Source organism: Schistocerca piceifrons, chromosome 8, assembly GCF_021461385.2.
Source record: "Schistocerca piceifrons isolate TAMUIC-IGC-003096 chromosome 8, iqSchPice1.1, whole genome shotgun sequence".
In the NCBI taxonomy this organism is placed as follows: Eukaryota; Metazoa; Arthropoda; class Insecta; order Orthoptera; family Acrididae; genus Schistocerca; species Schistocerca piceifrons.
Window position 1 is genome coordinate 38,149,631 of NC_060145.1, and position 288,358 is coordinate 38,437,988.

At 43.0% G+C, this 288,358-nt stretch overlaps 2 protein-coding genes across 3 annotated transcripts; both read left to right on the forward strand.

The window, feature by feature from the left end:
• The first annotated feature begins 37,696 nt into the window (after nucleotides 1-37,696).
• LOC124712496 (translation initiation factor IF-2-like) lies at nucleotides 37,697-169,662 on the forward strand. Of its 2 annotated transcripts, XM_047242792.1 has the most exons (5): nucleotides 37,748-37,920; nucleotides 78,587-78,705; nucleotides 139,597-139,763; nucleotides 154,173-154,431; nucleotides 169,181-169,662. In XM_047242792.1, exons 1-5 carry the CDS (start codon nucleotides 37,909-37,911, stop codon nucleotides 169,335-169,337), a joined length of 714 nt encoding a protein of 237 aa, XP_047098748.1. In that variant the 5' UTR covers nucleotides 37,748-37,908; the 3' UTR covers nucleotides 169,338-169,662. The 2 variants fall into 2 exon arrangements, with proteins under 2 accessions (XP_047098747.1, XP_047098748.1); XM_047242791.1 differs by lacking the exons at nucleotides 139,597-139,763; nucleotides 154,173-154,431; nucleotides 169,181-169,662 and adding an exon at nucleotides 88,970-92,367 and having other exon boundaries at nucleotides 37,697-37,920.
• LOC124712497 lies at nucleotides 82,523-84,136 on the forward strand. Its single transcript, XM_047242793.1, has one exon. The coding sequence runs from the start codon at nucleotides 82,660-82,662 to the stop codon at nucleotides 83,881-83,883; it is 1,224 nt and encodes a 407-aa protein (XP_047098749.1). The 5' UTR covers nucleotides 82,523-82,659; the 3' UTR covers nucleotides 83,884-84,136.
• Nucleotides 169,663-288,358: the final 118,696 nt, after the last annotated feature.

The following is a 288,358-nucleotide window of genomic DNA, read 5'->3' on the forward strand; positions in this document are numbered from 1 at the left end:
TCCCCACAAACCATCGATTGATGGTCCTGATATTTGATTTTTTCCAGGATAATGGCCAAATTGCTATAGTTTTCGTCCATATGCACAGAATGTCCCATCGGAAGCGATGCAATATTATTTCCATTGTGCAACAACACTACTTTAAGATTAGTTTTGGATGAATCAATGAATAGGTGTCATTCGGATGAGACATACTGCATATCAAAGCAATGCATGAGTCCTTCCACATCATTGCAAAAAACTAAATTTCATTCTTTTGAGAAAAACTGGGTAAATTCTTTTTCTAGGTGTCTGTACCATGAAAATGAGGTGCCAGATGACAAAAGGTTCTTATTTTTTAATCTGGATCCTAACAGTTCGGCTAATCTATTGAAAGACCTAAATCTCTTACTAGATCATTGAGCTCAATTTGAGAAAATAGTTGAGGCCTTTCATCGTCGTCTGAAGAAAAATCTGAGCTCGATTCACCGTGAGCAGGTAATGTAACTTCGTCCTCCAACTCATTCGGGTATTAATCCAAACTGGAAGGTGGCTGTGGGATAGGTATTTCAGAGCTATGGGGCACTGGACGTACACCTGAGCCAAGGTTAGGATAACTTATGCTTCTTTTGTTTTTTGAACTGAATCCCTTTACGTCAAGTGAACAGAAGTAGCAATCACCTGTGTGATTTTTCTGCTCACGCCATGTCGTAGGAATTCCAGATCGAAATGTATTTTTCTTAACCTTAAACCACAAACGAAGGTCTTCACATCTTATACACACCTTAAGAGGGGACCATGGTTTATCTTGATCACCAGGTTTTAATTTGAAGTAAGCAAAATAAACTTTCCTCATAAAATCACTTATGTTTCTCTGTTGACTTTTAATAATGTATTCACCACAGATATAACAAAAACTGTTTGGAGAAATAACACAACATCTTGTAACCAAGACTAGACAGAAACAACAGCACTGTTCACTTTAATAGCAATATGTCTACTGAGTGTTTCTCTTCATTTCATGCGAGATAGAAATCGTCATTTGACTTGTCGCAACACGATAAAACTGAACAATAAGATTGTTTGCATTTGCTTCTGGCGCCCTGGAGTTCAAGGTAAAACCTGCAAGTGGTAACAAAGAATAGTTAAAATTGTAAATCTTTTAAATTTAAGTTTATTTTATCAATTATAATTGATATATTTAATAATTGTTAAATTTAAAAAACCACATAGGTTTATTACTAATGAAAATAATGCTGCAATATACATAAAAACCTACGTGATTGAATTTTTTCAATATTTTTCTTGTTTTTGGGAGGTCAAAAGCTATCACAAAATGCTTAAAAATCCTATGCAGTTTTTTAGTCTCAGATCTGTGTAATCTTATACCAAGGATTACTGCGCGTGGATATGGTGTTTCCTCTTGTATGCGGAACAAACATTCATCTACATCTACATCGATACTCCGTAAGCCAATTGACGTGTGGCGGAGGGTACCTTGAGTACCTCTATCGGTTCTCCCTTCTATTCCAGTCTCGTATTGTTCGTGGAAAGAAGGATTGTTGGTATGCCACAGTGTGGGTTTTAATCTCTCTGGCTTTATCCTCATGGTCTCTTCGCGAGATATACGTAGCAGGGAGCAATACACTGCATGACTCCTCGGTGAAGGTATGTTCTCGAAACTTCAACAATAGCCCGTACCGAGCTATTGAGCGTCTCTCCTGCAGAGTCTTCCACTGGAGTTTATCTATCATCTCCGTAACGGTTTCTTGATTACTAAATTATCCTGTAACGAAGCGCGCTGCTCTCCGTTAGATTTTCTCTATCTCTTCTACCAACCCTATCTGGTACGGATCCCACACTGCTGAGCAGTATTCAAGCAGTGGGCGAACAAGCGTACTGTAACCTACTTCCATTGTTTTCGGATTGCATTTCCTTAGGATTTTTCCGATGAATCTGTCTGTCATCTGCTTTACTGACAATCAACTTCATATGATCATTCCATTTTAAATCACTCCTAATGCGTTCTCCCAAATAATTTCTGTAATTAACTGCTTCCAGTTGCTGACCTGCTATATTGTAGCTAAATGATATGGGATCTTTCTTTCTATGTATTCGCAGCACATTACACTTACCTACATTGAGATTCAATTGCCATTCCCTGCACCATGCGTCAATTCGCTGCAGATCCTCCTGCATTTCAGTACAATTTTCCATTGTTACAACCTCTCGATATACCACAGCATCATCCGCAAAAAGCGTCAGTGAACTTCCGATGTCATCCACAAGGTCATTTATGTATATTGTGAATAGCAACAGTCCTACGACACTCCCCTGCGGCACACCTGAAATCGCTCTTACTTCATACTAGTTTGACTTTTACCATTGCGACCCAGTCAGCCTGAATGGAGAACTACTGATTATTATAATAACTGTCCTCTGCTTAATACATGATTATCTATCACATTTATATTATTGAAATTAAAACATTCTCGAAAATCTTGGAAACCCTGGAACCGATATCTCGCCTTTATCAATGTCGATAACTGTCAGAAATGGCCTAGATTCTCGAGTCGCGGAACGCATGAACTGTCTGTAAGCACATAATTAAGTTTGCATGGAACCCTGAGTGCGCGATTCCTACTCGTACCTCCGGCCAATTTTTATCCTGGGACGACGAGATGTCACCAGACTGGAACGGTCTAGTACACTGCTGTGCTCATCTGCATACTGCCCACCTCAGTAAACTGACAGAGTTATTTTCAACAAGAAAATCTTAACAATGCCTTTTCTAAGCAGAGAAATATATTTTAGTAGCGAATCACGAAATTGCCCCACACCCGTTCACCCTGAGCAGATGACTAGATCACAGGTAAAACTCATTGCATATCCACGCTGCAGCATGCCTACACCCTGCCACCTCTCAAGGGAATAAACGATATTAAGAGGCATCCAGGTTCGCCGGGAAGCGCCAGTGAACTTTTTTTTCCTCTAGCAAAAGTCGTTCCCCTTGACGTGATCTATCACTCATACACATTTCACGGAAACACATAGAAACATTCTGTAAATTTTTACGATCGTCCAGCCATGATAATTTTCTGTAAACTGTGGACAACACCAAAATCTGTGTACGTCTGATGCGGCTGCAGGCCTTATCTGATAAGTCGTTAATTCATACTCAGAAATCAGCGGTCCTTTTGGGGCATACGCTATCTCATTTTCTATGTTGAACACTCGCCGTCCGTTACGACGTACTGGGTTGTATTATTTGCAAATTCATCTACACAATCCCATATTTGTGAAAATACTACATACGATCGTATATTCGTTAGTAGTTGACAATATACTGCACAGTCGCACGGCTTTAGGCAATCTAAAAAGGTTCAAACTACCTCTTTACCAGCTTCTGAGATTTGGAAGATATCGTGTATGAATAAAACAAGCCCTGATTTCCTCGATCGATTTTTCTTGAACACATACAAATTCTTTGACAGAACCTTCTTTTTACTCCAAGAAAATATTAACGTTTTAACTTATAAAGCATTCTAGTGTTCTGCAGCAGACAGACGTTAATGGTATTCGTGTCTAATGTTCTTCCTTTACTTTAGCCTGTCTGTAATTAGGAGTAACTTGTATCTTTTCACTCACGCGGGACTGTTCACCGCGTGAGAAATTCTCCGTATAAATGACCTAGGAAAGAAGATAATTGGGAAACTGTTCATTGTAAAAAGAAATTAGAGTTCCACCAGTTCTTGATGTCTTTTAACTTTGAGTAGTCTTGATCTCTCCTTTGTGAGAGTATACGGCGGTCGAACATTGGCAGTTAATGAATGTTCCGTTTTGACTGCACATTTCTTTCAAAATTCTAATCACCGAATATCTACACATGACACATTTCGGTGACGGTCATCAGATCTGTGACATAAAAGAAAGGTAGGTAGGTAGGTAGTTAGTGTTTAACGTCCCGTCGACAACGAGGTCATTAGAGACGGAGCGCAAGCTCGGGTTAGGGAAGGATTGGGAAGGAAATCGGCCGTGCCTTTCAAAGGAACCATCCCGGCATTTGCCTGAAACGATTTAGGGAAATCACGGAAAACCTAAATCAGGAAGGTTGGAGACGGGATTGAACCGTCGTCCTCCCGAATGCGAGTCCAGTGTGCTAACCACTGCGCCACCTCGCTCGGTATAAAAGAAAGAAAAGTTCATTCGGCTGAGGTTGTTTGATTTGACCCACTGAAGGTCAAAACCATAAAGGTGAAAAAAGTAGCATAAATTATGCAAAAATTCTCAAGAAATAGATACCCACAGTCTCGTCATTATGTACTTCCTTGTGCAAACGTAATGCAAAACTGACTACAGTTAGAAGATCCTACTGCTGGTGACAAATGGCGCCGTAACTAACTGAGAGCTGGTTTCTCAGGATGGGGCAGGATAAGGTTACGATTGTGGATGGGGCCGTAATCAGTTACTCTCTGTTGTACAACAAATACGTAAACTTTATTCAAAGAAATTAAAATTTTAAAACAATCTCTTAAAAAACACAACTGACTGTATGACTTCTGAAGGCCTTATCACAGAAAAAAACTTCCACAATTTAGGGCCGAAGGCCACCAACAATAACCTCAAACAACAAACGGCTGAAGGCCTGAATTAGAAGTCAGGAAAACAGTTCCAAATAGCACTTTTAAAGTAAATTAGCTTAAAAAACGTACTGTTACATGGCTGAAGGCCTTATCACTAAAGAAGTGAAATTATTGCTCGGCTGAAGGCCACACCAACAATAATTAGAAAATTACAAATATCCTTAAAACAAACATCACAATCTAAGGATTCAGAACAAGCGGTTCTCAGCAAGCAGCCTGGGAAGGTAACTCAAATATATGGTAAGGTGAGACAGGCAGCCAAGAGTTGTACTCACGTAACAGGATGGCAAACCAAACTAGGGGCAGCTTAAGCGCCGACCGACCGACTAACCAATCCGCCTAACGTCCGATCACTGGTACAACAAAGGAATATTTTTAGGCAAGTGCAAAGAGACAGAGAACACTACGTCTTCAGAAAACACTCAAGGCCGAAAGTAACACTATAACCAAGATAGACCTCCCCCCCCCCCAAAAAAAAATACACAGTACAATACTAGAGGCTGTCGTACTATACACCGTGTCGGACAGCATCAACACGACGAGCAAAGGTACACTGCCGGAAAAGTACGCTAATCTCCAGGGCAGGTAACTGGGGCGTTAGCGGCCACAAGGCAGAAAATAACCGCTGATTGCACTTCACTAATAAGAATAATACTAAATTCAGTGATAAATGACCTATAGAGAAAGACGGCTGTAATATTTCACCAACTCAAAACACTTCACTCGTTGCCGCCAGGCTCAGCGGCTCTGGGAGCAAGAACCCGCCAACAAAAGGCGAGATCTCAGAATAGTCGAGGTTGCATCAGCAATTAACTCTTCACTAAACTTAAACGTCCAGGGTTCGTTGTGCAACGAAGTCGTCGCTCTCGCAGTTGTCCCTCCTCGATCCGGCAGTGGCAGCACGCTGCCAGCGGCCCCAGCTTGCCCCTCGCGCTGCACGGACCTGCTCAGTGCTGCGCCCCCAACCGACCTGATGACCGTTTGCAACTACCCACTACACACAACGCGACCCGGAAATACTAGCGGTCGCACAAAAGATAGTACCACAGTACTCGTATCGATAAGCGCTGCTGCTGCCACTAATGGGCAGGCAAGCCAGCAACTTAGCGATGCCAGTAAATCGAATAAGAAACGAGATGCCATAACCTCAATGACAAGATTCCAAGCTATAAACGGCATGAATACGAGCCGCGCACGGCTCACTAACAATAACTCAATTGAAAAATTACTTTTAACAAAAACATTGTTCAAATGGCTCTGAGCACTATGGTACTTAACTTCTGAGGTCATCAGTCCCCTAGAACTTAGAACTACTTAAACCTAACTAACCTAAGGACATCACACACATCCATGCCCGAGGCAGGATTCAAACCTGCGACCATAGTGGTTGCGCGGTTCCAGACTGTAGCGCCTATAACCGTTCGGCCACCCCGGCCGGCTACTTTTAACAGATAGGAACATATTATCCTTTTATAAATTGATACTGTGAAGTGTTTTCTTAATAAATGTACATTCTTTGAAATATAAAACTGTAATTAGAAGACGACGCGTGCCACAGTAGCAAATAAAGGAACCGGATACCTACATGTTATAAAACATTTAGAAGAAATTGGTATACAGCTGGAAGATGAAGAAACCCGAGATCTCTTCAAACCAGCTGTAGTGGCTTTTGGGACTTTCGCAGATGAGAAACAAACAACCGGTGCCAATACACAGATGAACGCTGTGCTACACACAGTGCAACGGTGAAAAAGCTGTCTTACAAGATAAATGAAAAGTTGCTACCAACTGCCATTGTAAGGTTATCGTGTGGTCCTTAACTGATCGATGTAATAAACGTACATTCATAAAAATAGAGAAATGTAAAAAGAAAACCATATGAACCTCAATAACTCATATGGCAAAAAAGAAACATGAGCAGTAAAAAATCTTACAGCTCCAAAATGATTACTAGTACAAACGTTAGCTGTGACAAAAGTGCAACAATAATAGGTATAAAATATTATCTGATGCCTACACATGTTGCAGTGTCTGATCTCAATATAAAAGAATGGTAATTGAAATGTAACATGGATAAAATATTTGAACTTCAAAATATTAATTTATACCAACCTCATTAGTACGGATAATGCTTTATTTATGATTTTGAAACTGACGTTCTGTTAGTTGTGATGCGATCTGGTGCCAGTAGTGCCTCCTTCAAACTGTAACTGCTCAAAGTAGTCAGAGTGACTGTTACGTTTTTACAAGGAAGCGTTGTTTTGCAAGTAGGTTATATTTATTTGTGGGACAATTTATTTCGTTTTTCATATTATTTTATTCATTTGTCTCTTAGTTTGTAATAGTCACCAAATCAAGACAAAAAATGACAAGCTTGATTCCATTTCATTTTCTCTTTTTTATATATCTAGTGCAAATACATTCAGAAAAGCATCCTGTGCAATCGAAATACGAGATTTGTCCAGAAAGTAAGTTCCGATCGGTCGCGAAATGGGCACCACAGTGAAAACCCAATGGAGCTTTGCACAGATGTGTTGGGTAGTGTCTCTAGTATGACTGTCGATCGCATCAAGACGCTCTTTTCAGTTGTGAGCGCACTGTGAGCGAGTAAAGGTGCCCAGAACAACGATGTCTCCAGCCAAGTAGGAGGGCCCACTGAGAGGCTTCGCCTTAATGAATGCAGCCCACCTGACACAACGGCCACGCACTTCCTTCTTCACTGCAATTCTCAGCTGCACTCTGCAGGGGCAGTGAAGACGCTCCTGCGGCCTTTTCGACGGGAATTGTTCGATCACCTACAACACAGCCCTAATTGGCTCGCTCTGAGTATCATCTCTGTTCACATGGAACACTGGGTACGAAGACAACACTTGGGTGCAGGCTACGCGCTATAGACTAGCGTAGAGAATTATCGTAAAGCACAGGCGGCTGCCTTCTATGACGATGGTGTTGGAAATTTGGTATAACGCTCCGACAAATGTCTAAGTCGGAGCGGCGGCTATGTAGAGAAGAACCTGGAAAGAGTAGCAGCTAACTCTTGCAAATAAAATGTTTCTGATTTTCACTGTGGTTTCCATTTAGCGAACGATCGGAACTTACTTTCTGGGCCGGTCGGCGTGGCCGAGCGGTTCTAGGCGCTTCAGTCTGGAAACGCGTGACCACTATGGTCGCAAGTTCGAATCCTGCCTCGGGCATGGATGTGTGTGATGTCCTTAGGTTAGTTAGGTTAAGTAGTTCTAAGTTCTAGGGGACTGATGAGCTCTTATGTTAAGTCCCATAGTGCTCAGAGCCATTTGAACCATTTTTTTACTTTCTGGACAACCCTCGTATCTTCATAACTTTTAGCCGTTTAATACAGTAATCGACCAGTGGCGAAAAATGGTTGCACACGGTCCCGGAAAATTTGTGTTTACTATCGTCTGTTGTTCGTTAATTTGAATTAAGCCATTGATGGGGATACACACCTCTGACACAAGCTTTACGAAGGTAAATAAAAGTGACTGATTACAGTCATTTCTGTTTTTCAATTGTCTGTACAACTTACTTAAAAATAAATTCGATATATTATTAAGGAAACAAAATCTCACAATCACATTTCTGTGCTGCTAATATTCCAAGGTCACGTTTCTTTAGCATTATTGTGACCGCAGCCAGGGTTTCATGAACTTTTACAGGTTAAAGTTTTTGTAGAACGTTAACATCGAGTAAAGCAATGACCACGTTGTTTTCCTTGATTTAACATGTTAATTGCGTATTTGACTGCATAAAAGTCATCACCATAGTCAATGGGATTGTTGTGAAAAAGTAGCAGAAATAGGGAAAATCAGAAACATTCGCGCGGCACTTGCATTCTGGCTGCTGTTACGTCGTGTGTTTAGTGAGTACAAAGCGCGACAACTTGGCTTTGTTCCAGGAGAGGCATACAGTATTTCAGTTAAGCAACGCATTACGTAATCTCTCGTTATGCATCGGACTTGTACATCTGCCCCTCGCACCATGTATCACCAGACGGTGACTAGGGACTTTCTTCTCTGAAGCAATATGGGACTGTCCGTACGAGCATGAGCGGCATGCTTAATATATTCTCCGTTAATGCTGTATCTAAAGTGGAAGCGTGTGTAATGTCCAAATAAAGTCTAGTTCCGACTGTTCTTGACAATGAACCGATACTGTCCAGCAAATGCGATTGCTTCCTATACGAAAGATAGTCATGAAGTTTTAATTATCAACTCGAAAACAACACGCTGCGACCATGTGACTTGATTTTACTTGCTCTGTTTACTGTGACGGTTCGCATATGGCGACCGCCAGTACGTAATTTTTATTCTCATGTACACGATACAGACTGGAGATTTGATCGATCGATGTTGGTGAGCGAACAAGCGAAATTACTAGTGGGGAATTTAATTTATGAAACTTCCTGGCAGATTAAAACTGGGTGCCGGACCAAACTCGAACTCGGGACCTTCCCTTTCGCGGGCAAGTGCTCTACCAGAAGTAAAGCTGTGGGGAGGGGGCGTGAGTCGTGCTTGGGTAGCTCATATAGTAGCGCACTTGCCCGCTCAAGGCAAAGGTCCAGAGTTCGAGTCTCGGTCCGGCACACAGTTTTAATCTGCCAGGAAGTTTCATATCAGCGCACACTCCACTGCCGAGTGGAAATCTCATTCTGGAATTTAATTTATGTTAATTTTTGCAAAAATATATTGCAGAAACTGTTCATTGTAACAATGCCACGGAATGCCTAGAGGTGCTGGGCAAGATGAAATTACCCGGCACTCGGCTGCGTTAGCGATGACAGCAGGGCGATAATGTAGCGGCAGTCGAAAAACGTCGGGATGCTACTTCTGCAGAACGTGGAACCGATGTTAATAATCCCATATCGAATTTTCACTCTACAACGGAGACGGGGCTGACCTGAAACTTCCTGGCAGGTTACAACTGTGTGCCGCATCGGGAGTCGAACCAGTGATCTGGGCCTTTCGTGGAGCAAATAATTATTGACTGAGCTACCCAAGTACGTTTCACGACCCGCCGCCGGCCGAAGTGGCCGCGCGGTTCTGGCGCTGCAGTCTGGAACCGCGAGACCGCTACGGTCGCAGGTTCGAATCCTGCCTCGGGCATGGATGTGTGTGATGTCCTTAGGTTAGTTAGGTTTAACTAGTTCTAAGTTCTAGGGGACTAATGACCTCAGCAGTTGAGTCCCATAGTGCTCAGAGCCATTTTTGAACGACCTGCCCTCTCAGCTTTACTTCCTCCATTACCTCGTATCTTTCCTTCCAGATTCGATAGTTCTCTTCATTTGCCCGCAGAAGGCAAAGGTCCCCGATTCGAGTTCCTGTCCAACATACAGTTTTAATCTGCCAGGGAGTTTCACAACAAAGCACACTCAGCTGAGTGAAAAATTAATTCTGGAAAAAGCAAGGCTATTGCTAAGCCACATCTCCACAACATTCTTTCTTTCAAGAGTCCTGCTAGTGCAAGGTGTGCAGGAGAACGTGTTTGACGTTAGGAAGGTGGGAGACCAGATACTGGCGGAAGTAAATCTGTGAGAATGGGTGCTGAGTTGTGCCTGGGTATCTTTGTCAGTAGCGCCCTTGCGCCCCGCGAAAAGAAAGGACCGGAAGTTCGAATAACAGTCGGGCATCCGACCATCATGATGCTGTAAACAGAACCTGGACTCATCCGAAAAAATGACGTTTTCCCATTCGTACACCCAGGTTCGTTGTTGAGTACACCATCGCAGGCGCTCCTGTCTGTGATGCAGCGTCAAGGGTAACCGCAGCCATGGTCTCCGAACTGATAGTCCATGGTGGTGCAAACGTCGTGGAACTGTTCGTGAAGATGGTTGTTGTCTTGCAAATGTCCCCATCTGTTGACTCAGGGATCGATACGTGGCTGCACGATCCGTTACAGCCATGCGGATAAGATGCCTGTCATCTCGACTGCTAGTGATACGATGCCGTTAGGATCCAGCACGGCGTTCCGTATTACCCTCCTGAACCCACCGATTCCATATTCTGCTGACAGTCATTGGATCTCGACCAACGCGAGCAGCAACGTCGCGATACGATAAACAGCAATCGCGATAGGCTACAATCCTACCTTTATCAAAGTCGGAAACGTGATGGTACGTATTTCTCCTCCTTACACGAGGCATCACAACAACGTTTCACCAGGCAACGCCGGTCAACTGCTGTTTGTGTATGAGAAATCGGTTGGAAACTTTCCTCATGTTAGCTCGTTGTAGGTGTCACCACCGGCGCCAACCTTGTGTGAATGCTCTGAAAAGCTGATGATTTGCATATCACAGCATCTTCTTCCTGTCGGTTAAATTTCGCGTCTGTAGCACGTCATCTGCGTGGTGTAGCAATTTTAATGGCCAGTAGTGTACTACGATTTATAAACTCTAGCATACTGTTGAAGCAGCGTAGAATGACGGAAACATATCTGTCACTGAAGTTCTCTTCGACTCGACTCGCAACTGCGTTAGAACCGTTGTTGCTGTCGGACGTGGCAGTCCTGTGTACTAAATTTTCTCTCCCAGTTTACCACAAAATGACCCACAAGTTATTTCTTATACTGTCGTTCCAGGAGCTGTTATTTTAATGGTCAACAGCGTGTAAAGCAAGTTTTACGAAATATCTTAAAACGTTCTCGCTGTCTTTCCCAATCTTGTCTTGTACAGTGTGCCCACTGAAAGACAGGCCTTCTTCGTTACTTTCAAACTGATCCAGTATTTGGAGTCCTCACCAAACAGGCCTGCTAAGGGCTAGGACGAATGTTAAGACGCCATCTTAAAATCGTTGCTGTCGCAATTGCCTTACGAAAATGTAACAAATATAGTCATGGAATTTAAACGGAATCTTTGAAGGAAAGGTGGCGAAAGTATGTTGGGCAGGACACTTCTTGTTTTCTTCTAAATAGCGTATTTGTTGCGGGAATAATATGTGAGGATGGTTCAAATGGCTCTGAGCACTATGGGACTTAACTTGTGAGGTCATCAGTCCCCTAGAACTTAGAACTACTTAAACCTAACTAACCTAAGAAGATCACACACATCCATGCCCGAGGCAGGATTCGAACCTGCGACCGTAGCGGTCGCGCGGCGCCAGACTGTAGCGCCTAGAACCGCTCGGCCACTCCGGCTGACTAATATGTGAGGAGTTATTGTTTTATGCCACACAAGTATTAGAGCTCCGATCTGTACTACAAGTCTGCAATTGTAGTTAGCCCACACTTCTTGCATTGTGCAAGCCGTGAAAGATGTACAATCTGAACAAGCCCTCTTCCATTGTGTAGAAACTGAGTAACATTTTGTGGTAGCGAAATGAATAAAAAACCTAGCGACTACAAAGTGACAGATGAAACTTCTGGTATAGCACTGAAGATCCCTATTTCTAACAGATGAACCTGTTATCTCATTCTTCTGCGTAATGTGTCATTCATGAGGTTGGAGCAAGCTCGTTAAGTTGGTTGTGGTCGTTACCTCTGAACGTAGTTGTAATTTTGGTCACATTACCGGTTTAACAGCGAACTGCGTGTATACTATTAAACTTCGTGTGGTGAAATGCAGTTTTCTCAGGTAACTTACTGCGCGTCTTGCATCGGGCAGAGAGAATGGTTAACTAGGCCACCATTTACGCTTCCAAGTGTAGTACGTCAGTTGGAATGCACACCCAGTGTGACTCACAGACGCCACCGTTGACTGTTAATCCGAGTAACGGCGTGCAGTAGGGCCTGGCTCAAATGCGCTCTGAAACAGGGTACCGACTGCTCAGTCGCCTGCTGTAACAGGGTGCAAGAACCCGCCCTACTATAGTAACACTTTTTGAAGGAAACATAACTAAGGAATATACTAATACATATATAGCGTGAAGGAGATGTTCAGAAAGTAGTGTCTTTCAGACAAAACTATAGGACTCTGACCGACAAAGGACGGCATTTTTATGCACTGATTTGTCCTTTCTTATAAGACAGCCTCCTTGACATAAGCGATACATTTTGCACAAACGTCTTTCACAACTCTCTTGCTACTGTATCTGTTTTCATGCGGTTACGCCATTCCAACTGGGGCATGAAGTAACATTACCTCAACCATAAAACTGATCAATCCTGCGTGAAACCACAATAACACAGTCATAAGTGTATCAGTTGGTGTGCGGGAGGCCGTACATTTTGAGTATTCCTCGCAAAACATACTATACTTAATACTGCAAATGTAAATTAATATCATCTCCACAGAAAACAAAAATGTATTTTAAACAGACAACCTCACAAGTAGAAGTCAGAATGAAAATACAGTTACCCGTTTGCAAGCTGTGAAAGAAATTATGGAAACAACGAATGACTAAGAACTAATATTTTGCCTTGAATTCATACGCTTAAGAAATATTTCGATTAAATTTCAACAAAGTCGGTGTCAACTTTCTTCAAGAATCAGGATGTTAAGTCGTCCTGCAACGCCAGGACGTTAAGATATGTGCCACCCTTAAACATTTTACCAGAGGAGGGTTCTATCTTTCATTATCAACGACACAGACAACATTACGCAAAGCACACACTCATCACAGTAACTCACTCTAAATATGTGCACTGAAAAGCAAATTTAAGCAGATAAGGAGAGGAGAAAGTGGAACAGAACTTTGCGCTTCGACAGGTTATCTGCTTTTGTATAAAATGTTTACAAAATGGGAGTTAAATGAAGAAGAAAATTGGCAATATTAATGCAATTCTGATGCCTTTGTTCTTAGAATGTTCCTCCTACTTGGTCCTGGATGTAAGCAATGGGGTTATCGTGAAAGGTGTCTTCCAACTATTGTAACCTTAATTATTACTATTATATTGTATTAAATGCACAGTGTTACATGTATGTAGCAAAATTTTTGATATGAATGAAGTCAAAAAACAGTGACAAAATAAACAGCACGAACTCTTGGGACGCCAAAATCGTAAGTGAGCAATTGACATATAAGAAGATGTATCACACGATTTTTGGAACATAATAACTGATGGAAACTGTGCCAGCCACAAACAGGCTGTGCTGTCAATCACGATACACAACGAGACACTGCTCCACACCAGCAGAAGACATGGCTGGACATCAATTTCTGGCCAATCACCCCTCCCTTCCAAATACCCTAACATCCATTCCAACAGTGAACAGTAAATAAAAGGGTTTACGTTAATTTAGATTACCCAATAAATCACCTATGCTTCATGCAGGCAGCTCATAGAGACACGTCCCACATGAAGATAAACATTGTCGTGTTGAAAAACTGCAAAACTCTGTGTGTATGTAAAAATTTTTACCGTTGCCCAAGAAGTTTATTAAGACTGGACACTCCTTTAAGACCCAAGATGTAATTAGTGTGCACAACAGAATTGATAAGGTGACTAATTGACAGCCCTAGCTATCGTTCCTAAAGTTGAGGAACACAAACAAATAAATCCGATATGAATGGAAGTGTTGACAGAAACAAGCTTTGGATTGACACAACAGTTTATTCTATTAACGACGTACGAAACGTATCAGACCATTAAATAATATCAACTGATTTTACAGTCTGCATATGTAAATTCTAATCGGTGGGTTTATCGGTTTGCAGCATTACTTGAACCAACAAGAAACATGACCTTGAATGCTCTGAAAATTATTATCGAACTTTTAACCAAACGAATACTGTGCCTGTTGTCCCGATAATAATACCACGAAACTAATATCCACTAAATCATGCTTGACTTGAGACCGATGACAGTACTGTCTTGAGAAAGCGCTGACCAAGAGTTCCCTATGACGCCAGAGCAGCCAATTATGCTTGCCATGTAATCCACCAACAGATGTGCGGAAAACGGCCACCATGTATGTGGGTCCGTAGCAGAGGACGGGAGTGTTAGTACCATTACCGAGCGGGGTGGCGCAGTGGTTAGACACTGGACTCGCATTCGGGAGGACGACGGTTCAATCCCGCGTCCGGCAATCCTGATTTAGGTTTTCCGTGATTTCCCTAAATCACTCCAGGCAAATACCGGGATGGTTCCTCTGAAAGGGCACGGCCGACTTCCTTCCCGATCCTTCCCTAATCCGATGAGACCGGTGACCACGCTGTCTGGTCTCCTTCCCCAAACCAACCAACCAACCAATCTTAGTACCATTGACACCAACTCTGGACCCCGTTCTCTCCAAAGATTAAGCGCCGAGATGTGCACCACTCTCCATCTCCAAACGAACTCCACTGATGTGCACACCTACGTGTCTCCAGCATCACTTGCAGTGTGCAGCACATGCTCTCACTCCCCTGTCTCCGAAGGGTCACCTGCGTTCCTAGCTAAATCTTAAACCCAATGATTCCTTCTGGTGAACAGGATGTGACCGCCAATAGCAGAATGTGAACACTCAGCCAGCCAATAGTAAGCTTCCTTCAAACACAAGAATCCTACCAGGACAATGCATCACGATAAAATCCCATTGACATTTCGATTCACACTGCAAGTTTAAATAAATTGCAGTTTCTGATCCATCAAAAACATTTCTACCAATCACGCGTTTTTGCACACACCAACTATCCTCGTTTCAGATGTCCTCCCAAAATAAAAGGCTGCACCCCAGGCTAGACCATTACTTTTCTGCAAGCAGTGTTTCTTTCGAAAAGTGTAGTTTTGTTATCTCCCGAAAGCACTCTTCATAACATGAGAAAGCACCCATCACCCGCTGACGCAGTCCCTTCCCTTGCCTCTACTTTGCTGCAAAGCAAGGCTCACTTGTCTAAAGCATAATCGCTGGCACCCCATATGGCTACACCAGCGTGCCGAGGTCTGTGGAGACATCACCAGAGACTGCCCGCCTGAGCCACTGTTTTCGTTTACGTATCGGCACTGCCCGTCCAAATATGCCTTGAATCATGTTTCCGCACACTCACAGAAGGCAGAGAGGAAAGAAGTAGGACCTGCACCATGTTAAATGTAATGATATGACACTATTAAGGGCTCAGCTCATATAGTCTCTGTAATTATTTTTAATAAAAGCTGCTAACGTGTTCCACACCATTATTACCCTCGTATCATGGAGTCATCATCAGATTAAATGAAAAGGGTGTGCAAAATAACTTACTGCTTTTCAAGCTGGCTCCAGGATACTGTCTCACGTGAAGAAAGAGAGAGCTCAAGCTACCTGTGAAGTATTTCTGTACTGTCACAGTTGTCTATATCTTTACCAGAGGTGATCTGAGATGATATCAAATGGTTCTCCACTCAGGTCAAATGGTTCAAATGGCTCTGAGCAGTATGGGACTTACCGTCTGAGGTCATCAGTCCCTTAGAACTTACAACTACTTAAACCTAACTAACCTAAGGACATGACACACATCCATGCCCGAGGCAGGATTCGAACCTGCGACCATAGCGGTCTTGCCGTTCCAGACTCAAGTGCCTAGAACCGCTCGGCCACACGGCCGGCTCTCCACTCAGTGACACTAGGGATATCAGCAGTATATCTCTCCATAACATTGCCAGTACGTGTCCTCTCCCTTTGATACGACTATGGTGCACATTTCTGCCTTGCTTTTGCCATACTTGACAGCCATCATCTTGTCAACATATGTGATGGCCTTCATTTCCCATTTGGTCCAATGCACATTAGACAGCACAAAAAGCGGGCCACTCCTGATTTCCAATGTGTAGGCCGCACCTGATGGTGAAAATGAATGTAATTTTCTCTGACCTTATGTCAGACTGATGCTCTTAGCAGACAGATGGATTACGGCTTAAAAAAAAAAATAATAAAAGAGGAAAAGGATGGGTATGGTATCATGGCTTTGCGTTCGCACTGCATGACATTGACTACTAGACCACAAATAGGTTATTCACAACAACAGGTCAAGTGGAAGTCAGTACCTCTTATACCATGTGCTCCGCACCCAGTTACGACCGAAACATGAAGCTAGCACGTACGAAATTCGGTAGCTGGTTGGTCTGAGCCTAGCTCTTAATGACTAAGGTGTGAGTTCGATTCCTACTGGGGGTACCAGTTCTTAATAGCCACACACATACCCTCTTCAGATACCCTCTTCACCTCCAGTAACGCCAAGTAAAAATTGCAGGACTGTAACGTAGTTCTAAATAAAAGTTAAACATGTTCATTCGCTACTTACTAGAACAGAACTGGATTAGGTTTGACGGCCAGAGGCGGAAATCACTGCTTGCAGAAACACCGTCTCTAGTAAGTTTCCTCATACTAGTAATGTTCTTTTATAGTTCACGAACCAGCCATCATGTAAGGTCATAGGACCTTCATTTCTTATTTTAAATGGCACTGAGATTTTGAAAACATTGGCAGTAGCCTGGGATTTGAGCTCCGTTTCCAATTTTTCTCTCGATTTGACCCGTTCGAGATGATACTGTCCAATCATCTTGTTGTTTCCTCGTCATGCCAAACCCCTCTACGTCTCTACGAAAGGCGCGATCCTAGCTAACCGTGAAAGGGAAGTTATTAGTTGACGTCTATTTGTGTGGGGTCAGCAACGACGATATGCGCGGGGTTGGAGTCCCAGGCAGCACAGAACTATTCGTTGTGTTAGCTCTAACCGAACACGTACACACCTCGCTAAGGGTGGAGAAACAATAAATATTTTGTATCTATTCGTAGCTATAAGACCACAGCAAACGTGACAGGTTCGAGTTCCTGCCAGACAAAAATCATTTGTTTCGTCGTTTCAGATTCTAGTATAACTCTATTGGTAAACATGTTTCATATCTGACATCTGATTGTGCTTAGTTAACAATTCATGAAGGTAACGGGTTCTACTCCTAATCCGTCACCACAATTTTGCTTCACGGCCTTTCAAATTTAAGCATTGCACTTTATTAGATACCTTTCATGGTTACTTCTCAGAGGCAATATAAGCTTCATGGGGTTCCCGCTGCAGTGCTAAAGTATCGTCATTTATTTCCCGGTTCGGACTTTCGGGTTGGGTTGGATTGTGCGGGGGAGCAGACCAAACAGCGAGGTCATCGATAGCATCGGATTAGAGAAGGACGGGGAAGGAAGTCGGCCGTGTCCTTTCAAAGGGACCATCCCCGCATTCGCCTAAAGCGATTTAGGGAAATCACGGAAAGCCTAAACCAGGATGGCCGGACGCGGGACTGAACCGTCGTCCTCCCGAACGCGAGTCCAGTGTGCTAGCCACTGCGCCACCTCGCTCAGTGGACATTCGTCGTTGTGAACTGGTGAAAACTTCGATATTTTACGTCTCTTTCTGCTTAGTCGAGTATCGGTCAGATACCCAAGTCTTGTTTGGTTAACAGTTGGCTTAAATTCGGATCACGAAGAAGAACTGGTCGTATCATTTAATTGGCGTGATAAGACCTCTGAAGTGTCACGTATTGTAATGAAGTTTAATTTACAATCATTAAGGGCAGTCTCAACTCTAATGACGTGTTTTCTAATATTTGTTGCATGACGGTATTTCTTTACATCAGGACTGACTGCCATAACGATCAGTGTTCTCTAGTAGTCTCTTGTGGTAGCTATTGTGTACAACCAAACGACTGTACCCCACATGGTATCAGCGCTTAGAGGACCTGCGACACAACTACATTACGCTGGTTGCGTTCAGCAGCGGCCCACTTCCTTTAGCTGTCAACCGTACATCTGCTAATGTCAAGAGCAATCTAAGGAAAGTAATTAAGAGCTCCGTTCAGCAGGATAGTCGGCGATCTGTGGTATGTAGATCTAGCGACAGAGTACAATGTTGCTGCAGACACAAATGTTTTTGAGCCCGCCGATTGCTAACGTCGTTGCGCACAGGGTACCTTAACAAACGACACTACAAGTTCCCGTGTTGCCTCAAAGGCGTCATCAGTTATAACTGTGTTGGGTATGGAATCATGGAGAGTGGACGGATGACCAATGGAAAAGCGTCGCCTTATTGGATAAACCACACTCCTTGTTGGACCAGGTCGATGATCATGTCCGGGTACGATGTCGTCCAAGCGAACTTCTGCTCAGAACATGAACTGCGGAATGGACACTGACCTGTGCTATAGGGGTCATTCACCTGGGTTTCTATGGGATCTGCGGTAGTAATCGAAGGCACCGTGACAGAGGCAAACCACGTGACCTCCTTATAGCGCACTACCTACATCCCGTTAAGTTCGATATACACTCCTGGAAATGGAAAAAAGAACACATTGACACCGGTGTGTCAGACCCACCATACTTGCTCCGGACACTGCGAGAGGGCTGTACAAGCAATGATCACACGCACGGCACAGCCGACACACCAGGAACCGCGGTGTTGGCCGTCGAATGGCGCTAGCTGCGCAGCATTTGTGCACCGCCGCCGTCAGTGTCAGCCAGTTTGCCGTGGCATACGGAGCTCCATCGCAGTCTTTAACACTGGTAGCATGCCGCGACAGCGTGGACGTGAACCGTATGTGCAGTTGACGGACTTTGAGCGAGGGCGTATAGTGGGCATGCGGGAGGCCGGGTGGACGTACCGCCGAATTGCTCAACACGTGGGGCGTGAGGTCTCCACAGTACATCGATGTTGTCGCCAGTGGTCGGCGGAAGGTGCACGTGCCCGTCGACCTGGGACCGGACCGCAGCGACGCACGGATGCACGCCAAGACCGTAGGATCCTACGCAGTGCCGTAGGGGACCGCACCGCCACTTCCCAGCAAATTAGGGACACTGTTGCTCCTGGGGTATCGGCGAACACCATTCGCAACCGTCTCCATGAAGCTGGGCTACGGTCCCGCACACCGTTAGGCCGTCTTCCGCTCACGCCCCAACATCGTGCAGCCCGCCTCCAGTGGTGTCGCGACAGGCGTGAATGGAGGGACGAATGGAGACGTGTCGTCTTCAGCGATGAGAGTCGCTTCTGCCTTGGTGCCAATGATGGTCGTATGCGTGTTTGGCGCCGTGCAGGTGAGCGCCACAGTCAGGACTGCATACGACCGAGGCACATAGGGCCAACACCCGGCATGATGGTGTGGGGAGCGATCTCCTACACTGGCCGTACACCACTGGTGATCGTCGAGGGGACACTGAATAGTGCACGGTACATCCAAACCGTCATCGAACCCATCGTTCTACCATTCCTAGAGCGGCAAGGGAACTTGCTGTTCCAATGCTGTTCCAACAGGACAATGCACGTCCGCATGTATCCTGTGCCACCCAACGTGCTCTAGAAGGTGTAAGTCAACTACCCTGGCCAGCAAACTCTCCGGATCTGTCCCCCATTGAGCATGTTTGGGACTGGATGAAGCGTCGCCTCACGCGGTCTGCACGTCCAGCACGAACGCTGGTCCAACTGAGGCGCCAGGTGGAAATGGCATGGCAAGCCGTTCCACAGGACTACATCCAGCATCTCTACGATCGTCTCCATGGGAGAATAGCAGCCTGCATTGCTGCGAAAGGTGGATATACACTGTACTAGTGCCGACATTGTGCATGCTCTGTTGCCTGTGTCTATGTGCCTGTGGTTCTGTCAGTGTGATCATGTGATGTATCTGACCCCACGAATGTGTCAATAAAGTTTCCCCTTCCTGGGACAATGAATTCGCCGTGTTCTTATTTCAATTTCCAGGAGTGTATTCACCGACCACAGTGGCTGCTTCTGGCGGTATAATTGTCCGTGTTACAAGACCAGAATCGTGTGTCAGTAGTCTGAGAAGCTCGTTATGTCTTGGCCACCTAAGTCGCCTGGTCTGAACACGATGGAACTCAACTCGGACGCTGTCGGACTTGTTGAGTCCATGCCACGCATAATTATTGCAGTGTTGCATACCAAATGTGGACCAACACACTCTTATGCAGGCGCTCATAATGTCTGGGCTCATCGGCGTAGAAAGGACAGTACCAGATCGTGACACACGCGATTAAATGAAATTAAGAGTAAAGCACGTATGTAATAGAATGTGAGTACATTTTACCAAATTACGAACTAACAACTCTAGCAAAATGAGGCTCTCATCTAACTATGTAACCTATGTGGGTACAGTCAAGAATACGCAGCCTAGGTCAGTAATTTAGTTCCCATTTAGACTTTATGAAAGCAATGCGAAGTTAAACTGAAAATGGTACCGGAAAATACTATTTTCCTGTATTGTTCTGCAATTTTATTGTTTTATCACTGCCATATAAAGTTGGTGTATGGTTGTCAGGAATGAATAACCCAGGTTTGTGTGAGACACTGATTTTACTCATCTTTAATGACACGCAAGTCCTATCTAGGCGCATAATTCGAATTAGTAGTGTGTGAACATAACACCAATAAAGATCCCGCCTCGGTAGCTGCGGGAAGAGCGCTGTAGATCAGTAACGGAAGGATCCTAAGTTGCATTCCCGGTCGGGTCGGAAAATTTTCTCTCCTCGGGGACTCGGTACTGTGTTGTCCTTACTTTCGTACCGACATAATCGACACAAAAACCGCTGTCTCAGCCTATGTAACTACGTTCCACGGCACGGCTCGGCCGTCCTGATTATTTTAAATTATCGCAACACACTGTCGAATAGTGTTTCCAGTCAATGTGAATGTCGTGTGACTAGGGCCTCCCGTCGGGTAGACCGTTCGTCGGGTGTTAGTCTTTCGATTTGACGCCACTTCGGTGACTTGCGCGTCGATGGGGTTGAAATGATGGTAATGAGGACAACACAACACCCAGTCCCTGAGCGGAGGAAATCTCGGGAATCGAACCCGGGCCCTTAGGATTGACAATCTATCGCGGTGACCACTCAGCTACCGGGGGCGGACCGTGTTTCCAGTGTTGAGCTGGCTATATAGGCTCATCCAGAAGGGCCGTAAATATAGATGCAAGGAGAAAAGAAAAAGTTACATTTCGTTCTTAATACCTGTGTTCATTGTTATATTTACATTTGTTGTTATTATCGTGTTTACCTTATTTTCTCCACACACTACAACGTTAGTTGTAAAGTGAATCTCTGAAGTACCGGATTATGCATGAGAGAGGGCCTGAAGGCCATGACCTACAAAGATAAAACAAGAAACGCATCTGTAAATTAGTGTATTTTATCGTTTCATCCCCTTAATACCAAATAATAAATTCTTTAAATCAAAATGATGAAAATAATTCAATATGATCATATGCATGAAATACAAAATAAGTATTGTACAAAATGAAATTACATGATCGTACGGTACTGATGGCCAGGAGTTCAATCTGGGGAAGTTCGACCGCCGAGTTGCAAGTCTTTTTCAGTTTGTAACACCTCCGATATTTTATGTACCCCGCTCGATCGGGATCTGATAGCAGTCCAAACAATAATTAATTAATGTGACCGTGTACCTAATGGCTGGCAATCGGAATAGACTGCTACGGAGTTGTTACATTCCATTTTGTCCTTCTCAAATGCTGTAATAATGAAATGTCTGGTAACAAGGAGAACAACAACACAGCTTCACTAATCAAGAACCTATATTCGTCTCTAAAACACAAGTAAAAGGAGACAGCCACTGCCTTCGTCATACATATTTAATTACGGCTAATCTCAGCACAGGCTTCCTCGCTATTCATTATTGTCACACGTTAAATACAATCACTGCAATCCAACACTGCAATCCAACACTGCAATCCAAATGATGCCGGCGCGGTAGACGCGAAACCACAAATATCGGCACAGAAATATCACTGATCACTCTCGTAATTGTACTTCTTCACTTTCCCGTATAATTCTAACACAAAGGGGTTAAACCGCGGCGATGGCCACTCCCTTTGTCGGTCAGCCTTGTATACATCAATCGGCCTCCACACCGCTCGGCCCGCAACCTGGGAAACTGACTCCAACTCTACACTCGCTCTCGCAACACGACACACTATCGATTGTTTGCCCTGTCGACCTGTGCCGAGTGCAAACTTATAGTAAGGGCCTACGGACCCCTTACATCCCCGCCCTCGAAAACTTCTTTGGAGCCACTGGCGTAAAAGAATCGGCAAGGGAATTAGACATTGCTACATCTGAACAAAACACATAGTGTAAATAATTAATGAAATTACAATTCACCAAATAATCCCTCGACTCCGGTAGTGGGCTGCCTCCACAATAATTTCTACAAAAGGTTATTACATCTCATAAACATGACATTGTCCAAATTACAATTTTTATATCAAACAGCAATAGTCCTCTATCGTCCAATATTGAATGAAACACACAACATACAATCAAAAATTATTACTTGAACACATGACATATGAATTATTATACTACAAATTAGTTGTTACAGGTTTTATACCCATTCTCAGGTAATCGTCGATATGAAATATGCAATTCTAATTATAATACATCAGAAAACACAATGTAAATAAACATTTTCCTTTTTCACATGTCCGTTTAACAAGTAAATGTTCTAAACATGTCCTACCCAACTACATCAAGGAGCTTGAACACTCTCATTTCAGACATTTGCCCTAATCGAGTTCCCCTTCCTCATCTGGGTTATCCCTGTTCTCGTGTGAGTAGTACCTTTTCATGTTTTCCACATGTTCCTTACCATGCACTCTCTTTGTCCGTGCATATTCCAACTCCACAGTGTTAGGATGACCAATTTTTATAATCCTGTATGGTCCCTTATAAACGTGGTTGAATTTATGTATTTCAGAGTTTATTTTCTTTGATTTTGCATGAACCTTTACTAGTACCAAGTCTCCCACTCGGTAAGTTATCGGTTTCACTAGCTTGTCGTGTCTTTCCTGTCTTTTCCTAGCCTTCTCCTTCATACTTAATTCCACTAGCTCCAATTTCCTTTCCCAAGTCAATGAACTTCCTGGTGGGTAGACTAGCAACTCACGAAAAATACCGTCGGGTTCTTGATTGAGCAATACTCCACATGGTGCAAACCCTGTAGAATCATGTGGGAGGTGATTCCTGACCCGCTCAAATTCTTCCAGATATTCTTTCGATGAACCATGCTTCCTATGACAGTATGTTCGGCATAAACGGTTCAATTCCTTCATTGTTCGTTCTGCCGGGTTAGAAGCTGGCCTATACCTAGAAATGGCAATTTGTTCTATCCTGTGCTCATTTAGCATCTCTGTCCACTCCTTTGACCTAAATTGTGACCCATTATCACTCAAAATTCGCTTAGGAATACACACCTTTTGAAAATAGTCTTTCTCAAAACGGTTAATGATGGCTCTACTAGTAGCTTTCTTCAACGGGTAAAATTTTACGTACTTGGAAACCAGCTCTTCCACTACTAAGTTTTGTGTGTAATTCCCTCATGAGGCAGGAAGTGGCCCAAAGAGATCCACTGCAACTATGTCCTTAATTGCTGTTGGTACAATTGGATGCATACATCCTTTGTGCTGTACTGTAGTCGTTTTAGATTTTTGACAGGTGTCACATGTACTCAGTATCTTATGTATACGCCTTCCCATGTTGTTGAATGCACAATCTGACTTCAACTTTTCCAGACACTTCTTCGGTCCATAATGCGCATTACTATAGTGCGTATACCAAATTAATTTTTCTGCCACATGCTCAGGCACACAGAGTTTCCAGTTCTCCTCACTCTCCTTGTTTCTTTTATAAAGTATCCCATTATGAATATAATAAAATGTGCGAATTCTTTCCTCTCCTGCACACCTGTATTTGGTTTTAATTGTCTTTAATTTCTCGTCCTCGTTCTGTTCCCTGCGCACATTCTTTAGGAACTTCCTTATGAATTCTTCATACTGTACTCCCTTCATCAGGTTAATTCTAACTCCTTCTCCTTCTGGCCTGTCCATCAACATTCTCTCGAGTCAGCTCCTGGTTCATAAATTATCTCGAAGTCATAGTCTTGTAATGCCAGGGCCCATTGCGCTAGTGTCTGCTATGCCTCAACTTGCTTGTAGTCAGAAATGTAAGGGCCTTATGGTCAGTCACTACCTTCACATGCCTCCCAGCCAAATAATACCGGAAACGCTTAAACCCCCACACAATTGCCAATGCCTCCCTTTCAGTAATCGAATATTTCCTCTCCCAAGCATTTAAACTTCTGCTACCGAACGCTATTGTTCTTACACTCTCACCATTTCCGCTCCTCTCCATTTGGTACAAATGTATTCCTAGTCCATAGTCAGAGCTGTCTGCTCCTAAATAAAAATCGTTGGAAAAATCCGGGTGGTACAATATGTCTGCACTATATAGTGCTTCCTTGATATTCTCAAACTCGGTTTGGCACTCTGCACTCCAATGCCACGGCATCTTAGCCTTGGTCAATTCCCTCATACTCGGGGCACTAAGTACAGATCCTTTAACAAATTTTCTATAAAACTCACAAACCCCAAAGAATGCTCGCAACTGTTTCTTACTATGGGGGGTCGGAAAATTTCTAATAGCCTCCATTTTACTAGGATCAGGATAGATACCCTCCTCGGATATTATATGGCCCAGGAATTTTATCTTTGATTTGCCAAATTCTGACTTGTCCAGGTTTACAGTTACCCCTGCGGTTTCAAAAGCTGCCAAGATTGCATCCAATCTATTCAAATGTTCTTCCCATGATTTGCTTGCTATCAAGAGGTCATCCACGTAGACGATGACCTTTTTAAGTAACTCCTCGCCTAGTATCTTATCCATCGCTCTTATGAATTCAGACACTGACACATTAAGCCCAAATGGCAACACTCTAAATTGATAGCACCTCCCTCCATAAGTAAATGCTGTATACTGGCGGGACTCTGTGGCCAATGGTATTTGCCAGTAACCAGCAGTTAAGTCGATACTACTAAGCACCTTTGCTCCTCGGAATTTTTTAATCAGTTCTTCTATAGTCTCAGGTTTGTCCCGCTCCAGCTCGATGATTTTATTCACTGTTCGTGCATCCAAAACTATCCTCACCTCTCCATCCATCTTATCAACAACAAATAGGGGGTTGTTATATTGACTGTGGGCCCTTTCTATAACACCAAGGTCCATCATCCTCTGTATCTCTTCATCTACTGCTCCTCGTTTTGCCTGGGGAATGGAGTACTGTTTTATATTGAACGGTTTATGGTTCTTTATCTTTAGCTTACACTCCACCCCTTTCATGATACCTGGCCGTTGAGAAAATACCTCACAATGCCTGTATTATACTGTAGCTAATTTCCTCTTAGTCCCCTCATCTAGGTGTGTCATCTCTTCCAACTTTTTATTGATCTTATCCTCTTTATGTCTATTCTCTCGTGCTAATCCCTCAAGGTATATCAACACTTCTTCTTCTAGTTCCTCTTCCCCGTATCCCGTGGTGGGTTCCTCTTCATGACACAAATTTATCCGTTTGAATTCCTCCTCTTCTTCGATTGCACTCCCCTCAGCAAACTTTAATCTCTTCTCTTCTCCCTTTCTTCCTTTGACCTTGATAGTACCTTCATCAAAACTCACTACTGCATCAACTTCATTCAACCAATCTATCCCTAAAATAATTGATGTGTTCAATCTCACCACCACCAAAAATGTTGCTTCGTATTCTACTCCCTCTATCTTGAAGGTAATCAACACTTGTTCTTTAATAGGTTTACTCCTTGCACCCAATGCATTCACAATTCTCACTCCACTCACCGGGAAACTAGGCAAGCTAATGTTTGCTTTTAGTACCTGTTCATATAACCTCTTGGATACTGCACATGCTTCACTTCCTGTATCGACTAATGCCTCGATATTCAGTCCACATAGCTTGATCCTTATCATGGGTAGTATGGGTTCTTTGGGAATCCTACTTCTTTCCTCCAGTAGATCTTCTCTCAGATCTCCACCATTGTCGTGTCTTAGTAGGTTTACTCTGGTCCTTGTAGTTCTCACTCCTGACCGGACCTCATCTGGAGTGTCATTCAGTTTTCCGGTCTCTCCGCCTCTTCTATATGCACTGTGTCATTCATTCGCCTATCTCATCCTCTCTCATGATCTCTTGGTTCTTCACTCCTTCTCCAATCATTTCTCCATTGCCGTTCACCACCATGGTTCCTGTACCTATGGCCACCACCTCTTCCTCTATAATTAGACGAATTACCAAAATGATTCCTTGGGTCATTACTTCCCCCTCGGTTTTGATCATTAGCTTGATTGTGTTCCTGTGATCGAACAGATTCCAACTGTTCCAGTATTTCCATCAAGGCCTCCCTATCTTTAATTAGGCTCCCGGATACAGTTTCTTGCATTCTCCGGCTCATTCTTCTCTTTATCACTGATATCATTACGTCATCACTCAGAGGTTGTTCTAAGGTCTCGTTCAATTCCCACAAATGTTCGGCAAACTCTCTCAACGTTCCTCCCCATGTACTAAGTGACTTGCGGTGTAGTAGGTCCTCAATTGCTGCACACTGATGACTTTTGGACCAGTATTTCTTCAAGAATTCCTCTTCAAACTGATCATAACTAGTAGTCCCTTCCTTCTTCCTGACTCCCCAAGTGAAGGCCTCACCTTCCATTCTATCTATTGAAAATTGAATCTTGTCTGAGTCTTTAAGATGTGCTGGGAAAACTCCTTTTAACCACTTCATTAATATCATTGGGTGCAACCCTCCTTTCGGTCTAAATTTCTGCCCTGTATTATTTTGGACGTACCGATTATCACTGCTCATCAAGGTAACGACTCTACCTTCCCCAACGGTTAAAGTGGCACTGCTAATTCGTTTATCAATTTCTTCTGTCTTGCTCTCCAATTGCTGCACTCCCTGTTGTAATTGCCGGACCTCCATCGCAACCCTCTTGTTATCCTCTTCTCGTTGTACAGCTATAGCATTTCTCAGATTGACAGCCAGTTGGTTTTGCCTATCTCCTATCCCCTTAACCGCATCATTACATTGTTTCTGCATCTGCGTCACCTCGGCGATACGATGATTGCAATTTGTTTCCACTTCGTTGATTCTTTCTCCCAATTCAGCTTTCGTTTCTTCAATATCGTCTTCCATCTTTTTTGTTAACTTTCCTTCCATCTTCTCCACGTCTCCCTGGACTTGGTCTATATTCTTCTGTAGCTTACTCTCTCTCTCGCTGATGTCCCTCTTCAGTCGTTCTTCTAATTCCTGTATTTCCTTCTTCAGATTATATTCTATCTTCCTGTCTGATGTTTTGAACTCTTGTGTTAGAGTTTCCTTAAATGACTTTTCTAAGCTTTCTCTAGTTTCTTGTAAACCCTTCTCTAATGATTTGCGGAATATTTCTTCCCTTTCTCTAGCTTCTCTTGTTGCCTTGGCCTCCTTTAACAAGTCTGCCAACATCGACCGCATATCTGCATCCTCTGAAATTGGCTTATCTCTCGTCATTTGTCCCGGTGTCTCAGGATAACTAGTTGAATGTGCTACTGGGCTATCCAATGACAATCCATAATCACTGATTCCTGAATCATCTCTGTCTTCCTGTCCTATCCCTTTCCTTTCAACTACTGCCTCACAAACCTGCTTATCTTCAGTAGACATGTTTGGTTTATTTTTAATGCACAGGCAAGTAATACAGAATAACCTCTATCAACCCAAAACACTCCTAATTACCGCGAAACTAATCAAACAGTACCTGCAGTATCTTCAGTTAATCCCAAATTGATACAATACGTATGAATACCGAACATGACAACCCTCAAAACCTAATAACTTCTAATATCAATTCTCGCATACACAGCTTATATAAAATGTTCTAAATAAGATAAATCACACCACTCATAAAATCTATAAATATCAAATCCCCAAAAACAATAAGGATATCTGTATAATCACCATTTAGACTGCGCAGTATGCATAAATAAGTATGCTATATTTCAGAGTATGTTTCGCAAACTTTTCGGAAATTACTGTAATTGGGCACTTTTCCTAATATGAACTTCCGTTTACAATTGTTTATTTACCGTGAAGACTGCGCACTACAATTTAATGTTAGGCCAACCAGTCGTCTTCACTCACCAACTGACGTTACCATGAGTCGCGATGTTTTGACGTTTGAAGTGGGCGTGGTGCTGTACTGCTGCGGAGCCGCATGAAGTCGCACTGAAGATCTGTGGCGAGTCGTCGTAGTTCTCCGTCGGTCGCTCCGTGGCGCTGCAGGCGGACGTAGTTGTAGTTCGGCCGCTAGATGCCGGGTCGGCGCTCGGTGTCTCGAAGTCGCGCTGAAGACCGTCGGTGTAGTGCGTCTGTACTTGATCTACTCCTTGCACAGGTAGTTGGGATGACATGTGAAATCACCTCGCGGATCGAAGCTCTTTGGCGCAGCTGCTACATGGGTCTGCGTGACGTCACTCAACAATTGCGTCGCCACAATAAATTGTTGTCTGCATAACAGTTTATGGGTCCACATGAAGCTGTCCGATTTTCACTATTCAAAAAGCAATTTCAGTCAAAATACTAGCACTAAACACTTCTTAAAGACTTTCGTGACGAATTCTTAGTTCATTTTGCTATAGTAATGTTCACACATGTCTTTCTTTAGTGTCCCCTTACAAGTTGACGCCACATTGGTAGAACTGCGTGTCGGCGATGGTGAAATGATAATGAGGAAACACAACACTCAGTATCCGAGAGGAGAAAATTCCCGACCTGGCTGGGAATCGAACCCAGGTTTGCTGCATGGCACTCAGATTAGCTGAACACTCCGCTAAGAATGCGGACAATACTTCACTCCCAACACAGCTTTAATTTTTTTTTTTTTCCTACGTGTGAGCTTTAACGAAGCGGTACTCTATTCTATGATATTGTAAGCGTAATAAAGTATCTACATAATTGACTCTGGTTTTAACTGGTCCATTTCTCAGGCTCTAAGCTGTTTTAGCATGCGATGACGGAAACGTCCACTCTTTGAGTACACGAGTGTCTCGACTATACACATCGATCAGCCAGAACACTACGGCCACCTACCCAATAGCCAATATGTCTACCTTGGTATGGATAACAGTGGTGAAGTGTCGTGGCATGGAAAGAATCGGGCCTTGATAGCTCGATAGAGGGAGTTGGCACCACATATGCACACACAAGACACCTAATTCCCGTAAATTCCGGGGAGGGGGGCGATGAGCTCTGACGCCAAGTTCAGTCACATCCCAGATGTGTTCGATCGGCATCAGATCTGGGGAGTTAGGGGGCCAGCACATCAATTGGAACTCGACACTGTGTTTCTCGAACCACTTCATCACGCTCCTGGCCTTCTGACATGGCACATTATATTGTTGAATAATGGCACTGCAGTCGGGAAACATGATCGTCATGAAGGTATGTACGTGGTCTGCAACCAGTGTACGATACTCCTTGGCTGTCATGGCGCCTTGCACGAGCTCCACTGGATCCTTGGATACGCATGAGAGTGTTCCCCGGACCATAATGGAGCCACTGCCAGCTTGTCTCTGTCCCGCACTACAGGTGTCAAGTAGCTGTTCCCCTGGAAGACGACGGATCCGCGCCCTTCCATCGGCATGATGAAGATATCGGGACTTACCAGACCAGCCGTGCGGTTCTAGGCGCTTCAGTCCGCAACCGCGTGACTGCTACGGTCGCAGGTTCGAATTCTGCCTCGGGCATGGATGTGTGTGATGTCCTTAGGTTAGTTAGGTTTAAGTAGTTGTAAGTTCTAGGGGACTGATGACCTAAGATGTTAAGTCCCATAGTGCTCAGAGCCATTTGAACCATTTATCAGACCATTCAATGCTCTGCCTTTGCTTCAACGTCCGGAGATCGGGATTTACCAGACCATTCAATGCTCTGCCTTTGCTTCAACGTCCGGAGCTGATGGTCAACTGGCCATTCCAGTAGTAGTTGCGGATTTCGTCTTGTTAACATCGGCACATGCATGGGTAGCCGGACACGGAGACCCATCGATAGTAATGTTCAGTGCCGTGTGTCTTCAGCCACACTTGTACTCTGCCCAGCATTAAATTCTGATGTTAGATGCGCCACAGTTAGCCGTCTGTCCCATTTTACAAGTCTTCCCAGCATACGACGTCCGACATATGTACTGATGGGTGCTCTCCCAACCCCAAAATGTCTGGACCCGGTTTCACCTTGGTTTCACGTGTTGAAGACACTCACCACACCACTCCTTGAACACCCGACAAGCCGTGCTGTTTCTGAAATGCTCGTGCTGAGCCGCCGGACCATCACAATCTGACCTTGATCACACTCAGATAAATCGTGACCCTTCTCCATTCTGCACAGGGACAGCATGCTCACTGATGCTACATAGACCGCACGTGTGTCTCGTTAGCAGTCATTACTCATCAGTTGACACTACTGTCACCTGGATGGGTTGTATCCATAGACGGTCGGTGGTCAAAAACCTTCTGTCTATCCGGTGCATATTAGGGCCGATTTCCCATAGAGACCTCATACACGGAAAACTTGCTGATCGTAACACTGAACAGCTTCATGGAATAGAAAATAGGAAGACTAAAATGTATCTATCAGTACTTGACATGATACGTACAAGGCATCCTCGTCATATAACACTATACGCAAAGTCCAATTTACTTTAGACCCATAGTTGAGGAGTTTGAAGGTAACTGCAATTGGTAGAGATTTATTCAGAAGACACTTAAGTTAACACTGTGGCGTCATCCAAACAAAGTCCACACCACTCCACTTGACACAGTTGAAGAACTGGAGCAGCAAACTGTAGTCTAGTGAAGATCTACGAGATTATCTGGGGGTGTTTGACAGAGTTCGCAACTTACTCCTGGGACGAATGCAGCATTACATCGAAATAAATTTAAAAAAGTACAGTTATGAGAGTACAGTAAACTGTAACATGTAACGTCATAAGGTGCCATTGTATTTCTTGTTGAAGTTGTCAAAAAATGAAATCAGAGCACAGTTAGAAGGTCGCTTGTTGGAAACATTACATTTCAAGTGCATTTATTCTACACTGAGGCGCCAAAAAAACTGGTTTAGGCATGTGTATTCAAATACAGAGATATGTAAACAGGCAGAATACTGCGCTGTGGTCGGCAACGCCTGTATAAGACAATGAGTGTCTGGCGCAGTAGTTAAATCGGTTACTGCTGCTACAGTGGCAGGCTATCAAGATTTAAGTAAGTTTGAACGTGGTTTTATAGTCAGCGCATGAGCGATGGGACGCAAAATCTCCGAGGTAGCGGTGAAGTGGGGATTTTCCCGTACGACGATTACACGAGTGTACCGTGAATATCAGGAATCCCGTAAAACATCAAATCTCAAACATCGCTGCCACCGGTAAAGGATCCTCTAAGAACGGGACCAACGACAACTGAAGAGAATCGCCGAAAGTGACAGAAGTGCAACCCTTCCGCAAATTGCTGCAGTTTTCAATGCTGACCCGGCAACAAATGTCAGTGTACCCTTGATGACTGCACGACACAAACTTTACCTCTCGCCTGGGCCCCTCCAACACCGACGTTGGACTTTTGATGACCGGAAACATGTTGCCTGGTCGGATAAGTCTCGTTTCAAATTGTATCGAGCGGATGGACGTGAACGGGTATTGAGACAACCTCATGAATCCATGGACCCTGCTGAGCAGGGCACTGTTCAAGCTGGTGGAGGCTCTGCAATGGCGTGGGGCGTGCACAGCTGGAGTGATATGGAACCCCTGATACGTCTAGGCACGATTCTGACGGGTGACACATACGTAAGCATCCTGTCTGATCACCTGCATCCATTCATGTCCATTGTCCATCCTGGATGACTTGGGCAATTCCAGCAGGAAAATGCGACACCCCACATGGCCCGAACTGCTGCAGAGTGGCTCCAGGAACACTCGTCTGAGTTTAATCACCTTCTCTATTCCTCAGACATGAACATTATATACTGTATCTGGGATGCCTTGCAACTTGCTGTTCAGAAGAGATCTCAAACCCCTGGTACTCTTACGGATTTATGGACAGCTCTGTGGGATTCATGGTGTGAATTCCCTCCGGCACTAATTCAGACATCAGTCGAGTCTATGCCATGCTGTATTGCTGCACTTCTACGTGCTCGGGGGGTGGGTAAGACATGATTGTAGAATTTTGGAGCACGTATTGTAAGGCCCCACCCGTCACTTACCTGGTTTTCGCGAGTGTTCACCCAAGCTAATTGACTAACAGATCAACAGAGAGTGCAAAACTGCCGCAATATCGATTACACAAAGAAACTAATAAGGCCCTGTGACTCCTGATTGAACTGTGGTGGCAGTGTTGACATTGATTCAGAATTGATCACTTTTAATTAAAAAGGGGTGCACATTGATGTTATATGCAGCTATTGAACACCAGATGCAAATGTTGAACATAAAATTAATTAAGAACGTGACTTGGGATTTCCACTACTTGATTGAAAACAGATGCAGTCGATTATCACAAATTTATTTTAACTCACGACCTTCAATCATCACATTACATGACTCTCCTACCAGGCAGTGGTAATAAGTTGCGTTTGCGTAAAGTAAATCTCAATAACTCAAAAGTAATTCCTATCGACTGACCCAGGCATAATGCAAAGTGCGAGAAGAATTCTACAGTACACAGCCCATGAAACCCTCATGGAAACTTTGCCGACGTGATCCAACAAATTAGTCAGTGGCCGGAGCGGGCGCAATGTCACTGAATTCAGTGTGGTGGAGCGGCGTCGTTGTGTGGATGTCGGCCGACCTCGTGGTGCTGCAAGGCTGCGCTCTTCTATTCACTCCTAGCTATCTTGCTCAGTACATAGCTGAACCAAAACTTTCTATCTCCAAGCTCAATCGTTCCCTTTGCTAAGTCCTAAACTGCAGAGATGCTCATTCTTTCTCAGGCAAGCTGAGTCAAGAACGCCATGTTTGCAATCTAGGCAAGCTGGGAACGGAAGACCTCTACTTAGACTTCTGCCAGTCTGCTCCTCACCTTGGCTTCCCCTCCAACAAAATCACTTACGCCAATTGCAGCACAAGTCGCGTTAATTATGCGTCCCTTCCCAGTGCCGACCAGTGCCTGCTCTGGGAAGTGAACAAATTCCCACAAAATTTCCCTTCCTCTCAACTTCTATTTAGCTCCCCCCCCAGGCCACCAATCAAGGTTAGCGTCTGCACAAACACCCAGTTTTCCAGAATTCTGACTCCCAGGAGAGTACTTCAAATTCCTTGGTCCTACGTTCCCATCGGAGGCCAGCGTATTTCATGCTGTCGCTCTTCACCTGGTTTACTTCAGGCTCTGCGTACCATGAATTCACCATGGAGTTGCTATAGTCATGAACATGCATATTTTGTCCTCTGTTGACTGCTCCACTGTAGCTTTGCGCGGCTTCCTTGCATGTTTCACAGAAAATGGGACGACGGACATTTATCAACAGGCGTAAAGTTCTCTGTCTGTTTCCCTGTACAGCAGCATGGAGTCAGGGTCAACCACCCACTCAATGTCACTCATCTTATGGCAGCTGGAGGCCGCACATCGTTACCACTTTCTCAAAGCTTGAGCCGCCCTAAGCTGCCTATTAGCTGCTCCCCTGGCTGGCCATTCAACTCTAAATGCTTCCCTGGGGTACACTAGCGTCCAGTAAATCAACTCGTTTCCACATGGTTTTCATGTCGTGTGAATTACTTTAAAACCATCACCCGACATTAATTATTCCACTACGTCCATGCTATACCATCTACAAGATGCATTGTGCCATGTCAGTCATTTTGTTCAGCCCTACTGCTCGCTCAACGTGAGTTAGGTGATCTTTAATGACTTCATGTAAGGGGCATAGTTCTTATCGTCTTACAGTATTATGTTTGAGTACAGTGACTTTTCTGGAAACTAGAAATCTACTCTGTAGGAATCAGCGTGGGATTCAAAAAAGATGATCGTGTGAAACCTAGCTCGCGCTATTCGTCCACGAGACTCAGAGAGCCATAGACACGGGTTCACAGGTAGATGCCGTGTTTCTTGACTTCTGCAAGGCCTTCGATACAGTTTCCCACAGTCGTTTAATGAACACAGTGAGAGCATATGGACTATCAGACCAATTGTGTGATTGCATTGAAGAGTTCCTAGATAACAGAACGCACCATGTCATTCTCAATGGAGAGAAGTCTTCTGAAGTAAGAGTGATTTCAGGTGTGCCGCAGGGGAGTGTCATAGGACCGTTGCTATTCACAACATACATAAATGACCTTGTGGATGACATCGGAAGTTCACTGAGGCTTTTTGCGGATGATGCTGTGGTGTATCGAGAGGTTGTAACAATGGGAAATTGTACTGAAATGCAGGAGGACCTGCAGCGATTTGACGCATGGTGCAGGGAATGGCAATTGAATCTCAATGTAGACAAGTGTAATGTGCTGCGAATACGTAGAAAGATAGATCCCTTATCATTTAGCTACAAAATAGCAGGTAAGCAACTGGGAGCAGTTAATTGCATAAATTATCTGGGAGTACGTGTTAGGATTGATTTAAAATGGAATGACCATATAAAATTAATCGTGGGTAAAGCAGATGCTAGACTGAGATTCATGGGAAGAATCCTAAGGAAATGCAATCCGAAAACAAAGGAATTAGGTTACAGTACGCTTGTTCGCCCACTGCTTGAATACTGCTCAGCAGTGTGGGATCCGTAGCAGATGGGGTTGATAGAAGAGATAGAGAAGATCTAACGAAGAGCAGCGCGCTTCGATACAGGATCATTTAGTAATCGCGAAAGTGTTACGGAGATGATAGAGAAACTCCAGTGGAAGACTCTGCAGGAGAGGCGTTCAATAGCTCGGTACGGGCTTTTGTTGACGTTTTGAGAACATACCTTCACCGAGGCGTCAAGCAGTATATTGCTCCCTCCCACGTATATCTCGCGAAGAGACCATGAGGATAAAATCAGAGAGATTAGAGCCCACACAGAGGCATACCGACAATCCTTCTTTGCACGAACAATACCAAACTGGAATAGAAGGGAGAACCGATAGAGGTACTCAAGGTACCCTCCGCCTCACACCGTCAGGTGGCTTGCGGAGTATGGATGTAGATGTAGATGTAGCAGCAGCTTGGATCCGCCGGACTGAAGCGCCTAGAACCGCTCGGCCACAACGGCCGGCTAGTGAAATTAATGCTCCATTAGATGGCCAGTTGTGGGAAACCTTACATATCGAGTACATTTACTATAAATAGGAAAATATTTGACAGTCAAGCCAGTGGTAGTTCATAACTAAACATTCGCTAGTGATTAATAGCTCTTTTGCAGATTCATGTATACTGGATCGTTTTCGTTTAAGTTATCGTATACTTTCAACCATGCCTGTTTTCAATATTAATTATCATACAGCTTCTACTTGTTGATATAAATTTTAGAGAAATAAGGATCGAATTTGAAGTTAACTTTGAGGGGAGAGGGAGGGGGGTAAGGCACAGTTTCTGTTGCCCTGGAGAGCTTAGTGCTTAATCTACCCCTGTGGGAGTCTGCTGAGCAGGAATCGTTAGCGCTAGGATTTCACCCGCACTTGTAGTGAATGTTAAATTAATATCTTGCTAGGTCTTAAATTTTGCCACATAGTTAAAAGACACGTTACAAAAAACGTGCACAATTGGCCTTAGCTGTGCCAGGTACTTCCACAGCAAACACAAGAGAAAACAATTTAGCACTGAATTCTTTAAATACGAGAACTCAGTATTCAGATGAATAGCCTATGAAGAAACATACTTCTATGTGAGAAAAAGCACCCAAAGCTACAACAGGAACCACAGTATACTTGACACTTAAGTTTCAGAACTCAGACAGTATATGTGAAACAAGCACCAATGTTCGCTACACTTCCAGATGGCATCAAAATTACTTTGTTCTTGCTAGATCGATCCAAGCTGTTATTCACTGAATAGTTTTGCTGAAAAGTTTTAGGGGTGGAAGAAGAACTAGCACAGCATGAAGGACTTTTTACAGCCGTGAAACACTGCAGCATTTATTTCCTCCATAACTGCTCTGTGACAAACATACACGTCATCATTATTATAATTTTTTAAAAATGGTTTGAATGACATTTACGAAATTAATAAATATTTTGGTTAAAAACAGATAGGACAAAGAATTGACAGATTATTTTCCTGAGACGTTTGCAACAGCATATAGGCCACTAATCACACAGAAACAGCCACAATTCTTTATAACCTGGTTTATAATGCGGAGGTATGGCATTGGAGGAATCTACAAGTTAAAATTCACCCACTACCCATGCAAACACTAACGAAATACGGCATATAAGCAAATATCTTACTGCTTTCATACGGCATTTCTACTTTATGGCACTCTTATACTCTTTAATTTTCGTGAGGTGCTATGAGGGCCTACATAAACAAAACGATTTTCACTTATTTCTATATAACGCTGATTTTAGACAACAGAGTTAGTCGACTGCATCCGTGGCTTTACTACCGACATGACGGATTCAAGACCACTGTTTTCGTACTGTATGCTTGCTCTACTGTTTCCCTCAAATAAACGTGTTATAATAAGTGAATTAGTTAATGAAAATTTGTCCTCATTGCCCTTACATAACATCACGTTATTTTGTGTTTTCTATTGCTGGCGATGCTTTCAATTCTCTGTAGATACTTTTATTTCTTTAATAATGCACATTCATATTATATTACTATCCAAATAAACTTAAATATCTTATCATTACTGAATCTGATCACAGTGTAACATGGACTGTGACGATAACAACTTTGATGTAGCTTCCAGTTTGTGGAACTGGCGACTGTTTAGGGGAGGGCCTTACACTATGGACAGGCGTGGAGGGGGGTGAATGGTCGGCACTTATTCCGGGTGAAATCCTAGCGCTAAGGGCACGTCTCCTGAGCCCCTTTGCACACGTGAGTTGCGGAAGGCCGCCGGTAGCAGCTGTGAGCTCCTTAGCGGCTGGCGGCGAACGCCTGTGTCAGCGCCGGGTTGAATAACCGCCGCTTGCTGCCGGCAACAGCGGGTGTCAAGGCAACGCTCCCCCCTCCCCCTCCGCTCTGGTGTGAGGCCCGCTGCAGCTCCGACTCCGGTGTGGGGAGCGAGCGGTGGGCGCGCCCACCGGCACCTGCTGGCAGAGGAGGAGGAGGACGGCAGTGAAGAGCAAGACGAGGCGAGGTGCGCCGAACCGGGAGGGAAGGAGACGGAGAGGCGGCGGCGAGCCTTCCCTTCCCCTCCCACCCTCCGCGGCACCCACTGCCCTGCGGCGCCTTGTTACTCTTGTTTTACGAAACGGCGAACCGAGGAACGGGTTTTAAAAGCTTTAGGCCAGCCGTCGCGCTAGACACAATATTGGCGCGCGGTCTGCGAGCAGGATCTCCCGACCAGCAAGGACTTCGCACACCACTGCAGCGCACGAGCTCTGCTGTCCGCGGGACCAAGGACGTCAAGGAGCACATTCCCGTAGGGGGTACACGTTGCCATGGGGATACAGGTAAGGGCTCCCTTCCTTAATCGTCAGTATATCTCACTGAGTTTCTTCCATATAAGTGTCTACAGAGAACTCCAAAGCTCCGTAGTGTGGCACGCAGATAGAGAAATATTTAAAATTTGTTACGAATTTCTGACAAAATTTATTATATAACATAATCGCTCTAAGAGCGATGAATTCCATTCTTTGCTTTTCAGCCGATGCGTAATAATTTTACTGATTACCTATCAGTCTTGTGAAACCTTTTCTTTTAATTTATAATTTGTGGGTAAGCCTGTCGCTAAATAAATTAACCGCAGTTGCACCTTTGACAACACAGTTGTTTACAATGTATTGTTTTCTTTGTGCAGCTGTATTCATTTGTCCATACGTCACACAAAACCAGCTGATCACGGCTTCTGTGTACATATTCGGCTGATTAAATGGTCATAAAGAAATATGAGTTGGCTCACTGAAACGCGTATATTTTGTATACCAGTTATAGCTAAATAAAGGAAACTGACGTCCCTTGTTACTTTTATACAGGTTCAAAATCCCACTTAGAATAAATTGTCATAAAATTTCTCAACTACAGAAATGACAATATTCTGACATTCCAAAGACGTATTTAGACTTCCATATACAATCTCTTATCTACATACAGCACATTAATGTTGTTACGTGGCAAACTGGCTTTTACAACACAAGGACACCTACTTGCATCTCATTGGATACGTAGCATTTTTCCATCGTCGGAAAACCTGGTCACCACGTGAATATACAGTATTACACCCTTCCCTTTCGCGGTCTTTAAAAAGTACTAATATTACATATTTTGCACTCCTTAGAATTGAAATCTTGCACTAGAAATTATAATGATTAGAGAGCTTTAAACCTATTTAAAAATATAATTTTAAAACAATAGCACATGACATCAATTCACATTTTTAATAAATTTAATGTTTTTCGCAGGAAAGATATCTGTCCAGCTTCTCTTCAAGCGTAGTAAGCTAGCTTCCATTTCTTTTGTGGGTAATCTGAGGGACTTTTTTAAATGTAATGCTCACTACGATAAGAAATTTACCGCAAATGTGAAAATATTCTAGGTAGTTCGTACTATGGTTCAGTATACTTACCCCTGTCGACTTCCAGTTAAGTGGTTTGTCTGTCATTAATGACAGCTCTCGACAAAACAATAAGCTTGCCTTCCTGATCACAAATATCTTCACGTCTTTGTAGCTGCAGGGTAACGGACAGTAACTACACTCATAGACAATAAATAAATAAAAATGAAAAATAAGCACCACGAAGGAATTATACGAATGGGAAGGAAATCGGTAGATATGATGTACATGTACAGACAAACAAATGATTACAATTGAGAAAATTGGGTGACTCACTCGTGAGAAAGAGCTTCCAAACTTGAGGATGTCAGTAAGCGTTGGTCCACCTCTGGATCTCATGCAAGCTGTTACTCGGCGTGGCACTGATTGACAGAGTTGTTGGATGTCCTCCAGAGTCATTTCGTGCCAAATTCTGTCCAATTGGCACATTAAATCGTCAAAATCTCGAGCTGGTTGGTAGGCCTTGCCCATAATGCTCCAAACGTTCGCAATTACGGAGAGATCCGGCGGCCTTGCTGGCCAGGGTAAGGTTTGGCAAACACACTAGAGACCCTCGCCGTGTGGAGGCGGGCATTATCTTGCTGAAATGTAGCCCAAGGTGGCCTGCCACGAAGGGCAACAAACCGGGGCGTAGAATATCGTCGATGTACCGCTCTGCTGTAAGGCTGCCGCGGATGACAACCAAATGGGTGCTGCTATGAAATGAAAGTATACTGCAGACTACCATTTCTGGTTGGCCCGTATGGTGAACGACAGTTAGGCTGCTACCCCACTGCTATCTGGGGCGCCTCCAGACATGTATTCCGTGGTCATCGGAACTCAGTTCGAACTGGCACTCGTCAATGAAGACAAGTCTACTCCAATCCATAAGATTCCAGGCCGAATGTGCTCGACACCTCTGTAAACGCGCTTGTCGATGTGTTGAGGTCAGTGGTAGTAGGCGCAAGGGAAGCCGTGTGTTCAGCCCTTTTTCTCTGAGCCGCCTGTTAATGGCCCTTGTGGTCACTAAAGCACCAGCTGCACGTAGGATCGACAACAATGATGAATCTGGGGCTCTGATTACCTCTCTGACGAATGCTAGGTCTTCACTCTCTGTTGTCTCTGTGGGTAGGCCGCTTCCTTTTGATGCTGTGTTCGGCCATGGTTCAGCCTTCCCAGACAGCACTATCGAATAGTGGCATCTCTCCTCTTCAAATGTCGAGCGTTTCGCCGATCACTCCAGCCGGCTTCTTTAATCCCAACTACACGACGTTGCTCCCTCTTCCGTTCATCTTTGCTACATGCACAAATTATTGACACTGTGGCTTCACGAGTTTTGTTGAATTAGGGAAAAGCTCATTGAAACTATATTCTCACTATGTGAATCCGGACACTATCTTTTCACCGGCCGTTATGTCACCGAATGAGCAAACAAGGAACATCTAGAATCTCGCTTTTAAGCGTCAACGTCTTCCTCGGACTCCGAGTTCATTAAGACAAACTGGAGGAACTCTTTGGAGTTTGGAACCTAGGAAGAAGTTATTGGCAAAGCAAAACATTGATGTGTTACTCGACAGGTCAGTCGGTAAGATTGAGACCACCTAAAAGAAAGTGTTTGTGTTTGGCTCCCGACCGCTCGCCTTCTTTTAATCAGGGACTTTCGTGAAAAGAAATACTGTTCAGGAATGTGGCTCTTTCAATGACATTAAAGCTTCCACTGTGTGGGCTTGACTATTGTGTCCCCAGAGAATTAGTATCTTTGCAGGGAAGCTACATTTGAGACTATCTTGTGTCCCCAGAGAATTAGTATCCTTGCAGGGAAGCTACATTTGAGATTGTTACCCAAAAGCCTCGCTTCATAAGTACGGTGATATCATCTTCATAATTGTCAGCAATTGCGACTTCCGTGTAGCGGCATCTTCTAAAATAAAGTTTGCAGCAGTAAGTACGGATTGACAACGAAGTCATATACCCAGATTACTGGTTTCTGTAATTAGTATATGGTCCCGGCGGAGGTTCGAGTCCTCCCTCGGGCATGGGTGTGTGTGTTTGTCGTTAGGATAATTTAGGTTAAGTAGTGTGTAAGCTTAGGGACTGATGACCTTAGCAGTTAAGTCCCATAAGATTTCACTCACATTTGAACATTTAATTAGCATAACTGAATACAACGATTCTGTGCATGAGAAAAGAATTATAGGATGAAAGTGACCTACTGTACTTTTTATACCTAAATATGGTTTCCGAAACAAAGAATAGCTTGCAACCTGTGTGTATTTCAAGTTTTGACTTATGACAGTGCAACGTCAGATGCCAATTCGAAGTCATCTCAAAAACTGAGGCTTCGTCGAGGAGTAAGTGAAAGACTCATGCTGATAATTAGTAGGCGAATCTGGAAAACAAGTTTATGCATAAGGGAGCGAGCTTCACTGAGAGACATGACTGTGACCGTATTGAGAAGGAAACTGAGATGGTCGGGATATGTACGTTAGACGCATCAATGAAGTTCTGTACTAGATTGACATAAGTATAAAGAAATAACGAGACGACAACCTGATGGCAGGTGAGTAGAAGACTTTAGAAGAAAAAACGCTGGTGCAACGTGAATGCGTGCAGCACAAGACTATAATATATAGTAAATTCTAAAGCAGGCATTTCTACATCTACAGTATCTGATCAACCTTATGAAATACGAAATTTATGATCAGATGTTAGGAGAGTCGTATACGACAGTATAAAAGGAGTGGGAGAGAATTTTGTTGTCAGCAGAGAAGAAGTAACTGCAGGGTGGGACGGACAGGAGAAAAACAAAAGAATTGTTCAAATGGCTCTGAGCACTATGAGACTTAACTGCTGAGGTCATCAGTCCCCTAGAACTTAGAACTACTTAAACCTAACTAACCTAAGGACATCACACACATCCATGCTCGAGGCAGGATTTTAACCTGCGACCGCAGCAGCAGCGCGGTTCCAGACTGTAGCGCCTAGAACCGCTCGGTCACTGCGGCCGGCTCGGACAGGAAAACTCACTTCCTTCGAATGTGGACTAGTCAGTGGATGTCACCTGGTAATAAATACACCATGAATATTTCAACGCTTCTAGATCCGCACTAGTCGACTGTTGGTGATGTGACGGGGACGTGGAAACGCGAAGGTACAACCGTAGCTAAACCAAGACCCGATCTCATATACTGACGAACGTGGACCGTCTCATGTGGCAGAAGGTTGTTTGTAAAAATCGCATGAAACCAGCGGTAGGAATCACTCGTGAGTCCCAAAGTCCTAGCAACAGACCTGCTAGCAATATGACTACCCTTGGAGGTACAATGGTCGCACAGTTCCTCACAAGCCACACATTTCTGTAGTTAGTACTAAGTGACGCTCGAGGTCGTGTAAAGACTGACGCCACTGGACAGTAGATGACTGGAAACGAGTGGTCTGGTACCATGGATCACGCTATAGCCTGTGAAAATCCGATGGATCTGTTTGCATTTGAAGTGTGCCTGAAGAACGTTAGCTGCGATCAAGCACAGTGCCAAGAATGAAGCATAGAACTGGTTCTGTTAACGTACTGATGTGTTTTAAGCGGTCAGATGTGAACCACATACTGAGCTTAAGGCAAAAGAACCGAGCACTAAATGTGGAATGATATGAACACATTTTATTGCATTAAGTAGAGGAACAATTCGAAGGCGACAACTGTCTCAGGATGACAATTCAAGCTGTCATAAACGAACATCTGTGACTCAAGGTTTGTGGACAACAATATTCTTAAAATGGACTGGCCTTCCCAGATACCCTAGAACCCAATCGAATGCCTTTGGCGTGAGTTACAACGTCGACTTTCCTCCATACTCTAAGGTACAACGTCAGAACCTACTATGGTTTAGACTTGATGAAGGCTGTGTTGCCATTCCTCCAGATACTTACAGACACCTCCCAGCAGAGTTCAGGCCGTAATAAGGTCGATGGGAGGGCTCACCATATTAATGTCCACTAATAGGTCTCTCAATACTTTTGATCAGTTGGCGTAAATCTGTACTCTGCAAGCCACCTTACAGTGCACGGTGCGTGATACACAGCGGTGCATGTCGAATTTCTGCTTCTGTTAGTGATGATGACAATGGTGATGCTTCTAAAAAACCTCCGACGCTATGCTGTATAGCTAAAATTCAAACCCAGGGAAGTATCATTTTCCATGGATATCCGCGAAGAGACTCAAGCAGCATTCATTGTAACACTTCATTAGAGTTACATAATGCAAAAAAAACTGATGACGCTGAAGTTCTCAAGACGTAGAAAGCTCTGTCGAATAGGAGAAATGCATCATCATTGGTGGATTTGGTCTGATAAGAGAGGTGCGCGTGGAGCTCTTTACACACAGAGTGTGTTTACCAGTATGTCCAGTCCACTAATCCGGGTGAACTGTGGAATACTAGAGTGTTAAGTCCCGTCGACGATAGGGTCATTAGGAACAGAGTACAAACTTGGCTAGGGGAATGAAGTCGGCTTTCTCTTTCAGATTGGAGCACGACGGTATTCGCCTTGAGTGATTGTGGGAAATGCCGAAAAGCGCAAGCGTTTTGGACGAAAGAGGATCTGAATGGCAGCCGTGCTGATTGCGGATCTGAGTTGAGGAAATAAGGTGCGTCGATATACATCCACCCTTGAGGACAGGACATTGTGGTCCATATGGTTTCTTTCGTGCCGGCCGGTGTGGCCGAGCGGTTCTAGGCGCTTCAGACTGGAACCGCGCGACCGCTACGGTTGCAGGTTCGAATCCTGCCTCGGGCATGGATGTGTGTGATGTCCTTAGGTTAGTTAGGTTTAAGAAGTTCTAAGTTCTAGGGGACTGATGACCTCAGATGTTAAGTCCCATAGTGCTCAGAGCCATTTTTTGTTTCTTTCGTGTGCTGTGTGCGCTGTTTCATCGATAGTAACGTTTCTTTACCTTTTCGTGTCCAGAAATCAATCATAGTCTTTCGGCCCAGCATTGGGCTACGACCAGGGCTTCTTCCTCGTCCAGCGATATATTGTCGAGGTTGCATATGTAGGGACAGTTTTGACAGGCTAGGAGGTGTTACATATCTTCCACAGCACCACAGTCGCACTTGTCGTCTTTCACGTTACCCTGACTCCACCCGATCATGTTTGTTTCTACTGGGGCCACCCCTGTTCTCATGCCTTTCAGGGTCCTCTATGTCTTCCAGTTTGTTGCGCTGTCGCCAGGCACTACCTATGTGTTGGATTGTCATGTGTTGGTTCTTCAATGGCCGTACTTAAGTATCTTTTACGAGATCTGAGTCGTCCAATCTCGCACGTAGTGTCAAAGACAGGATGTGATCATCATTTTATACTGCATGGTAGACTGTATCGATCTGAAACTTATCCCTCAACAAGGTGGTTTCAGACCTTGCAAGTGATGTACCAGTCAAATCCTGTAACTGAAAGAACATAATAACACCAAAATGGTATTATGCTAATCATGTGCACATTGAACGCAGACTCACTGTACACCTTTGCATTTGACGTGTTAAGCGAAGCTCCTTGCCGAACGAGCTATTTGGAGCCTCAAGCGATAATCACTTAATGTGATAACACAATACGTTTATTTTATTCGTCCGTCAGACTAGTGTTTTCTATTAACCCTTGGAACTACGCCCGCATCTCGTGGTCGTGCGGTAGCGTTCTCGCTTCCCACGCCCGGGTACCCGGGTTCGATTCCCGGCGGGGTCAGGGATTTTCTCTACCTCGTGATGGCTGGGTGTTGTGTGCTGTCCTTAGGTTAGTTAGGTTTACGTAGTTCTAAGTTCTAGGGGACTTATGACCACAGCAGTTGAGTCCCGTAGTGCTCAAAGCCTTGGAACTACTCTTTTCGATCATTACTGTCAGCATCAGACGTGGTTCACTCCATCACAGTTATTTCAAGCTCAATTCAAAGACGTTACATCACATGTAAAATAAGTCAGCCAATGAGCGGCTACTCAAGAATGTAACTGCGTCACGTGAAGTAAGCATCAATAAGTCAGTTACAATTAATGAAATGTTACGGGCTATTACGCCGAGGTCGAATGGATTTCAGATTAAAACCTGACTTTTCGTATCAACTGCGGAAGACATTTTCGAGGGGGATCGTAGCTTTATTGAATGTCCCATTCACACCCTGGCTTGCTACTGACTACAGTAAAATTCCGCTTCCGCGAACTTCCGCACAGTGGCGTGACGTCAAATGTTTTGAATACACGAGGTTGGTCGTTGTCGATTGCCGTCGTCCGCTATTGCTATTATCCCATAGTGGAAAACTGGTACACATCTTCTTCAACACCGGAAGCCAAATGTCATTCAATTTCACGCTCTCCTCCCTCCTACTGAAATTGCCGGCCGCTGTGGCCGAGCGGTTCTAGACGCTTCAGTCCGGAACCGCGCTGCTGCTGCGGTCGCAGGTTCGAATCCTGCCTCGGGTATGGATATGTGTGATGTTCTTAGGTTAGTTAGTTTTAAATAGTTCTAAGTCTAGGGGACTGCTGACCTCAGATGTTAAGTCCCATAGTGCTTAGAGCCATCTGAACCTACTGAAATTCCTGGGGTGTTTTGCGATCTTCTTGGCATCTCTGTATAGCCTCTCAGGGTAAGAGATTGCAAAAAACCCCAGCACTTTCCGTAGGATGGACGAGGGCGTGAAATAGAATGACAATGGCATTCTGGTGCTGAAGATGTGTACCAGTTTTCTACCATGGGACGATAGCAACAGTGGACGACAACAATCGACAACGTCCGATTGCGCTCGCGTACTCAAAATATGTATCGTCGCGCCACTGCACATAAGCTCGAAGTGGAATTTTGCTGTAGTCAGTAGCGAGACAAGGTGTGAATCGGACAATCAACAAAGCTACGATCCCCCTTGAAAATTTCCTCCGCAGCTGGAAACGAAAGGTCGGGTTTTAAAGCGAAATCTATTCGACCACAGCATAACAGCCCAAAACATTTTATTTCAAATGGTTAAAATGGCTCTGAGCACTACGGGAGTTAACATTTGAGGTCATCAGTCCCCTAGAACTTAGAACTACTTAAACCTGACTAAGCTAAGGACATCACACACATCCATTCCCGAGGCAGGATTCGAACCTGCGACCGTAGCAGTCGCGCGGTTGCGAACTGAAGCGCCTAGAGCCGCTAGGCCACACTGGCCGGCAAAAACATTTTATTAATTGTGACATTTCCGGCCATGAAAATTTACATTTTACAGTGAGTCAGTTGCATCTTAAATGTAGCTACGCTGTGATTAATTTACTGAACATACGTTTTAACCATTCGACAAGAGCCCACTGACCCCCGCAGATAAAATAAGTTTGGTGGGTAGTCAACTACTTGAGATGTCAATCATTGAATCTACAGACCAGTTGTCCCTGTGGTAAACTGCGGTTTCGTATTGTCGACAAATCCTTTACAATTCTTTTCCCAGCCAACTTGATTTGGGTTTCCCGGTCAGTAGCACAGGCGAATTCCGAATGAGTCATTCCGCAATTCGGTAAGCATAGCTTCCCACAAATTTATCATATTGAGCTACTGTACTTCTCCCATTACACCTATGTCCAAGCAAAGCTATACACGGGAAATAGCTTGATGGAAGCTTTCTCCACTGTTGAAAGATCTAACATTCTTTTATTTAACAATATCCTACATCCTTATTAAAAAAAAAAACACTCCGTCTACAGACCACAAGTGGCTCATCGGGACCATCCGACCGTTGAGTCATCCTCAGTCGAGGATGCGAATAGGAGTGGCGTGGGGTCAGCACATCGCTCTCCCGGTCGTTATGATGGTATTCTTGACCGAAGCCGCTACTATTCGGTTGAGTAGCTCCTCAATTGGCATCACGAGGCTGAGTGCACCCCGAAAAATGGGAACGCGCATGGCGGCCTGGATGGTCACCCATCCAAGTGCCGACCACGCCCGACACCGCTTAACTTCGGTGATCTCACAGGAACCGGTGTAGCCACTGCGGCAAGGTCGTTGCCGACATCTTTATGAAACATCCTTTAATTTTTTCTGCAAAGGACGGATTTCCAGCGCTATTAGGGAGAGTCTTTAATGCAAGTTATCGCCACTTCATCCTGTTATCCTACACGATCTAAACCAACAAATAACAACAATTTCAGCTGTTATCACAACATACTGCCACCATCCAGTGCAATTATCATTATAGAATCAATGGAAATTGACACTCTTGGCGCAGAATCATACTACGACTTCACTGGCGGCTAGTTGCTGCCTGTCGACGGTATTGTTATTCGTGCCCCTCCACTCATTAATCACTGACAATCACTGGAGTATCAGAAGCAGCCATAGGACCTTCTCTAATTGCCATTAATTGTACAGTAGTTAATTTAGTTCTTTTGCAAAGCCATGTAGAGCTGTTTTGGACACGGTATCTGCTGTGATTTGAAGTATGGTCCATTTATCTTTAACTCTGTTTCAACTTCGTTTCTACTTGCCTGTGATCCTACAGGTGACAAATGGATATATACATGGCACTCAAATTTACGTGATCGGGAGTTCCTTTTGGAAAACCATACAAGCAAGCTAGTCAGAGAAACAGAGCATAGAGCTTGTCCAGTTTCTGGACAGGTTGCTTAATATCAAAAAATGGGACGGCACAACAGTGGAAAAGGTGAAATATTTCTCCTACCCAGGAAGTAAGGCGAAGCGGGGAGGCCGAAAAGACAACGTACCTATCAGATGTAGATTAGCCCGGCCGAAGGACATTTTCTTCAATAAAATGGCTCTATTGATATCAGATATCAGAATGGATATCATTAACAATTTCCTGAAATTGTGCATCTGGAGCAAAGCGTGAAGGTGAAAGCTCGTTCTTCGTAAAGCTGAAGGAAAAACGGAAGCATTTGAAATGTAGCATTGTTTCGAATTGTTACAAATTAATCGGACAGATAAATTACGAAACGAGGAAGAACTGTAAGGGACAACTGAGGAAAGAAGTGTTTGGAAGATCCTTACCACAAGAAGGGACAACTCAGTGTGGCATCCTATACATCATCCAGAAATAACTAACTTGGTCTTGCAATGATAAGTAGAGGGGAAAAATATTAAAGACAGACCAAGAACAAACTAAACAAAACAAATTGTAGATGACTATACACAAGACAGCACAAGTTGGAGATAAGAACTAAAACAGTCGAAAGAACAATGACTGTATCAAACATGATTCAAGAGCCATTTCGCCAGACGCTGCTGAACACGAATAAGCGAGCGACGAGATCCATTACTGTTCCACTACGCTATTGGCGATAAATCACTAGGAATAGTAAGAACCATCAAATATCTGGGAATAACCGTCCGAAGAGCCGTTAAGTGCAATGAACACATAAAAACAGGTGTAAGAAAGAACATGTTTCGTTGAGATTCTAACAGTACCACCATTTGCAAAGTAGGTTAGAAATTAGATTAATAATGTTGCTCACGTAGCTTATGTTCGCTTTATCGTGCAACAACAAAGTTATTGACTGTGAATGGTGTCGTCTGAATGGAAATAATGATGTCACTGTAAAAAAGTCATTAATTTTGGCACTTATCTTGAATGGATTCTCACGTAGAATTCGTCGAAGATATTGTGGCTCATCTTGTTGATTCTAGGGTGATTCCACTTTCACTGCTAGGAGGTCCAGATCTGTATTTTAGCAATATTTGAAGACCTAACAAATGTGTTTTTCAGGAAATTCTTAATAATCAAAGAATCCCAGATCAGAACAATGGTATGGTATAAATAATTTTTAACTTGCTGTTCACGATCCACATTTTTATTAAACTCTTGTAAATTAACATATACTTGTTCTTAATTGTCACATCATCAAGAAAACAGTTTTGTATCAATCTTCATACATCTAATTTCCACTTTAACCAAACACAAGACTTAAGTGTTCTTTTACAAAGCGAAATAACAACTTCTGCAAAGTGAAACAAAGACTGCTCTGTGCGCATTCGCGCCAAAACGGTTACAAGTAAGTCAAAGATTATGAAAGTCTCACAGAAATGAATACACACAAGAACCATATCACTGTAATATATCGATACATCGGAGTATTTATATTTTTGTTACTTCGCAGTAAAGTATTAGGATCATACTGGTATTGAGAACTGGGGTTGGAGTACCGTAATGGTCACGTAAATAAGGAACCATTACAAGATTCACTGGAAGAATCTTAAGAAAATGTATTTCATCCTCAAAAGAAGAGGCTTAGAAAATATATGGACAACAGATTGCTGAGTATTGCTATTAGGCAGAGATACATGCTGGGTAGCATTAATGGAAGAGATAGAGAAGATTCGAAGAAGAGCGATACATTTCGTCACGGCATTCTTAAGTAAGTGCGAGGGCGTTACAGAGAGGTTCTATTGACAGACGCTACAAGGGAGGTGTTCTGCGTCACGGAGAGGTTCGCTGTCGCAAGAAGAGTCAGTTGGGCAACATATTACTTTCTCCCGCACTGATCTTGCGAAATGAAAACGACAAAAAAATCACAGAAATTAGAGTTCCTAGGGAGATTTATCGACACCATACGCCAGTGGAACACGGAATGAGGGAAAAAGCAGTGGTGCCACAAGTAACCTCCGCCACACACTATAAGGTCACTAGCAGGGTGTAAACGTACATGAGGACGTGAACTGCAAGTGGTAAGTAGTTTGTTGTTGTTGTGGTCTTCAGTCCTGAGACTGGTTTGATGCAGCTCTCCATGCTACTCTATCCTGAGCAAGCTTCTTCATCTCCCAGTACGTACTGCAGCCTACATCCTTCTGAATCTGCTTAGTGTATTCATCTCTTGATCTCCCTCTACGATTTTTACAATCCATGCTGCCCTACAATGCTAATTTTGTGATCCCTTGATGTCTCAGAACATGTCCTACCAACCGGTCCCTACTTCTTGTCAAGATGTGCCACAAACCCCTCTTCTCTCCAATTCTATTCAATACCTCCTCATTAGTTATGTGATCTACCCATATAATCTTCATCATTCTTCTGTAGCACCACATTTCGAAAGCTTTTATTCTCTTCTTGTCCAAACTATTTATCGTCCACGTTTCCCTTTCTTTCAAGACACTGTCCATTCCGTTCAACTGCTCTTCCAAGTCCTTTGCAGTCTCTGACAGAATTACAATGTCATCGGCGAACCTCAAAGTTTTTATTTCTTCTCCATGGGTTTTAATACCTACTCCGAACTTTTCTTTTGTTTCCTTCACTGCTTGCTCAATATACAGATTAAATAACATCGGGGAGAGGGTAAGTAGTACCAACCGCAAATGATGAGACTCCGTACAGATGTGTTGGTCAGTGTCTAGTATGCCCATAAATGGCGTCACGTCGCTGTCCTTAGTTCTGAGACCACAGTGAGCGCATAAAGATGCTTAGGAAGTAACGTACCCCACCAAGTATGTATGGTGGTAAGAGATTTCGCCTGATTTCATGCAATCCCGCATAACATATGTGTCATGCGTTCCTTCCTCGTGATAACGCTCGGCCGCACACTGCAGAGGCAATAAAGAACCTCCTACAGCGTTTTAGATGCCAAGTGTTCGATGACCCACCATAAAGCTCCCACTTGGCTCCTTCAGAGTTCATCTCTTTTGAAATCAACCGCTGTCTATGAAGATAATATTTTGGGACAGACAACGAGATACAGTCCAGCGTAGATAATTGTCGGAAATCACAGGAGGCTGCCTTCTATGACGAGGGTACTGAAAAGTTGGTACAGCGCTACGATAAATGTCTAAGTCGGAGCGGCGACTATACAGAGAAGTATCAGGGAGGTGTAGCTAACTGTTGCAAATAAAACAGTTTAGATTTTCATTGGTGTTTCCTTTTCCCGACCGATCGTTTCTTACTTTCCGACCAGCCCTCCTAAGTTTTGTCGTCACAGGACGCCGCATATGGCATTTGCCGCTATGGGGGCGGATGAGCCGCAGCGGAGTGTGGCAACTGTCCTCCGTGGGCGTGCTGCTATGTTTTGGCTGCGCCGCTGCCGGGTTGGGCAACCGCGCCGTGCGTCTCGAGTTGGCCCCCGTTCGTCAGTCTGCAGACGGTCCGCACGCACGACTGCACGCGTTTACGCAACTCGGATTGCTGGGCCACCCTTCACCCGGCTTCCTTGAGTGTGATGTCGGACGTTACGTGTTGGCTGAGGGCCCTAGGAGGTTCTTACCCTGGCTGCCTCTCCTGCTGCAAACGTATCGCCCACAGAATTTTTCACGAGACACCGACTATACAGCGCGTTGGAAAAGCAGTCATCTAGATCTACATGATTACTCTGCAATTCACATTTAAGTGTTTGGCAGAGGGTTCATCGAACCACAATCATACTATCTTCCTACCATTCCACTCCCGAACAGCGCGTGGGAAAAACGAACACCTAAACCTTTCTGTTCGAGCTCTGATTTCTCTTATTTTATTTTGATGATCATTCCTACCTATGTAGGTTGGGCTCAACAAAATATTTTCGCATTCGGAAGAGAAAGTTGGTGACTGAAATTTCGTAAATAGATTTCGCCGCGACGAAAAACGTCTTTGCTTTTATGACTTCCATCCCAACTCGCGTATAATATCTGCCACACTCTCTCCCCTATTACGTGATAATACAAAACGAGCTGCCCTTTTTTTGCACCCTTTCGATGTCCTCCGTCAATCCCACCAGGTAAGGATCCCACACCGCGCAGCAATATTCTAACAGAGGACGAACGAGTGTAGTGTAAGCTGTCTCTTTAGTGGACTTGTTGCATCTTCTAAGTGTCCTGCCAATGAAACGCAACCTTTGGCTCGCCTTCCCCACAATATTGTCTATGTGGTCTTTCCAACTGAAGTTGTTCATAATTTTTACGCCCAGGTACTTAGTTGAATTGACAGCCTTGAGAATTGTACTATTTATTGAGTAATCGAATTCCAACGGATTTCTTTTGGAACTCATGTGGATCACCTCACACTTTTCGTTATTTAGCGTCAACTGCCACCTGCCACACCATACAACAATCTTTACTAAATCGCTTTACAACTGATACTGGTTTTCGGATGACCTTACTAGACGGTAAATTACAGTATCATCTGCGAACAACCTAAGAGAGCTGCTCAGATTGTCACCCAGGTCATTTATATAGAGCAGGAACAGCAGAGGTCCCAGGACGCTTCGCTGGGGAACACCTGATATCACTTCAGTTTTACTCGATGACTTGCCGTCTATTACAACGAAATGCGACCTTCCTGACAGGAAATCACGAATCCAGTCGCACAACTGATATGATACCCCATAGGCCCGCATCTTGATTAGAAGTCGCTTGTGAGGGACGGTGTCAAAAGCTTTCCGGAAATCTAGAAATACGGAATCAACTTGAGATTCCCTGTCGATAGTGGCCATTACTTCGTGCGAATAAAGAGCTAGCTGCGTTGCATAAGAACGATGTTTTCTGAAACCATCAGTATCTTCCACATGGATGAAGTTTTAAAGTTGGGCTGAATTTTAGCTTCTGCAGCGAAACTAAACCCTTACTTAGGCGCCGGCCGCGGTGGCCGTGCGGTTCTGGCGCTGCAGTCCGGAACCGTGGGACTGCTACGGTTGCAGGTTCGAATCCTGCCTCGGGCGTGGGTGTGTGTGATGTCCTTAGGTTAGTTAGGTTTAAGTAGTTCTAAGTTCTAGGGGACTTATGACCTAAGATGTTGAGTCCCATAGTGCTCAGAGCCATTTGAACCATTTGCACCTTACGTAGGCGTAACATGTAAGTAGCCGGTTCACATTGTTGCCAGTAGGCGTCTTCATATTGCTGCTGGCTCACTTTCAGTACCCAGGATGCATCCAGTCAGTACGGTGACATCAGTGCGACAAAAACAGTTTCCCAACCAGTGTCTTGAAACTCCTGGTGCCATTGTCTAACGCCTTGAACCATATCACGTACTGTGTCTATACACTGGACTCCGCGTAATCGTAACTGAATGCCACCTGCAGAAATAGAGAACGCAAAATGTCACTGCTAGTTGTCTTACGGTTATCTCGACTCGACACATGGGTAATGAAGTAGGGGGCAAGCGAAATAGCAGGAAACGGAGCCTCTAGCGGCAGCACATGAACCGGGAACATATATCTAACACGAAGGTGAAACTATGTCGTCGATTCATAAGCTAAAAGTTATCGCAAGTCTGTATCTTCATTCATACAGAAGATAAACTCATATGAAACAGAGCGAATCTTTTTTTGGAAATTTGTGGCAAGGTACTATGGGACCCTAGGCTTACAAACTACTTAACCTTAGTTAAACTAACTTACGTTAAGGACAACACACACACACACACACCCATGCCCGAGGCAGGACTCGAACCTCCGACGGGGGCAGCCTCACGAACCGTGACTAGGTGCCAAGACCGCACGGCTACCCCGCGCGGCCGAAGCATTTTGAAATATCCTTTGGCTATTCCCTATATATATACCATTATCTCCTAGAATTGGCGACTGCTACGTATCTTTTACTCGTTATCATGTACCTAATGAAGAATTCCGTCTCTTAAATTGTGGGTAACTCGCATAACGGTTCCTATGGACTCTACACGTAATACAGTGAAGAGCCAAAGGTACTGGTACATGTACGTAACATCGTGTAGGCCCCCCGCGAGCACGCAGAAGTACCGCAACACGACGCGGCATGGACTAGACTAATGTCTGAAGTAGTGCTGGAGGGAACTGACACCATGAACCCTGCAGGGCTGACCATAAATCCGTAATACTATGGAGGGGGGGAGGGGGTGGAGCCCTCTTCTGAACAGCACTTTGAAAACATGGGGAGTTTGGTGGCCAGCGGATGTACTTAAACTCAGAAGTGTGTTCCTGGTGCCATTCTGGACTTGTGGGGTGTCGCATTGTCCTGCTGGAATTGCCCAAGTCTATCGGAATGCGCAATGGACATGAATGGAGGCGGCTGGTTAGACAGCATGATTATGTACCTGTCACGTGTCAAGTCGTATCCACCCGTATCAGGAGTCCCATATCACTCCAACTGCACACGCCCCACACCATTACAGAGCCTCCACCAGCTTCAACAGTCCCCTGCTGACATGCAGTGTCCATGGACTCATGAGGTTGTCTCCATATTCGTATACGTCCATCCGCACGATACAATTTGAAGCGAGACTCCTCCGACCAGGCAACACGTTTTCAGTGATCAACAATCCAATATCGATGTTGACGGGCCCAGGCGAAGCGTAAAGCTTTGTGCCGTGAGTGATCAAGGATACACGAGTCACCCTTCGGCTCCGAAAGTCTATATCGATGATGTTTCGTTGAATGGGTCGATCCCTGACTTTCTTGATGGCTTAACATTGAAATCTGCGGCAATATGCGGAACGGTTGCCCTTCTGTCACTTTGAACTATTCTCTTCAGCGTCGTTGGTCCCGTTCTTGCAGGATTTTTTTCCGGCCGCACCGATGTCGTAGATTTGATGTTTTACCGGATTCCTGTTACTCACGGTACACTCGTGAAATGGTCGCACGGAAAAATCCCCACTTCATCGCTACCGTGGAGATGCTGTGTCCCATCGCTTGTGCGGCGACTGTAACACCACGTTCAAACTTACTTAAGTCTTGACAACCTGCCACTGTAGCAGCCTTAAGCGATCTAACAACTACGCAGCGCCATATTCTGCCCGTATATACATCTCTGTGTTTGAATACGCATGGCTATACCATTTTCTTTGGCGCTTCTGTGTAAAATAGATTTTTTGTGATCGTCAAATATAGTACTAACGTACACTGTCCCATCAAAAATACCATACACGTCAGTTTAACGGGAATTGACCAGTAGATGTCATTTGAGGTGAACAAGCCAGTATAAAACGAAGCACGTCAGTCTAGAAGCAGTAGGAGCAGAGTGGGTCGGTCATTAGAGCTCAGTATGTTCAAAAGTGGACAAGTAATTGGATGTCACTCGAGTATCAAATCCATCAGGGACATTTCAGCCAATCTAAAGCTGCCCATGTCGATTTCTGGAGATGTGACTATGGAGTAGAAACGAGAAGGATCAACCACAGCTTAACCCAGAACAGACAAACGTCTTGTACTGATGGCCAGAGACTGTGCAGCATAGCGGAGGGTGAATGAAAGAAACAGCGTGAACCCGCGAAAGCATTCATTCACGAGTTTCCGAAATGCTACGATCAGTCCAGCTAGCGCAATGACTGTGTCTAGGGAGTTATAAAGAATGGATTACAACGATATAGCCATTCGTGATAACTCACATATTTCTGTAGCCAAAGCTGAGTGACAGTGAGATATTGCAGAGAGTGACACCACTTGACAGAGAAAGATTGGAAACGAGTGTTTTGGAGTGATGGATCACACTATATCCAGTGGCAATCCGATGGGAGGGTTTTGGTTTGGCAAATGCCTGGACAGTGTTGCCTGAGGCCATGTGCGGTGCCAACAGTGAAGTACGGAGGTATTCTTACGGTATGGAGCCCTTTTTTTCATGTTTATGTAACTGTCCCTCATGGCGCGTAAGGAAACGTCAATGCGGAAAGGTAGTAACACGTTTACAGCACTCTGAACTGCGCAGAGTAGAGTAAAAGTTCGAAGACTATCATTCTTTGTATCAGCATGACAATGCACCGTGTCATAAAGCAGCATCTGTGAGGCAGTCGTTTGTGGATAAAAACATTCCGGAAATCGACTATCCTGCCCAGAATCTTGGCCAGAACCTAATGGAATATCTCTGCGATGAGATCGAGTGTCGACTTCGGTCCAGACGCCAGAGTGCGACATCACTCACTTCTCTGGTTTCTGCTGTTGAGGAAGAATAGGCCGCCATTCCCCCACAGACATTCAGACACCTCACTGAAAGTGTCCCCAGCCGAGCTGAAGCCGTTATAAAGGCGAAGTGTGGGCACAGTCCACATTAGTGTCCACTAATAGGCGTCCGGATACTTTAGAGCAGATAGTGTATACTTGCATTGCCACTACAGTATAGTGGCGCGGTGCATCTCGAGCCACACAATGCGCCTTGTGTGCAGTTTTCTGGCTGTCAAAATGCCTCGATGGATTTTACACAGCTTGAACTACGCGCGAATTTTCACTTTACGGCAATAAGCGCCGACAATGCACAGTTGCGCGTCGCAATGGGGTACATTGCAGTCGAGTCACTCGAACACTCAGACGTTATCAAATGGTTCAAATGGCTCTGAGCACTATGGGACTTGACTTCTGAGGTCATCAGTCCCCTAGAACTTAGAACTACTTAAACCTAACTCACTTAAGGACATCACACACATCCATTCCCGAGGCAGGATTCGAACCTGCGACCGTAGCGATCTCGCGGTTCCAGACTATAGCGCCTAGAAACGCTCAGCCACTCCGGCCGGCTCAGACGTTATCGCCAGACACGAAACAATGAGTATTGTCGTAACGCTCGCGCATACTCTAAAATACCAACTGGTGACAAATAGGTAAAAATAATGGCTCGCAGATATAGGCAACAGAGCTGCGTACTATCTTTTTGGAGACAGTTACGAGGGCTACGCCAACCTAGAAAGTACGCAGTCGCCTTCGAACGATCAATTTGGCCTCTATGAGTTCATTTCGACCAACGGTACAAGTCACCTTCAACAGTGGTTCAAAATGGCTCTGAGCACTATGGGACTTAACTTCTGAGGTCATCAGTCCCCTAGAACTTAGAACTACTTAAACCTAACTAACCTAAGGACATCACACACATCCATGCCCGAGGCAGGATTCGAACCTGCGACCGTGGCGGTCGCGCGGTTCCAGACTGTAGCGCCTAGAACCGCTCGGCCACTCCGGCCGGCCCTTCAACAGTGGTGCGCGAATAACGTTGGTAAGGAAAGACCTAGACTAGAACTTGTATTATTGGCATCCGCTTATCTTCACTGAAAGTGCTGGATTTATTTGATGCCTGATTACTGTTGTAGGAGGAGGATCCAAGCACATGATAATGAACGGTATCTCGTTAGGTTTTTATTTTACTGAAACATGTTTCTAGTATCGCATCGTCTCGAATATTTTACAGAAGAATGTAAAGGCTGATTCGAACGGCTTCGAGGAAGGTCAGTTAGGGTTCCGAAAAAATGCAAGAACACGCGAGTTCATATTGAACCTACGATATTTCTCAGAAGTGTGATTGATGCAATGAAAACCTACGGTTATTGCATTTGTAGAAGACAAAAAGATTTTGGCACTGTTGACTCCAATACTGTCTTTGAAATAGTCCAGGTAGCGCGGGTAAAATACAGGGAGGGATACATTATCTACAAAATGTACAGAAACCAGACTGCAGTTTCAAGAGTTAGATGGTATAAAATCAAAGGTGTAAGAGATGGATGTAGCCTTTCCCTGATGCTATTCAATATGTAGGTTGAGCATTCGGTATAGAACGTCGAGAAGAAATTTAAAATTCAAGGAGAAGACGTAAAACCATTGCACTTTGCTGGTGAAATTGTAATTCTGCCAAAGACGGCAAAAGACTTGGAAGAGCATTTTAAGGGGATGGACAGTGTCTTGAAAAGAGGTTATAAGATGAAAAGCAACGAAAATAAAACAAAAGAAATCTAATGTAACCGAACTGAATCAGCTGATGCTGATAGAATTATGCCAGGAAATGAGACACTGAAAGCTGCCCATGAGTCCGCACTATTTGGGCAGTAAAATAAATTATGGCGAGAAAAGTATGGAGGATATTCGAGGGTAATCCCAAAAGTCAGGTCTCATATTTCTCTTATAAGTACATAGACATGTTTATTTCTACAGCGGTTTACATCAGCTTACAACTTGAACATTTAGCAATTTTTTCGACATAATCACCATTTCCGTCGATGCGTTTTTGTAGACACTGTGGCAGTTTTTGTATGCCCATGTCATACCAGCTCACAGCCATGCTGTTCAGAACGTTATGAACCTCTTCTTTCACCTCGTCGTCGGAGCTGAATCGCTGGGGCCACAATTATCGCTGACAGGTACTGTGAGACTCTGAAAAAACTCAAATGGGGAATTCAGAACCGTAGAAGAGGAATGTTGAGCAAGGGCGTACACATTCTCCATGACAACGCTCGCCCACACATCGCTCGGCAAACCGTTTCTCACCTGCAACAGTTTCAGTGGAACATAATCACTCTATATTCGTCGCTTGGCTCCCAGTAACTATCACCTGTTCCATAGGTTAAAAAAGCATTTGGCCGGAAAGCGATTCATCTCCGACGACGAGGTGCAAGAAGTGGTTCATAACTTTTTCTGAACAGTATGGCGGCGAGCTGGTATGACATGGGCATACAAAAACTGCCACAGCGTGTACAAAAATGCTTCGACAGTAATGGTGATTATGTCGAAAAATAACTAAATCTTCAAGCCGTAAACTGATGTAAACCATTGTAGGAATAAACAGGTCTACGTACTTATAAAAAAACAGGAGACCTTGGGGGATTACCCTCGTAAATTTCAGACTGAGAACAATAAGAAAATCGTTTATAATGAAGAAAAATTTGTTAACATAGAATACAAACTTAAATGTTAGGAAGTTTTCATGAAAATATTTGGAGTGTAGTCTTGCACGGAACTGAAACTAGGGCGATACTCGGTTCTGACGAGAAGAGGACGGAAGGCTCAGAAATGCGGTCTACCGAAGAATGTTGAAAATTACGTCGGTAGACCGAGTAAGTAATGAGGAAGTACTGAATCAAATTGGAGGGTTAAGGAATGTGTGGGACATCTTGATTAACATAAGATATATGTTGATAGGACATATTGTGAGCCATCAAGGGTTCAGTAATTTGGTACTGGAGGCAAGTGTGGAATACCAAGGCTGGAAAATGCAATGTAGGTTGCATTATTCATGCGGAGATTAAGAACCTTGCACAGTACAGACTATCGTCGAGTGCTGATGAAACCAGTGTTCGAATTGAAGAACGCACCGAAAACAAGATTTATTCTTGCAGCCCCTAGTCCACACAAGATAGCAGATAAGGAAGAGCCGCAAAACTTTCATGAGCTGTTTGGAAAGCCGCAGATTCACAAAAGCAAGACGAGGCGTGGTTTATTATTACCATGAAAGTCACGAACAGTTGCTGAAAAAGAGAGAGCTGCGCCTTGTATGACAGCACAGCGTTTGTGAGTCCCGCTCAACAGAAAGGGACGGCCACCTTTCTGTTTGGAGGCAGGAAAAGTTCACTTTCGCTCTCGTTTCTGGCGGAGATGCAGCATCAGCCGCGCGTCCCGGCTCTCTACCGCAGTCGATGCGCTGCTATCCAGGCGCGCTGAATATCATTTCACAAAACCATTACCGATATCTTTCTTGATTTTTAAAGAGTAATTTTGGCAGCTAATATTCTGTGGACGAATTTTTAATCACAGGCTATCCGCTAGTTCTAATTGAACGACGATAGACAACAGTTTGTGTTACACACATATCTTCCAGCTGTATAGTCTGTAACTGCATGAAAAGTTCGTATAGAAGCACCTTCGCTCCCTTTTCTCAAAATGCCACTACCGTCTACGGATGAACGAAGAACATAACTGAGCTTTGCTTTCAGCCGAAACTAAACGCTCCTGACGACACTTTCAAATCCAAGCAAGAAATTATGCGTGAAAGGAACTGCCTATATTATTACTAGCAATGAGTGACACACAAGTAGCATTCTTGGTCTACTTTGTTTTCTTTATGTAGCAGTGATGACTTAAAGGTTCTTTTAAATTACCGATACCAGTCACAAACTTTGACAACTACACTCCTGGAAATGGAAAAAAGAACACATTGACACCGGTGTGTCAGACCCACCATACTTGCTCCGGACACTGCGAGAGGGCTGTACAAGCAATGATCTCACGCACGGCACAGCGGACACACCAGGAACCGCGGTGTTGGCCGTCGAATGGCGCTAGCTGCGCAGCATTTGTGCACCGCCGCCGTCAGTGTCAGCCAGTTTGCCGTGGCATACGGAGCTCCATCGCAGTCTGTAACACTGGTAGCATGCCGCGACAGCGTGGACGTGAATCGTATGTGCAGTTGACGGACTTTGAGCGAGGGCGTATAGTGGGCATGCGGGAGGCCGGGTGGACGTACCGCCGAATTGCTCAACACGTGGGGCGTGAGGTCTCCACAGTACATCGATGTTGTCGCCAGTGGTCGGCGGAAGGTGCACGTACCCGTCGACCTGGGACCGGACCGCAGCGACGCACGGATGCACGCCAAGACCGTAGGATCCTACGCAGTGCCGTAGGGGACCGCACCGCCACTTCCCAGCAAATTAGGGACACTGTTGCTCCTGGGGTATCGGCGACGACCATTCGCAACCGTCTCCATGAAGCTGGGCTATGGTCCCGCACACCGTTAGGCCGTCTTCCGCTCACGCCCCAACATCGTGCAGCCCGCCTCCAGTGGTGTCGCGACAGGCGTGAATGGAGGGACGAATGGAGACGTGTCGTCTTCAGCGATGAGAGTCGCTTCTGCCTTGGTGCCAATGATGGTCGTATGCGTGTTTGGCGCCGTGCAGGTGAGCGCCACAATCAGGACTGCATACGACCGAGGCACACAGGGCCAACACCCGGCATCATGGTGTGGGGAGCGATCTCCTACACTGGCCGTACACCACTGGTGATCGTCGAGGGGACACTGAATAGTGCACGGTACATCCAAACCGTCATCGAACCCATCGTTCTACCATTCCTAGACCGGCAAGGGGACCTGCTGTTCCAACAGGACAATGCACGTCCGCATGTATCCCGTGCCACCCAACGTGCTCTAGAAGGTGTAAGTCAACTACCCTGGCCAGCAAGATCTCCGGATCTGTCCCCCATTGAGCATGTTTGGGACTGGATGAAGCGTCGTCTCACGCGGTCTGCACGTCCAGCACGAACACTGGTCCAACTGAGGCGCTAGTTGGAAATGGCATGGCAAGCCGTTCCACAGGACTACATCCAGCATCTCTACGATCGTCTCCATGGGAGAATAGCAGCCTGCATTGCTGCGAAAGGTGGATATACACTGTACTAGTGCCGACATTGTGCATGCTCTGTTGCCTGTGTCTATGTGCCTGTGGTTCTGTCAGTGTGATCATGTGATGTATCTGACCCCAGGAATGTGTCAATAAAGTTTCCCCTTCCTGGGACAATGAATTCACGGTGTTCTTATTTCAATTTGCAGGAGTGTATTCTGTTACTTATTTATTTAGCGACATGTTTCGAGGGCATACCTCATCTTCAGGCATTACAAAAACAACTTTACAATAGGGTCATACTGATGTTACATAGTCTTTTTATAAGTGCTGTGGACATGCTTTGGAAGAAGAGGAAACTTAGTAAGAGGTGATATCACTTTGGAAGCTGGACTGACGTTTGCACTAAATGTTTTGTAATGGTCACTCACTTTGTTCCTCTGGCGTGGCAGTCTCGTTGTAAGGCGCTGACGTGTTTCTATTTCCGTGGCTGTCTTGGCTTTCTTGGTCACTGTTCGCAAATTTTCACTAACATAACAGTAACGTGGAAACACAATCACAAAACTGTAGTGCAGTGGACAAGATGGCGGTCGAATACAGTTGGTTTCGATTTGACTATCGATTCGTGGATCTATGTGGTGTCAGATGTAAATTTATCTTCTGCACGTCTTGTTATCGTATTACAGACGTGCAGAAGATATATAAACTCGCGTCAGCGCATTGTGGTTCAAATGGCTCTAAGCATTATGGGACTTAACTTCTGAGGTCATCAGTCCCCTAGAACTTAGAACTACTTAAACCTAACTAACCTAAGGACGTCACACATATCTATGCCCGAGGCAGGATTCGAACCTGCCACCGTAGCGGTCGCGCGGTTCTTGACTCTAGCGCCTAGAACCACTCGGTCACTCAGGGCGGCAGCGCATTGTCAATGGATGTGCGAACATTACGGAAGGCGAACTGCTCGCTGTTGAGAGGAATGTCGTTACACGTATTGCCAAATGCATTGAGGTTGACGGACATAATTTTGAGCATTTATTGCATTAATGTGGTTTTTACAAGTAATCACGCTGTAACAGCATGCGTTCTCAGAAATGATAATTTCACAAAGGTACATGTATCACATTGGAACAACCGAAACAAAATGTTCAAACGTGCCTACGTTGTGTATTTTAATTTAAAAAAACCTACCTGTTACCAACCGTTAATCTAAAATTGTGAGCCATATGTTTGGGACTAATACAGCGCCATCTATCAAAAAGCGGAAAAAAGTAGTCCAACTAAAACATTCATATTTCTTTACGTACTACACGAATATGTAATAAAAATTGGGGGTTCCTATTTAGAAAAACGCAGTTGATATCCGTTTGACCTACGGCAGCGCCATCTAGCAGGCCAACGTAGCGCCATCTGGTTTCCCCCTTGAAGCTAGTCAAGTTTCGTTCTTTGCAGTTTTTTCGTTTGACGCTTATGTCGTGAGATATTTGGCCCAGTCACAATCAATGTAGCACCCTTTATTTCAGTAGACCACCCAGATTCAGTTTCCCATTTTTCTCTGAAATCGCTTAAAGCGAATGTCACATGATCCTCTTATCAAAAGAATTATTTCCTTCCCCTTTTTTCCCAATGCGATGTCCTACACAGTCCTTCTCCTTTTCCTTGAACACATCCGCACACTATATATTGTCTGCAGCCTTGGTCCCCCTCACCCCCTGGTGTCTCCCTTCCTCTCCACCCCCAACCAGTTGCCGCGCCTTTACCGTTGTGTCCCACCCTCTCTCCATCTCCACACCCTCCGCCTCCTTTCCCAACGCAACTTCCACTGTCTACCCCTCCAGGATGATGAGCTTCGCCCTGACATCTAACCTTCCTACCAACTCTAACCCCCTCTTCCTGCCTCCTCCTCAGGGCTCCCTCTCTTCCCCCTCCCTCCTTCTGAGCGGCTTTCCCCTCCTACTACCCCTCCATCTCTTGTGCCTCCTTTCAGTGTCTCTGCGCTCCCTCCTGCCCTGTCTTCCCTCTTCCTCTCCCGCCCCACGTGTCTCCTGCCTCTTGGTGCACCCACTGACGCCCCTCCTCTCTTCATCTCCACAGCTGCCCCTTGGTCTCCCTTCCTTTTCCATCCTCTCTGACCTTTTCCCTCAGCACGTCTCACCTGGCAGTTTTATTCTTCGTCGTGTGTGCTCCAGGTGGGTTTTAAGTGTGTTGTTCCGGAGTGTTTTTACTACTGTGGCCGACTTTTACCCTATGCCTGTGCATTCCGTGTCTTCTCTGTGTTTTAAGAATCGCCAACTGTCTTTTTCTTTTTTTTTAACTTTTGGTGACTTTTTTAACTGTCCCCCATGAACGTCTCCACGTCAGTCTATTTTTAGCTCCATTTTCTGCCATTGCTCTGTTTTATGTTCCCCTTTTTTATCGCCTTCTGTATGTAACATTTTATTCTTATATTAGTTGCCATGTCACTCGACTGAAGAGCGACGGATTGTGCCGCTGACAGCCCTCCACTGCCCATATGGGGCAGGGGAATGAAGTCACAATAAAGACAAAAAAATCCTATGCAGTCTGAAATTAATGGTTCAAATGGCTCTAAGCACTATGGGACTTAACTTCTGAGGTCATCAGTCCCCTAGAACTTAGAACTACTTAAACCTAACTAACCTAAGGACATCACACACATCCATGCCAAAGGCAGGATTCGAACCTGCAACAGTAGCGGTCGCGCGGTTCCAGACTGTAGCGCATAGAACCGCTCGGCCACTCCTGCCGGTTCTGAACTTACTTAGTCGTAGATGGGACGTTAAACTGTAATCTTTCTCCCTTTTGAAAGTAGGGAAAAGGGATAGGTGTCAGAATAGTGAGTAGGTATGTTGTGACGCGGTGGGCTGCGCTGCACCAGCTCGGAGTATCGGGATGCAGCACGGCGCGCTTCCGCCGCCACCGGCAGAGTTCCGCGAACCGGCCGCGGCGCCCTCGCGTGCGGCGGTTGCCGGGATACCACCAGACGACCAGCATCGCCTGCCAATGCGGCCGCCGCCTGCCTGCAGGAAGCGGGACCTCGCGCGTGACGCAGCGATCCACTGTCCAGGGCAGGCGCGCCCCCTACCGTACGTCTACGTACGAACTCCGCCAGCCACCACACGGTGCATACCGGACGCTCCCATGTGCCACCGTGATATGTACCACCTTCCTTACGTAATAATGCAATAATGCATAGTAGTCTCCTCGGATAGAATGGGTAGCTCTGAGGGATGAAGTAGTGAAGGCAGCAAGGGATCAAGTAGGTAAAAAGACGAGGACTAGTAGAAACCCTTGGGTAACAGAAGAAATATTGAATTTAACTGATGAAAGGAGAAAATATAAAAATGCAGTGAATGAAGCATGCAAAAAGGAATACAAACGTCTCAAACATGAGATCGACAGGAAGTGCAAAATGGCTAAGCAGGGATGGCTAGAGGACAAATGTAAGGCCGTAGAGGCTTGTCTCACTAGGGGTAAGATAGATACTGCCTACAGAAAAATTAAAGAGACCTTTGGACAAAACAGAACCACTTCTATGAATATCAAGAGCTCAGATGGAAGCCCAGTTCTAAGCAAAGAAGCGAAAGCAGAAAGGTGGAAGGAGTATATAGAGGGTCCGTACAAGGGCGATGTACTTGAGGACAATATTACGGAAATGGAAGATGATGTATATGAAGACGAAATGGGAGATAAGATACTGCGTGAAGAGTTTGACAGAGCACTGAAAGACCTGAGTCGAAACAAGGCTCCGGGAGTAGACAACATTCCATTAGAACTACTGATGGCCTTGGGAGAGCCAGTCATGACAAAACTCTACCATCTGGTGAGCAAGATGTATGAGACAGGCGAAACATCCTCAGACTTCAAGAAGAATATAATAATTCCAATCCCAAAGAAAGCAGGTGTTGACAGATGTGAAAATTACCGAACTATCAGTTTAAGAAGTCACAGCTGCAAAATACTAACACGAATTCTTTACAGACGAATGGAAAAACTGGTAGAAGCCGACCTCGGGGAAGATCGGTTTGTATTCCTTAGAAATATTGGAACACGTGAGGCAATACTGACCTTACGACTTATCTTACAAGAATTATTAAGGAAAGGCAAACCGACCTTTCTAGCGTTTGTAGACTTGGAGAAAGCTTTTGACAATGTTGACTGGAATACTCTCTTTCAAATTCTAAAAGTGGCAGGGGTAAAATACAGGGAGTGAAAGGCTATTTACAATTTGTACAGAAACTAGATGGCAGTTATAAGAGTCGAGGGGCATGAAAGGGAAGCAGTGGTTCGGAAGGGAGTGAGCCAGAAGCTATTTGAACAAGTGATTTATGTATTGCAGTAATACATTGTAGAGCATACTACTGAGTTCGTCTTCAGGTAGTGTCCGCGATTGTTATCTGTGTAGAACTGTCGAAATTCAGTCTATAGATCGCTCTCCCTTATTTACACAAGACAGGTTCGGCGGTCAGATGCCCATCGATCTTCAGATAATTTTTTAAGTTGGATAGTAACCCGCCGGATACGGAACTGAAACTTCACTGTCGTAACTACACTACTGGCCATTAGAATTGCAACACCAAGAAGAAATGCAGATGATAAACACGTAATCATTGGACAAATATATTATACTAGAATTGACATATGATTACATTTTCACGCAATTTGGGTGCATAGATCCTGAGAAATCAATATCCAGAACAACCATCTCTGGCCGTAATAATGGCCTTGATACGCCTGGGCATTGAGTCAAACAGAGCTATACTAGAACTGACATGTGGTTACATTTTCACGCAATTTGGGTGCATAGATCCTGAGAAATCGGTACTCAGAACAACCACCTCTGGCCGTAATAACGGCCTTGATACGCCTGGGCATTGAGTCAAACAGAGCTTGGATGGCGTGTACAGGTACAGCTGCCCATGTAGCTTTAACACGATAACACAGTTCACCAAGAGTAGTGACTGGCGTATTGTAACGAGCCAGTTGCTCGGCCACCATTGACCAGACGTTCTCAACTGGTGAGAGATCTGGAGCACGTGGTGGCCAGGGCAGCAGTCGAACATTTTCTGTATTCAGAAAGGCCCATACAGGACCTGCAGCATGCGGTCGTGCATTATCCTGCAGAAATTTAGGGTTTCGCGGGGATCGAATGAAGGGTCGTAACACATCTGAAATGTAACGTCCACTGTCCAAAGAGCCGTCAATGTGAACAAGAGTTGACCGAGACGTGTAACCAATGGCATCCCATAGCATCATGCCGAGTGATAATCTAGTATGGCGATGACGATTACACGCTTCCAATGTGCGTTCACCGCGATGTCGCCAAACACGAATGTGACCGTCACAATGCTGTAAACAGAATCTGGATTCATTCGAAAAATAGACGTTTTGTCTTTGGTGCACCCAAGTTCGTCGTTCATAACAGCATCGCAGGTGCTCCTGTCTGTGATGCAGCGTCAAGGGTAACTGCAGCCATGGTCTCCGAGCTGATGGTTCATGCTGCTGCAAACGCCGTCGAACTTTTCGTGCAGATGGTTGTTCTCTTGCAAACGCGGATAAGATGCCTGTCATCTCGACTGCTAGTGATACGAGGCCGTTGGGACCCAGCACGGCGTTCCGTATTACCCTCCTGAACCCGCCGATTCCATATTCTGCTAACAGTCATTAGATCTCGACCAACGCGAGCAGAATGTCGCGATACGATAAACCGCAATCGCGATAGGCTACAATCTGACTTTTATCAAAGTCGGAATCGTGATGGTACGCATTTCTCCTCCTTACACGAAGCATCACAACAACGTTTCACCACCAACGCCGATCAACTGCTGTTTGTGTATGAGAAATCGGTTGGAAACTTTCCTCACGTCAGCACGTTGTAGGTGTCTCCACAGGCGCCAACCTTGTTTAAATGCTCTAAAAAGCTAATCATTTGCATATCACAGCATCTTCTTCCTGTCGGTTAAATTTCGCGTCTGTAGCACATCTTCGTGGTGTAGCAATTTCTATGGCCAGTAGTGTAGGTTCGACGTGTGTTGTGGAAACAAAAGAGAGCGACCTGGAGACAGTTTGGACAGTTTCATTTGAACAAAGGAGTGTCGATTTATCGAGTGTACCAAAACACACAGGACTGTTTCAAGTTTTATAAGGTTTTTCCAAAGGACGTAACAACAGGTTCGATTTATCGTGAAAATCGAATTAGCGAAGTTCGTATGAGCAAGAGTCACTCCAGGACTTTGTATTGTTTCTACTATACTTACAGCCCAATGTGAGCCTGCCTTATCCGCGATGTACCGGAACAGCGGTAGAGGGCGCGTCCTCTGGTTCTCCGTTCTGCCGCTGACTAAAAACGCGTCCTTGGGCACCGGGCACAGCCGTTAGCAGCAGAAGCGCGGATGCGAAGCGGTGAGCCGTGGCGTTCACCTGCGGGGAATGCGGCCGTTGCGCCGGCCTTGGCGAGGGTCGAACTCCTGGGTCGGTGACCGAGCCTCGTGCTAATGGCGCGAGGCGAAGCGAGAGCAGTTGATGGTCGACTCTGAGGCTGCTGCCTGCCCCAGCAGCGCATGGTTATCTCAAGAAGCGAACTGCAATATATACGCAGTAAAGCTCTGCCAAGAAACAGGGAACCTCCCCAGACAACATGCTGGTCACCGCATTAAGGGGGGAGGAGGGGGGGGGGGCAGGACGTCAAACGGGCCGTCTTGGACCAGGAGAGACGCCACAGGACATTTTAATCTCCACTGTCTATACTGTTACGAATAAATTCATAAAACTTTGTCAGCATGACTGGGAAGGATTCAGGATTCACAATCATAGCAGTGTAAGTTCAAAAAAATTACAAAATAAATTTTTTTACATGTGAAAGTTCATCATTTTTTCACTTCTGTTGGCTCCGTTTGTTGCTATAGGTACACGTTTCTTCATAAGTAAGAGAGTTTCTTCGATGAATTTTGCACAGCATACAAACCATACTTACAGGTGTATGAAACTCTAGAAATTATTTAATTTATGAAAAAATGAATGTGCTGTTACATTTTAAACTTCATGCTTAGAAAAACCTCAAATTTTATAGTTAATTATCTCAATTTTTGCCACAGTTTTTAATAGATTTGGAAAATTCTAGAGTTTCATACACCTGTAAGTATGGTTTGCATGCTGTACAAAATTCATCGAAGAATCTCCCTTACTTATGAAGGAATGTGTGCCTAGAGCAACAAATGCAGCCAATGGTAAGTGAACAAAAGGTGAAATACAAATGCAAAAAAAAAATTATTTTCTTATATTTTTGAACTTCCACCACTATAAGGGTAAATCCTGAATCCTCTCTGATCATTCTGACAAAGTTTTATCAATTTATTTTTAAAAGTATAGACAGTGGAATTCGAAAATTCCTGTGGTGTCTCTCCCGCCCCAAGTCATCCCGTTTGACGTCCTACCCCCCTTAAAGACTCCATTATTCGCTTGCTAACGCTGCAAATAGTACAGCACTCGTGCCATGCTGTGTGAGCCGCTATACTGCTGAGGGAAGTCATAGCACTCTAGTGCTGTGGCTGTGTCAGTCGGCTGGATGGATTCAGCGCAGCAACGTGAGTCGGTATGACGCTGAGACAAAGAGCAAAAATGAACCAACAATATTATAAAAAGGATAGTTGCTACTCACCATATGGCGGACATGCTGAGTCGCAGAAAGGCACAACAAAGAAACGGCCAAAAAATGAGCTTTCGGCCAACAAAACCTTTGTCGAAAAAGACAATACACAGACACACACACACACACACACACACACACACACACACACACACGTACACACATGAGCGCGCGCGTACGCAAACGCAACGCTTCAGCTGACAAAGACTGTGGTCGTGCCTATGAGTTGCGTTTGCGTGCGTGTGTGTATGTGTACGTGTGTGTGCTTGTGTGTGTGTGTGTGTGTGCGTGTGTGTGTGTGTATGTCGTCTTTTTTCGACAAAGGTTTTGTTGTGCCTATCTGCTATGAGTTGCGTTTGGGTGCGTGTGTGTATGTGTATATGTGAGTGTGTGTATGAGTGTGTGTGTGTATGTCGTCTTTTTTCGACAAAGGTTTTGTTGTGCCTATCTGCGACTCACCATTTCCGCTATATGGTGAGTTGCAACTGCCCTTTTCTTAATACTGTTACATTCGATCCCGCATTTTCCATCGTTTGATTAATAATTCTTAATATTATAAAAAGTGGCGAAATCGATTTTTATGTAATTTGTTGAAATATAAAACATTTTTCAAGAATCTTTTAAAGTCTAGATTTAGATTGAATAGTTCCTAGATAACAGAACGTAGCATTTCATCCTCAATGGAGGGAAGTCTTCCGAAGTATGAGTGATTTCAAGTGTTCCGCAGGGGAGTGTCGTAGGACCGTTGCTGTTCACAATAAATGTAAATGAGCTTGTGGATGACATCGGATGTTCACTAAGGCTTTTTGCGGATGATGCTGTGGTATATCGAGAGGTTGTAACAATGCAAAATTGTACTGAGATGCAGGAGGATCTGCAACGAATTGACGCATGGTGCAGGGAATGGCAATTGAATCTCAGTCTAGACATGTGTAATGTGCTGCGAATACATAGAAAGAATGATCCTTTATCATTTAGCTACAATATAGCAGGTCAGCAACTGGAAGCAGTTAATTCCATAAATTATCTGGGAATGGGCATTAGGAGTGATTTAAAATGGAATGATGATATAAAAGTAATCGTCGGTAAAGCAGATGCCAGACTGAGATTCATTGGAACAATCCTAAGGAAATTCAGTCGGAAAACAAAGGAAATAGGTTACAGTACGCTTGTTCGCCCACTGCTTGAATACTGCTCAGCAGTGTGGGTTTCGTACCAGATAGCGTTGATAGAAGAGATAGAGAAGATCCAACGGAGAGCAGCGCGCTTCGTTACAGGGTCATTTAGTAATCGCCAAAGCGTTACGGAGATGATAGATAAATTGCAGTGGAAGACTGTGCAAGAGAGTCGCTCAGTTGCTCGGTACCGGCTTTTGTTGAAGTTTCGAGAACATACCTTCACCGAGGAGTCAAGCAGTATATTGCTCCCACCTACGTATATCTCGCGAAGAGACCATGAGGATAGAATCAGAGACATTAGAGCCCACACAGAGGCATACCGACAATCTTTCTTTCCACGAACAATACGAGACTGGAATAGAAAGGAGAACCGATAGAGGTACTCAAGGTACCCTCCGCCACACGCCGTCAGGTGGCTTGCGGAGTATGGATGTAGATGTAGATGTAGATGTGTTTACGCAAGAACTTTAAAAGACGATGCCTAGCTAATTTTGGTTGTAAGGAACAACTATTTTCAGATCTGTAAACAAGCGAAATACAGGAAGTCGCCTTACAACCTCTTTAAAAAGTAATATTCAAGATAGCAATGTTCGCAGAAATTCCAAAATACAAAAGTGAAACCTACTACTCTGGTAAAAATGGCAGTACATAAGAACGTAGGTGAAAAGCATATATATGCAGGTTGAGCTAAAATTACGTGGACACTATTTCAGAGAAAGCATTTACTCAGAGTTTTCGTTACACAGAGTGTCAACCTGACCACCACCACGATTAACGCACTCAAACTAGCGTTCAACTGTACAATTTAGTGCCATAAAACACACAGTTTTGTGTAAATGTTGGATGTCACGCCTTTTATTCTGTCCTTGACTTCTTTGAGGTCTCTCACTTTTGTACTACACACGCGATCCTTCGCCATACTCCATAACAGAAAGTCACAGGTTGTGAGACTCAGAGATTGGGGAGACCATAACAGTCATCCTTCGTGACCAATCCAACACTTTAGGAACGTTTGATCATGATAAGCACGAACGGAACGAGTAAAATGCGGCGGTGTACCATCATGTTGGAAATACCCTTGGAGGAGGACCTTATGGGGGAGCAACACCGAGGTTATCATCACGGAAATACCCTTCTCATTTACGATGCTGGAGCATGTTATCGATGGCAAACTCTTTCAGCATTTGCAAGTAGTCACGTGCATTCTCCTATGGGGTTGCAAAGCAAAATCGGCCAAGTACAACAGTAGCGGTCACGGCACAGTACACATTTACCTTCGGCGATATACGTTCATTATCTCGAAAGATGAAAAGGTACGTGGATTTTAAATGGCCCAGAAAATTGTGTTATGACGATTAGTATTACCACTGGTATGAAAGGTAGCTTGGTGAGTCTAACAATGCCCTGCTGCTTCCCATTGTCCGCTGTGGAATCCCTGTTCCCAGACAGCAACGTCCCGTCGATTCTGATAGACTCCGTAGCATGGCCTCCTGCACTTAACAAATGTATGCTTCGCTTCTGCCAGCCCTTTGTCGCCCCCCCCCCCCCCTTTTCTGCAATAATTGGCTGCTACTGACCCAGTTGCTACAAACTTCTGGTAAATGCGATAAATTGTTAAATGAGTTGGTGACCGTCAATCTGGAAATCGTTCCACAACCGTTAATCGCACTTCTGTCGCCGACTGCACAACTTCCATAAGTTTGCAGTCACTCTTCTCTGCTCCATTGTAAGTCTGTCAGCCTCGGATTTTAACAATTTGGAATAAAAAAATTAAGATAATTAAAAATTTTGGTATAGCTTTGACTCGCCCCATTATACAGTCGGCTATACAATGTTACAACAACAACAAATTTTGAGCTTTCGGTATAACGTACCATGCTCATACTACATGAAAGAATGAACGCAAGCTGGATGTCCCAATGTGTCAGTAACAATCCCCCTGCGATGACGTGCATTTCTGTGGAACGCAGCGACACTGTTGAACCTGGCTGTACACTGTAGGAATACACGAGAACAAACAAATATTCTAACAATTTTCTTTTTTCATACAAGTAAAATTAAAAATTTTTAAATGAATGGAGGGAGCAAAGCTAGAAACCTATCTCTCATCGTGAAAATATCAACGTGTCACCTACGGAGCTAATATACTATGTAACTGTCATCTGTAAATGAATACAAAAGATTCCACTGTTGCTTTGAAAATTTAACAGCGTATCATTCTCGTGTAAGACGCAGATCGGAGAAACTGGTTCTACAACAAAAACTCACATCAAGCACTAATTTTCAATTTTATGGAAGGCAAGTTCAGTGAAAAAACTTTTATGCCCTACTGCAAATACGGAAAATGTTTCTATGTAGACCTTTCTGTCGTGAAGAGGTTTTAAGGCGACTTTCCGTATTTTGTTTGTCTACAGATATGAAGATGGCTCTTATTTACAGCTAATTTTAATGCTCTTATGTAAATTCGATCCAGTCATTAAAAAGAGCTTTTTTTTCCAACAGGAGTTAACATGTCTGGACGTGTTCATGGCCATACCGTGAATGAATTTGCCCGAGTTGGTATTGAATGAACCCAGACTGTCCATAGCTTCTATTCGGAATGGGGTACCGCTCTCAGAAATGTAACGAGTTAGAAGATTAATAGTCGTAAAAAGTACCTAACAGACAGGGACCGGAGGAATTGTTACTAAAACCCGCTCTGGAACCAGACAGGAACTGGTGCTGTCAGTGAACACAGCACATGTCCATGTGAACCGTCTTCCGAGCAAACATTGCAAATGGAACTCCATGCAATAGACATTCGGCGGTCCCTGTGGCCGAGCGGCTCTAGGCACTTCAGTTCGGAACGCCCTGCTGGTACGGTCGCAGGTTCGAATCCTGCCTCGGGCATGGATGTGTGTGATGTCCTTAGGTTAGTTAGGTTCAAGTAGTTCTAAGTCTAGGGGACTGATGACCTCAGATGTTAAGTCCCATAGTGCTCAGAGCCATTTGAACCATTTTGAGCAATGGACATTCGCAATCGGATATCTCGCGAAAGGCCATTGCTCAAAGTGATACATAGAACTGCACGGTTTCAATGGGCTCAGCAAGTCAACAACAGGACAGTTGCTGATAGGATGCGTTTATTGGGACCCAGCAATTCAAGATTTTCCATCTGTTCTAACGTTGCAACGAGTGCAGTCCACCGACGGACCAATAACTCGTTTACCACACATGTGTGAAGTTTTCTTTTCATGTGCGCCTGCAAACTAATAAAGAAACATCACACAAATGATAATGAAAGATTTTTTGATGGTTCACTAAGCCATAATTGGAGGTCTACATAAGTGGGCGTCAACTCTCACTTTTCGTGAGACCGTGCTTGTCCTTACTTTGTATATTCTCTCTCTCCCCCCCCCCCCCCCCCCCTTCTTCATTAAAAACATTTTTTCAGCAATACATTTATTTTATTTGAAATAGTAAACTGTATGTGCCATTGCACACAGGAATAGCGTTATTAATGTTAATATTCTTGAAATATATGATTTCTATTACAGGTTTTTGCCGGTGCTCTAAAACTTCATAAATACAAGAAAATGGTAATCATACAATAATTGCTGGCAAGTAAGAATTTGCTACTCCCAGTAAATTATTCTTTACGGTGTGTTTTATGATAAGCTTTGAAACAATTATTTTTCACAATTCATGAATACATTCCACATCTGACCGACATGTCCCCTACCTTGAAACTGCGGCCACGTTTCCTTTATTTTGAGGTATTTATTGTCTCAACAAATTTTAGAAGTTGGCCAACCTAACTTCTGTAAGTGGGTGCAACACAGCTCTTCTTGGCCTTTTGTTCACATTCTCTTCATCTTCTACATCGTCACTGTCAGAGGAATTCATTGTAGAGGGACGTCCTCTCCTCCTTACTAATGGTGTGACGTCTTAACGCTGTTAATGTATACAAGGCAGTTTCATCAAGCTCAGCAGGACAATCTTCAGTCAGAAACAAGAATTCGTCATCTTCCTAATCAGATAACTCCGCATTGCTCTCATTGAAAAGAGCTTCTAACTGCTCACCAGTTAATATTTTATGCATTTTTGTTGAGTGTAACAGAAACATTTATTTCAGTATTCCATCACCGAAGACCAAAGTCAAATTAGTAAAAATGCATTGTGACCTGCGGTCCACGTATGATTACCTTCAGAAAATGGGTTATTTCATGGCGACGAACAAAATGTGTAGAACATTTGAACTAATTCTCAATATCTAGAAAAGTCAGAGTACGTTAGGAAAAAACAGTCTAATATTTAGGCTCAATAATCACTTACATACTTTTTCGATTTGTGCAAGTAACCATCGTCAGCGCACGACAAGCTGTAAACTAACCTTCCAAGGTTCTCCGCTTTGGTTTCAAAACTAAAAACTGGAAGTCCATACTCTCGGACCATCGGTCTATAAGCGGAAATATATGCCTATTCATAGAGGCAAGAAAAGAAAAATAAATAAAAGTCCATGGATGTGAACCGAGGGAACGAAGAAGTTAGGCCGTAGGTGGTTCTATGAGTTTCGAAACATTATTTAGACTCATTAATTCAGGTTACCGCACAAATGAATTACATTGTTTATATTTGCATTATCTTTGTCAAAGTGTTGCTCTTTTCTTCTACATCATGGTGATGCTGCAGGCATTCCTGTCCTCTAAGACGAGACGAGACGAGCCGTCTTCAGTGAGCTGCAGGCATGAGTTCCTTGTTTTACAAACAGGCATCCAATCGCCTGTCGACTGGTTCACTAGCTCACCCGATCGGAATCCCATTCGAGCAGCTGGTGAAAAGTAGCAATCAACAAACCCAAGATTTTGTTGCTGTACGGGATCTAATCATCAATGTGTCGCTTTAGCGGAATATGGTAAATCGAGAGAAATTTGTCAACTCCGCTTCGCCGAATTTAGACCGTTATCATAGCTAGCCAGTGTGTTACTCAGTACTTGAGTAATGTCTCCGGGAGGTGGTTAATTTTTCGTTTGGTGTGTTCATCAACGGATCTCACAAATGTTATGGTTCTTTCTTTCTTTCCTTCTTTCGCTGGCGCCTTGTCCCCTGGGACGGAATCAGTGTACCCCAACTGCCCGCGTCGACTGTAATCCGTGGAATAGGGCTATCGTGTTCAGATGTCTGCGAGTCGTGGAACTGAGGCGGAACGTGGGGACCAGCCCGGTATTCACCTAGCGGGATGTGGAAAACCGCCTAAAAACAACATCCAGGCTGGCCGACGCACCGGCCGACGTCGGTAATCCGCCGGGCGGATTCGATTCGGGGCCGGCGCGTCTACCCGAGTCCAGGAAGCAGCGCATTAGCGCTCTCGGCTAACCTGGCGGGTATCTTAGAAACGTTATGGTCCCCAATGATAAACTGCCGATTTCTTCGACGTAGCATAGTATGCGAGCACGTATGTCAAACAGACAAAGCGACAGCGCCGTAGTGGAGTCCGTTAGGTGCTGAAACACCACTCTATGGCTGCCAGTGCCGTTATATTAACGGCAGCTTACAACTTAATGGCGGAAGTGGATAATCTGTCTGTTCATTCTTTACTAACAAAGAGAGGGAAATCATAGTGCGACACCGGAAGCTTCTCATTCAGTTGGAAGTTGCTTTACATTATGAGTACCTAGCCAACTAAACCTATTTGCTGTCTGTCCCTGTCCACGTCCTTTTTGGTGTCGCAGGGACGATCTACGATGTTTATTCCTGTAGCGTCTGTTGCCCATATGAAATACAGCCAGATAGCAACATATTATCGAAGCAGGCTGATGGTACACAACTTGTTACTTTAATGTCCAAGTAACAGGTACGCAGCATTTAATGCGGCTGGAGTCGATACTCATTTATATTTTTCGATTTCCTTCAGTGTGGGTGGACTGCTGAGGAGAATGACCGTTTTTCAGTCAAAATTTTTTTGACTATTACAATGATGTTAAAATATGGATTAAAATGACTGCTTTAAATCTATACATGGAAGAAACGTTTAACATTTTCAATATGTTAATGTGTTAAAAAAAAGACTAAGAAGACTGGTACTTTGCACACTAGTTAAAATTTTGTAGTGAAAATGATATTAATCCTGCTCTGAAATTATGTTTTTGATCATGTATGGAAAAATATCAAGGTTACGATACAGGTGAAAAGATGATTCTGTAATGAGGCAATAAAAAAACCGTAAGGGGCATCTCAGAGTGATTTGAAGGGACGTTGTAGATTATAACTGCTAAGAAAAGTATAAGTTCGGACATATTAAGTGGTTTTGAAATGGGAGTTATCTGATGTTTCGGCTGAAGAGAATGGGCAAGCATCCAGGACCATTAAAGATGCGATATAGGTGTAATGGCGCAGCTGGGTACCTAGGTTAGAGACGCAGGATATATGAGGCGTGTTTTTTAAGTAAGCACCGTTTTGAAATTAAAAAAAGATGTGCTAAGATATCTAAATAATTTTCTTTTTACATGAAAGCCTGCCGGCCGCGGTGTCTCGCGGTTCTAGGCGCGCAGTCCGGAACCGCGCGACTGCTACGGTCGCAGGTTCGAATCCTGCCTCGGGCATGGATGTGTGTGATGTCCTTAGGTTAGTTAGGTTTAAGTAGTTCTAAGTTCTAGGGGACTGATGACCACAGCTGTTAAGTCCCATAGTGCTCAGAGCCATTTGAACCATGAAAGCCTGTACCTTAATCTACGCACTGACGCCATTACAGTCTGATTCTTCCTTGTTTACGTTGTGTACTGAATGTTTAAGATGCCTCCGATAATCGTGAGTCCCGCCGACTGTGAAGTACGGGCTGTTATAAGATTTCTTAGTGCTAAAGGGCTAAAAGCGATCATACTCATCGTGAGATCTGTGCAGTTACGGAGAAAACATTATGATTGATGGAATGGTAAGAAAGTGCGTGAGAGCATTTAAAGATTGCCGCACAAATGTGCATGATGAACAACGGAGTGGGCGTCCTTCGGTCGTTAATGAAAGTTTGGTGCAGGAGGTGGAAAATAAGGTAAGAGAAAACAGACGCTTTACGATTTCCTCCTTGCGGGATGACTTTCATAATGTTTCTCGTAGTGTTTTGAATGGCTTTGTGACCGAGCACTTGAATTAGCGCAAGTTGTGCGCACATTGGGTTGATGAATCTGCATGATTTCTTAAGCCAAATTTTTACGGGCGATGAAACATGAGTGGCCTACGTCACACCAGAATCAAAGCAAGAGTCCATAGAAGTTGAGCAAGGGCATCGTTTTGCTGCAAGACAATGCCCGTCCGCATGTGGCGAATCAGACCAAAGATCTCATCACATCTTTTCGGTGGGAAACCCTAGATCATCCTCCGTACAGCCCAGATCTTGCGCCCAGTGATTACCATCTATTCCTGCACTTGAAGAAACACCTGGGCGGTCAGCGTCTCCAAGACGATGACGAAGTCAAAACAGTGACGATGCAGTGGTTAACAAGTTAGGCGGCAGACTTCTATGAGGAGGGTATTCAAAAACTGCTACAACGCTATGACAAGTGCGTCAATGTTGACGGAAATTATGTACGGCTCAAATGGCTCTGAGCAGTATGGGACTTAACTTCTGACGTCATCAGTCCCCTAGAACTTAGAACTACTTAAACCTAACTAACCTAAGGACATCACACACATTCGTGCCCGAGGCAGGATTCGAACCTGTGACCGTAGCGGTCGCGCAGCTCCAGACTGTAGCGCCTAGAACCGCTCGGCCACCCTGGCCGGCGAAATTATGTAGAAAAGTAGATTAAGTTACAGGCTTTCGTGTAAAAATAAAATTATTGGGATATCTTAGCACGTCTTTTTTAAATTTCAAAACGGTACGTACTTAAAAAACACGCCTCGTATAATGCTGGAATTGGGTTCTATAGTTCACATGCGGGGTTCGGAAGCATTCTGGACGGAGGAAGTGTCCCGCAGGGTGCTTTGGTACAGGGTGCGAATCGAGGAAGACAATCGTGTCCAGAATGCAAAGCCGACTGCGTGTCTCTCGAGAATTTCAAGGATTTGTAAAATTTTGTAGGGGCAAAGGTCTAGGCAACACTGACGTAGGATATGATGGGACAAATGAGAAATTAAAGAGTTGAGGATGACAGAAAGATGTAGGTACAGGTGTCAGTAATTTTAGTACGTTTTGTGCTTTATGGTGCATGGTGAGGAAGTATGAATTAACAAAAAAATGGTTCAAATGGCTCTGAGCACGATGGACTTAACTTCTGAGGTCATCAGTCCCCTAGAACTTATAACTACTTAAACCTAACTAACCTAAGGACATCACTCACATCCATACCCGAGGCAGGATTCGAACCTGCGACCGTAGCGGTCGCGCGGTTCCGGAGTGGAGCGTCTAGAACCGCTCGGTCACCCCGGCCGGCCTATGAATTAACAGTTTAGTTCTAGCTACTTTACTGTGCAAGTTAAGGGAGTGGTATGGCTGGAGATGGAAAGATGGAATTCGGGACAATGGAATCGTCGAGTGTTGTGGCCAAAGATGGTGGCTTTTCTTTTCTTCTCTACAGCTGTTACACAACTCAAACCGGAGATTCAGGTGACCTTGGAAAGATGCATCGCCAAATGTGAGGATGTGCAGAGTTCGAAAGTGTTAATGCGTAGATATTTTTATGTGTGTACATATAGCTTTTCGATGAAAGCACTGCAGATATATAGTTATAGCATTCTTTTAAGAAGTGACGTATCTTGTTCGATGCAGACGAGTGGTGACAATGTGACGTGTTTGTTGCAGCGATGGTTACTGTTGGCGCTGGTGGCTGTGGCGGCGGTGGGGGCCCGACCTGCCGAGGACGCTGCTGAAGAGCCGGAGCCTCCCACGAGGACCGCCAGAGCGCAATACGGCAGCCTCAAGTAAGCTCTCCCTCAAGCGGACGATGGACGAACTAACCGTACTAACCCACGGCCGGTGGCGGTTCGTCTGGGCGGTAGGCTGACGCTGCTAGTTGGTATTATGCGCTGTTAGTCGACTCCTCCAGTGCAGTATGATCTGAGATAGTAGGATATAATTGCTTGAACTGATGCTTCCAGTAGTACAGGAGGTTACAGTGTAACCCATGTGTCTTAACTAACTGGATCGATGATTGCAGAACCACACGTACCATGAATCTTGATGTGATTACGTAGGCTTTCCCGGCGTAATAAGTCTTGAAAGTTTCTTCGGGTTTGCTGTCGGATCCTAAAATCAACTTGACTCGATATTTCGGCGATCCAACTGGTCGCCATCTTCAGGAAAATGCTGTCTTACATTGGCTTACAGTGGCCGTTCTATTCACACAGTGCATGACAGGTGTGTGGAACATCGCCGTCATACGAGGCTACAACAGCCGGAAAAATCGGCGGTAGCAGAACACTGCCTAAATGAGGGACGCAATATGAAATTTGAGCAAACTGTTGTGGTTGCCAACATTTCCGGTTTTTGGAACACTGTCTATAAAGAGGCGATTGAAATTAGGTTGGCTGATAATTTAATCAACAGAGACAATGGGTTTCCTCTTCACAAGACGTGGAATCCTGTATTATCTCGCACCAAAGCTGAACGTTCTTCGGTGCGGCCTTGATTGCGATACATCGTTGCCAGCAGTGTTTCACTACGGGCGGCGTCACCTCCCTGTTTTGAAGGCCGAAACCGTGATGGGCGGCGCATGCGCCGTGTACTGAACGGCGGCCTATATAGGACGTCGATTTGCAACCTGGCGTCAGTTCTCAGCGGGACTCATCAGCAGAGGCAGCATTTCCCTGAAGATGGCGACCAGTTGGATAGCCGAAATGTCGAGTCAAGTAGATTTTAGGATCCGGCAGCAAACTCGAAGAGTCTTTCAAGACCATAAATCTTTCGTGACACATTTTATAGCATTAATGGATTTGACTGACTTTATGACACATGATGTGTGTACCAATCACACCAATTCAGCAGCTTGGCTCGAAGACAAAGGCCCATAAAAAACTCTGATGACTGCATGAAATGTCATTACTTTTTTCCGAATTTTTATTATTAGAAACTGCAATTCAAACTAAATTCATAAGCTTATCGTGTCAAAGCCGTTTTGTCTATAGGACGTGTGTATATAAAAATATGAAATAATCTCTCACATTGAAAAAAGACATTCAGTTTCCTCGTTCTCCTGTAAAATGTACAAACACGGACTTACTTCATTTCTGCAATCAGCGTTTCAGTTATTTGGTTATTGGGATGTATCTACTGAATAATCCGTCCTAAAACTTACTAAGTGAATATAATTACCATTAACAATGTCCTTGCTGAAAAAAACTGAAGCATTGCCCTTTCCATACACTCATACAATGTTTATAGAATCGCGTATTGTTTCTACAATTTGTTCACAGGATTATTTCAACGAATCATTGATTAAAATACCAGATAGCAATAAAAAATAGACAATCGATGTAACACTTTTTAATTGAATACAGGAACGAACAGGCGACCGGATAAGGCTCTTGTTTATCGAGTAAACTGCGTGCGTGCTACTGACACACATTTTCACCGGATTTCTCGAATGAGTACCGGAGGAAAGTGAATGGCACAAGAGATTTTTTTCTGTCGGAGTTCACTGGGGCTGCTCTTCGAGATGGCGTTAAACAACGACAAATTTTGTTTCTGTCGCTGACTATACACATCCAGTAACACACCAGGGTATCGGTCGACACGGAAGATCTTTAACACTAAAGGTGAGTTGTGGTTGACGTTTGCATTAAATTTAACATCTAACTTTCATGCAGAACTAACAATAATTCGGAGAACTGTCTCTTACTTCTTATTTCTCTATATTTCGGGGTTTTCCTTATGAAATACATCGATTTGCATCACAGATCATGCATCAGGGAGTAGCTGATAATTACTGTGATCAACGAAATAAACTTCCAAATACTTACCGAGTAAGAATCTTTCATATTACGAAGGTAGATCTTTGTTGATGATCCTGCACGAAAATGATTACACGGATTTCTCCATACTGCCTCAGGTGATCGACCCAATTCGTGTACAACTTCAGTATTCACTAGATATAGAGTATAACACAAATAAAGTTAGAGCTAAAATTAAGTGGTACTCTTACCCGCTTAGCCAACGAACCACGAGCGTACTTTTCTTGCATTTGTACTGCAACATCATACAAGCTAGAATTTGCAACAAAGCCCGTCTCTAAATTGACATCTTATACGGGATATTGCACTTCATTGCCATAGCGATACCATTTCAAGCGAATATACATAAACTGGAAAGTCACCCAGTGTATAGATCACATGTTTTCAGTCAGACGAGCGTTCGCCAAGATCTCATTGTAAACGTATGACAGAACCGTAAAATTTATTGCAGTCGAGTTAGTGTAGGTGATGAATTGATCGCACGTACAGTAGATGATTTTATTCACCGAAGCAACTTACTGCACCGATTAGTGCCTGTCACCGTTCAAGATATGCGTAATTCAGACAACAAACACGTTAATGGTAAAAATCTGTTCTAATTAAAGACCTCTTCTACTTCGTAAGTTATGAAAGAAATGCACTTGATGAGTCTTCATTTACCGAGAAACTTCGACTAGTTACAAAGGATTGTTCATTGCGTGTTTTGATGTAAGGAACCCTTGCTGTCGTTACCATAAAAATGCACATATCTCAATTAATTTTTGTTTTTGTTGGTTCAAAGTGTTTCAAATTTTCCAAAAATTATTTCATTTAGATTCGAATCCATATGATGCCGTTGTGCACAGCAACAGTTGAAATAGTGATCTGTTGCAATAAAACGATGGATTTTGCGATAGATTGCTGTTCTTTCCTCAGTTATTTCTCCAGTAACACATGTTCGGGCAGTGAAAAATTCAAAGCATCGGATTAAAAGATTGGGAAGTCAACCATAACGAAATAAAAATCACTAATTTGTTTCATCTGCCGACGTGAATGTGATATTTTCTAGTTGCTCAAACCTACTGAGCAAACAGATCTCTTCCGCGATACCTTACGCGTTAGACGCAGTAATTCTTTAAAACGCGAAACAGAGATTACGCGTTTGACAGACGGATGATGTATCGGCCTACAGCAGTCCTCCACTCTTCAGATTTTGGTCTGTTTTATGTTGTTCAATAAGGTCGTGAATCTTTTTTTATTCTTCTAACTCTACTTGTATCAGTGTCAAGTTCTGTATCTCAAAACATTCCCATTTGCCCTCTAGAAAAAAACTTTGTTACTTTCACGACTTTGAACTCTCACGTCAGAAGCAAACCTCACAATTTTATATTTGAGCTCCAGCCATTCAGAAGTACTGTGGAAGAGGAAGAGCCCTCCTTTGGCACCAGACCTAACACGCACTGTTTGAATTTGTGCACGTTGTTTTCTTTTCTGTCAATCCTTAGGGTTTACCTGAAAGAAAACTTCGTTAAGTCGTAATCATAAGATTTTGTACTGTTTGAATTTGTGTGTTTTGTTTCATTTTCTGCCAACCCTTACGGTTTCCACGAAACAAAAACTCGTTAAGTCGTAATCAAAAGGTTTTGCTAAATATAATCGATAAATTTACTTTCTTGAGTATGAAAGATTCTTACTGAATGTATAGGACACATCATGACTCGATTCACAGGAAAATTAATTCTGTATCTTATAATCAATTCTGTGTTGAATTATTTATAATCACTTTTAAGCTGACATTTGTAGTTAAAGTCTGTTGGTTTTGATTTCCATCTACCTTATCGCTTCTTCTCCACTGTTCTCGTTCACATATAGCGACCAGTGAAGTGGACTGAAACTTCTATACTAAAGCAATGTTTCTCCGTTGCTTGCAGCGGAGTCGATGCGGTGATGGACCAGAACGTTCAGGAGATGGCTTCCCAGCACGCCGAATCAGCGGAGAATGGTGAGCGGTATGCTGGAGGTTATCAAGAGGCCACAACCCTCCATCCTTTGGAGGGCGACGGCGAAAACCTGGTGGCGGATCACCGATCCGGAAGACAGCTACCGCCAGACAGAACTGGACAGAACCCGATCCTCAGTTACCTGCTGCAGAGGGCGAACACCAACACTACTGGTTATTCAAGTGCCTCTAGAGGGGGTGTGCGGCGAAGGATAACGCACCAGGAGACTATAGTTGACCCAAGGCAGCCATTCCCCGCGGCAGTGAGCGGTGTTCCACAGGGGCAAGTAGCCGGCCCACAAATTTCTGGAGTTCCAAGCACAGGGCAGAATAATTTCGGTACCAACATGCAGGCGGTTCCTCCACAGAACTACCCTGCCACTGGTTCTCCTGTTCAGAGCCCGGGTAGCCAGAATTTCATCGCACAAAGCGGACAAACGTATCCTGTCACCAGTCAACCGTCTGGCAGCGTACGCAACGATGGGAAAGTGCCTGACGTTAACCTATTTACCACCATGAATTTCTACCCGTCGATCGTTGCAGGGCAGCCGTATCCGTACGCATCAGCCGTAGACAGCAACAGACTCGAAAGTGGCGTGCAGGGACGCATCAGTTGGCCGTTTTCCGATTACTTCCCCATTGTTATTAAAGATCCGATCAACCATTTTTACAACGCCTTCACCACCATGGTCGAGTACGGACCAGAGTCGGACGTCTGCGGAGGAGACTTTGGGGACGAACGGGACGAGAGCAAGAAGAACGGCAAGGGCAGACACCGAGGGAGGACCGGTCGCGCAGATGCCACCAGTTTCACTGGCGAGGAAGAAGGGTCTGGCTCGCAGGGTAGCAGCGCGGAGGTCGCGAAGCCAGTGGAGCTGTCCACTGTACAGTACGGACCCGTGGTGGCCAGGCTTTTAGTGCAGAAGGGAGGTGTGGCCATTGCCGGGCCAGGAGGCTCTGCAGACAGCGGGATTGGAGGGACATCCGTGGTAGGACCCGGAGGGATCGTCTATGCCAGGCCCAACGGACTCGCAATCTTGGGTCCTGGAGCCAAAGTGATCAGCCTGCCCGTGGGGTCCTCGGAACCCAGAAGTGCCAGGGATCCCCTGCCTGCCGGAGCAAGAATACTCGCCGTCGGCCCAACTGTGTATTTCCATTCAGCCACTCTCTAGTAATCTACACTGGCATATCAATCCCTGTACATAAACATTCACAACTGTGCCTGCAACAAGAGAATGTTATTTATTAAGAGCAACTATTTTAATAAATGCCAGTCACTATGCTATAATTGCACTTGACTTAACATTTGTTGTTGTTGTTGTTGTCTTCAGTCCTGAGACTGGTTTGATGCAGCTCTCCATGCTATTCTATCCTGTGCAAGCTTCTTCATCTCCCAGTACTTACTGCAACATACATCCTTCTGAACCTGCTTAGTGTATTCATCTCTTGGTCTCCCTTTACGATTTTTACCCTCCGCGGTGCCCTCCAATGTTAAATTTGTGATCCCTTGATGCCTCAGAACATGTCCTACCAACCGGTCCCTTCTTCTTGTCAAGTTGTGCCATAATCTCGTCTTCTCCACAATTCTGTTCAATACCTCCTCATTAGTTATGTGATCTACCCATCTAATCTTCAGTATTCTTCTGTAGCACCACATTTCCAAAGCTTCTATTCTCTTCTTGTCCAAACTATTTGTCGTCCATGTTTCACTTCCATACATGGCTACACTCCATACAAATACTTTCAGAAACGACTTCCTGACACTTAAATCTATACTCGAAGTTAACAAATTTCTCTTCTTCAGAAACGCTTTCCTTTCCATTGCCAGTCTACATTTTATATCCTCTCTACTTCGACCACCATCAGTTACTTTGCTCCCCAAATAGCAAAACTCCTTTAGTCCTTTAAGTGTCTCATTTCCTAATCTAATTCCCTCAGCATCACTCGACTTAATTCGACTACATTCCATTGTCCTCGTTTTGCTTTTTTTGATGTTCATCTTATATTTGTTACACACTCATAAAAACACGGAATTTCGTCTTAAGTATACTCAGCAGAACATTACATATCAGCCAAAGCTAAAAGTTTAAATAGTCTCAAAAAGTGTGCTTAAGAGAGCGAGGTTGTTACACTTTCATCTGGAAGCTCCTTTGTAACAACTCATTTTGTACCTGCTTCCCAGTTACTTCACTCCTAGGGGTGTTAGGTGTGTCTTACTCCATACCTATATTTTTCGTTATAGTAAAAGCAAGAGCAAAGAAATATGTCTTCGATTATTTTGAATGTCATCACTTGACTTTTCATTCCTAGCGATGCTAGGGGTGCCTTTCGTATATAGTGCACGGGTTTCGTTCGAATATGTATTATAATTAAAATTAAATTTGAAACTTCATACCTGAAAGTTTAAATTTTGTCCGTTAATACCAAATCTAAACTTTCAAGTCATTAAGCTGTTCTTTGGCATTGTCTGTTAACTAGTGCCAACTCAGTAAACCACTAGTAAACTCTGCACCTGCCTGGAGTCACACCCTGCTTCTTCGGTAAGGCCACACTTCTTTGCCATCTAAATCTTCCCACTGTAACTCGAAACTATCCAGTGAGCCCACAGTCTTTGATGTAATCCAAACTCGGACACTGTCATAGCTCGATCATAAATCTACATGAAGCTACGAACCCTCCTCATCTTATAGAAAAAATGGCTCACGAGGTTGAGTGGTTACTTTGCAGTAGAAACATATGGATTGGTGACTCACAATTTTTATGTATTGTCAGTGTTGCTAGACGTCTGAGATGATGAGAACTTATGTGTACCATCACTAGGCGTACATGAGAGAGCCCCAGAGACTATTCGTGTCACTTCGTTGAAGTGTATGTTGGTGTTCTTAGCATCTGTGTTGCGTATCCAGACGGCAGCCCAGTATTCCCTAATATTTTAGCCTAAGTGATGTTCTCAGGGTCTTAACATTACTGCGTCGAATCGTCCCTGTCACTGTTTAATATTTTCTTTCTCATTTTCGACTTCCGCCTTCCACATGGTGTCTCTACTAGGGTGTGCACTTTAATTTAACCCTCAGATAATATGACTGAAATATGAGCGATTGGTTCGCTCTTGACGGTTCTGTCCATTTCCCCGTTACTCATGTGCGTCACTGAGTACAGAGTAAAATTCACTGTTAGGTTCGATTCTTTTTAATGGTTCTATGGAGTTAATAAGACGCATTTCAGTGTCGTCAGATGTGGTTGCCTGTGCCGCTATGGCCAGATAATCAGCTTACGTATATGCCCGAAACTGAGTTCTGGCGTACCGTGCTTGAAATACACATGTTTGAAGAACTCGTGGGACAATAGTGATCCCTGCTGCAGGTCCTTCATCAACGTGTTTTCTGCTCTACCTGTCGTGCCAACGTACAACAAATTTCCATTTCCTTTAACATCTTTGCCATGTGCATGAGGTTTTCTTCCCAATACCAACCAACTCATCGCTGCTGCGGGTATCAACAGACATAGCTATTGGTACTTATAACTGTGGATTCAGTACAGACTGCCTCCTGGCGCTTGTTCACTGCCCTGAGAACTTTATTGGCCCCCAATTCTTTTTTACTTTTACGCCAAAATAGTTTCTTTAGTTTTCACAACTGAAGAACATTGACGAATATTCCGAAGTCTCTTTATCGTATCATCTTTAAGATAGTTACTGATGCGTTTAATTGTATCTCCAAAATTCATGTTTTGTGTTTCAAACACACACCTAATGCCTCAGATGCTTTTGTTGGTCAGGTAGACGACGACTTTCCGTTATGTTTCTACCTGTGGAACTGAGTGAAAGAATTGCTTGCTTGAAGTTATCGTAAATGAGTGAACAACATTTCAGGAAACCGAGGATTTCGCTCTCTGCATTCCCCTCATTTGAATTTTAAGGCCCAATAAATGTTTCTTCAAAATTTTGTCGTTGTTCAGAAAAAAATATATCATAGAAATTCTCTCTTAACATCGGAAAACGAAGAAAGTTACTTTGGTGATGGATGTAGCGTATTCCTAGCGACATTGGTACTTGTCCACCAATCTTTCTCATTCCTGCATCACCTATAAACATCATCTTGGGACTAATTCTTCTGTAACATACTATGTAGGCACTGCCGCAGGGAGAGTTGATTTGGAAGAAGGGTTGGATTTAGTAATAACTTCTTCACCCATCGCTATCACTCCCTCGTCAGTTGCACATAATCCTTATATCCCAAAAATAAAGCCAAAACTGGTACTCACATAAAGTGCACCGTAAATCAATCAGAAGTGTCTCTTAGTTGATTAAATTCACAGTTAAAGTATATGGAAGAAACATCATCGTCAAAGGTCTCTTCTTCCTTTCATTGTTTGCTCAGCTGTTGAGCAGGTTGCACTAGGAATGATTCTCTTTCACGTTCTACATCTATATCTACATGTATATTCCGCAATCCACCATACGGTGCGTGGCGGAGGGTACCTCGTACCATAACTAGCATCTTCTCTCCGTGTTCCACTCCCAAACAGAACGAGGGAAAAATTACTGTCTATATGCCTCTGTACGAGCCCTAATCTCTCTTATCTTATCTTTGTAGTCTTTCCGCGAAATGTAAGCTGGCCGCAGTAAAATTGTACTGCAGTCAGCCTCAAATGCTGGTTCCCTAAATTTCCTCAGTAGCGATTCACGAATAGAACGCCTCCTTTCCTCTAGAGACTCCCACCCGAGTTCCTGAAGCATTTCCGTAACACTCGCGTGATGATCAAACCTACCAGTAACAAATCTAGCAGCCCGCCTCTGAGCTGCTTCTATGTCCTCCCTCAATCCGACCTGATCCCAAACGCTCGAGCAGTACTCAAGAATAGGTCGTATTCGTGTTTTATAAGCGGTCTCTTTTACAGATGAACCACATCTTCCCCGAATTCTAGCAATGAACTGAAGACGACTATCCGCCTTCCCCACAACTGCCATTACATGCTTGTACCACCTCATATCGCTCTGCAATGTTACGCCCAAATATTTAATCGACGTGACTGTGTCAAGCGCTACACTACTAATGGAATATTCAAACATTACAGGATTCTTTTTCCTATTCATCTGCATTAATTTACATTTATCTATATTTAGAGATAGCTGCCATTCTTTACACCAATCACAAATCCTGTCCAAGTCGTCTTGTATCCTCTTACAGTTACTCAACGACGACACCTTCCCGTACACCACAGCATCATCAGCAAACAGCCGCACATTGCTATCCACCCTATCCAAAAGGTCATTTATGTAGATAGAACACAACCTACCACACTTCCCTGGGGCACTCCAGATGATACCCTCACCACCGATGAACACTCACCATCGAGAACAACGTATTGGGTTCTATTACTTAAGAGGTCTTCGAGCCACTCACATACTTGAGAACCAATCCCATATGCTCGTACCTTAGTTAGGAGTCTGCAGTGGGGCGCCGAGTCAAACGCTTTCCGGACGTCAAGGAATATGGCATCCGTCTGATACCCTTCATCCATGGTTCGCAAGATGTCATGTGAAAAAAGGGCGAGTTGCGTTAATATCAACGTGAAAAACCAGTGCAAGTGCTGGGCAAAACTAGAGTGCAAAACGCAGTTTAGTACAGCAGATAGCCTATCTCTACTGTTTTTCGAATTTTTTTAGTGATAGCAAGAATATAAAGGCCAGGATGAATCTTTCATATTGCAGTGGGGTATAGACTGGGGGTAGTACTCAGCGTCTTTCCTTAAGCGGGCAGTGCTCTCTGTGACAGGCCCAATTCTGTCACTACTCCCTCCCCAACATATCTCAGGATATTTCAAACGTAATAAATCTGAGAAGCACTTCATAATGCTAGACTCAGATTGTAAAATACTATCCAAGTGCGAAAAATGAAGTGTATCTATCTTCTAAAGTACTGTAAAATACTCTTTTTGTACGACTATTGATTTTAATTTTGTAAATATAACTTAATTGTATTTATTTAATAGCATAGCTTTATTATATAAAATTTGCTTCAGGAATAAAGAATTGTCTATTCCTTGTACATTGTGGCCTTTTTTTTTGTGACTTGCATTCCTCGTCCTCACATCTGCTACAATAACCAGCATGAGTTCGTAAAAGGAAAGACTAGCGCATGTCAAGCATGTTGCATCCGTAGTGGTAGTCTAACTCCATGTGGCAAGGGTAGAGTTGCTCAGTCCCTCTGGCGCGCTGACGCAGTGAAGGGAACACCTGTGCCTGTTGTTCCCCAGGTCGCAGCCACCGCCGTGGGGCTTCCTCTACGCACCACAGCAGTTCAGAGCTCAACAGCCGGTGGCGATCCCAACTGTCATCCACCGAATACCGTCCGTCTACCAGCCGCAGCTCGCGCTGCAGCCAACGAGAGCTGCACAGAGTTTCCAATGGAATCCCCCCAGAGACGAAGGATACACCAACCTGTACACCATCGTCAACGGGGAGTTAGTCACTCCCGTCAGACACCCAGTGTATCACGTACCTCTCACTACCTCCAGGTTACCGATTAACAGGTCTCCATTTTCCCATTTTCCATCTACGATCTATAGCCAGCATGAGAACGATGGTCCCTTGAAGCAGTTAAGTGAATCCTCCGCAATTCAGAAAAGTTCAGCATACTGGGGCTCCGTTCAGAGTGAAGTGCCACTCGCATCTGGAGGGATATTTACTCCATTTAATGAAGCAAGGTACGATTACACAAAAGCCCAAAGCCCACCGCACCGTGTGGGCAATTTTGGTGTTCTGGGGAAACATGGGTTTGGCAACATATTCCAAAAGTCCAAACCGTTAGAGGCTATAGCAAGGAATTCAGATGTACCGACAAATTCAGATTACGTGGCGTCAGGAGGACCCAGCCCTTCCAAAGGAAGTGATGCAGAACGAAACTTGAACGAAAAAAGTTTCACTAATCAAAGCTCTGAGATTGAACTGAAGTTGGAGAAAACGTCCAATAAATCTGATACGTCAACAGACGTTAGTCATCCAATGGATCAGGGACTAGTACCACAAACAGAGAAATTGCCGGATGACAGCAAAGAAGTCACAAACCAGAAACAGCCAGCTCTTTTGGGACCCGCCCTGTCAAAGCTACGTGAGATCCTCGACCGACGGCCAGAGTGGAATGACTCGCAAGACCTCATGGACTGGCGCAAGAACTACACCGATCCGAACAGACCGCCTGGCACGACGACGCTGATTCTGAAGCCGGAAGCGGAGGCTGTGGCTGGCTGCAATGGTACCGCCATAGCGAACCCCATCTCACACGCCGTGGTGCCCATCGGACAACCGGTGGACGTCCACTTCGAACCCAGGGCCGTGGCGGTGGCTGGTCCCGGCGGAAAAGCCAAGGCGCATTCAGACCTGGTCCTGTCCTTTGTAGCAGCAGCTGTGAGTGAGGAATCCGACGAAGACGTCACCACGTCCTCACCGAACTGATGTTTCGACGACGACGAAATGTGCGTGATTCCTTCCGTCCTTAGCAGGAGCTATGTACAAATGACCTGATCATTAGAGCCTATATCCGAAAGGTCCAAAAATACTTCCAGCTCTCTCCAGCTTCGAGTTTACGGCATGACACAGGATGTATAGCAAGAGTTCTCGTGAACACATGCCAGTGTTTAGTGAAGGACAGTGAAGATCTACAGACATCCAACTCATAATTACTCATGATCAAAGGAGAAACATTTCTTTATAACAATATGGTCGGCATTCCTCAGAGTTCGTGGTTCTTCTGCTCTGTGTAGCATTTTTATCACCGGTGTACTCAGATGCTGCTAAGCATGATTGTAGACATGCCTGCTCCTTGGACTCCAATCAGGTTGTGAGGTTTGCTGGCAACAAGCCTCTGTTTACGTCCTAGATCCATTTCCATTTTCGACCAAACTCTCTCTTGCTCTGTTGACTTAGATCAAAAGAAAAGTGTCTCGAAACTTAATTGTCTGGATACCTAATCAGTCGGGATTCAAATAAGAATGCTAGAAAACCCAGTAATCAATTCATTAAGACAGCGTGTCATTAACTGGCGTTTTCCAGTTACTTATTCATTCTAGTATTACATTAAAAAGCAAAAGGAAAGGAATATGTCTTCGATTTTGAATGTCACCACTTGACTTTCCATTCCTAGCGATTCTAGGGGTGCCTTTCTTATATAGTGCCCAAGTCTGTTGTAAAACTGATTGCAGTTTCTCTAAGCTTTCGAGAGTTATACTTACACATTTTTTTTCCTTCCAGCGCAAGGAGTGTGCTAAGCCCACAGTATTTTTTTGCATCAATAAGTCGTATGTGTAGCAAAGTTGATAAAAATAACTCCAAGCGTTTCGATTTCATGAGCTACGTATGACTCTGTACAACACCAACATCCTTACTGATTAAATGTCATCGGCACTGTCACCAATCTGCTTATAAACGCCAAAAACTATGCACCTGACACTAATACCGTTCGTTTTCTACTATTTTTTGTTGTCACTGCTTCACCTCTTAATCCTACCATAAACGACCCGTACCTGAACAAAATATTTTTCATTCAGTAAGTCATATCAGTAACTAATTTGATTTAAACTGCTCCCAGCATTTCAGAGTTATCCACACTGTCACCAGCGTCCCATCCCCAAAAATAAGACAACTGTGCTCTGGAGCTCATAAGTGTACCAAGACGGCTGGATATGATAGAAGCACTCTAGAGCTATATTCGAAAGTAGAATGGATTTAAGGTGTAAATAATGGCGTTGTTGTGGTCTTGAGAAAAGAGTGTCTCACATCCTGATTGGCGTATAGGAAGCAAGCGTGTTTAAGACCATTTACTGACGGCAGTTAGGACAGCCGCCAAAAAGATGTGAAATAAAATCGGAAAAAATCCTGTGTCCTCTCAGATGGCTATCTGGAAATTTTTCTCCTGCCTGCTGGAAAAGACAGAAAGCTCAGGTCTCTTTCATTTCTGTTTTCTCAGATGTATGGCATTCCTTCATTTCTGTTCTCTCAGATATATGCCATGTATCTGTGTTATTACACATGTGTGGGAATTGGTCAAGATCTGGATAAGCAAATGTCATTGCGTAATGAAAACTGAGGACTGCAAGAAGTAGCAACAATAAATAGAACAAACAGTTTTAGCTGTTATTTTATCCGTGTCAGATGAAAGCGAGATCATTTGGTTCGTTTTATCGAGCGGCTTAATATGCTAGCAAAGACTACACGTTGACTAACGTTGTGATAATTATCTCAGACTCTGTAATATAATGAGAGACAATTCTACTCAAATGTCGATGACCTAATAGTGCTAGAGGGAAGACAATTGCTCAATATTGTATCGATGAACGCTATATATCTAAAAGTATTTTATAAAAGAGTTCCTATCTACTGTGAATAGTGTGCAATATCTCTAATTAGCTACGCAATTTATGTAGGTCAATCTAATTTTAGTTTTCCGTTTTAAAGTATCGACAGCAGTCCACCTTACGTGGACAGAAAGAAGTCTACATTAGCATTTGCAAAAACGTTCTTGCCCCCAAGGATGCGATTTATTTTTCTTTTGGCAGATCAAAATTATATACTATTATTTACTTTTATTATACTTTTTACCATCTACAATATAATGTAAAAAAATGACATTTTTTTATATTTCATTCACATGGTTTCTTTTTTATACTCTCAGTGTCTTCTGATTTACAAAGTTTTATAACCATTGACTTTATACGAATAAACAGTGTTATCACGGCATTCTAAATTTTACTTTAGATTGTAAGCTACCAAGTCATTTACCTTAATGAGTATTAGATGCTTACTAAACAAGAGCTACCAAACAGCTGGTATGAGAATGGTACGTGCAGTTAACACCTACTCCAGGAGATACTGAAAAAGAAAAGGGCTATGCGTATGAAAAAGACAACATTGTAGCGTGTCAAAATAAAGTCTTCAATAATATGTTGACAATGGAAAAAAATTACATACCAAATTTACTCTTAACTGTACCCCTTCAGACAGATGCGGTGTAAGTTGTTCCAGAAAGAGGTGAACTATTAAACTGAAACAGGTCAGACTGCCTAAGCCTTGAAGATTATACGAGTAAAACTTTGAAGTAATCCTTCATTCAACCATCACAAAAAGAAATATTTTTTATAGCAAGATCTCTTAGAAAACTATGTATAGGGTTCTTAAAAAATCGCCCCGGTTTTGATATATCAAATTATGAACTTTATTTTTCTTAAAACGTTCACAAAATACATAGACATGTTCAACACACCTTCTCACCTGTCACATCATGTCTGGCATATGAGCAGCTCCTCTATGCAGATAGGCAAGAACCGTCCCCGAATGTCTCTATGATGGCCGAATATAAATCATTGTACAACACTGTCTAGCCTACCATTATTCAGAAATCTTATGACAACGTGACCGACACAGTGAGACGACTCTGTTCCAGTCAAGCTGATATACGTGCAACATAACAGTTAACAAATAACACTGTTTCTATTGACGCTGTATACAAGTATTTTGCAACTTGTAGCAATAGGGATTGTCTGCTATGTAAGTAGTTTTATCAACCGCTGCCTCCGTGACTCCCCTCTTTTCGTAGAAACGCAATTGCAGCATTTTTTATATGACGCCTACCATGTGAGAGTAACACATTTGGGTGGGAGGGTAGCTTAGATCCTTTCCCAGCTCCCTCAAGCGAAATGCGAAATTTCATCTAAATAGGACTTCACCCGTGCTCGAGCTGTAGACAGGTCTCCAAAATAGCTCAAATAAGAGCAGTAGCAAATTTCGTTTATGTATTTGTAAGAGGGCGTGCTGAACTTTTTATTCTGTTCTAAATATTGGTTGAGGTATTACATATCATAGCAACGGCCTTTCCGCAGCGGATACAACGGTTCCCGTCAGATCACCGAAGTTAAGCACTGTCGGAGGTGGCCGGCACTTGCATCGGTGACCATCCGCGCCCCCATGCGCTGTTGCCGTTTTCTGGGTGCATTCAGCCTCGAAACGCCAACTGAGGAGATACTCGACCGAATAGTAGCAGTTCCGGTCAAAGAAAACCATCATAACCACCGGGAGAGCGATGTGCTGGCTACCCGCATGCACAAGTGAGGATGACACGGCTGTCGGTTGGTCCCGAGCGGCCACTTGTGGGCTAAAGACAGAGTGCTTTTTTATTACGTGTCATAGATTTACCGACTCTGTCGCTACGCTGGCACCAGTTGCAATCCTCTACCGCTAGAGGGCTCCGAAGTGTAGCGTTCAACATGGCGGCGAGTAACGTAACTTTGACGGTACGCGAGAAAGTGAAAGCTTGAATTCAAAGAATCCCTCCACACATCATCCCGGCTTGGCGCCATCCGATTTTCATCTGTTTGCAGAACTTAAAGAACACCTTCGAGGACTTCACTTAGTTAGTGATGATCTGGTGGAAGGAGACGTGAGGGTAATGCCCTGTCAACAAAGCCAAGCATTCTATAACGATGGTATCAACAGAATGGTATCTCGTTTAAAGAAATTAGTTGGTTGCCAGCGTGACTATTTTGAGAAATAAATATGTAGACATGACGAAATAAAGATGTCGAATCTTGATAAAGTGTGTCTTATTAAAAAAGCTTTACGATTTATCACATAAAAAATTCGGAGACATTACTTTTCAGCACGCCCTCGTAGCAATAGTACAGGAACCTTACTTTTCACTTTCAGTCGTAATGCCTTATTGGCTGGGAGACTTCGACGGATACGTTTAGCAGATAATGATTAACTGCTGCGTCAGTACATTTTACTGTTGGTTCTATAATGCGTTTTATTATTATGGCAGTTACTGTTTTTCTTTTATTTAACGCCACAGTCAGAACGTTCAACTGCAGATTGTTGCAAGTAATTTTATGATATCTTGAGTTCATCGTATAATGAGAAACGTTGGTTTAAAAAATTATCAGCAGCTCTCGACGGTTCTGAAATACGATATCTTCATTATAGAGATGCCTGGAATGAAATCCAGGACATAGGCGCGAAGACTGGTGATATGTATCTCCACGCAACCACTTCTCCTTCTCTTTCCGGCAAAATACCGGCGGCGAAAATTTCTTCCACCACTAGGATTCTCTGATAACGAAGGCGATTTAAGTCGTAGAGTTCCTGCGCCTGAAAGACTGTTTATGGGGCTGTAGGTAAAACTTAAAAATGTATTGTACTTTACAATCTCATTTCACCGGTATGAAAAGAAAAGGCTCACTGTCAACCAAACCCTTAGAGCTCTCGGTTTCTAAGCAAAATGAGTCTACTAAGTAAGTGTACGGAAATTTAATCAGCCGACATTCAATACTACATTAGGGTTAATAGAGAAATCACTGTTGCTAATTCTGCAGATTGGTTTCTACCCATGCCCCACTGCGATTGGGACTCAAAAGAAATGACAAACTCTATGATACGCGTCATATTATGGGTCATTTACTATTATTTATACTGTTGTAGTGTGTCCCTGGAACAATTTGACATGAGGCCAGGGCTTTTTACTTGTCCTCAACAACAATTACAGTATCCCGAAATAGGTAGTTTTGCACAGTGGCAGAGAAAAAGAAGGTACTGATGCGCCGCACATTGTTCTAAACAGTGCACAGAGTTTCCTGAAACACATCAAACAAGGATATAAAGTTGTCATTTTATGCTACTACCAACAGTTCTAACGAAGGAGGACGCAGATTTTCGGCTTGTGGTTCTCTCTACTGAGATTCTACTTGCAATGAGGTAAGTGAATTAAATAACATGATAAACATATACAAGAGTTCCTTAGGCAAGTTTCTTTTCAGTAAAACGACACGGAATTGCTTATCCGATTCTATACGGTTCAGATAGGAATATACGAAATAAATCCATGTGAACGGAACTATGATTCCAATGCTGAATCAATCTTCCACTGTGTAGCGGGATACGCACCGTGCATAAATTTAGAGCTGATTTAAACTATGTGCCTGACCAAGACTCGAAAGCAGAACGTCGCGTTAAGTGGACTGTTCGGTTACTGATCGACTTACTAGGCACGCCTCACGAACCGCTCACACAGCTTCGATTCTCTCAGTATCCCTCTATTATTTGCAAACAACAAAGAAGCGCTTAAAATCCTTATGAGAACTATAACTTTCTTCATATTATTTTGATATTCAAAATAAATCTTATCTTTTCAGGTCAAGCTAAAGATAGGAAAAAGTGAAAAACCTTAAACAACAATGGTAGTAATACTTTCTAGTGCTCCGTTCCCTTAGACTGAGATGAGGACCGCCTCCCGATACCGTTCAGTGGGAAGTGGATATATAATATGGTGATTCGGCGCTTCTTTAATCGAATTTGTGTTGCCAAGGCAACACAGACTGATGACTCAGTGCACATATTAAGTAGGCCTAACTTCTTCTTCCGACACGGCGCGCTGTTCAGATGGTTGTGTTTCGTTTCCTTTATGTATCTAGTTAGTTTTGAAACTTTTTTATATTCACGGCTGAGACTCATTGCGATCCCTCTGTTGATTACCTAAGTAAATTTAAGATCCTACACCGTCAAACTGAAATTCTTAAAACAATAGTATAGAAAATACCCAGGTTTCTAAACATAACTATTATACACTACTGGCCATAAAAATTGCTACACCACGAAGATGACGTGCTACAGACGAGAAATTTAACCGACAGGAATGAGATGCTGTGATATGCAAATGATTAACTTTTCAGAGCATTCACACAAGGTTGGCGCCGGTGGCGACACCTACAACGTACTGACATGAGGAAAGTTTCCAACCGATTTCCTATACACAAACAGCAGTTGACCAGCTTTGCCTGGTGAAACGTTGTTGTGATGTCTCGTGTATGGACGAGAAATGCGTACCATCCCGTTTCCGGCTTTGATAAAGGGCGGATTGTAGCTATCGCGATTGCGGTTTATCGTATCGCGACATTGCTGCTCTCGTTGGTCGAGATCCAATGACTGTTATCAGAATATGGAATCGGTGGGTTCAGGAGGGTAATACGGAATGCCGTGCTGGATCCCAACTGCCTCGTATCACTAGCAGTCGAGATGACAGGAATCTTATCCGCATGGCTGTAACGGATCGTGCAGCCACGTCTCGATCCCTGAGTCAACAGATGGGGACGTTTGCAAGACAACAACCATCTACACGAACAGTTCGACGCCGTTTGTAGCAGCATGGACTATCAGCTCAGAGACCATGGCTGCGGTTACCCTTGAAGCTGCATCATAGCTAGGAGTGCCTGCGATGGTGTACTCAACGACGAACCTGGATGCACAAATGGCAAAATGTCATTTATTCGGATGAATCCAGGTTCTGTTTACAGCATCATGATGGTCGTATCTGTGTTTGGTGACATCGCAGTGAACGCACATTGGAAGCGTGTATTAGTCATCGCCATATTGGCGTATCACCCCGCGTGATGGTATGGGGTGCCATTGGTTACACGTCTCGGTCACCTCTTGTTCGCATTGACGGCACTTTGAGCAGAGGACGTTACATTTGAGATGTGTTACGACCCGTGGCTCTATCCTTCATTCGATCCCTGCGAAACCCTACATTTCTGCAGGATAATGGACGAGCGCATGGTGCAGGTCCTGTACAGGCCTTTCTGGATACAGAAAATGTTCGACTGCTGCCCTGGCCAGCACATTCTCCTGATCTCTCACCAAATCAAAACGTCTGGTCAATGGTAGCCGAGCAACTGGCTTGTCACAATACGCCAGTCACTACTCTTGATGAACTGTGGTATCGTGTTGAAGCTGCATGGGCAGCTGTACCTGTACACGCCATCCAAGTTGTGTTTGACTCAATGCTCAGGCGTATCAAGGCCGTTATTACGGCCAGAGGTTGTTGTTCTGGGTACTGATTTCTCAGGATCTATGCACCCAAATTGCGTGAAAATGTAATCACATGCCAGTTCTAGTGTAATATATTTGTCCAATGAATACTCGTTTATCATCTGCATTTCTTCTTGGTGTTGCAATTTTAATGGCCAGTAGTGTATTTAGGCAGTGGAAGGATCCACCAGTTTCGCTGGAGAAAGTTTGCGACACTAGTGGCGTTGATACTACCCTGTGAAAGTGGCCCACAACAGTCAATCTTGGAGGTTGGCATAGAAAGCTTCGGATTTCATCTAAATTTGACACGGCAAGCAAACAGAGACCTTTTTATGCAAGGTAGGCCACTTTATAATGTAAATCTGGAGCTGATACGGATTGACGAAGCGGTAGGCAAATAGATCAACGAGCTGGGTACGGTCACAGATCGTTATAGGTGCAGAATGAATTTTTCATCGTTTTTCTATCGTTGCTGTCGTGCTTGTGGCCATGTGGTACGAATCATGTCTAACACACATTAATTCTCGTCATTAACGACACCTAAGAATTTTGAATTTTCCACCCTATTTATAACTTCGTCACCATATGTTACGCTTACCAGCGGTAAAATACCCCTAAATGTGCAGCACTCTATATGTTGTGTCTTTTTTAAAACTGACGGTGAGACCATTCGGAGAAAACCACTCAATGATATTTTCAAGAACGTTGCTTATCATTTTCTCTGTTTTTGTATGTATGCTTGGATTAATTACAATACTGTCCGCCACTGCTAGCTGAGTTTCATTGTAGCCATTTTTGTTACTGTTTTTGTGGAAAAAAAGTTAAAAAAAGAGTGGTCAGCGCGACGGAATGTCATACCTACCGGCCCGGGTTCGATTTCCGGCTGGGTCGGATATTTTCTCTGCTCAGGGACTGGGTGTTGTGTTGTCCTCATCATCTTTATTTCATCCCCATCGACAAGCAAGTTGCCGAGGTGGCGTCAACTTGAAAGACTTGGACCAGGCGAACGGTCTACCCGACGGGAGGCCCTAGCCACACGGCATTTCCATTTCAATTACAAATACAATTCTAGTGTCATCTACAAAAGGACTGATTTCTTAAAACTGCGTAGTAAACTCTTAAGTTTTTGAACTGACAGCTTCGTCTCTCTAAGTTTTGTATCAATTGATATTCTTTGCAACAACGCTACTGTTGTGCGGAAACATGCATTTGCGTTCTGCACACGGAATACGTTTACAAGTGTTTGATGATAAATCTACAGCTACCGTCTTCTGTTATGCTCCTTCCGCAACAGGTGTCTAGTTAATACATGTCATGTCTGGCCGTTCTGACTACCACACACTTGGCATCGGGCTGGCATAAATTTCCGCTAAGGCGCAGATGTGAGTCGAACCGCCTACACTTAACGCGTGATTCACGGCGCGTGGGGCGAATGCAGGACACGACGTCTCCACTGACATGACTTCACTCTCGATCAGACTAAGAGTAACATTTCGTACAGTATGAAACGGCACAACGAAAGTTTGAACAATGTCACTTGGTTTCATAGGTCTTTCGTCAGTTTTCTTGTTGATCAGTCCTTTCTTTGTTGGCTAACCGTGAGACGAAAGACGCAGATAATTTATAAAAGTTCGTATGTCGTGTGAGCGCGTTTTGGTAGGAAACTCAACTCTAAGATTCTATTATGGTGGTCATCTCATGATCAGTGATCAGGCAGTCACACTACCCTGTCTACATTACCAGTCTGTGTATCACATTTTAATAGATAGTGTATGCATAATAACATTTATTTAATTTACGTAAGGTGGATGTTGAGTTTAAGTTTGGAGGGTTTCTTTTTGTTAACAGGGGCTTATCGTAGCCGAAACATTCATCTCCATGTACATTCATCCCTGTACAGTCACTTAGTGGCTAAAATCAGCACTGTTGAGTTGCACGTATCCTCTTAGTTCAACAGCAAGTCTCGTTCCCGGCGGTAGCTTCGCGTTTAGTGGGCTCATTTTTTTTTCTGGGACGAATACGAGACGTAGACGATAATTTTCCAATATAAGTGCCTTTGAGAATGTGTAAATGGATGAAAAATTCTGTTGCAAAAAAAGAAACCCTCGCTCTTACTCTAGACCTAAACTGCACATCCACCTCACTTACAAAACACTCGCGGGCTTCTTAGCGTACGACCGCCAGACTGGCACACATTCGATGTACCGGGTGATCAAAAAGTCAGTATAAATCTGAAAACACTAAACTACGGAATAATGTAGATAGAGAGATTAAAATTGTGATACCTGCTTGGAATGACATCGGGTTTTACTAGAACAAAAAAAAAAAAACAATGTTCTCAAAATGTCCGACAAATGCGCGTCGTTTGGTGATGATCATGTGCTCAGCCGCCACTTTCGTCATGCTTGGCCTCCCAGGTCCCCAGACCTCAGTCCGTGCGATTATTGCCTTTGGGGTTGCCTGAAGTGTATCGTGATCGACCGACATCCCCAGGGATGCTGAAAGACAACATCCGACGCCAATGCCTCGCCATAACTCCGGACATGCTTTTCAGTGCTGTTCGCAACATTATTCCTCAACTACAGCTATTCTTGAGGAATGATGGTGGTCATATTGAGCATTTCCTGTAAAGAACATCATCTTAGCTTTGTCTTACTTTGTTATGCTAATTATTGCTATTCTAATCAGATGAAGCGCCATCTGTCGGACATTTTTTGAACTTTTGTATTTTTTTGGTTTTAATAAAACCCCATGTCATTCCAAGCATGTGTGTCAATTTGTACCTCTCTATCTACATTATTCCGTGATTTATTCAGTTTTCAAATTTATATTGACTTTTTGATCATCCGATAGGTTTTGCTTGCGGGACCTATCGAGGTGTCTTTCGTAATGCCAGCGGAGTGTCTCTTTGCACTCCAAATAAACCAGTTCTATAGAGGATGCGACTACATGTGCAGAAAATACACTCTAACAATAAAAAGCTATGCACCACGACGGAGTTATGCAAATTAGTCACAAATAGATATTCGTGTAGGTTTCGAGAGAAAATGTAAGACTGTAAACTATGGTGGCCGATGGAAGAACGTGTGACCCTGCAGCTCAATTTCGCCATTCAGATGGCAAGAATAGTAAAAAGGGGCATATCGACACCATGGCATGAAGTCTTTGCGAATTTCATTCCGTGTACTCAGTTGGACAGCAACTGACTGACGCGTGGACAGTATCCCTAGATGGCTTTTGAGCGAGGACGTGTAGTTGGGTTCAAAGAAGCCGGTTGGAGTAACCGGTGAATCGCTCAACATTTGAGATTGGCAGAAATGGATGAACCGTGGCCGAACATAGTGTCAGGAAGGAAGCAGTCAACGTAGAGAGACGACAGAACAAGAGCACTGAGCAATCGTCAGAGATGCACTCAGAGTCCCAGATTCATCAAATGGTTCAAATGGCTCTGAGCACTGTGGGACTTAAGATCTGAGGTTATCAGTCCCCTAGACTTCTTGTTGTTGGTGTTGTTGTTGTGGTCTGCAGTCCTGAGACTGGTTTGATGCAGCTCTCCATGCTACTCTATCCTGTGCAAGCTTCTTCATCTCCCAGTACCTGCTGCAGCCTACATCCTTGGTCTCCCTCTACGATTTTTACCCTCCACTCTGCCCTCCAGTACTAAATTGGTGATCCCTTGATGCCTCAGAACATGTCCTACCAACTGATCCCTTCTTCTAGTCAAGTTCTGCCACAAAATCCTCTTTTCCCCAATTCTATTTCCCCTAGAATTAGAACTACTTAAACCTAAGGACATCGCACACATCCATGCCCGAGGCAGGATTCGAACCTGCGACCGTAGCAGCAGCGCGGTTCCGGACTGAAGCGCCTAGAACCGCTCGGCCACAACGGCCGGCCCGGATTCATCATTATCATCGATCCGACATCGCTTGCAGCGCCTGTCCTGGGCTCGTGACCATGTTGTTTGGACCCCAGATTACAGTAGAACTGTTGCGTGATCAAATGAGTCTCGATTTAAGATGGTAAGAGCTTATGGTAGGGTTCGACAGTGACCAAAACGATCATTAATAGGCGGCTCATTCAAATAGGGCTGAGTTCACGGCCCACCTTGCGTCTACTGTATTGCCCTCTGAATGCCAACAAGCCCGTTGGCAGTGGTGTCGGACACATTCGGCCTGTAATCTCACTCACCTACCCCAGTAAATGACATTACAGGTGGAATGTGTCTTCGGTGACAACCCGGACATGGGTGGGATACCAACCTGACTGTCGCCGGGCATACGGCCCGAAACCTGGAATGATGGTATGGGGTGCCGTTTTACTTCATAGCACGGCCCCTTTGCTTGTTAACCGCAAAACCACTACAGTACAGACGTACGTCGACGATACTCTGCTCCCGGTGTTGTCGCCCTTCATCGTAAGCCATTCTAAGCTAAAAATTTCAGGAAGGTTATGCCGGTACACCCGCCCATGGTCAGAATTTCTACTGCTTGTCCTCGTGCGTTGTACACCCTAGCTTGGCCAGCAACGTCTCCGGATCTCCTCGCAAACTCAGAACGATTGGAGCATTACGGCAGGTCCCTCCAACCAGCTTTGGATTTTGAGTACCTAACGTTCCAATTGGGCAGAATTTGCCACGACATCCCTCAAGAGGACATCAAACAGCTCTATTAATCAATACCAAACACAGAAGGTCGAAGATATAAAGTTAGTTCGTAGTAAAAATACTTCTGTTACTGATAAATCAGAAATATGTACAGTATTTAACAATCATTTTCTGAGCATTGCTGGTGAATAAAATAAAAATTTAGTCTCTACAGGGGATCATATAACCCTCTTGGCAAATGCCTTTCCGGGATTGAGGTCTGAAATACTTCTCAGTGATACAGACAAGGGGGAGATTGAGTCAATAATTAAATCACTAAAAACTAAGGACTCTCATGGATAGGATTTAGTGCTTAGCAGAATACTAAAGTATTGCACTGCACATCTTAGCCCTGTACTTAGCTATACTTGTAACTTTTCCTTTAAGGACAGTCAGTTTCCTGAACGATTAAAGTACTCAGTAGTAAAGAAGCTTTATAAAAAGGGAGAAAGGGATAATGTAGAAAATTTTAGATTTATTTCTATGCCACCAGTGTTTGCTAAAGTTATTTACAAGTTTGTTCAAATGGTTCAAATGGCTCTGAGCACTATGGGACTTAACTACTGTGGTCATCAGTCCCCTAGAACTTAGAACTACTTAAACCTAACTAACCTAAGGACATCACACATATCCATGCCCGAGGCAGGATTCGAACCCGCGACCATAGCAGTCACGCGGTTCCGGACTGCGCGCCTAGAAACGCTAGACTACCGCGGCCAGCAACAAGTTTGTGTACATAAGGTTAATTGACCATTTTATATCACAAGATTCGCTACCAAATGTACAGTTCGGCTTTAGAAGCCGTTTAACAACTGAAAATGCAATATTCTCTTTTCTCTGTGAGGTACTGGATAGGTTAAACAAAAGGTTTACAACGCTAGGTATTTTTTTTATTTATTAAGAGGTTTGATTGTGTTCGTGTTGACCACAAAATATCGCTCCAGACACTGGACCCTTACGGAATACGGGAGTAGCTCACAATTAGTTCACCTCTTACTTCAGTAACAGCCAGCAAAAGATCGTTATTGACAGTGTTCAGAATGGCTGTGATGTGGGGTCTGAGTGGGGTACAGTCAAGTAGGGGTGCCACAAGGATCAGTGTTTGGGCCACTCCTGTTCCTTATTGATATAAATGAAATGGTTGAAATGGCTCTGAGCACTATGGGACTTAACTTCTGTGGTCATCAGTCCCCTAGAACTTAGAACTACTTAAACCTAACTAACCTAAAGACATCACACACATCCATGCCCGAGGCAGGATTCGAACCTGCGACCGTAGCAGTCCCGCGGTTCCGGACTGCGCGCCTAGAACCACTAGACCACCGCGCCCGGCTATTGATATAAATGATATGCCCTCTAGTATTACAGGTAACTCTAAAATATTTCTGTTTGCTGATGACACTTGCTTGGTAGCAAAGGATGTTGTGTGCAACACTGGCTCAGTTTCAAATAGAGCAGTTCATGCCATAAGTTTATGGCTTGTAGAAAATAAACTAATGATAAATCTCTGTAAGACTCAGTTTTTACAGTTTCTAACACACAATTCAACAAAACCTGAAGTTTTAATTTCGCGGAATGGGCATATGATTAGTTAAACTGAATAGTTCAAATTGCTACATGTTCTGATAGATAGTAAACTGTCATGGAAAACCCACGTTCAAGATCTTGTTCAGAGACTTAATGCTGCCTTTTTACTATTCGAATGGTCTCTGAAGTGAATGATCGTTCGGCACGAAAATTAGTCTACTTTGCTTATTTTGATTCACTTATGTCATATGGTATTATAGTTTGGGGTAATTCTGCCCATTCTAAAAAGATATTTTTGTCTCAGAAACGGGCGGCTCGGGCAATAAGTGGTGTAAGATCACGAACCTCTTGTCGAGCACTGTTCACGAGTCTGGGTATTTTGACGTTGGCCTCTCAATATATATATTCCTTACTGTCATTTCTTATTAACAATATTAGCTTATTCCGAAGAATAAGCAGCTTTCAGTCAGTTAATACTCGACAGAAATCAAACCTGCATTTGGATCAGACTTCCTTAACTCTAATGCAGAAAGGCGCGCAGCATACTACAAGCTACCACAAGAATTCAAATATCTTTACAGTAATCTACGCGCTTTCAAATTGAAACTGAAGAGTTTGCTCATGGTTCACTCCTTCTATTCTGTCGAGGAGTTCCTTGAAAAATTAAGCTGGTTCTTGTTGACTGCGTTTACTTAAACTTACGGCTTAATATTTTTCGGTTTCATAAACATTTTATTTTTGTCTGTTATTAGTTTTATGTTGTAATTTCATGTACTGACAAGCTCCATGACCTTGGACATCCGCTCATCAATTTGGTCCTACGGAACTCGACGTGTAAATAAATAAATAAAACAAATAAGGATCAGAGATGTACCAACACGTTACTGAGTTTCTCAATTTCTGAAGCTCTTTCTCTTGAATAAATCTTCCAGTTTTTCTGAAATTGTACTCATCTACCGATTTCCTACGAATTCTGATAATTCCTTAGTGGCGCGTCGTTCCTCTTTCTTTTTTTTTTTCAGAGACAAACATAATGAGCAGTTCATAATTGGAGCTTACAAGCGCCTTTGAGGAGATACAGAGGACTGAAGTTTTTAGTGTGACAAACCTTTCTTGCAGAAAAAGAAGCCCTCACTCTTACTCGCTTACTCGAGACGTTAACTCCACGTCCATCTCACTTACAAACCGCTCTCAGGCTGCTTAGAGCACTAGGCCAAGGGCTGTCAGTCTGGTACAGCTCTGATGTAGGTTTCGCTATGTTAGCGGAGTACCTCTTTGCTATCCAGATAAACAAGATCTGTAGTGGATGTGACTACAGGCAAAGAAAATAATTATACAGGATGAACCCACAACTCTACGGCTGGCTCGATACAGAGTATTAACGCGATTTTGATTTTCTGGTTTATTATCCCCACTTACCTTCATTTTCTGTGGGAATAACTTAACAACAATAAAAGAGTACGAGTTTGTTTTTTTAGGTCCTGAGGTGTTGGTTATGCCTGAAAAACTCCAGAGGAGACGAGTAAAAATAAGAAGTTAATGAATTATGATACGGATTATTTTTAAAACACCAGTCAATTACCTCCCGAAAGAATTCAATGATTATCTCAAAAGTCAACGTCCTTCATGCATATCTCGTAATGGCAGCGGCGTTAAAATAAGAGAAATTGGATCTGCTAAAGTAATTTGCTTTCAGTCGTTCTTCCCGTGAGCTATTCTCAGTGTGGAAGTGGAAGGTTCGAGAGAGATATGGAGACATGATGGCTACACTGTCTGACCTTCACCACACACCGGACTGTCACTTTCAACACAAATTTGGATTTGAAACTGTTGCCCATTATTGATTTCTCGAAATCAAACGGACCAACTCGGACATAAATGAAGAAACGTCCACTTAAACCTTCAGACAGTATGTAATCTCCCCACGGAAAATTACCCTCTACCACGCAATAATTAATAATGGTCAACCAAATCATCCACATGTATTTACGTTTGAAAAGTATCTGATCAGATTTTCTAGTAATATATGCGCCGACAGCTCGTCGACGCCAAGGTATTTTTCTAGTACGTTTATTCTTTGGAACAAGAGAGGTACAGAAATGTATGCTCCATGGTTATTATAGAGAGAGAGAGGAACAGCTTCGGAAGTATCGGTTGGAAGATTGTCGGATTGCTAAAGGAGATTTATTTACTCTTCTTCGCTAAAGCGAGCTAGGAAAGTTTGTGCCGCTAGCGTGATAGATAAAGAGAAAGAAAAACCTGTAAAAGAAAATTACATGAGACTTGAAACCAACAGAAAACGGAACATGTACGGAAATGGATTCAATATACAATTTTCCTCGGAAATAAGGTTTGTGACCATTTTATTCTAGAGTGAATGACGAATGAGTTCTCTGTCTGAACCATTGATGATTGTCTGGGCCCTGTAATTAATTGGGAAGTTTCAGCTGTGACGAAGAGAGCCTGCAATCTCTGAGTTTTTTGAAATCGTCCAAAAAGGCTTCGTCCACATCTGAAATGTTAGATCTGTCGTAAACTGAACGAATTGTTCAAACGATCGATTTTCCCAACTGAATGCAGCGCTTAATAATAATAACAAATGTAAAGATCTTTTCTAGCAAGCCAGCCGCTGAATATTAAGACGAAGGGCTCCACCAGAGATTCTACTAGGCTGATTTCACGTAAATAATATATTTAAACTGTACACAGATAAAGGAGAGAGAGAGAGAGAGAGAGAGAGAGTGAGAGAATCCTCCATTAGCATAATTGTTTCTCTGTCTTTTCACGGATCAGCCTAACTAGAAAACACGAAGCCCTGACTTTAGTGTACCGATTTATGTGTGAGAGAGAAAGAGCGATAAAGGCGACAGATACACTTCGGTACAGACAAAACATTACACCAAGTTAGCGGCAAGCTGCATTCACATAGACTTTCATCATTTACAAAAGCAGAGTAGAATTCATTATAAGTACCACGAGACATCAATCATCTTTTAAATTTTTGCTGGACTTGGCTATCCAGAAAACGATAGAGGAAACGGTAGTACAGGGATGTATGTACTTCAAATGATAGAGTTTCATTCATCACTGGCTACGAAATGTTCACAAGTAGATGATCCCATGATAACATGAAGCTCCGTGACGGAACACGAGTCGTGCTCAGATAGCGTAACTCTTGTCCCGTTGCCACCGTAAAGTAGGGATCCGGGTTGAGATCCTGGTACGACACACATTTTAATCTGTTGCATATAATCACAAAAATATGAGCCTCGTTGTGCCATTCAAGACAGAAATGTTCAATGCTATGATACAAATGAAGTGTGCAGTGGTTAGAAGAAAAGAAATGTGATGATAAACTGAAGATTTTTTACTTTGTCTTCGTTGTTATGCCTCGCAGTTATGTAACTAACATAGGTATATAACGTCTTTTGCGACTGGACTAAATAAGACTTTTATTACACTGACGTAAGTAAGGCTTTCATTACAGCCGCAAAAGAAGGCATATATCCTATATTACTTGTGAGGTTTTCAGTTCGTATGATACAAGCCGTGTTCCGAAGTTTTAGATAATCGCCTTGAACCTGCCATAAAGACTCAACATCATTGTAGACTTTCATAATGGTCCCCAGACGTCGAGCGGATGCATGTGTGCAGTTAAAACGAAACCCATCCCACTTTTCGGGTGAGCTACATTATGTCTAAATGTGTGTATACTACAGCTGAGTTCTGTGAGCTTAATACGACAAGCTTGTAAAAGCCGGCCGAAGTGGCCGTGCGGTTAAAGGCGCTGCGGTCTGGAACCGCAGGACCGCTATGGTCGCAGGTTCGAATCCTGCCTCGGGCATGGATGTTTGTGATGTCCTTAGGTTAGTTAGGTTTAACTAGTTCTACGTTCTAGGGGACTAATGACCTCAGCAGTTGAGTCCCATAGTGCTCAGAGCCATTTTGAAGCTTGCAAAAAGCAGCGGAAGGAAAGAGACCGTTATACTAAATGAAAATGTTTACATGAAAATCTTGGGTATCAGCTACAACTTCCTTAAGAATCAACAGCCGAAATTGCACTGTATTAAATATAAAAAGTGTTTCAACTATGTTCAGAGAATTATGTAAATTTGTTATACGGATCTATTTAATCCACAACCGTAACTGCATTGTATTAGATACAAAAAGTATTTTAACTATTGTCGGCGGATTGTGTAAATTTGTTATACGGATGTATTTGCTGCTACTCTATTAGGACACAATCGATTAAGCAAGCATGCTCTTCTGTATTCACGCCCTGTTGAACTTTTTTCCTGTTGCTATATGAAATGTCGTTTAAGTGCAACGCCCTGAAACACTGTGGGAAGTTCAGAATTTAACCCAAGACACTGGGGCACTGCTTGTTGATGACAGATTCTTAAACACCACCTTTCTTCATTCGTTCACAAAGACCTATTAATTAAATAGTCATCCTCCAACAGAAGTCGAACCAGCTGCTAGCGAGCACACACAAGAGCCCTTTACCTACTTGGGCTAAAGGCTACTTTGAAGCCTTTGGTACTACTTTTGGAAGTAGATACATAAACTGCATGAACCTAAATATTGTGAACTTCAATTAGATACATGCAAGATAACATCACAAACATAAAATTTATCAGCGCCGTGGTCAAATATCACACAATACGGTATATATATTATAGCAGAATCCTCTTGTTGTGCATATAGTTCCGCGTAGTCAGCATGTACACAACTTTCCCACTAGAGCGCGCCGCGCTAGGCACAACAGCGCAGGCGCAGCGCTCGTCTGTCTCCACTCTATGAGATGGCGCTGCCTTAGGGACGGACCAAATTCTGCTTCCGCCGATCCGCGTATTAATATGTAATGCAGCCAATGAGATTGCTGCTAACGTAGAACCTTTTCTCCTCGCGGATCACACTCGCGCAGTGATACCTGAACGCGCGAGGTATTATAACGAGTGTACAGACCTCCGATTCGTCAGTCTGCATTTGTCTGCACCAGTCTGTAGTCAAGTTTCAGTCTGCACCTAAGAAGATTATCATATTCCTGTACATAGCCATGAAGATAAATGTATAGACACTTTGTCAAATATCAGAGATACGTGAGAATAAGATTAACGTACCAAGACCCAAGAAACTTCAGATTGTCAATTGTAAACGGCATCCAGAATCAAGTTACGTGACGTCTATGCTTTTTTATTATTTTAACAAATGTGTGTGAAAATTATTCAAGTTCTGTTTAAAGTTGGTCACCGTCAATCTGCTACTCTAAGCGTGCAAGTGGCATTTCTATCATCTGACCTAACGGCAGAAGATAAACACGCCACGATAAGACCACGAGACATATTGCTGACACTCGCCTACTTCGTTAGAGCGAAAAGTCAAATAATCGGATGGTGTGTGTACCGAAGGTCTTACAGTATGCACACCACACCTCTACTCCGAGCACCACGCCAGCCGGGATAGCCGAGCGGCTCTAGGCGCTACAGTCTGGAACCACGCGACCGCTACGGTCGCAGGTTCGAATCCTGCTTCGGGCATAGATGTGTGTTATGTCCTTAGGTTAGTTAGGTTTAAGTAGTTCTAAGTTCTAGGGGACTGATGACCTCAGAATTTAAGGCCCATAGTGCTCAGAGCCATGTGAACCATTTGAACCGAGCACCACAAAAATGTTCACTATCAATTTACTGTTAAAAGATTGAGCGCACTTCACCGAATCAGGCAGATGACTATTGGAGCCTGTGGCCTCACCCCTCATAAGGAACAAAGCCCATCTTGTCTCTCACAGCACGCTAGATCGTTTAAAACAGTACGGAATAAGAAAGAAGAGCCACAACTATTGAGATTCCACCCACCCGTCTATTGATGGAGGAGGAAGTGCGTCACCAGGTGGCGATCTTCCAGATCTTCCTGCCGTTGTGACGCAGCGCCGTAACCACCTCCAGCCGCCTACAGCAGAGATGACCTCTGCCACTGGCAGAGGTCTCGGCTGTGGAGGATGTCTTCGGCGATCATGGATCTAGCGGGTGCTGTGGAGCGTTTGTCATGTCCAGAAGCGAGACACCCTATGGCTGTTGCTGGTAGTCGGATCTTTCGGCGGTTGCACGTCCCCCTGCAACACATGCCATAACTCCATTTCACCAAGACAAAATTTTTCGTAGAGATCAGTCTTTCGATTGGTTTGCTTTGTCCATCTTTTCCATTTCGACTACACTTATTATTTCTAGAATTTGTCTCCCTTAGACGTTTTCCTGCGGCAGGTTAAGTGCATTGAGAAAAAAAGGAGCACCCACGAAGAGAGGCTTAGGAAACGAAACTCCATGGTCATGAGCGCATGTGACGTTATTTCAGTGATTACACTTGTCCGTATGAGTCACTTATCACAGTGATGTAAACCCCCTCTGGCCTGGAAGCATGCATTTGTTCAGTTGGGAAAGGTGCAATAAAGACGTTCTATTCTCTCTTGAAGTATGGTGACCCACAGCAGTTGTAACAAGTCCTTGATAGGCCTATCTTGGATACTGGCACTTCGACTGAGTTGATGTCCAAGCTGGTCCCACACACGTTCTAATGGGGACAGATCTACATCTGCATGTCTACATCTAGAACTACATGGTTACTCTGCAATTCACACTTAAGTGCCTGGCAGAGGGTTCATCGAACCATTTTCATACTACTTCTCTATCATTCCACTCTCGAATGACGCGTGGGAAAAAGGAACACCTAAATCTTTCCGTTCGAGCTTTGATTACTCTTATTTTATTATGATGATCATTTCTCCATACGTAGGTGGGTGTCAACAAAATATTTTCGCATTCGGAAGAGAAAGTTGGTGATTGAAATTTCGTAAATAGATCTTGCCGCAAAGAAAGCCGCCTTTGTTTCAGAGGCTGCCACCCCAACTCGCGTATCGTATCAGTGACACTCTCACCCCTACTGCACGATAACGCGAAACGACCTGCCCTTCTTTGCACTTTTTCGATGTCCTCTGTCAATCCTACCTGGTAAGGATCCCACACCGCGCGGCAATATTCCAGCAGAGGACGGACAAGTGTAATGTAGGCTGTCTCTTTATTGGGTTTTTCGCATCTTGCTAAGTGTTTTTCCGACATCTGAGGATCTTGCTGGTCACGGGAGTATCTCCACATCACGGAGACAGTTCATAGAGACACATGCGTGTGTGAACGAGCGCTCTGCTACCGAAAAACGCCATCACGACACTGTCGCTTGAGAGGTAACACATGAGGACGTAGATGTCCGTGACGTACCACCAGCGATCCGTCAGTCAATACCAGCTGTGACCTGAAGTCATACCCTATGGCTCGCTGGCTCGCAACACCATACTCGCCGATGGTGGTCATCTGGGGTCGCGCAGAATCGCGATTCGTCACTGAGCACGACACGGTGCCATTCGTCAGCACTTCCCGGTCACGGTACCATGCCAGACGTAGCCGTTTGTGTTAGCGGCAGCCTCAGCATGTCACGGTAACTCCGACTAATGATGCGGGATGGTACACAATGTTGGAAGAAGTCCACTCTTGTTCTCGGAAGGCGGGAGAAGATGCGAAAGGGCTACGATATCGTTGGTGCACAATATGATGATACTGTCTTGTTGTGGTCAGATGTGGTAGAGTGAAACCCTGACGACGATTATGCCTGCTATGACGTGCATATACAGGGTGGTCCATTCATCGTGACCAAGCCTAATATCTCACAAAATAAGCATCAAACTAAAAAACTACAAAGAACGAAACTCGTCTAGCTTGAAGGGGCAAACGAGATGGCGCTATGGTTGGCCCGCTATATGGCGCTGACATAGGTAAAACGGATATCAACTGCGGTTTTTTTTTTTTAATAGGGACCCCCATTTTTATTACATATTCGTGTAGCACGTAAAGAAACATGAATGTTTTAGTTGGACCACTTTTTCGCTTTGAGATAGATGGCGCTGTAATAGTCACAAACATGTAAGTACGTGGTATCACGTAACATTCCGCCAGTGCGGACGGTATTTGCTTCGTGATACATTACCCGTGTTGAAATGGACTGTTCACCAGTGGCGTAAAAGGTCGATACGTGTTGATGTATGGCTATTGTGATCAAAATGCCCAACGGGCGTGTGCTATGTATGCTGCTCGGTATCCTGGACGACATCATCCAAGTGTCCGGACCGTTCGCCGGATAGTTACGTCATTTAAGGAAACAGGAAGTGTTCAGCCACATGTGAAACGTCAACCACGACCTGCAACAAATGATGATGCCCAAGTATGTGTTTTAGCTGCTGTCGCGGCTAATCTGCACATCAGTAGCAGACAAATTGCGCGAGAATCGGGAATCTCAAAAACGTCGGTGTTGAGAATGATACATCAACATCCATTGCACCCGTACCATATTTCTATGCACCAGGAATTTCAAGGCGACGACTTTGAACGTCGTGTACAGTTCTGCCACTGGGCACAAGAGAAATTACGGGACGATGACAGATTTTTTGCACGCGTTCTATTTAGCGACGAAGCGACATTCACCAACAGCGGTAACGTAAACCGGCATAATATGCACTATTGGGCAACGGAAAATCCACGATGGCTGTGACAAGTGGAACATCAGAGACCTTGTCAGGTTAATGTATGGTGCGGCATTATTGGAGGAAGGATAGTTGGCCCCCATTTTATCGATGGCAATCTAAATGGTGCAATGTAAGCTGATTTCTCACGTAATGCTCTACCGGTGTTACTACAAGATGTTTCATTGCATGACAGAATGGCGATGTACTTCCAACATTATGGATGTCTGGCTCATAGGTCGCGTGCGGTTCAAGCGGTATTGAATAGCATATTTCATGACAGGTCGATTGGTCGTCGAAGCACCATACCATGGCCCGCACGTTCACCGGATCTGACGTCCCCGGATTTCTTTTCTGTGGGGAAAGTTGAAGGATATTTGCTATCGTGATCCACCGACAACGCCTGAGAACATGCGTCAGCGCATTGTCAATGCATGTGGGAACATTACGGAAGGAGAACTACTCGCTGTTGAGAGGAACGTCGTTACACGTATTGACAAATGCATTGAGGTTGACGGACATCATCTTGAGCATTTGTTGCATTAATGTGGTACTTACAGGCAATAACACTGTAACAGCATGCCTTCTCAGAAATGATAAGTTCACAAAGGTACATGTATCATATTGGAACAACCGAAATAAAATGTTCAAATGTACCTACGTTCTGTATTTTAATTTAGAAAACGTACCTGTTACCAACTGTTCGTCTAAAATTGTGAGAGCCGGCCGAAGTGGCCGTGCGGTTAAAGGCGCTGCAGTCTGGAACCGCAAGACCGCTACGGTCGCAGGTTCGAATCCTGCCTCGGGCATGGATGTTTGTGATGTCCTTAGGTTAGTTAGGTTTAACTAGTTCTAAGTTCTAGGGGACTAATGGCCTCAGAAGTTGAGTCCCATAGTGCTCAGAGCCATTTGAACCATTTTAAAATTGTGAGCCATATGTTTGTGACTATTACAACGCCATCTATCACAAAGCGAAAGAAAATGGTCCAACTAAAACATTCATATTTCTTTACGTACTACACGAATATGTAATAAAAATGGGGGTTCGTATTTAAAAAAAAAAACGCAGTTGATATCCATTTGACCTATGGCAGCGCCATCTAGCGGGCCAACCATAGCGCCATCTGGTTTCCCTCTTCAATCTAGACGAGGTTCGTTGTTTGTAGGTTTTCGTTTGACGCTTATTTCGTGAGTTATTTGGCCCGGTCACGATCAATGGACCACCCTGTATAGTCATACATCGGGCCACTGTCAGACTAGAACGCGCATCAAATCAGTAAATTGCAAAACTGGACCAGCCAGCTAAATGGACATCCACAAAGAGATCCCTTTCAAATTCAATAACGTGCTGGCAACGCTGTCTCATACGAGTACGGAGCAACTCCATTTCCTTCACGACTATCGATCAACACCTGACGCTGCTCAAGCGCCTTACGCATCTCTCATCCCTGGGTACAACGATAAACACGAACAACTCTGATGACCATTCCACCCGTCAAAGAGAGTTGCAACTCCGGTAATTTGCATATCTGTCAGTAGTGTGAATGTGTACGAAGCTACATTGTCATCCGACCATACCTTCCGGGTCTACATTATTTTTTCTAATAGTATATTTATGGATGAGGTAACACTAAAGCACAGCGTATAACCCACTCCTGTTCCATAATTAGTCACACACAAACGCACACACGCATACACACACACACACACGCACACACACACACGCACACACACACACACACACAACACACACACACACACGCACACACACACACACACACATACATGCATACATGCGCGCGCGCGCAAACAAACAAACACATCTTATCGTCACAGATGTATGAAGTGTACGAGGCGAAGTCTTCACGAGTCAGATATTCTGATGGCACTTCACTTATAGAGATTGCTTTGCTGGCAACACTGCTTCGAAAAACTGCATTAAGTTTGCACGTACGCAATATTAGAATAGTGCTGTACTTTGCAAAACAAAATATCCGTTTCTTGAGGACATTTCCTTAATACTACAAGTCACTGTGACGTTTGAAGGACGGTATGTTAGAGAGAGGCAAACCTTTTTTTCTACTACGGGAATTATTTAAAGCAAGTGAGGTCACCACAATTGAGGATCACTAAGCTGCCATTGTAGTTCAGCCTCATGACACGGAGTTTACTTCCATTACCGCTACACAGATAAAACGGCCAGAAAATTAACAATTACGAAATTTAGAAGTGAAAAGCGACACTTGATATAGTGCTCATACTGGGAAAGTCTAGAAAGCCCAAGATGATACTTACGAGATAAATTAGCTGCAAAGTTTAATTGCGACGAAAAAATGTGATAGACCCACCCAAGGCGGACAGTCCGTGGCAGAGGGGCGTGGAGAAGTGTATCTGACAGGTTATGGAAGGGAGGGACGGAACTTCTGATGACCATCTAGTTGAATGGTATGTGCTCAGGCCAATACGTGGCAGCCCCACAAAGCACTCGGGGATTGTGGACTAACTGAAGTGTTGGCAGAAGACCCAACACCGTGTTGCTAGAGGAGGCCGAAATGCACGCTTTTAAGCTCACGCAGATTGGCGTGACGTCTGGAACAGGTCAGAGAAATAAGACTAGCAAAACAGGAGGTAACTGGTAGAATACTTAGCTTTAATCCAGAAGTGGTGTACATCGGTCTGACGGTACAGGCATCACAAGTTATATATCTATTGATAATGGCGCCTTGCTAGGTCGTAGCAAATGACGTAGCTGAAGGCTTCGCTAACTATCGTCTCGGCAAATGAGAGCGTATTTGTCAGTGTAGCATCGCTAGCAAAGTCGGCTGTACAACTGGGGCGAGTGCCAGGACGTCTCTCTAGACCTGCCGTGTGGTGGCGCTCGGTCTGCAATCACTGACAGTGGCGGTGACACCACACTAACAATCCGCATCCCTGAAGTTTCATTGTTAAGGAAACTTCAATGATCATTTTATTGTTTTATTAACAATTTAATTTTCTTATTATCAATTTCTTGCATATAACAGCATCACCGCTACAGGACACAAACACAGCACTTCTCAGTCTTGTACATCACTGTGTTGGAAACTAGTAAGCAACAAACTTACGATTTTGTTGCATGAAAATTATCACATTTGCAACTGAAAGTGAGCTACTGTTTAACAGTAAAAAGTATGCAATAGAGTTTGTTGTTTACAGATAACGGATAGCTTCTACATGAAATACTTTTTTTCCCTTACAGTATTTTTTAAAAATAAACTTTCTTTCATTTATTAAGCTATTGCGTAAGTTCCAAGCGTTTGTGTTTTGCGCATTGGTATCCCGGTCGCTGTGGTTTTTTTGTAGATTGTTATTTTTTATTTGTAATTCACTGTTGCTATACTAGTTTACATATTGTCATTTTGTCATTTGGAGATAGTGAGTGGAGCTGTGGGCGCTAGAAAATGGAGCACCAAAGTAGAGAAATCGGAACATTTACGACGTATTCCTGTATTTGAGTTCAGTAGAACGATGGCAGCAGCGGAGGCTGTCAGAAATTGGTGCCGTGTATGGGATAATGCCATTGTACGGAGCACGTTAGAAAAATGTTTTTTTTCGTTTTAAGTAGTATCTTTTGACGTAAGTGGCTCTTCACGTCCAGGAAAACCTTCAGTGTTTGATGAAAACCGTTTAAACGCATTAATCCACAATGATTCACGTCAGTTACTCAAAAACTGGCAAACGTGATGAACTGTGATCATTCCACCATCGTGCGAGATTTGCCTACAGCGGAGGAGGTTCAAAAACCGGGTGTATGTGTACCGCATGCTCTAAGCCGAAATCACAAAAATCATCAGGTGGCCATGTGTGCATCTCCTCTTGCTCATCATCAACTGGCTCGTGAATGACACCGGCCGTTCCTACCGTGTATCGTTACTGATTGCCATAAATTGTGTGTTTATGCTAACATTAGGAAAAGAACGGAAAGACTAAGCCCAAACAAAGCAGCAGCACCCCGTGCAAAGGCTTGCGCGAATCCACAAAAGATAAAGTTATGCATCTGGTGGAACAGCGGTGGTGTGCTGTACAACGAAATGCTTCCGCGGGGTGTAATCGTGACTGCTTACATTTATTGTCAAAAACTGAGACGTCTTGCAGACGCAGTCTAAGAACAACGACCGGGAAGATTGTGTGAAGAAAACCTTTGGAACGGTACGCCCTCCCGAATTTGGTTAAACTGACAAAAAAACACTGTACAGCATTTAGGTTGCCGAGTCATTCCGCACCTACATATTCGCCTTATCTTGGGCACTCAGATTCTGCCCTTTCCCGCTCTCTATCGAACAGCCTTCAATGAACTTCTTTTCCGGATGAGGATGCGATCCGAACATGGCTCGACGAGTTTTCAGTATTCTATAGTGGCGGAATCAGAAAGTTATCCTAGCGTTGTCAGATGTTTTGTAAATAGTGAAGGAGAATATATTACTGATGACTAAAGTCTCTGTTACGTGTATCTGTTGTGTTTGTTAAACTTATGGAAAAACGCTACGAACTTACACAGGAACCTAGCAGTGTGGAAGGCATAATACACTACTGGCCATTAAAATTGCCACACCACGAAGATGACGTGCTACAGACGCGAAATTTAACGGACAGCAAAAAGATGCTGTGATATGCAAATGAATAGCTTTTCAGAGCATTCACACAAGGTTGGCGCCGGAGGCGACAACTATAAGGTGCTGACATGGGGAAAGTTTCCAACACACGTTATTCTGATTCCTCGTGTAAGGCGGAGAAATGCGTACCATCACGTTTCCAACTTTGATAAAGGTCGGATTGTAGCCTCTCACGATCGCGGTTTATCGTAGCGCGACATTGATGCTCGCGTTGGTCGAGATCCAATGACTGTTAGCAGAATATGGAATCGGTGCGTTCAGGAGGGTAATACGGAACGCCGTGCTGGATCCCAACGGCGTCGTATCACTAGCAGTCGAGATGACAGGCATCTTATCCGCATGGCTGTAACGGATCGTGCAGCGACGTCTCGATCCCTGAGTCAACAGATGGGGACGTTTGCCAGACAACAACCATCTGCACGAACAGTTCGACGGCGTTTGCAGCAGCATGGACTATCAGCTCGGAGACCACGGCTGGGGTTACGCTTGGCGCTGCATCACAGACAGGAGCGCCTGTGATGGTGTAGTCAACGACGAACCTGGGTGCAAAACGTCATTTTTTCCGATGAATCCAGGTTCTGTTTACAGCATTATGATGGTCGCATCCGTCTTCGGCGACAAAGCGGCGAACGCACATTGGAAGCGTGTATTCGTCATCGCCATAGTGGCGTATTACCCGGCGTGATGGTATGGGATGCCATTGGTTACACGTCTCGGTCACCTCTTGTTCGCATTGACGGCACTTTGAACAGCGGATGCTACATTTCAGATGTGTTACAACCCGTGGCTCTACCCTTCATTCGATCCCTGCGAAATTCAACATTTCAGCAGGATAATGCACGACCGCATGTTGTAGGTCCTGTACGGGCCTTTCTGGATACAGAAAGGCCTGCCCTGGCCTGCACATTCTCGAGATCTCTCACCAATTGAAAACGTCTGGTCAATGGTGGGCGAGCAACTGGCTCCTCAGCCGGCCGAAGTGACCGTGCGGTTAAAGGCGCTGCAGTCTGGAACCGCAAGACCGCTGCGGTCGCAGGATCGAATCCTGCCTCGGGCATGGATGTTTGTGATGTCCTTAGGTTAGTTAGGTTTAACTAGTTCTAAGTTCTAGGGGACTAATCACCTCAGCAGTTGTGTCCCATAGTGCTCAAAGCCATTTGAACCATTTTGAACTGGCTCGTCACAATACGTCAGTCACTACTCTTGATGAACTGTGGCATCGTCTTGAAGCTGCATGGGCAACTGTACCTGTACACGCCATCCAAGCTCTGTTTGATTCAATGCCCAGGCGTATTAAGACCGTTATTATGGCCAGAGGTGGTTGTTCTGGGTACTGATTTCTCAGGATCTATGCACCCAAATTGCGTGAAAATGTAATCAAGTGTCAGTTCTAGTGTAATATATTTGTCGAATGAATACCCGTTTATCATCTGCATTTCTTCTTGGTGTGGCAATTTTAATGGTCAGTAGTGTACTCACTAGAGAATAGTGACCAGCTATTTAGACTTAATAACCATGCACAACTGATTTTTCGCATCACTGGACTCCCACGGTATGATGCAGACATTCAGTGAAGGTCACCCTCAGGTACGTGGGTGGCTTTGCTTGTGCCTACCTAGGAAGACTACCGTCCTCCAATGAGTTGGCTCTGCATGCAGGACCGCCGTTCCCGACGCACAGCGCCAGTGGAATATGAGAGTTTTTCCGTGTTTCGGTAAGCACCCACAGTTCATTGCGTCACTCTACCGCGATATCGCGTCACCCGAAGCGGCCTCTCGCCGAATGACTCCTAAGTAGACAGCGTGTGTTCTCTGCGTTAGAGTTGATCGTCACCTCTGTGTCAACACTGTAAGTCACCAGTATCCTTTGGGTTGTGGAGCCCACAGATCCAAACGTCATTCGGCTGTCTTCCCGTACCAGTCACGGAAGCTGCAAAGTAAAAGTGTCTACGACTCCTAAGTACCGTATTACAGTACTAGGGGTGTTAAGTGATACGAGCAGAAAAACACTGATGCACTTGAAATTTTCTAAGACACTTTTGATGGGGTTCTTGTTGCAATTCTTGGGCTTTCTACATCTATCTACGAGCTTACTCTGCTATTCACGATAAAGTGCCTGGCAGAGCACCTTCAAGCTGTCTCCCTACCGTTTCACTCTCGAAATGCACGAGGGAAAAACGAGCACTTAAATTTTTCTGTGCGAGCCCTGATTCTCTTATTTAATCGTGGTGATCATTTCTTCATATGTAGGAGGGTGCCAACAGAATGTTTTCGCAATCGGAGGAGAAAAAGTGGTGATTGAAATTTCATGAGAAGATCCAGTAGCAACGAAAAACGCGTTTGTTTTGATGATTGCCACTCCATTTCACATATCATGTCCTTGACACTATCTCCCATATTTCGCGATAATACAAAACGAGCTGGCCTTCTTTGTACTTTTTCGATATCATCCGTCAGTCCCACCCGATGCTGATCCCCCATCGCGCAGGAATACTCCAGAATAGGGCGGACAAGCGTGGTGTAAGCAGTCTCCTTAGTAGACCTGTTACACCTTCTAAGTGTTCTGCCAATGAATCGCAGTCTTTGGTTTGTTCTACCCACAATATTATCTATGTGATTGTTCCGATTTAGGTTATTTGTAATTGTAATCCCTAAGTATTTAGTTGAATTTACAGCCTTCAGATTTGTGTGACTTATCGCGTAATCGAAATTTAGCTGATTTGTTTTAGTACTCATGTGAACAACTTCACACTTTTCCTTATTCAGGGTCAGTTGTCACTTTTCGCACCATGCAGGTATCTTATCTAAATCATTTTGCAAGTCGTTTTGATCATCTGATGACTTTACAAGACGGTAAATGACAGCGTAATCTGCAAACAATCTAAGAGGGCTACTCAGATTGTCTGCTATGTCGTTAATATAGATCAGGAACAATAGAGGGCCTGTAACACTTCCTTGGGAAACGCGGATATTACTTCTGTTTTACTCGATGACTTTCCGTCTATTACTAAGAACTGTGACCTTTCTGACAGGAAATCACGTATCCAGTCGCTCAACTGAGGCAATATTCCGTAGGCACGTAGTTTGGTTAGGAGACGCTTATGAGGAATGGTGTCGAAAGCCTTCTGGAAATCTAAAAATATGGAATCAATTTGACATCCCCTATCGATAGCACTTATTACTTCATGAGTATAAAGAGCTAGTTGTGTTTCACAAGAACGATACTTTCTGAAACCATGCTGACTATGTGACAATAAATCGTTTTCTTCGAGGTACTTCTTAATGTTTGAATACAGTGTATGTTCCAAAACCCCTACTGCAAATCAACGTTAGTGATATAAGCTTGTAATTCAGCGGATTACTCCTACTTCCCTTTTTGGGTATTGGTGTGACTTGAGCAATTTTCCAGTCTTTCGGTACGGATCTTTCTGGGAGCGAGTGGTTGTATATAACTGCTAAATATGGAGCTATTTGATCAGCATACACTGAGAGGAACCTGACTGGTATAGAATGTGGACCAGAAGCCTTGCCTTTATTAAGTGATTTAAGCTGCTTCGTTATTCCGAGGATATCTACTTCTATGTTTCTCATCTTGGCAGTTGTTCTTGATTGGAATCACCCCGTTGGTATTTATTAGCTATCTCGATGGCACCCTCGCGTTACCAAACAGAATCAACCACTTTTTTCTGTTTTGCGTCTATCTTATAGAATCTGAAGATTTCCATCGAGTGGTTGAAACCGTTCAGGCAGTGTAATGTTCTTCTAATTTTCTTCTCGAAATGCGCAGAAATGTTCGAAATAAATTATCAACTTCAACTGCTGAAGATTCCACACAGGCGAATATTTCCCAAAGCCAGAAAAGGGAATTCTTTCGTAGGTACGCTCTAATATACCAAAATTCTCTCACTGAACCTAGCCCTACATACTTTTAATCTGTTATTGTCAAAATCACAAGAATTTTTGACACTGGCACTACCTCCACAGTAGTCGCCTTCAGACATGGAAGAATTAAAAAGAAATCTGCCGAACTTCCTACTTTGCAGGGCGAGAAAAGTGAAATAGCGTCACATGTAAGAGGAAACGCTGCATATGACAACAGGTGCTCGTAAATCCTTATCACTCTGAATTACTATAGCAAAGCAGAAACACTTTAACTCAGGGTGTTCCAAACTTTTAGGATAAAACTTTTGTAAATTCTACGGGATCCTAAATTGAGAACTTTGACACAAGATATTCTTCTTCTTCTCTTCGTTAGCGTTTAAGCCGTCTAGGAGGGGCTCCGCTGTAGTGCAGTTTCGGCAATTTTATCTCATTTCGTTCTTCTGCCTGACCCTCTTCCTGTCGTCGCAGTGCTTAGTTACCTGGGGGGGGGGGGGGGGGGGGGGGGGGCGAAGTCGCGTGCATCACTTGTTCGTGACTTGTGTAAACTTTGTTGTGTGTCTGTCTGTATTTTGATTGTGTACGTAAACCACGAGACCAAACGTATCCGGGATAAAAGGAGGTGGAGAGTATTGCGTTGTCAACAGAGAAGTACCGACAGCAGAATGGGGTTCACGTGAGCTCAGTGATTTCGATCTTTGACTGGCCACCGGATGTCACCCTGAATAACAAATACATTTCAACCTTTCCAAAACGGCGCAAGACAACTGTTGAGGAAGTGATCGTGAAGTGGAAGCTCTGATGAACAAACCACAGGTAAAGCGAGACCAGGCAGACCTTAAGTAGCGCTGACGGTCGGGCACTGTCGAGCAATGCGGAGGGTGGTTGGAAAAACTCGCATGAAATCAGCGGAAGGAATCCTTCCTGAGTTCCAAGGCGCTAACAGCAGTCCAGTTACCACCATTATTGTGCGTAGGGAGTTAAACAGAGTGGGGTTCAATGGTAGAACACCTCCTCATAAGGGACGCATTTCTCCAGTCAGTGTAAGCTAAGCTTCAGGTGCTGCAAAGAGCGTCGCCACTGGACAGTGGATGGTTGGAAACGAGTGATTTGGGGTGACGTATCATGCCGTGCCCTGTGGCAGTCTGACAACGAGTTTGGGCTTGACGAATGCGTAAAGGTCGCTACCTGTCATCATAAACTACTGGCCATTAAAATTGCTGCACCACGAAGATGACGCGCTACAGACGCGAAATTTAACAGACAGGAAGAAGATGCTGTGATATGCAAATGATTAGCTTTTCAGGGCAATCACACAAGGTTGGCGTTGTTGGCGACACCTACAACGTGCTGAAACGAGGAAAGTTTCCAACCGATTTCTCAAAAACAAACAGCAGTTGACCGGCGTTGCCTGGTGAAACGTTGTTGTGATGCCTCGTGTAAGGAGGAGAAATGCGTACCATCACGTTTCCGACTTTGATAAAGGTCGGATTGTAGCCTATCGCGATTGCGGTTTATCGTATTGCGACGTTGCTGCTCGCGTTGGTCGAGATCCAATGACTGTTAGCAGAATATGGAATCGGTGCGTTCAGGACGTAATACGGAACGCCGTGCTGGATCCCAACGGCCTCGTATCGCTAGCAGTCGAGATGACAGGCATCTTATCCGCATGGCTGTAACGGATCGTGCAGCCACGTCTCGATCACTAAGTCAACAGATGGCAACGTTTGCAAGACAACAACCATCTGCACGAACAGTTCGACGGCGTTTGCAGCAGCATGGACTATCAGCTCGGAGACCATGGCTGCGGTTACCCTTGACGCTGCATCACAGGCAGGAGCGGCTGCGATGGTGTACTCAACGACGAACTTGGGTGCACGAATGGCAAAACGTCATTTTTTTCGGAGGTTCTGTTTACAGCATCACGATGGTCGCATCCGTGTTCGGCGACATCGCGGTTAACGCACATTGGAAGTGTGTATTCGTCATCGCCATAGTGGCGTATCACCCGGCGTGATGCTATGGGGTGCCATTGGTTACACGTCTCGGTCACCTCTTGTTCGCATTGACGGCGCTTTGGAACAGTAGACATTACATTTCAGATGTGTTCCAACCCGTGGATCTATCCCTCATTCGATCCCTGCGAAACCCTACATTTCAGCAGGATAATGCACGACGGCATGTTGCAGGTTCTTTACGGGCCTTTCTGGATAAAGAAAATGTTCGACTGCTGCCCTGGCCGGCACATTCTCCAGATCCCTCACCAACTGAAAACGTCTCGTCAATGGTGGCCGAGCAACAGGCTCGTCACAATACGTCAGTCACTACTCTTGATGAACTGTGGTATCGTGTTGAAGCTGCATGGGCAGCTGTACCTGTACACGCCATCCAAGCTCTGTTTGACTCAATGCCCAGGCGTATCAAGGCCGTTATTACGGCCAGAGGTTGTTGTTCTGGGTACTGATTTCTCATTACCTAAGCACCCAAATTGCGTGAAAGTGTAATCACGTGTCAGTTCTAGTATTATATATTTGTCCAATGAATACTCGTTTATCATCTGCATGTCTTCTTGGTGTGGCAATTTTAATGGCCAATAGTGTATATAGTGATAACGGTGTGGTACGGAGAAGATGGTCTTGCTGTACTTTTCCGTCTTACGGTGTCGTTCCCTTTTAGTGCTGAAGAAAATGCTAAATTCGGATTAATATCACCACGTTTTAGCGCACTGTGTACTGCGCACAGAGGAGGAATGGTTCAGTGACGTTATGTCATAAAGCAGCACATGTGAGGCAATGGTTTGTAGACAATAACAGTCCTGAAATGGACTGGCCTACACATATTCACCATTGAACCCAACGCAACGCCTTTGGGATGTGTTAGAACGCCCACTTCACTCTTGACTCCAACTTGTAACATCAGTAAGTTCTCCGGTTCCGGCTCTTGTGGAAGAATGAGCTGCCATTCCTCTACAAACATTCAGAAATCTCATTGAAAGTCTTCCCGCAAATTCTAACCTCTCATAAACGCGAAGGGTAGACATCAGCCCGCATCTCGTGGTCGTGCGGTAGCGTTCTCGCTTCCCACGTCCGGGTTCCCGGGTTCTATTCCCGGCAGGGTCAGGGATTTTCTCTGCCTCGTGATGGCTGGGTGTTGTGTGCTGTCCTTAGGTTAGTTAGGTTTAATTAGTTCTAAGTTCTAGGCGACTGATGACCTCAGCAGTTGAGTCGCATAGTGCTCAGAGCCATTTGAACCATTTTTTAGACACATCAGATGTTCGTACCCCGTGAAAGATGATCGGATACTCTTGATCGTACAACAAGCCAGCGTACAGTGCATGTAGGTAGGTACACTGTACCAATGTTAACGTATTTCTGTCCTGTTCTGTTCAGGTATCGAGGGAGAAAAACGATTGTCGCTTTCATCTCCTCACATCCTCTTATGGCCTCTATGAATGTTCCAGTGTGGTATCGGCTGAATAGTCATTCAGTTTTCCTAAAACATCCTGTATTCTAAATAGACCGTACAGGAATGTGCTAGAATAACACCGCCTTTGCCGGCCGTTGTGGCCGAGCGGTTCTAGGCGCTTCAGTCCGGAACCGCGGTGCTACTACGGTCGCAGGTTAGGATCCTGCCTCGGGCGTGGATGTGTGTGATGTCCTTAGGTTAGTTAGGTGTAAGTGGTTCTAAGTCTAGGGGACTGATGACCTCAGATGTTAAGTCCCATAGTGCTTAGAGCCATCATCAACACCGCCTTTCTAGCAAAAACTGCTCACTACATTTTCCCCTAACATCTGTTTTACATTTTCGAATAGGCTGTACCCAACTGCTACGATCCCAGCTTCGCTTATTTGTATCCTTCTGATTCCTACTATCTTTCCTATTTGTTAGCGCCTCTAAACGCTGGAAGAATATGGTAGAATTGCTCTTACTAGTGAGTTGAAATATCCCTTATAGATTCATTCACTTTCTTCCAAGATTATGAATAAAACTAAGTATTACATCTGCCCTCTCTACTCTTTACTCAACCAATTTGTCTCATCTGAAGTCGCATCTTAGTATTGCCACTAAAGATTGAAACGATATTCACCGTTTTTTTTTGTAATAGGATAACATCGGATTCTTTCCCGAAGTTATCTTTATATTCTTGTACTTATCCCCAGCTCAAGTAAGCTGCACCGAAGTGGAAATTCTCGACTAAGGTTTTGATGCTCGTCTTGCAGCCATCCACCGACGATATTTGCAACATGTTTTATGCTTGCGTGTGATAACATTCCTGGAAATCGAAAATCTCCTCTGTCGGAATCGACATGGGTTCCGAAAACAACGTTCGCACATAATCCAGGTCGCTCTGTTTCTTCAACGGCACGCAGAAAGCAGTAGACAGCGGCGAAACAGTTGTGACGGAAGTCATGCGATAACGATATGCACTTATACACATGGTGATAGTGACGCGTACACAATTTATAAAAGGGCATAGTTCACTGGCGCACCTGTCGTTTTGTTCAAAAAATGGTTCAAATGGCTCTGAGCAGTATGGGATTTAACTTCCGAGGTCATCAGTCCCGTATGACTTAGAACTACTTAAACCTAACTAACCTAAGGATATCACACACACCCATGCCCGAGGCAGGATTCGAACCTACGACCGTAGCGGTCGCGCGGTTCCAGACTGTAGCGCCTAGAACCGCTCGGCCACCCCGGCCAGGGGAAATAACAGGCTGAACGCGAAATGGTAGTTAGACCTAGACGCATGGGACATTCCGTTTCGAAAATCTTGACGGAATTCAGTATTTACAGATTCACAGTGTCAAGGGTGTACCGAGAATATCAAATTTCAAAAATTACCTCTCACCACGAACAACACAGTGGCCGACGGCTTTACTTAACGACCTGCAGCAGCGGTATTACGGTTGACAACGCGTTGTGTCACTGGGCCACAATTGTTCATGACTGAAAAAACATTGTGGACAGTTCGAGCAAATGATTTCGCCACCCACATCGCCCGACATGAATCCCATCGAACATGCACCGGACATAAAAGAGAGGTAACTTCCTGTACAAAATCCTGCGCCGGCAACACCTACGCAACTATGGACGGCTACACAGGCAGTAGGGCTCAATACCTGTTAGGGGTACTTCCAACGACTTGTTAAGTCCAAGCCACTCCGAGATCTACATCTACATCTACATCCATACTCTGCAAGCCAACTGACAGTGTGTGGCGGAGGGTACCTTGAGTACCTCTATCGGTTCTCCCTTCTAATCCAGACTCGTATTGTTCGTGGAAAGAAAGATTGTCGGTATGCCTCTGTGTTGGCTCTAATCTCTCTGATTTTATCCTCATGGTCTCTTCGCGAGTTATACGTAGGAGGGAGCAATATACTGCTTGACTCCACGGTGACAGTATGTTCTCGAAACTTCAACAAAAGCCCGTACCGAGCTACTGAGCTTCTCTCCTGCAGAGTCTCCCACTGGAGTTTATCTATCATCTCCGTAACGCTTTCGCGATTACTAAATGATCCTGTAACGAAGCGCGCTGCTCTCCGTTGGATCTTATCTATCTGTTCTATCAACCTTATCTGGTACGGATCCCACACCGGTGAGCAGTATTCAAGCAGTGGGCGAACAAGTGTACTGTAACCCACTTCCTTTGTTTTCGGACTGCATTTCCTTGGGATTCTTCCAATGAATCTCAGTCTGGCACCTGCTTTACCGCCGATTAATATTATATGGTAATTCCATTTTAAATCACTCCTAATGCCTATTCGCAGATAATTTATGGAATTAACTGCTTCCAGTTGCTGACCTGGTATATTGTAGCTAACTGATAAAGGATCTTTCTTTGTATGTATTCGCTACATTGAGATTTAATTGCCATTCCCTGCACCATGCGTCAATTCGTTGCAGATCCTCCTGCATTTCAGTAAAATTTCCCATTGTTACAACCTCTCGATATACCACAGAATTCAAACGCAAAAAGCCTCAGTGAACTACAGGGTCATTTATGTATATCGTTAATAGCAACGGTCCTACGATACTTCCCTGCGGCATACCTGAAATCACTCTTACTTCGGAAGACTTCTCTCCATTGAGAATGACATGCTGTGCTCTGTTATCTAGGAAGTCTGCAATCCAATCACACAATTGGTCTGATAGTCCATATGCTCTTACTTTGTTCATTAAACTACTGTGGGGAACTGTATCGAACGCCTTGCGAAAATCAAGAAACACGGCATCTACCTGGGAACCCGTGTCTATGGCCCTCTGAGTCTCGTGGACGAATATCGCGAGCTGTGTTTCACACGATCGTCTTTTTCTAAGCCCATGCTGGTTCCTACAAAATAGATTCCTACTCGCCAGAAAAGTCATTATACTCGAACATAATACGTGTTCCAAAATTCTAAAAGATATAGGTTTATAGTTCGGCACATCTGTTCGACGTCCCTTCTTGGAAACGGGGATGACCTGTGCTCTTTTCCAATCCTTTGGAACGCTACGATCTTCCAGAGACCTACGGTACACCGCTGCAAGAAGGGGAGCAAGTTCCTTCGCGTACTCTGTGTAAAATCGAACTGGTATCCAATCAGGTGAAGCGGCCTTTCCACTTTTGAGCGATTTTAATTGTTTTTCTATCCCTCTGTCATCTATTTTTATACCTACCATTTTGTCATCTGTGCGACGATCTAGAGAAGGAACTACAGTGCAGTCTTCCTCTGTGAAACAGCTTTCAAAAAAGACATTTAGTATTTCGGCCTTCAGTCTGTCATCCTCTGTTTCAGTACCATTTTGGTCACAGAGTGACATTTTGTTTTGATCCACCTACCGCTTTGACATAAGACCAAAATTTCTTAGGATTTTCTGCCAAGTCAGTACACAGAACTTTACGTGCTGCCCTATGCCGGGAAAAAGACCCGATATTAGGAGACATCCCATGATTTTGGCCAAATACCGAGAAGAGTAGAATTAATAGTCGCGAGTTGTCATTTCACGGGATGCATGTAGGAGGAAATAACATATCGGCCAACTCTTCGCTCACGGTATTTCATCGCTGAATATCACCAAAGTTCGATGGAAACGAAATTTGTATCCCTCTACCACAGGTAAGTGCCTTCCTTTCTCACTAAACACCCTTCGACGCCCACTCCACGCTCCACGGTAGCCAACTAGCGCCGTGCACGCAACTGATATATTTGCGGTTAGCCGTGTATTCTTAGATGTTTACTGTAGCGTCTCCAGTGCACCATCCGCAGCCTAATATCCGCCCTCGTAGCTGTTTGAAAGCAGTCCAAGTGTCCACGTTGCACCCAGAGGGTAGTCAGCCACCTGGCCGTGTGGGCGCGGAGTGTTCCCTGGCCTAGGCTTATATAGAGCCCGTCCGTGACCTTGGCGGTCAGAGTCAAGTGCGGACCACGCCCTGCCGTTAGGAGACCGCAGGAGCGCCGCCGGGGCGTTGACACCGCGGATCAGCGACCTGCCAACGGCCACCCGGGTGGGCCGCTCGTAAACCAACTCTGCTCTCCCGGATCTGGCGCCAGCAATCACCTAGCGCGGTGCTTCACACGGGGACGTAATGGCAGCGGTCGCGCATGTATACGACAAGCACTCTGAAGCATCAGCAGCGCACCTGCGGTAATCACACCTCAACAATTCTGGACTTGGAGGTCACCGAACTAAACAACTGTTATTTCGGCTGTTATTACACACACATCTGTCTCCAGACGATCTACTTCGAAACCCCCCTAAAGCAACACACGGACCGGCGTTCTGGTACCACTATTATTTCATCCCTTTCCCGCTCCACTCACGAGTGGTGCTTGGGTTGAACGCCTATTAGTCAACATCCGCAAAATCTATAATTTTTACCGTAGTGGTCATGTGGGAGGAAGTACGAGGCGTGTTTTTTAAGTAAGTACCGTTTTGGAATTTAAAAAAGACGTGCTAAGATATCTCAATAATTTTATTTTTACATGAAAGCCTGTACCTTAGTCTACTTTTCTACATAATTTCCGTCAATATTGAGACACTTGTCATAACGTTGTACCAGTTTTTGAATACCCTCCTCATAGAAGTCTGCCGCCTGACTTGTTAACCACTGCATCACCACTGTTTAGACTTCGTCATCGCCTTGAAGACGCTGACCGCCCAGGTGTTTCTTCAAGTGCCGGAACAGATGGTAGTCACTGGGTGCAAGACCGGGGGTGTACGGAGGTCATCAGCAACATACCACAAAAACTGGGAAGGATAAGTAGAGAAATCATCGACCTTCCCGGAACCACCGTCCTGGCACATAAATTGAGAGTTTTAGCGAAGCCACATTAAACGTTAATGTGGAGCGCCGCACAAGGATTTGAACCGCTATACTCCCGGACTCGAGTTCGAGGCCAGGGCCTTAACCACTTTGTAATCTTGCTCGGTAAGCCGTGCGTAGTTTCTTTGAGAAGGGGGCGTTCAATACAAGCACAGAAAAAGCCACATCTAAATGAAGAAGAAGTGAAGCCAGTCTGCAGGGACATTAGCGATGATGTACAGCAGCACACAGCCGGCAATTACGGAGCCACTGCTGTGTACGCCGTCGTTATAACCGCATCGGCAACCACAGACTCGCTTAATTTATTTGCTATTCCTTTGCTTCGTAACGCTCGGAAATTCAGCATTCGACACCATTACGTTTCTAAGGTTCGTTTATATTAAATAATAACGTATGCAGTACTGAATTATTTGCGTCTATTTCATCCGTTAGCTCAATGATATCAGAGGGTTTAAAGAAGAGGAGATGGAAGTCTAAACATCGAATTGTAGAGAATATACTCATCCCACAAGGGGACTCAGCTGAAACAACTGTAGCTCTTAAGACATTCAGCCAATAATTGTATTTGTACTAAGTAAATTATTAGAAAAATGCAAAAGAATTGTACTAAAATCATAAGGAGATCCTGCAAGGGTGTAGATGAGATAAAAACTCGAATATTTTGACGATATGGATCAGGATGATACAGGACCACCCACCATAACAGGCGAAGTAAGGACTGCTATAGCTGGAGAAAATAAAACGGTAGGGTCAAATATGAATTCAAGGGAAATACTAAACAGATGTTTTGGAATACGTGATCGTTCCACCATTAACTCTAATATTTATTTTTCAGTACAATTTTGAAACTATAGAGCTTAGACCTTTGTTAGTACTTTTTCAACATAACCGGAATTATTAAATTTTTTGTAACATTTAACATTGGAAACACTAAACACGATGCTCGAACCAATACGTTACTTCTCACAAAATATTGCCTTGGAATGTCAAAAATATCCGGTCATTAGACAAACGTCAAGATACTACAGGCTTTTGTCACTAAAACCTGGGAGGCATCTGTAGTAAAATGTCAAGATACATCAATATAATACGTGAACACTATGCGTCGATTGTCGATGAATGCATCTGGACGTCTTTGCTTACAAAAATGCGACATTCAAATAAAAATCCTGTCAAGCAGATATGTCTATGTGTTATCGTAACCACGTCAGAACGTAAATTATTTTAGTCAGTCTGCAAGTCTTATACACACATCAATAAAAGTTTTACATCACCTCAGTTCCGAGAGATCCGGAACTTGTACAGAAAATCGGAATATAGATCAACATAAACATCATTTCCGCCCTTTTTTTTGCTCATGAAAACCGCACATTGCATGTTGTACCACCATACAGCGAGAGCTTCAGAGGTGGTGGTCCAGATTTCTGTACACACCGGTACCTCTAATACCCAGTAGCACGTCCTCTTGCACTGATGCCACTGATGCATACGTTTATTCGTCATGGTATACTATCGACAACTTAATCAAGGCACTGTTGGTCACATTGTCCCACTTCTCAACGGCGATTCGGCGCAGATCCCTCAGAGTGGTTGGCTCTGAGCACTATGCGACTTAACTTCTGTGGTCATCAGTCGCCTAGAACTTAGAACTAATTAAACCTAACTAACCTAAGGACATCCATGCCCGAGGCAGGATTCGAATCTGCGACCGTAGCGGTCACGCGGTTCCAGACTGAAGCGCCTTTAACCGCACGGCCACACCGGCCGGCCTCCTCAGAGTGTTTGGTGGGTCATGTCGTCCATAAACAGCCCTTTTCAATCCATACCAGGCATGTTCGATAGGGCTCATATCTGCAGAACATGCTGGCCACTCTAGTCGAGCGATGTTGTTGCCCTTAAGGAAGTCATTCACAAGATGTGCACGATAGGGGCGCGAATTGTCGTCCATGAAGACGAATGCCTCGCCAGTATGCTGCCGATATGGTTGCATTATCGGTCAGAGGATGGCATTCAAGTATCGCACAGCCGTTACGACGCCTTCCATGACCACCATCCACCCCAAAACAGCAGGGAACCTCCACTTGCTGCACTCGCAGGACAGTGTGTCTAAGGAGTTCAGCCTGACCGGGTTGCCTCCAAACACGTCTCCGACGATTGTCTGGTTGAAGGCACATGCGACACTCATCGGTGAGGAGAACGTGATGCCAATCCTGAGTGGTCCATTCAACATATTGTTGGTCCCATCTGTACCGCGCTGGATGGTGTCGTGCTTGCTAAGATGGACCTCGCCATGGACGTTGGGAGTGATGTTGCTCACAGTTTGAGTCGTAACAGGACGTCCTGTGGCTGTACGAAAAGCATTATTCATCATGATGGTGTTGCTGTCAGGGTTCCTGCGAGCCGTAATCCGTAGGGAGTGGTCACCCACTACAGTAGTAGCCCTTGGGCGGCCTGAGCGAAGCATGACATCGACAATTCATGTCTCTCTGTATCTCCTCCATGTCCGAACAACATCGATTTGGTTCACTTCGAGACGCCTGGACACTTTCCTTGTTGAGAGCCCTTCCTAGCACAAAGTAACAATGCGGACGAGATCGAACCTCTGCATTGACCGTCTAGGGCATGGTTGAACTACAGACAACACGAGCCGTGTTCTTCCTTCCTGGTGGAATGACTGGAACTGATCCGCTGTCGGACCCCATCCGTCTAGTGGGCGCTGCTCATGCATTGTTGTTTACATCTTTGAGCGTGTTTAGGACACCTCTGAAGACTCAAAGCGACTGTGAGTGTGACACAATATCCAGAGTCAACGTCTACCTTCAAGAGTTCTGGGAACCGGGGTGACGCAAAACTTTTTTTGATGTGTGTATATGCTCACTCGTTTACGGAGAACGATCACAGATCCCTCGTCCAGTTAAAAAATCTATGTGGTCTAGGAATGGGCAGACTTAGACCTATAGCTGAACCTGAAGTTCCTTTTGAAGCAACATTTTACCATGCCGGCGTCTTTATTTTACCAACACGCGAAGATGAGAACCATACATTCCTTGAAAGAAAGAAGTAGAATTAAAAGCGAAATTTGTGGCTATAAAGTAAGCCTATAATTCGTTAGACAGCTGAAGGACTTAATAGCGCATATTATTAAAACCACTTTGAATGCACTACTGTCCAAAACAACATCTTTAACTACCGTCTGACTGCAAGCATCTTCCCAACAGTCTGGAAGCAGGGACTCATGTCATTAGCCCAGAAGGAAAACGTCCCATCGAACCCTCCAACTACCGGCCCATGTCCCTTCAAATCGTTAATTATAAGGATTGAACTGAAGCAAATGATCCGCATAATCTTCAGAAAAGGAAGAACTATAAGGTATTAACAATACATCTAATGCCTTCATATGACGTTTGGTCTCCCAGTGGTATGTCTATAGTGCTACACGTAACTTACGTATTATCAAACACCTCTAGCCGTCCTTACGATGTGATTTATTATGTGGATACCAGCCTCCGGTACTTTAGTACACTATCTTCTGGCCGTAGCTCACAGTGAAGGGATTAATTCCATTCATATACAGATTCCATCAGTGGACAACGTGTATGAACCTTTCTCGCAGGCAACTTGGTAGATGATGGTAGGAGACACAACATCGTCGTTGGCCTCTGATGCAACCATACAGACGATTGATGTTAACCCCCTCAGCGTCAGTTAAGACCTGGAGATGGTGTACTGAAGCACCGAAACTCTTGACCATATAATCAATAACGTCGTAAGGACGGCTGCAGGTGTTCCATTTCATTACATAAGCGAACGGCCGAAGTCCCTAAACCCTCCAATCACAAGGATGAAGATACACAAGCTTTACATATTACTTGTCACATTTCTTACTTTGTCATCTTCGTCACTTATCTATTCAAAATAATAAATTTATATTGTATTATTGATTTAAGCCCACTAAGGAGCGCTTATGACTAGTTCTTCTTCGATGCTCTCTTCTGTTCCGAATATATCTTGAGCCTTGCTGATAATTTCAATTTCTCCTTCCTCTCTTGTGAAAGGGGCTTCCGACGTTTATGGACTCTAGGTGTTGGGGCCCAAGACTCTACCGTAGCACAAAAATTCGATCTTCTACCTCAAGAAGCGGTTCTAGGCGCTTCAGTCTAGAACCGCGCGACCGCTACGGTCGCAGGTTCGAATCCTGTTTCGGGCATGGATGTGTGTGATGTCAGGCTAGTTAAGTTTAAGTAGTTCTAAGTTCTAGGGGACTGATGACCTCAGATGTTTAGTCCCGTAGTGCTCAGAGCCATTTGAACCATTCTAACCATTCTACCTCAAGATCAGGGATCCTAGCCGAATCCAAGTCCTTTAGTACTTCATTAAGCCACAGGCTTTCAGTCTTGTAGATCAATTAGAAGATCTTCTTGGTAAGCCTATTGTTGTTGGTTGGTTGGTTGTTTCGGGGAAGGAGACCAGACAGCGAGGTCATCGGTCTCATCGGATTAGGGAAGGACGGGGAAGGAAGTCGGCCGTGCCCTTTGAAAGGAACCATCCCGGCATTTGCCTGGAGCGATTTAGGGAAATCACGGAAAACCTAAATCAGGATGGCCGGACGCGGGATTGACCTATTGCTGTTCATTCGTTGTAGCTGCCCATAGAACTTGAACCTCCTACATCGCATACTGGTGTTGGCTGTTTCTAACTGGTGATACAGATCAGAATTAGACTTCCGTCGGTAGGTTCCATCTGGGAACAATCTCGGGCCATGAATTTTTCTGAGGATACGTCTTTCGGCTCACTCCAGGTCATCCATCGTACCTTTTCTGTTCATCGAGAGGGTCTCTGAGGCATACAAAAATGGTTCAAATGGTTCTGAGCACTATGGGACTTAACATCTGAGGTCATCAGTCCCCTAGAACTTAGAACTACTTAAACCTAACTAACCTAAGGACATCACGCACATCCATGCCCGAGGCAGGATTCTAACCTGCGACCGTAACGGTCGCGCGGTTCCAGACTGAAGCGCCTAGAAGCGATCGGCCCCCACGGCCGCCTTGAGGCATACAGAAACTGTGGTCTGACAGCAGTTCTGTAATGACAGACCATAGCATTCTTCTTGTTACGCCTTTCTAAGATCGAGATGCCGTCTCTACCAATGGGGTGGACCCATTCACCAAGATAACGAAAGCGATTGGCCCTCCCAATCGTTCCATGTATAGTCGTCAAAGGGGTGGTACTGGAGTGCCTGTTCTCAAAGTATTTGGTCTTGTCATACGGTATTTGTAACCCTGACTTCACTGCTATCTCATGCAGGGCTTGGACAGTAGTGACAACATCCTTAGAGTTGTTGGTTAAGATTGCAATGTCATCTGCGAAAGCAAGGCATTTATATTATAAGTTTGATGTAAATAATTTTTCCATCTATAACACATTCAGCTGTTTAGCTGTCGGTGTCACCATACCATCCTGTATGATTAAAAAAAAAGCGAAGCACCCTGAAAGAGAGGAAGAAACGAAATGGATCTTCACGGTTGACAGGTTATGCGATGTTATTTCAGTGATTACAAAACAGAGTCAAATATGCAAAGAATTTGGCAGGATGAACCCACTTACCACTACGACGCTACACCCCATCTGTAACGGATGCAGGAACTATTTCGATTGCGGAGGGAGTTGTAAAGCCGTTGTATTCTCTCCTGAGGCATGATGGCCCACAACTGATGCAGCTGGTCATGGACATGCTGTATGCAGGGGCTGGACTGGTGTTGACGTTCGAGGTGGTCTGGCAGATTTTTCATTGTCCAAATCTAAAGCATGGTTGCGATTCAACGACTGTACGGATTTGAAGAGATTGAAAAAAAATCAGCCAAACATTTTGAACGATCAATTGCAGTTCGCGAGTAATCACTTCTTTAATGGCTTGAAACCGATGCTAACGGTCACATAACACGTGCTTACCGACCTCCGCTAAGATCGACGAATGTGCCGTTTTCCTCAAAATACTTCCTCTCAACAGCTGAGCTATTTGCGTTTCATATCACTGGCTTTCATTTTCCGTGGCCTTTTCAGCACATGTTACTAAAGTTGGTATTGAAAGAAAATTTTATTTCGTACTATGATTTACATTTCATAGCCTCAGTACAGTTAAGCAAAAGGTTCTCATTTTTTATGTTCGATGTAACTTTACCCATTTTACTCTTTCTTCCACATTTTTGTGACAGAACTAATTGTTTGGTTTACAGATATTACCTTATGCACGCTAAATTTCATGGCAATGTCACTCTGGTTCATAAAATTTTTACAGATAATTTCATATTCAATGTATACTTCTTAAATTTATTGCATTTATTACTGGCCTTCTATAAGAAATTTTTATTTGCTTTAATTTAAAATTATGTCACTTACCACGTTCAAGAAGCAATGCTCACCCGCATGTGTATAGTGCCCACTGCATTCCAACTTTTCATTGTCGCTTTATAACACTATCACTACCTCTCGTTTATGTTCTGAAACTATTTTGTTAACCAATTATGGTATATAGAAGCAGTACAATGTTACCCTCTCTAAGGATTTTTGTAGTTTTGACCGTGAAGTGCCTAAAGGAGGTTGCCTGTCGGACATGAAATTTAGAATTACGTAAATACATAACTAGAAACAGATACTGTTTAGAAACTATTTTCATTAATCAAATTCCTCTAATGATAAAGAATACGGTCGCCAGCCTAATTAGGCATAGAAATGTGAGACATTCCTTTTTAAAGAAAAAGTAAGCAGTTTTAGTGGAAAGACATAGCCGATACTTTTCAGGTACGAAAGTGCAATGAACCCAGCCACAAGCATATCAAGCATATAGAAATGGTAAAGTAGGTACTGACAGTCATAACAGAACAAACCTATTTTCATAAACACAATAAATACTAACACACTTTAGTATTCAAGGCCTAGTCAAACTAAATAGATACAGTCACATTATACATGCAAGTCACTGTTGAACTGGAAATTGGCCATGGCCTAGTCTTCCTTCAACAGATATTTTCTGTACAGTACAAATTTAAATACTATTCACATGCAGTAAGATTCTCACCAATCTTTAGAGTCAAAGAAGTAACTTTTCTCATGGATAATGACATTCCTAGTCACTTTACCTTCAGTGAGGATAATACAGTAAGTGAGTACTCATAATTGATATTACACTTTTTTAGAACACAATGATCACAGACAGAACTCAACATAAATATCGAGAGTAGTTATAACTTTTCATAATCAAGTAATTTAGTATATTTCAGCTACTTTCAATGGGGGTGAGGGGGGGCCTTTAATCTAGACCACTGTAGTAATGCAAATGAAACACACTTTCATAATGCTTCAGTCCATAACCGCGGACTGCTACGATCGCAGGTTCGAATCCTGCCTCGGGCATGGATGTATATAATGTCATTAGGTTAGTTAGGTTTAAGTAGTTCTAAGTTTTAGAGGACTGATGACCTCAGATGTTAAGTCCCATACTGCTCAGACCCATTTGAACACTTTCATAAACAATCTAAAGAAAGCCAACTTAAGAAAACTGCTTACTTTTTCTTTAAAAAGGAATGCCACACATTTCTATTCCTAATTAGGCGGCAATCGTATTCTTTATCATTAGAGCAATTTGATTAATGAAAACAGTTTCTAAACAGTATCTGTTTCTAGTTGTGTATTTACGTAATTCTAAATTTCATGTCCGATAGGCGACCTCCTTTAAGCATTTCACGGTTAAAACTAGGAAAATCCTAACAGAAGGTAACATTGTACTGCTGCTATATACTATTATCGGTTAACAAAATAGTTTCAGAACATGAACGAGGGGCAGTGATAGTGTTATAGCTTAAGCTTCCGTACTGTTAAGCAGAAGTTTCCTTTCTAGTGACGTTGTTTTAGCTCCTATTTGTTCTTCTTTCCCCATGCAATTCTAACAGTGGTCTTTTGTAAATGGAACTCTACCTTCTGCTTTCTGAATTTACGTACAGTATTACTCTATCAGCAAATGTATTAAGAGATTTTATACATAATGTATAACTGTAAATTGATTGCATTATGAGTAGCCTTGCAGATGAATTTTTCATTCTTACTTTAATGAAAAATGCTGTTACTTAGCACAAGCAAGGCGTAGTTCTTACGTGCATGTATTTAGCACCCTCTGCATCCCGACTTTTCCTTGTCGCTTGAGCCTGTACCTGTGAGCATTTCGCCTTTGTCTCTCGCATGATTAATATTTACGTTATGCATATATTTTATGCTTTGGACTCCTGTTATAATTTTATGTAGACAAGAGCCTTTACCTGTAGGCGAATACATTTGTGCATTTATTCTGACGTAAGGTGAGTGTAATCTGTCTGCTGTCGTATGTGATGTTTCTGGCTTTTGTTTCGGTTTTATGTATGACAAGAGCCGCTCGGCCTCAGCTAATACAATTTAACATCATGTTATGTAACAATTGAATGCGCTTACCTCATAAGTATTTCTCTATTATTAATATTTTGTTGTGTATGTAAAAGAGTTTTGAACCGTTTATATACATTTTTAGGGTCCATTCCTTCTGAAAAATATAACTTTATAACTATCGAAACCTCGGTCAACAGCTAAATAAACCTTTAGTTTGCAACTGGTTGGCTGGTTTTTTCAAGCTCTTCTTTTTCTATTGTAGACAGATCCAGGGATCATGCTCACCGTGGAAGTACCTCAGCATCGCGGAGGTAGTTTGTAGAGACACGACCATTTGTGGACAAGCACTGAGCAGTTGAAAAATGGCGCCATAATCCTGTCACATGAGGGATAACACAAGACGACGCAGCGTGTCCGTGACGTACTCTTATGCCGTCAGAGTTCACTCAGTCGCTATTAGGCGTGGCCTGAAGTCAAACGCCATGGCCCCCAACACATTGCCGTCAGGAGTAAAACTGTTGTGTTTCTTCAAAAGATTGGAAGGATGGGACCTCTCCTCAAGTCGCTCCCATATTCGCCGACGACCGCCATCCAGGATATTACAGAACCGCGAGTCATCACTGAACACAATGCGACGACATTCACCAGCATTACATGCTCGCTGGTCATAGCACGATTCCAAATGCTTCCGTTTGTGTTGTGGTGTTAATGGCAGCCAACATACGGAACGATAATTCCCTGCTGTTACAAGACGACATACAGGTTTACAGGGAGTCCATTGCAGATACGGAGGGATCACGACGTGCTCGATTCAGAATACGACGGTGGTCAGACATGGTAGGATGAAACCCTGACGAGAATGTCTGCCTTCACGTTCCCGCACAGTCGAACATCAACCCAGTGCCACGTATGAAAACACTTCGGATCTGAATAGTGCACAATTCGGCCAGCCGGCCAAATGGAGATCCACCTTTCACAGCCCAAAGGTGCTGACGTCGCTGTCTCACATCAGCATGTTGCGTATTCGTGTCCTTCACAGGGATAACTCAATATCTGATATTGGTCACGTCTCTTATACACCTTTACAGGGCTGGTAACCACAGTAATGCCGTTATACTTGTCACAAAGAACTGAGACTCTAATCATATTCATACACTACTGGCCATTAAATTTGCTACAGCACGAAGATGACGTGCTACAGACGCAAAATTTAACCGACAGGAAGAAGATGCTGTGATATGCAAATCATTAGCTTTTCAGAGCATTCACACAAGGTTGGCGCCGGTAGCGACACCTACAACGTGCTGACACGGGGAAAGATGCCAACCGATTTCTCATACACAAATAGCAGTTGACCGACATTACCTGGTGAAACGTTGTTGTGATGCCTCGTGTAAGGAGGAGAAATGCGTACCATCACTTTGATAAAGGTCGGATTGTAGCCTATCGCGATTGCGGTTTATCGTGTCGCGACATCGGTGCTCGCGTTGGTCGAGATCCAATGACTGTTAGCAGAATATGGAATCGGTGGGTTCAGGAGGGTAATAGGGAACGCCGTGCTGTATCCCAACGGCCTCGTATCACTATCAGTCGAGATGACAGGGATCTGTGTGTGTGTGAAAAGGGAGACAGAGAGAGAGAGAGAGAGAGATAGAGAGAGAGACGGAGGGAGAGAGAGAGAGAGAGCTCTGTTTGACGCAATGCCCAGGCGTATCAAGACCGCTATTACGGCCAGAGGTGGTTGTTCTGGGTACTGATTTCTCAGGATCTATCCACGCAAACTGCGTGAAAATGTAATCACATGTCAGTTCTAGTATAATATATTTGTCCAATGAATACCCGTTTATCATCTGCATTTCTTCTTGGTGTAGCAAATTTTAATGGCCAGTAGTGTATTTACTAATGTTGTGTCGACTGACAAGTTGCACTGACATACGAGCGTGTCTTCTGGGTCATTTACTTGTTTTGGCGGGCAGTGTATTTGAAATTCTGGAGAGGTGCGTTGCAGCACGGGTGGTAATCGCGATGTCTTGGCTGGCTGTGCAGGAAGGAACACCGCAGTGTAGCGGACGAGCAGCAAGAGGAGGAGGACGAACAGGGACCGCTGCGCTACTACGGCGGCGCCTCGGGCATCTGGGACCCTACCACTGGGCGGCGCATAGAGGAGCACAGGGCGCCGTCCGACACGGTCGCCATCCAGCCGCCTCCAGAAGGTAGGGCGGCGAAGCGTCTGGAAGTGTCCCAGCAAGGGGGCAGCAGGCCCTGGGGCAGTGAAGTCGCGCCACAAGTCTCTACCACCAGACAGCAACTGATATAATTGTTTTTTTTTTTTTTTTTTTTGCAAGTTTCAAATTGTCTATTTAATTTTATTGTTTCCTTACTACTGGGTTGCTATAATTAATGTACAGCTACTCACGGAGGTCCAGTGTGTGCTATAACTATAGTATGGCAGTGAAACTTAGCATACATGCTAACGCATTAATGCAGAACCAAATTATGCTGGAAAAAAATTACTTCCAATTTTCGCCACCAGGCGCAAATCTGGCGCTATGGATGCAAGAAAGAGGTATGGCAATGTTTCCATATGTAATGGATTAGGGATGTTATTAGGGCAGGGTGAGTACACACACAAACACACACACACACACACACACAAAATAAAACCGAGCGAGGTGGCGCAGTGGTTAGACACTGGACTCGCATTCGGGAGGACGACGATTCAATCCCGCGTCCGGCCATCCTGATTTAGGTTTTCCGTGATTTCCCTAAATCGCTCCAGGCAAATGCCGGGATGGTTCCATTCAAAGGGCACGGCCGACTTCCTTCCCCGTCCTTCCCTAATCCAATGAGACCGATGACCTCGCTGTCTGGTCTCCTTCCCCAAAAACAACCAACCACAAAATAAAAATAAAATAAATCCCTAAACCTACTGTCACCCTCTCTCTCTCTCTCTCTCTCTCTCTCTCTCTCCCTCCCTCTCTCTCTCTCCCTCTCTCTCTCTCTCTCTGTCTCCCTCTTCACATCACACACACACACACACACATAAAGAAAAAAGAATCACTAACACCTCTGAAAGATTCAGAACAACCGCCAGGAACACATCCAATAGTTCCACTGTCAGTCATCTTGTTTTTACACCTTCGAAAGTTCCATGTGGCTTTTCGCGGATGATGCTGTACTATACAGAGAAGTGGCAGCATTAGAAAATTGCAGCGATATGCAGGAAGATCTGCAGCGCATAGGCATTTGGTGCAGGGAGTGGAAACTGAGCTTTAATATAGACAAATGTAATATATTGCGGATACACAGAAAGGAGGATCCTTTATTATACGATTATATGATAGCGGAACAAACACTGGTAGCAGTTACTTCTGTAAAATATCTGGGAGTATGCGTACGAAACGATTTGAAGTGGAATGATCATATAAAATTAATTGTTGGTAAGGCGAGTGCATGGTTGAAATTCATTGGGAGAGTCCTTAGAAAATGTAGTCCATCAAAAACACTCGTTCGACCTATACTTCAGTATTGATCATCAGTGTGGGATCCGCACCAGGTCGGGTTGACAGAGGAGATAGAGAATATCCAAAAAAGAGCGGCTCGTTTCGTCACAGGGTTATTTGGTAAGCGTGATGGCGTTACGGAGATGTTTAGCAAACTCAAGTGGCAGACTCTGCAAGAGAGGCGCTGTGAATCGCGATGTAGCTTGCTGTCCAGGATTCGACAGGGTGCGTTTCTGGATGAGGTATCGAATATATTGCTTCTCCCTACTTATACCTCCATAGGATATCACGAATGTAAAATTAGAGAGATTAGAGCGCACACGGAGGCTTTCCGGCAGTCGTTCTTCCCGCGAACCACACGCGAGTGGAACAGGAATGGGAGGTAATGACAGTGGCACGTAAAGTGCCCTCCGCCACACACTGTTGAGTGGATTGCGGAGTGTAATTGTAGATGTAGATGTAGAATTGTTCCACTGCCCACCATGTTTCCTTTACAGTGACAGTGGTAGTGACAACTCAACATATAGTGTTCGACAGTGATGAAGATGATTAAAAGGAAAACGTAAGTGAAACATTATGTAAATAGACACACACATAGAATTAAATAATTTCAGACATAGAAATAACAAGTTTTCAAATCGTAATTTTGGCTTAAACAATTTGTCTACTTTAAGCTATAAGTGGCTGCAGATGACAGACTGTGCAAATAACGGTCACTGTAGAAACACAACACATCAGAAAAACCACACCATGTGTTAAAAAGTTATGAATTCGTAATTTATGTGTTTTTTTCAAATACCTGTAATTACAATTTAAAAACTAATAGCTACATGTATACAAACAGCAATGAACACTCGTTATCTTTAACAGATGGACCATAAAAGCCCACTGAAGAAGCTGCAACTGCAGTGAAACATGTTTGGGCTAAAAACAAAAAAAGTGTTTTGCTAAAGACGGACCCTATCCAAAAACATACATATTGTTAAAGCAAACACGGAAGAAAAGAGCTTCAACCCCAAGATGATTACCGCTTTCTCAATTTGTTCAGTATAAGCACCTGAGACATGCAAAAAATGGTTCAAGTGGCTCTAAGCACTCTGGGACTTAGCATCGGAGGTCATCAGTCCCCTGGAACTTAGAACTACTTAAACCTAACTAACCTAAGGACATCACACACATCCATGCCCGAGGCAGGATTCGAACCTGCGACCGTAGCAGCAGCGCGGTTCCGGACTGAAGCGCCTAGAACCGTTCGGCCACAACGGCCGGCTTTCAACATGCACTACTAGAGACATTGATGAGATGCTGCATCCGAAGTGATCAACAGCTGCTCGCAGCAGTTCCGGCGGAATGTGATTAACGCGTTCCTGTATAATGGCCTGCAGATCTGCTAAAGAGTGAATGCGACCCTGGTAAAGGCAATCTTTCAGATATTCACAAGTACAAATGTCACATTGATTCACATAAGGTGATCTTGCAGGCCATGTATCTGGAACACCTCTGGAGATAACACTTTTGTGGAAGACTGCATTAAGCAGATCTTTTGCTGGGCGAGCGACATGAAACGTTGATCCATCTTGCATGATAACAGTGGTTTCCACATAGTTGCGCTCTTCCAAAGCAGGAATCACATACTCTACAAGGAGGTCTAGATAACGTGCAGACGGCACGGTATACCTGTCAGGCTTTCTGGGTGTATTCTCTTCAAAGAAGAACGGAACGACTACAAAGGTGCGCCGGTCGGAGTGGCCGAGCGGTTCTAGGCTCTACAGTCTGGAACCGCGCGACCGCTACGGTCGCAGGTTCGAATCCTTCTTGGGCATGGATGTGTGTGATGTCCTTAGGTTAGTTAGGTTTAAGTAGTTCTAAGTCTAGGGGACTGATGACCTCAGATGTCAGGTCCCATTGTGCTCAGAGCCATTTTTTACAAAGGTGCTTCTCAATCCACGCAGCCGTGTGTGGGGAGTGCAATGGCTCTTAGTGCACAACAGGTGGTTTAACAGTATTCACTGCACCCTGTAATGCAAAATGCGCCTTGCAACTCTATACACTATTGCCCGGCCAAATACCATCCGTGCCAGAGACCGAAGAGTAAATTCAGGACGTTCTACATCTACATCTACATTTACACTCCGCAAGCCACCCAAAGGTGTGTGGTGGAGGGCACTTTACGTGCCACTGTCATTACCTCCCTTTCCTGTTCCAGTCGCGTATAGTTCGCGTGAAGAACGACTGCCAGAAAGCCTCCGTGCGCGCTCGAATCTCTCTAATTTTACATTCGTGATCTCCTCGGGAGATATAAGAAGGGGGAAGCAATATATTCGATACCTCATCCAGAAACGCACCCTCTAGAAACCTGGACAGCAAGCTACACCGCGATGTAGAGCGCCTCTCTTGCAGAGTCTGTCACTTGAGTTTGCTAAACATCTCCGTAACGCTATCACGTTTACTAAATAACCCTGTGACGAAACGCACCGCTCCTCTTTGGATCTTCTCTATCTCCTCCGTCAACCCGACCTGGTACGGACCCCACACTGATGAGCAATACTCAAGTATAGGCCGAACGAGTGTTTTGTAAGCCACCTCCACGTTGCCGCAGATCATGAGACTTTAGTTGCTGCTCTGTCTGGCTCTTATGTGGGTACCTGCGCAAAACAGACCTCAAAACCTTCCGGACATTTCTCGTGACATGGTACGAGAACTAGCGCAACCCGGGGAACGTGGTTTTCAAATTTCATTGTCATGTTCTGTAAACCATTTAATAACACCGACCCTCTTCTCAGACCTTTCAGTTAGCGATACTCTCTCGACGCTGCTTGTAATTGCTGTCGTTTAAATAAATTAGCTTAACTAACAATGCACGGTCTCTATTCTCCATAAACACACCGTTCACTCACTTTACGGCTTGTTAAATGACAACACAGATTTCATACCGTCATACAAACAGCGTACAGCGCCAGATGTGGACCTGGTGGCCACAACTGGGACTGAATTTTTGCAGTGTAAATCGGTTCCGCATTAATGCAGTACCGTATCTACCAATGTTTCATTGCTATACGATAATTATAGTCCACAATGGACCTCCGTGAGTGCCTGTTCCTAAATTATAACCACATGGTATTTTGGTGTTAAAGTGATTTCTCTTATTCGAACTTCTGGACTGAGAGGTCGTGGTCCGAATATAAAACTATACCATAGTGTTTCGTCCTCATCTGTCGATTTCTCTCTTAAGATGTCTCCCGTAGATGGTAACGAAATTTCAGTCAATAGTTTGGCCACAACTGGGACTGAATTTTTGCAGTGTAAATCGGTTCCGCATTAATGCAGTACCGTATCTACCAAAGTTTCATTGCTATACGATAATTATAGTCCACAATGGACCTCCGTGAGTGCCTGTTCCTAAATTATAACCACATGGTATTTTGGTGTTAAAGTGATTTCTCTTATTCGAACTTCTGGACTGAGAGGTCGTGGTCCGAATATAAAACTATACCATAGTGTTTCGTCCTCATCTGTCGATTTCTCTCTTAAGATGTCTCCCGTAGATGGTAACGAAATTTCAGTCAATAGTTTGGTATATCGACCACTGCCTTAATCATTTGTCATTTAATTTTGAATTTTGCGTTCAATTCTGGAATCTGACTTCAATCACAAACAAATATTTGTTCACATCTAAAATGCCGGCGCTACTCAGATGAAGTGATTGACCCAAGAGAGGAAGCCGTGGAGTGCCACAACAAACCAGAAAGAAGACTGGTAAGAAAATGAAATAGTGAACAGTACGGTCTAGGTTTTACACCATCTTATAAATACATTCGCAACTTATAAATGAATGGTAGCTTGAATCCAAAGGAATCTCATCTACTGTGGAGCGATGTCTGCTAAAAGCGTTTTCATATTCAAACCCATGTGTTGAACAACTGCTACACCACCTTTTTACTAATTTATTTAATACAGTAATTATTAATCTGCCAGAAAATAAAAACCACAATTGGATAGCCATGCTCGCTATAAATTTAAGTCCTTCGCCGCATTTTTGTCTATGTATGAAGGCTAATCTCAGGAACTATTGGAGGGATTTTGATACGGTTTTCACTAATAATTCACAATAAAGGTTTGTGTGTATAGTTACGTATTAGAAACAAGTTATCCGGCTGTTGATACTTAGTGCTATCCGTGTGAAGCCGGGTGGGGCCCCTATTTATGTCATATATTAGTACGTATGAATATAGGAGAAAATCCTCTTGTTTCATGATCGTGTGAAATAACTTTCATCTTCATGAAATTTTGCGTGACTATGAAATTTTGTCAGTTTGTATCTTTCCATGGATGACAGTCTAACATTTCATGCTGGCAACATTCTGTGTTTCTTTCACACTGAAAAGATTTTTTTTTATTAATCTTATGGGACTTAACTGCTAAGGTCATCAGTCCCTAAACTTACACACTTCTTAACCTAAATTAGCCTAAGGACAAACACACACACCCATGCCCAAGGGAGGACTCGAACCTCCGCCAGGACCAGCTGCACAGTCTATGACTGCAGCGCCTAGACCGCTCGGCTAATCCCGCGTGCCTGAAAATATTCTATTTTCAGATTAGCTCTGGCGCACTCAGTAGATCTCCGTCCTTCGATTACCAGGATTGCACAGCAACTATTCATCATAGGGACTTGGATAATGACAGCGGTACACGCAAAGAAAAGAAGTATTTAAACGTATGTAAACATCCGATGTATCAAGGATAGTCCCCTGATTGGACATATGACATAGTTCCTAACTAACTCTACCTTCCGTTATGAAGCCAGAACCTGGACTGGTCATACAAACTGCAACTGATACATGTATTGCTGCCTGCGTAAATCCTTTTATCAGTTCGATTACTTTTTAATAAAATTAACTTTTTGCTGACTTTCAGCGTATCATTTGGATATTTGTTCACTTTTTGACTGCGAGGTTATCACTTGAATATTGCCATGCTCATACAGCAGTGGACAGTGAAAGATTTGCGTCAAGGAGTAATGTAGAGATTTCTAACCGCCTCTTATGTCTAGCCCCAATTCATGCAGGAGATTCCACTCACTGTCCTATAGCTTCCTGAAATCAGAAGTACGCAATATCGTGTTATTTGTAATCATCTGCGTTTGTAGCACTAGTAATAAACGTCTAGAAAGCGTCCCCTAGCAAATAGAATGAAATAAAACTACATAAAGCAAGTATAGCCGTAACAAGACTTGTCACATTTAGAAAATGAAACAGTCTGAATTACGGGTCCTGAAACACACCAAAGGCCGGCCGTAGTGGCCGTGCGGTTCTAGGCGCTACAGTCTGGAACCGGGCGACCGCTACGGTCGCAGGTTCGAATCCTGCCTCGGGCATGGATGTGAGTCATGTCCTTAGGTTAGGTAGATTTAATTAGTTCTAAGTTATAGGCGACTGATGACCTCAGAAGTTAAGTCGCATAGTGCTCAGAGCCATTTGAACCATTTTGAACACACCAAACGATTGTCGCGTTCCAGTATCAGTACATCTCAAATCCTGCAACATTGACTGCGCGTCAAAACAAGATCCGTTGCTGTAATTACAAAAACAGCCTTTCTCTCCCAGGAGTCTCGTAGAGTTCAGCTGGCCACAGCTATGAATTTGGCTGCCTTTCACGCAGTGAAGGGGACCTTCGCTATGGAGATGTCCGGCGTCGAGAAAGGTTCCGTGTTGTTATTACCTTCCTAAGGCTCCTCTCACCGCATTTTTGACAATTACTGGTGAAGTGTGTCTCTACCGGAAGAGCTCTGTATTCCATCAACCAAACAGGCGAAATACAAATCAGCTCAGACGCTTTTCTCGGTCATGACCTGGAAGGACGTCAACATGACCGCAATATCGCGGCCGTGAGCACTTACGCTATCGGTCGCAACTTACTCTCCTACCATTCCCACAGATATATTGTCAACATATTAACAATATTGGTATACTTGTCACTAATTCAGGCTATGTAATATAACATACTCCTCACGTATGATCATCCGCAGAATCGTAACTAAGTGAACATGTTTCAGAAGATGTAACAGGAAAAATTAGTCTGTATTATATTTCATGGTCTACAGATCCTAACATTAGAACATTCTTCTCTGCATTCAGAACCTTATTTCAAATACTACGGTGTACACCATTATTTATTTCATGATGTGTTTCTATTGGTATTTCTCTTGCATTACATATGGGTTATTACCAGTACAATCATAGGGTTTCCGTCTTCTCGATACTTTACTTTACTTGGTTATCTCTAGCATGATAATAATTCCAATCCCAAAGAAAGCAGGTGTTGACAGATGTGAAAATTACCAAACTATCAGTTTAATAAGTCACAGCTGCAAAATACTAACGCGAATTCTTTAGAGACGAATGGAAAAACTGGTAGAAGCCGACCTCGGGGAAGATCAGTTTGAATTCCGCAGAAATGTTGGTACTGACCTTACGACTTATCTTGGAAGGAAGATTAAGGAAAGGCAAATCTACGTTTCTAGCATTTGTAGACTTAGAGAAAGCTTTTGAAAATGTTGACTGGAATACTCTCTTTCAAATTCTGAAGGTGGCAGGGGTTAAATACAGGGAGCGAAAGGCTATTTACAATTTGTATAGAAAGCAGATGGCAGTTATAAGAGTCGAGGGGCATGAAAGGGAAGCAGTGGTTGGGAAGGGAGTGAGACAGGGTTGTAGCCTCTCCCCGATGCTATTCAATCTGTATATTGAGCAAGCAGTAAAGGAATCAAAACGGAAGTTCGGAGTAGGTATTAAAATCCATGGAGAAGAAATAAAAACTTTTAGGTTTGCTGATGACATTGTAATTCTGTCAGAGACAGCAAAGGACTTGGAAGAGCAGTTGAACGGAATGGACAGTGTCTTGAAAGGAGGGCATAAGATGAACATCAACAAAAGCAAAACGAGGGTAATGGAATGTAGTCGAATTAAATCGGGTGATGATGAGGGAATTAGATTAGGAAATGAGACACTTAAGGTAGTGAAGGAGTTTTGCTATTTGGGGATCAAAATAACTGATGATGGTCGAAGTAGAGAGGATATAAAATGTAGACTGGCAATGGCAAGGAAAACGTTTCTGAAGAAGAGAAATTTGTTAACATCGAGTATCGATTTAAGTGTCAGGAGGCGTTTCTGAAAGTATTTGTATAGCGTGTAGCCATGTATGGAAGTGAAACATGGACAATGAATAGTTTGGACAAGAAGAGAATAGAAGCTTTTGAAATTTCGTGCTACAGAAGAATGCTGAAGATTAGATGGGTAGATCACTTAACTAATGAGGAGGTATTAAATAGGACTGGGGAGAAGAGAAGTTTATGTCACAACTTGACTAGATGAAGGGATCGGTTGGTAGGACATGTTCTGGAGCATCAAGGGCTCACCAATTTAGTACTGGAGGGCAGCGTGGAGGGTGAAAATCGTAGAGGGAGACCAAAAGATGAATACACTAAGCAGATTCAGAAGGATGTAGGCTGCAGTAGGTACTGGGAGATGAAGACGCTTCCACAGGATAGAGTAGCATGGAGAGCTGCATCAAACCAATCTCAGGACTGAAGACCACAACAACAACAACGTAGCACAATAAACAGAACACTGCACTAGCCACAGTCACCTTCATGGTACTGATGCACACTTTCAAATTCATAGCCAGTACTTAAGTATGTTCCCCAAATACTCATGTGTATAGCTCACAAATTTGAGATTCGAGATAATGACGGTACATTAGGTCTTCATGGGTGGACAGTGAGGAACAAAGACGAAAGATGATCTCGTGTGTTCTTCAGGATAGTGTTCTATTCCGCTGGCGTAACGAATAACGTTAATACGAATCTAACACTTTGGAGAGATGATTAAATGCTATTATGAAATGCAATACAAAAATATCCAGTGAGATCTCCGCAAAATATCTCCATTGAACACACATCGACAACTGCCTGTTAATGAATAACAACTAAAGCCTGAAAAATACAACAGTGTGCGAGAACACAAGGTGTTAACGTTGCAGTAGATCTGTCATTGGTATGAAAAATACAAGGTTTATGTGCAGAGGAAGGATATTCTGGTATCGCTGAAGATTTGTTAGATATCGCCTACAGAACATTTATACTACCCATACTTGAATATTGCTGAAGTATGTAGATTGTTATCGATTTAAAGTAACATGGGATAGGGAACGTAAGCACAGAAAACGTCGGCGGGTATGTTCAAAGATTATTTGAGTTGCAGGAACTTGTATAAAAACACCTAAACATTTTCTAAAGTGTTCTTAGGTACAAGTGAGTACGGTTTCCATGATTAAATCTACGAGTGGTTTTGAGCTTGGAAGATAAGCGCGCCGGACAAAAAATTAATGACCCTAACGACGTGAGGGTAACACAGTGACAACACTTACGCTGAAGTGCAAAAGTCATGGGACAGCGGTAGGCAAATACACAGGGGATGGTAGTATCGTGTCCACCTGGTATGACGATGCATTGGCGGAGCTTTCATTTGCACAACTCAGGTAATTCTTTTGGAAAGTTTTTCGACATGACTATGACCGCACGACGAGAATTAACAGACTTTGAACGCGGAATGGTAGTTGCGAAACGACGCATAGGACATTTCATTCAGAAGAAAGGTAAGGAGTTCAATATCCCGAAATCCACACTGCCAAGAGTTTGCCGATAGTATCACATTTCAGGCAATGCCTCTCACCACGGCAACGTAGTGGCCAATGGCCTTCACTTAACGACCAAGAACAGCAATGTTTATCTAGAGTTTTGAGCTCTAACAGACAAGCAACACTGCGTGAAATAAGCACAGAAATCAATGTCGGATGTACGACGAACATATCCACCAAGGACAATGCGGGAAAATCTCGCGTTGATGGGGTATGACAACAGATGATCGACGCTAGTGCCTTTCCTAAAAGCACCACTTTTCCTGCAGTGCCTTTCCTGAGCTCGTGACCATGTCGGATGAACCCTAGACGACTGGAAAACCGGGGCCTTATCAGTTTCCAATAGCTAAGAGCTGATGATAGGGTACAAGTTTAGTGCAGACTTTACAAAGCCATGGACCCAAGTCGTCGGCAAGGCACTGTGCAAGCTGTTGGTGGCCTTATGGTGGTACGGTTGTGTTTACATGGAGTGGAGTGGGTCCTCTGGTCCAAATGAATGACTGGTAATTATTATGTTCGGCTACTTGGAAACCATTTGTAGCCATTTATGGGATGTCACAAAGCCACAGTTTTTGGCGACTGGTTTGGAGAACATAATGGACAGTTAGAGCGAATGGTTTGGTCACCCAGATCACCCGACATAAATCTCACCTAACAATTATGCGCTGTAGTCCAGAGGTCGGTTTGTGCACAAAATCGTGCAGCGGCAACACTTACGCAATTATGCACGGCTATGGAAGCAGCACGGCAAATATCTCTGGAACAGCAACAGATACTGAAAACGTTTTTCACAGGTATGAGTGTAAGGCATAGGGTCATGAAAGAAAATAATATGAGACATTGTAATACGTAAGCAAATATTATTGTTAACACAAATTTAAGGTTCTTTTTAAATGGACACTCCATATTATTTTTTACGCAATCAATGAAATGAAAAATCACAAATAGAATGGCGTTGATGGTATCGAAATTCTTCAATTACATTGCGAGAAATTGCAAAGCGAAGTTGACGCTTGAAGTAAACAAAATGCGCCACTATTGCACATCCCGACACGGAAGCTTGAACCCCACGTTGCTCGTAATGGTGATGTAACTGACGTACTACGATGCAACAAATTCTGTCCTTACTGCTATTTTCACCGTTAATAAGTGAACCGGATACAATACAAATGTCCAATCATACACAATGCAAATAAGGAAAGATTTTGCGTGCTTTACTGATCTTACTACAGTAGTAGAATGGACTTAACGGTAACGAAGAACCCAATATCATCAGCCAGGGTACACATAATTAATGCCTGACCAAGATCTAACAGAGAGGTAAATGGTAGTTGTACGTAATTCTGTGACAGGATGTATGCATCGTTGCGATTCCACTTACTAACAGTGTAAGCAACAGTAAGTGCAGCTTTTGTTGCATTCTAGTAACTCAATTGCCTCGCGATCACGAGCAACGTGGGATTCACACTTTACATCTAGGGATGTGCAGTAACCGCACTTTCCGTTTCTTTCGAGCGTCAGCTTCACTCTGCAGTTTCTCAGTATGTAACTGACGTATTGCGACGCAACTAACGCCATTCTTTTTCTGATTTTTCGTGCTATTGATTGTGTAAGAAATAATTCAGGGTGTCCATTAAAGAAACATATGTTTACGTTGAAAATAATATTTTCTTATGTTTTAGAATATCTCATATTCCAGGATCAAATTTTCACTCTGCAGTGGAGGTTGCGATGATATGAAACTTCCTGGCAGATTAAAACTGTGTGCGGAACCGAGACTCAAACTCAAGACCTTTGCCTTTCACGGGCAAGTGCTCTACCATCTGATCCACCCATGCACAACTGACAACCTCTCTTCACATCTTCACCTCAGCTTTGGAAGGTAGGAGACGAGGTACCTCAGTCGGTAGAGCACTTGTCAGCGAAAGGCAAAGGTCCGGCTCAAAGTTTTAGTTTTAATCAACCAGGAAGTTTTAAAGTCTCATATTATTATATTATTTACCATCATGAACTCCTACCTTACATTCACACGCGTGAAAGCTGTTCTTCAATATCTATCGTATATATATATATATATAAATGGTTCAAATGGCTCTGAGCACTATGGGACTCAACTGCTGAGGTCATTAGTCCCCTAGAACTTAGAACTAGTTAAACCTAACTAACCTAAGGACATCACACACATCCATGCCCGAGGCAGGATTCGAACCTGCGACCGTAGCGGTCTTGCGGTTCCAGACTGCAGCGCCTTTAACCGCACGGCCACTTCGGCCGGCTATATATATATATATATATATATATATATATATATATATATATATATAGATAGGTACAGTGGTCCCAGGTTATGCTGACGGACGAGTCCAGGTATAGTGTGAACAGTGATTCGCGCCGAGTTTTCGTCTGGTGAACTCCTTAACGTCCTTGAAGGGGACCTGTATGCAGGTTGTGGTTTGATGGTGTGGGGTGGGATTATGATTGGTGCATGTACACCCCAGCATGTCTTTGTCAGAAGAACTGTAACAGTTCAGGTGTATCGGGACGTCATTTTGCACCAGTATGTCTACCTTTTCAGGGTAGCAGTTGGTCCCACCTTCCTCAGGATGGATGATAACGCACGGCCCCACTGAACTGCCATCGTGGAGGAGTATATATATATATATATATATATATATATATATATATATATATATATATATATACTCTCATGTTCACAAATTAAGGATACTGCTGATACATGGTGAAACAACGCTCTGGTGGGCGGTTTGCGGGTTTAAATCACCTCGGGGTATGACCATGCAGTGCATTTGACCTGTGGTCGTCGCACGGTGGCGCTGGCAGCAGTCCACATACGCAGAGGTGTGTTGGTGCATGTCAGAGTACGGTGCAGCGAGTAAGTGAGCAGACGTTCTCAGACGTGCTAATGATGACTGTGTGGTGAAAATGGCTCAAAGAACATATACTGATGATATTATGAGGGGTAGAATAGTAGGGCGACTGGAGGCTGGTCAAACACAGTACGTCGTAGCACAGGCCCTCCATGGGCCACAAAGTGTTATCTCAAGATTATGGCAACGATTCCAGCAGACAGGAAACGTGTCCAGGCGCTACAGTACGGGACGTCCACAGTTTACCACACCACAAGAAGACCGATATCTTGCCATCAGTGCCCGCAGACAGCCACGGATTACTGCAGGTAGCCTTGGTTCAAATGGCTCTGAGCACTATGGGACTTAACTGCTATGGTCATCAGTCCCCTAGAACTTAGAACTACGTAAACCTAACTAACCTAAGGACATCACACACATCCATGCCCGAGGCAGGATTCGAACCTGCTACCGTAGCGGTCACGCAGATCCAGACTGTAGAGCCTAGAACCGCTCGGTCACTCCGGCCGGCCGCAGGTAGCCTTGCTGGGGGCCTTACCGCAACCACTGGAACAGTTATCTCCAGACACACAGTCTACAGACGACCGAACAGACATGGTTTATTCGCCCAGAGACCTGCAAAGTGCATTCCAATGACCCCTGGTCAGAGGAGAGCCCATAAAGTCTGGTGTCAAGAACACAGTACATGGTCATTGGAACAGTGGTCCCAGGTTATGTTCACGGACGAGTCCAGGTATAGTGTGACCAGTGATTCGCGCCGAGTTTTCGTCTTGTGAACTCCTTAACGTCCTTGAAGGGGACCTGTGTGCAGGTTGTGGTTTGATGGTGTGGGGTGGGATTATGTTTGGTGCATGTACACCCCAGCATGTCTTTGACAGGAGAACTGTAACAGTTCAGGTGTATCGGGACGTCATTTTGCACCAGTATGTCTACCTTTTCAGGGTAGCAGTTGGTCCCACCTTCCTCAGGATGGATGATAACGCACTGCCCCACTGAACTGCCATCGTGGAGGAGTACCTTGAAACAGAAGATATCAGGCGAATGGAGTGGCCTACCTGTTCTCCAGACCTAAGACCGATCGAGCACATTTGGGATGCTCTCGGTCGACGTATCGCTGCACGTCTTCAAACCCCGACGACACTTCAGGAGCTCCGACAGGCACTGGTGCAAGAATGGGAGGCTATACCCCAGCAGCTGCTCGACCACCTGATCCAGAGTATGCCAACCCGTTGTGTGGCCTGTGTACGCGTACACGGTGATCATATCCCACATTGATGTCGGGGTACATGCGGAGGAAACAGTGGCGTTTTGTAGCAAATGTGTTTCGGGACGTTTTTCTCAACTTATCACCAATACCGTGGACTTACAGATCTGTGTCGTGTGTGTTCCCTATGTGCCTATGCTATTAGCGCCAATTTTGAGTAGTGCCACGTTGTGTGGCACCACATTCTGCAGTTATCCTTAATTTATGAGCATGACTGTGTATATATGTGTGTGTGCGTGTCACCCTTGAGAGTGCCGCCCGTGGTTGCAGGTTCTTCGGTGGCGGAGGCTCGCCCCGTGGGGCTGAGCATCGCTGGGATCGGCGGCGTGGCGGCGAGCCGCCCCCAGGGCATGGCGCTGGTGGGCCCCGGGGGGCTGGCCATCTCGCGGCCCGTCGCCACCGCCATCGCCGGCGTCCCCGTGGGTGAGGCCATCGTGGGCCCCGGAGCGGGCGTGGGCGGCGGCGGAGGCGGCGCCGGAGGCGGCAGCGGCGGGGACGTCGGCGACGGCAGCGCTGGCAGCGGCTCCAGGTACTAACTGCCGCAAGTACTGGCTATGGCGTCGCCTCCCGTGCTTCACACCCGAGACTGCGCCGACTTGCTGCCCCTTTCGAACGGTTGAAACCAAATGAAAATTATATCTAAATATGGAGATTTGTGTATTCTGCAGCCCATCAAAGTTATTTAGCTATAAAACTCTGCTTGTGTGTAAAATCCGAAGGCTTTCAAATCTATGGACTACAGCAGCGCATGTCTGTAATGAAACGATACCGTGTAACGATCCTACCCAGCTGGTTTATAAGAGACATAAATTATATATTATTTGAAAAAATATTGAACATTTGGTCAAAGAACTATATATTAACGCATACGCAAGTTTCAGAACGCGTTTCTGAAAATTGAAGTTACTGCGTTTGTGTACTTTCTCCCCTTATCCGCCATCGGAGTACAGGGTATCCCAAAAGTCCTTTAACATTTGAAAATTCAATATTTCACGGAATAATGTAGTTAGAGAAGTAAAAATTCACATCAGTGCTAGGAATGACATAAAATTTTAACGAAACCAAAGTGCACAAAATGATCTACTTCTTCATATCATACAAAGTAATAAGCAGAATAATAATTTATTTTTATGAAAGGCCATTTTCTTTGCGACAAATTCTCAGCGTTTTGGCCGCCATTCATCGAAAACACCTGCAGTCCAGAGATATGTGGTGAACAACACTGAACAATATGTCAAAGATATTGCGGCAAACTGCCGTCGGAAAATGTCTTTTAGCGTCACTATTGAGGTTGGACTATCGCGATAGACTTGCGACTTCAGGTAGCCCCACTACCGATAGTCATACCGTTTGAGGTCTGGAGTTGTGGGAGGGCAAGCATGAGGGAAGTGGCGGCTCCCCACGCGGTCCCCAGCAAACGATGTGTGCAATAGATCTTTCACACGTGTACCAGTGTCGGGTGGAGCGCCATCCTGCAAAAACGTCGGAGCTTCCAGCAGGTGTTTATCAGCCAGGCTAGGAATAATCTGTCTATCTCACTACAGTTCATTTTATATACTGCTCTCATGTGGCATCACTGACGTCGGGCTGTCCATCGCCATTTGCTGGCCGATTTATACACTCGTTTTTGCTGTTAATAATACCCCAAGTCATTTCAGACATGAGAGTCACTGTTTACCTCTGTGACTACATCATTACGTCAATTAGTGCCTTTTCAAACATCAAAGGACTTTACGGTGACCCTGTACAAATGTGGAATTTCAGTGAAATGATTAAAACATCACGGAATGGACACTACGCACACTTGGTCGAGCCACATCATTTTCGATATGTACACGCTGTAGTAATCCACTATTTAATACCATAGTGATCACATTATCCATATCATTTCCACGAACTCTTCCATTTCGTTCTGTTTTAATCACTTTACTGAAGCTGTGGCACTGGCATGGGACAAAAACGCACGACTACACAGTAACTGTTCCGTGAAACACGGTTCTTTTAGTTCTGCGTGTGTTAACATGCACTGATTCAAGCACGTTTTCAACTTTTCCCCTGTTAGTAGACCATTTCGACCCTTCTGAATCTGATGGTCATAACTGTCTTTCTTGGACACTAACTTGTGCTTCAGTAATCTTCAGACAAGTTTCACATGAATGCAAGGCTTTAAAGATAAGCAAAATTAATATGTGGTAGAGCAGACAGATCTCGATGTATTCGATTTTCAATCTTTAGAGCTAAGGCATTTCCCTTTTAAGTATAGCACACGTTTGAGGGGATAACTGCCTCTTTCCTAGCACTACAGCGCTTAGCGTTCGTGTAGTTGACTACTATATTGGTTTCCTATGTAATCGCGACTTGCACTAAGTAGCTTCCCCGACATGCTGAGAAACTATTACAATACTGCGGGACGAATAACAAAGATAAAAGACAACAATATAAAAAGTATCTTTTGTATACTACACAAGAGCACCGCCATTGTTTTTACCTTGTCCTAAATATTTACTTGACGATGGCCTCTGATACTTCACCTGCTTAACAACATTGTCCAACTAAAAGGTCTCGGTATTCATGTAATATCGGAAGTTCTCGTCGCAGCAAAATGTAAAATGACCACGAAGCCACCCACTATTAAATTATTTCAGCCATCTCCTCTCCACTACCCCACCACAGTCTTCAGCTATTCGATAGCAGTACTATCTATCACACACATTCCCGTGTACTTAAATACCTGAGACTCAAGAACAGACGACATGCAATTTCCAAGCTTCTTTTATGGTGACGGCACGGAATTTAGAGCAGCTGCTTGTCAGAAATAAATCTTGCCTTATTCACGCACGATATCATGTAAATAGTAGATACCAGCGACGAGGTACAGCATAGCTTCCTAAATTTCTAGAAATAGTGTTAGTTTTTAACGAATATACAATCATGCAGAGAATCGTCACGGATATGCTTTTGGTTCTGTGAACTGTTGACTTAACATAATCGATTACTTTTAATGGACAGCGCTTGTTCATCGGCAGGAAAATTAACATCGGACGTTTCCCGGGGAATCGTAATAGGGCAACTAATGTTCAAAGTAAACACAAAAGCAGTACTATTAGATCCATTGCAGACATGAAAATGCTGCCGTTGAAAGATCATAAAGAGATGCAGCAAGGCTTAAGCAAAGTTTTCACTTAGTTATAGTCATTATCTTGCAGTTATCCAAATTCAATGAGAGCAAGAAAAGATGCAATAGTAGAAAGTTACACAATTACGATCTGCAGAATGTGCCAGAAATGTTGCGACAAATTTCGAGGGGTTGTAGAGGCTGTTTTGAGGGACAAATGGACGAGAGGAACCCCTATCTGCAAACGTCATCCACGATGGTACAGAGCGTCGAAGTTATAGGCTGTGGCCCCTGCCACTACTAGGCTACCCCTTCGGCAGAAAACGTGACTCTGTACGTTGAGGGACTGTAGGCGGAACGTCTCCCGATGTTGTTTGTTATCGCCAGTGGAGAAAATGGAGCTAGTTGATGCGTAGACAGGCCTCGCCTCCTATGAATGCTGCGATCTGTTGTCTTGGTGGATGATGGTTCTGGAGATGGGTAGCCATCTGCGGTTTATTTTTCTCCTGTTTGCCGAAAAACATTGGAAATTTTTAAAGGATTCCAGGAGAAAAATAAACTGCAGATGAAAACTCATGTCTGAAACCACCATCCACCAGGGCAACGCAGCATCGCATTCATACATGACAATGCCTTTGTGCATAGCAGCTAGCTCCGTCTTCTCCACTGGCGATCGTGGCAGTCAGTCGCGATCACTGAATAACAAGCAACGTTGCGAGACTTTCCACCTACGGTCCGTCATCTTACAACGTCACGTTTGCTGCTGAAGCGGTAGCCTAGTGTTAAGCGCCACAGCCTATAACTTCGACGCCCTGTAGCGTCGTCGGATGACGTTTCTGGACACGGATTCCTTTCCTCGATTTGCTTCTTAAGACACAGTTCACAACACCTCGAAGTTTATAGCGATATATCTGGGACACACTGTGTATCTGGAGCATGTCACGCCATTTGGAATATTTAGGAGCCCCACAAATATGTCATATGAAATGAGACGAACATATAGAATCTATAGTGCGTTTGTTGGAGGGGGTATGGGAAAATACAATTCATTCCATCGCGAAATTGAGTACTTTTGGCACGAAGAGTGACACAAAAGGCTGTTGTTCAAGATCCATATGCTATGCATATTAATTTCTAGATCAGATGGTTCATTTCCAATGGTACTAAACCATCGAACTGCCGTATCCCACGTCACTTGACAATTTTCTTCGCTCAGTGCATCGATGACTTTGTAGAACAGTTGAACGTGGCTCTAGGTGAATAATACATTTTACAGCCGCTTTGTTCCTGCAATCTCCTGCGACCTTGAATTAAAATTAATCGCATCGTGTGTAAGTGTGGGTTGCTAAGACTATCGCACGATTTACGTCGCAGCGAGAGCACTTTATAGAGATTTATATTCTCGTTGGCATAAGAACGACTCTAAAGCAGCCTCGTCCGCGTTTTCTGAACCATGTATCAGGAATTAGGCTAACAAATGTAGTTCTCGTCTTGAAATACAACAAATACAGCAAATACAGTAATACCTTCCGTGTCCATGTTTTCAGCTGCTATTCTGCTGCTTCCGGAATGAATGCTCACTATTTTTCGATCACCCCATCTCACTGCATCAGCAAAATGTTTGCGACTATTTCCACTAATTGCGTTAATTTGAAGCACTCAGTCCCAGTTGCCGTCAGTATACTTAGGTCCAAAGTAACTAATCTGAGAACAAGTATCGACAATGTTAATATTGATCTATGTGCGGTCCCAAACTGGATTAAAATGTAATCTTAAGTCTCATTTTAACAAAAAACCCAAGTGGTCCTTGTTGGGTTTGTTGATCATTTACGACTCATTAGTCAGAAATTTTTGGAATCCCTCCCATTCTTATTCCTAAAAAATTCCATGCCAATAGCAAATAGCCATGTAGAAAACCTTAACTGAACTGAATACTCAGCTGCATCTAAGAAAACATTCTCATCTCTCTACGTCCTACATAGATATTAAGATCTCTTCCTTTTGGACTCGAAAAAGAATCTTGTACAACACTAGTACTTTTAATTGTCATTTTCAGTGGTGTTGTCTTGCAAGGGCTCTCTCACGTTACCAATGGGAAGCGTAACACATGGCGAGAAAATGCTATATAGGGTGGGAACTACAAAAATTTTAGGTTGCCGTAATAATGACGATTTAAGCAGGAAAAAACACTTTTTAGAATTCCTAAAACAACTTAGTTAAGCCACATTAGCACTTAGAATCATTGTAACCCTTGAGAAGAGCAAATCAGTAAGTTGACATATTTTGCATGTTTTCATTCAGTAATGTCATAACGAACAATGTTCTGGGGTTACCCATGTTAAGGAAAGTAAGTATTCATTGCTCAGAAATATACTGTAACAATAATATATAGTGCTCACCCACAATCGTCTTGTAGACATCTGTCTGCCCCCGGTAGCTGAGTGGTCAGCTCGACAGGCTGTCAATCCTAAGGACCCGGGTTCGATTCCCGGCTGGGTCGGAGATTTTCTCCGCTCAGGGACTGGGTGTTGTGTTGTCCTAATCATCATCATTTCACCCCCACCGACGCGCAAGTCGCCGAAGTGGCGTCAAATCGAAAGACTTGCACGAGGCGAGCGGTCTACCCGACGGGAGTCCCTCGTCACACGACATTATTATTATTATTGTAGACATCTGCTCTGCAGACGAGCATGCTGACTACCACTTCAAAATGTTCAAATGTGTGTGAAATCTTATGGGACTTAACTGCCAAGGTTATCAGTCCCTAAGCTTACAAACTACTTAACCTAAATTATCCTAAGGCCAAACACACACACCCATGCCCGAGGGAGGATTCGAACCTCCGCCGGGACCAGCTTCACAGTCCGTGACTGCAGTGCCCTGGTCTGCTCGGCTAATCCCGCGCGGCCTACCACCTCACATTATATTTCTTCCCTCATGAAGTTTCTTGTAAATAATCCACTGCAATTCAAAAGGAACAATAATGCACATAATTACATACGAGAAGGAACAGTGACGTTCATTACTCCACATTAAGATTTCAGTTAACACAAAAACGTTTCCACAGCACTGAAACTCTAACTATTTATAAACACTCAGTAACGTAAAATGTCTGACAGAGATCAAAGTGAAATATGAAAACAAACTGAAAACGATTCGCCTTGACATCTCCTCCTGTTCTGTAGAAGAATTTCTAGTAGTGTAATGTGTATAAGGTGGCGAGTAGGAATTACCAAACTACATCTGTGTATGGAAAACAACTAATAAGTTTTCAGCATGTAACCGTATTTACAAATTAATTTGGGATGTGAATGTAAAATGACTCGTTGCGCATCAGTTCAACTTATCGTAAAAATGATCCATGTAACATGAACTAAGTAACGCAGGAAAGTTCACAGTGCTTGCAGCTGGTGAAGGCTTGAGTACTTCATACGTGTGATGTATGTCATTTCGATCATTCATCATCTACCTCGGTTACCCCACTTAAGTACAGACACATGCAAAGACTTCCACACACTCTAATTTAACGTCTAACTAACATGTACAGACCCTTAAATCTGCCTTCGATGTTAACCTTCATATCGAAAAAGACTAACAAAAGTAAAATTCTTTCTGTCACGCAATCACAGACCGCCTTCTCTGACTCTTTCTCGGCAGCTGGAGCCGGACTTTGGGATATACTCCCATACTAAACAGGATTGATTAATCACATCCCACACTTTAAAAGACTCACTCTCTCTACTAGAACAACACTAACGCCCATGCTGCGTTTGTGTGTGATCTGACGAAATATCAGTAGTAGTAGCGGTAGCTTTATTCATCTGTAGATCTCTTTTTACAAGGATATATGACATATCCGAGTATTTACAAGTTTATATCAATTTAAAATAAGCTAATTCTTATACACATATATTTACAGACTTCTAGTTAGAGACAATCATTAGCTTTACTCCTGTTATATAATACTTTTTTACAAATAACCTCTTAAATAATGTAATGCCACACTGTTCACTCGTATCTCACTATCAGTCACTGCACACACTATACACACGTTGTTTCATAACACTTCACTCACTACACACACACACACACACACACACACACACACAGACAGACAGACACTGGTGATCTCTGGGCCATTTTCTGTACTGCGACTTCCCATTTGCTATCCTGAAAAACTGAGTCAGCATCCCTCCATAATGAGTGGGATGTTGAGCTCAGAAAGAGGAAGAGGTGTTAGTATTGTGCTACGAATAGCTTGGGAGTAAGTATTTCTAGAACGGAAAAAAGAAGGAAAAAAACATTAAGTGAATGTGTTATGTGGAATGTTCGATGTTTTATAATCATTATTATTATTGCTATTTATTTGTATAGCATTTTTTTATCAAACCCCTACTCTGTTTTATCCAAGTAATCATTCAATGCATAAAATGTATTGGATAATAGGTACTTTTTAGGTGCCTTTTTAAATGTGTATTTTTGCAGTTTCTTTAATCTCTTTTCGTAATTTATTTTACAGTTTTATTCCTTGGTAGAAAATTCTATTTTGAGTTTTATGTTTATTTTTTCGTGGTAAATGTAAGTTGAGTCTATCTCTTGTTGCATGGTCATGGACAGAGCTGTTTGTGCAGTAATTACCAATGTTATTTTTGATGTGTCAACTGACTGGTAAATGTATTCACATGGAGGAGTTTAAATCCCCAGTGTTTTGAACATATCTTTACAATGAGCTCGACTAGTACTTTAGGTTATTATTCTTATGGCTCTTTTCTGGAGTTTGAAAACTGTGTTCATATTTTGTGCGTTTGTTCCCCAAAAAAGAATACCATAGCTAAGAATCGAGTGTACATGTGAATAACGTGGAACTAAAAGACACTGCATGTTACACACTGATGATAGGATTCTAAGGGAATAACCTGCTGATGACATTCTGTTTGCTAGTACCTTTGTGTGTTCACACCACTTCAACTGAGAATCAATATTCATTCCTAAAAATTTTGTATTTGTTACACAGTCTACAGAACTGCCATCTACATTTAATTTAACATTGTCATTTTTCCTCTTCAAACTCAAATTCATGGCATTAGTTTTGTTTATGTTCAATGTCACTTCGTTGTTTATTGACCAATCATAAACTTCCTTGAGAGTTTCATGTGCTTTCTCGGCAAGACGTTCTCTTGTTTTCTGAGTGACTGCAATATTGCTGTCATCAGTGAAGAGAATTTTTTCACAATGAGTAACACTACTGGTAAAGTCATTGATGTATATCAGGAATAGTATTGGTCCTAATATACTACCTCACAGAACCCCTATATTAATGTATTTTGATTCCGATAAGTGTTTTACTAAATGTTTAGGTCTATTTGAAGTATGTGTTATATCTACGCTTTTTACCCTATCTGTTAGGTATGAGCTACCCCTTTTATTCCTAATGCTTCTAATTTATTTAATAGGGTCTTGTGGTCAACTATATCAAAAGTCTTAGAAAAATCCAAAAATATGCCTGCGACACACTCATGTTAATCAAGAGCATCAAGTACAACTTTTGTGAATCCTACTATGGCTGACTCCGTATTTTTGCCACTTTGAAACCAGACTGTGATTTGCTTAAGAGTGTATTTATTCAGGAAATTCATTAATCGGTCTTTCATAATTGCTTCTGTTATTTTTTAGAGTGGTGACAGCAGGGAAATTGGAAGGTAATTTTCTGTGTCTTCTGCATTACATTTCTTAAGCAAAGGTACAATTCTTGGCTCTTTTAACTACTCTGGGAATGTCCCTGATGTGAAGCATTCATTTCTTATATTTCTCAAGGGGCCTTGTATAATCCCTATGCATTGTTTCAGTACACACATTGGTATTTCATCTAAGCCTGCTGACTTTTTATTTTTTAGGTTTTGAACAGTTTTATTGACCTCATTCTCTGTGGTTGGAAGTAACATTGTATTTAGTGCAACATTATTTACAGGTGCTATATTTGTTTTGGGGAATTTTTGCTGTAACTTCTATGCAATACTTGAAATTTGCTCGTTTACATAATTTGCTAAGTGTTGTGTATCATTTATTACTTTATCCCCCTTCCTTAGCAGTATGTTATTCTGCGTTTTATTGCTTCTCCCCGTTTCCTTTCTATAACATCCCAGACTGCTTTGCTTTTATTCTCTGCAATATATATTATGTTGTCATTAAATGACATTTTTGCAGCAGTCAGCACCTTCCTACAGATCTTTTTGTGTCTATGACAGAAATTTAAGAATTCTGGTTCATTGCGAAACTTTTCCATGGAACAGGTGCTGAAGTGTTTGGGAGGACTTCTTAATACCTGTTGTTATCCATCTGTTTTTGTGAGATATTGATACAGACTTGCATACTATTGGAAATGCTTTTCCAAAGTGCAATTTAAACAATGTGGAGAGTTTAGAAAATTTCATATTCACATTGGTTTCCTTATACACTTCATCCGAGCTTTGTTTCTCTAGTTCTTTTGAAAAACCTTTTATTCTGATTTCTGGTAGATGTCGTTTGTAGGCTTGTAGTAGATGGAATGATTTGATGCCTGATTTTACTGTTGTTATTTGGCAGAGATGGTCTGATAGTCTGAGACCTTTTACAGCTACATCACATTTTTCCCAGTCCATATATGTGGCCACATGGTCAATTACTGATGCAGTCGTTGTAGTAACCCTTGTTGCACTATTGACCAATAGTGACATGCCAGAACTTTGAAGGATGTTTATGAAGGTGCTGTTGGATTCATTTATGATATTAGTGTTGATGTTAATGTCCCACACAGAATTATGTTGACCTTTGTACTTGACACTTTATCCAGAGCATCTGTTAACTGATTGAAAAAAGTGACCACACTACCACTGGGAGATCTATATACGCACAAAATGATTAATTTCTTGGTGATATCAAGCCCTGTTAATTCAATAGCTGATATTTCAAAGTGTTTGTCTTCACTTACTGCACTCAGGTCATGTCTTGATTTGAACTGTGTTCCTTTCCTGTATAAATGCATGATCCTCCACCCCTTGAAGTAGTTCTGCAGTAAGAGTTTGCCTTTTCATACAATGATATTACTACATCTTGGACTTCTGTGTCTCTACACCAGTGCTCAGTAATACAAACTACTGTGCAGTTCAAGGAATGGAGCTCAACTTCTAATAGTTGTATTTTATTTTTTATTGACTGCATGTTTTGATGGAGGATTGTTAAGTATGTGAAATGCCTCATGTTACTCTCTCCAATGGTTTGTTTTTCATTGTGACATCTGGTATATGTGATATTTGAAGTGTTAAAATCTGTTTTGTGAGTGATTGTTTCAGTATTTTTTAAAGTGCTGGAGATACTCTTTAGACAGGGGAACTGGTTGTCTGGATTTATCCCAAAAAAATACCTTCTTTTCCTACCTATGACAACAGGTATTTGACCATGTATGGCCCGAGACCCACCCCCTGTACTTTCATCAATCAGCTGTACCAATCTTCCCTTCCCAGTCCTGTTTAGGTTTAGGCCATGCCTAGTGAAACCCCATCTGTTGATAGTCTCGATGGGCACCAGAGAAAAATGAGCAAAGTTGGCTGTCCTTAGAGCCATCCCTAATCTCACATTGATTCACCTCACAGTTCCATCAAGGTGTGGTCGATCATGATGCTGGAACAGCTCAACAAAGTGTACGTTGGTGCCATGAGTCAGGAAAGCTATCTTGTCTATGTCATACGCCCCATCCCTGTCCTAACTGTTTCCCACCCCAACCACTATCACTACATGCTCCTCTTTTGTAAAGTCCTTACATATAGACCCTAGGTCCTCTATCACATGACTTAGCCCTGCATTTGGCTTGAAGATACTGATGGCCTGGTGCACTGCCCCTAAAATTTCCTGTAACTGAGGGCCTACACCTCGCCCATGGCTACTACCTAGCAGCAGCACTTTCTTGTTCCTAAGACTTTGTACATTCCTAAGCTTCTTGGCCACGGTTGAAGTGTGCTGCACATTTCCTGCTACTCGTTCTGCCTGAGGCTCTTCTCCACTTAACTCTGGCAGTGGCAGATACCTGTTTTTGGTGTTGATGATAAAATTATCAGATCGCGTTCTCTTTCTTCCTATCCTCCTACCACCTGCCAATTCCCAGCCACCGTCCTCCCCCCCCCCCCCTATCTCCCATGATCCTTAAGTGTTCTTTCCTTGCTTCCTCCTTTCCTGTTCCCCAACCAAAATGTTCCTTCTGCATACTCTGCAGTTCCAGGAGAGAACCTCTTCTGTTCTCCCAACAGTCTCCCCACTGCATATACCCCAGTGAAAATATTTCCTACAAGATCGGCAACAAATCCCTCTACTCACTACCTTATAACAGCTCCCACATTTCTCACTCATGGTCAGTTTCGAAAGAATAATTCAGTTTAAAGAATGATTTAAATTTGTCAAGGACGCGAGATTGGCAATATGTAAACAAAAAATGACACAAAAGTCTTATGTGTGTTGGTTGTTGTTTTTGTACTGATTTAGAAATACAATGACAGAAGAATGAATTTCTGGTCAGCTGAGTATGGAGTTATCAACACAAGTCCTTTAGGTTAAGCGCAGGAGTAGGAATTATGGAGACACTGGCAGGTATGACAGTCATTTAGAAATTACATATTGAAATATAAAACACATGAAGAAGTATAAGTGGCTGACCTGATTTATTAGTTTTACAATGCTGATTAAAGGTATGGGAATTGCTGAAAATTTGAACAATGAAGGTGAGACCTAGGAAATTGAAACAGCCAGAGGCTACTCACAGGTTTAAGAGGAACCTTAGCCATGGACTGAGTGAAATGTCTGAAAGAAGTACACCGAAAGATGAATTGGGAGCTTCTTGAGATCAAAAAGGCGAAGCCCATAGAACTCTTCGAATAGTAGGCGAAATATTACATTCATGATAGGAGAAAATACAAAAATGTAGTAAATGAAGTATCCAAAGGAGAATGCAGATGTCTAAAAAGTGAGATTGACTGATAATTGAAAAATTCACTTGAGTAGTAACTATAGGGAAAATTGTGAGCTGTTGGAACGTGCATGTATATGTGAGTGATATATCATGTATAAGAAACTAAAGGAACATTTGGGAAAATAGAAACAATAGTGTATCAAGAGCTCGATTGGCAAGAAAATGCCAAGCAAAAAGGGAAAGTTTTAAGAAGGTCTACATAAAGGGAAGAAACTTGAAAATAATATTATGGAAATGGAAAAGAAAGTGGGTGAAGATGAATTTGAGGTATAAGATAGAGCAGGTGCAATTTAACAGAGCACTGCAAGACTTAAATCGAAACAAGGACCCGAATCAGACGATTTACCTCAGAGTTATAAGATCCTTGGGAGAACCAAACATGTGAAAACTATTCTACATAGTATATGCGATATATGAATACACTCAGAATTCAACAAGAATATAATTACCCCAATACCAAAGAACACAGGTGCTGCTAGGTGACAGTTTCGCTTCTGTAGAAATGTAGAAACACATAAGAAATACTGGCTTCACAACTTATGGTAGCAGATAAGTCGACTAAATGGAAACTCACATTTGTTGCAGACATTGATTTAGAAAACAATTTTACAACTGTAAGAAAATGAGACACCTACATCCGTCCTTTCAGTACTGAACGGCCGTGGTCCCCCAGACCTCCAGTAAAAAGGATGGACATACAAAAACAATTTCAGAATGTTGTCTGAAATACATTCTTTATTATATTGAAGTTATGAAGAATGACAACAGGGAGTGACAGGTTGTATCCAATTAGTACAGATACCAGATGCAGTTATAAAAGTTGAAGGAGAAGAAAAAGCATCAGCGTTTGAGAAGAAAGTGAGATAGGGTTGTAGTATACCTGCATGTTACTCAGTCTCTATATGGAAGAATCGGTAACGAAAACCTAGGAGAAATTTGCAAAAAGATCTAGAAACAGGAAATACAATTTTTAAACATTGCAGACGAAACTGTAATTCTGCGAGTAACGCCAAAGGTCTTATAACATCAGTTGTTGCAATGGACATTGCCTTCAAATGAGATTTTCAGACAAATATCAACAAAAGTTAAGCAACGCTAGTTGAATACAATGGAATTAAATTACGTGTTGATCAGGAAACAAATTATGGACAGTCATTAAAAGTATCTGACACCTTTTGCCATTTGACCATGAAAATAACTAATGATGGGAGGAGTAAACAGGCCATACATGCATACTGGCACCAACCACAAAATCTTTTCTGAGAAAACGAAATATGTTAACATGTAATACAAATTTCAATGTCAGGAAGGATTTTTTTTAAAGTGTTTGTGTGGTGTATAGCCTTATATGAAAGGGAGAAATAAATGATAAACAGTACAACCAAGAAGAGCACAGAAACTTTTCAACTATGGTGCTACAGAAGAATGCTGTGGATTAGGTAGATAAATCGATTAACCAACAAGGAGACATGAATCGCATTGGGAGAAAAGAAATTGATGGCACAGCTGAAAAAACGACTGGATAGGCTGACGGGACACATCCTGAATCAACAAGGAGTAGTTTATTAATTAAGGAAATTTTGAGGGATAAAAATTGTAGACAGAGAACAGGGACTAATTACAGGAAACAGGTTGCAATGGGCATTGGTTAAGAGTAGTTACGAAGAGATGAAAAGACTTTAGCCCGAGAGATAAGCACGGAGAGATGCGTCAGACTATTCTTTCTACTTAAATCCGCAAAAATATTATAAGTATTATCACTCTTAAGAAAACTGTTGTGAAGACGTTCTGGATGCGTAAGAACCAGATCCAGTGTAACAGAGGACCTGAACTTCTTCATGTAATCAGTTTAAATGAGTAAATGAATGTGCTAAAAATAGTTTCCTGATCTTGAACGCATTTTACATTTGAAGCCCTTTGACCTTTATTTTAATGTTAACATGAATTTAGAGAACTAAAGCTTATTACTCTCCAAATAGCGATACAATGCAATGAAATCTGCATTTGACATGAAACCGATAGCTCTAACAGCAATTAATTGTCTCAAGAGGACTAATGTTAAAGTTAAAAACGAATTTTGTTATGAAAACTAGTCTTTTTCTCGTTTTGCTATGTAAAATTTCCTACCTAATTTCGACTGCTGTATGGTTCGTAAGGAAGAGAATCAGAGAAGTTGCATAAGTAGCACAATTAATCGTACTTAAATCGATGACTCTGAGATTCAAACTTCCAAATGAATGATTAGGAAACGTCTTGAAATGTATATAGTTACCAGATTCAAAGTTATAATTTACGAATGAGGTCATCTGTAACCTCCAAAATAATTATGTGTTTGATAAAATAAACAAATTGCTTTGAAAAATTGTTAGTCCATACTTTGTGCGAAAACTTTATAGATTATTCTTCGTTGTAATCTGTTGTTTTATAATATTTTTTTAAGGAATTACTATACTACTTAGTGTTTTCCTGTACCTATTGCTTCCCAAATCTCCATACCCTCCGTTTTTCTTTTGAGGCACACTTGAAGGGGACATCTGTGCCCAGGTACCAAGTACAGATGTTCTTATTTTAGCTAATGGTTCCATATTAATTTCTTTTCTAATATAAATTTTTCTCTTTGCTTCTAATAATGTATACTCAAACGCACTCGTTAAAAATTTCGTATCATCTGATATTTTCGTGAATAGTCTCTTGCAGTATGTATTCCATTTTTGGTTCTACCATCAAAATTACCATTTTTTATCTTCAATAATAATGTTTGATTTTATTAATTACTTTCCATGAAGTGTTATTTTCTTTGTTAAGTTTTTTATTTTCCATTTTATATTCATGTTTACAGTCAAAACGGTATTATGTACGATGTTTCGATCACCAGCATAGTGTCTACAATTCAGCTATGTATTTTCCCCCTTAAAATTTTCGGAATCCCATTCAGTTTTCCATGTTTCAGACATGTAGCGTATGTTTTTATTAAATAGTGGTGTAACACTGCGCACTCGAGTCCTTTCTTTGTGGGAACCTGATTTGTAGATTTTCCAGTACTATATAAATAAACTTGTTCATTTTACGTTTACTAAAAACAGACGAGGGAGTTGGCATTCCTCAGTGACTAACTGCACCTTCTATCTCGAGTATAATAACGCCCATTTTCACTGTTGCTCTGTGCAGGTACAAGGTCCGCACCCGCGTCAGTTCGAGCAGCCCGCAGGAGCTGGCCGTGGGGCCGGGGGTGGCGGGTGCCGCCGGGAAGTACAGCGTCATCCCCAGTTCCGTCTCTAAAGCGGCACAGCCGCTGCTCCTGCTTCCACTCAACTACTACTACTAGCCCCTGCCGTGCAGGCAACACTTCGCACGTCGCTGTGCAACGTGCGGCATACTCAACGCCGTCCTTCAGAATTCTTCCACATGAGAAGCAGACAAAGCGCAAATGAATGTTCTGACATAATTAAATGTCCACTAAGCTGCGCATTCATCCAACAGTAGTTCCCTTGATGGAAAATTAGGACATTGGCATAACAATTCATGTCATGTTTTTCGACGTATCGATCTAATTCAAACACAGAATATGTTGTGCAGTTCGTAGTGTTACCACAGAATGTACATTTACAAAATTTTCTTTCCGAAATAAATTTTTTTTAAGAAACACTAAATGTCTGATACCATACTACTTGTCGTGAACACGTTAAATGCCGGCCGGTGTGGGCGAGCGGTTCTAGGCGCTTCAGTCTGGAACCGCGCGAACGCTACGGTCGCAGGTTCAAATCCTGCCTCGGGCATGGATGTGTATGATATTCTTAGGTTAGTTAGCTTTAAGTAGTTCTAAGATCTAGGGGACTGATGACCTCAGATGTTCAGTCCCAAAGTGCTAGCCATTTGAACCAACACTGTCTCTGATACATTTCCAGATGGCACATAAAAACTGTGTGTTGGACAGAGATTAGAACTCGGGACCTTTGCCTTTCAGAGGCAAGTGCTCTACAGACTGAGGTACCCAAACACGACTCACGACCTGTCCTCACAGCTTTCACAACTTTATTTACACCAGTGACCTACCGAATATTTCTTTTTTTTCAATTGATCTACATCTTCACTTTATTCGTGGTACTTCCTACATGGGGTTTAATGGATATAACTGCAGATATTTTTATGTAGTATCTTAATTTGTTGGTTGTTTTTTCTCTGCGTTTAATAGACTTCCCACAGACACAACGCACAATTAACTATTTGATGTTTTCTGCTCGGTCCCAACTTCACCACTAAGTGGACTACCCCTGTCACTGAAGAGTAACAGTTTTGCGTTGACACTTTCACACTTTAACACCTGACCTCCTGCCAAAGCGAAAAATAAGCATTATGGCTTGCTCTTGCCACTTGAACTGAGGGTACTAACCAACCAAAAAATGCGCTTCACCAAGTAGATATTTCTATTAGCCTCCAGATGAAGTAGATATTGATGTAATGTTGTTCAGTGCACTGTCCTCAGCCACCGTCAGATATATCTACACTTACACCCGGTACATTCTGTATATTCTGTTAATGTTTGATCCACTAATCAATAGCACTTTTCTTCTTATTCTCTGTGTTTTCTTTATTTTTTCTTTTATAAAGACCTGCAGAAAATTTTTTTATCTCAAAATATGGCATATCCACTCAAAACATCGCATACTCAATTAATTTTCTGTGACAGATATTTGTAGAAATAAGTTTCCTCTCACTAATTCGTGTATGTATCTCTAGTTTCATTATTTCGTCTGTCCATTTTATTTTTACTCTCCATCTACAGTACATCTCAAATCTCTCCAAAATCATTGACTCATACAGTGCCATATTTCACATGTAACATTTCACCTATTTACTTTGCTCGACTACAACTTTTCCTACTCAGTCTTTTTGTGAATACGTACTGGGCACTGGAAATTCGACGTCGGATTCATTGACAGGTTAAGCACCACTTTCTTTCAGACTTCTCAGGTATCATGGCTCGTTTAACGTTTTCAAGAAGGTTGATTGGTCTCACTCTTACGTTCGGGGGCATATTATTTTGACATTTCCCATGTCCTTTGTATTCCTTACATTAATTTTATACCATATTCTCAATCAAAATCAACTACCCTCTCTGTCAGCTCCTGTAAGGTTTTTACAAGTTTGGCTGTAAATATTGCAGTATCTGCGTGTTTCACTTTGTTTGTAACTCTCCCTGTTATTCTATAATCATCAACTTCTACCAATAACTCTCTCATAAAATGTCCTCCATATACATCGATTGGCTTAGGAGTCATACAGCAACCTTGTCGCAGCCCACTCATAGTTACAACCCTACCAGTGTCTCTAACAGTCAGTCGGAATTTACTTTTTTTTCCATATGCTGATTGTTAATACGTCTTCACTCTCTCAAATCTACCCCATTTTTTTCTGTTTCCAGGAATCTGGCATAACTGGCATGGTTAAAAACATTTGCTTTCAGGGAGCGCGCAGTGCCACGTATATCTCTAAAACCCGTTCTTATTTTAGAGTCTCAACGATCCGGAAGCGTCCTGTATCACTTTTACTTCTTTGAACCCTGACACATTTTTCGATCACCGCTTCCCTGCTACTTTCCAAACGTTTAGATGCAAAGCCTGCAATGAATTTCGCGGTATGAGAGAGAAAGGTGATGGTCCTGTAAACATTGCAATTCTCTTTTTCTGTCCTAATGCGATCATTGTTACATGGAAGAAAGAACTGTCCCTTTCCCACTTTGATACTCGTCATTGTCAAATATTAGGCAAAGTGTTTTTACTCTATTGTGTGGTAATTTCTCCAGCAAATCAATTTTTATAACACCATAATCTGCAACGTTTCCTCTCGTAATATTAATTGAAGGATTCCTGTTAATTTCATTAAACTAATAGTACAGAATATTAATAAGACCTCCTTTACTACTACAATTTTGAATCAAAAAGGTAAGTAATCTGAAGAAAGTAATCTGCTCGTAGATTATCTGCCCTTTGTAACAAGTTGGCCACAACGGGATCCCAAAAACCTATTAAAACGCAGTGAAACTCCCAGGCACTCCCAGGATAAGAGATTGCTCGCTTTCAGAAAGACTATATATTTTTTAATTGGTTTGTATATCATCAGCGCTTTGTCCGAGAACTTAATGAATGTTAATTTACAGATTATTTCAGGAACACAGTGTTAATATGACCAAGCCTGCAGCAGATATTTATTCTCTCTTTGAAGCTTTTTCCATTAATGTCACCTTTATCTGTTTAATTATTTACTGACTTACTTAATCAGGAAAGATGATGGCCTTGCTTTAGGGAAGCATCTTGGGCAACGAAACCTCATAATCATACTGACATATTGATGCACATTAATTTAAATGAAATGAAGAACAACACAGAAGCAGAGTTGAATATATAACTGTGACACTGATGCATTTACTATATTTTTATGGCTGTCTTTAATCGATGGGTTCTAATTTGTGGTGGGAAGACATTTATTTGTGCGGCACGAGAAACATTATTCCACGATTATGAATTCTATAACACGGCTGTTGCTACTGTTTTTAGTACCCCGCATACGAATACAAGCTCTGTGGGAACAATATGGCAATGTGTACCTACTGGTAGACAATGCGTCTCTATTTAAAAGCAGATATTACATTCATTCTGCATGTAAGTAAGTCTTTGAACTTCTGTTCTCTGCAAAAATTAATGCTAAGGATGGACCACTCATATCAACCATAATAAAATTTTGCTGTTACTCTTATGATGCACTCTAGACAGAGATATTTAGTCCGTAAAATCATAGTTGTAGATCTACAAGAGCCGTGGAGTGACTGCTCTGTTTATTTACGATGCCTGTTAGAGATAGGAGGGCCGCGTATTTCATGAACGTTAGTGAAACTCGCAATAATATCATACCATATTCTGCGAAGCCTCTGTGCCCTTTTGGAATGGAGCTTCACTTCAGGTTTTATGACAGGAAGTTACTAGGTCAGATCATGTAGTTAATGAAACTTTTGCGCCTGATATGTGGCCTGTCTCAAAGAAATACCATGTAATTAAGCTCGTCTCATTGCAGTTCAAGGCCCTTCCGTTTATAGACCTTCATCAGATACATACACACACACACACACACACACACACACACACACACACACACACACACACAGAATACCCTTATGATCAGTCCAAAGCCCAGTCTCCCACCTAATAGCGAAATTGGAGGGTAGAACATAATACAGACGTAACAAGACAATAATTAAGTTAATTAAGTATTAAATATGTCAGCATGACAGACATATATCGACGGTGGATCTGTAACACAAACAATACATTCAAGACGAATACAGATATTAGTTAAGTGTCTGGGAACATTGACTGTAAATACTATTACAACGAGAGACAATCAAGAACAAAACGTTAAAGCATAAAAACAGCAGAAATTTCGATAAAGTACATCTTTTCCTGTCGTTGGCCGCAAGGTGTGTCGTAAGTGGCTATTCTATCGACGGCGAGTAGTAATTAGTAGATTCTTAAGTGCTGTCCATACCGATGGTCCGCTAGTGAGGATCTTCTGAACTGGACTGGACGATATAAATCTTAATTTGGATATTGTAATTTTTAAAAAAGAAGTAAGATTCATCTATGGTTTTAAATAGAGCATCGAAAACAGAAAAAATTTTCGAGAAAAATGAGTACCATAAAAGGCTGCAGTAATTAATTAAAAATAGCGTGTATAATAACCTCCATTTAGGGAACAGGCCAATTGAGCTATTCCAATCAACCCATTTTATCTGATCGCGCAAACACTTTACTGTTTCTGCTACACCTAGATTTTATATTCTTCCTCGTCTACCTATTTCCACGTTTCTTCCTTGTTTAGTCTCTCAGAAATAGTTTCGGGAAGTCTTGATATCATTCTCTCTTTTCTTTTGCACGCTATTCGATTTAATAGCGTTTTTCTTCAAAAAACGATGGTTCTTCCCATCAAGGTAAGAGGTATACCATCAGATAACCTCAAAGTTCTTTTGAACGCTACAGTGGATTATCAGGCATGGTTGTATCGAGGGTCGAATGCAGATTTCAAGACATAATTTTGATAGAAACTGATTTGAGTACCTTCCCTAGGTTTATTTTTAATGTTTCTGTTAATAGTTCCGCATGTCCGCCTCAGTTTACTAAGTTTAATTTCTATATCTGTGTCGTAGCCATACGTCACCTCATATCTTAGGTAAGTAAAGTTGTTTAATTGTTCTAAAATATTGTGCTACCTCACTCTACTGGTTCTAACGTGTTCACTCCCCCTGAAGGCAATTTTATTAGTTTGTTTCTGTCTAGATCTCCATGTCGAATTTCACACTTACATGTTGTTGTTGTTGTTGTTGTGGTCTTCAGTCCTGAGACTGGTTTGATGCAGCTCTCCATGCTACTCTATCCTGTGCAAGCTTCTTCAGCTCCCAGTACCTACTGCAACCTACATCCTTCTGAATCTGCTTAGTGTATTCATCTCTTGGTCTCCCTCTACGATTTTTACCCTCCACGCTGCCCTCCAAAGCTAAATTTGTGATCCCTTGATTCCTCAAAACATCTCCTACCAACCGATCCCTTCTTCTAGTCAAGTTGTGCCACAAACTTCTCTTCTGCCCAATCCTATTCAACACCTCCTCATTAATTATGTGATCTACCCATCTAATCTTCAGCATTCTTCTGTAGCACCACATTTCGAAAGCTTCTATTCTCTTCTTGTCCAAACTGGTTATCGTCCATATTTCACTTCCATACATGGCTACACTCCATACAAATACTTTCAGAAACGACTTCCTGACACTTAAATCTATACTCGATGTTAACAAATTTCTCTTCTTCAGAAACGATTTCCTTGCCATTGCCAGTCTACATTTTATATCCTCTCTACTTCGACCATCATCAGTTATTTTACTCCCTAAATAGCAAAACTGCTTTACTACTTTAAGTGTCTCATTTCCTAATCTAATCCCCTCAGCATCACCCGATTTAATTTGACTACATTCCATTATCCTCGTTTTGCTTTTGTTGATGTTCATCTTATATCCTCCTTTCAAGACACTGTCCATTCCGTTCAACTGCTCTTCCAAGTCCTTTGCTGTCTCTGACAGAATTACAAAGTCATCGGCGAACCTCAAAGTTTTTACTTCTTCTCCATGGATTTTAATACCTACTCCAACTTTTTCTTTTGTTGCCTCTACTGCTTGCTCAATATACAGATTGAATAACATCGGGGAGAGGCTACAACCCTGTCTCACTCCTTTCCCAAAGACTGCTTCCCTTTCATGCCCCTCGACTCTTATAACTGCCATCTGGTTTCTGTACAAATTGTAAATAGCCTTTCGCTCCCTGTATTTTACCCCTGCCACCTTCAGAATTTGAAAGAGAGTATTCCAGTTAACGTTGTCAAAAGCTTTCTCTAAGTCTACAAATGCTAGAAACGTAGGTTTGCCTTTTCTTAATCTTTCTTCTAATATAAGTCGTAAGGTTAGTATTGCCTCACGTGTTCCAACATTTCTACGGAATCCAAACTGATCTTCCCCGAGGTCCGCTTCTACCAGTTTTTCCATTCGTCTGTAAAGAATTCGCGTTAGTATTTTGCAGCTGTGACTTATTAAACTGATAGTTCGGTAATTTTCACATCTGTCAACACCTGCTTTCTTTGGGATTGGAATTATTATATTCTTCTTGAAGTCTGTGGGTATTTCGCCTGTCTCATACATCTTGCTCACCAGATGGTAGAGTTTTGTCATGACTGGCTCTCCCAAGGCCATCAGTAGTTCTAATGGAATGTTGTCTACTCCTGGGGCCTTGTTTCGACTCAGGTCTTTCAGTCCTCTGTCAAACTCTTCACGCAGTATCTTATCTCCCATTTCATCTTCATCTACATTCTCTTCCATTTCCATAATATTGTCCTCAAGTACATTGCCCTTGTATAAACCCTCTATATACTCCTTCCACCTTTCTGCCTTCCCTTCTTTGCTAAGAACTGGGTTGCCATCTGAGCTCTTGATATTCGTACAAGTGGTTCTCTTCTCTCCAAAGGTCTCTTTAATTTTCCAGTAGGCAGTATCTATCTTACCCCTAGTGAGACAAGCCTCTACATCCTTACATTTGTCCTCTAGCCATCCCTGCTTAGCTATTTTGCACTTCCTGTCGATCTCATTTTTGAGACGTTTGTATTCCTTTTTGCCTGCTTCATTTACTGCATTTTTATATTTTCTCCTTTCATCAATTAAATTCAATATTTCTTCTGTTACCCAAGGATTTCTATTAGCTCTCGTCTTTTTACCTACTTGATCCTCTGCTGCCTTCACTACGTCATCCCTCAGAGCTAACCATTCTTCTTCTACTGTATTTCTTTCCCCCATTCCTGTCAATTGTTCCCTTATGCTCTCCCTGAAACTCTGTACAACCTCTCGTTCTTTTAGTTTATCCAGGTCCCATCTCCTTAAATTCCCACCTTTTTGCAGTTTCTTCAGTTTCAATCTGCAGTTCATAACCAATAGATTGTGGTCAGAATCCACATCTGCCCCTGGAAATGTCTTACAATTTAAAACCCGGTTCCTAAATCTCTGTCTTACCATTATATAATCTATCTGATACCTTTTAGTATCTCCAGGATACGTGTTTCAGTAAGTAAATTCTTTCTGAAGGCTTGCTTACGTATCTGCTAGGATCCCTGCAATGTCAGCATACATTAATTCATTTAAAATATTTCTCCTCTCGTGGTATATTATTTTCTGAGATTCTGTTTTCCGTATATGCTTTACGTCATATGGGTGAACACTGAATTCAGTTGAGTAGTTACAGCGGCCTTGTCACTCTTCTTTGTTAGCTGGTATCTCCTTAATCATTTTTAGGTTGAGATCTAGAGCGATAGTAATATTCTGACATAAACCTTTTACTGCATTGATTGGATGTATCGGACATTCGCGGTTCGTCGCTATCTTCAAAACCTTCTGTCTATTACTACTGTCAATAGCTTTTCTAAAACCAATAAAAGCAATTTGTTTATTATATTCTCACCAACTCCGTATGATCTACTGTAAAATAAAAATTGCATCTATCGTGGACCGTCCTTTCCAAAAAATTATTTTCTCCTCATGCAATATTACTTGTGTTATGTTTTTAAGTCTAGTTTTTAAAATCTTAGTATATATCTTGTATGTCGAGTTCAGTAAACTTATACCTCTGTAGTTGCTGCATAGGCTTATGTGTGTTCCTTTTCTCAAAAAATGAGTTTTTTTATTTTTGAATTAATGTAAGAGGCAAAATCTCTCAGTATTTTACTATTTATATTACATACAGCTTCTCCAAAAGGTCATATAAAATTGGGTAGCGGGATATTTTCTACTCTAGCACTGAAATAATCCATCATAATAATCTGAACAGTATACTATATCCTTTCTGTAATTCTTCATAGAAGGTTCTTCTGGTGCAAACACGCTTCTAACTGTGACGTTGACGCCGCTCTGTTTCAATCTGACTGTAAGTATATTCTTGTACTTACACATACTCAATCTTTGATCTCTTTTTCCCATTTCTTGTGCAGGAGTAGTGCTACGTCTTAGCTTTCTCTTTCCTTTGTTCAACTCTACTATAGAAAATAATGGAATCTGCTTATATTTGATGTCTCTCATTTCCATTTTCGTTTCTGTGATTGTTACAACACCAATATTCATGCCATTTAGTATACTTGCAAATTCTATCTCTTCTTTACAAATTGCTGTAACATTCCTAGCATCTACATTGATTATCCGTTGATCAATTTCCGTTTGTCTATGGAAGCGAGACTGAGTGAATACCAAAATACAGGCACAAGATACAAGATTCCTGAGAAGAGTTAAAGGTTCCAAAACGGAAGACCCATCAAGGAATCAAGATATTAGAGAAGAACAACTACACCTTTTTTTCTAAATGATAAAATTCTAAGTTATATAACAAATGAGAGCGAACACCTAGAAAGGACTGGAGAGTGGGATGATCCCCATAAAGGCAGATTCTATTAAGTTTTATTCACTGTTCTTTGTTTCCACTTCCACTGTCAATCGAACAATCAGATTTGCTTCTAGGTACAGTTACCTTTCTGAATCCAGGATAACCATAGCATAAGTGCAACAACATTTATGAATACAGGATAATCGTTGCCCAGTACCTTCTGATTTTTAAAAGTCTGTATCTAGATACAAGATATAAAGCAGTCAATTCAACGATCCTCACATTCATTTGCACGTCGTCGCAATCTAATGGATAGGACGAAGTGTAAACCATCTATCTACGGTTTATTAATATTGTTTTACTGTGTTATATTTTTTTACAGTTTTTAACTATTTAGGGTAAAATTTTTCTCATTGGGAAACAGAAACACGACATGCTATTCGCGTAAACGAGGTTGAGAAATAGGTATGGAAAATAATCCTAAAACTCAGTAACACTGAACGATATATCAAACCAATGCCCAACGAGTATTTCCGTTCTTCAAATTTTCTCTTAAAATACACTCATCAGAGTGACATAGGAATTACGTGTCCCAGCTGCAATTTTAACAAATCACAGACGTAAACGTGGGATTTAAAAGAAAGGGGACGAAAATACTTTGTTGCTTTATAGCCAACTGCACCTTTAGTTAAAACTGAATAGTGCCCAGGAAAAACAAAATTAAAGTGACCAAATTAGATGTAAACATGTTTTTCTTCGACAGGTTTGCAAATAACTCCCAGAAAGTCCATATGATATTCTTTGTTCTAGTTCTAATATTGAGTTGTTTTGCTAACTAGTATCGACGTATTATAAAAACAAGTGTAGCCAATACAAAATAATCAGCTGAGATGATTATCCATAGTAAATTTGATTTGCACGTGCGAATACCATCCGTCTTTTGACATATGAGAAATGTAACAAAATGAAACCACTGGCTGTTGTATCCTCAGGCCTGTTGATGTTTACGTGCGAAGGCGGTACAAATTCCTGTCCTAATTCTGCATGAAGTTGCAGACATCGCAATAGAAATATTTACATACTTGATAGAAAAAAATCTTTGTGGAATTTCGAGTTACGGAATATAACTATTTATCGTTATCCTGCTGTTTCACCGTTGCTCTGTTTCATCACTCATATACTTGATCATTTCCTTAATAACATGTGTCGCGAACTACATTTTTTATGCCCACTATAAAATAATCCTTTCTATTCTAGACCCAATTAGATCATATTAAACGTCAATACTCCTGTTGTTGCCAGTCACGATTTTTATGTCTCTGAATTTACTTGAGCACGGCATGTTGCGGGAAATAATTCTTACAAGATGATGTCGTAAATATGGTTTTTGATGTGTGTGTGTGTGTGAGCGTAGCTACATCGTTGTGAAAGCTTCTGTATAAAGAATAAATGTTAAGATTTGTCCGGAATGACGTTTCTTAGAGGAAGAGCAAGTAATTTACTTCCGCAGTATCAAATGTTGTATTGTATAAAAATTCACACGTGTTATTGACGACAAAATAATTCACATCTGCACACCAAAAACATAAGCATCAGCAATGTACGTTTTTCTTCGACAAAGCGATTGACAATTATATAATTTTCATGCCGATAGTAGGTGCTGAAATCACTTCACTAATTTTAAATACTACAAATTTCTTTTGTTAATACACGACTAACATTTATTATCCTGTAAATAAGTGTTACTGACGGCTATAGATTACGTAAATAGGTACTAAAAACTTTAAATTTTACTAAATTAAGAAACACTGTGAAGCATTGGCGCCATTAAAAAGAAGGAACACGTCATGAAATTTACTTACAGAGTCAGTGAGTAGGAATCCCCATGACCTTGCACTCTACCAGATAATGTAGACACCTTGAAAGACTAATAACAAATCTACAGTTACGTGTACAAACCAAATATTGCCTGTAAATTCAAATGCTTATACCTTAAAAGAAAACTACAGTTTATTATCTCAGATAGCAGAGTACAGTATAATAAAATGCTTGAAACACGCGATAAAAGGGAAAAGACACATAAAAATGTTAAACAGTAAAAACATAAAAAAGATAAAATAAACGTTTTGTGTGGAATTATTGCTACTGGTAGAATTACAAGAACGTTGACAGTTTCAGCAGTTCAGTTCAAGTACGGCAGACATCTCCCTGTGGTATCTAATGTTTTTGCACATTCCCATATCTCTTTCTTCAAATTAAATCTATATCATCAGTTTCTCCAGAATTAAATCACTGCGTGTACATATCATCGGCTTGAAGCAGCAGTCAATTTTAGAAGAACTGATTATTTTCTGATCCCACTTATGTTATAATCAGTTCAGGCATTTAATTGAACTCGTTCGCACGACTTTAATAGATCTCATAAGCACTAAAACTCTACGAACTTTACCGTGTTTTCCTAACTTTAAAATCCTGAAAGTGAAATTTTTAATTACATTGTGAATTCATAATTACTCTATAATTTTAGATACATATCAATTGGGGGTATGAGTTGATAAATATGCTAGCTGTTTGCAATCCTAAATTCAAAATTTCTTCTGTCCTGAAATGAAAAATGGAACGCAAAAGTGAACTGACATGCGGAAGTCATAAGTCTTGTGTTTAAGAAAAACGGAGACTACACGCGAGTCGTATGAACGACACTCATCGCTGTAATAACGTTGTCCTTCAGCTTTCAAATAACCCTGTTTCTTATGCGACTTAATCATCTGATAACGCTGAAATACTTTCCGAAAGGACATTAATCAAAGTGTTATCTCGTGTTACTCCTTATATTGAAAACTGACAGCCGCCGAATCTGAATAAGATCCAAAATATCATGGCTTGATTCTTCAGGAAAGGTACTTTGACATGTGCTATATCCTTGTAAAAAGAGATCTTCGGACTAATAAAGCTACTACTACTATTACTACTACTAGTAGGTCTTTTTACTGAACGTCTCCACAGCACACGTGGGACACGTGACTTGCAATTAAAATCCGGATTAAGAACGACTGCTACGGTTACTGGATAATACATTTACATCTACATCAATATTTATACTCCGCAAGCTAGCCAATGGCGTGTGGTGGAGGGCACTTTACGTGCCACTGTCATCGTGGACCTTCTGCGAGAGAGTCATTTTCCCTCTTAGCTATTTATCGAGTTTCGGCAACAAACAAGACCACCTGTGGTGATGAGTCAGCGCGCAGTCAGCGCCGCTACATCGCTTCTCAGATATCTGAGAAGCCACTTCAAGGCCATCTGCAATTGACGTCTCCTACCCACCTCCCGCAAAATTTTCGCCTTCCGCTGGAGGGCGCCCGTACAAGGCGTGTGGCTTATCTACACCTTGGCTAACAGGTAGAATATAAATAGAAGTTGACTTCCAAACCTGGCTTATTGGAAGGGATTCGCTGAAATACTTTCCGAAAGGACATAAATCAAAGTGCTATCTCGTTTTACTCCTCATATTGAAAACTGACAGTCACCAAATCTGAATAAGATCAAAATATCGTGGCTCGGTTCTTCAGTTAAGGTACTTTGACATGTCCTACATCCTTGTAAGAAGAGATCTATGGATGAATAAAGCTACAACTAATACTACTTTCGCGAATGTAATAGGTACGAGAGAAGTAAACTAGACTTGTGCATAGCAATGCAAGGTAGGTTGAAGAAAAAAGTCAGGATATCTTTCTGTCATTTGTGGACGTAAGAGAAATACTTCGACAATGAAAGGTGAAATAAGATGTTCACCGTTCTTAGCGCTAAATACAGAGACAGATGAATAGTGTACTTCATACACAAATCTTAAGTGGAGGTAACAAAAGTTTAAGGTCAAGAAAGACAAATCCCTGTTAAGAAGAGTTTAAGGCAGTGTTACGGTTTAGCCGCAACGTCAAAGATACTAAGAAAACAGCGAAAAAAAATTTCGAAACAGAGACAGAAGTTCAAAGAGAACAGACACGAATGCTAATGTCCGCAGATGACAAATGCAGATCATTTGGCGCGTATTTGGGAGACTTAGAGAACCTATTGATACAAATCGACGGCATGTTCAGCGCAGGATGAGCTTTAAGATAAACGAAGACGGAAGTGATGACCAATTTTAGAAAGGAGAATAATGAACAGTGTGACAGAACATCTACAGAAAGTTCCTTTCGCAGTTACCTAACATTCTGTGTTGTAGAACACCAGCAGTTTCCTGTAGTTTCTTTGTAACGGGGAGGCTAGAATGACCCACCAGCTCCGTCACAATAACGTCTTTGCTCCTTTTGATAGTAGATGTATCAGAAGTGATAGTAAGCTGCACCGCACTCATTTGTCGATTAAAGCAGTGACACTTCTGATAAGAAGTCTCGTCGGAGATCTGTGACCATCTTTAGCTCTCAATGGAAATAAGCTAGTCTTCGTCACCAACATAATTTTTATTAACACCTCACCACGACACATTTCAGGTGACCCCATCCTCAGCCTCCAAGACAACGGTTTGTGGATAGTAACGTTCCTGAAATGGACTGTGTGGATGAAATACCGACCTAAGCCCAATGGAATACCTATGGGATGAGTTAGAACGCTCCAGACACTTCGCTCCAGATATCCAGCAGCCAACATCACTCATCACTACCTTCTCTGTTTTCGGATCTTGAGGCTGCCACATTCTCCACAGACATTCAGACATCTCACAGAATGTGTATCCAACAGTGTTTTACGAAGGTAGAGGATGGTCACATCTCATATTAATGCCCACTAATACGTGTCAGGATACTTTTGATCAGATGGTGTATAATGTGGCAGACGATCAGTTTTAGCATTGATGGTTTGCCAGAATAAGGTATGAGGCGACAAAGACTGTATATGATTTTTGGCAGAACTTGTGATGAAATACGGCGAAACGTGTGATGATGAGATGTTAATAAAAGTTGGTGACAACGACTAGTGTATTTCCGTTCAGAGCGATTCGACAGCGGAATAGTAACGAACTGCGTGCATGACGACAGTACAGGTACAGGAATTCTTTCACAGAAGTTGACGTGCGTGCACCCACAAGTAGGAAATTTTTGTTTGTCGTAGCGAGAAGTAATTGCTATTCGGTGATAGCAACAGTTCCGTTACGCGGAAGGCAATGCTACCCGAAATGTACTCAGGTTGATTTGTCGACAGTCTATTTGGCAACACTGAAATGATTGCGTTCTAAAATACCACATTACTTACCATGAGTATTATCTCAAGAGAAACTAATTTTCTTCATTAGTGACTACAGACAACAACTGCGGGTGGTGGTGTGTTTAAGGTAAATTTTGCAGTTTCTGCTCTGGCTTCTTTGCGCTTTTTCTCCCTTTTGTCTATCACATTCAAAACTTCTTAGTACTACATTTTCCTTATATCTTCAGGCCTCATCTCGCACGTTTTTTGACGAAGGCTTACTTGCAAAATATTACGTAAGTTTTCCCTTAAGACGTTTTTAGTCAATGACGTGGAAAATATTGTGCTGCTGTTTTAACTCTACATTTAGTGCAAATTACGACAGGAGTTCATAGATAGTGCTGTTCTGCTGTTTACTCCATTTTTTTTAATTCAGTCATTTCCATATCTTAGAGCATTTGTGAAGCGTTTACTCTGACCGCCGCCTATGTGATTCATGAATTTTTCGGCGTAACTGTAAATTTGACAGATAAAGAATGTGACTCACTAGGATCCAATAGGCATGCTGGTTATTACTAGAGAGGAACGACGGTGTTAGCTGAAATTAGTTCCGGTAATATTTCGTGTTGCAATCAACAGACCAATCGAGGAAATCTAGCAAGTAGTGTTGGACTAATTTATCTTATACCCGTTAAATTAGTTTGTGGATGTGGGAAAGAGGAAGATCGCAAGATGGCGGGAGCTACAACGATGCCGAGGAAAGTGTGTCAGGGTCTAAACCACCGTCGACTGATACGAGACGACAAAAAAGTCACAACAAGAACTATGAAGCAAAGTTGGGAGCATGAAAGAGAGAGAATAAACCATTCATTTTCTATTGTTCCAGTACCTCATCCAATGGTTCTTTGTGACTAATGCTTCTAAATGAGAACAGCAAGCTCTGTTTGAAAAGCTCATGCATTGGAGAGTGTGTATATATTCTTTACTTAATTTATTTCTATAAAATAACACGCTACACAATATATTTTTAAAACATTTCGAGTACATAGTTTTATTTGGTCTTCAGTAAGAATGGACGTCTTGATAAGAAAGAAGAAGTTATTGTGTTCATAAAACGGTAAAATGACAATACTCATATGGTTTTCTACTCTCTCTCTTCGTTGGTAGATTAAAGCAGAAATGTTCAGTGCAAATTTATGAGATTATTTACATGGTTCTTTTGTTTTCTAGTTCTGCGTCATCTTATTCCCACGTTTCTGTTAGATTCTTTGTTTCCTTTCCTTCTTATCCCTAGACTCAATCTCAGATCTCTTCTTTCTTTGTGGTGTTATTTCACTACTGAATTCATACGTTTTGTTTACCTGTCTCGTGCGACATTTATTCCTTTGTGTAGTTCATTGCTCTACCTTTGATTTTAAGTATCATTCATCTTTCCTCACTGGTTGCACAAACTGCCCCACTGTCCTTGACACATGATTCTTTGTGGGTACAGCCAAAACGAGTGTTTCTGATCAAGATTACTCACTGAATGGCAGTGTTGAAGTCTTTCACATTGAACGTAATATTTTCAGGGTCCGGCTTGACAAACAGACGCCATATCAGTGCTGTGTAGGTTACAGACCTTAAGCATAATTTTCGCCTGTAATGATAACATTTCAATGAGAGCTTATATTACATTTCGTATACAACGAGTGAAATAATGCAAAGCGTTTTGTGATGGTATAAAAACACCCTTAGCTTGCCCTCGAAATCTTGGAAAGAAATTTCTAATAAGCTAATGTGCAAAGTTACAACGATCAGTAGTAGAACGAAAAATAGTTCAAATGGCTCTGAGCACCAAGGGACTCAACATCTGAGGTCATCAGTCCCCTAGAACTTAAAACTACTTAAACCTAACTAACTTAAGGACATCATACACATCCATGCCCGAGGCAGGATTCGAACGTGCGACCGTAGCGGTCGCGCTGTTCCAGACTGTAGCGCCTAGAACTGCTCGGCCACTCCGGCCGTCAATAGAATGAAGACTGGTACCCGACCCCCTTACTCAGTAAATATTGTCACACAACGTCACATTTAGTGGGACTGCGTTCTGCTATTAAATACCTGTAATGCTGAACCAGAATTTCTTTGTTGGTCTTTAGGGACGTACATTACACGACGCACGAGCTGTGCATCTACTGTTGTGGCGTAGGTTAACAGCCACGCCACTCGGAAGTAGCCGAAAGGCACGCGTTAACTCACGCAGGCTAGAGATAGGTCTGAAACAGGATACGTAATGAATGCTATAAAGAAAAGTACGTAGCTTTTGGAATACTTAACTTTAATCCATCCTTGTTGTATACATCGTTCTTGATGAGACATGCTTAGTGCGATAAGTATCAATTGCTATGTAAGGCTAATGGCGCCTTGCTAGGTCGTAGCCATGGACTTAGCTGAAGGCTATTCTAACTATCTGCTCTGCAAATGAGCGAGGCTTCGTCAGTGTGCATCGCTAGCTACGTCGTCCGTACAACTGGGGCGAGTGCTAGTCCGTATCTCGAGACCTGCGTTGTGGTGGCGCTCGGTCTGCGATCACTAACAGTGGCGACACGCGGGTCCGACATGTACTAATGGACCGCGGCCGATTTAAAGCTACCACCTAGCAAGTGTGGTGTCTGGCGGTGACACCACATCTACATCTACATCTACGTGATTACTCTGCTATTCACAATAAAGTGCCTGGCAGAGGGTTCAATGAACCGCCTTCATGCTGTCTCTCTACCGTTCCACTCTCTAACGGCACACGGGAAAAACGAGAACTTAAATTTTTCTGTGTGAGCCCTGATTTCCCTTATTTTATTGTAATGATCATTTCTCCCAATGTAGGTGGGTACCGACAGAATGTTCTCGCAATCGGAGGAGAAAACTGGTGATTGAAATTTCATGAGAACATCCCGTCGCAACGAAAAACGCCTTTGGTTTAATGATTGCCACTCCAATTCACGTATCATGTCTGTAACACTGTCTCCCCAATTTCACCATAATACAAAACGAGCTGCCTGCCGTTCTTTGTACGTTTTCGATGTCATCCGTCAATCCCACCTGATGCGGATCCCACACCGCACAGCAATTCTCTACAATAGGGCGGACAAGCGTAGTGTAAACAGTCTCTTTGGTAGACCTGATGCACCTTCTAAGTGTTCTGCCAATGAATCGTAGTCTTTGGTTTGCCCTACCCACAATATTATCTATGTGATCTTTCCAATTTAGGTTATTTGTAATTCTAATGCCTAAGTATTTAGTTGAATTCACAGCCCACAGATTTGTGTAGCTTATCGCGTAATCGAATTTTAGCTGATACACACTAAGCAAAATCGTAGCGTGTACTATCGCAACTTGACAGGTAACACAAAGCTTCGTCCACGTACAACGAGGCTATAGGTAGAACATGCAGTAATATTCTGACTATAAATTTAAAATTCGCTGCTTGCATACGCGAATAATAACGCAATTTAAATATTGGTGGCTACAGCTATAAACATACCAAATGATTAACTGACGCTGTTACTGTTCGAACCATTAGTAAGCATTTCATGAAACGGAGGAAAGTTTTCACGTAACACACTTTTAGTTGACGCAGCTTGCAAAGACAGCCCACTGATAGGTAAGAGCTTCGTTTTGAATACGACGCTGCGTAAGAGTCTGGCATAGGACATGCGGTGTCTAATCTGATAACTGACCTGTCACGTGATCATATCGCTTCTGCTTGATGCTTCATCCAGGACCGTGTGGTAGTAATTATCATATTATTCCTGGCTTCAAGTATAGAGTGATTGCAATTGCGTTATAATAGAAGCGGCCATGCTAGTTGTTGGGACAATGGCAGGACCATCCGGACCCCACGTTTTCTATTGGATTGCACCCCTATTGTAACCGCCCTTTTAGCCAATGCATCTAACACTTCTCAATGTCACTCGTAACAATGAACCGCGAGCAGATCCAGTAAGAAAGGATGTCTGAATTCTTCTACATCTAGAATTTACGCATCAAAGTGGTTCAAATGGCTCTGAGCACTATGGGACTTAATATCTGAGGTCATCAGTCCCCTATAACTTAGAACAACTTAAACCTAACTAACCTAAGGACATCAGACACATCCATGCACGAGGCAGGATTGAACCTGCGACCGTAGCAGCAGCGGGGTTCGCGACTGAAGCGCCTAGAACTGCTCGGCTACTTTACGTATCGATTTATACGTTAATACACTGCATAGTTTAACATACATCGTTTGTATCATTAAGACATCGCTTAGAAACATTTTGCTAGGTGTAATATCAAGTATACACTGCGGATAGCCAGTTTTTTGTTGCAAAACCGTGAGCTTCTATCATTTATTGTTGACAGGCGATCAAGCGACACTTGATACTTTAAGAGAGTAGAGAAAAAAATTTATACTCACCACCCCAGGTAAATTGTTTCAAGGGACTCACATCTAATTCATGAGGTTTTATCTTTCGTCCATTACACCGCTCCTAACATGAACGAGTGAAAACCATACATATTATAAAAATGGATGTACGTATATACGTAAGTTACCACATCTCCTTATAAACCACTGGATCGATTTCAACAAAACTAGGTACACATATCACTTACCGTATGAGAATCATCGTTGTAGTAGTAAGAAGCACCTACCTAACAAAGGGTTAGGCGTGAGGTGAAGAGCAGAGTAGCTCAAGACGAGCGAATACCCATATTTTAGTCATCCAGTATTTAAGAATGAGAGCACTTGGAGACTTTCAACAAACTTTACACATAATTTCAAGCCTTTACGAAACTTCTTCCCGCAGACGACCCCCATGAAACGATAAAAGACAAGAGTCTGTCGCTTACTACATTTTCACTCTTCAAGCAGTAAGACTGCCGCACGAAGCAAGACGTTTTAATTTACTACTTCCCCGCTACTAACAGCACTTGCGACACATTTGGCAGACATTTCACATATAGCACCGAATGACCGGAAAGCTGTTATCACTGTACGACTTATAGTTGAGGAGGTACATCATAAACACTGAGATGCGTGAAAAAATGCCGCAGGACGCAAGACGTTCAAATTTATTACTTTGTTGCTGACTAAGGACATTTGCAACACTTTTCGCAGACAGTATTCACAGCTTTCGCCGAATGTACCTAAAATAATATATCATCTAACGAAACGTAGTTTCACCACAAGGGAGCCTTGTCGTACCGTGAACCAAGCACATCGTAACTCTTTCACAACATTGCCTGCCATCGGGAGAACAAGTAATGGACTCCTTGCAACATTCTCTGTCACCCGGCACTATTGGTCGGAAAGAAGCAACAGCCGGAGTAGGAAATTACCGTCGCACGGGTTTGCTGCCGTGAACACAACACAAACGGCTGCGTCTGGTGTGGTACAGTGATCAGAAAACATAACTTGTTAACGAACAGCATTACACCGTATTCAACGATCAATCGCGATTCTTCTCTACCCCAAATGACCATCGTCGGCGAGTTCGGCGGCTACCTGGCGAGAGGTCCCATTGTTCCAATGGTTTGGAGAGACGAAGAGGTCTTACTCCTGGACGCGTGGTATGGGGAGCCACACGATAAAGCCTCAGGTCAGAGACGGTAGTGGTTTAGGGAAACAGACGGCATAAGGGTATGGCACGGACATCCTGCGTCGTCTACATCTACATCTACATTTATACTCCGCAAGCCACCCAACGGTGTATGGCGGAGGGCACTTTACGTGCTACTGTCATTACCTCCCTTTCCTGTTCCACTCGCGTATGGTTCGCGGGAAGAACGACTGTCTGAAAGCCTCCGTGCGCGCTCTAATCCATCTAATTTTACATTCGTGATCTCCTCGGGAGGTACAAGTAGGGGGAAGCAATATATTCGATACCTCATCCAGAAACGCACCCTCTCGAAACCTGGACAGCAAGCTACACCGCGATGCAGAGCGCCTCTCTTGCAGTCTGCCACTTGAGTTTGTTAAACATCTCCGTAACGCTATCACGGTTATCAAATAACCCTGTGACGAAACGCGCCGCTCTTCTTTGGATCTTCTCTATCTTCTCCGTCAACCCGATCTGGTACGGATCCCACACTGATGAGCAATACTCAAGTATAGGTCGAACGAGTGTTTTGTAAGCCACCACCTTTGTTGACGGACTACATTTTCTAAGGACTCTCCCAATGAATCTCAACCTGGTACCCGCCTTACCAACAATTAATTTTATATGATCATTCCACTTCAAATCGTTCCGCACGCATACTCCCAGATATTTTACAGAAGTAACTGCTACCAGTGTTTGTTCCGCTATCATATAATCATACAATAAAGGATCCTTCTTTCTATGTATTCGCAATACATTACATTTCTCTATGTTAAAGGTCAGTTGCCACTCCCTGCACCAAGTGCCTATCCGTTGCAGATCTTCCTACATTTCGCTACAATTTTCTAATGCTGCAACTTCTCTGTATACTACAGCATCATCCGCGAAAAGCCGCATGGAACTTCCGACACTATCTACTAGGTCATTTACATATATTGTGAAAAGCAATGGTCCCATAACACTCCCTTGTGCCACGCCAGAGGTTACTTTAACGTCTGTAGACGTCTCTCCATTGAAAACAACATGCTGTGTTCTGTTTGCTAAGAACTCTTCAATCCAGCCACACAGCTGGTCTGATATTCCGTAAGCTCTTACTTTGTTTATCAGGCGACAGTGCGCAACTGTATCGAACGCCTTCCGGAAGTCAAGAAAAATAGCATCTACCTGGGAGCCTGTATCTAATATTTTCTGGGTCTCATGAACAAATAAAGCGAGATGGGTCTCACACGATCGCTGTTTCCGGAATCCATGTTGATTCGTATGGCCTTTGTAGTGTTGGCAGAAAAGCCAACACTGTGTTTCTAGAGGAGGCCGAAATGCACGCGTTTAATTACACGCTGACTGGCGTGAGGTCTGGAACAGTTAAAGGAATTAATAGTAGCAAATAAAGTAAGGAGTTGATATAATACTTAACTTTAATGCACAATTGCAGAACATCGCTCTTGATGATACATGCTTCACATAATAAATATCAATTGAATACGGCGCCTTGCTAGGTCGTAGCAAATGTAGCTCAAGGCTATGCTAACTATCGTCTCGGCAAGTGAGAGCGTATTTGTCAGTGTACCATTTCTGGCTAAGTCGACTGTACAACTGGGGCGAGTGCTAGTAAGTCTCTCTAGACCTGCCGTGTGGTGGTGCTCGGTCTGCAATCACTGACAGTGGCGACACGCGGGTCCGACGTATACTAATGGACCGCGGCCGATTTAAAGGCTACCACCTAGCAAGTGTGGTGTCTGGCGGTGACACCACAGTCTTACCTCCCATGCGAAAGTTTCGTTTTGCCATTTTGCACAGTGCACGTCCTCAGATGTCATGAGGGCCTCTAAGAAGTGTCTGCGTGACGTTGAGGTACTTGGTGAGCAGCGAGATCCCCAGATCTGTCCCCGACAGAAAGCGTGGGCATCAGCTCGGACGTCAACTCCGTTGCAGATATCCAGGATATCAACGACTAGTTGTCACGGTGTGGCCCAGCTTCCCTCAGGATTGGATACAACGACTTTATGCGACCCTACCCAACAAACTAGTGCGTGCATCTGGGCCGGAAGGGATGGAACGTCATCTTCATAAAAGGGTTCATACTGCAACGTTAATTAAAACTGTGACTATATCCCCCCGTCGGAGGTTCGAGTCCTCGCTCGGGTATGGGTGTGAGTCTTGTCCTTCGCGTAAGTAAGTTTAAGTTAGATTAAGTAGTGTGTAAACCTAGAGACGATGACCTCAGCAATTTGTTCTCGTAGGAACTTACCACAAATTTCAAAATTTACAAAAATTTGACTCCGTCTTGTAATCAATAAGATAACTTCACATATTCTCTCAAATCATGAAGTCTCACAATTTTAAACATGACTGAAGGCAGCAGTATGGCTTACTTTCAATAAATGATGTATACAGCCAATCAATTGCAGAAAGTGTATTGTAATAAGCCTTGATCAGGTCTCAATATCACAAAGAGTAGATTCCTTATATAGAATAAAATCATGAATCAAGTTTTAAACATTTACAAAATAAACATTAAACACACCCAATACACTACAGCTCTGGATTCAAGTACATGGAATAAATGACAGTTACTTAACTTACATTACGTTACAATTAAAATCATACACTATGAGACGAAACGCTCCAGTCAAATGGCAGAAGTCATAGGCTAATTGCTCCGTGCAAAACAGCAAGAATTATTCCACAGACGCAGTTCATTATAAGAACAGTCCATGGACTAAACACTTGCAAACTAATTGCGGAGCCAAATTAAGGTAGCATAAAGCACGCCACCTGCTGGCTGCTCGTACCTTGATAATCGCTCAGCCGTGTGAAATTCGTAATTGAAGCGGTAATACATCATTGTAACGTACATGTAAGTCCTTAAACTGAATAAACTGTACATAGTGAAAAAGCAAGGACGTTATAAAAGAGGGTATAAAGGGAATAAAGTGATTTTTTTAATGACTGCCACAATACGTAGCACAAAATGAATAAAATGCTTAATTAAATATACGTGCTGAATAAAATAGTTAAGAACGTTCTTTAGCAGGATATTAACAAGATGTTACTATATGTAAGCAAGGAAAAGTATTATTTATTTAAATCTTGCATAAATAGATAATATTACCGTCTAACGTGCTGTCAGTAAGGAACAATAAATAACGTTTCCGACACGGAAGCGAAAAGAAACATGAATCATAACATCACGACGGCCGGAGTGGCCGTGCGGTTCTAGGCGCTTCAGTCTGGAACCGCGTGACCGCTACGGTCGAAGGTTCGAATCCTGCCTCGGGCATGGATGTGTGTGATGTCCTATGGTTAGTTAGGTTTAAGTAGTTCTAAGTTCTAGGGGACTGATGGCCACAGATGTTAAGTCCCATAGTGCTCAGAACCACAACATCACGCAGTTGGAAGCAACAGCTTAAAAGCGTTAAAGAAACTTTCGTTTCCGAACTGTAGTTGTTCAATTAAAATGAAACCATCTCTCGTATGTATAAAGGACTCAAGTTCTTCCAAGACAACAAGCTTCCATCATTTCTTACCTCTATGCAGAATAGTCACTTAGCCTGATTATTTTAGACTGTGACTCGACATTAATAAGTGCTCTGTGAAATTGCTATTGTGAACATTGGTACCATTCTTTGCTAACAAGTTTTCCAAATATATTATGTTGAAGGCCTGCCGGTCTGTCCGACATATTAAGTTCCGTTTCGCTTCTTCCTCCCCTTACGTAAGGCAAGCATTAGTTGTAGTGCTATGGAAATATCGTCTACTTCCATTTCTTCGACTTAACTGTTTCAGTGATCATCCATAATATCTTCCTCCAATTCCTCTTCCCGTTCGAGAATTCTGTCACCAGTGCACAGGCCCTTAAAGACGTAGGCCGATATGCCCACTAGGTTTAGTAGTAATCCAGGCGCTGACTACGGTACATGTGCAGCATGCTGCGACTAGCTCGAGATCCAAAGCTTTTTGGAAGCAGAGTGCGTAGCGCTGTCGTGAACCGATACCGTGGACGCTCTCGTCATTGAAGCTGAGCCAGCGATGCCGCAAGCGCAGATTTCTGCGCCGCCGCGAGGCGAAAATGCAGGCAGGGCGGCTGCACGCGGCCTCGTTCACAGCTGACTAATCCCAGCCACTCTCAGAGAGAAATGGACGCAGCGGAGCCGCCAGTTCCTGGACCGAGAGACGTGTCCGCCATCCGAGAGTCCACCGTAGGCGGCATGCAGTCGCAGCTTCTACTCTTCGAATAGCACGCTGAATACAGAGTCCTCTGCAAGCTAACTGTGTGAGTCTCCATCGTCCATTTCAATAGAGTCTGAAATAGATGAACACAAACACGCAGTAAGAAAATCAGATTTCCACTTAGAGGTCGTTTTCATCCTCATCCCTGTGCAGAGAAAAAGTCCTACGTTATGAGCTTTACTAGAAATCAGGAAAGCAAACATTGTGATTCAAATTGTACCTGATTTAGAATTCTATGTGAAAAACCGATTGTCTCAGCAAACCGCGCACATTCCTCCACTTGTATTTCTCATCCATTCTCAGTTTTACCTGGTGATCAAAAAGTCAGTATAAATTTGAAAACTGAATAAATCACGGAATAATGTAGATAGAGAGGTACAAATTGACACACATGCTTGGAATGACATGGGGTTTTATTAGAAACAAAAAAAATACAAAAGTTCAAAAAATGTCCGACAGATGACGCTGCATCTGACCAGAATAGCAGTAACTAGCATAAAAAAGTAAGTCAATGGAAAGATGATGTTCTTTACAGGAAATGCTCAATATGTCCACCATCATTCTTCAACAATAGCTGTAGTCGAGGAATAATGTTGTGTACAGCACTGTAAAGCATGTCCGGAGTTATGGTGAGGCATTGGCGTCGGATGTTGTCTTTCATCATCCCTAGAGATGTAGGTCGATCACGATACAGTTGCGACTTCAGGTAAACTCAAAGCCAATAATCGCATGGACTGAGGTCTGGGGACCTGGGAGGCCAAGCATGACGAAAGTGGCGGCTGAGCACACGATCATCACCAAACGACGCGCGCAAGAGATCTTCCCCATTCTGATAATACAGTTTCACTAAAAGCGCCTTTTCAGGTAATGTCAACATGCTGCGACTGCTGGCGCATCTGATTCTCTCTCTCTCATTACAGCTCCTTTTATACACGATTGACATGCGCAGTCACTGACGTTTTGCTGTCCAGCGCCACCTGTCGGACATTTTGTGAACTTTGGTTTTTTTTTTTTTTTTTTTTTTTTTTTTGTTCTAATAAAACCCGAAGTGATTCCAAGCATATGTGTCAATTTTTACCTCACTATCTACATTACCCTGTGGTTTATTAAGTTTTCAAATTGATACTGACTTTTTGATCACCCGGTACATTTCCCATGGCTCGTTTCTTCCTTAGTTGTTTATTTCCACGTTATTTACACTTGTCATTATGGAAACGGAAGGCCAAAGTAGAGAGGGATAACTTTTTAAATTCTTTGTTTATTTACGGTTCAAGTAAAACATAAAGTTGTCACTTACGGATCATTGAAACACCGTTTGCATCCGTTTTTGATGCATCGAGTTATACGGAACTTGTTCAGTATTCGAAGCATAGATAGCCTAAGATGACAAGGTGTTGCTTTTGCTGTTCATATGTTGAGCGCCTATTACTTTGTGATCTTGGTGTCCTGACAATAGTTTGTAATAATTGTGGGGTGCCACATAGTACAAGGTAAAACTGTATGAGATGAATTTTCTCTGTCTGTTTATTTATGAATTTCTGCTAACATTACTTGAAATATGTATATTTTACAAGCTGCAAGAAATAATTTAGAACACCTTGAAAGACGATGGCGATTATGATTAAAAAACAAAATAAACCACCTGGGAGATAGTCGAATAGTGATGGGAAAAGCCGACCGGTTATAACCAATACCGGTATTTTAGTTTTGAACAAACAGTACTTTTCGGTATTTTTTTGGTATCGGTTACAACAGGTGCTTAATTTTTTCTAATAACCGGGTACATAAAAGAAATATTAATTAGCAATAGCGGTAGCAGTATAATTTCTAATTTTGAATAAACATCTTTAAAGAACGAGTAATTTTTGTTCGTAAAATATGTATTGCTTTGAAATATTGCATTGTTATAGAAAACGGGGAAAAGAGATTACCGATACTTTAATAACAATGCCGACAGAAAAGAGCAACAAATACATGACATAAGAACTGGTACCTCATTGCTGACTCAGTAATGTACCTGTTACCATGTAGCGTGGCCTATTAGAAGGTACGTGTGTACATGCAACATGCGATACTGCCCCATCTGGACTGTATCGTAGTTTCTTGCTGTCGTCGTGAGAGATCAGTAGTATTACAGAATAACACCAATCCTTGGTGTGGTATCAGTGAAGTACAATGCTCCATTTCCTTGAAAAGATTAAAAACGAGAGGAGCCACAACAAACTTTCGATATAATTTGAAGAGGTAACTCAAAACTTAAAGTTCATTCATAGTAATACTATAAAAATAGAGAGAAACTGATCTAGTGCCTGTGTATACACAAGATGCCTTTATCTGAATACCGACAAATTAAAACAAAAAATAGAGTTTTTGAACCTCAGTTTTCACCCTCTAGCACTGACTATGATTCCCGATTACAACTTGATTTATGAGCGTAATTTTAGAAAATTACAATCAGTGGAAGAATAGTGGTGATTTTTTGTAGTAGTCAGCCTGTTATCACTTTTCGAGAAATATTCGGTAAAAGTCAAAATTTTTGAGTTTATGTTCGATATCAACATTTATTACAGCAAACAACAGGAATAAAAAACCAAAAGTAGGTCATTTTAAAAATCGGTTTTTTGAGCGTTGCCGTTGGAACCAATAGATATAACCGAAAACCGTTTGTTTCAGCGATAGCCGCCATCGCCATGATCGAAACACTGGCAACAAATTCAACGTCTCCCGCCAGCAGATGACATAGTAACATAGCTACCACGGCACCACCTGTATCTACCGTTTAACAGGGATTGACCATGGCCATAAGGCTGAGAGTGTTGGAGGCGTGTAGAACAAGCAGGCGCCGTGCCACCAGGACACACTCGTGCTTCTTACAGCCAATTTAGAGGGGTCAAATGTGGCTTATGAGTAGTGGGTCGTTTCGAAGAACTGCCACACAAGCTGGATGTTCTAGGCCAGTTGTCCAGCGATGTGGGCAACAGTAAACATGCGAGCATTCTCATACCGGTAGGCGAGGTTCTGGGCGTCCAGGCAGCACAGACGCACCCCAACATCGTCACATTTTAGGTGCAGCATATCGTACAGCCACCACAGCACAGTTAACAGCAAATGATATAGCCCGAGGTCAAAGCGAACTGCTGTGAACGGTTACTACCAGGGAGACTATGGTTAACCATAGTAAATGTCTGCATTGCCACCAGTGAAGGCTTCAGTGTGTACTAATATGCGTATTTTAATATGGGTCCATGCCTGGCACCTGAGAAACGCCTAAGCTATTGATCAGTAAATTCCGTATACTCCACATTTATTGTTTCTACTATGAATTTTGAATTAATTCGTAAACTTGGAATGGACGTTCTAAGTTTTTTTCAGGAGCCTATATGTGTCTAAATATTGTGTACTCGTATGTATCTGTCGTGCAACTTTTCTGTTACTTAGAGATAAATTAATATCAACGTAAAATTAGAGCAACACGTCAATGGAGACAGTAACGTGCGTAGGAGAGTTGTAATGGCGTTTGTTGGACTGGCCCTAGTGTAAGGTGGCTTAATTTTTCGTGTAGCGCCATCCTACATCTTTTACTCATATTTTTATACTCTAATACTACTCCCCATGTCTACTAACGTAACGAATAGGTAACTGAGATGTTCTTTTCATAATTTGTAATACTACTTGCAAAATGCAAATGTAATTCCATATTTTGACTACTGTCAAGCTAGTAATTCAATTAGCTGTTCACTTCAGTTTGTGAGACGCTATATTTTTCCGTTTTTTCGGAACATCAGCCTAACAGAGAGAGACGTCGGAGGGACGCAAGCATTCGACCTTTGAACACAGAAATTAACATGTAGCTTTAAGTGGTCTTCAGCTCCGATGCTGCTTCAAACCTCATGTTTCCACCAACAAGGGGCTGGCCATGTCAACTTGACAGGAGGTAGCACGCCGCGCTACAGTCTGGAACCGCGCGACCGTTACGGTCGCAGGTTCGAACCCTGCCTCGGGAATGGGTGTGTGTGATGTCCTTAGGTTAGTTATATTTAAGTAGTTCTAAGTTCTAGGGGACTGATGACTTCAGAAGTTAAGTCCCATAGTGCTCAGAGACATTTTTGAACTTAACATCTGAAGTCATCAGTCCCCTAGACTTAGAACTACTTAAACCTAACTAACCTAAGGACGTCACACACATCCATGCCCGAGGCAGGATTCGAACCTGCGACCGTAGCAGCAGCGTGGTTCTGGCCTGAAGCGCCTAGAACCGCTCGGCCACAGCGGCCGGGGGGCTGCTTGTGGCTATAGTCTGCGTACCCCTGAGACGCCAAATTAAGGTCCCCGTGATTGGAATACGATATGAACCTCCCGATGCAGTCATGAAGATTTACTTTTTAAAAAGTAATGAAACAAGTCGTGCAACGGATAACGTCTTACGAAGACTGAATTTAACAGGAATAAGGCAACCTTTAAAAGTTAAGAGTAACGCATGAAGCACACAGTTCAACCACCACATGATAGCATATTTTAGTTAGCGGAGGCATCCGATTATCAAGTTAAAATGCCCACTTATATTAGATCCTATTTATTCCCCTTGACGAGCATTCAGGCAGGAACACCTTCAGCAAGACAGCAATGAATACAAAGGTAGGGCAACAGTTATGATTCTTCACCACATTTCGTATGACGTAATGAATACTGCCAATGGTCGAGTGAAGAGCATGTTACAAAGCTCAGAGATGCAAAGTGCAAATGGTTCAAATGGCTCTGGGCACTATGGGACTTAACATCTGAGGTCATCAGTCCCCTAGAACTTAGAACTAGTTAAACCTAACTAACCTAAAGACATCACACACATCCATGCCCAAGGCAGGATTCGAACCTGCGACCGCATCGGTCACGCGGTTCCAGACTGAAGCGCCTAGAACCGCTCGGCCACTCCGGCCGGCTGCAAAGTGCATCCTGCAAATCAATGAACTATTTGATATCATCAGTTACGGAAACTACTAACTCAGAAAAGTTAACAAATACACCTTCCCCTGAACTATTCCACAGAAAACCATTGCTTGCAGAATCTCACCACTTAAATTTCTAGTACTCGGCTGCCCGCGCGCCGGCTGTGAGTGGCGATTAACAGCATACTGGGTCCATCTTCGCGTGAACGGCCTGCGAGGATGCCAACAGAACTGCCATTCGTGGAGGCACAGGGCAGAGTGTGTCTAAACTAAGATTCTAGCTTCTTCCCCAACTTTTGGAAAAGCTCGAACTCGTCCACCAATGACGGTAGTGAATCTACATGCCATCCAATCTCTAGCCAAGGTTTACCGAGTTTGTAACCAAACCCCGCAGTGAAATTTCAAGATTTTGAAAGAGCGTCAGCAAGTGCGAAACTTTTTGTTTACTTTGTGGCAGATGCTAACCGCCTTTCTAGCCACGTTCCAGAGCAGCCGTAGAGAAGCTGCGTCTTGCGGTTCCCACGGAAAACTGACAACCGCCGCTGTCATTAACTAAAGGAGACTGTTGTGTTATGTCCGCACTATAACACAACAAATATTCCGTGATAACCAAATTTATTTGACCTTCTGTCACTCAAAACGAAACTTAAGTTCGACTACACAACACTTCGCTGGCTGTAGCGCCAAGGAGAAATCAGAGTCACTAGTAGAGAATACAAGTCCAAACCACTGCCAACCAGTCGATACCGACGCGTCGCAAGTTTCCAGCCAGGGAGGCCACAGTACGGTTCTGTCGTCGTGAATCGAGCAGCCGGGTAGTTACACAGTCATCGGCGAAGATTGAACTGGTTAAACGGGCTCAGGGAGCTCGCTTAAATTCGCAGGTCCGGGCAATCAGAGTGTTAGTAGATGGCGCCCTTATACGGTTGCTCACTCTGGTGGCAAGGGCAGCGCCGTCAGGGTAATCCGCATCGATAGTGGTGTGTACGCTGCCGCTAACCCCGCGACGACGCGTTCACTTTCGCCACTTGTTGACATCGTGTGTGGCGCCAGCGGTACTCGCTGTGTGCCGCGCGTGTTGTAGCACACCGTGCCGAGTTGACGGCTGCTGTGCGGCGGCCGATACGACAGAGACATTCCTCTATGTACGCATCGTGTCTTTGCACGAGCCCCATCAGTCAAACGAATCAGTAACAGCTTGCACTGTACGTGCTTGAGCATTGTCCTGCAGAATTATGGTCAGGTCCCGCAAAACGTGGCATCACTTCTGTCTATAAGCTGGTCGTAGGTTGTCTTCCAAAAGTGAACAGCGTAGAGACGGAAGTAATGACAGTTTCTACAGGACTTAACCATCACTTTGCAGGACAATGCTCAAGTACGTACAGTGCAAGCTGTTATTGATTTGTTTGACTGATGAGCTGCTAAGTGCTATGCCACCTACTGCACTCCGCTTAGTTAAACCGTCGTGAGTTCAACTCGATTTCTAAAGGAAACACTTCACGGCATTCGCTTCAGAACTACTACGAATTCGTCGGGCAATAGACTGCGCCGCTCGAACCATCAACACAACTGGCACTGCTAGGAGTATCCTACGACTTCCACATCGCTGGCAACGGGTTATACACTACGCTGGTGACTACTTTGAAGATCAGTAAAACATTGAAACACGTACCTATTTTGTACGAGCTGTAAATAAATATTTGCCACTATCAAAGTTCCAAACCTCCAATCTGGGGCCACATAACTGGTTTTTAAGTGTAGTTGCATGAGTAGGACTAAAAATAATGTGTTCATGAATGTTAACACTTATCACGTATACACATGCTCTAAACTGACTCGTTCCACATCATTTCGATAAAAGAATCGTTCAGATGATCTATGTAGCATGTAACTATCTAACTCCGAAAACTTACCAAAGAGCTTTACGTTTTTAATATATAATAAAGGAAAAATTCTAATATTTTATTTGAAACTGTTACCAGTCATCTAGGCTTACCTAAATTTGGTGATACTTATGTAACATTTTATTTAGTAATGGTCGTAAACACATACCTTCACAACTTAAATTTTCTTTATTATGCCTATCGGTTTTATATTTGTAGTATACCACACAAGTTATTGGTTGCAATTGTCTTCTGTTCTGATTATTGACTAAAGACTATCTCTGTAACTTGGTTCACGGAGTTACCTAACGACGCACATTTCATGCTGTCAGTATATGAGTTTGTACTCCCTAAAAGTAGCACACATGTATTTTGTCAAGTTGTTCACGATATGCTGACGTCTGCTTAATCACATAGCATGGAAGTTTGTAAAGCTACTCTTCGACTTGACTTGCTAACTACCACCACCTACTCGCCTTCGTTTACCTCTTTGATAGCTTAATCGTCACAATCTGTTTAGCACTGGTTTTATTCGAGTAGACAACAGCGCTATCAAAAATATGCCTACATGAGATGAGATTTTTATTCTATTCAATCTGTGTGCTCAATTTCTTGATCTTTGAACTAAAGTTTGTTTTTAATGTGAGTACGATACTGGTTCAAATGGCTCTAAGGACTATTGAACTAAAGTTTGTTTTTAATGTGAGTACGATACTGGTTCAAATGGCTCTAAGGACTATGGGACTTAACATATGAGGTCATCACTTCCCCGGCCATGCCCGAGGCAGGATTCGAACCTGCGACCGTAGCATCCGGGTGGTTCCGGACTGAAGCGCCTAGATCCGCTCGGCCACCACGGCCAGCGAGTACGATACTAATTGAAATTTCTGTATGTTGGAGTAGTTACATGCATACTCATGTAGATATTTTCCATTGTTAATTTACTCGTACACTTCATTCTACAGCTTCAGTCTGATGATGAAATTTTGACATTTTGCGATCAAGACCTTTCTACACTCCTGGAAATTGAAATAAGAACACCGTGAATTCATTGTCCCAGGAAGGGGAAACTTTATTGACACATTCCTGGGGTCAGATACATCACACGATCACACTGACAGAACCACAGGCACATAGACACAGGCAACAGAGCATGCACAATGTCGGCACTAGTACAGTGTATATCCACCTTTCGCAGCAATGCAGGCTGCTATTCTCCCATGGACACGATCGTAGAGATGCTGGATGTAGTCCTGTGGAACGGCTTGCCATGCCATTTCCACCTGGCGCCTCAGTTGGACCAGCGTTCGTGCTGGACGTGCAGACCGCGTGAGACGACGCTTCATCCAGTCCCAAACATGCTCAATGGGGGGCAGATCCGGAGATCTTGCTGGCCAGGGTAGTTGACTTACACCTTCTAGAGCACGTTGGGTGGCACGGGATACATGCGGACGTGCATTGTCCTGTTGGAACAGCAAGTTCCCTTGCCGGTCTAGAAATGGTAGAACGATGGGTTCGATGACGGTTTGGATGTACCGTGCACTATTCAGTGTCCCCTCGACGATCACCAGTGGTGTACGGCCAGTGTAGGAGATCGCTCCCCACACCATGATGCCGGGTGTTGGCCCTGTGTGCCTCGGTCGTATGCAGTCCTGATTGTGGCGCTCACCTGTACGGCGCCAAACACGCATACGACCATCCATGGCACCAAGGCAGAAGCGACTCTTATCGCTCAAGACGACACGTCTCCATTCGTCCCTCCATTCACGCCTGTCGCGACACCACTGGAGGCGGGCTGCACGATGTTGGGGCGTGAGTGGAAGACGGCCTAACGGTGTGCGGGACCGTAGCCCAGCTTCATGGAGACGGTTGCGAATGGTCCTCGCCGATACCCCAGGAGCAACGTGTCCCTAATTTGCTGGGAAGTGGCGGTGCGGTCCCCTACGGCACTGCGTAGGATCCTACGGTCTTGGCGTGCATCCGTGCGTCGCTGCGGTCCGGTCCCAGGTCGACGGGCACGTGCACCTTCCGCCGACCACTGGCGACAACATCGATGTACTGTGGAGACCTCACGCCCCACGTGTTGAGCAATTCGGCGGTACGTCCACCCGGCCTCCCCCATGCTCACTATACGCCCTCGCTCAAAGTCCGTCAACTGCACATACGGTTCACGTCTACGCTGTCGCGGCATGCTACCAGTGTTAAAGACTGCGATGGAGCTCCGTATGCCACGGCAAACTGGCTGACACTGACGGCGGCGGTGCACAAATGCTGCGCAGCTAGCGCCATTCGACGGCCAACACCACGGTTCCTGGTGTGTCCGCTGTGCCGTGCGTGTGATCATTGCTTGTACAGCCCTCTCGCAGTGTCCGGAGCAAGTATGGTGGGTCTGACACACCGGTGTCAATGTGTTCTTTTTTCCATTTCCAGGAGTGTATATTTCAAAGCTGTACCTAACTTGTCTTTCTGTTAACTCTATGATTGCGAGGACAGACTGAGTTTCGAAGTCGAAACCTATTCTTACGTGGTCTATGCTATTACAAACTGAATTATTCACGCAATGCGCGAAACCGGCCTTCACAATACTGTCATTACATCACTTTCCTCTAATTCTTGATATTCCTTATTCACCAGTCCTGCTCCCATGTGTAGGTCTCCTATTTTCTGCTTCGCACGTTTCTCATATCGATAGTTTTCCACAATCAGTACTGGATACCCAATAGTTTCTAGACCTCTACAATCTTCAATATTCCAAAAAGATGTGGAGCCTTTCCGTCACCAACGTTGCCTTGTCGAACACCCAAAATGACTCTCTTCGTCCATACTGTATAAAGTAAAGAGAAATTTGTTTGTAGAAATTCTGGAAAAATTGTTCTGCAATCACTAGTCGTCTGATTTGCATTGCTTCAGGAAAAATAGTGGGACAAGCTGCTACTATGTAAGTAGGCTGTTTAGGTTTTCTTATTGGTAACGCCACGTAGCGCTCTGTATGAAAATCACTGGCTGTGCTGTGTGCAGTCTGTGGCTCGGTGGCATTGTTGGAATTTGCTATTGTAGCGTTGGGCAGTTGGCGGTTAACAGCACGTAACGTTGCGCAGTTGGAGGTGAGCCGCCAGCAGTGGTGGATGTGGGGAGAGAAATGGCGGAGTTTTGAAATTTGTAAGACTGGATGTCATGAACTGCTATATATATATTATGACTATTAAGGTAAATACATTGTTTGTTCTCTATTAAAATCTTTCATTTGCTAATTATGCCTATCAGTAGTTAGTGCCTTCAGTAGTTTGAATCTTTTATTTAGCTGGCAGTAGTGGCACTCGCTGTATTGCACTAGCTTGAGTAACGAAGATTTTTGTGAGGTAAGTGATTTGTGAAAAGTATAGGTTAATGCTAGTCAGGGCCATTCTTTTGTAGGAATTATTGAAAGTCAGACTGCGTTGCGCTAAAAAATATTGTGTGTCAGTTTAAGCACAGTCATATATAATTTTTCTAAGGGGACGTTTCATAGTGTATCAATGGATCGAACATGTGTACAGAACATTCACTGGAATCGGAGCGAACTATGTAGATAGAATCATCACCGTTAAGTCCATGAATAGCGGTAATGAAGGGAGGAGCAGAAATGAGTAAAGAGGTAAAAAGCTGCAGGACACTGATCTTCTCTAATTGTAGTGCGAACTCTATCAACCTCTCGTACAATAAAAGATATCTAAATTGTTCACAAATCGAGAAACTAGTGATAACTGTACTGTGAGAGAGCGGAGATTTCCACTATCGAAACAAAGCAGTGCATCAAAATTCTACATGGCTCCTTCGAAACTCAGTCCTACTCCTGGATCTCCTCACCGTGCAGAAGAATTGCTTACACACACACACACACACACACACACACACACACACACACTGGGCGACCTTGAGCAGTGCATCCGATTACTTCAGACGCCAAAACAGCGAAGACTGTACTTCCATAGTAATAGCTTTCAGGACATAATTTTACGTAACGGTCGCAGAGACGTAAGGACAAAATAGATCGAACAAAAATGATGGAAAAATTTGTGGATGGCCCACTGCGCTAGTGCTGTCACATTTCGGAACAAAACTAGCGAACGTGCTATTACGAGGGGCAGTCAAATAACTAGAGAAACACTATTTTTTTGCCGGCCGGTGTGGCCGTGCGGTTCTAGGCGCTTCAGTCTGGAACCGCGTGACCGCTACGGTGGCAGGTTCGAATCCTGCCTCGGGCATGGATGTGTGTGATGTCCTTAGGTTAGTTAGGTTTAAGTAGTTCTAAGTTCTAGGGGACTGATGACCACAGATGTTAAGTCCCATAGTGCTCAGAGCCATTTGAACCATTTTTTAACTATTTTTTTACTGGAAGCAGTTTGGATTTATTCCGGTTTCCAACACACCATATTATTCCCCACTCTTCTGGCTGCAAAACTTAATTTTTTAATGTAATCTCCGTTCAATGCGACGGCCTAACGTCACCTCACTGGGAGGGTCTGCATAACCGCATGGTACACAACTCTACTGGTCGATGTTGGAGCCAGTGCTCTGCCGCATCAATAATTTTTCCAGTCATCCACTTCTTCCCGAGGATGATCCAGGAAGAACAGTCCAATGAAGTTTTATGAACTCTTCTCGGGTAGCAACGGAGATTTCCAGCTGAGCAGGGAGGAGTCTGTCATCCACACGTTCCAAGTAACTACATGTTCCAACGTTGCAAGAGTTACAACTGTGTGCTACTGGCCATCACGCGGGAGATCAGACAGGTATGCGTAATGATGACAGACCCCTCGCCTAGCGACTCACCGTGCTTTTTTTCACTGCAAGCACGTATGAATGTCTGTGATGCTATGGTTTCTGCCAAAATAAACTCAATGACAGGTCTCTGCTTGAAACGGACCTCCGTTACAGACGCCGTTCTGAAGCGCAGCCACCTATAGCAACTTCATGAAACAACAGGGAGTGAAGTGGGAATACTCAACCGTAAGGAGGAGGGTGTGAAATTAAATGGCATATGGATGCCGGTGTTAAAGAAGATGTGTACCACCCGCCCACTACTGGGTGATGTCAACGGCGATCGACGGCGACGGACAGCGGCCAATTGCACTGACGTTTTCAAAACACGTGACGTCACGCCGCGGCGTGGGAGCGCGCGGACACGGAATTTAGCGGCAGTCAGTAGCGAGCCAGTGGGTGTGTTGGACCTTCCATTGAGCTACGGACCCCCTTGAAGATGTCTCCCGCAGTCGGAGACGAAACGTTGGGAATCGACACAGAATTCATCAACCGACCACGGCATAACAGCCCGGACAATTATAATGGACATCATACTCTGTGATGTCCTACAAGAAATTCCACATTTTTTCAGTCGGAAATGACCGACAAAAAAAATTGTTGCATTACTTATTCAACGCCGCTCGTTTGGATTTGTTTGAAAGAGTAATGATTTTACCTTTTTTCAATGGGAGCCGTTACAGTTACTACATATAAATGCTGGGGACTGGGAATAATTTTTATATCTACACTATGTTTGTAAGTAGGCTGTTTAGGTTTTTATGTTGGTCACGCCACGTAGAGCTCTGTGTGAAAATCACTGACTGTGCTATGTGAAGTCTGTGGCTGGTTGGCATTGTTGGAATAGTCGCCATTGTAGTGTTGGGCAGTTAGCTGTTAACAGCGCGTAGCGCTGCGCAGTTCGAGGTGAGCCGCCAGCAGTGGTGGATGTGGGGAGAGAAAGGGCAGAATTTTGAGAGCGGGCGATCTCGATGTGTGTCCATCTGAAAGAGTAAATTTGTAATATTGGGTATCATGAACTGATATATATTTGATGACTTTGGAACATTATTAAGGTAAATACATTGTTTGTTCTCTATCAAAATCTTTCATTTGCTGACCATGCCTATCAGTAGTTAGTGCCTTCCGTAGTTAGAATCTTTTATTTAGCTGGCAGTATTGGCGCTCGCTGTATTGCGGTAGTTCGAGTATCGAAGATTTTTGTGAGGTAAGTGATTCATGAAAGTTATAAGTTATTGTTAGTCAGGGCCATTCTTTTGTAGGGATTATTGAAAGCAAGATTGCGTTGCGCAAGTCTTGATCAGAATAAGTAAAGAGAGAAATGTCTGAGTAGGTTCAGTTCTGCTGAGCTGTTTGAAAATCAAATAATGTAAGAGGTTTATCAGCACAGTAATTCATACATTTTTCTAGGGGGACGTTTCATGTTAATCAAATATCTTATAGAAAAAAGAAAAGATAAAACTGTAAGGCGATTGCCAGGATGATTATTTCCTCAAAGACAAAAACGACTCTGTTTGCGATCCTTGTTTCAGCTTAAAGGAGAACACGTAAGTGTGTACTGCAGAAGGAAGACATTAGAAAGAGAAATGTAAAAAAAAAAAAGGTTTCCATACATGTACGTGGCAGATTTCAGAACAAAGAGCAAAGAAGACTGAAAGTCAGTGTCCCCCGTAAAGTAATATGCAGAAGCTTTCAGCATAACGACATAGTCTTTGAGGAAATTGTCACTGGTTTTAAAGAGCTGATAAGAATAGAAATCATGAAAGCAATTGCTGTAACATGTAGTTCAGCTAGGCCTCTGTGAAAGAGCTTTGCTGCTTACATTTCATTTTTAACTGGTCTAGTCTTTAGAAATAATCTGTACTCTGTAGAGAAATACTGCATTCACTTGAAATTTCCGAGAAGATTAAAATTCAAACGCCATAATCGGGTCACAGTATCTTATGACCTCACAGATAACCGGCTTTCGCAGTCTTCTACCTTCCGAAATCCTACGCTTCTGTTAAGCATTTTCTCCTTGTTTCACGAGTACTAGTCGACTGAGGTACGCAGGAGAACGTCTATGAAGTTTGGAAAGCAGTAGAAGAGATAGTGGCAGTGAAGCTGAGCGGGCAGAGATGGGGCGGCGAGGAGAAGGGGAAACGAGGGAGATTTTCTGAATTTTATTCATACTCTCATGTTGCACAAAGGCTGTCTCTCATACACTTCTTTCATTACCAATAGCTCTGAGCACTGAGGGACTTAACATCCGAGGTCATCAGTCATACTAGAACTTAGAACTGCTTAAACCTAACTAACCTAAGGACATCACACACATCCATGAACGAAGCAGGATTCGAACCTGCGACCGTAGCAGTCGCGCGGTTCCGGACTGAAGCGCCTAGAACCGCTCAGCCACAACGGCCGGCTTTCTTTCCTTAAGATTTAGTAGTGATTATCTCGCCCTCGTTACTCCTCGCTGATAATACCACAACCGCCGAAAATGGTAATAACTGCACATTTTGTTTGCGATTGACGTTTGTCAAGAAAAATGTTTTGCGATAACTGTCGTTGACATTCGTCATCACGAGGGCAATTTCAGCTAATACGTCTACATCTACATCTACATCCATGTGATTACTCTGCTATTCACAATAAAGTGCTTGGCAGAGGGTTCAATGAACCACCTTTATGCTGTCTCTCTACCGTTCCACTCTCGAACGGCACGCGGGAAAAACGAGCACTTAAATTTTTCCGTGTGAGCCCTGATTTCTCTTATTTTATCGTGATGATTATTTCTCCCTGTGTAGGTGGGTATCAACAGAATGTTTTCGCAATCGAACTGCTGATTGAAATTTCATGAGAAGATCCCGTCGCAACGAAAAACGCCTATGTCTTAATGATTACCACTCCAATTCTCGTATCATAAAAAACGAGCTGCTCTTCTTTGTACTTTTTCGATGTCATCCGTCGGTCCCACCTGATGCGGATCCCACACCTCACAGCAGTACTCCAGAACAGGGCTGGTAAGCGTAGTGTAAGCAGTCTCTTCGGTAGCCATGTTGCACCTTCTAAGTGTTCTGCCAATGAATCGCAGTCTTTGGATTGCTCTACCCACAATATTACCTATGTGATCGTTCCAATTTAGGTTATTTGTAATTTTAATCTCTAAGTATTTAGTTGAATTTACAGCCGTCAGATTTGTGCGACTTACCGTGTAATCGAATTTTAGCTGATTTCTGTCAGCGGTGAATAGCTTCGCACTTTTCTCAATTCAGGGTCAAATGCCACTTTTCGCACCATACAGACATCTTATTTAAATCATTTTTGAAGTCGTTTTGATCATCTGATGACTTTACAAGACGGTAAATGAGAGCAACATCTGCAAACAATCTAAGACGGCTACTCAGATTGTCTCCTACGTTGTTAATATAAATCAGGAACAATAGAGGGCCTATAACACTTCCTTGGGAAACGCCGGATATCACTTCTGTTTCACTCGATGACTTTCCGTCTATTACTACGAACTGTGACCTTTCTAACAGGAAATCACGAATCCAGTCTCTCGACAGAGGCGATATTCCTTAGGCTCGCAGCTTGGTTAGAAGAAGCCTGTGAGGAACGCTTTCGAAAGCATTCAGTAAATCTAAAAATGTGGAATCAATTTGACATCCCCTGTCGATAGCATTTATTATTTTGTGAGTATAAAGAGCTAGTTGTGTTTCACAAGAACGATGTTTTCTGAATCCGTGCTGACTATATGTCAATAAATCGTTTTCTTCGAGGTACTTCATAATGTTCGAATACAGTATATGTTCTAAAATCCTACTGCAAATCGACGTTAGTGATATAGGCCCGTAATTCAGCGGATTACTCCTACTTCCCTTTTTGGGTATTGGTGTGACTTGAGCAATTTTCCAGTCTTTACGTACGTAGACCCTCCCCGACGTTATTCAATCTGTATATTGAGCAAGCAGTGAAGGAAACAAAAGAAAAATTCGGAGTAGGTATTATAATCCATGGAGAACAAATAAAAACTTCAAGGTTCACCGATGACATTGTAATTCTGTCATAGACAGCAAAGGACTTGGAAGAGCAGCTGAACGGAATGGACAGTATCTAGAAAGGAGGATCTAAGATGAACATCAACAAAAGCAAAACGAGGATAATGAAATGTAGTCGAGTTAACTAGGGTGATGCTGAGGGAATTACACTCCTGGAAATTGAAATAAGAACACCGTGAATTCATTGTCCCAGGAAGGGGAAACTTTATTGACACATTCCTGGGGTCAGATACATCACATGATCACACTGACAGAACCACAGGCAACAGAGCATGCACAATGTCGGCACTAGTACAGTGTATATCCACCTTTCGCAGCAATGCAGGCTGCTATTCTCCCATGGAGACGATCGTAGAGATGCTGGATGTAGTCCTGTGGAACGGCTTGCCATGCCATTTCCACCTGGCGCCTCAGTTGGACCAGCGTTCGTGCTAGACGTGCAGACCGCGTGAGACGACGCTTCATCCAGTCCCAAACATGCTCAATGGGGGACAGATCCGGAGATCTTGCTGGCCAGGGTAGTTGACTTACACCTTCTAGAGCACGTTGGGTGGCACGGGATACATGCGGACGTGCATTGTCCTGTTGGAACAGCAAGTTCCCTTGCCGGTCTAGGAATGGTAGAACGATGGGTTCGATGACGGTTTGGATGTACCGTGCACTATTCAGTGTCCCCTCGACGATCACCAGTGGTGTACGGCCAGTGTAGGAGATCGCTCCCCACACCATGATGCCGGGTGTTGGCCCTGTGTGCCTCGGTCGTATGCAGTCCTGATTGTGGCGCTCACCTGCACGGCGCCAAACACGCATACGACCATCATTGGCACCAAGGCAGAAGCGACTCTCATCGCTGAAGACGACACGTCTCCATTCGTCCCTCCATTCACGCCTGTCGCGACACCACTGGAGGTGGGCTGCACGATGTTGGGGCGTGAGCGGAAGACGGCCTAACGGTGTGCGGGACCGTAGCCCAGCTTCATGGAGACGGTTGCGAATGGTCCTCGCCGATACCCCAGGAGCAACAGTGTCCCTAATTTGCTGGGAAGTGGCGGTGCGGTCCCCTACGGCACTGCGTAGGATCCTACGGTCTTGGCGTGCATCCGTGCGTCGCTGCGGTCCGGTCCCAGGTCGACGGGCACGTGCACGTTCCGCCGACCACTGGCGACAACATCGATGTACTGTGGAGACCTCACGCCCCACGTGTTGAGCAATTCGGCGGTACGTCCACCCGGCCTCCCCCATGCTCACTATACGCCCTCGCTCAAAGTCCGTCAACTGCACATACGGTTCACGTCTACGCTGTCGCGGCATGCTACCAGTGTTAAAGACTGCGATGGAGCTCCGTATGCCACGGCAAACTGGCTGACACTGACGGCGGCGGTGCACAAATGCTGCGCAGCTAGCGCCATTCGACGGCCAACACCGCGGTTCCTGGTGTGTCCGCTGTGCCGTGCGTGTGATCATTGCTTGTACAGCCCTCTCGCAGTGTCCGGAGCAAGTATGGTGGGTCTGACGCACCGGTGTCAATGCGTTCTTTTTTCCATTTCCAGGAGTGTAGATTAGGAAGTGAGACACTTAAAGTAGTAAAGGAGTTTGCTATTTGGGGAGCAAAATAACTGATGATGGTCGGAGTAGAGAGGATATAAAATGTAGACAAGGCAAGGAAAGCGTTTCTGAAGAAGAGAAATTTGTTAACATCGAGTATAGGTTTAAGTGTCAGGAAGTCGATTCTGAAAGTATTTGTATGGAGTGTAGCCACGTTTGGGAGTGAAACATGGACGATAAATAGTTTAGACAAGAAATGTGGTGCTACAGAAGAATGCTGAAGATTAGATGGGTAGAACACGTAACTAATGAGGAGGTATTGAATAGATTTGGGGAGAAGAGGAGTTTGTGGCACAACTTGACTAGAAGAAGGGATCGGTTGGTAGGACATGTTCTGAGGCATCAAGGGATCACCAATTTAGTATTGGAGGGCATCGTAGAGGGTAAAAATCGTAGAGGGAGACCAAGATATGAATACACTAAGCAGATTCAGAAGGATGTAGATTGCAGTACGTACTGCGAGATGAAGCAGCTTGCACAGGATAGAGTAGCATCAGACCAGTCTCAGGACTGAAGACCACAACAACAACAACAACAACAGGTACGTATCTTTCTGTGAGCGAGTACTTGTATGTAGTTGCTAAATATGGAGCTATTTTATCAGCATTCTCACAGCTTCTGTGAAATAATTCGTTTCCTTCGGAATTTAAACACCAAAAATTTTGGTTTACACGCTTGTTGCCTGCCACTCTGTCGCACTTGTTTACTAGCGAACGCTCTAGTTGCTGGCCGCTGCAAGTGCTGGGCAGCCCCGCAGAGCAGCCCTGCCGGACACGTCCTGCGGGTTGCAGCACGGCACGCCGCCTCACCCACGCCTGGCCGCGGTCCGTCCGTCCAGAGGCAGCGACCGCCTTGCGCCACGGCAGCCAACGCGGGCAACGCCAGGCTACGTACGCGTCCTGGCTGCTGAAGGCCCGCGTTGGCCAACCTGCCGCTCTGGCCGTCTTATTTCATACGCGCCGGACCTAGACGCCTGCAGCGGAGGCGCGATCGCCAACGCAGAGTTGGCAATAACGATTAAGCTGACAGCGAGAAGCCGGCCGCGGTGGCTGAGCGGTTCTAGGCGCTTCAGTCCGGAACCGCAGCTACGGTCGCAGGTTCGAATCCTGCCTCGGGCATGGAAGTATATGATGTCCTCAGGTTAGCTACGTTTAAGTAGTTCTAAGTTCTAGGGGACTGATGACCTCAGATGTTAAGTCCCATAGTGCTCAGAGCATTTGACAGCAAGGAGAACGTCCTACAACCCTTGCCGTTGCTCTTCCGGAAACCAGAATCTACTCTGTAGGAATCAGCATGGGTTTCGAAAAAGACGGTCGTGTGAAACCCAGCTCGCGCTATTCGTCCACGAGACTCAGAGGGCCATAGACACGGTTTCACAGGTAGATGCCGTGTTTCTTGACTTCCGCAAGGCGTTCGATACAGTTCCCCACAGCCGTTTAATGAACAAAGTAAGAGCATATAGAGTATGAGACCAATCGTGTGATTGGATTGAAGAGTTCCTAGACAACAGAACGCAGCATGTCATTCTCAATGGAGAGAAGCCTTCCGAAGTAAGATTTCAGGTGTGCCGCAGGGGAGTGTGGTAGGACCGTTGCTATTCACAATATACATAAATGACCTGGTGGATGACATCGGAAGTTCACTGAGGCTTTTTGCAGATGATGATGTGGTGTATCGAGAGGTTGTAACAACGGAAAATTGTACTGAAATGCAGGAGGATCTGCAGCGAATTGACGCATGGTGCAGGGAATGGCAATTGAATCTCAATGTAGAAAAGTGTAATGTGCTGCGAATACATAGAAAGATAGATCCCTTATGATTTAGCTACAAAATAGCAGGTCAGCAACTGGAAGCAGTTAATTCCATAAATTATCTGGGAGTACGCATTAGGAGTGATTTAAAATGGAATGATCATACAAAGTTGGTCGTCGGTAAAGCAGATGCCAGACTGAGATTCATTGGAAGAATCCTAAGGAAATGCAATCCGAAAACACAGGAAGTAGGTTACAGTACGCTTGTTCGCCCACTGCTTGAATACTGCTCAGCAGTGTGGGATCCGTACCAGATAGGGTTGATAGAAGAGATAGAGAAGATCCAACGGAGAGCAGCGCGCTTCGTTACAGGATCATTTAGCAATCGCGAAAGCGTTGCGGAGATGATAGAGAAACTACAGTGGAAGATTCTGCAGGAGAGACTCTCAGTATCTCGGTACGGGCTTTTGTTGAAGTTTCGAGAACATATCTTCACCGAAGAGTCAAGCAGTATATTGCTCCCTCCTACGTATATCTCGCGAAGAGACCATGAGGATAAAATCAGAGAGATTAGAGCCCACACAGAAGCATACCGACAATTCTTCTTTCCACGAAGAATACGAGACTGGAATAGAAGGGAGAACCTATAGAGGTACTCAAGGTACCCTCCGCCACACACCGTCAGGTGGCTTGCGGAGTATGGATGTAGATGTAGACCAGACACGCACTGAGGAGACTATACTTATGGGATTACGGTATGCACAGTACAGATGGCGGTCGTCTTGCGTATCGCATACACAAGGTATAGAAGGGCAGTGCATTGGCGGAGCTGCATAAATATGTTCAAATGTGAGTGAAATCTTACGGGGCTTACCTGCTAAGGTCATCGGTCCCTAAGCTTACACACTACTTAACCTAAATTATCCTAAGGACAAACACACAAACGCATGCCCGAGGGAGGACTCGAACCTCCGCCGGGACCAGCCGCACAGTCCATGACTACAGCGCCCCAGACCGCTCGGCTAATTCCGCGCGGCGTAATTTACCCCATTTTTACTTTCTTAACGTAATAGCCATAGTTCCATTTAAAAAAGTATATATTCTCACAGAAAATAGTCTTTCTACGTATTATCACAACCTGTTAATTGAAACTTCCTGGCAGATTAAAACTGTGTGCCCGACCGAGACTCGAACTCGGGACCTTTCCCTTTCGCGGGCAAGTGCTCTACCATCTGAGCTACCGAAGCACGACTCACGCCCAGTGCTCACACCTTTACTTCTGCCAGTACCTCGTCTCCTAGCTTCCAAACTTTACAGAAGCTCTCCTGCGAACCTTGCAGAACTAGCACTCCTGAAAGAAAGGAATTGCAGAGACATGGCTTAGCCACAGCCTGGGGGATGTTTCCAGAATGAGATTTTCACTCTGCAGCGGAGTGTGCGCTGATATGAACCTCCCTGCAGATTAAAACTGTGTGCCCGACCGAGACTCGAACTCGGGACCTTTGCCTTTCGCCGGCAAGTGCTCTACCACTGCGCTTCGGTACTTCAGATGGTAGAGCACTTGCCCGCGAATGGCACAGGTCCCGAGTTCGCGTCTCGGTCGGGCACACAGTTTTAATCTGCCAGGAAGTTTCATATCAGCGCACACTCCGCTGCAGAGTGAAAATCTCATTCTGGAATCTGTTAATTGTCTAACAATAGGAGCTTCTGTCCACCAATCCATTCTGTGAAACGGCACATCAATTGCACTTTCCACTTGTGTAATATATGAGGTGCAAGTTTTAGATGACTGAACCGTGTATGGAGGGTGTTCCATAATTCGTGTTACACACTTCTAGAGATTGTAGTGGGAATCAGCACATCAAGATTTGCATAGGAACCCTTGTCTGGAAACTCCATCCAGCGACACTACACGGCGTCAGAGTTACAGGCGCCGGTCCCTTTATATGTATGTCTGCAAGGCGGTCCATTGATCGTGACCGGGCCAAATATCTCACGAAATAAGCTTCAAACGAAAAAAACTACAAAGAACGAAACTCGTCTAGCTTGAAGGGGGAAACCAGATGGCGCTGTGGTTGGCCCGCTAGATGGCACTGCCATAGGTCAAACGGATATCAACTGCGTTTTTATTTAAATAGAAACCCCCATTTTTAATCACATTCGTGTAGTACGTAAAGAAATATGAATGTTTTAGTTGGACCACTTTTCTCGCTTTGTGATAGATGGCGCTGTAATAGTCACAAACATATGGCTCACAATTTCAGACGAACAGTTGCTGACAAGTATGTTTTTTAAATTAAAATACAACACTTAGGTACGTTTGAACATTTTATTTCGGTTATGCCAATTTGATACATGTACCTTTGTGAACTTATCATTTCTGAGAATGCACGGTGTTACAGCGTGATTTCCTGTAAATACCACATTAATGCAATAAATGCTCAAAATGCTCAATAAATGCATTTGGCAATACGTGTAACGACATTCCTCTCAACAGCGAGTAGTTCGCCTTCCGTAATGTTCGCACATGCATTGACAATGCGCTGACGCATGTTGTCTGGCGTTGTTGGTGGATCACGATAGCAAATATCCTTCAACTTAGCCCACAGAAAGAAATCCGGGGACGTCAGATCCGGTGAACGTGCGGGCCACGGTATGGTGCTTCGATGACCAATCCACCCGTCATGAAATATGCTATTCAGTACCGCTTCAACCGCACGCGAGCTATGTGCCGGACATCCATCATGTTGGAAGTACATCGCCATTCTGTCGTGCAGTGAAACATCTTGTAGTAACATCGGTAGAACATTACACAGTAAATCAGCATACGTTGCACCATTTGGATTGCCATCGATAAAATGGGGGCCAATTATCCTCCCTCCCATAATGCTGCACATTATGCTGCGCGCCAAGGTCGCGTTAATGCTGCACCATACATTAGCGTGCCAAGGTCGCTGATGTTCCACTCGTCGCAGCCATCGTGGATTTTCCGTTGCCCAATAGTGCATATTATGCCGGTTTACGTTACCGCTGTTGGTGAATGACGCTTCGTCTCTAAATAGAACTCGTGCAAAAAATCTGTCCCGTAATTTCTCTTGTGCCCAGTGGCAGAACTGTACACTACGTTCAAAGTCGTCGCGATGCTATCCCTGGTGCATATAAACACGGTATGGGTGCAATCGATGTTGATGTAGCATTCTCAACACCGACGTTTTTGAGATTCCCGATTCTCGCGCAATTTGTCTGCTAATGATATGCGGAATAGCCGCGACAGCAGCTAAAACACCTACTTGGGCATCATCATTTGTTGCAGGTCGTGGTTGACGTTTCACATGTGGCTGAACACTTCCTGTTTCCTTAAATAACGTAATGTCGTCCAGGATATCAAGCAGCAACATAGCACACGCCCGTTGGGCATATTGATCACAATAGCCATACATCACCACGATATCGACCCTTTCCGCAATTTGTAAACGGCCCATTTTAACACGGGTAATGTATCACGAAGCTAATACCGTCCGCACTGGTGGAATGTTACGTGATACCACGTACTTATACGTTTCTCACTATTACAGCACCATCTATCACAAAGCGAAAAAAGAGGTACAACTAAAACATTCATATTTCTCTTTACGTACTACACGAATTTGTAATTGAAAATGGGGGTTCCTATTTTTAAAAAAACGCAGTTGATATCCGTTTGGTGTATGGCAGCGTCATCTAGCGGGCCAACCATAGCGCCATTTGGTTTCCCCCTTCAAGGTAGACGAGTTTCGTTCTTTGTAGTTTTTTCGTTTGACGCTTATTTCGTGAGATATTTAGCCCGGTCAATGGACCACCCTGTACACAGCGTGATTCCGTGATAATTTTACAAACCTTCTAGGATACTGGAGAAGGATAACAGTATCAAGTAGAGGTGAGGGCCCCTGCACCGGAAACGAAAGAGTTGAAGCTACAGGCGAAAACCTTTCTGATACCTCTGACACTGGAATACATGTACTGGTACTTATCTCGGTTAGACTGTAGGGTGGGAAACTCCCAGAGATGGTTCAAATGGCTCTAAGCATTATGGGACTTAACATCTGAGGTCATCAGTCCCCTAGACTTAAAACTACTTGAACCTAACTAACCTAATGACATTACACATATCCATGCCCGAGGCAGGATTCGAAACTGCGACCATAGCAGTAGCGTGGTTCCCGACTGAAGCGCCCAAAACCGCTCGGTCACAGCGACCGGCCGCAGAGATGGTAGTACGAACCAAAACAAGATAAAATGTGCAGTTAATATGGGCTATAAAATACGTACCTTGAACGATATGAGCACTTGTTCAACAGAGGAGATGTGTTGCACAGTAGCGGAGACGAAGTAGTGCTCACAGCTCTTAAGGTATAGGTTTTAGAGCCCCTTTTCCTGAGAATTTTTTGTCTAGTATCATGTACTTTAATCTGTACGTGTTTACGCCATTAATCATGTTTATGGTACACCTCATGTATAATATCACAAATCCAGTTAGAGGTGACGGATCAAAACACTCGTCCCACTTTAAGACTCCTCCCTGTGAAAATCACGCTGACATGAACGAAACGTCGGTTGTTTTACAATAACAATTGATATATTGGTGCGACACTTCAAACATAGGAATTATAATGAAATTTACTACGTCCGTGGAAGCCAACAAGCCTTCAACAAACACGTCGTGTAACATCCACGAGATAAATTTTAGCTACAGTGCGAGGAGAGGAAATGATGCCTCTAACAATTGTAAACATTATGTATCCGACATATGAAAAAACAGTGAAATAAAACGATGATAAATATTAATTATTTATATAATATTTTATGATGTAATTGGACATATCGATGTGTATCATACAAAGACAATGATAATTGTAAATTCCTTTTATGATCTGCGTTTGTCTTCCATTGTTTTTACCGTTTGTTGGTTGGCTTCGGTAGGTTGCGGACGCAAGACGTATGTCAAATTGAGGTCTGTTAAGAAATTGTAATTATTTGTTAATCATTACTTGAAAATAGAGTTCCTTATTATCATAAATATGAGTGAATAATTATTTGTAACTTTAATTCCTCTCTCAATAAGCATTATCTGTGTTAATTATTTCTTTCTGCTGCAAGGAGCGCAGCCATTCATGATAGCGATTTGTATCGCGCTTTCATCTGTGTTTCTTACGAAAGTATCAAAGGTTTGCTTGATGAAAATTAGTCTAAATAGTGCACAATATAAAAGTAAAGTTTGATCGGCATTAGTACATATACTTATCCTGTTAAAAGGAAATTTGCTCTAACAATAGAAAGTCTCTGTCAATTGTCTGCCACCATCTGAACAATTATCTCAGCGGCAAATTCAATACGCAACTCTGCAGACATTAATACCGAAGGTAATAAAAATGTGTAAAAATAGATGTGCACCATTGATCCTGAACTCATTTTAATGAAAATAATTCGAATAAGATTGGTTCTTTAAAAACAGTGCTCATAGCACGATCCATATAACAAACTTCTTCTTGCTGATGTATGGAGCCGAAAAAAAATTACGCACTAGTTGCGAAGAATATTGTTTCAGGTAACATACGTTAGTGTTGTGCGCGGCTGATATTCGGTGGTTTTAATGATCATTTTGCCGAAGATAACTGTTACCATCATAATCAATAGTTGTATAGAATCTGTTGTATGAACTGTGATTTAGTGACACACAACTTACAGACAACACTTTAACACAAGGTCAACTTGGAGCTCTTTAGCATCTTGACCAAATCTTTAGCCGGGAGAATAACTATTTAGTAATTACTCACGGTAATAAAATACGATTATCATTTTCATTTACAAATTAGTTAAATACCAAACCACTGAGTAACACAGCGAACGCCACAGTCACTTAGTTTCCTTCTAATTTCTCGTACAATAACACAGAAAGAAACACACCTTTATACAACTGGAACATCAATTGAGTTTACATTATGGTGGATTAAGTGTGTTCTTCTTTTATTAGTATTATTTCATTAATCAGACGAAGAAGCTAGCTGACGTGGCGATCTAAATTACCCCTTTCTGAGGACCAATCTACGGGCAGTGAGCCGGCGTGCACTGGTGAGTGCGTGACTGCTTCTGGCCGCAGACGTGTGGGCGTGGCGTGTCGGACGATCACGGCCCGAGGTGAGGCGCGGCCGTGCGGAGCGCTGACTCAGTCGGTGGGTCCCTGGCAACGCTCGGGCAGCGAGGAATTCCGTTCTACCGCACCTGCGGTCTGACCCCCTGGCTGTGCCTTCCACGTATCGCTACTTAATTCTCTTCCCAGAAGCGACCCGACCGATTTGTTTCTCGTGCAGGACCGCGAATTTGCAAGTCTCCGACATTCCCAGAGCAGACAAAGGAGCACATGACTGAACTACTGTAAGCTGAAAGTCAAGCACTGCTTCCCTGTTTCGATGGACACACCGTCGCACGTTACCAGACATCGGGAATGTCGTCTACCTGTAACGACACTGCTCTATGTTTTCTCTACTTATCTCGAATTTTTGTCGGCTACTTCGCATTAGCTTAGTCACGTCTGCAAACTTGAGTGACCGTGCTACGACCATTAGATGTTACCGTAGCCATAATTTGATTTGCAGCTCCTTGTGTTGGCCGTGTTTGCAGTTAAAATTGCTGGATGTGAAGTCCGCCAGTTATGCAAAATACCGTTTTTCTCAGCACCCAAACATGTTTCAGCACCACTGTGCCTTCATCAGTGGGTTTTCGTCTTAATTTATTCTGCAATGTGAACATTTCTGTTAAATGATTATAAAATTATGTGCATTTTTAGTTCAAACAACAGATCGTTTCTTTTTGTAACTACCTTTACATTTGGTGTACATCAAGTTTCTGGATCACTTCTGTGCTAACCACTACAGGTAGCTTGTCATCTGCAACCAAACGATGGTGATGAGAAAGTTTTTTGCTCGGAGTTAACCTATCTTCTAGAATGTAATTTAGTTTTTCGCGATGTTTTCGCACCCTCATTCGTTTTTAAAAATGGTCAAATGTGTGTGAAATCTTATGGGACTTAACTGCTAAGGACATCAGTCCCTAAGCTTACACACTACTTAACCTAAATTACCCTAAGGACAAACACGTACACCCATGCCCGAGGCAGGACTCGAACCTCCGCCGGGACCTGCCGCACAGTCCATGCCTGCAGCGCCTCAGACCGCTCGGCTAATCCCGCGCGGCATATTCGTTTTTACTTACGTTTACGTGTGGCAAGCACTTCCATTCTCCGCATCATGCTGAGACGTTGTGATGCACAGGTAACTGTAACAAGTATTTTCCACAAATAACAAAAAATTCAAATAACAAAGACGTAAGGGCATAGAATTAGACTGTTTACCATTTACTGATGACATGGCACTGATCGCACAAGACATTACCGATGCACAGAAACAGTTAGAATTATTACAAGAGCAGGCAGCAAAAACAGGATTACAAATTTCATTTGAAAAAAACAAAATGTATGACTGACATCAAAGATGCACCTTCTGACCTCAAAATTGGTAATAACTACATCACTCGAGTAAAAGAATTTAAATATTTAGGGGAATGGATTGCAGAAAATTGTAATGAAAAGAAATCTGTCAGATCAACAGTCCAGAAAATGGAGACGGCGTTTCAGTTAACAAAAAACATTTACAACAAAAAGAGTCTTTCGTGGAACTGCAAAATACAAAACAGTAATTAACCCCGAAGCTCTCTACGCATCTGAGATACTAAACCTTTAACACAGAACACTAAAAGAGGAATTAGAAGTGAAAGAACGTAAAATAATGTGGAAAATCCTAGGACCAAGAACTAAATATGGTGTGCATTATCCAAAACCCAATGCAGAAATATATAAAAATATTTCCAAAATAACAGACACAATGCGCATGAGAAGAATCCAATTCATGGGACTTTTAGAAAGAATGGACTCCAATAGGTTAACGCACAAAATCCGCACATTTTTAAAGAACAAAACTACAAGACCGAACTGGTACAAACTGACGGAAAACGACCTGAGAGAATTAGGGTCTCCAAATCTACATGACAGAAATGAAATCAGAAAAATCACAAACCCACGGGGTTTTGAGGAAGAAGAGAGAAAAACTAACCGACATACGTGGTCTACGCAACGAAAGCTAGCCCATTCGTTGTTTATGAAAGAATACTGGGCGAAAAGGAAGGCCAACAAATGTTGATTACGTGTGGTCCTAAGTGATCCATCCGCGAAGAGAGAGAGAAATAACAAAATTCAAATTTGGTGCCGAACTCTCTGGTGAACAAATGAACAGTGACTGGGCTGTGACACATAAAAAACCACAATCACACTGTGTTCTGGTGAAGTGAAAAGTGTTTACTGCGTTATTGGTGGAAAATACTTGTTATAGTTACGTGTACATCACAACACCTCAGCATGATGCGGAGAATGGAAGTGCTTGCCACACGAAAACGTAAGTAAAAACAAATATAGGTGCGAAAACATCGCGAAAAACTAAATTACATCCTAGAAGATAGGTTAACTCCCAGCAAAAAACTTTCTCATCAGCATCGTTTGGTTGCAGATGACAAGCTACCTGTAGTCATTAACACACAAGTGATCCAGAAAATTCATGCACACCAAATGTAAAGGTATTTACAAAAAGAAACGATCTGTTGTCTGAACTAAAAATGCACATAATTTTATAATAATTTAACAAAAATGTTCACATTGCAGAATAAATAAAAACGAAAACCCACTGATTATGACACAGTGGTGCCGAAACATGTTTGGGTACTGAGAAAAACGGTGTTTTGCATAACTGGCGGACCTCACATCCAACAATATTACCATAGGACAAGTTACACAGTCAATAAGACTAATAAAATTCACGCTTCGGCACTTATGAGAATTACTTTCAAGGAAATCGAATTTTTAATAAAAGTACATCATATGTACAACATTTTCTGGGGTTTTAGTGGATTTTAGGGGGATGGAGTTTTTCTAATTAATAACGCAGCATTTTCCACTAAACCACAGTGCCAACATTTACAAGAAGTTCAGGAACCAGTACATACATTGCGTATTTTCCCTTTGAAAATGAATAATAAAGGGACAAATTCTGGAAATAGGCCTTTCAATTGAACGTGAAGTAGTCATTGAAGTTTTCTTCGTAAGATTGGCTTTTAGGGCCAGACTGAAACTACCAAGATATTTAGCATCATTCATTTATGCAATAAACCTAATGAAGCTTCTTAAATAGAAATAGCGTTATTGATATTGTCTCATTAGTTTGACTTTAAGCTTGAGAAACTAAGTAAGTTAAGGTGATCAATGAATATTGAAATGCGACCTTCCATAGATGTTGCGTAATTTTCTTACTACGTTAAGCGGGCACGATTTTATACTGACATCATACTTTTTTGTTAGTAAATAGTGTCTCAAACGGATTTAAAAAAATTGACGCAAGGTACTTGTAAAAGCTGGTAACACAAGACAAGACTCAATTGGTCTCTGTCAGGTCCTGGAATGCCTGTTATATACGAATTTGTGGGAATATGAGTTGGAATGGAGCTAAAGCTGATGATAGCAGTTTCGTAGGTTGGATACTGGGGAAATGCAGTCTAGAAAGATTACTCACGAAACCCTCGTGTGACACAACCTAGAATACTTCCCACCTGTGTGGCATCTACACCACATAAATGTAACATGAGATACTGAACGTAAATGAAGAAGAGCACCACAAATAACTACAAGGATGTATGTCCCACGGAAGGGCGCCACGGAAATGCTGAAACATCAGAACTGGTAGAGGCTTGAAGATAGGCATAAGCTATACTGCAGAAACATGCAGGCAAAATTTCGTGAACCAACAGCGAGTGATGCCATAGTCCATTAACGGAAAATTTCGACACACTGTTCTAAAAGATACGTTCGTGGTGCGTACCACATTGATTTTTCCGTAATTCCTTCACGAAAAATGTCGAAATTAATATTCCAGAATTCGAAACCAGAACAGCTGTTAGCATGAGTGACATAAAAGTAGATATCTTAGGTGTTGCGACAACCTAGAAATGAGAACCGATAGAGGCAATCAAAGTACTCTCCGCCACACACCGTCGGGTGGCTTGCGGAGTACGTATATAGATGTAGACGTAGATCACTTAAGAAAGGCAAGGTTTTCGGTCCAGATGGTATACCAATCAGGTTCCTTTCAGAGTACGCAGACACAATAGCGCCTTTCTTAACGATCATATACAACCACTCAATTGACGAAAGGTTTGTTCCTAAAGACTGGAAAGTAGCACAGGTCACACCAATATTCAAGAAGAGAAATAGGAGTAACCCAATGAATTACAGACCCATGTCACTGACCTCAGTTTCCAGTATGATTTTGGGGCATATACTGTACTCAAACATTATGAATCATCTTGGAGAAAATCACTTATTGATATATGACTAACACGGATTCGGAAAATATCGTTCTTGTGCAACACAGCTTCCTCTTTATTCCCATGAAGTAATGAATGTTGTCGACAAGGGATCTCAGATCGATTCCATATTCCTAGATTTCCAGAAGGCTTTTGATGCCGTCCCGCACAAGCGACTATTAATCAAATTGCCTGCACGTGGAGTATTGTCTCAGTTGTGTGGATGGATTTGTGATTTCCTCTCAAAGATGTCACAGGTCGTAGTGATAGACGGTAAATCATCGAGTAGAACAGAAGTGATATCTGGCGTTCCGCTAGGTAGTGTCATAGGCCCTCTGCTGTTCCTGATTTATATAAATGATGTAGCTATAATCTGAGCAGCCCCCTTGGATTGTTTGCAGATGACGCTGTAATTTACCGTCTAGTAAAATCATCAGACGATCACTTCCAATTACAAAATGATCTAGAGAGAATTTCTGTATGGTGCGAAAAGTGGCAATTAGCACTAAACAAAAGAAAAGTGCGAGGTCATCCACATGGGTACTAAAAGAAATCCGATAAATTTTGGGTATACGATAAATTGCTCAAATCTAAAGTCTGTCAATTCGACTAAATACCTAGGAATTACAACTACGAGCAACTTAAATTGGAAAGACCATATAGATAATATTGTGGGGAAGACGAAACAAAGACTGCGTTTTGTTGGAAGAACACTTCGAAAATGCGACAAACCCGCTAAAGAGACAGCCTACATTACACTGAGTCCGTCCTCTACTGGAATATAGCTCCGTGGTATGGGATCCTTACCAGGTAGGATTAACGGAGGGCATCGAAAAAGTGCAAAGAAGGGCAGCTCGTTTCGTGTTATCGCGCAATAGGGGTGAGACTGTCACTCATATGATACCCGAGTTGGGGTGGCAGTCATTGAAACAAAGGCGGTTTTCTTTGCGGCGAGATCCATTTACGAAATTCCAACTTTCTCTTCCGAATGCGTAAATATTTTGTTGACATCCATCTACGTAGGGAGAAATGATCATCATAATAAAATAAGAGAAATCAGAGCTCGAATGGAAAGATTTAGGTGTTCCTTTTTCCCACGCGCCATTCGAGAGTGGAATGGTAGAGAAGTAGTATGAAAATGGTTCGATGAACCCTCTGCCAGGCACTTAAGTTTTGAATTGCAGAATAACCATGTAGATGTAGATGTAGATTTCTGCGGTTATTTCTTGCTGGGTTTCTTGTCTGTTAGCACTAACAACTCTATGCAAACGCCGCTGCTCTCAGTCTGTAAGTAAAGCCATCACCTCCCACCACTGTCTCGGCACAATCTTGAGACTTTGGATCTCGGAGTATTGAATTCCGTAACGATTTGCGCGAAATAGAATGTCCCATACTTCCATCTCCCACTACCATTCCGCGTTTCTGGTCGTGCGATCATAATCACCTGAGTACAAATGACAGCTCCTCCGCTGCACTGCCCTTTTATACTTTGTACCTTGTGTACGGATTACTACTGACATCTGTAAATGGTATGACTTTAACACCAAGGCTAAATTCTGCTCCATGAATAACGTCATCCGCAGGCTGACAAACTATGAATGGGGAGCTCAACCATCAGTACTGAGAACATCAGCACCTGCTCTGTGTGTTTCTGCAGCAGACTATGCAGCGCCAGTATGGGTAGAATCTGCACATGCTAAACAGGTTGATGTAAGGGTAAATGAGACAATGCGAATTGTTACAGGCTGTCTCAGACCCACACCAACGGGTAATTTCTACCTACTTGCTGGAATTGCCCCATCCAAGATCAGAAGGCAGGTGGCAGCAGACGCTGAGAGAACAAAGAGAGAAACAGATTCTCGACACCCTCTGAATGGGCACGCCACTCAGGCTCGGAGGCTTAAGTCTAGAAATAGCTTTATTGCAAGAACCAAGATCCTTGACGGTTCACAGGAAGATAATAAAGTCCGTAAATGGGACAATTAACAAACCGCACTGCAGATAATACCAAAAGAGCAAATGGCACCTGGAAACAAACTTCCTTATACAGTGTGGAGAACATTAAATAGGCTGAGGGCTGGTGTACCCAGATGCAAAACTAATCTGTGCAAGTGGGGACTGCTGACTAACGATGACGACGTTCTTTGCGGATGCGGAGAGGTACAAGACGAGGCACATCTGCTCATGTGCCGACTACTGCCGGAGCTGCAGTTTTAGTTACCTGCTACAAGCCAACGACAAAGCCGTAGCGGTGGCTAACTACTGGAAAAATCAAATTTGATCTGGACACGAAAAAGTAAAGTAAGTAATGGTACGACTTTTGTCACCTGAGTATAATGAATGTCTGAAAGCGTCATTCAGGGTGTGCATTCCTATAAAAAAGACGTAATCATAGTTAAATATTTCAGATTTTGAGCTATTGTTTTCAGTGTCGTAAAAATGTATTTACAACCAAACGAGTTACAGAGTCAATCCATAAAAATTTGGGATTGAATTAGTAAAAGAATGAGAAAAGTTAAGATAATGGTTGTAATGCTTCAAGTATTTTACATACCCTCCCATACTAGAGTACAACGCACAGGAAGTTCGTAGAAAACATGTGAAAGTCTCAAAAAAGTCGTTCCTTGGGATGTTGTTCAATGATCCCGTCACAATGGCTTGAATAACGGATATGTCAATTTCTGTTCTTTGTCGTTTTGTGGTAGATTCGCACTGATTAGACCAAGTGTCGCAACCGCCCAACTTTTTTAACATAATTACCATTATTTCACGTTTCAAATCATGGCAGACGTCAACGCATCAGCTTTTTTTGTTTTTTTGTTTTTTTTTTCTTTCGGCAGGCAGTATTGGTGGGACAGATGGACTTAGCACACACATTCTCTCGTTCAGAACACGCTGCAGAATGTCTTGAACACTTGAGTCAGAAATATTGCTCCACCGCGATCTGTGACACGGTGAACGCCCATAAGCATTATAAAAACTGGGATTTCAGGCATTTAAAACATTATCTAATTAATCAAGTAATAACATTAGTAAAACGTGTGTTACTGAGCAAAAAATATTGAACTGTGGCGATTGCATACCGTGGGATTAAACCCGTATCACTCCCAGTTGGCGCAAATTTACACACAGCTCGAGAACTTCCCAAGCGGAGAGGGAAATGATGTCATTTACTTCCTCCCAAACTACAGAATATGGCTGACATTATATCAGAAGAAAATGACTAACCTTCCGGACGTCAGAAAATATTTCTTAGGAAAGTTGTAATCGTTGTACCACCATTTGTTGTCTGATATCACAAAGGAGGCTCGGGTAATTTGATATATTCTAACGTTAGGATGGGTGGGGATTCGTGACGGGCAAGTTTCAAACTTCTTCAGATCCTGGAAGGTTAATGTCCGACCAACAAAGATCCAGGGATAGGTCATCTTATAACATTTTGAAATACACAAAGATTTTACGACACTAAAATAATGAAAGTTTTGTCTTCTTCATATGATTCAGTTGCTGAGCTGCATTAATCTGTAGGCATATCATCATACCAATGACATTACTCAAGAGTTCGTACTGAAGAAGATTACAATATCTGAATCAATAAAAAATGCATTTTAATGCCCAGTATCACTGATAACTGTCTCGATGACTTAGCTACACTTTTAGTGTATGAAACATATTAAAAATGAAGGTAGCCATACAATACCCGTAAAGTAGTAATATAACAAAGAATCAGTTTCAACATTATGATGATCTAGGAATCAGAATTTTTTTTATTTTGTGAAATGTTTATCACAGATCTCTCACAGTGGCAGTGCCTACGTTTTGGCGACTTGTTTCGAACCTAATGGTTCATTCTCAAGCCTAATTTACTGAGACTGCACTGAAATAGGCCGAGATTCATGATAGCCATCTCAAATTGGTAATACATGCGTCACACAGTAACGGAAGATAAATGTCACAATACACGTATGTCCACTATACATGTCAGAATCAAATTCATTCTCTGAATGGCTTGTAATAAACACTTCATAATGTAGAAATGTCGTTATCAGAAGAAAGAAAACTGGAGTTCTACGGACCGGAGCGTGGAATGTCAGATCCCTTAATCGGGCAGGTAGGTCAGAAAATTTTAAAAGGGAAATGGATAGGTTGAAGTTAGATATAGTGGGAATTAGTGAAGATCGGTGGCAGGAGGAACAAGACTTCTGGTCAGGTGACTACAGGGTTATAAACAGAAAATCAAAAGGGATTAATGCAGGAGTAGGTTTAATAATGAATAAAACAATAGGAATGCGGGTAAGCTACTACAAACAGCATAGCGAACGCATTATTGTGGCCAAGGTAGATACGAAGCCCACGCCTACCACAGTAGTACAAGTTTATATGCAAACTAGCTCTGCAGATGACAAAGAAATTGAAGAAATATATGATGAAATAAAAGAAGTTATTCAGATAGTGAAGGGAGACGAAAATTTAATAGTCATGGGTGACTGGAATTCGTCAGTATGAAAAGGGAGAGAAGGAAACGTAGCAGGTGAATATGGATTGGGGGTAAGAAACGAAAGAGGAAGCCGCCTGGTAGAATTTTGCACAGAGCACAACTTAATCACACCTAACACTTGGTTCAAGAATCATAAAAGAAGACTGTATAAATGGAAGAAGCCTGGAGATACTGACAGGTTTCAGATAGATTATATAATGGTAAGACAGAGATTTAGGATCCAAGTTTTAAATTGTAACACATTTCCAGGGGCAGATGTGGACTTTGACCACAATCTATTGGTTATGAAATGTAGATTAAAACTGAAGAAACTGCAAAACGGTGGGAATTTAAGGAGGTGGGACCTGGATAAACTAACTAAACCAGAGGTTGTACAGTGTTTCAGGAAGAGCATAAGGCAACAATTGGCAGGAATGGGGGAAAGAAATACAGTAGAAGAAGAATGGGTAGCTTTGAGGAATGAAGTAGTGAAGGCAGCAGAGAATCAAGTAGTAAAAAGACGAGGGCTAGTTGAAATCCTTGGGTAACAGAACAAATATTGAATTTACTTGATGAAAATATAAAAATGCAGTAAATGAAGCTGACAAAAAGGAATACAAACGTCTCAAAAATGATACCGACAGGAAGTGCAAAATGGTTGAAATGGCTCTGAGCACTATGGGACTTACCATCTGAGGTCATCAGTCCCCTACAACTTAGAACTATATAAACCTAAATAACCTAAGGACATCACACACATCCATGCGTGAGGCAGGATTCGAACCTGCGACCGTAGCGGTCGCGCGGATCCAGACTGAAGCCCCTAGAACCGCTCGTCCACACTGGCAGGCCAAAATGGCTAAGCAGGGGTGGCTAGAGGACAAATGTAAGGATGTAGAGGCTTATCTCACTAGGGGTCAGATAGATACTGCCTTCAGGAAAATTAAAGAGACCTTTGGGGAAAAGACAACCACTTGTATGAATATCAAGAGCTCAGACGGAAACCCAGTTCTAAGCAAAGAAGGGAAAGCAGAAAGGTGGAAGGAGTATATAGAGGGTCTATACAAGGGTGATGTACTTGAGGACAATATTTTGGAAATGGAAGAGGATGTAGATGAAGATGAAATGGGAGATATGATACTGCGTGAAGATTTCGACAGAGCACTGAAAGACCTGAGGCGAAACAAAGCCCAGGGAGTTGACAACATTCTATTGGGAGAGCCAGTCCCGACAAAACTTTACCATCTGGTGAGCAAGATGTATGAGACAGGAGAAATACCCTCAGACTTCAAGAAGACTATAATAATTCCAATTCCAAAGAAAGCAGGTATTGACAGACGTGAAAATTACCAAAGTATCAGTTTAATAAGTCACGGACCCAAAATACTAACGCGAATTCTTTACAGACGAGTGGAAAAATAAATATCGGAACACGTGAGGCAATACTGACCTTACGACGTATCTTAGAAACTAGATTAAGGAAAGGCAAACCTACGTTTCTAGCATTTGTAGGCTTAGAGAAAGCTTTTGACAATGGTGACTGGAACCCTCTATTTCAAATTCTGCAGGTGGCAGGGGTAAAATACAGAGAGCGAAAAGCTATTTACAATTTGTACAGAAACCAGATTGCAGTTATAAGAGTCGAGGGACATGAAAGGGAAGCAGTGGTTGGGAAGGGAGTGAGACAGGATTGTAGCCTATCCCCGGTGTTATTCAATCTGTATATTGAGCAAGCAGTGAAGGAAACAAAAGAAAAATTCGGAATAGGTATTAAAATCCATGAAGAAGAAATAAAAACTTTGCAGTTCGCCGATGACACTGTAATTCTAACAGAGACAGCAAAGGACTTGGAAGAGCAGTTGAACGGAATGGATAGTGTCTTGAAAGGAGGATATAAGATGAACATCAACAAAACCAAAACCAGGATAATGGAATGTAGTCGAATTAAGTCAGGTGATGCTGAGGGAATTAGATTAGGAAATGAGACACTTAAAGTAGTAAAGGAGTTTTGCTATTTGGGGAGCAAAATAATTGATGATGGTCGTAGTAGAGAGGATATAAAATGTAGACTGGCAATGGCAAGGAAAGCGTTTCTGAAGAAGAGAAATTTGTTAACATCGAGTATAGATTTAAGTGCCTGGAACTCGATTCTGAAAGTATTTGTATGGAGTGTAGCAATGTATGGAAGTGAAATATGGACGATAAATATTTTGGACAAGAAGAGAGTAGAATCTTTCGAAATGTGGTGCTACAGAAGAGTGCTGAAGATTAGATGGGTAGATAACATAACTAATGAGGAAGTGTTGAATACGATTGGGGAGAAGAGAAGCTTGTGGCACAACTTGACTAGAAGAAGGGATCGGCTGGTAGGACATGTTCTGAGGCATCAAGGGATCACCAGTTTAGTATTGGAGGGCAACGTGCAGGGTAAAAATCATAGAGGGAGACCAAGAGACGAATGCACTAAGCAGATTCAGAAGGATGTAGGTTGCAGTAGGTACTGGGAGATGAAGAATCTTGCACAGAATAGAATAGCATGGAGAGCTGCATCAAACCAGTCTCAGTACTGAAGACCACAACAACAATGTAGAAATTTTATTCCGGATTCAGGACTATTTAACGGTTGATGAACAGTTGTCAGGGCTTAACTACAAAGTTCTTTTCCACACGGCTACACTAAGATTACCTTACGGTAGGCGGTTGATCGGCGTACCTGTATCAATAGAAGTCTAAAGTCATCCACTGTCTGTCTGTTAGCCTCCGCCGGTAGCTGACAAACAATATTATGATCTTTGTGTATCTGCAGATGCGGAAGTGAAATGCAGAGCTAATGATATGTAATTTACACTACTGACAATAAAATTGCTACACCACGAAGATGACGTGCTACAGACGCGAAATTTAACCGACAGGAAGAAGATACTGTGATATGCAAATGATTAGCTTTGCAGAGCATTCACACAAGGTTGGCGCCGGCGGCGACACCTACAACGTGCTGACATGAGGAAAATTTACAACCGATTTCCCGTACACAAACAGCAGTTGACCGGCGTTGCCTGGTGAAACGTTGTTGTGATGCCGCGTGTAAGGAGGGAAAATGCGAATCATCACGTTTCCGACTTCGATAAAGGTCGGATTGTAGCCTATCGCGATTGCGGTTTATCGTATCGCGACATTGCTGCTCGCGTCGGTCGACATTCAATGACTGTTAGCAGAATATGGAATCGGAGGGTTCAGGAGGGTAATACGGAACGTCGTGCTGGATCCCAACGGATCACTGCATCACTAGAAGTCGAGATGACAGGCATCGTATCCCCATGGCTGTAACGGATCGTGCAGCCACGTCTCGATCCCTGAGTCAACAGATGGGGACGTTTGCAAGACAACAACCATCTGCACGAACAGTTCGACGACTTTTGCAGCAGCAAGGACAATCGCTCGGAGACCATGGCTGCGGTTACCCTTGACGCTGCATCACAGACAGGAGCGCCTGCGATGGCGTACTCAACGACGAACCTGGGAGCACGAATGGCAAAACGTCATTTTTTTCGGATGAATCGAGGTTCTGTTTACAGCATCATGATGGTGGCATCCGTGTTTGGCGACATCGCAGTGAACGCACATAGGAACCGTGTATTCGTCATTGCCATACTGGCGTATCACGCGGCGTGGTGGTATGGGGTGCCATTGGTTACATGCCTCGGTCACCTCTTGTTCGCACTGACTGTAATTTGAACAGTGGACGTTACATTTCAGATATGTTGCGACCTGTGGCTCTACCCTTCATTCGATCCTTGCGAAACCCTACATTCCAGCAAGATAATGCACGACCGCATGCTGCAGGTCCTGTACGGGACTTTCTGGGGCTCCTCTTAATACGCCAGTCACTACTCTTGATGAACTGTGGTATCGTGTTGAAGCTGCATGGACAGCTGTACCTGTACGCTCCATCCAAGCTCTGTATGACTCAATGCCCAGGCGTATCAAGGCTGTTATTACGGCCAGAGGTGATTGTTCTGGGTACTGGTTTCTCAGGATCTATGCACCCAAATTGCGTCAAAAAGGTAATTACATGTCAGTTCTAGTATAATACATTTGTTCAATGAATACCCGTTTATCATCTGCATTTCTTCTTGGTGTAGCAATTTTAATGGCCAGTAGTGTAGTTGTAGGACATGTTATTTTTGAAGTCGTTCCAAACATTAAACAGTATGTTTTCTGCTAGATAAACTTAATGGTGACCGGAAAGCATTCAGTACATCTAACGCATTCGTTTAACATCGATTCAGGTGCTCCCATGAGCCAACTCACCGTTACTCTTCTTAGGGTGTGCGTGCAGTGCCTACATTAATCTTTCGAAGATGTGATTGTTAATAAGCATTTGTCGTATTCCGTTATCAGCCATTAACGTCACGCAGATTTCATTCTCATAGACGAACATTTCTGACTTTGAGATTGCACGTTTTCTACTTAAGAGATACGTGTACGTCAGCAAACACAGCTGGATGTTTATAGGTGCTCCAGGAGTCCGGACGTTGGTTGATACCTTATTTCCAAACGAGCAGAAAATTAATGGCCGTGTACGTCTTCGCGATTTACGGACGTCCCTCTCTTGGGTGTTGGACGCGCAGGGTCGTAAACCTCTGGGGCCCAACAGTAAACTAGCCGCGAAATTACCCGACCGCCAATCAGAGGCTCGCGCTGGAGCTGGAACTGAGCCATGCACAGTCGCGCGTGTGCCTGGAGCGCAGCGTCGCACTGGGAACTTCAACCCACACACAGCACGCGACGGGGAGCCGCGAACGACACACGAGTAAAAGACTGGCTGCAGTCGTCATTCTGATCGCACATTATTCCCCATTCCGCTCACACCAATATTCAAGAAAGGTAGTAGGAGTAATCCACTAAATTACATGTCCATATCATTAACTCCGACATGCAGCAGGATGTTGGAACATATATTGTGTTCGAACATGATGAGTTACCTCGAAGAGAACGGTCCATCGACAACAATCAACACGGATTTAGAAAACATCGTTCTTGTGAAACACAACTAGCTTTTTACTCACACAAAGTGCTGAGTGCTATTGACAAAGGGTTTCAAATTGATTCCGTATTTCGAGATTGACACTGTATCACACAAGTTGTTTGTAGTGGAATTGCATGCTTATGAAATATCGTCTTAGTTATCTGACTGGATTCGTGATTTCTTATCAGAGACGTCACAGTTCGTAGTAAGTGACGGAAAGCTATCTACTAAAACAGAACTATTTCTGTAATTCCCCAGGGTAGTGTTATAGGGCCTCTGCTTTCCTAGTCTAAACGATTTGGGAGACAATCTGAGCAGCCGTGTTACGTTGTTTGCAGATGATGTCGTTTATCGTCTAGTAAAGTCATCGGAAGATCAAAAAAAATTGCTAAACAATTTAGATATCTGTATGGTGCGAAAATTGACAATATACCCAAAATAATGAAAAATACGTTGTCATCCAAATGAGTGCTAAAAGCAATCCGTTATACTCCGGTTACAAGACAAATCAATCAAATCATCAAATCTAAAGACCGTTAATTCAACTAAATATCTAAGAATCAAAATTACGAACAACTCAAATTGGAAAGAACGCATAGAAAATGACCAGCCTGGGTGGCCGAGCGGTTCTAGGCGCTACATTCTGGATCCGCGCGACCGCTACGGTCACAGGTTCGCATCCTGCCTCGGGCATGGGTGTGTGTGATGTTAGGTTTGAAAGTTCTAGGGGACTGATAAACTCAGAAATTAAGTCCCATGGTGCTCAGAGCCATTTCTGAACATAGAAAATGTTGTGGGGAAGACAAACCAAAGACTGCGTTTTATTGGTGGAACACTTAGGAAATGTAACAGATCTACTAAAGAGACTGCCTACACTACTCTTGTGCGCCCTCTTTTCGAGTACTGCTGCGCGAAGGTTCGAGTCCTCCCTCTGGCATGGGTGTGTGTGTTTGCCCTTAGGATAATTTAGGTTAAGTAATGTGTAAGCTTAGGGATTGATGACTTTAGCAGTTAAGTCCCATAAGATTTCACACATATTTGAACATTTTTGAACACTGCTGCGCGGTCTGGGATCCTTACCAGATGCGATTAACGGAGTATATCGAGAATGTTGAAAGAAGAGCAACACGTTTAGTATTATCGCGATATAGGGGAGAGAGTGTCACTGATGTGATACAGGATTTGTGGTGGACATCGTTAGAAGAAAGGCGTTTTTCTTTCCGGTTGAAGCTTTCCATGAAATTTCAATCACCATTTTTCTCTTCAGAATGTGAAAATATTTTGTTGACGCCGACCTATATAGGAAGAAACGATCATCATAACAAAATAAGGAAAATCAGTGCTCGGACGGAAAGATACAGTTGTTCGTTGTTTCCGAGCGCCGTTCTAGACTGGAATAATTGAAAATTACTGTGAAGATGTGTACGATGAACCCTCTGCCAGGCACTTAAGTGTGATTTGCAGAATATCCATGTAGATGCAGATGCAGATGCTCCCAACACCATCATTTTCGTTACTTGTAAGACGTATGTGTTATGATTTATTTCATCTCCTCAAACAACGAATCTTAAAATTCCTATGTGCTCTTTATTCAAATTTAGACTGACTTTCCTTGCACTTGACTGAAAAACCTTCCCGAAAAACTTCAACCTATATGTTTTCTCTCAGCAGTTCAGTAGTCGTTTTCTCTCAGCAGTTCAGTAGTCGCCGTAGCTGATCGTTATTCACAAACTTCTCTTCCGTGGGTCTTTCTTATGCATAAGTACATTACATTGAGTCTGTATTATAGTTTTGTGGAGTCTGCTGCTTTCATTTTTCAATGATATGCGATGAGGTTGCTTCTGAATGAAGGCTCTTATTTTATTTCGTTTTTTACTGTAAATGATTGCGTGTTATAGTCTAGTTCTTATGTGACATACAGTTTCAACTATAGGATTATGTTACCTCAAATTCCCTCCATTCATACCAGTCGCTTTACTTTTACGGTTTTTACATCATGGGTCGTTATCTAATTCAAGTTTTCGTTTAATGTTTATTTTTGAGAAATTATTCCAACGTCTCTAACATTTATTAGTATTATGAGCCACACTTTATTCAAAGTGAGATGCCAATCCCACCAAGTCTCATATGCAAGCTTTGCACCGAGCTATTTTATACACACTCGAGAAACAGCCGTTTGAAATACCTGAGCTACCCCAGTCGACGCTAAAGGCCAAGACCAGGTAGTTTGTCATACAGGACAATAGTTTGACTAACATAAACTGAAACATCGAAATGAAAACAAGGAAACTTCTCATGCATGTTCACTAAAGAACATTTGATTTCAAATTTATATTCTGTACACCAAAAGCTATCGTTTGATATGCATTAATATCACTTTTATCCAATACTAGAGGGGAAAATAATTTGCACTATCTTCAAGTGACTTAAATGTTGCCACAGAAGGAACATAAATATACAGATATAAAAGTATATGTACAATGAAAATAAAATGCCTGACAGAAAGGAAAAGCGTGTTTAAATATAGATTAAATTTGTTACTTCTTAACCACTCCCTTTATAATAATCGGGAATTCTTGAACAGAAATTGTTAGTCAATTATAATCCTATATATGCCCAAGGTAGCAACTAGGGGACTGATGACCTCAGATGTTACGTTCCATAGTGCTCAGAGCCATTTGAACCATTTCGTAAAGAAGTCCTCTGCAAGACTGTACGCTTGCTCATCAGTGCACCCTTGCTGAATGCAGAATGACTCCAGTCTTACAAACTGTGTAAACATGGTAGTCAATGAAATGTGGTAATCTATAATATGATTAAATTGAGATATTACAAATAGTTTTCCGCCCTGAAGCCCTATACGCAACTGTAAGACTGTAAAACTGAACCTCGTAAGAACAGGTTTACATAAGCGTCTAGAACTTGATGAATGAAGGAGTCTCAGAACGATAATGGCAGGAGACGATCTATTGAAGAGTGAACCAAGAAATATACAACCAGATAAAGAGAATTTAGTACTCTGTCAACAGAAGAACGATCATCTTCATCGGACACGTCCTTAGAATGTCTCAGGCAGAGGTTGGTGCATCAGATGATGGAGTTTCTTATGAACAAGAGAACCAAAGTACTCTGGATCAAATTAGTGTAAAGGGCTTTGGAGGAAATACTGAAAACAGAAATTTTCTTCACATTCCTGTGGTCAAGCTACACTCAGATTGAAAAAAATACAAAAAGAGTTGAGAAGAGTAAAATCTCGACAGTTGAAATAAGAAACGTATTAATGACATTCAAAGACGTCTGAATAAAGCGAAGACTGTCAATTAAACAACGGAACCCTAACCAAGAAGTAATTAATTTGATTTCGGAATCTGAGGAAGGGACAATGGCTTTCTGTACCACAGCATTTGAGTAGTTAGTGAAATGGTCTATTTCTTGTAGTAAATATCAAGTTCAAATGGTTCAAATGGCTCTGAACACTATGGGACTTAACAGCTACGGTCATCAGTCCCCTAGAACTTAGAACTACTTAAGCCTAACTAACCTAAGGACAGCACACAACACCCAGTCATCCCGAGGCAGAGAAAATCCCTGACCCCGCCGGGAATCGTACCCGGGAACCCGGGGTAAATATCAAGTATTTGATTGGATGACGCTATGTGAAACCCGAGATTGGTGATGATTGAAACCACTATTATACGATTATGCCTGACTAAAAACGGTATAAATATTTCAGGCGACAATTGTTTTCAGGAATATATGTATCTGAAAAGCTTTTTAGAAACTAAGCGTGACTCGGAAGAAAGGTGGATTTACTTTCTGAAGGAAACTTAAAATCCTGAACGCAGTGTCAACTGCTAAAATTATGCGAGTATTTGTTTTCGTTTCCCTCACACAATTCCACTGTGGAAGGAATATTTTCGCTGATGTCGCCCCAGTGGGCGGATGCATGAACTCGACTACTACTAGGAATTGTGAGATCAGTCTTACACTGCCAGTTTGACAAAATCTGACTTGCATGGAGCTTTATAAATAGGTAAAAGGGAAGAAAGACTTGCTGTAAAAGGTGAAATCTTCCGAAAAATACGGTGTACCAACCACTCCTGCCTAGACAAGTTCCATGTAATTGTGTTTTAAATAAAAAGTAATGGAGGAAATATGTCCAGATGACACTCGAAGGCTGTTCGTTTTCTTGCCATAACGTGAGGGTCACAAGACATACCGATGTACATAATCTGTTATTTAATTGTCGTGATCCCGCAGTTTTTGAACAGAATTGTCGGTTTCGGCTAGTCAGTATCCATCTTCAGTATCTCTCATTTTGCTACCTTGGGATTTTGACTCATATTGATTTTACAATGCAATGCAACAAAATGTGAGTTTCTGAAGATAGCTATTGTGTCGACGTAACCGGTTATTCTATTTAAAAATGTGTGTGACCAAGAAAATAAAATTAGAATTATGTACATCATACGATCGCTCTTCAAATAGTCACGTTGTCACGTATTGATACCGACGGAAATCAGTTAAGAATGGAATGAAAGTTACATCTTTTAACACTCGGTATGTGATGAACATGCCCGCCAAGTTTGCTAAATATCCATTTGGTGCTTCATAGCAGCATGATATATATAGATACAGTGTGTTTCAAAAAGGTACGGCCAAACTTTCAGAAAACATTCCTCACACACAACGAAAGAAAATACGTTATGTGGACATGTGTCCGGAAACGCTTACTTTCCATGTTAGAGCTCATTTTATTACTTCTCTTCAAATCACATTAATCATGGAATGGAAACACACAGCAACGGAACGTACCAGCGTGACTTCAAACACTTTGTTACAGGAAATGTTCAAAATGTCCTCCGTTAGCGAGGATACATGCATCCACCCTCCGTCGCATGGAATCCCTGATGCGCTGATGCAGCCCTGGAGAATGGCGTATTGTATCACAGCCGTCCACAATACGAGCACGAAGAGTCTCTACATTTGTTACCGGGGTTGCTTAGACAAGAGCTTTCAAATGCCCCCATAAATGAAAGTCAAGAGGGTTGCGGTCAGGAGAGCGTGAAGGTCATGGAATTGGTCCACCTCTACCAATCCATCAGTCACCGAATTTGTTGTTGAGAAGCGTACGAACACTTCGACTGAAATGTGCAGAAGCTCCATCGCGCATGAAGCACATGTTGTGTCGTACTTGTAAAGTCACATGTTCTAGCATCACAGGTAGAGTATCCCGTATGAAATCATGATAACGTGCTCCACTGAGCGTAGGTGGAAGAACATGGGGCCCAATCAAGACATCACCAACAATGCCTGCCCAAACGTTGACAGAAAATCTGTGATTGCACAATTGCGTGCGGATTCTCGTCAGCCCACACATGTTGATTGTGAAAATGTACGTTTTGATCACGTTGGAATGAAGCCTCATCCGTAAAGAGAACATTTGCACTGAATTGAGGATTGACACATTTTTGGATGAACCATTCGCAGAAGTGTACCCGTGACAACTGGTTCTCCCGTAGCACTCTCCATACAGTGACGTGGTCAACGTTAGCTTGTACAGCAGCAACTTCTCTGACGCTGACGTTAGGGTTATCGTCAACTGCACGAAGAATTGCCTCGTCCATTGCAGGTGTCCTCGTCTTTCTAGGTCTTCCCCAGTCGCGAGTCATAGGCTGGAATGTTCCGTGCTCCCTAAGACGCCGATCAGTTGCTTCGAACGTCTTCCTGTCGGGACACCTTCATTCTGGAAATCTGTCTCGATACAAACGTACCGCGCCACGGCTATTGCCCCGTAACATCAAATGGGCATCTGCCAACTCCGCATGTGTAAACATTGCACTGACTGCAAAACCACGTTCGTGATGAACACTAACCTGTTGATGCTACGTACTGATGTGCTTGATGCTAGTACTGTAGAGCAATGAGTCGCATGTCAACACAAGCTCCGAAGTCAACATTACTTTCCTTCAATTGGACCAACTGGCGGTGAATCGAGGATGTACAGTACATACTGACGAAACTAAAATGAGCTCTAACATGGAAATTAAGCGTTTCCGGACACATGTCCACATAACATCTTTTCTTTATTTGTGTGTGAGGAATGTTTCCTGAAAGTTTGGCAGTACCTTTTTGTAACACCCTGTAGATATGTAGTAATGTAAAGTTCACAGGCGACATGGCACCTCTGGTTTGAAGTAAGAGAGCTTTTGGGGCTTGCACTAGGGTTGCAACAAGACTTGTTGTTCACGAAAGTACGAGCAGCCCTTAGCGGCTCGCCATCTTACTTACAACTATTCATGACGTCTCCTTTCCGGCTTAGATCTTTTGTAATATGTGACTTGTAAGTACTGCGTCTTTTTCCAATCAGTACAAACTTTAATTTTATTAATGTATTATACACTTAATATGTTTTAGAACAGTTAGTCTAATTCTGAAGACGACGCTCATAGTAGCGCCGACACCTGGTCAATTTTGACTTAATATTTGTGACCGAGGGCTTATTTGTTCTAATATAATTCTGAAAATAATTCTGAAAATATAAAAATGCAGTAAATGAAGCAGGCAAAAAGGAATACAAACGTCTCAAAAATGAGATCGACAGGAAGTGCAAAATGGCTAAGCAGGGATGGCTAGAGGACAAATGTAAGGATTTAGAGGCTTGTCTCACTAGGGGTAAGATAGATACTGCCTACAGGAAAATCAAAGAGACCTTTGGAGAGAAGAGAACCCCTTGTATGAATATCAAGAGCTCAGATGGCAACCCAGTTCTAAGCAAAGAAGGGAAGTCAGAAAGGTGGAAGGAGTATATAGAGGGTTTATACAAGGGCGATGTATTTGAGGACAATATTATGGAAATGGAAGAGGATGTATATGTAGATGAAATGGGAGATAAGATACTGCGTGAAGAGTTTGACAGAGCACTGAAAGACCTGAGTCGAATCAAGGCCCCGGGAGTAGACAACATTCCATTAGAACTACTGATGGCCTTGGGAGAGCCAGTCATGACAAAACTCTACCATCTGGTGAGCAAGATGTATGAGACAGGCGAAATACCCTCAGACTTCAAGAAGAATATAATAATTCCAATCCCAAAGAAGGCAGGTGTTGACAGATGTGAAAATTACCGAACTATCAGTTTAATGAGTCACAGCTGTAAAATACTAACGCGAATTCTTTACAGACGAATGGAAAAACTGGTAGAAGCGGACCTCGGGGAAGATCAGTTTGGATTCCGTAGAAATGTTGGAACACGTGAGGCAATACTAACCTTACGACTTATCTTAGAAGAAAGATTAAGAAAAGGCAAACCTACGTTTCTAGCATTTGTAGACTTAGAGAAAGCTTTTGACAACGTTTACTGGAATACTCTCTTTCAAATTCTGAAAGTGGCAGGGGTGAAATACAGGGAGCGAAAGGCTATTTACAATTTGTACAGAAACCAGATGGCAGTTATAAGAGTCGAGGGACATGAAAGGGAAGCAGTGGTTGGGAAAGGAGTGAGACAGAGTTGTAGCCTCTCCCCGATGTTATTCAATCTGTATATTGAGCAAGCAGTAAAGGAAACAAAAGAAAAATTCGGAGTAGGTATTAAAATTCATGGAGAAGAAGTAAAAACTTTGAGGTTCGCCGATGGCATTGTAATTCTGTCAGAGACAGCAAAGAACTTGGAAGAGCAGTTGAACTGAATGGACAGTGTCTTGAAAGGAGGATATAAGATAAACATCAACAAAAGCAAAACGAGGATAATGGAACGTAGTCAAATTAAATCGGGTGATGCTGAGGGCATTAGATTAGGAAATGAGACACTTAAAGTAGTAAAGGAGTTTTGCTATATAGGGAGTAAAATAACTGATGATGGTCGAAGTAGAGAGGATATAAAATGTAGACTGGCAATGGCAAGGAAAGCGTTTCTGAAGAAGAGAAATTTGTTAACATCGAGTATAGATTGAAGTGTCAGGAAGTCGTTTCTGAAAGTATTTGTATGGAGTGTAGCCATGTATGGAAGTGAAACATGGACGATAACCAGTTTGGACAAGAAGAGAATAGAAGCTTTCGAAATGTGGTGCTACAGAAGAATGCTGAAGATAAGGTGGGTAGATCACGTAACTAATGAGGAGGTATTGAATAGGATTGGGGAGAAGAGAAGTTTGTGGCACAACTTGACTAGAAGAAGGGATCGGTTGGTAGGACATGTTTTGAGGCATTAAGGGATCACAAATTTAGCATTGGAGGGCAGCGTGGAGCGTAAAAATCGTAGAGGGAGACCAAGAGATCAATACACTAAGCAGATTCAGAAGGATGTAGGTTGCAGTAGGTACTGGGAGATGAAGAAGCTTGCACAGGATAGAGTAGCACGGAGAGCTGCATCAAACCAGTCTCAGGACTGAAGACCAAAACAACAACAACATAATTCTGACACGCTCACTGAACCTTAGCATCTATGATCAAAGTCTATAGAATGTCGCTGAGTTGTTCTTTGCTCTCTCCAGCAATTTAACTTAGCGTAGCTCTTCATTATTTAACTAACATTTCCTAAAGCAGCGTAAAGTTTAAGCTGTTGTTTCAGAAACTTTGCACTTTTTTTTTTTTTTACACACAGCTGCGTGTAGGCCAAATTTGTGGAACCATATTTTCGTGTTTATCTGTAATTTAACTGATTTATTCTTAATAAGCTATTACGTTTATCATGGGTGAAAAGTGCTTAACTTGGCGTAGGATTGTTAGGTCGGGGCTTTGGTATGTTGGGTGCTGTAGTTTTTCCATGTGGGTGACTGTAGTTGCATGGGAATACGGGATGTAAATGAGACTCATCAGTGGTTTTGTAGGATTTGTAGTAGATATAGGAAGATACTAGAACAGGAAGGGAAAATTGCCGCCCTTCAGGCTGAGTGAAACAAGGCCAGGGGAGATCTTGACAGGTTAAGGAGGGAGAAGGGTAAAGAGAGGTGGGAAGTGGCAACAGGCAACAGGAGGAACAGGCCCAGAACTTTGTCTGACAGCTTCGTGGTGAAAGTGGAAGATAGATTTGACCTGTTGCTTCAGTTAGAAGCTGGTAAGCCTCAAGCAGTTGCAGGTGTAGACAGGGCACAACAAACTTTCAGCAGCAAATTGAAAAGTAAGAATGTAGGGAAATCGGTAAAGAGAAAGAAAGTGTTGTTGTTAGGTAGTTCCAATGGAAGAGGTGTTGGCCGACTTTTGCAGGATGAACTAGGATCAGAATACCAGGTCACCATTTTTTTAAACCTAGTGCTGGTCTGGAGCAGGTGACAGAGAATTTAGGATCACTTTGCAAAGATTTCACTGAGGAAGACACTGTGTTTATAGTGGGTGGGGCAGGTAACAGTACTGATAGAGATCCTGGGTACAGTATAGAGTGTGACCTGGCAAAGATTGCATCAGCTTCGAAGCATACTAGTGTTGAGTTTGTATCTGTTCTTGGGCGCCATGACCGACCTCATTTGAACTCTTCTGTCAAGAGAGTTAATTTGGAGCTGGAACGGCTGCTTATGTCGGGTGCAGGGTCATCACTGATATGGATCCTGCTGATTCTCTCAATAGGTGGCATTATACCAGGCATGGCCTTCACCTCAACAGGAAGGGGAAGGGTAAATTAGCTGGGAAAATAGCAGGGAAGTTAAAGGGGGGAGACACTGTCATGAGTGGTAAAATACCAGTGGTTATAGGGTTCAGAAAAGGTTTTTTTAGGGTAGGGAGGACAGAAAGAAACCAAATTTTAAGAGAGGTTAGAACTGAGACAAACCTTCAGTTTGAGAAAGAAACCAAAAACATAATTCTAGCTTATTACATCAGCATAAACAGCTATTGGTTAAGAATTTCCAACAGTCAGCAGATATTTTAACTCTATCCAATTTTAACTCAGTCCTTGTGAAATGTCAGCTATCTTTATTGCATCAAAATATTCGAGGAATGAGAAATAAAATTAATGAACTAACTCTCTGCATAGATGAATGACAGTCTTCAAACCCAGCTGACATAATCTGCCTCTCTCACGGGTTTAGGTTAGCATCTCACTTTTGTAGATCAGAAATGGAGAAAAGAGAAGTTGCCACATTCATCAGGACCTGTCATAAATTTAATAACATAGACATTCATAAATTTTGTCTAGAACAGCATATGAAAGTATATGCAACAGAAGTAGAATTTCACAAATAATCCTTCATAATACTAAGTGTATATCGAGCACCTGCAGGTAACTTTAATCCGTTCGTAAAGTACCTTGAAGCTGTACTGGGCCATTTAACAACCAAAAACAAATAAATAGTGGTTGCTGGTGATTTCAATGTAGATTTCCTTAAAGACTCTCCCAAGAAGAACTTACTTGAGTTATTAACACTATCATTCAACTTAATTCCCATCGTAAAGTTCCCCAGTAGGGTAGCCAATTGCTCACAAACAGCCATTGATAATATCTTTATAGAAAAGTCCAATGAACAAAATTATATTATAAAACCAATAGTCAATGGCCTCTCAGACCATGACATGCAGTTCCTTCTGTTAAATGTTAATACTGAACAGGATGTAAAATCTATTAAATCTGAGCTCAAGAGGGTAATCAATAAGCCAAAAATTGATTATTTTAGGACACTCCTCAGGGACATTCAGTGGACTGATGTTTACAGTGCTCATGGCATGAATGAAAAATATAACACTTTTGCTAATAAAGTGTTTACCTTATTCGAACACTGTTTTCCCCCAAAACTTACCAAGGTTAGAGCAAAGCCTACAGAGAAGCCATGGATTACTCAAGGAATAGTGGTATTTTGTAATACAGAAAGAAAACTGTATCTGTTAATCCAAAACAGTTCCGATGTTGACATTGCAAGAAATACTGCAAAATATTGAAGACTGTAATACGGACATCAAAGCAAGTACATTACAAGGAAAAGATAGTCATATCAGATAACAAAATAAAGACAATATGGGATATAGTGAAGAAGGAGACCAGTAGAACCAGGCATCAAGAGGAACAAATAGCATTAAGAGTAAATTATACATTGGTGACAGATGTGTATAGTGTTGCAGAACTTTTTAACAAACATTTTATAAGTGTTACTGAAAAGATGGGGTTGTCAGGTTTGGTAGACGCTACTATAGAATACCTCAGACCAGACATTTCAAGTAACTTCCATAATATGAACTTGACCCTCACTACCCCAAGAAAAATAATGTCCATCATAAAATCTTTAAAATGAAAGCATATAGGGGGTATGATGAAGTATCAACAAAGTTAACTAAAGAATGTGATTCTGAGCTAAGTAACATATTAAGCTATCTGTATAACCAGTCGTTTATCAGTGGAAATGCTTGAAATATGCTGAAGTTGAGCCACAGTTTAAGAAGGGAGGTAAAGAAATAGCATCAAATTTCCATCCAATTTCACTGTGTCCAGCATTCTCAAAAATTTTAGAAAAGGTAATGTACAATCGGCTTTATAACCATCTTATCTCAGATTACATACTGTCAAATTCACAGTTTTGATTTCTAAAGGGTTCTGATATTGAGAAGGCTATTTACACTTATAGTGAAAACGTGCTTAATTCATGAGACAAAAAATTGCAGACAACTAGTATATTTTGTGAGCTGTCAAAGGCATTTGATTATGTAAACCACAATATCCATTTAAATAAATTAGAATATTATAGTGTAACAGGAAATGCTGCAAAATGGTTCAAATCTTATATCTCTGGCAGGAAACAAAGGGTGTTATTAGGAAAGGGACATGTATCAAGCTATCAGGCACCATCCAAATGGGAACTAATTACGTGTGGGGTCCCACAAGGTTCCATTTTGGGGCCCTTACTTTTTCCTGTGTATATCAATGACCTTTCATCAGTAACATTACCAGTTGCCAGGTTTGTTTTGTTTGCCGATGATACAAACATTGCAATAAATAGCAAACCAAGTGTAGTCTTAGAAAGATCAGCTAATAAAATACTTGTGGACATTAATCACTGTTTCCCAGCCAATTATTTGTCACTAAATTTTGAAAAAACACACTGTATGCAATTCAGAACTTGTAAGGGGTGTCCCACGAATATATGCCTAACATATGATGACAAGCAGATAGAAGAAGTGGACAGTGTTAAATTCTTGGGATTATAGCTTGATAATAAATTCACGGGGAGACCCGCGGTCTAGGAGTAGCGTCTTTGATTCATAATCAAAACGTCTTCGGTCCTGGGTTCGATTCCCGCCACTACCTAAATTTTGATAAATAATCAGCATTGGCGGCCGAAGACTTCCGGCATAAGAAGTCAGCCTCATTCTGCCAACGGCCTTGTCAAGTAGGCCGGAGGAGTGGATAGAGGTTCAGGGCACTCTCTTGTCCTAGGGGTGGGAACTTGCCCCAAAAGGCGGAAGAATCAGCAATGATCAACGACATGAGGATGCAGAAGGCAATGGAAACCACTACATTAAAGACACAGGACATGTGGCCTGTAATTGAAGAAGTGTCATGATGATCTCTCCATTGGCAAAAGATTCCGGAATAGTCCCCCATTCGGATCTCCGGGGAAGACTGCCGAGGGGGAGGTTACCATGAGAGAAAGATTGAATAATCAACGAAAGGATAACGTTCTACGAGTCGGGGCGTGGAATGTCAAAAGCTTGAACGTGGTACGGAAACAAGAAAATCTGAAAAGGGAAATGAAAAGGCTCAATCTAGTTATAGTAGGGGCTAGTGACGTAAAGTGGAAGGAAGACAAGGATTTCTGGTCAGATGAGTATCGGTTAATATCAGCAGCAGCAGAAAATGGTATAACAGGTGTAGGATGCGTTATGAATAGGAAGGTAGGGCAGAGGGTGTGTTACTGTGAACAGTTCAGTGACCGGGTTGTTCTAATCAGAATCGACAGCAGACCAACACCGACAACGATAGTTCAGGTATACATGCCGACGTCGCAAGCTGAAGATGAACAGATAGAGAAAGTGTATGAGGATATTGAAAGGGTAATGCAGTATGTAAAGGGGGACGAAAATCTAACAGTCACGGGCGACTGGAATGCAGTTGTAGGGGAAGGAGTAGAAGAACAGATTACAGGAGAATATGGGCTTGGGACAAGGAATGAAAGAGGAGAAAGACTAATTGAGTTCTGTAACAAGTTTCAGCAAGTAATAGCGAATACCCTGTTCAAGAATCACAAGAGGAGGAGGTATACTTGGAAAAGGCCGGGAGAAACGGGAAGATTTCAATTAGATAACATCGTGGTCAGACAGAGATTCCGAAATCAGATACTGGACTGTAAGGCGTTCCCAGGAGCAGATATAGACTCAGATCACAATATAGTAGTGATGAAGAGTAGGCTGAAGTTCGAGACATTAGTCAGGAAGAATCAATACGCAAAGAAGTGGGATACGGAAGTACTAAGGAAAGACGAGATACGTTTGAAGTTCTCTAACGCTATAGATACAGCAATAAGGAATAGCGCAGTAGGCAGTACAGTTGAAGAGGAATGGACATATCTAAAAACGGCCATCACAGAAGTTGGGAAGGAGAACATAGGTACAAAGAAGGTAGCTGCGAGGAAACCATGGGTAACAGGATAAATACTTTAGTTGATTGATGAAAGGAGGAAGTACAAACATGTTCCGGGAAAATCAGGAATTCAGAAATACAAGTCGCTGAGGAATGAAATAAATAGGAAGTGCAGGGAAGCTAAGACGAAATGGCTGCAGGAAAAATGTGAAGACATCGAAAAAGATATGATTGTCGGAAGGACAGACTCAGCATAGAGGAAAGTCAAAACAACCTTTGGTGACATTAAAAGCAACGGTGGTAACATTAAGAGTGCAACGGGAATTCCACTGCTAAATGCAGAGGAGAGAGCAGATAGGTGGAAAGAATACATTGAAAGCCTCTATGAGGGTGAAGATCTGTCTAATGTGATAGAAGAAGAAACAGGAGTCGATTTAGAAGAGACAGGGGATCCAGTATTAGAATCGGAATTTAAAAAGCTTTGGAGGACCTACGGTCAAATAAGGCAGAAGGGATAGATAACATTCCATCAGAATTTCTAAAATCATTGGGGGCTGGCTCTGGTTCAAATGGCTCTGAGCACTATGCGACTTAACTTCTGAGGTCATCAGTCGCCTAGAACTTAGAACTAATTAAACCTAACTAACCAAAGGACATCACACACATCCATGCCCGAGGCAGGATTCGAACCTGCGACCGCAGCGGTCACGCGGTTCCAGACTGAAGCGCCTTTAACCGCACGGCCACACCGGCCGGCAATCATTGGGGGAAGTGGCAACAAACCGACTATTCACGTTGGTGTGTAGAATATATGAGTCTGGCGACATATCATCTGACTTTCGGAAAAGCATCATCCACACAATTCCGAAGACGGCAAGAGCTGACAAGTGCGAGAATTATCGCACAATCAGCTTAACGCTCATGCATCGAAGCTGCTTACAAGAATAATATACAGAAGAATGGAAAAGAAAATTGAGAATGCGCTAGGTGACGATCAGTTTGGCTTTAGGAAAAGTAAAGGGACGAGGGAGGCAATTCTGACGTTACGGCTAATAATGGAAGCAAGGCTAAAGAAAAATCAAGACACTTTCATAGGATTTGTCGACCTGGAAAAAGCGTTCGACAATATAAAATGGTGCAAGCTGTTCGAGATTCTGCAAAAAGTAGTGGTAAGCTATAGGGAGAGATGGGTCATATACAATATGTACAACAACCAAGAGGGAATAATAAGAGTGGACGATCAAGAACGAAGTGCTCGTATTAAGAAGGGTGTAAGACAAGGCTGTAGCCTTTCGCCCCTACTCTTCAATCTGTACATCAAGGAAGCAATGATGGAAATAAAAGAAAAGTTCAGGAGTGGAATTAAAATACAAGGTGAAAGGATATCAATGATACGATTCGCTGATGACATTGCTATCCTGAGTGAAAGTGAAGAAGAATTAAATGATCTGCTGAAAGGAATGGACAGTCTAATGAGTACACAGTATCGTTTGAGAGTAAATCGGAGAAATGGTTCAAATGGTTCAAATGGCTCTGAGCACTATGGGACTCAACTACTGAGGTCATTAGTCCCCTAGAACTTAGAACTAGTTAAACCTAACTAACCTAAGGACATCACAAACATCCATGCCCGAGGCAGGATTCGAACCTGCGACCGTAGCGGTCTTCCGGTTCCAGACTGTAGCGCCTTTAACCGCACGGCCACTTCGGCCGGCAAATCGGAGAAAGACGAAGGTAATGAGAAGTAGTAGAAATGAGAACAGCGAGAAACTTAACATCAGGATTGATGATAACGAAGTCAATGAAGTTAAGGAATTCTGCTACATAGGCAGTAAAATAACCAGTGACGGACGGAGCAAGGTGGACATCAAAAGCAGACTCGCTATGGCAAAAAACGCATTTCTGGCCAAGAGAAGTCTACTAATATCAAATCCCGGTTAATTTGAGGAAGAAATTTCTGAGAATGTACGTCTGGAGTACAGCATTGTATGGTAGTGGAACATGCACTGTGGGAAAACCGGAACAGAAGTGAATCGAAGCATTTGAAATGTGGTGTTATAGACGAATGTTGAAAATTGGGTGGAGTGATAAGGTAAGGAATGAGGAGGTTCTACGCAGAATCGGAGAGGAAAGGAATATGTGGAAAACACTGATAAGGATAAGGGACAGGATGATAGGACATCTGCTAAGACATGAGGGAATGACTTCCATGGTACTAGAGGGAGCTGTAGAGTGCAAAAACTGTAGAGGAAGACAGAGATTGGAATACGTCAAGCAAATAATTGAGGACGTAGGTTGCAAGTGCTACTCTGAGATGAAGAGGTTAGCACAGGAAAGGAATTCGTGGCCGGCCGCATCAAACCAGTCAGTAGACTGATGACAAAAAAAAAAAAAAAAAAAAAAAAAAAAATCAACTGGGAGGAGCACACCACAGAACTGCTGCAGTGTATTAACAAATCTCTATTTGCAATTGGAATTGTGTCAGACATAGGGCATATAAAAATGAAAAAGCTGGCATACTATGCTTACTTTCATTCCATAATGTCACATGGGATTATTTTTTTAGGTAATTCGTCAAGCCAAGCTAAAGTTTTCCGGGCACAAAGACGTACAGTAAGGGTTATATGCGGTGTGAACTCAAGAACATTCTGCAGAAGCCTGTTTAGGGAACTAGGGATACTAACTACTGCTTCCCAATGTATTTATTTCTTAATGAAATTTGTCATTCAATATATATATCACTTTTTCAAACCAACAGCTCAATACATGGAATCAATACTAGAAATATGAATAATCTTCACACGGATTTAAAGTCACTTAGTGTTGTACAAAAAGGTGGGCATTATTCAGGAACACACATTTTCAATAACTTGCCAGCAGCCATAAAAAAGTTTAACAACCAATGAAATTCAGATTAAGAGAAGCGTAAAGGATTTATTGGCGGCCAATTCCTCCTAGTCCATTGATGAATTTCTCAGTAAAACAAACTGATTTGTGTGTGTATATACATATATATAAGTACAATATAACTTCTGCACAATTTCAGTGCAGTAATCTTTTCATTATATATATATATATATATATATATATATATATATATATATATATATATATATATATATGTGTGTGTGTGTGTGTGTGTGTGTTTGTGTAAGTACAATCAAACTTCTGCACCATTTCAGTGCAGTAATGCGTTCATTGTAAGTAAGTATTATAGTAGTTGTATTACACGTTTATTATCTTATAAATAAATTTAAAAAAATTTTATTTTAAATTAAATGCATTAGTATTTGTGAAATGACTCTTTCATGTAGTGTTCATTAAAAAATGACGATCATTCCACTTGGGACCTGTGGAATGGTACATTAGCTTATTTGTTTCAGTTGTAAATATTTGTCATTTATTGTTGTTTTTCTGACATTTTCTACATCCTGGAGGATCTCCTCACTACGGATCAATTGGAATGAAAGTAAATCTAATCTAATCTAATCTTCTTCATCTACACTTCGCTAACCATGTTATGGTGTCTGGTGGAAGATACTTTGAGAATTATCCACACCTCTTTCCTTCCCTGTGGCAGTCACGAATAGTTCGAGGAAAGAATGACAGTGGTAAACATCCGTGTGAGCTAGAATTGTCTTGTCGCTACATACACTATGTAATCAAAAGCGTCCGGACACCCCCAAAAACATACGTGCATTGTGCAGCCACCTACTGCCAGGTACTCCATATCAGCGGCCTCCATAGTCATTAGAGGTCGTGAGAGAGCAGGATGGGGCGCTCCACGGAACTCACGGTCACTTGTGTCATACGTCTGTACGCGAGATTTCCACACTCCTAAACATCCGTAGGTCCACTGTTTCCGATGTAAATGCGAAGTCGAAACGTGAAGGGACACGTACAGTACAAAAGTGTACAGGCCGACGTCGTCTGTTGATTTTGTGATGACCTCAACCCACAGGAAAAATGATTATCAAAATCTGAACTGTGAAGTCATCCAAAACTCCAGTTGGAAAACCACACTCTTTGTTATACTCGTACTTCTCAATTGGTCACGATCCCACTTTGTTTATGAACTGAAACTCAAATATTCACGAGAAACTGCTCTGAGATTAACCTGAACCGACAAAATTGTGTATATATTCTCTGAAACTTCAAAGACATCTAAGACAATATCTGAAAGGAATTAGAAAAAGTGACAAAATTCACACACAATACTGTTAACAATCGCATGAACACTGGGAGGTTCACCATACATCTACCTACATTTGAGTATAACCAGTGTCTCTTAATACTAAGACTCGTAGCAATACAATATCAAAAACTTTTATTACTGGGTAAAACGTCCCTACCTGATTTGACAGCTGACATTTATAATTCACGCTCACGTCAGGAAATGCACCAATATGGGAATAGCAGCTTTTACGTTATTGCTCAGAACGCAAGCAATTATGGCGGTCGCCGTAATTTTCGCGCGACGCCATATTTCGCGACAAAATACTCTTATTAGTCACAGTCATATATCTAATCTCATAACAATACATAAATCTACATAAAATAACTACAATAATTTTGACATGCAAGGAGATTTAGTTCTAATGAGAGGAAGAAGTTTATATTTACTGGTGTTTCAACAATGACTACCAGGCAACTTTTAATTCACTGATTGTAATTTTATTTTTGTTAGCAGAAACCAAACATAAATTAAGCAAAGAATTTATTTAAATAGAGACTGTAACTCTTATACTTTTAATAGAGAAAGAAAGTTTCTAGGTCAGGGGATAACGTTCGGCGAAATCTCTTAACTTTTTGTTGCATACGATGCGTTGCGTTGGGCAGCACGATGTCGGCGGGTTACGATGATGAGAACAGGATACAGGCAGTTCCGCTGGTTCATCTTCTCCGGCGAAACGCAAATAAAGTTCCGGCACAGCTGTACCATTAACCCCGTGGTGATTAACAAATCACAAGACGCCAGTATACGACCGTTGTTGACATGTCCTCTCTTTCAAAGTGCATTACGTAGACATCGCTCGTTTTTACACTTTATGCACTGTCCGTGACGCTATCGTCCATAATTACGCAGTTCGTCACATTCATATAGTCTTAGCCACAACTACACAGTTCATAGAATTGTTCTTGCGTGTGAAGCACACCGTAAACAATGTCCACTCTGTTCTCGCATTTCAAACTTCGACAACATCACTGAAAGTCATTAATATTGCACAGTTCATTAAAGTCTTCACTTTCACGGCTTGACAGAATGTGATGTACAGCAGTTTCACCACCCAAAACCAATACCAGCAAAGTTCATTCGCACAAAAGCACAGTTCGTGTCGGCCACAACAAAGTAATGTTAGCGGCACTTTCACAGTCCGGTTTATTTTCTCTTAAAGCTCGCTGGCGATGGCATTACATACCGCAGTGGTAAAGAGAATTAACAATCTGATAGGTCGATATCACTGTCCATACAATTACGTATGCTTTTCATAAAACGCAGTATTATTTTTCCCGCGCATGCTTAACAGACACACCATCCACCATCCCCTCTACGACACAACAAACTTTCGACTCTTGATATCACTATCGCTGTCCCCTGTCTATAGATGTTATATAGTTATCGTAAATTACATAAACCTTTATAAATGTTATTGACTGCATTTTTCGCAATTAATAATATTCCAAAAGAGAACTTTATAAACTTTACCACAGGTACAAAGCAAGAAACATATTTATCCATTAGCAAACGAAATAATCACCATTACATCCTAACATTTAAAAAACCACAGTAGAATGTTACATAATCACACTTAGAAATGCCCATATGAACAAAAGAAAAAGAATAGAAATCTAAAGAAAATCACGAAAAGAAATTTTATATGCGTAATTAGCAATGTCTTCACCATTGACAGAGACCGCCCCGCCGACAGTTGAAGGGGGTCGTAATGTGTAATAGGCAGACATCTATCCAGACCATCACACAGGAATTCCAAACTGCATCAGAATCAACTGCAAGTACTATGACAGCTAGACGAGAGGTTAGAAAACTTGGATTTCATTGTCGAGCGGCTGCTCATAAGCCACACATCTCGCCGGTAAATGCCAAACGACGCCTCGCTTGGTGTTAGGAGAGTAAATATTGGACGACTGAGCAGTGGGAAAACGTTGTGTGGAGTGACGAGTCACGGTACACAAAGTGGCGATCAGATGGCAGGGTGTGGGTATGGCGAATGACGGTGAACGTCATCTGCCGGCGTGTGTAGTGCCAACAGAAAATTCGGAGGCGGTGGTGTTATAGTGTAGTCGTGTTTTTCATGGAGGGAACTTGCATCCCTTGTTCTTCTGCGTAGCACTATCTCAGCACAGGCCTACATCGATGTTTTACTCACCTTCTTGCATCCCACTGTTGAAGAGCAATTCCGGAATGTCGATTGCATCTTTCAACACGATCGAGCAGCTGTTCGTAATGAACGACCTGTAGCAGAATGATTACACGACAATATCATCATCCCTGTAATGGACTGACCTGTACAGAGTGCTGACCTGAATCCTAAAGAAAACCTATGCGATGTTTTGGAACCCCGACTTCGTTCCACGCCTCTCCGACCGACCGATACCTCTCCTCAGTGCAGCACTCCGTGAAAAAAAGGGCTGTCATTTACGAAGAAACCTTCCAGCACCTGACAGAACGTATGCCTGCGAGAGTGTAAACGGTCATCAAGGCTAAGGGGGGCCAACACCATACTGAATTCCAGAATTACCGATGGAGGGCACCACGAACTTGTAAGTCATTTTCAGCCAGATGTCCGGGTACTTTTGATCACATAATGTATACGTAGAAGGAAGCAATATATTGGTTGACTCTTCTTAGAATGTATAGTCGCGGAATTTTAAGAGTAAACCGCAGCTTGATGCACCTCGTCTCTCTTTAAGCATCCGGCACTAGAAGGGATGAGCACTTCTGTATCACTTCTGTGCTTATGAAACAATTCGTGATCGGGTGTATTCGTACCTAGATTTCGGGTGCAACAAACTGATTGATAACTTTTTCATGTGGACAATCAGGTTTTGCTTTAAATGGGCAGCAAAATGAATTTGTAAGAAGACTTCTGAATTAACAGGAAAACTTCCACATACGAAGAGACCGTGCAATGAAAAGATAATAAATAATGACCAAAAGAATATAAGCAATATCTCACTGATCATGCTAGACACTAAAACAATAACAAACATAAATTTGAAAGATAAAAAGACTAAAAATTAATGAATACTCTCTCTCTCTCTCTCTCTCTCTCTCTCTCTCTCTCTCTCTCTCTCTCTCACGCACACACACACACACACACACACACACACACACACACACAAACACACACAAATCAAATGAACAAATATGAAACAATACACACCCAATCCAAACAAAATACGAAAGTGAAACACAGAGCGACAGTTGCCAACACTACACACTGTATGCAGTGAAAACTGCAAGTGAAATATTGCAATTGATTCGGGTGAAAAAATGCTGGAAATATGTCATCTGGAGCACGAAGACCGAGTAAACACATCTTCATGACGGCATGCACGAGCAAACAACGTAAGAAATCATAAGTGACAATAAACGATAACTTATACTCACGAAAATTGTGCTGCAAAAGTTATTTCTAACCTGAGAAACAAGACGACAACGTGAGGAAACACTGAGGTGATAAAGGTCATGGGATACCTCCTAATATCTTGTCGCTCCTCCTTCTGCCCAGCTTACTGCAGCAATTCGACGTGGGATGGAGTCAACAACCTGTTGGAAGTCACCTGCAGAAATATTCAGCCATGCAACGTATTTAGCCGTCAATAACATCGAAAGTGTTGCCGGAGCAGGCTTTCGTGCCTCTCGATTATGTCCAATAAATGTTCGATGGGATTCATATCGGCACATCCGGGTGACCAAACTACAATACTGGCCATTAAAATTGCTACACCACGAAGATGACGTGCTACAGACGCGAAATTTCACCGACAGGAAGAAGATGCTGTGATATGCAAACGATTAGCTTTTCACACCATTCACACAAGGTTGGCGCGGGTGGTGACACCTAGAACGTGCTGACATGAGGAAAGTTACCAACCGATTTCTCATGCACAAACAGCAGCTGACCGGCGTTGCCTGGTGAAACGTTGTTGTGATGCCTCGTCTAAGGAGGAGAAATGCGTACCGTCACGCTTCCGACTTTGATAAAGGTCGGACTGTATCCTATCGCGATTGAGGTTTATCGTATCGCGACATTGCTGCTCGCGTTGGTCGAGATCCAATGACTGTTAGCAGAATATGGAATCGGTGGGTTCAGGATGGTAATACGGAACGCCGCGCTGGATCCCAACGGCCTCGTATCACTAGCAGTCGAGATGACAGGCATCTTATCCGCATGGCTGTAACGGATCGTGCAGCCACGTCTCGGTCCCTGAGTCTACAGATGGGGAAGTTTCAAGACAACAACCATCTGCACGAACAGTTCGACGACGTTTGCAGCAGCATGGACTATCTTCTCGGAGACCATGGTTGCGGTTACCCGTGACGCTGCTTCACAGGCAGGACCGCCTGTGATGGTGTACTCAACGACGAACCTGGGTGCACAAATGACAAAACGTCATTTTTTCGAATGAATCCAGGTTCTGTTTACAGCATCATGATGGTCACATCCGTGTTTGGCGACATCGCGGTGAACGCACATTGGAAGCGTGTATTCGTCATCGCCCTACTGGCGTATCATCCGGCGTGATGGTACGGGGTGCCACTGGTTACACGTCTCGGTCACCTTTGTTCGCATTGATGGCACTTTGAACAGTGGACGTTACATTTCAGATGTGTTACGAACCGTGGCTCTACCCTTCATTCGATCCCTGCGAAACCCTACATTTCAGCTGGATAATGCACGACCGTATGTTGCAGATCCTGTACGGGCCTTTCTGGATACAGAAAATGTTCGAGTGCTGCCCTGGCCAGCACATTCTCCAGATCTCTCACCAACTGAAAACGTCTGGTCAATGGTGGACGAGCAACTGGCTCGTCACAATACGAAAGTCACTACTCTTGATGAACTGTGGTATCGTGTAGAAGCTGCATGGGCAGCTGTACCTGTACACGCCATCCAAGCTCTTACTCAATGCCCAGGCGTATGAAGGTCGTTATTAGGGCCAGAGATGGTTGTTCTGGGTACTGATTTCTCAGGATCTATGCACCCATATTGAGTGAAAATGTAATCACATGTCAGTTGTAGTGTAATATACTTGTCCAATGAATACCCGTTTATCATCTGCATTTCTTCTTGGAGTAGCAATGTTAATGGCCAGAAGTGTATTTAGTCGAACTGTCCAGAATGTTCTTCTAACCAATCGCGAACAATTGAGACTGGGTGGCATGCCACACTGTCATTCAAAACAACTGAACAGTTGTTTGGGAACACGAAGTCCATGAATGGCCACAAATGGACTCCAAGCAGCCGAACATCCAAAGGACCCAGTCCGTTCCATGTAAATACACCCCACACTACTAAGGAGACATCACTTATCGCCAGTTTGCACAGTGCGTTGATGAGAACTTGGGCCCGTGGCTTCGTGGAATTTGCACCACATTCGAAAGCTACCATCAGCTCTTACCACAGAAATTCTCATCTGAGCAGGCCACGGTTTTCCAGTCGTGTAGGGACCAAGCGGTATTGTGACGAACCCAGCAGAGGCGATGCAGGCGATGTCATGTTGTAAGCAAAGGTACCCGTGTCGGTCGTCTGCTCTTAGCCCATCACAGCCGAATTTCGCAGCACTGTCCTAACAGGTACGTTTGTCGTACGTCCCACATTGATTTCTACGGTTATTTCATGCAGTGTTGCTTGTCTGTTAGCACTGACAACTCTGCGGAGACGCTGTTGCTCTCGGTCGCTGGGTGAAGGTCGTCGGCCGTTGCATTGTCTGTGATAAGAGTTAATTCCTGAAATGAGGCATTTTCGGCACAGTATCGGCACTGTGGATCTCGGGATAGTGAATTCCATAACGATTTCTGAAACGGACTGACTCATGCGTCTAGCTCCAACTACCATTCTGCGTTCAAAGTCTGTTAATAGCCCTCGTGCGGCCATAACGACGTGGGATACCTTTTCGCATCAATCACCTGAGTACAAACGACAGCTCTGCCTATGCATTGCTCTTTTACACCTTGTGTATGCGACAATATCGAAATCTGTATATGTGAATATCGCATCTCAGTGTACTCATACCTACCACGTAATATATATATACATATATATATATATATATATATATATATATATATATATATATATATATATATATATATATGTTCATAAATTAAGGATAATGCTGATACATGGTGAAACAACGCTCTGGTGGACGGTTTGCGGGTTTAAATCACCTTGGAGTATGACCATGTGGTGCATTTGACCTACGGTCCTCGCACATTGGCGCTGGCAGCAGTCCACATACGCAGAGGTATGTTGGTGCATGTCAGAGTACGGTGCAGCGTGTAAGTGTGCACACTTTTTCAGACGTGCGAATGGTGACTGTGTGTTGAAAATGGCTCAAAGAACACATATTGGTGACGTTATGAGGGGTAGAACACTAGGGCGACTGGAGGCTGCTCAAACACGGTAGGTCGTAGCACGGGCCCTCCGTATGCCACAAAGTGAGGTCTCAAGATTATGGCAACGATTCCAGCAGACAGGAAACGTGTCCAGGCGCTGCAGTACGGGACGTCCACAGTGTACAACACCACAAGAAGACCCATATCTCACCATCAGTGCCCGCAGACGGCCACGGAGTACTGCAAGTAGCCTTGCTCGAGACCTTACCGCAGCCACTGGAAGTTGTCTCCAGACACACAGAAATCGTTTATTCGCCCGAAGACCTGCAAGGTGCATTCCACAGACCTGTGGTCACTGGAGAGCCAATGAGGCCTGGTGCTAAGAACACAGTATATAGTCATTGGAACAGTTGTCCCAGGTTATGTTCACGGACGAGTCCAGGTATAGTCTGAACAGTGATTCTCGCCGGGTTTTCATCTGGCGTGAACCAGGAACAAGATACCAACCCCTTAATGTCCTTGAAAGGAACCTGTATGGAGGTCGTGGTTTGATGGTGTGGGGTAGGATTATGATTGATGCACGTACGCCCCTGCATGTCTTTGACAGAGGAACTCTAGCAGGTCAGGTCTATCGGAACGTCATTTTGCACCAGTATGTCCGCCTTTTCAGCGGTGCAGTGGGTCACACCTTCCTCCTGCTAGATGATAACGCACGGCCCCACAGAACTGACATCGCGTAGGAGTACCTTGGAACAGAAGATATCAGGCGAATGGAGTGACCTGCTTGTTCTCCAGACCTAAACACCATCGAGCACGTCTGGGATGCTCTCGGTCGACGTATCGCTGCACGTCTTCAAACCCCTACGACACTTCAGGAACTCCGACAGGCACTGATGCAAGAATGGGAGGCTATACTCCAACAGCTGCTCGACCACCTGATCCAGAGTATGCCAATCCGTTGTGGGGCCTGTGTACGTGTGCATGGTGATCATATCCCATATTGATGTCGGGGTACATGCACAGGAAGCAGTGGATTTTTGAAACACGTGTGTTTCGGGACGGCTTTCTCAACATGCAGATATGTGTCGTGTGTGTTCCCTATGTGCCTATGCTATTAGCGCCAGTTTTGTGTAGTGCCACGTTGTGTGTTACCACATTCTGCAATCATCCGTCATTTATGAGCTTGAGTATATATATACTAAACCGGAGACCTACAAACGACGGAGAGGTTTCGTCCCCCGCCATACCACTTAGTGGTTCACAACCCGACAACAGGCCACAGCAGTCCACCCACTCCCACCACCACCCCACACCGAACTCAGGTTATTGTGCGGTTCGGCCCCTAGTGGAACCCCCCGGGAGCGTCTGATACCAGATGAGTGTAACCCCAAATGATTGCATGGTACAATATTTATGCTGTACGCGTTCGTAGAAACAGTGTTTGCGCAGCAATCGCCGACACAATGTAACTGAGGTAAAATAAGGGAACCAGTCCGCGTTTGCCGAGGTAGATGGAAAATCGCCTGAAAATACATCCACATATACATATGAATTTGGCCAGCTATGGACCGCATACAACTTAAGATTTATGGTGTTTCTTTTTCTTCCGTTCTTCCCAGTAGTTCTTCATTTTCTCGCCAACTGCTCGTCTCTGCTCATCTGACCACACTCTCTTGGGTCGAGGTTTTGGCTCGTCTTCTTCATAGTTTGCGTTTTCTGTCAGTAGCCTGAAGTGATTGCTGTCACGTATTATTTCTTCTGTAACACCTATTTTGTTGGCGTCTTTCTTTACTGCTTCTATCCATCCTACAGTTTTTTTTCAGCTTACTAACGTAATTAAAATTTTTCTTTATGATCCCTGTTTCTTCCATTCTTTCTAAATCCCCATAAAAGTTTTGCCGTCTCTTCCTCATTGTATCTGTTATATTTTCTGTATTTTTGTATATGTCTTCATTTGTCCTTTTACTCCACCTATTTTCCTTCTTTTCCTCAGGACCTAGACTTTTTCTTAGTATTTTTCTCTCTCTTTTTTCTGGTTCTCTTAATTCGCCTTTCTTATTCAATGTGAGGCACTCTGATCCATACGTTGCTTGTGTCCTACTAACTGAATTATAATGTTTAATCTTCGCTTGTATGGATACTGATTTCTTATTGTAGTAGTTTTGTGTTAATTTATATGCAAATTCTAACATTTTTTATTCTTTCTGTATTTGTTGTGTTATCCAGTCCAATGGCTTATATCCGCCCCCCAGGTAATTGAATCTACCAACTCTTTTAATTTTTCCATACTTTGTTTTCATAAACTTTTCTGTATTATGTTTGTGTTCTATGTACTCGGTTTTTTCATAGGATATTTTTAGCCCAGTCTTTTCAGCAATCTCGTGTAACAGATCAAGCATAACTGTTGCGTCTGTTCGGTTTTCAGTTATCATCCGCAAAGGCTAAACATTTCACTTCAAATTTGTTCTTTCCTTGGCCCATGCTTACACCCTTTGTGCCTCTGTTTTTTAATGTGTTTTCCCATGTTTTTACTATTTTATCTAAAACCAAGTTACAGAGAATTGGAGACAGTCCGTCTCCTTGTCGAACTCCGTTTTGATTTCTTGATGTTGAATCTGTGAGCGTTTGTTCAACAAGTCTTCTGGTGTTTTCATGTATCCCTGATTCATAAAGTATCTGGAATAGTGTTTGTCTGTCAATTGAGTCGTAGGCTTTCTTCAAGTCTACGAAAGTAAGTACTGTATTTTTTTTTTTTTTTTTTTTTGTATAGCTCTTACTCTCAGAATTGTTTTTAAATTATGAATCTGTTCTGCACATGATCTACCTTTTCTAAATCCTGCTTGATAATCTCCTATATTAGGTCCTGCTTGTTCCTCTATTCTATTTAAAAGTGCTTTAGAAAGTATTTTGTATGTCACTGGTAACAAGGATATGCCCCTGTAGTTGTTGGTGTCTGTTTTATCTCCCTTTTTATGAAGAGGGTGTATCAATGCTTGTTTCCAATCACTGGGTATGATTCCTTTTGTCCAAACGTCTTTAATTACTTTGTGAATTTTCTGTCATGCGGAGAAGCCCCCTAGTTTTCACATTTCTGCTACTATCCCACCCTCAGCTTTGTGCTTTGTTATTCTTCAATGCTTTGATAATTTTTTTTATTTCTCCTACTGTAGGTGGTTCCGATGGTGGATTTTCATGTTGTGGTTTTTGAAATTGTAATCTGTCATTAAGTTCTTCACAATTTAATATATTTTCAAAGTATTCAGCTAAAATTTGGCAGTTCTCTTTATTGCTTAAAACCATTTTTCCATTTTTATCTTTAAATGTAAACTTGGTGACTGGAATCCTGTTAAAAATTCTCTGAAAGTCTTATACAAGTCTCTAGTGTTGTTCCTTTTAAAGTCTGAATCCATTTATTCTAATCTGTCTTTTGTCATATTTTCTTTTCACTGATCTGATGATTTTTGCTGTCTTTTTCCTTTCTTCTTTAAACTCTTCCCAGTATTCATGTTTCGTATTATTGTTCCATTTTTTCCATGCCTTTAGTCGATTGTCAATTGCTTACCCGCCAGGATAGCCGAGAGCGCTAACGCGCTGCTTCCTGGGCTCGAATAGGCGCGCCGGCCCCGGATCGAATCTGTCCGGCGGATTAACGACCACGGCCAGAGTGCCGGCCAGCCTGGATGTGGTTTTTCGGCGGTTTTCCACATCCTACTAGGTGAATATCAGGCTGGTCCCCACGTCCCGCCTCAGTTACACGACTCGCAGACATTTGAAAACACATTCACACTATTTCACGATTTACGCTACCCACAGACAGCTGGGGTACATTAATTCCTTCCTGGGGGTAATGGGGTGGCGGCAGGAAGGGCATCCGGCCACCCCTTCAAATTAACCATGCCAAATACGTACTTAACCCTTCCAACACCGCGTAGAATGCGGGATAAAGGCAGTAGCAAAAGAAAGAAAGTCAATTGTCATTGCTTCATCACACAGCTCGTTCCACCAACTGTGATTTGGCATTCTTCGTGGTTGTCCCATTTCTTTAACTGACTCTAGCATTGTTTCTTTAATTTCTTCCCAATCATACATTTTTCTTGTGTTTAGTATCACAGAATTTGTCCTCATTTTGCATGAGAAATTTAGTGTTTACTCTTGGAAATCTTCTTGGTTTTGGTTTGGGTTTGTTCGGTTGGAACATGGTCTTTATTTCAGTCAGATAATGGTCTGAGTCTATGTTTAGGCCCTTCCACACTCTGACATCCAAGATTTCCTTGTAGTTGCGATTCGTTATTGCCACATGGTCAAACTGATATTCACCTTGATTTGGATTAGGTGATGCCCAAGTTTTTTTTTTTCTTTCTTGCAAGTTTCCTGAAACATGTCGACATTAGTTTTAGATTAAATTGCTTACAAAAATCTATGAGCCTTTCCCCATTTCTGTTGGTTTTTGCATGTGCTGGATAAACTCCAACTACTGATTTAAATTTTATTTCTTTGCCAACTTGTGCATTTAAGTCAGCCACCAAATTTTTTTTATGTTCTTTTGGTAATATGGATCTTTCGTGTTCTAGCATTTCCCAAAAATCTTCCACTTTGTCAACATTTGTTCTGTTATGTTGGTTGATAGGTGCATGTGCATTTATAATGGTGTAAAGTTTATTGCCTGACTTGAACGTCAGAAATAGGGTGTCCCATTTATCTTGACCACCCTAAATAACTGTCCAGATGCAAATTACTAAATGTTTCAAGCAACCATTCTTTAGCCGTCAATGGGACATCAATCAGCATGCTTCGTTGTAGCTTTGTTTTCTACAAAGATATGAACAGCGATATGACGTTTTTAAATGGCACCCTGTATTTTTTATTTGGTAATTCATTTCCTCTCCTAAAGACCTATTCAAAAATGTATCACAGTGTACCATTCTCTGAAAGACAACGTTATTAATTACGTAACACAACACTGACTTTGAGTCCGGGATCAAAAACTCATCCACTTGCTGGAGTTGTCAGAAAACAAATGCAAACCAAGTAAAAACATAACACAAAATTGACTGACTCTCCTGTACCATTGCCCAGGAGTAGAGCATTCAAAGGCGCTCCAAGTGGTGACCCTTCACATCGATACGCTGGTGCACTCGTTGATTGAAGGAATTATTTACTGCTTCCAGTGTTGCCTGCTGAAGAGAATTACAAGCAAGCACGACACGTTCCTGCATGTGCTCTGGAGTTGCTGTAACGTCTTCCATGCAGCCCCAAAGAAAACAGTCCAGAGGATTTAAATCAGGGACCTTGCAGGCCAAGTAACTGTTCCTCCCCGACCAATCCATCTGGCAGGATACTTTCGGTTCAGAACACGACGTGCACGCAAGGCATTATATGCTGGACCTCCATCGTATTAATACCACATAAGCATTCTGGTTCTTAGCGGCACTTCAGAAGAGGAGGAAGAATTCGTCTGAGGAAGTTGGCATACGCTGTGCCGTTTAGACTACCATTGATGAAATAACGGCCAATAATTGTGCCAAGCATCCCACACGAGACGTTAACTCTCCATTGACGCTAATGTTCCACCTGTCTAAACCTTCGTGGGTTGTCGCTGGACCAATAATGCATGTTCCTTGTATTTACCTGTCCTTTGTTTGAGAAAGAACATTCATCGGTAAGTAAAACATCGGAGAAGAAGTTCGGGTTAGCGAGGATTTGCTGCTGTGCCCACTGACGGAACTGTACACTATTGTGGAAATCATTCCCATGCAATTGTCGATGTAGGTGTACATGGTAAGGGTGGAACCGGTGACGCGTAAGAATACGATGTACACTGGTTTTGGGAATGCCAATCTCGTGTTCGAGCTGTCGTGTGCACACATGTGGATTCATAGCAACGGAAGCGAGAACAGTAACTTCGGCAGCTTCGTCTGTGCGAGTGCTACGATTGCGTTGTCGTGGGTTGAACTTCCCGTTTCCTGATACGTCGCAACAAGGCGAGGAAACATTCGTCGGGGAGGTGGGTTCTTGTCAGGATATCGCCTGCGTAGCACTTCGCATTTCGCCTACCTTCAAAAACTACAATAAAAGAAACATTATATCGATGCAGTTTCTAGGAAGGACAGCCTTTACTATATGCCTACTCTACACAACAGTATTTAAAAGGACTAAACTACTGTACTAAATACGTCCATACATAAGTAAGAAGTATTGCAGTTACTGTTCTGCTAATTTACATTCCCCATAGATGAGTAGCATTACTTCCTTCTCTTCCTTGGTGTACATTCTACTCACACAACTCTTCAACTGACGATGGTTCACGGAATGACGGGTGGGCATTCTACTTATTTTTACATTTGTCATCTGTCAACGTCAGCACGTGGATGTGTTCCATTACCCCGAGTACCTGCACTAAGCGCTGAGAGCGTAACGTCAGTGTTGTTTTATGTAATTAATAACGTTGTGTTTCAGTAAATCGTACACTGTGATACATTTTTTAATAGGTCTTTAGGAGGGGAAATGAATTTCTGAATAAAAAATACAGGGTGCCATTTAAAAAGTGACACCGCTGTTCATATCTGAGTAAAAAAAAAAGCTACAACGACGGCAATCATGAAGATTGATGTCCCCTTGGGCGGCCGGAGTGGCCGAGCGGTTCTGGGCGCTAACAGTCTGTAACCGCGCGACAGCTTCGGCCGCGGGTTCGAATCCTGCCTCGGGCATGGGTGTGTGTGATTTCCTTAGGTTAGTTAGGTTTAAGTAGTTCTAAGTTCTAAGGGACTGATGACCTCAGATGTTAAGTCCCATAGTGCTCAGAGCCATTTGAACTTTTTTTGATGTCCCCTTGATGTCTAAAGACCATTTACTTGAAACATTTTGTAATTTTCATCTGGACAAACAGTTATTTATGGTGGTCAAGATAAATGGGACCCCTATATATGGCACTGAAGATGTTTCATAAATGAAAGAAGCGAAACGTGTACGCCAAAAAGCAAGCTGCCTTTGATTTAGATGCAAAGACGAAACATACCTCAATGAAAGAAAAATTACCTGATAATTTGCAAACTGCGTACTTTCAAATGCAGTCTGAGATAGTTCTAATTAGTGCTCTTATGCAGTACAAGATTGCGTTTACCAAGTACTGGACAACGCCAGGAAATCGGCTAGTGATAAAGTGTTACACCAGGTAACAGGGCCAGTGCTACTGCCCGTATTGCACGCCGTAGCTCGGCGCGAAACACGACGCGGCAGGAAGAAATGCTGTGGTGGAATCTTCTGCTTCTAGCAAAATCCAGAGCTGCACGGAGGTGCTGACGAGGAATCGCACGCACGGCGCCCGATTGGAAGTAGCAGGTAGCGGGTAGTGGTGCGTGACTAAGGCACTGCGCTGGCAGTGACCGCTGGTGACCCCGGCAGTGGCCACGCCCACATCGCGCCCCGCCCACGCACAGTAGTAGTCGCAGCCACTGACCGCCACCCCACACCACACTACTCCCTGGCAAGGGGAGTGGGGGGTAGGGGGGAGTCACCGCGTACCCGGATCTCGGCACCAGCGAATGTGGGCGCGTGGCTTCATTAGCACGACCGTCGCTGCCTGGAAAACACAGAACCGAACCTTAATAACTTGTTGCTAGCACCCAGCTCACTTTGCGAAGAAAAAAATCTAAATCTTCTTCTCTGGGTTCAACGTCTTGATCTAAAGAGGAACCGGTGCTGAGCTGTTCTTTCTACAGGGTACTGCACTCCACTCCAGATTTTTCTCTCATTAACCTCTAGCGACTCCTTGCAGCGTATGTCACATCTACCAATTTGTGTCAAAATAACAAATGGAATTTATGGCGCTTTTGAGACGATGGCGAATATTTCACAAAGTCTTCAAAACTGACTAGGTTACTTAATAAATCGATTTGCGTCTGAATTTTTGTTACCACATTTACAAATGTTAGGAAATAAGATTCATAATCATACTTCACTCCATTTGGCTTTAGGGTGGTGAGCGGAAAGGGGGGGGGGGTGACATTACGAAGATGTACTGATTTTTCATGCATTCATGCATTCCATATGAGTTTGTATACAATTGACGTTATTCATTATCAGAGAAAAGATCGTTTGTGACTGTGTGTGTGTGTGTGTGCGGGCGGGCGCGCGCAAGTGTGCCCTTTCTTTCATCAAAATTTGTCGGTAAGCTCCTGCACAGGCTAGAACAAAGCCACATAATAGTAACAACCAGACTAGAATTTCGACATGGTTTACTTGGCATGAGACCTATGCTTTATCTAGTCTGTTTAGTACCTGTGCACGTATAGGTCATTAGACAATAGAGTGTCTGCAGATGGTAAATCTGCCTTCACCATGAAATGACATTATATCAATGGACTTTCGTTATCGCAGGCTGAATTCCGTCTTTATATGTCCATGTAAAAATCACCAATGGCTTATTTTGATATATTCAACCCAATTAAAATTCATTCCCTGTCGATAATTTTGTTTGCACACGTGATTACAGTATCGATATTTTTTCAGATGAAAAATTGTTTGTCATGAGCTGCATAATGTTCGAATTTTATTTCCTATTGGCCAGTTTCGATTTTTTATCACTACCCTTCCAAAAATCCAAAACAGACAGAATAAAACATGTAACGTATACCAAAAACAACAAATGCTAGCGTTGTCAGTTTATAGTCTTTGATAATTCAAAGGTCGTTCACGATATCTCTTTTATACTTTGTGACAGATTCATGTGTGTATTTGGGTATACCATGAGAATAAGTTTGATGTCGTTGCATGAAACGACGTGGATTCTCTTAGTTATTTGCTGTTCAGTTAGTACATCAGTCATAATGTGCGTTTTTCTCCGACATGAATGGTAAATGTTCTGACCGTAATTGATAGAGATGATGCTCGTGTTTCTAAGAGGGGCCAAATGTGGGCTGGTGGATTGTTTCGCACGCTACATGTGTTGTGAGATGTTACATTAGCGTTATCTGAATGTAAGTACCAATTTTATGTTAAACTGACAACGCTGTCTTTTGGTGTTTTTATATGCGTTACATGTCTTATTCTATATTTGTTTTCATACATTTTATAGGTTTCTTGATACTGAATAAAAATCAAAACTGGCCAACACCAAATAAAGTATATCCCGTAACGAATAATGGTTTCACTCCTTCTCACCTAATATTCATGCATTCGGATAGGTGAAATACGTACAAAAACCGTCGGTATGTTAGTTGATGCGCCTGCGAGCAGCCAGCCAACCAGTCTCTCATGTAATGAAAGTAGCTTTCACGTAGCTTACTCCTGGCAGTGCCCTACAGAGACACCGTCCCGTTGCTGTAACGAATAACACAGACATTCCTTCTGAAACCGTGAAAAAGAGGTTTTATACACAGTCCGCAAGATCTGCTGAGCCTGCATTGCGATAAAAACAAAGTTATTCGCTCATCAAATACAACGATACTCCCAAAAGTGTCAATTTAAGTTGATGTTTGTACTGGGTGGTCACCAGTAAAATTTAGCTGTGTAGCGTATTCTATAACATTTCAAGAAATGTGATGGCGGTAATATACTTCAGTGTTCTTGCATTATTACAAGTGTTTATCATTTATGTACTGATATATATATAACTAAACAGGTGACAAAAGCAGCTGATCTTCACTCGAAGAATTACAGCAACCAACCACCCCACCCTGTTTAACTTATTACAACACACGTTTCTGATGTAATAGAGTTAGCATTAGTACGTGATTGTTGTTAATAAAGGCCAGCAGGGGTGGCCAAGCGGTTCTAGGCACTTCAGTCTGGAACCGCGCGACCGCTACGGTCGCAGGTTCGAATCCTGCCTCGGGCATGGATGTGTGTGATGTCCTTAGGTTAGTTAGGTTTAAGTAGTTCTAAGTTCTAGGGGACTGATGACCTCAGATGTTAAGTCCCATAGTGCTCAGAGCCATTTGAACCATTTTTTGTTAATAAAGCAAACAAATTTCCGGCATGTGTCTGCGATCATCATGAATAATGTTTTACGAGGGTTGCCCAGAAAGTAATGCGCCGCTTTTTTTTTTAATTCAACAATTCTTAGTGCAACATGAAGAGAATAACACACACGAAAGATTGGTGTTTTATTTACGCATCCTATTGTTCCACGTAGTGTTTTATTTACACATCCTATTGTTCCACGTAATCTCCATCCCGTTCTATGGGCTTCCTCCAGCGCGAATAAAGGGCGTGTATACCCTGTCGGTACCAATCCTCATACTGGCGGCGGAGCCAGTGCTTCACTGTGTGAATCATCTACTAATCGTCCTCAAAAATTATTCCACGAATGGCATCATTTACTGGCGAATAATAAAATCAGCTCGCAGCAACATGTCAGGTGTGACAGCCATGGATGGTCTCCCCGACCGCTGCAAATCTTGGAGCTCCGCCGAACGCCATCTGATGACCTCACCCTCCGAGCCCAGCGACTAACTGTACTTCTGTCGACAGCAGATGCTCCACAGACTTTGCAAAAGCGTTTGTGAATATTCTCCAGAGAGAAATTCAATGACGGCACGTTGCAGATGCCATTTTGAAACTGTTCTGCAGCTACGCTGTCGGAAGTGACGGAAACTCAGTGCGCTCACTCAGGAGTCTTCAGATAATACATACGTAATGTTTCGCATTCGTAGCATTGTTTTCGGCTAAGAAAAAAATATGTGGTGCATTACTTTCTGGGCAACCCTCGTAAATGAAACCGTCTAGATCGTGAGATACAATATTGTTATTTATCACGAAGTTCCGGCATCTGCCATCATCAGACGTGAAAAGCTTTGAACGTACAAAACAAGGTTCAGTGTCAATATTAACATCTATACATTATCGGGACGTCTACTCAGGCCCCGATTAGGTATAGATTCCAATATTGACACTGAACTTCGTCTCGTAAGTTTTTTTTTTTTTTTTTTTTTTTTTTTTTTTTTTTTTTTTTTTTTTTTTTTTTTTTTTTTTTTTTGTGTCTGATGATGGCAGGTACCAAACGTCCTGATCAGTAAAGGCATTTTATTTATATACATAGACGGTTTTATTGACAAAATTACCTGATTGCTGATTGAATTTTAAATGTAATTTCATTTCAGTTGTAGTGTCCGAGGTAAATGCAGGAATAAGTCGAGTACTAGGTGAATGCTGTTGCGATTGTATACTAGCAAGTGTGTTGGATACTGGCACAAGGAACTGCCGACTGCAAAAAGAACAGCAGCTTATTTCTAAATTAAATGTCAGTATCTGACTCGTCAAAATACGCCAGCTAAAGAAACTGAAAGACTCTTGGCTGTGTTGAGCACACGCGAATATACTTGACTATCGTTTTTCTAGATCCCACGATTCGCACATTGTTACTATCTACATCGCTAACGTCAGTCTACTGGTAGAACTGTCGAACACGTTTTATGATCCTTCATCATCAAGGTCTTTAAAGAAGCAAATCCGTTTCATAGGCATCAACAAGGTGATCTTGTGATCTTGTGAAATTCAGACCGTTCTATTAGCCTATGAGATCCAGAGTACAGTAAACAGAAGCATCGGTATTGACATCGTATTCTTTATCTTCGGAAAGGCATTCGATAGTTCCATATTATCGATAATGGCACGAGAACGAGACTGCGCAATTTCGGAGGACGTCCTGGTTGGTCTAAGGGCTTGTCAGTAGAAAAAACTCTCAATGGAGCGAAATCGTATAAGTAATTCCAGCGTCAGAAGCGTTATGGCGGCGTCACTGTTCTCGATACACATAAATAATGGAGTGGTTAATGTCATGATGCTGTTGTAAGTGGGAAAGTTACAACGGCATAAACTGTAGGATATTCTAGGAAGAGCAGCAGAGGATCACTACGGTGTATGGGCCGCCAGTTGATTCACAACGTAAATAAATTAAATACACTGAGTACAGAAGGACGGAAACACTCAAATGTGTTCAATAATGCTGTTACCGGTAAATCATAGGAAAAAGTTACAGAGTTGAAATATGAGGGGGTTATCGTCAAGAGCGACTAAACTGGAAAGATCACGTAAAATCAATTATAGGAAAAAGCAGATGCCAGGATGACGTTCACTGGAAGGATCCTACAAAAATGTAATTCATCCACGAAAGATATCGCTTACAAAAGAATCGTTCGGAAGATCTTCGAATATCGGTCGTTGGTCTGGAAACCTCCCTAGGTGGAATTAATAAAGGCATGGAGAAGATACGAGGAATGGGGTCACCTTCCGACATGGGTTTGTTTAGTGGGTCCGAAAACGTTAGAGAGTCTCTCGTCAAATTCCGGTGGCAGACGCTACAAAAGCGGTGTTGCTAGACACAGAGTGGATTGCTGTTGAAATTCCGAGATCGTACGTTCCAAGGAGAGCCAGGCAACATACACAGTGTACAAAACCATATGTCATATATATTTCACCTACATCTACCTCATACTCCGAAAGCCACCAAATGGAGTGCGCCGGTGGGAACTTTTGTACCATTAACTGAGCCCTCCAACCTTGTTCCACTCGCGAATAGCGCGATGGAAGAATAATCGTCGGTAAGCCCCTGCATTGGCTCAAATTTCTCGTGTTTTCTCCTCATTGTCATTACGGGAGTCGTATGTAGGGGGAGGCAATATATTGTCCGACTCTTCCCAGAAAGTGCTCACTCGAAATTTCAATAGTAAATCTCCCCGTGATGCACAACGCCTCTCTTGTAACGCCTGCCAATGGAATGTGTTGGGCATCTCCGTAACGCCCTCGTGCCGACTAATGGATCCCGAGACGAGAAGTGCCGCTCTTCGTTGGCTCTTCTCTATCTCTTCTATCAGACCTATCTGGTAGGGATCCAACACAGATGAACAATACTAAAAAATGGGTCGATCAAGCGCCTCATAAGCCACTTCCTTCGTGGGAGTGATACATTTCCTTAAGATCCTTCCCATGAATCTGAATCTGCCATCTGCATTTCTATCTGCGTTTTATATGGTCATTCCACTTAAGGTCGCTCCGGATAAGCTACTCCTAGATATTGCTTCCAGTGGTTTGTCGTCAATAGTGTAGCTACACAGTAGAGGATTTCTTTTCCTCTGCCCAATATGTTCCATTTATTTCTGGCGTATGCCGTTCTGCAGCTTCAACAAACTATGTGAAATGCATACTGTTGCAATAATAATCCACCCGGCCATTTTTTAATTTGTATTTTATTTACTGTTACCGGTTTAGAGCGATGACTCCTTTTCAAGCAGTAGCGAGACACAATCAAGTTGTTGTTAGCATTGGAAACCACACTGAAAATCCAAAGAAGTTTTGCAAAGGTGTGTTGGGCAGTGTCTCTAGAATGCCCGTCCATCGCGTTACGTCGTTCGTTTTAGTTCTAAGCACACAGGGAGCACATAAAGATGTTGTTGTTGTTGTGGTCTTCAGTCCTGAGACTGGTTTGATGCAGCTCTCCATGCTACTCTATCCTGTGCAAGCTTTTTCATCTCCCAGTACCTACTGCAACCTACATCCTTCTGAATCTGCTTAGTGTATTCATCTCTTGGTCTCCCCCTACGATTTTTACCCTCCACGCTGCCCTCCAATACTAAACTGGTGATCCCTTGATGCCTCAGAACATGTCCTACCAACCGATCCCTTCTTCTGGTCAAGTTGTGCCACAAACTTCTCTTCTCCCCAATCCTATTCAATACTTCCTCATTAGTTATGTGATCTACCCATCTAATCTTCAGCATTCTTCTGTAGCACCACATTTCGAAAGCTTCTATTCTCTTCTTGTCCAAACTATTTATCGTCCATGTTTCACTTCCATACATGGCTACACCATACAAATACTTTCAGAAATGACTTCCTGACACTTAAATCAATACTGGATGTTAACAAATTTCTCTTCTTCAGAAACGCTTTCCTTGCCATTGCCAGCCTACATTTCATATCCTCTCTACTTCGACCATCATCAGTTATTTTGCTCCCCAAATAGCAAAACTCCTTTACTACTTTAAGTGCCTCATTTCCTAATCTAATTCCCTCAGCATCACCCGACTTAATTAGACTACATTCCATTATCCTTGTTTTGCTTTTGTTGATGTTCATCTTATATCCTCCTTTCAAGACACTGTCCATTCCATTCAACTGCTCTTCCAAGTCCTTTGCTGTCTCTGACAGAATTACAATGTCATCGGCGAACCTCAAAGTTTTCATTTCTTCTCCATGAATTTTAATACCTACTCCGAATTTTTCTTTTGTTTCCTTTACTGCTTGCTCAATATACAGATTGAACAACATCGGGGACAGGCTACAACCCTGTCTTACTCCCTTCCCAACCACTGCTTCCCTTTCATGTCCCTCGACTCTTATAACTGCCATCTGGTTTCTATACAAATTGTTATTAGCCTTTCGCTCCCTGTATTTTACCCCTGCCACCTTTAGAATTTGAAAGAGAGTATTCCAGTCAACATTGTCAAAAGCTTTCTCTAAGTCTACAAATGCTAGAAACGTAGGTTTGCCTTTCCTTAATCTTTCTTCTAAGATAAGTCGTAAGGTCAGTATTGCCTCACGTGTTCCAGTGTTTCTACGGAATCCAAACTGATCTTCCCCGAGGTTGGCTTCTACTAGTTTTTCCATTCGTCTGTAAAGAATTCGTGTCAGTATTTTGCAGCTGTGACTTATTAAGCTGATAGTTCGGTACTTTTCACATCTGTCAACACCTGCTTTCTTTGGGATTGGAATTATTATATTCTTCTTGAAGTCTGAGGGTATTTCGCCTGTTTCATACACCTTGCTCACCAGATGGTAGAGTTTTGTCAGGACTGGCTCTCCCACGGCCGTCAGTAGTTCCAATGGAATATTGTCTACTCCGGGGGCCTTGTTTCGATTCAGGTCTTTCAGTGCTCTGTCAAACTCTTCACGTAGTATCGTATCTCCCATTTCATCTTCATCTACATCCTCTTCCATTTCCATAATATTTTCCTCAAGTACATCGCCCTTGTATAGACCCTCTATATACTCCTTCCATCTTTCTGCTTTCCCTTCTTTGCTTAGAACTGGGTTTCCATCTGAGCTCTTGATATTCATACAAGTCGTTCTCTTATCTCCAAAGGTCTCTTTAATTTTCCTGTAGGCGGTATCTATCTTACCCCTAGTGAGATAGGCCTCTACATCCTTACATTTGTCCTCTAGCCATCCCTGCTTAGCCATTTTGCACTTCCTGTCGATCTCATTTTTGAGACGTTTGTATTCCTTTTTGCCTGTTTCACTTACTGCATTTTTATATTTTCTCCTTTCATCAATTAAATTCAATATTTCTTCTGTTACCCAAGGATTTCTACTAGCCCTCGTCTTTTTACCTACTTGATCCTCTGCTGCCTTCACTACTTCATCCCTCAAAGCTACCCATTCTTCTTCTACTGTATTTATTTCCCCCATTCCTGTCAATTGCTCCCTTATGCTCTCCCTGAATCTCTGTACAACCTCTGGTTCTTTTAGTTTATCCAGGTCCCATCTCCTTAAATTCCCACCTTTTTGCAGTTTCTTCAGTTTTAATCTACAGGACATAACCAATAGATTGTGGTCAGAGTCCACATCTGCCCCTGGAAATGTCTTACAATTTAAAACCTGGTTCCTAAATCTCTGTCTTACCATTATATAATCTATATGATACCTTTTAGTATCTCCAGGGTTCTTCCATGTATACAACCTTCTTTCATGATTCTTAAACCAAGTGTTAGTTATGATTATGTTGTGCTCTGTGCAAAATTCTACCAGGCGGCTTCCTCTTTCATTTCTGTCCCCCAATCCATATTCACCTACTATGTTTCCTTCTCTCCCTTTTCCTACACTCGAATTCCAGTCACCCATGACTATTAAATTTTCGTCTCCCTTCACAATCTGAATAATTTCTTTTATTTCATCATACATTTCTTCAATTTTTTCGTCATCTGCAGAGCTAGTTGGCATATAAACTTGTACTACTGTAGTAGGTGTGGGCTTCGTATCTATCTTGGCCACAATAATGCGTTCACTATGCTGTTTGTAGTGGCTTACCCGCATTCCTATTTTCCTATTCATTATTAAACCTACTCCTGCATTACCCCTATTTGATTTTGTGTTTATAACCCTGTAGTCACCTGACCAGAAGTCTTGTTCCTCCTGCCACCGAACTTCACTAATTCCCACTATATCTAACTTCAACCTATCCATTTCCCTTTTTAAATTTTCTAACCTACCTGCCCGATTAAGGGATGTGACATTCCACGCTCCGATCCGTAGAACGCCAGTTTTCTTTCTCCTGATAACGACATCCTCTTGAGTAGTCCCCGCCCGGAGATCCGAATGGGGGACTATTTTACCTCCGGAATATTTTACCCAAGAGGACGCCATCATCATGTAATCATACAGTAAAGCTGCATGCCCTCGGGAAAAATTACGGCTGTAGTTTCCCCTTGCTTTCAGCCGTTCGCAGTACCAGCACAGCAAGGCCGTTTTGGTTATTGTTACAAGGCCAGATCAGTCAATCATCCTGACTGTTGGCCCTGCAGCTACTGAAAAGGCTGCTGCCCCTCTTCAGGAACCACACGTTTATCTGGCCTCTCAACAGATACCCCTCCGTTGTGGTTGCACCTACGGTACGGCTATCTGTATCGCTGAGGCATGCAAGCCTCCCCACCAACGGCAAGGTCCATGGTTCATGGGGGGGCACATAAAGATACCTATAACAATAGTGTCTGCCACCAAGTATGAGGGCCTGGTGATAAATTTTGCCTGAAGTTATGCAGCCAACATTACATAACTGTCGTGCGTTTTCTTCTTCAAGACAATTCTCAGCCGCATTCTGCAGGGGCAATGAAGATGCTCCTGCATCGTTTTGAGCTGGAAATGTTTGATTATCCACAATATAGCACGTAATCTTCTCCCTCTGAGTTTCATCTCTGCTCACATGAACCGCTGGCTATGAAGACAACATTTTGGCACAGACAACGAGCTGTAGGCCAACTTAGATAATTGGCGGAAGGCACTGGCGGCTGCCTTCTATGACGAGGATATTGGAAAGTTGGTACAGCGCTACGATAAATGTATAAGTAGGAACGGCGACTATATAGAGAAGTATCTGGGAAGTGTAGCTAACTCTTGCAAATAAAATGTTTCTGATTTTCACTGTGGTTCCCATTTAGCGACCTATCGGACTTACTTTCTGGACAACCTTCATATATATATATATATATATATATATATATATATATATATATATATATATATACAGGGTGAGTCACCTAACGTTACCGCTGGATATATTTCGTAAACCACATCAAATACTGACGAACCGATTCCACTGACCGAACGTGAGGAGAAGGGCTAGTGTAATTGTTTAATACAAACCATACAAAAATGCACGGAAGTATGTTTTTTAACACAAACCTACCTTTTTTTAAATGGAACCACGTTAGTTTTGTTAGCATATCTGAACATATAAACAAATACGTAATCAGTGCCGTTTGTTGCATTGTAAAATGTTAATTACATCCGGAGATATTGTAACCGAAAGTTGACGCTTGAAACCTCCGACGTTCAGTTGCGTGTTGTAACAAACACGGGCCACGGGCATTTCATAGGACGTGGAGGACGCATAAATTGGCCAGCCCGTTCTCCTGATCTTACACCTCTGGACTTCTTTCTGTGGGGTACGTTAAAGGAGAATGTGTACTGTGATGTGCCTACAACCCCAGAGGATATGAAACAACGTATTGTGGCAGCCTGCGGCGACATTACACCAGATGTACTGCGGCGTGTACGACATTCATTACGCCAGAGATTGCAATTGTGTGCAGCAAATGATGGCCACCACATTGAACATCTATTGCCCTGACATGTCGGGACACACTCTATTCCACTCCGTAATTGAAAACGGAAACTACGTGTGTACGTGTACCTCACCCTTTATGGTAATGTACATGTGCGTCAGTGAAAAAGACCAATAAAAAGGTGTTAGCATGTGGACGTAATGTGCCGTTCCAGTCTCTTCTGTACCTAAGGTCCATCACCGTTCCCTTTGGAACCCTACGTAATTCGGTGCTCTCCGATACACACGATCGAACAGTGGAGGAGTGGTACTCAAGGGTCAACTTTACGTCACAATATCTCCGGATGTAATCAACATTTTACAATGCAACAAACGGCACTGATTACGTGTTTGTTTATACGTTCAGATGTGCTAACAAAACTAACGGGGTTCCATTTAAAAAAACGTAGGTTTGTGTTAAAAAACATACTCCCGTTCATTTTTGTGTGGTTTGTATTAAACAATTACAATAGCCCCTCTCCTCACGTTCGGTCTGTGGAATCGGTTCGTCAGTATTTGATGTGGTTTACGAAATATATCCAGCGGTAACGTTAGGTGACTCTCCCTATATATATATATATATATATATATATATATATATATATATATATATATATATATATATATACTACTGGGCTATTAAAATTGCTCACCAAGAAGAAATGCAGATGATAAACCGGTATTCATTGGACAAATATACTAGAACTGACATGTGATTACATTTTCACGCAATTTAGGTGCATAGATCCTGAGAAATCAGTACGCACAACAACCACCTCTGGCCATAATGACGGCCTTTATACGTCTGGGCATTGAGTCAAACAGAGCTTGGATGGCGTGTACAGGTACAGCTGCCCATGCAGCTTCAACACGATAAAACAGTTAATCAAGAGTAGTGACTGGCGTATTGTGACGAGCCTGTTGCTTGGCCACCATTGACCAGACGTTTTCAGTTGGTGAGCCATCTGGAGAATGTGCTGGCCAGGGCAGCAGTCGAACGTTTTCTGTATCCAGAACCACACGTACAGAACCTGCAACATGCCGTCGTGCGTTATCCTGCTGAAATGTACGGTTTCGCAGGGATCGAATGAAGGGTAGAGCCATGGATCGTATCACATCTGAAAAATAACGTCCACTGTTCAAAGTGCCGTCAATGCGAACAAGAGGTGACCCAGACGTGTAACCAATGGCGCCCCATACCATAACGCCTGGTGATACGCTTCCAATGTGCGTTCACCGCGATGTCGCCAAACACTGATGCGACCATCATGATGCTGTAAACAGAACCTGGATTCATCCGAACAAATGACGTTTTGCCATTCGTGCACCCAGGTCCATCGTTGAGTACACCATCGCAGCGTTCCTGTCTGTGAAGCAGCGTCAAGGGTAACCGCAGCCATGGTGTCCGAGCTGATAGTCCATGCTGCTGCAAACGTCGTCGAACTGTTCGTGCAGATGGTTTTTATCTTGAAAACGTCCCCATCTGTTGACTCAGGGATCGAGACGTGGCTGCACGATTCGTTACAGCCATGCGGATAAGATGCCTGTCATCTCGACTGCTAGTGATACGAGGCAGTTGGGATCCAGCACGGCGTTCCGTATTACCCTCCTGAACCCACCGATTCCATATTCTGCTAACAGTCATTGGATCTCGACCAACGCGAGCAGCAATGTCGCGATACAATAAACCGCAATCGCGATAGGCTACAATCCGACCTATATCAAAGTCGGAACGTGATGATACGCATTTCTCCTCCTTACACGAGGCATCACAACAACGTTTCACCAGGCAACGCCGGTCAACTGCTGTTTGTGTATGAGAAATCGGTTGGAAACTTTCCTCATTTCACCATGTTGTAGGTGTCGTCATCGGCGCCAAACTTGAGTGAATGCTCTGAGAAACTAATCATTTTTATATCACTGCATCTTCTTCATGTCGGTTAAATTTCGCGTCTGTAGCACGTCATCTTCGTTGTGTAACAATTTTAATGGCCAGTATGTTATTTTTCAGCTATGATTCACTTTTGTCATAGGAGGTATTTGTACATGACTGTTACAATACCGATTAATGTTTCAGACACATACAGGGTGTATTTATCACCTAAGACGACACATTGCGCTTCGTTAATGCAACTTTGTTTTTAAGTTGAAATATACTAGATATTATTAACGAGGTTTCAACATATGACAAGATAACTCATAAAAGGTTTTTATTTTTATCCCCCAGTTGGCATAATTTCGACTTAAAATTGTACTTCAAAACCAGATAAAATTTTGAGGCAGCAGGAGATAGCACATTATGTGGCGTGGTTCATACAGACGACGTCGTATACTCAAGTGCAACGAAACTTTCGAACCCAGTATGGGAGGCAACCATCGTCCAGATCAACTATTCGAGCTTGGAATATGTCATTTACGGAAATAGTTTATGTTCTCCATAACAAGAGCGCCGGGCGCCCACGTGTTTCATACGTCAGCGTGGACAAGAGCGGCAGGTGTTTGCAGGGAGTCCGACAACATCGGTGCTTAAGGCTGCCAAAGAGTAGGAAAAGAGACACTTAATAGTGCAAACTGTCTTGCATGAGAGGTTAGGGCTACATCCCTACAAGATGCAGCTACTTCAGGCATTAAAGACCACGGACAAACTCCGGCGCGAACAGTTTGTAGTGGATATGCTGAGCAATATTGACGCAAACAATGACTTTTTTGGAAACGTTTTGTTTCTCCGATGAGGCAACGTTTCATGTACCCGGCAAACTGCATCGTCATAACGTTAGTGTATGAGGTTAACGACATCCGCATGTTACACGTGAAATGGATTGTTGGTTGGTTGGTTCGGGGGAGGGGATGAAACAGTGAGGTCATAGGTCCCATCCGATTTGGGAAGGATGGGGAAGAAGTCAGCCGGGCCTAAAGTGATTTAGGGAAATCATGGAGAACCGATATCAGGATGGGTGGACGCGAGTTTGAACCGTCTTCCTCCCGAATGCGAGTCCAGTGTGACAACCACTGCACCTCTTCGCTCGGTCCACGTGAAATGGAAAGAGACAGTCCCAGGGTCAATGTGTTGTAAGGACTGACGCACAGTGGCATTGTGGTGTCACCGCCAGACACCACACTTGCTAGGTGGTAGCTTTAAATCGGCCGCGGTCCATTAGTACATGTCGGACCCGCGTGTCGCCACTTTCAGTGATAGCAGACCGAGCGCCACCACACGGCAGGTCTAGAGAGACGTACTAGCACTCGCCCCAGTTGTACGGACGACGTAGCTAGCGATGCACATTGACGAAGCCTCGCTCATTTGCAGAGCAGATAGTTAGAATAGCCTTCAGCTAAGTCAATGGCTACGACCTAGCAAGGCGCCATTGGTAACATTGCATGTATCTAAAGAGTCTCACTTGTATCGCCACAATCTCCAGATGTACCACAAGGATGGAATAAAGTTAAGTATTCCAGCAGCTACGTACTTTTCTTTATAGCATTCATTACGTATCCTGTTTCAGACCTCACGCCATCCTGCTTTAGCTTAGCGCGTGCCTTTCGGCTTCCTCTCGTTGTGTCTAGGCTGTCTTGTCTAGACACAACAGGCATTATTGGCCCGCTCCTTTTCATCGAGCATCCCGTCAACGGTAGTGTTTACCTGGGCATGTTACAAGAGTTTGCCGAGCCACAATTGGAACACCTGCAGCCTGACATCATATTCCAGCAGGATGGGGCACCACCCCACTGGTCCCAAAATGTCTATGAATTTAGAGGTGAAAAGATTCTGGAAAGGTGCATTCGACGAGATGGTCCAATAAAGTGGCCGCCAAGATCCCCTGACCTAACACTACTAGATTTTTCCCTGTCAAGTTTTGTAAAGGATCTGGTGTACCGGACCTAGGTACGTGACTTGAAGGCTCGCATTCGCAACGCATTTGAACATATCACCATGGAGGTCTTCTATCATGCGTGGGAAGAAATAGAATTCTGCCTACACATTATGTGTGAAACTTCTTGGCAGATTAAAACTGTGTGCCGGACCGAGACTCGAACTCGGGACCTTTGCCTTTCATGGGCAAGTGCTCTTCCATCTGAGCTACCCAAGCACGACACGCGCCGCCTCCTCACAGCTTTACTTCTGCCAGTACCTCGTCTCCTGCCTTCCAGACTGGCGGAAGTAAAGCTGTGAGGGCAGGTCGTGAGCCGTGCTTGGGTAGCTCAGATGGAAGAGCACTTGCCCGCGAAATGAAAAGGTCCCGAGTTCGAGTGTCGGTCCGGCACACGGTTTTAATCTGCCAGGAAGTTTCATATCAGCGCACACTCCGCTGCAGAGTGAAAATCTCATTCTGTACACATTATCTGTGCCTATAACGATGCACACACTGGGATGTACGAATGAGGAATCAAAACTCTATGAGTTATCTTACCACATGTTGGAAACCATTTGTTAATATCTATTATACATTTAAAAGTTGTAAGTTGAAAAGACGAGATGGTGCTACAGGCTTAACGCTGTATGTTGCTTTGAAGCCGATACCAAGTCAAATGCCCCAAAACATTGACTACTTTTTATGATTGCTTCATATTCTTAATTTCTGTCATTGGCAGACAATAGAAAATAGAAAATTTTATCATCAGGAGTAACTAAAATGGAACGACAATGTAAAACCCGTTTCAGGAAAATGTTTCAGCGCTTTCTTGAGTACCTCAGCGTCAAGAAGACATTTACGTCTCAAACGTACATTTAATCCAGTAATACTACGCAGTCCGCCTTGTTAATGTAACTTTGTATTTGTTACACGTTTCGAATAACGAAAAAAAAAATAGACGTGTCTGGTATGAAGAAGCTGATTTCGTAAACCAGCAGTTTCCTTAATACCAACTGACGACGGTCTATATCCTCTTCCCGAAAATTCTGAGAACATGTTTTACTATGTTTGGTCGGTTTCCAGTATTTCCTTCTCACACCATCACACGCCCTGAAATATTAACAACATTTCTTTTTTTCTGTGATTGGACTATGGTAGAAACATAGCCAGACTTCGTTTCTTGTGACGTTGCTATTCACTCTATGATGTGATGAATTTTAGATTTCTAAACACACGTGTGTGTGAATTATGTTCTCTCAATCATCCTGATATCCGCTTCGCGCAATTTTTTCTCCATTTTAATGTGATCTACTCTTGATGAACTGTGGTATCGTGTACCTGTACACACCATCCAAGCTCTGTTTGACTTAATGCTCAGGCGTATCAAGGCCGTTATTACGGCCAGAGGTGGTTGTTCTGGGTACTGATTTCTCAGGATCTATGCACCAAAATTGCGTGAAAATGTAATCACATGTCATTTCTAGTATAATACATTTGTCCAATGAATACCCGTTTATCATCTGCATTTCTTCTTGGTGTAGCAATTTTAATGGCCAGTAGTGTACGTGTACATCGAGTTTAAGTTAATAAACTGTTTTTACAAACTCAAGACATGTTTGTGTAGGCTGCACATTTTCAGTTTGTGCTGATACATCACGCAATTTACTGCTTCCTCAGCTACTTACGATATTTTGCAGATACGACTCAGTAGAATGCCCACCCAAAGCAAGCGCTCCAAAGGTATTTCGAAATAATACGTTATTCTGCACCTCCGATTTAATTTATTAGTTGCTCTTAATGCGTTAAAAGATGCATATATTTGATTTGCGTATGTTGCAGTAAAATTATTTATTAAATTGACTAGAACAGACATCGAAATTCTAAGTATACATACGTGTACGTTAGGTTGCATCCTCGAAGCTTTTTCTGTATTTCCTTGACAGTGTAAACAGTAGTGTTTCCGCTTTGAGCGAGGAAACTCTCACTCTGATGTAATTTTTTGGCTGTATGTAAAACGACTGTTAGGAGACAAATTGTTATAACGTCAACAATTATATTATTATTTTCAGTTACCAACGATGAAGAAATACGTCGGATGTTCGAGGAGAGTGATTTCAGTCTATTATTCTGTTATTCTACTGTGTTGGAAGTGATGGAGAATTGTCAAAGAAAGAAGGTATATATTGTTGTTGTAATGTCTGGTTTGATACAGTCACCATGCTAGTCTATCCTGTGTTCCGGACTATTCTATCGTGGTCGAATGGATTTCACCTTAAAATCCAACGTTTCGTCCTCATCTGTGGAGAACATTGTCCAGGGGGATCGAAGCTTGTTTGAATGTCCAACTCACACCCCGGCTCGCAACTGACTGCAGCAAAATTCCGCTTGCGCGTGCTTCCACACAGTGTCGTAACGTCACTTGTTTTGAATACGCGAGCGTAATTGGCCGTCCGCTGTTGCTGTCAGCCTATGATGAAAGACTGGGACACGTCTTCTTCAGCACGGGTATCCAGATATAATTCAATTTCACGCCCTCCTCTTTCCTAGTGAAATTCTTGGCGTGTTTTACAATCTCTATGGCCTCTCTGTATTGCCTTTCGCGGTATCCGCTTGTGGCTGCCGATACTTGAGTTCTATCAAAATGAATATGTTGGTCTCCCGGCTGCAACAGCTGATCTGTCAATCTCCCCACTTCTGTAATTTCCCTTGTGCTCTTCTAGTCTTTGTAGTACCCACGTACACCTCCACGCAACTATACGGAATACTATAAATTCCTGTCTTTTTTTTCTTTTTTTTTTCTTTTCTTCAAGTGGTTGGCGAGCATCCTTGGCTGATCGTAGGTGATCTTCTACGTTCCGGGTAGGTTTGTAGGTTACGGCGATACTCCGCTTTTTCAGGATTTTTCATATGCAGTCAGTAACGTACTTAACGAAACGCCGTAAAAGTTTACAGTTCACAACTTCAAAAAAAATGGTTCAAATGGCTCTGGGCACTATGGGACTTAACATCTATGGTCATCAGTCCCCTAGAACTTATAACTACTTAAACCTAACTAACCTAAGGACATCACACAACACCCAGCCATCACGAGGCAGAGAAAATCCCTGACCCCGCCGGGAATCGAACCCGGGAACCCGGGCGTGGGAAGCGAAAACGCTACAGCACGACCACGAGATGCGGGCAGTTCACAACTTCTTCTGTCATGAGCAGACAATGATGGTATAACAGGGATATAGCCATCGCGAGCTACGTGCGTGTGTCTGGTAAGGCTCTGTCATTTTCAAGAGACAGACGATTGCAGCACATGCCAAGCGAAAAGACTCGGTGGTGGGGCTACACCAACCACGAATCAGAAATGGACGTAATCAGACGATAACACACACTGAAAAGAACTAGCGCCACGAGACAGCGAAAGGAAACCAAAGTCATTAATGGACAGCGAAGTACACGTACACAACTAAACAAGAAAAGCGAACCATGTAGGAGAGGATGAGGAAACAAAATGCAGCTTATCGGGATGACAAGGTATGTGATGTTAATTCAGTAATTAGAAAATGGAATCAGATTTACACAGAAATTGTCAGTATGAGCCTATTTACCAGTATGAAGTAATTCCCCTTCTGACCTGGATGCATCTACTAATTTTTGGAAGTGTGTCGTAATGCTGTTGTACCATCTCCTGAGGCAATGTGGGCCACAAATATCGTAAATGATCTTTGATATCCTCGATTCTGGAACCCTGAAGCAGCTGACTTCCATTTGTTACTGGTAGGTTTGATCATCACGCGAGTGTTACGGAAATGCTTCAGGATCTCGGGTGGGAGTCTATAATGGAAAGGAGGCGTACTTTTCGTGAATCGCTACTGAGTAAATTTAGAGAACCAGCATTTGAGGCTGACTGCAGTATAATTTTACTGCCGCCAACTTATATTTCACGGAAAGACCACAAAGATAAGAGAGATTAGGGCAATTACAGAGGCATATAGGCAGTCATCTTTCCCTCGTTCTGTCTGGGTTTGGAACAGGGAGAGAAGATGCTAGTTATGGTACGAGGTACCTTCCGCCACGCAAACCGTATGGTGGATTGCGGAGTATGTATCTAGATGTAGACATAGGTGCCATGTGTGGACGAGCATTAACCTGTTGAAAAATAGCACCACCTAACTGACGCACGAGTGTAACACTTGAAAACACAAAGCTTATGTGACCTACCGTTGTGCCATCTGTTTACCCAAGGCATACCGTGACACCAGGAACACTACCGGTATGCCTATCGAAACCATTGGAAAATGGGATCTCTCCCCGGGTCGCCGCCATACTACTGCATTTCAACACTGGACACAACTCGACGCCATTCTTCTTCAGTCCCATCCTTTGCAGTCACAACGGTCGGTCACGCATGGGACGGAAATTCCCTAATCTGGCTGTTTCTAATGGTGGGGAATGAAAAAGAATGTTGCATTACTTGTTCTCTTATGGTAGTCGCGGACGTGAAGGCATGACAGCATCCTTGGTGCACAGTACGGCGATCCCACCTTGTGGAGGTCAGACGTGGTGTTGGAACAGTGATCACAAGCACGCCGACCCTCAGTTCTCAAGCAGTCCGTCATCGGCCCCCAATCATAGAATCTCTGTTTTGTTACATTCCATCGGACGACCAGTAGTAAGGCAGCTTTCTGCACTAGCAGATTTACGGAACTATTGTAATCATGTCTGATGGTGGACTGTTCCCGCACAGTCCTAATGGTCTAAGAGATGCGACAGTCCGGAGGCATACAACAGACAGCAGTCTCACGCTAACCAGTATCATGGAATCCAGACCTTAGATTGGTCCTTGTATGACAAGAAAGATGTAGCCTCCAACTGCATACTCTCGTCAGTGACTACTCACGATCGGTCGATAGCACAACGCCAGTATCCAGCCTTCGGTATATCGATTCTTGCGAAAAGTAATATGAAACTGGAATAGCTCAGCTGACAAACTTGCAAGCGCGGAGATGGGATGGAACATATGAAGCAATGTATGGTGATATGTCATTTCATTTGCGCATTGAAAATGTCAGTGCGTTTAACGCCGGCGGTTGTCGACGACGTTACCCGTCTGGATTACGACAAGTTACACTACTGGCCATTAAAATTGCTACACCAAGATGAAATGCAGATGATAATCGGGTATTCATTGGACAAATATATCATACTAGAACTGACATGTGATTACATTTTCACGTAGTTTGGGTGCATAGATCCTGAGAAATCGGTACCCAGAACAGCCACCTCTGGCCGTGATAACGGCCTTGATATGCCTGGACATTCAGCTTGGATGGCGTGTACAGGTACAGATGCCCATGCAGCTTCAACACAGTACCACAGTTCATCAAGAGTAGTGACCGGCGTATTGTGACGAGCCAGTTGCTCGGCCATCATTGACCAGACGTTTTCAGTTGGTGGGAGATCTGGAGAATGTGCTGGCCAGGGCAGCAGTCGAACATTTTCTGTATCCAGAAAGGCTCGTACAGGACCTGCAACAATGCGGACGTGCATTATCCTGCTGAAATATAGGCTTTCGCACGGATCGAATGAAGGGTAGAGCCACGGGTCGTAACACATCTGAAATATAACGTCCACTGTTCAAAGTGCTCTCAATGCGAACAAGAGATGACCGAGACGTGTAACTAATGGCGCCCCATATCATCACTCACGGTGATACGCCAGTATGGCGATGACGAATACACGCTTCCAATATGTGTTCACCGCGATGTCGCCAAACACGGATGCGATCATCATGATGCTGTAAACAGAACCTGGATTCATCCGAAAAAATGACGTTTTGCCATTCGTGCAACCAGGTTCGTCGTTGAGTACACCATCGCAGGCGCTCCTATCTGTGATGCAGCGTCGAGGGTAACCGCAGCCATGGTCTCCGAGCAGATAGTCCATGCTGCTGCAAACGTCGTCGAACTGTTCGTGCAGATGGTTGTTGTCTTGCAAACGTCCCCCATCTGCTGACTCACGGATCGAGACGTGGCTGCACGATCCGTCAGAGCCATGCGGATAAGATGCCTGTCATCTCGACTGCTAGTGATACGAGGCCGTTGGGATCCAGCACGGCGTTCCGTATTACCCTCCTCAACCCACCGATCCCATACTCTGCTAACAGTCATTGGATCTCGACCAACGAGAGCAGCATTGTCACGATACGATAAACCGCAATCGCGATAGGCTACAATCCGACCTTCATCAAAGTCGGAAACGTGATGGTACGCATTTCTCCTCCTTACACGCAGCATCACGACAACGTTTCACCAGGCAACGCCGGTCAACTGCTGTTTGTGTATGAAAACTCGGTTGGAAACTTTCCTCGTGTCAGCACGTTGTAGGTGTCGCCACCGGAGCCAACCTTGTGTGAATGCTCTGAAAAGCTAATCGTTTGCATATCACAGCATCTTCTTCCTGTCGGTTAAATTTTGCGTCTGTAGCACGTCATCTGCGTGGTGTAGCAATTTTAATGGCCAGTAGTGTATTTGAACATAAAGTACGCCGCGTGAAACTCATGTTTGACATGAACTTTTGAGTTACAAGAGAACCGTTCCGCAGCAAAAGAAACAGCGCGGCAACGCCAGGCCGGCGGGAGCGCCGCCCACCTGTTAGCCACGCCGGGCACGGACGCCGCCGCAGCCCCGTGTCTACCTGCGGGCGCAGACACAGCGGCTGGAGTGCGGGTCGCATACCCTGGGCGCGGCCGGCGCCGTTTCGTCAGGGGCCGTGCAACAGCGCCTCGCCAAGGACGGCGCGGCGACACCGTTCGCCAATCTTCCGCAGCCGCAGCGGCACGCGAATGCTGTGGCCTGCTTGTTCCCAGGCTGGAGGATGGAAGAAGGGGGACTACAGTAATGCGGAGTTGCAGAAAGGATAATAGCGATAAACTCAAAATTAATGACTAAGAATAACACACACACACACACACACACACACACACAGAGAGAGAGAGAGAGAGAGAGAGAGAGAGAGAGAGAGAACACCTCTACCCCCCGCTTCATATTCACCATAAGTAATTAGTTACATTACCGTGACATTACCCAAATTAACAGTGGAATGGCCTTATTTACAAATATACCGTCACATCATCAGCTTGCATCCCCTGTCAGCTTGAGACTGTATGTACATCAACTAAGTGCATATTTTTACAGCATAACAAATGCATTACCCCATCGTTTAATCAGTTATAATATGTAACATATATAATCTTAATAAATCCCGCTCTGAAAAGGTTGTTTTCCAATCACTCCTTTCACCCTCTCTATCTGAACCTCTCTTCCTCCCAACGCGCCCTCTCCCTCCCGCCACTCTCTCTTTCTCTCTCTGTCTCCGCTTCTCCTTCATATTTTCCGTGCATTAATCTAGTTCAGATAGTGAAGGGAGACGAAAATTTAATAGTCATGAGTGACTGGCATTCGATAGTAGGAAAAGGAAGAGAAGCAAAAGTAGTAGGTGAATATGGATTGGGGCTAAGAAATGAAAGAGGAAGCCCCCTCGTAGTATTTTGCACAGAGCATAACTTAACCATAGCTAAGTCTTGGTTCAAGAATCATAAAAGAAAGTTGTATACATTGAACAACCCTATAAATACTGATAGGTTTCAGATAGTTCATATAATGATAAGACAAAGATTTAGGAACCAGATTTTAAATTGTAAGACATTTCCAGGGGCAGATGTGGAATCTGACCACAATCTATTGGTTGTGAACTGAAGATTAAAACTGAAGAAACTGCAAAAAGGTGGGAATTTAAGGAGATGGAACTTGGATAAACTGACTAAACCAGAGGTTGTACAGAGTTTCAGGGAGAGTATAAGGGAACAATTGACAGGAACGGGGGAAAGAAAAACAGTAGAAGAAGAATGGGTAAGTCTGAGGGATAAAGTAGTGAAGGTGGCAGAGGATGAAGTAGGTAAAAAGACGAGGGCTAGTAGAAATCTTTGGGTAACAGAAGAAATATTGAATTTAATTAATGAAAGGAGAAAATACAAAAATTCAGTAAATGAAGCAGGCTAAAAATGAATACAAACGTCTCAAAAATGAGATCGACAGGAAGTGCAAAATGGCCAAGCAGGTATGGCTACAGGACAAATGTAAGGATGTAGAGGCTTATGTCACTAGGGGTAAGATAGATACTGCATACATGAAAATTAAAGAGACCTTTGGAGAAAAGAGAACCACTTGCATGAATATCAAGAGATCAGATGGAAACCCAGCTCTAAACAAAGAAGGGAAAGCAGAAAGGTGGAAGGAGTAGATAGAGGGTCTATACAAGGGCGATGTACTTGAGGACAATGTTATGGAAATTGAGGAGGATGTAGATGAAGATGAAATGGAAGATACGATACTGCGCGAAGAGATTGACAGAGCACTGAAAGACCTGAGCCGAAACAAGGCCCCGGGAGTAGACGACATTCCATTAGAACTACTGATAGCCTTGTGAGAACCAGCCCCGACAAAACTCTACCATCTGGTGAGCAAGATGTATGAGACAGGCGAAATACCCTCAGACTTCAAGAAGAATATAATAATCTCAATCCCAAAGAAAGCAGGTGTTGACACGTGTGAAAATTACCGAACTATCAGTTTAATAAGCCACGGCTGCAATATACTAACACGAATTCTTTAGAGACGAATGGAAAAACTGGTAGAAGCTGACCTCGGGGAAGATCAGTTTGGATTCCGTAGAAATGTCAGAACACGTGAGGAAATGCTGACCCTACGACTTACCTTAGAAGAAATATTAGGAAAGGCAAACCTACGTTTCTAGCATTTGTAGACCTAGAGAAAGCTTATGACAATGTTGACTGGAATACTCTCTTTCAAATTCTGAAGGTGGGAGGGGTAAAATGCAGGGAGCGAAAGGCTATTTACAGTTTGTACAGAAACCAGATGGCTGTTATAAGAGTCGAGGGGCTTGAAAAGGAAGCAGTGGTTGGGAAGGGATTGAGACAGGTTTGCAGCCTATCCCCGATGTTATTCAATCTGTATATTGAGCAAGCAGTAAAGGAAAAAAAGAAAAATACGGAGTAAGAACTAAAATACATGGAGACGAAATAAAAAATAAGATGAACATCATCAAAAGCAAAACGAGAACAATGGAATATAGTCGAATGAAATCGGGTGATGCTGAGGGTATTAGATTAGAAAATAAGACCCTTAAAGTAGAAAATGAGATTTGCTATTTGGGGACCAAAATAACTGATAATGGTCGAAGTAGAGAGGATATAAAACGTAGACTGGCAATAGCAAGGAAATCGTTTCTGAAGAAGAGAAATTTGCTAACATCGAGTATGGATTTAAGTGTCAGGATGTCTTTCCTGATAGTATTTGTATGGAGTGTTGTCATGTATGGAGCTGAAACGTGGACGATAAATAGTTTAGACAAGAAGGGAATAGACGCTTTCGAAATGTGGTGCTACAGAAGAATGCTGAAGATTAGATGGGTAGATCACATAACTAATGAGGAGGTATTGAACAGAATTCGGGAGAAGAGAACCAGGAGATGTATACACTAAGCAGATCCAGGAGGACGTAGGTTGCAGTAAGTACCGGGAGATGAAGAAGCTTGCACAGGATAGAGTAACATGGAGAGCTGCATCAAACGAGTCTCTGGAATGAAGACCACAACAACAACAACAATCTAGTTATTTACTCTCTGTCTCCATCCTCCACTTGATATTTTCCATTAATTAATTTAGTTATTTGCATGTTTCCTTCGATTTTTTACAAACTAACAATAACTTTCCCAATTCTCAAAAATCAATAGTCCAACAGGAATAAAATCAACAGTTTGCACCCATATCAGTCCGATATTACATAGATCTGTTTTTATTATTAGGAGTATGTCTATCTGCATATATTTTAACTAGTTATCATATGTCACTTCAGCATTTATTTAGTTACAACACGTAACAGGCTAAAATTTAACAAACACGCAACTCTAGCATATCCAAAACTTATCTCTCTTTCTTTCAACCCTTTCGTCCCTGTCTCTGAACCCCAGCCAAAATTACTATTCATGTATAATGTTACCATAGTTGGTAATATAATTATTGTACTTAATGTTGCTACATGGCACCTGATTATACTAACGAGTATGAAATTTAAGCTATATAAATTTGACAAAAATGTATTTCGATACCATTTGAGATATTTATTCTAAAGCACCTTCACAATCCTTAAAAACTACTGCTGTTTTGTTATATATTCTTTGTACTCCGAGATAAAGTTTTTGCTTTGCTACATGTTCTTTGTTGTATTTCTTTTCAGACATCTTTGTTTCCAAAGTACGACAGTTTCTACAGTCATTTCCACAAGAAAGTGTACGCCGTAATGTTAAATGTAACGTCCGCAGCGACATCTCTGGTAGTGGTCTCGAATCTGAAATCAATGCGATTTTGCACAGTGTGTAGCTGAACAGTGTGGGAGTTGAACGTATTGTTTTGTCGGTTGCATTTTAAAATGAGTGCAAAATATCTGAAGCGTCACTTGTTTGTATCTATATTTATATATTTATCAAAAATGCCTTCTGAGGTCAGTTAAGAAGCTGTTTTGTTCGAACTAGGGAAACTGGGTGCTTCAAGAGGATAATGATCCGAA

Excerpts from the sequence above, each read along its gene's own strand:
- LOC124712496 (XM_047242791.1), top strand. Across the intron at positions 78,706-88,969 it reads GCGCAATACGGCAGCCTCAA|GTCGCAGCCACCGCCGTGGG; the intron begins GTAAGCTCTCCC and ends GTTGTTCCCCAG.
- LOC124712497 (XM_047242793.1), top strand. The coding sequence starts at position 82,660 with ATGGACCAGAACGTTCAGGAGATGGCTTCCCAGCACGCCGAATCAGCG.